Source organism: Heteronotia binoei, chromosome 12 (assembly GCF_032191835.1).
Source record: "Heteronotia binoei isolate CCM8104 ecotype False Entrance Well chromosome 12, APGP_CSIRO_Hbin_v1, whole genome shotgun sequence".
Classification (NCBI taxonomy): Eukaryota; Metazoa; Chordata; class Lepidosauria; order Squamata; family Gekkonidae; genus Heteronotia; species Heteronotia binoei.
In genome coordinates, this window is record NC_083234.1 from 2,320,101 (window position 1) to 2,601,070 (window position 280,970).

General features: G+C 50.1%; 6 protein-coding genes and 1 pseudogene across 11 annotated transcripts; 6 read left to right on the plus strand and 1 right to left on the minus strand.

Moving 5' to 3' along the window:
• Positions 1-252: 252 nt before the first annotated feature.
• On the minus strand, positions 253-7,467 carry PAFAH1B2 (platelet activating factor acetylhydrolase 1b catalytic subunit 2). The gene is made up of 6 exons (XM_060250994.1): positions 7,314-7,467; positions 6,804-6,891; positions 4,893-4,982; positions 4,232-4,348; positions 3,814-3,936; positions 253-3,026 (listed from the first exon to the last, which is right to left on the minus strand). Exons 1-6 carry the CDS (start codon positions 7,337-7,339, stop codon positions 2,748-2,750), a joined length of 723 nt encoding a protein of 240 aa, XP_060106977.1. The 5' UTR covers positions 7,340-7,467; the 3' UTR covers positions 253-2,747.
• A 9,460-nt stretch (positions 7,468-16,927) lies between these two features.
• SIK3 (SIK family kinase 3) lies at positions 16,928-127,590 on the plus strand. 4 transcript variants are annotated; one of them, XM_060250921.1, is made up of 24 exons: positions 16,928-17,080; positions 91,931-92,047; positions 95,088-95,151; positions 102,149-102,310; positions 102,569-102,693; positions 102,983-103,106; positions 108,118-108,236; positions 108,964-109,074; positions 109,168-109,347; positions 109,434-109,511; positions 109,601-109,710; positions 110,037-110,190; positions 110,366-110,521; positions 110,733-110,803; positions 114,069-114,206; positions 116,756-116,906; positions 118,098-118,223; positions 118,503-118,588; positions 121,768-121,877; positions 122,061-122,385; positions 122,677-123,542; positions 126,397-126,563; positions 127,001-127,115; positions 127,403-127,590. In XM_060250921.1, the coding sequence occupies exons 2-24, from the start codon at positions 92,006-92,008 to the stop codon at positions 127,558-127,560; spliced, it is 3,738 nt and encodes a 1,245-aa protein (XP_060106904.1). In that variant the 5' UTR covers positions 16,928-17,080; positions 91,931-92,005; the 3' UTR covers positions 127,561-127,590. The 4 variants fall into 4 exon arrangements, with proteins under 4 accessions (XP_060106904.1, XP_060106905.1, XP_060106906.1 ...); XM_060250922.1 differs by having other exon boundaries at positions 109,168-109,311; XM_060250923.1 differs by lacking the exon at positions 114,069-114,206 and having other exon boundaries at positions 109,168-109,311.
• Positions 127,591-134,802: 7,212 nt separating this feature from the next.
• APOA1 (apolipoprotein A1) lies at positions 134,803-136,836 on the plus strand. The gene is made up of 4 exons (XM_060251813.1): positions 134,803-134,856; positions 135,399-135,459; positions 135,662-135,818; positions 136,153-136,836. Exons 2-4 carry the CDS (start codon positions 135,417-135,419, stop codon positions 136,766-136,768), a joined length of 816 nt encoding a protein of 271 aa, XP_060107796.1. The 5' UTR covers positions 134,803-134,856; positions 135,399-135,416; the 3' UTR covers positions 136,769-136,836.
• Positions 136,837-147,633: 10,797 nt separating this feature from the next.
• Positions 147,634-151,801, plus strand: LOC132580565 (apolipoprotein A-IV-like). Its single transcript, XM_060251456.1, has 3 exons — positions 147,634-148,059; positions 148,880-149,006; positions 150,584-151,801. Exons 1-3 carry the CDS (start codon positions 147,840-147,842, stop codon positions 151,509-151,511), a joined length of 1,275 nt encoding a protein of 424 aa, XP_060107439.1. The 5' UTR covers positions 147,634-147,839; the 3' UTR covers positions 151,512-151,801.
• A 5,641-nt stretch (positions 151,802-157,442) lies between these two features.
• On the plus strand, positions 157,443-165,161 carry ZPR1 (ZPR1 zinc finger). Of its 2 annotated transcripts, XM_060251263.1 has the most exons (14): positions 157,443-157,590; positions 157,672-157,833; positions 158,651-158,741; positions 159,340-159,410; positions 162,123-162,209; positions 162,329-162,451; positions 162,572-162,625; positions 162,784-162,850; positions 163,101-163,171; positions 163,269-163,358; positions 163,447-163,557; positions 163,721-163,807; positions 163,948-164,013; positions 164,590-165,161. In XM_060251263.1, the coding sequence occupies exons 1-14, from the start codon at positions 157,480-157,482 to the stop codon at positions 164,725-164,727; spliced, it is 1,329 nt and encodes a 442-aa protein (XP_060107246.1). In that variant the 5' UTR covers positions 157,443-157,479; the 3' UTR covers positions 164,728-165,161. The 2 variants fall into 2 exon arrangements, with proteins under 2 accessions (XP_060107246.1, XP_060107247.1); XM_060251264.1 differs by lacking the exon at positions 158,651-158,741 and having other exon boundaries at positions 157,496-157,590.
• Positions 165,162-167,602: 2,441 nt separating this feature from the next.
• On the plus strand, positions 167,603-181,188 carry BUD13 (BUD13 homolog). Of its 2 annotated transcripts, none has more exons than XM_060251351.1 (11): positions 167,603-167,758; positions 170,777-170,870; positions 171,525-171,609; positions 174,387-174,441; positions 175,572-175,870; positions 175,985-176,301; positions 176,547-176,655; positions 177,551-177,689; positions 178,483-178,667; positions 179,496-179,577; positions 180,274-181,188. In XM_060251351.1, exons 1-11 carry the CDS (start codon positions 167,613-167,615, stop codon positions 180,365-180,367), a joined length of 1,605 nt encoding a protein of 534 aa, XP_060107334.1. In that variant the 5' UTR covers positions 167,603-167,612; the 3' UTR covers positions 180,368-181,188. The 2 variants fall into 2 exon arrangements, with proteins under 2 accessions (XP_060107334.1, XP_060107335.1); XM_060251352.1 differs by having other exon boundaries at positions 176,556-176,655.
• Positions 181,189-259,610: 78,422 nt separating this feature from the next.
• The window catches only part of LOC132580667 (distal membrane-arm assembly complex protein 2-like), a 23,149-nt pseudogene continuing 1,789 nt past the window's right edge, over positions 259,611-280,970 (plus strand).

Sequence of the window (280,970 nt, forward strand, 5' to 3'; positions counted from 1 at the left end):
CCTCTGGAGCAGCTGTAAGCCACTGATGCACACAAACGCAGCCTCTCTCTGTGCCTTTTGGGACCAGCCAAAACTAAGTGGATGTCCTCTGCCAGCCACTAGCCGACAGGCTTTTTCAGCAGCATGGACTGTCGCATCCCTGATCCATGGGCACTCACACAGGGTTATTAATACAACTTGAGAGGCCTTCAGAGTGCAGTCCCAAGCAGCCTCACCCTCTTCCACACAAATGAGACAGACACCAAGAAGCAGTCACTGGTGAAACATACATTTATATTGAAATATGCACTAAAGAGGGCACGCTACCGGTCATCCATGCCATCTTGCCAAAGCAGAATCATTGCTGTTGCAGGGCGGGAGTGGAGAGTCCAGTCAGCTACTCCTGTAAGGGGTGGGGAGAGCACACTCCCTCCCAGCAGCAAAGCAGGGGTTCCGTTGCATCCCCACAACTTGAAGCAAGCAAGCTGCTGGCCTGCACAATTCCCTCTGCAGGCCCCCAGTTACAGCCACATACGCATTACAAGACAACAATCTCTAACCTTTGTTTCACACTTTCCTTTGCTGCAATAAATATAAAATTGGCAATGCTCCTACACCACGGGACAAACAAGATTCCGGGCTGCAGCACACGACAGAAACAGCAACAAGACTAAAGAAAGGATCTGACTAAAAGCTCAACAAGCTGGGGAGAGGGAGAGCAGCAGCTTCCGAGGAGCAGACAGAACAACTTCTCCACATTTCCCAGGATCATGACCCCTGGCAGCTACTGAGGAGCATGACCCAGATGGCTGGCACTGGTGGAGGCCGACAGAAATCCAAGAGACACTGCTTGTTTGAGTAGCCAGAGGGGGCGCTGCTGCCACATCTCCCAGTCATGCTGAGGGCAAAATGCCTTCTTGGCGAGAGGGCAGTGCCCTACTTCTGGGGAGGAGACAGGACAGCATGTCGGGCAAATGGCAAACTGCAGGGAAGTTGGGCTCAGCTGAGCCAGGCACTGTGCCAAGACTGTGGGGCCCTCTTAGCTCGCCCTTTTCGAGCTTCTCAGCCAAAGACAGATGGCTCTGGGTGCCTTACAGCTTTTCATCAGCTGGCCAGCTCATGTGAAGGGAATGCCACATAGTTCTAGGGAAAGCATCCCCTTTGCTACCAAAGGCCCAACGCCTCTGCAGCAGTCAGCTGGCTCCATCTTGGCTGCCCTCAGCTTCCTCCTCAAATCCTGCCCTGTAGGGCTTTGGCATGCCAAGATTCTAAGACTAAAGAATGCCCGGGGCACTTTTGGGATTCTCCTGTTTATGGTGGAGAAAGTCTGCAATGCAAGAAGAGATGAGACAAACAATAGGGAGGCTCCTACTTGGAAGCCACCAGGGAAGGACAAAGGGCAGAGGAAATGCTCATGTGTGGCACCCCCTTGTACATGGAGGAAGCATTTTTATAACAGAAGCAGCCACAGAAGTTGCAAGCACAAAACCTTCTTTTGGGGGCGGGGTGAGAAGGCACATGTTTGTGCTGTGATTGACGGGCAAAGACTCAACTGCTGATGTTGCTTAGCTGACTCAAAAACAAACGAGAGATCTGAAAGTTGCTGTCCTTTGTGGGGAAAAATAGTTAATTAAGGCTTTATGCCCTTGCTAACCTCTGTCTCCTAAAAACACTCAGCCTTCTTGTAGGGTCCCTAAAAGCTGGCTACTCTCCCCACAGCTCCCTCTACTGAAGGGGAAGCACGGTCAGGTTGGGAGGGGGAAAGGACGCGACACGATTTGGCCCTCTATGGTCAGAGGCCTCACCGGCTTGAATAAAATGCTTGTACAAGACAGGCAGACACAACAAAGAAACCTACACCTTGGGATACACAAACCTTTTGCCTTTTTCAGGCCAGGTGAGAACGGAAAGGACTACAGGTTATTATACCTTGAGAAGAAAAGTAACAGTCATTTGCATTTTGCCATTTTTCTTTTTTTAAAAAGTGAAAACAACAAACACGAGCAGTTTCGCACAGCATTCTGCAGCACACGACATCACAGCGAGAGGAAATGTCAGTTTTAGAGCTGGGGGTGGGGAATGGCTTGTTCAGCTGGGCTGCAAAACTACAGGCGGGCCTTTTAAAAGCTGGGAATGTAATACCAAAACACAGACGAGGGATCAGCTTTCCCAAGGATGCTCAACTGGACAACCTCACCTGTCTTCACCACACAAAAGGGAAATGGCATCCAGCAAGCCAGAGAAAACCAATGGGGTTAGGACTGCTTTAGATGAGCTCATTTGCTGAACACTTCTCATCTAAAAGTGTCACAGAAATGTTATCACTGGGGTTTGTTTGGCTGTCGCTCCTGCCAAAGCCAGAAAGCCATTCCGGCTGTTAAAGAAACTGCTGTTTTGGGTTCAGAGAGCAGTCTGTGAGTGTAAATAGTGGGCTAAGACAGAGAGAGTCTTAAAGGAAGTTGAAATATGCCTGGCAAAACACCAAGGGGGGAAAACTGGCAGTGAGGAGGAAAGTTAAGGATGCTTGCACCCTAAACAAACAACTGAAAAGTAAAATCCTTCTGTGGTCAATTTCACCCTGCGGGTAAATGACTTTCTTGGTGGAGCCAGATGCCATTACACCAGCTTCCCCCCTTCCAATGCTCAACACAACACCCGGTAACATTCAACAATGGAAAAGTGCTTTGAGTAAGGAGGATTCTGTAGTGCCAGGGTGAAGAACTGCGCTGGTGGGGCTGGGATGCCATTAACCCTGCTGGGGCTGGTGCTCAGGCCAGCATTGCCTGCTTCTCTTCAGGGGTCTCCTCCAGCAGCTGCATGATCAGTTCATGGAGGGGCTTGCAGATCTTGGAGTAGCCAGCACCCGTTAGATGCAGAAAATCAAACATGTCATGGCAGGAGATGGTGCCATCTGAATGCACAAAGCCCACATCCACGTCCAGCAGCTGAACATTGGAGAGCTTGGGCAACGAGGCCTTCAGGAGCTGGTTCACCCTGCTGTTCTTCTCCCGCAGTGGGTTTGGCTTCTCACCACGTGGTAACAAGCCCTGGAGGGAGGAAAGGTGACAGGAAGGAAACAAGAGACACTTCAGCGGGCGCCCTGGCTTCTCCTACTGCAAGGATCCCATTCTGAGCTTAACACACCACCCACTACTTGGAAATCCATCCCACCCTCTCTCTATACACTGGTAATGCCCTGTGAACCACATATATCCCTCTTCGAAGCACCTAAAACTTTTATTCTGCATGTACTCTGAAAGAGGGCAGAGATGGTTCCCCTTTAGAGTTGCTATTCCCTTCCACTCTATTATTTTTTTAGAAAAGGATTATTTTGATTATTGCAACGTACTCCCACCAGTCTTAACGTTCTCAGCACACAACGTAGCACGATCAGAGCAAGAAAGGGATGTTTATTATTACTTATGCTCACTTTTCTAAAAATGAATTCTCATGCCACAATAAGAAGCCTACTTTCCTTCTACTTTCTAACTTGGCATGACCCAGAAACAGTTCTTCTCAGTTATAAAATAGTTTCCTCCCACAAGGTGGGACAGCCTTTCATTCCTGGTCAAGGATCCTCTCCCTGAAGCCCAAGAGAGAGTTTCTTTCCCAGAAGAAACTGCAGCTCAGGGCAGGCACCCACCCCTCCTCCCATTGACTTAAATGAAAGGCTTTATGGACCTACTTCCTGGAGAATTCCTCAGACAGGAAGCAGCAGCCTCTATACAGCACTTTCCCACTCACAATGTTACAGTTTGTCTTGATGGAAGGGTACCGGCAAAAGACGTGCAATGTCAAGAGGGCTGCCAGTTCCCAGAGCACAGCTACACATACCAGTACAATAATCTTGGCCTGGGGCTGACGCACATTGATCAATCTCACAATGGCTTCTATTCCACCAGCTACTTCCTCTGCTGTGTTTTCATGGTTGTTTGTTCCAACCCAAAGAACAATAACCTGGGGAAGAGAAAAAAATTAAGAGTTAAAGTGGGGAGTGATTCCTGCATTATAATGCCTCACACGGAAGGAAGAAAAAGAACACACTGCTCAGGGCCCTCACAGCCCTGTCTCATTGCATGTCATCCTTCACAGACTATGGAAGTAAATAATACAAACAGACCCACACAGGTGAGAAATAAGTGTTTATAAACACAAAGCATTTATAAATATGTGCTCGGGCTGGCTTGCAAACTGGGTCTTTGGAGAAGAGTGGAGTTCTACATACATACACATGCTCAGCACCTGTGTTTACCTTGGGTTTAATATTTTCCAGTTCACCATTCTTCAGTCTCCACAAAACATGTCCTGTTGTGTCCCCTCCAATCCCAAAATTCAATGCATGTAGTGGTGAAAAGAGCTTTCGCCAAATCTGTAACCAGAAATCAGTTCACTATGTTAGATAACCTTTGAACTAAACAAAGGAGAGTATTTCACTCAAAACATTCAAAAGATAAAATATTCAGATCCAGTAATGTTTTAATGTTGAAATGGATCAGATTATTGTCCCCTAGTGTGCAAGATCAGAGCAGTTTGGCACAAGAAAATAATTCTGAAATTAAGGAAAAGGAGAGATGGGGAAAACAGTGGTGTACATGATAAGGCAATATCAGGCCAACCAGGGTTACAAGGCCTAATCAAAACAAAATCTAGCACCCCTAGGATCTGCTGAGATATTCACTACCCCACATAAGGAACTCACTTTTGCTCATGATCAGTGGTATCAGATCAGACCACAGTCCTCTAGTCCAGCATTCTTTGCAAAAATCTCAAGAACCCAAGTGTAGTGAGCTAACTATCATAGTTTACTTTCTGCCAACTCCTATGAAAACTAGTCTCAGAACTACATGCAGCCGGGGAAACCACCTTTCACATCTCTCTAGCTTCAGAGATCTACCTCCTACCCCTCACAGTACCTCATACTGCTGTAGCAGCTGCACCATGGAGTCTCCAACAAACAGCACATCTGGTTCCTTGTCCTTGCAGTCCAAAACAAATCGGTTATGCTGGAGAAAAGAAGCACCAAAATTAAGGGACAAATCCCACCAGCTCACTTGCACAAGAAAAGAATGACTTCAGTAGCCTTCTGCCCTATCATCCACACCTCCTCACCTACAATGCCCACTCCACAACCCCATGTGGTAGGAGGTAGGGAAATGTGTGTATGGCACCAGAATTCTGGGATGTTAGGAGTACATCCTAGACCCTTGCCAGTCCGGCTTTCGCCCGGGTCATGGGACGGGGACAGTACTGGTCGCCCTGGTAGATGATCTCCAACGGCATCTGGATCGGGGCGGTGTGGCGGTGCTGATGCTGTTAGATCTGTCGGCCGCGTTCGACACGGTCGACCATCGGCTACTGACCCGCCGCCTCGCCGATATAGGGGTGAGGGGGTCTGCCTTACAATGGCTCTCCTCCTTCCTCGAGGATCGGGGACAAAGGGTGGCAATTGGTGGCGAGCGGTCCCGGAGGCGCACACTGGATTGTGGAGTGCCTCAAGGGGCAGTCCTCTCACCAATGTTATTCAATATCTACATGCGCCCTCTTGCCCAGATTGCCAGGAGATATGGACTTGGGTGCCACCAATATGCAGATGACACCCAACTCTATCTGCTGATGGACGGCCGGCCTGGCCGCGTCCCTGAAAATTTAGACCGGGCCTTGCAGGATATGGCAATGTGGTTGAGGGGGAGCGGGCTGAAATTGAATCCAGCGAAGACAGAAGTCCTTTGTCTGGGTCGGGGCGCCCGGGAAGGGGAAATACCTCTCCCGGTCTTCGACGGGGCGCCGCTGAAAGCGGCGCACTGGGTTAGGAGTCTGGGAGTCTTACTGGAGCCTTCTTTATCAATGGAGGCCCAGATTGCAGCCACTTCCAAGTCAGCCTTTTTTCACCTGAGGCGGGCAAGGCAGTTGGCTCCCTTCCTAGAGCGCCAAGACCTGGCAACGGTACTTCACGCAACGGTCACCTCGAGACTGGACTACTGTAATGCCCTCTACATGGGGCTGCCTCTGTACCGAACCCGGAAACTGCAGCTGGTGCAGAACGCAGCGGCCAGACTGTTGTTGGGGCTCCCTAAATGGGAGCACATACAGCCTGGGCTGCGCGAGCTGCACTGGCTGCCAGTTACATACCGGATTCGTTACAAAGTGCTGGTCATCACCTTTAAAGCCCTATATGGTCGAGGACCTGTCTACCTTAGGGACCGTCTCTCCCCATACGAACCCCAGAGAGCACTGAGGTCAGCTGGAAAAAACTTGCTGACCACCCCCGGACCGAAAGAGGTGAAGCTGCAATGCACCCGTAACCGGGCCTTCTCCTCTGTAGCCCCGAACCTATGGAACCAACTTCCAGAGGAAATGCGGGCCCTGCGGGACCTTGAACAATTCCGCAGGGCCTGCAAAACCTTCCTCTTCCGACTGGCTTTCGCTGACGAAGAAAGAAATTGCTAATGATTACCGCCATTATAAAAGCACAATTAGCATTAGCACTTCTATCAATTTAATTAAGTGATTTTAAACTTATCAGAATTTTTAATGTTTAATGTTAATGTAACCTTGTCTTTTGTATAAGGGAAATTGAATGATGTTGTTAGCCGCCCTGAGCCTGCTCCGGCGGGGAGGGCGGGATATAAATAAAATTATCTATCTATCTATCTATCTATCTATCTACATGAGACAAATAATACTCATGTGCATTGTGCTGATCCCAACAAGGCTACCACCTTCTTCCGCAAGCTGCCTCTTCCAGCAGTCCTCAGTCTGCTAAATTAAGAAAAACTGACGCAAACCTGCAGTTCTAACCAATCCAAGTATCACGAGGGCAGTACCTGTGACATCCATCTGTCATCACCCTGAACATCTTCAGCTGCGTGTGGGATTGCAGCTGAGTTTGAGTCACCCTGGCTCATCCTTTCCCTGGGGAGACAGAAATGTTAGTGGCAGAAAGATCTGCAGTCTAAGCAAATGAGTCAAAGCACGCATGTCCGCGCTCCTATCCCGCAGCCGAGAGGTGCACCGCACAGCAGCAAATGCTGGACGCTTCGCACCCCCGCCCCCCCCCCCGGTGCCTACACGGCAGTGGCGAGCGGTGCCCAGCCCGGCGGCGCTTCTGGCGCTCGCACCAGTCCAAGACGCGGGCCAAAAGCATCCACCCGCGCGTGCAAGGATCCTGCGGGCCCCGGACTTCGCTCCAGGGTTGAGCGCTCACTGGAGGCGGCGGGCCCCGTCAGGCCGGTCTCGGGCCGCTCTGCCCGCCGCGGACGCCCCCCGGCCTGTGGGCCGGACCTCAGCTGGGCCCGGGACCCCTCGGCGCGGCCTCGCTCGCTGGGGCGACTCACGCTGGCGGCTCCCCACGAGCCTCCATCCGTCGCGCCTGGCTCGGCCGGGCCTGCCCCTTCCGCGCTCGGTCCTCCGCCCGTTCCTCAGCCAGGAAGGCGGGCGCGCCTCTCCCCCGCCTCCCTCCGCAGCGCGCCTGCGCGGAGGCCTGCCGCCATTTCCGCGCGCCACCGCCAGCCAATCGACGCCGTCCCCCGCGGAAAGTCCCGCCCTCCTGCCCCTCCAGAAGGCGCGCCGCTGCCGCCTCCGCTACGGAAAGCCGGAGTGTCCATCAGGGACGCATGGCGATGACGCCACGCGCGGGGTGTGACGTCAACCGGAGGGGGGGCGCAGCAAGCAAGGGGGCGGATGGAGCCTGCCGGCCGCCGTAGCACCCGCGGGCTACAAAAGGAAGCTGCTCCGCTTCATGCCCGCCTCTCCTACAGAGCTTCCTGTCGGCGGCCGCGGTCCGGAGGCGAGGGACAGGCCTGTCCCCGAGAGCCCCGGCCTCACGTCCGGCCCAGGAGCCCGAAGACGGAGGAGCTGCTCGGGAAGGACCGGTGGCAGGGGGACGCCCCGGGGCTGCAAGGCGGCCTCGCTGCTGGGAGTGCTGGGCCCAGAGCTGCAGCCAATGTCAAGGGGGATGGAAAGCGAGTCGTCCTTGAGGGTGTTCACTTGAGGGCGGGGGTGTCAAACATGCAGCCCAAGGGCTGGGTCAGGCCCCCCAGCCTGTCATCTGCTTCCTTCTGCATCTGCAAATATTAATGATACCAAATATCACACAAATCACTCTATTCTGTAAGTCAAGACTTGATTTAAAAAAATAATTCATAACAGAATGTCTTGACCATTATATAATTTTTTAGAAAAGTCTGCTTGTGGAAAAAGCAATGCTATGCGAAATGTGAGTGATCAGTAGCAACCAAGTAAGGACACTTTATCCTTGTGAGCCTGTCTTCTGCTGGATGTGGACTCCACTTATGGTATCTGGTTGAATATAGAGTAATGTGTCCTGTTATAAAGACTATGTGACGCACGTTTTGCTACTTAGAAGACTGTTTAGCCCCTCCTGCCTGTGGACTATTTCTGTGATATTTACTTTGGTTATGAGACCCCACATGCTTCTTTCATTGCTTCTGAAATGGTTTAATACCAAAGTGATTTGTAATAAGAGAAGGAGACCTTATATATTGTTTCTACTTCATTAATCACATGACACAGTTGTTTGTTTTTTCTGCTTCTTACTAGCAGCAGCTGAGGTGAGAGAGTGAGATTACAAAGTGCCCAGTGGGCAGCGAGCCGGCTATAGAGAAAGGGAAGCAAAATCACCATCACCTCTCTGCTGTGGGCAGCTTGCTGTTTTTCTGAGTGATGGAGCAATCAGCTTCCTGTCCCTCTGGAAGCACCCAGGATTGGAGCTGCAAGAAGAGTGCAGAGGCTGGGGAAGAAGGGTTGTTACTTCTGCCTCTGGCTCGGGGAGGCTGGCAGCTCCAGTCCCTGTGGCTGTTTCAAGGCAGGAGCCACTTGCTTAGCACAAATCCTGCTGGGCAATGGCCTGGGGGCTTCTTGGGAACAAGTATGGTGCTCAGAAGACCCACACGTTTATTAAATTTTTTAGTTGCCACTCACCCAAAGGGTCTCGTGAGGTCTTACAACATTAAAATAAATAAGGTAAAAACATTAAAACATAACGGATATAAAATAATAACATTAAAATACGTGGCTATCACCATTAAAACAACCCAGACATGGTTACTCTCCAAAGTGCAATCCAAACAATTCAGCTTTGCATGCCCTGTGCAATCTAAAGTCTGGTGGGGTACAGGTGACATCCAAGAGTGCATTCCACAGGTTAGGGGCCACAACTGAGAAGGCCCTTCTCTTGGTGACAGCTAACCAAGTCATCCTGCAAGAGGACCCTAGACGATGACTGAAGGGAGCAGGGGGCGTTGTAACGGGAGAGGCAGCCCCATAGGGGTAAGGGTCCCAGACCTTTAAAGGCTTTAAAGGTTAACTTCAACACCTTGACTTGGATCCAGAGACTAATTGGTAGCCAGTGCAGCTGCTGCAGAATTGGAGTAATGTGAGCTGATTGTGATGTCCTAGTCAGCACCCGGACAGCTGCACTCTGGACCACCTGCCGTCTCCGGAATGTTTTCAAGAGTACCCCTATGCAGAGCGAATTGCAATAGTCCAACCTGGAGGAGACCGTTGTATGGATCGATGTGGCAAGGTCTGATGAATAAGCCAGCTGATGGTTCTGTACAGAGTCTACCGCTGTTAGCTGGACACCATTGAGCTGGATCTTTCAAGTAGCAGCTCAGTCTTTCCCAGTCACGTGACTTCCATCTTGGATGGATGCAACTTCAGTCAGCTTCCCTGTAACTATTGTATTACCCCATCCAGGCCCTAGGCTAGTGCCAAGAGTCTGCTGCTGGCTGCTTCTCCAGCAGAGGAAGAGCTGTGTCAGCATCTTGGTGGCCGCCGACTCCAAACTTCCTGGCAAGAGGGTGACAGCACAGGTGTCTTCTGAGCCCCTGACTGAGTTGTGGAGGAAGAGAGTCTCCAACATCATCCTTTGGAATGTTCTTATAAGCATTTTGGAAGAAGCTGGCCACTGTTTCCTGTGTGTAGGAAGCACTTGTTTGTTTGCAGATTTAAGCCTCTCTTCCCTCCCCACCATCAGAACCCAAAAACAGCTTACATCTTTCTCCCCTCCTGTCATGGACTGCCCTGGGTTAGCATGGGAGGAGGAGTCTTCATCAGAGGAGGAGGAGGTCCTGCCCCCGAGCCCCAGCCTGGCAGAGGGTCCCTGGGAGACAGATGTCTCCATGCCTCCACCAGGAGAACCTTTGCTGCCCCTGAGCCAGCAGGCCCCAGCATGGACCTGCCTCCCCTTAGGAGAAGAGGAGGGGAAGAGCCAGGGCTGGGGACCACTCCAGATCCTGGGCCTGGGGTAGGAATGTGCACCCAGAAGCCTCCCCTCTGCTAAGGAAGCCCCAGAAGAAAACAATGAGTTGCTGTGGGATCTGGGCCCTGCTCCTTCTCAGGAGTTGAGGAGCTGACTCAGCTTGCCAGAGGAGTCTCATACTGGGCCCAGCAGCCCCTGGAGGGAGATTTCTTCAATGAGGCTGGAGCCAGTGTGGGATTGGCCTGTCTGCAGTCCTGTTGATTAGCCTACCAGCTGCTGGGTTTGAGGGCTGACTGGCTCTAAGCATGGAACTAGTGAAGCTAGTACTGGCTTTAGCACTGCCGTGCAGGGACACTTCTATGCACTCCAGTCGTTAGGAAGAGGTGCCAAGGTTCCCCTTCAAAATACAGGGTTCCAGAGAACTGGTGATCTCCAACATGAAGAGAATTCCAGGTAGATACCTCAGTGCAAAAGTTCAGTTCTGCACAGATTCATTTAGCCAACTGCTGCATTCACTTTCAGAGTTTCTTGGTTCTTTCAAAGGTGGCAGGACTGAACTTCTCTGTCTTATGTGTCGAAGCTTCCAGGATGGCTTAATACTGCTGTTGTGTCCTGCTGGCCTGGAGGCCTGAGCCGCCCCCCCCCCCCGTCTCCCTGTGTCAGAAGCAGCTCCCTCTTTTCCCTGCCCACCAAATACTTGAATGCAGAATGCAGGCTGGCCAGGCATCCTTTGCCCCTTGTTCAGGGTGGGCTGAGGGCCACAGGCAGGGCAAGGCAGATGTGTGTCGCTGCCTTCTTTTTCGGTAGGTGGCTAAAGTACACCTGTCTTATTTTCAAGGGAGCTCAGACTCCAGTGTTGCCATTGGCAACAGTTGGACCTCTTGAGGCTGATGCTGCAGTTTCCCTGGGCAACCTCTGCGACAAAGTTCTGCAAAAAAAAAATATTCATGAATAAAAAGTGCAAGTAAAGGGCCTTGGGAAGGAGGAGGTCAGAGCTCCCTGCCTGGCCCAGGAAGGCAAGGAGGGCTGCTCAAAGCAGGGGAGTGCGTGGCTTTAACCTTTTTGCTTTTCTCTGTGCCGTGGAGCAAGTTCTGAAGCAAAAGGAGCAACTTAGCTGTGGTTTTGTCCTGGAAAGTCATGCATGGGCAACCCTGTGAACCAGCAGCTGGCATGGATGGGAGCAGCATGAAGAAGAGAAGGAGCACAGACAGCAATCCCAGGGGATGGCAAACCGGGAGCCATTCCTAATACTTTTGCCGCTTTGCAGCTTCAGAAAGGAAGAAAGCTCAATGTGTCTTTGGCTGTTTCCACAAGGGTGTTTTGCAGCTTTCTTACACCAATGCTCTTTTCAGGAGCATCTGCCTACTGGCATCCTTCTGCTCCTGCTTTTATGTTTCCACTGCTTTGCTGCAGTCCCTCTCAAACCTGGTTTGGTACAATCGTCTTGGAAACCCTGCAGTCTGAATAACTGTATATGCCGTGTGCAGGGCCCGCCCTAGACTGGCACCCTAAGCAAGGCTAATGTCTGCTGATAGGGACACTGAGCCACAGGCGGGTGCTCAGTTCGGTGCCTCCAGACGGCAACTGCCTGGTTTGCCGAGTGGCAGGGCCAGCCCTGGCTGTGTGGCCAGGAAAGGGCTTTTCTGCTGGCCTCATACATGGTCGTGCCGTTTTGCTGGCCTCGCCCACTGTGGGCTTGAAAAAAATGGGAATTGCTAGACTGCTGAAGCATTTTCAGGAATCTGCTGCAAAAGTACTAGTTCCCAGTTTTAATTTAAAAAATAAACATACATCTCTAGCCCATTTTGTTGCAGAGTTGTAAGGATGAAAGTTCAGTCGACACATTTCCCCTTCGAATTTTGCAATAACAAGGTTGCAGACCCGCCAAGGGGAAGGCTGCAGGCCGAGGCCTAGCTCTCAAGAAGGCTGGCAGACCCAAGAGCCTGGAGCTGGAAAACCCGGCGGCTGGCAGACTCCCCCCATTGTGCTCCAAGCAGAACTCCTGGGCATTTGGGGGTGCCGCCTGGGGAGGGAGGTTGGCAGGGGCAGGAGGCAACAGACCCCGCCCTCTCAGAATGCCATGTTCTCCCTGCAAGCACATCTCTGAAGCCCAGTTGTAATTCTGAGAGGGCCAGCCCTAGCTGGAAGTTGGCAACCCTGGCTGTAAGCCGGTTGGTAGGAAAAGCAATGTGCCCCAGTGAGCCATGAAGAAAGAAGACTGCAGATTTATATCCCGCCCTACACTCTGAATCTCAGAGCGGCTCACAATCTCCTTTATCTTCCTCCCCCACGACAGACGCCCTGTGAGGTGGGTGGGGCTGAGAGGGCTCTCACAGCAGCTGCCCTTTCAAGGACAACTCCTATGAGAGCAATGGCTGACCCAAGGCCATTCCAGCAGGTGCAAGTGGAGGAGCAGGAAATCAAACTCGGTTCTCCCAGATGAGAGTCCGCACACTTAACCACTAAAGCAAAGTGGCTCTCTGGTGCTCTGTATGCTGAAGCCATGGGGCAGGGCACTACGTGCTGCTAGAATGATGAGATCTCCAAGGTCAGCATGAGACAATTCTGTTTGGTTTGGCCAACTGAGCTCTAGAAGCCCTGGATGTGTTGCTTACCCAACAGAAGCAGATGCCTACCAGCGGGCAACCAACCTGGTCTGCTGCGGCTTTGGTCCCCCTCCCTCCTGGGAGGTGTTTCAGCTTTCACAAAGAAAGGGTGGGGCGGAGTGTTTATTCCCGTGATGCTAAGGAAGAAGGGGATGGATTGTGTTTCTTGTTCCTCCTTGTTGGATTTTCTGGCCCTGGCACCCCATCTGAGAATTCTGGTGAGTCTGACTGTGTTCGTCTTAAAAGTGCACTTGACTCCTACTTTGTTCTACTGCTTTCTTACTAGCTTGCATTTGTCCTTTGTCCTAAGAAAGGTGCTCTTCAAGCTGTTCCCCAGGGGGCCAACGTGGCTGCATGTTTGTCTGCTCTGGAGAAAACTTCTAGGGCTAGGAGAAGAACCCTAGATGATGGGATTTTTCTTGTTGGGGGGGGGGGGACTGTCCTCCCTTGTTTCTCTAGCAAAAAAACACTTGAAGCCAACCTCCTTCTTTGCTCGTTTGGAAATGTGGGGGTGAGTCTGAGGAGGGTGGTGTTTGGAGAGGAAGCCCAGCAAGGAAGTGATGCCATAGAGCAGGGGTGGCCAACGGTAGCTCTCCAGATGTTTGTTGCCTACAATTCCCATCAGCCCCAACCACTGGCCATGCCGGATCAGGCAGTCCAGGGTTGTAGGCAAAAAACATCTGGAGAGCTACCGTTGGCCACCCCTGCCATATAGTCCACCCACCAAGGCTGCCGTTTCTTCCAGAACTGATCTCTGCAGTCTGGAGGAAGAAAATGTGATTCCAGGAGAACTCCAGGCTCCTTCTGGAGGCTGGCAACCCTCTTAGCCATACATCTTTGGCCTTTTGCTCTCTGCTTTATAAGGGATCAGTGTTCATTTATTTATTATTTTATTTAGGCAATTTCTATTCTGCCCTTTCCCAAAAAGGGCTCAGGGAGGATCACAACATTCTAAAAACAATATATAACAGTTAAAACCAAATCAATGTAACAAGACAATCTGCTAGATCACATATGCTATAAATAGCAGCTCAGTTGGGCACACGTTATATAAACTGAGAGTCTAAAACAGTAGATAGAGTAAAATTCATATTACAGTGGAGATGGTTCCGTAGCATAGGGCCAGCTGATAGAGTAGGACGCCTGCTGCCTCAACCAAAGGCCTGGTGGAATAGCTCCATCTTGCAGGTGGAAAGGTAACAATTCTGTGAGGGCCCGGATCTCTAAAGGGAGCTGATTCCACCAGGCTGGGGCCAAGACTGAAAAAGCCCTGGCCCTGGTTGAGGCAAGTTGGTCGTCCTTTGGGCCAGGGATGGTCAGCAGATGTTGTGTACCAGATTGTAGTGATCTCCGGGGCACATCTGGGGAGAGGCGGTCCCAGGCCATGTAAGGCTTTTAAAGTCAGAACTCAATTGGTAGCCAGTGCAGTTGGCACAGGGTTGGTCAGATGTGTGCCTGCTAGGCACTCCTCTCAACAGACAAGCTGCTGCATTCTGCACCAGCTGGAGTTTCTGGATCAGTCTCAAGGGTAAGCCTACATAGAGTGAGTTACAGTAATCCAACCTGGAAGTGACTGTCGCATGGATCTCTGTAGCTAGGTCTTGGGGGGATAGGCAGGGCACTAGTTGCCTGGCCTGCTGAAGATGATAAAAGGCAGACCGAGAAACTGCTGTGACCTGTGAGGCATCCAGTGTCACTCTCAGACTCTTCACCTTCTGGGCTGGCACAAGAGATGCCACCGTCCAGGGTTGGGAGCTGGATGCCTGACCTTAACCCCCCCTGGCCCAGGATCTCTGTTCTAGCTGGATTAAGTTTCAATTCTGGTGATTAAGTTTCAATTGACTTTGCCTCAACCAACCCACCACAGCTTCTAAGGCCAAGGTCAGATGACCTGGGCGGAGTCTGGGTGGCCATCCATCAACAGATAGAGCTGGGTGTCATCCGCATATTGATGACAACCCAGCCCAAAACCTTGGGCAATCTGGGCAAGGGGCGCATGTAGATGTTAAACATTATTGGTGAGAGATTAGCTTCTTGAGGTACACCACATTCCAGTGGGAGCTGCATGGAGATCGGGTCACCAAGTGTCACCCTTTGTCCCCGACTACAGAGAAAGGAGGAAAACCACTTTAAGACGACCCCCTGAACTCCAATGTGGGTTTTGAGACATGCTGGCTTTTCTGTTTTCAAAGAGAGAGAGAGAGCAGCCCTTGTTTCTTCAGCCAGCATGTATCACTGCAGCCTAAGAGCTCCTGGCAGTGGGTGTGGTCACTGTCTGCATAACAGCTCAAGTCCATTGCAGACTGCGGTACTGAGACTTTCAGCATTTATTGATCTCAACGTTCTGGCTTTGCCTTGCCCTGATGTGGATAGTCCAGGGTAGCTAGATACTGTCGGATCTCAGAAGCTGTCAGTATTTGGATGGGAGATTCCCATGGAATGTAAAGGTCATGACAGAGGCAGGCAGTGGCAAACGCACCCCTGAAGGTCTCTCGCCTTGAAAGTCCTGTGGGGTCTGCATAAGTGAACTGCAGCTTGAGGGCCCTTCTCACCACTGACCCTGCCTGTCTCACCATCCAGGATGCTTCAAGTGGGACTGGAATGGACTTCTTGGATGAGGCCTTAATTCCCTTCAAAGTCTTGCCTAAACGATGAGTGACCCTGCAGTGCGTTGCAAAACCAGACCATGGGGGCTCCCCTCACTTCATCCAGGAGGCCCTTCCATTGGCTTGAGATGCCACCCCAAAGGCTGCGGCTGGCCCAGTCACAGACCAGAGGGACTTTAGGGAGAGCACTGATAGGAGGAACTCTTGAGAGGCTCTGAGTGATGTAGGCGCTCTCCCCCCGCCCCCCGCTTGACAGGCCCAACAATATCTTTCATTCCTCCCACGCACCTTTGTCCCTAGAACTGTAGAATCACAGGATGAGCCTAGAGCATCCCTGACAAGTGTTTGTCCAGCCAGTGAGGGGGAGCTCCCCACCAGTGTTCCCTCTGAGCTCAGTTAGTGTGAGCTAACTCACAGATTTTTAGCCTCCAGCTCACACGTTTTTGTCATAGCTCAGGAAGGATGACCTCAGAGCACACTAATTTATGCAGGAGCTCACAACTTTAATGCCAGTAGCTCACAAGGCAGAATTTTTGCTCACAAAACTCTGTAGCTTAGAGGGAACATTGCGTCACCACCTCCCTCAGTAGCTGATCCCACTGCTGAATAACACTGACTTTAAAAATGTTTTTCCTAATATCCATCTGGTACTTTCCCACCCTTAATTTAGGGCCATTCTAGTGAGTCCTGCCCTCCTCTAAGTGACACCCCTTCAGAGACTTAACGAGAGCAATCGTGTCCTCCCCCCACCCACCTCCTCTTCTCCAGACCGAAGTCCCTCAGCCTTTCCTTATCGGACTTGGTCTCCAGGCCCCTGGTCATCCTCCTTGCTCTTTCTTTTTGCTCGGTGTCCAGGTCTGAGTGACAAAGATTCTGGGGGTGGAAAAAGTTGCTGGTAAGCTCATGACTTGTCTTAATGAAGATCTTGCATTATTTTGGCTGCCCCCAGTCCCCCAGGGCGGCTTCGCACGGGGCTGGTTTGCACCGCGGCAAGTTCGGGAAAAGCTGCTTTGCTAAAAGTGCCGGAAGAGGTCTCGGTGCTTTTGCAGCCAGGCTGCTGCAGAGACTCCCGGAGGGGGGCAAAGCTTGCTTGGGCTGCTCCGAATCAAGGGCACTGCTTGACGGGTCTTTCGGGGCAAGAAGCGAGGGCGAACGTCTGAGGACGCGCAGCCTCTTCTCGCCCCGGGGACCGAGTCCGTTGCGCCTGCGCGGAGGGATCAGCCGAGGCTGAGCCGGGCAGCGGTTTTGTCCCTTCCCGCTCCCCGTCGACGTCAGGCGCGTCCCCTCCTCCCCGGCCAATCGGAGCGGCGCTTCCCTTTTGCGTCAGAGCCGCGGCTCAGGGTCGCGCGCTCCTCCTCCGCCCGGTTGCCATGGCGGCGGCTGCGGCTCCGCCCCCGTGCGGATGAGCTCACGCGGTGCCGCAGCCCCGGGAGGAGGGGGAGGGGCGGCTGCTCCCTCACAACAAGATGGCGGCGGCGGCGGCTGCAGCGGCCGGCGCCCCCCCCTGCCCCTCCGCCTCCCCCGCCGCGCCCCCGCCCGCCCCGCCGCCCGCCGCGCCCCGCCCGCCCGGCCCCGCGCGCATCGGCTACTACGAGGTGGAGCGCACCATCGGCAAGGGCAACTTCGCCGTCGTCAAGCTGGCCACGCACCTCGTCACGCGCGCCAAGGTGAGCCCCCCGCCCCGGTCACCTTCTTTGCGGGCCTCTCCTCGAGGGGAGGATGGGTCACGGGGCGGGGGGACGCGTCAAGGCGCCTGGGCAGCTCCCTCCCGGTGGGCACCGGTGCTCTTGGCCCGCTGCAGCAAGTTCGGCTCTGAGACTTCAGCACTGGCTTGCTGCCGAGGGAACCAAGCCCTTCCCATTTAGATGACTTGAGAGTAGGCTTCGAGTGCGGCTGCTGTAGAAGAACGGGAGCGGGCAAAGTGAAGGTGGGCTTCCTGAATCGCCCGAGCTTTCCCTTTCCTGCTGCAGTTCGAAGACCTCAGAGCCGTGGGGATTTCCCCTGCAGTGCCTCTGGTGGTTTGGGGGGGATTCCAGACCGTGGAAGCTTGTTGGCTGAGCAACCACCGTGTCTCTCTCCCCTTAAAATGAGGCTGTATTCCACTTCTGTATGGGGGGCTTGGTTGGAGAAATTCTCTAGAGGCTTGTGGTGCTAGTTGCAGGATGACATCAAAATGGCTCATGGGCCTGTTGATTCAGCTCTGCCAGGGGTTGGAATTGAACAGTTGTCCCTCCAGAGACACCTGCATTCTGAGAATATTTAGTCTGACCTGAGTGCTCAGTTCAGTGGAGAGTGCATTGCTGTTTCCTGAAGACAAAACTCTGACCTGAGACCTCAAAGCATGTTGACAGAGGAGTGGGATGAGGAGGTGGAGCATCCAATGCCTCTCAAAACTGTAGCGAAACAGTTCCCAAGTCATTTCAGTTTACCTTACTGTTTGGAGAAGGAGGGGCCCTGGTGCCTTTGCAGGGTCCCGTCTTGCTTTTTCTCTGCTCGTTATTGGACGCCATCACTGCAGTGAATCAGAAATGCCTGACTGGCTGCAAATTAATGTGGAAACAAACGCACAATTGTTTGCAGAGTCCACTGAAGAGCCCAAAGAGTTGAGCAAATAGGAAACCCCCCTGTTTTAGGATGGCTGTCAGTGTCTGCAAAGGAGTCTCTCTGGGGCTTGGCTGTTGGACTTGACTGATCCAGTGTGGAGAGATCTCCCCGGTTCATGTTCTGCTTTCAACAGTAGTCATGGAGAAGCCGAGTAATCTGACTGTAACTAAGCAGCCCTTCCTGGTAACAGCCTGTCGTCTTTTGGTAAAGCAGCTGAAGCCCTTAATTTTATTTGGAGCATATTGTAAGAACCCCAAGGAGAATCTAACAGGGCAGTTGTTTGAATCCTGTGGCACACAAAGGGAGCTGCTGTTTTTCCACACTGAGCATTATTTTAGAGATGCAGACAAGGGGGTGTACATCTTTACTGGCCCAACCTAACTATTAAAAATTCACAGAATTCTTTGCTAGATATTTTTGAGACTCAGTTTCCTCCATGAAAGATTCAGTGCTCTTTGGTGAGACTGAAGTTCACTGTCTCCTTATCTTCAGTTTCCATGTTTTTGAGGAATGTGTTTGGTTCTCTGCCTGACAAGGTTACTTCTGAGAACAGGTCCGGAAGTCATTCTGGATAGCTTTGTTCTATTGCTTTGGTTGTTTCAAAATGGAGCAGAAGCTTCAGTCTTCTCTGTAAATATGTGGGAGTGATTCCATTTGTCTAGTGCATTTTTGCTGACATAGGAGACCTGTTTGTGAAATTCAGCATTGGGGGGAGGGCATGCTGACAAATGGGTATTATTCCCTGAAAATGGCAGTCATGGTTTCATTCTGTGCAGGACACTGTTTGTGTCATAAAAATGGTTGTGTGTGTACAGCTGGGGATGTCGTGTAACTTTGGGTTTATGACCAGAAAGCTATTAGCCAGGTAAGGACCCAGTTTGTTTCTGAGTTGAGAGAATTGTCCTGCAGGTGTTTCTACCTTTCCTGTGTTCTTCTACTTCATTCCCCATTCACATACTGGTGTTGCAGGCAATGTTCCCTCTAAGCTGCAGAGTCTTGGGAGCAAAAATTCTACCTTATGAGCATTAAAGTTGTGAGCTATTGCATAAATGATTGTGCTCTGGGGTCATCCTTCCTGAGCTAAGACAAAAATGTGTGAGCTGGAGGCTAAAAATCTGTGAGCTAGCTCACACTAACTCAGTTTAGAGGGAACACTGGTTGCAGGGGTAAGGAAAAAAATGCTTTTTGATATTTCTGTTGTGTGCAGTTTCTGTGTGTCCTTCTAGGGCTTCTGATGTAAATTTCTACTCCTTAAGCAGGCAGTGGCTAAAGCTGCCTTCTTTCTAATAGGCTTACAAATCTCCCTCTTCCTGCAGATGGGGGGGGGGCAGGTATGAATGTTTCAGAAAGAAGGTGATGTTTCTGTTGTGTAGCTTTGAGGTCAGGGCCCTGCCTGCTTCCTCTTTTGAGCAGGAGCTCCTTATCCATCGAGTTCTTAATCTCAGAGTTCAGCTGTGTGTATGCTTCAAGTACAAGCTTCTTTACAGAAGCCAGTGGTGATGTGCAGCGTGAGTGTGCTCACCACCACTTTTCTGCACCTGCCTTCTGTCTTTTAAGTGCATGTTTGGAACACAGGACCTGCTTATGTTCAGCTTCAGTTTTCATGTGCGATCATGACCTGGCCCACCTTGTTTTCATGGCAGAAGTCAATATGGGAAGCGAGCCGTGCAAAGGAAGAAATGAACACGTGAATCAGACATCCTCCTCCCACCCTGGTCCTTGGCAGTCAGTCTTGTCTCCTCAGGCTGGCAGTGGCTCTCCAGGGTCTTAGGCTGAGGTCTTTCACATCACTTCCTACCTGGTCTTTTTAAATGGAGATGCGGCTGGGAATTGAACCTGGGACCTTCTGCATGCCAAGCAGATGCTCTGCCAGAGAGCCACAGCCCCTCCCTAAGCTTTTCAGGCTGATGTTCTTCAAAGGATGTGGAGGGGGGTCTCCTTTCTCTCTCCTGCTTCACAAGGGAACCCACTGGCCTGCTGATTGTGCAGAGGGATCTCCTGTGGGGCCACACTGGCCTCCCAGGAGGGGGTCCCACAATATTGATTTTAGTAGCTACGACTGGGCAGTAGCATTAAAAAGAATCTCTCTGTAAGTATAGCTGACAGTGACTGACTTGCTAAAGGTGAGGGACATCCTTTCTAGCAGCACTCTCCCAGCATGGTGTCCTGCATGTTTTGCACCAGGCTGTTCTGGCTTTGCTCTGATTATGAGTACAGCTGCTGTTCTGCTGGCTTTTCACATCTGGTGGCTGCTGGTACATGTGGCTTTTTGGCCCATACAGAACCTACTGAGTGAGGGCAAAATGCTGCCAGTAGTCTGCTACCACAGCTGGAAAATGCCTCCCTGTGAGGTTACTTCTGTCTTTTGGAGGCCTGCAGGGCTCAACATAATTACAGTTCTGTGACTTGCCTGGATGCCAAGGGTTTGGGGGGGGGGGTTCTGGCTGGGTTCTCTTCTCTAGCTCTGCTACTGCTTTTATCTGTCAGAGAAAGTTCTCCCCATGGTATGGCTTCCTGTTGAATGCTCCCCTCGTGTGGGTTCCATCTGAGTGCTCTGCCAGCCTTGGCTGCTTCAGGGGTCTTCCTGCCTGCCCGGCTGGGCTGGGCAGGACACTTTGTCTCCTCTAGCTTTTAGTAGTGAATCTTGTGAGAAGTGCCTCTGGAGTCTGCTGGCAAGAAACCATTTTGGGTTTGTGGCCCCGACATTTTTGCTGTTGAATTGTGATTAGGAGGCCTAAGAAGGCAGTGGGAAGGATGTTGGAAAGGACTACCAGCAGCAGTGTTCCCTCTAAGCTGAGGGAAATGCTGGCTGTTTAAACATGTTTAAAATGTTTTAGCCCACCTTATTTCCTTGGTCTGAAGGTGGCAAGTTGCAAGAAGCCAAATCCGAGTCCATTGTGAAACAACCGCACACTGCCAGAGCTGCCCAAACAGCTTCGCTTCCCAGATGCCCCCTGAAGTGGAACTTGGTTGCACAGTTTTCCAGATGTAGCCCATAAAGGCCCCCTCCTCGCCCACCCTGGCAGGCCATTTGAAAGGACTGCACCACCCATGGGGAAGGCTCTGGACCCAGCCTTTGCTGCATGGACAGTCTGAAGGGAGGGCTCCTTAAGGAGGAGGCTGTCTGAGAAACCGGCGTGTGGGAATATGCCCTGAGATGTAAACAAAGAAATACTTATCAAACCACATCATTTATAATCCAGCTCTCCCACCAATATTCAAGTTGGATTTCGCAATGCAGTCAAGGAGCCTGAGACATCTCATAAGCAATGTAAGAAGACTAGCATGACAGAAATCTGAAATATAGAGCGAATGTATTAAACATACCACATTAATGCAGAAAATAGTACTGCTTAAGTGGAATGCCGTGCAGTGATAGCAAAATAATACATATTATCTGCAATAGAATTGTCAATAGACCCTTTGCTTTAGTAAAGTATGTTCCCAAACCATTACATTATCACAGGGCTCTATTTCCTGCATAGAAATGCTCTCCTGAACAGTTGTTTTATGTAGAGTCCGGACTGCCAGAAATGTGCGAGCCTTCCTGACCCCCTCCGGCAGGCCGTTTGTTCCACAAGGTGGGGGTCACAACCAAGGAATGTGTGTGTATGGGCAGTTGTTGGTTTTGCCTGTTTGCAGGGTGGCCCTTCAGAAGGCCCTGCAGTGCTGAGTGAAGGGGTAGCACTGGGTCTCAGGAGGGCCAGTCTTGCAGATGTGAGGGGCTCAGCCCATGAAGGGCTTTGCACATGAGAGTCGGTACCTTGAACTGAACTCTGTAACTGATGGGCAGCTGAATGTCTGCAGTAGGCATGCCCCCCCACCCCCCGGTCTCCTGATAGGAGTTGAGCTGGGGCATTCTGTACCAACTGGAGTCTCTGTTGGGGTTGAGGGCAGACTGGTGTGGAGTGGATTGCAGTACTCTTGTCTTGATGTTACTGTGATCAGCCAAGTCAAGATATAGGGGCATCATCTGAGGTAAAAGTTGGAAGAAATTGGAGGGGGGGTTGCAGCTCCATTAACCTGCTATTCTCGCAGTATTGCTGGGTTCGCTGTAACTGCTAAGCTCTTCAAAGCGTGAGTGTGAATCAGATGTAGGAAGCACAGTGCCTTTCAAGACCTCAGCCTTCCCAGCCAGCATTTCTCTACCTTGTCAGGATTCATTTTCAGTTTGTTCACTCAGTCATTTAACCCAGGCAACCCAGCAATGGCCATGAAGGGCTTTTGGGGTGGCACTCAGCACTTTGCATGGAGCCCAGAAGCAAGCAGGCAAACAGGACAGTTGGCATGGTTCTGGAGGGGTACATTGCAAGCAGTGGGCTCCTGCCAGGAGTCTCATTGCTGCATTTTGTGCCACTTGGAGCTTCTGAGCTGTCTTCAAAGGCATCGCTGTACAGAGTGCGTGACAGGAGTGCAGCTGGAAGGTGATGGTAATGCTTCAGTCAAGGGACAGCTGATGGGTACACTGGGACTGAAAGAAGGTGTTACTGGCAACCGTTGACCCAGCACACTGTGTTCTCTTGCTCGTATGTTCCACTCCTGTGGGAAGGGAAGGGTTGTAGAATATGTGGTTAAGTCTGTATGTGATAGTGCCTTGGTGGTGTGGCCTTCCTATGTGTGGTGGCAGGCACAGGTGATTTTTAAAGACCACAGGCTGTGGGGTGTGTGGGTGGGCCATGCTAAACTGAATAAGGAGGCTCTTAATGAGTAACTCCTGGAAGGTAGGTCATTGCTCTAAAACAGGGGTGGCCAGTGGTAGCTCTCCAGATGTTTTTTGCCTACAACTCTCATCAGCCCCAGCCATTGGCCATGCTGGCTGGGGCTGATGGGAGTTGTAGGCAAAAAAGCATTCGGAAAGCTACCATTGGCCACCCCTGCTCGAAAAGAAAGTGGAGTTCTGTGGTTTGGGGTTGCCTGCATGGCTGGGTTGGAGAGCACGAGGAGTTCACTTCCATCACTCGGAGAGAGGATGACTCTCAGACATTTGCGTGCTCCCCTATCGATCATCACTGGAGAGAGGAAATTTATTGTGCGTGGAGTGTCCACTGTCCTCAGCTTCACTTCCTTCTTGTTTCCAGGATCAGAGCAAGGAAAATGCTCTGATTTTTTTTGTCTGTGGGCTCTTAAGTTATTTCTTTCCTTCCCCTTGTGCCTCTTTATCTTCTGTATTCCTCATAAATCCTATTTTCTCTCAGTGCTTAAATCTCCCTGTTTCCCAGCACTATAGCAGAGGCTGTGGCTTCTGCAGGCTCTTTGCCCAACTTATCAGACTCCGGTGTGGGAGAAATGGCAACGGCGCTCTCTGGCAGTGAGGCAGAAGGACCTCACAAGTCCAGGTCTCTTCCTGACCAGCAGCAGGCACTATAAAACAGGTGCTATTTTATAGCTACTAGGTGTTATAAAATATGCTGCCCTGGCTGGTGCTGCCTTGCAGGAGTGAGCAGAAAGTCCTTCTGCTCTAAAGGAGGCAGTGCTGGCTATTTGCATTTGGATCATGCTCAAGGAGGCCTGTGAACGCCTGGGGGCTTTGCTGGGGCAATCACCAGTGAGATCTCCCTGTACTGCATCAGGATTGTTGGGGGGTGGGCCAAAGGGTTTTTCCGTGTCCCTGGAGTGACAAGCCTGGATGGAGCAATTTAACTCCCAGTGGGAATACGAGGAATGAGAGGCATGTAGAACCCCCACTGTCCCTTCCTGTGGCTCAGGAAGTGGTGGGCTGCCCAATGAGATACCAGGCATCAAGGAACTTGGATGTCTTTGCCTACTAAAACAGCCATGAATGGCCTAGTGACTCTGCCCTGGGCATCATGGTCCTGTCTGCCTTTCAGATCTCTGTTGGTTTGGACCAGAACCAACAGGTTGAAATTAAATTAAAATAATCTTTGGCTAAACTTCCTTACAGTTACAGCAGTTGGAACAGACTTCCTTGGGAGGCGGTGGGCTCTCCCTCTTTGGAGGTTTTTGAAGGGAGGCTAGATCAGGGGAGTCAAACATTTGTTAGGAGGGCTGAATCTGACACAAATGGGACGTTGTGGGCTGGGTCATGTGTGTCACAAAATATGAGGTAGCAGAAATACAAACTTTATAAAAGACACAGACAAACACTAGTAAAGGTATTATTTTTAACCTTAAAATACAAACATGCTTAAAACTCTTGTAATATTTTGTTTAAAATGGCAAGGTGGGGGTATAGTGGGATTTGACAGTAAAAATAAAACAAAACATCAGGAAAAAGCACAAGGATCACAGCAGAAACTAAAAATATAAAATTCTTTGAGCCTGGGAAAACAATGAAATGGCATTGCAAACTTCTCTCCCCCCTCCCCCCCCCCCCGAGGTTTACTCAGATTGGCAATGGCTCTCCAGTGTAATATCCACCTTTCACTTTAGGTTCCCAGGTTAGAAGATGATGATATTGGATTTATATCCTGCCCTTCATTCTGATTCTCAGAGTGGCTTACAGTCTCGTCTGCCTTCCTTACCCACAGCAGACACCCTGTGAGGTAGGTGGGGCTGAGGGAACTCTCCCAGAAGGTGCCCTTTCAAGGACAGCTCTGTGAGAACTTGTGGCCGACCCAAAGCCATTCCAGCAGCTGCAAGTGGAGGACTGGGGAATCAAACCCAGTTCTCCCAGATAAGTTTGCACACTTAACCACTACACCAAACCAGCTTTCATTGAGCAGAGACAAGCTGGCTCAAAGCAACAGCACTTTATTTGCAAGGACACAACTCCAGGAAGCGTGAGTTTCAGCTAGCTGTAAGAACAGTGAAAAATGAAACTGATCTCCACTCCTTTGGAACACATTGCAGCACAGACAAAGTTGCAAAGAAAATGTGGAATGGATTTTCCATTAAGGTTTCTGGGCCCTATCTATGTGGGCACAGAGACCTTAATGGAAAATCCATTCTGTATTTTCCTTGCAGCTTTGCTTCCTGCTACAAGTGGCAAAAACAAGGAAGAACAAGGAAATTCAGCAGCCTCCAAACTTCAAAGGATGAGGACGGGAATAAAGAGCCCCACTGGCCTGATTAAAGTTCTGGGTGGGGCAGTTCTGGCTCGCGGGATGGACATCTGACACCCCTGGGCTAGATGGTCATCTGACAGCAAGACTGATTCTGTGAACTCAGGCAGATCATGAGGAGGACGACAGGGGGGAGTACTTGTGAGTTTCCTGCATTGTGCAGTGGGTTGGACTAGATACCTTGGAAGTCCCTTCCAAATCTATGATTCTATGAATTCTTCACATTTAACTGGGCTTCAGCCAGGGCTCAAATAGAGAAGGGGAGTTTTTAATGATATTGCACTAGGATATTGGACCAGAAAAAGCAAGAATGTAGCATAAGTCTGAATATGATTTATTAAGCCATGCAGAAATTACATAATAGGATAGCAGTAGCATCAACCAGGGGAGTCTCAGAGCTATAGGGGCATTCTCTTTACCAAAATAATATGTCACAAAGGTAAGATAGTCCTCCATGCAGCCCTGCTTCATTCCAAAAAACAACTCAGTTTTTCCGTTTGTCATAAGAGGTCAAGTTCTTTCTGAAGCCTTCCCATCCAAAGGAAAAGGACTGGCCTATCTGTAAAAGGATCACCGTTCCTTTTGAGTGGTCTTCTGGCTGGCTTGTGGCTTGTCATCTGGCAGTAGAGGCTGAAAAAGTGTCCAAGGCAGCCCTGAGCGGGTGATAGGCTGTGAAGGAGGAGTGTCAAACTCATTTGTTATGAGGGCTGGATCGAACGTAAATGAGACATTGTTGGGCTGGGCCAGGTGTGCCAGAGATATAAACGTTATAAAGGACACAGACAAATACAATTGTAGATTTTTTTAAAAAAAAAACTTAAAACATGCTTAAAAGATTAGCACTCTTGCAATATTTTGTTTATTTAACAGTTTCTGATAACTGACACCTCTTAGTCTGAATTATTGCATCAAAATCTGGAGACTCTGTGCTGTAGCAATCTTGAGTATACTGTTCAGTTGCTCAGGTGTGTATCTGTAAACTGCAAACCTAGTTTTGACTTATTAATGTTCATTACAGAAATTTCATGGTCAATGCTTTGAGTCTAGGACCCAGAAGAAATGACTGGGTATTTTGAGCTTTTGTAGGTGGTAGCAGCTACAAGCATAGACAGCTTCAAGAGGGGATTGGATAAACATATGGAGCAGAGATCCATCACTGGTTATTAGTCACAGGCTATAAATGGAACTCTCTGGTGCAGTGATGCTCTGTCTTCTTCGTGCTGGGGTGGGGGCAGCAGTGGGAGAACTTCTAATGTCCTGGCCCCACTGATGGACCTCCTGATGGCACCTAGTTTGGTTTTTTTTGGGGGGTGCACTGTGTGACAGAGTGTTGGACTGGATGGGCCATTGGCCTTATTCAATATGGCTTCTCTTACATTCTTATGAGAAAGAAGCAGATAACAGCCTCTTGCTCACAGACCTGATAGGACCACTCTGGGGGCCTGATCCTACCCCCCAGACGGCATGTTGGATACCCCTGTGAGTGTATCCCTCAGGTGGATTCTGCTGGTGCCAACAGGCATTACGGTGGTCTTCAGTGCCAGTGAGTCAGTCTCTGAGATCCATAAGGCTGCCACATACATGTAAGTCTGCCCATTTATCAGACTCTATAAAATAGATTATGCTGCCTTGATTGATGCAGCTTTTGGGTGGCAGAGACTTCAACAAGATGTCTGACAACTCTGTGGCTGGCTAGCAGACATTTTCCCCACCCTGTTTGGATGTGCTGCAGAGTAATATCCCAAATGTCTAAATATTGGACTTGGGTGAAGTGGTGGTGGAGTAGAGGTTGCTGTCTGCAGACACTCAGACCTCCTGATGGGGAGTAATTTCCGTCCATACTTATGTTTTCACATTTCTGTTTTCTATTAATGTTGCAATTGCAGATTTGTTTTTTTCCTGGGTGTCTCCACTGTGTTATGAGTCCTGTGGTCTTTGCTGTGTCTTGGAGTGTCTGCTCCCACAGTTCTTGTTCTTTTCTGGCAAGGCACGCTAATTGATAAGCAAGGTTAGCTTTGGAGTCTTCAGACTGAGGCTGGTGAGCCCTCCCTCCCCAACAATCTGTTTAATCCCTCCAGGGATTATGGCTCGGAGAGTCCCCAAGTGATGCCCTCTTTTTGGGTGAAAGAAACCTTCGTAGTCAGTTCAGTGTTCTGTCCTCTGCTATCCTGGCTAGTCACGGACACGTAAGTGATGTAAGTGACCCTCCCTTTCCAAAAGTTGTCATGGCAAAATGTTTTTGCTGATCCTTGTTGGACTGCCTGAGTTGTATCCTGAGGAGAGCAGTACATACACCATAGGACAAGATCTAATGCCACCTAGATAAATGGAGTCTTTAAGCTCTTTGAGGATGAGCAGTCTACAACAAGCATCCCAAAAAAAGCCACGAGTATCTGCTCGTTCTCTCTGGGCAGAATGCAGTTGCTGTTGAGCATTGGATGAGTCACCTGTTCAGCAGAGAGCAGGTGGTTGAGAAATATTCTGAGATCCTTTTTTTGGTGAGAGAGAGGTCTGTTTTTGCTTAATAAAACGTGTGGCTGCCTGGTAGAGAGTCCAGCTCTCTTTGTAATCATGCACAGGTCATCTCTTGGCCTCCCTGCTCTAGTTCCCAGTCTACTGAAGCGGATTCCACCTACATGGCCCTAACACGTTTTTTAAAATGTAATTATGCTATCTCTTGAATTTTTATTGTTTTAATTATTTTAATGTATGGTAATTTATTGTACTGAGATCCACCCTGAGCTGGCTTCGGGGAGGGTGGAATAAAAATCCAATAAATAATAAAAAAATAAAATCTCATGGCTCTGGTACCATTCTCAACAGAAGGTATCCTGTCTTCTTTTTTATCTTCCCCTCCCCTTATGTGATGAGCATTACCTGGCTTTGGAGAAGAAGAAAAAGGTGCTTTCTTCCGCCGCTGCATGTCAGCAACTCGCCTGTGCTCTGACTGACACAGACAGAGGCAGAAGGAGTTATTTTCTAATGTTTCAGATTTTGACATCAGAATCACAACCTGGAATGAAGATCTTTATACCCATCTGGCCTATTCTCTCAGATCTTGTTTGGTTGGGTCGTTGTTGTTGTTGTTGTTTTTGCTGAAGTATAATCTAAATTTGGGGGGGGGGGGTGAGATTACTGACAACCAGAGGCCCTGTCCTCTTTGCCCACTGCTTCTTTCTGTGTCTCTGATGTTTCTACTTGGGATGTTGTGGCACAATCTTTGCTCATGAGAATCTGGCACGGCCGTCCCCATCTCTGAACTTATTTCCCCCTTTATCAGCTCTGTGATATTCCTGCATTTTCCAGGAACACCTTCTAGCAACAGTGTCTTCAGCTTTTAAAAGCTCATGGAGGAAGCACTGTTTCTAATATGTTGCAGCCTGAACACATTGTGAAAATGTTGTGCTGATTAGGCTTGTTTGTGCCAGTGTCCTCAAAGAGTGTAAGCACAAAGAAGTATAATTGAGAATACAGACGTCTGTAGTTATTCAAGTTTATCCCTAGCTCATCCAGAAGGCTCCATGTGACCTGGTTTTAGTCATTTGACTGACTTCATTGGGCAAACCAACATTTGATATACTCCATAATTATATTAATTATATGATGTCAAGAGATGCTAAATTGGGGTTAATTCCAGTTGGTGCTAGCTTTGATCAGGCTGGAAGAGTTTCAGTCTGTTGCTGCAACTGGGATGCTTAACAGGTGGATGGTCTTGGCGGGTACATAGCAAGGCCCTGGGAAGATCTGTTTAGCCCTTGACTTAGTTATGAACTAGCCTGAGTTGTTAATATCAGCTCCTCTGTTGGTCTCTGCCCCCTTCAGTAAATAATAAAGGAACTGCTTTCAAGATGACCATGGGAGTAACTGAGATAATAACTGTTTGCTCAAAGTGCTTTGACCACTAATAAGGGAGAGGAATCCTCGGCTATTGTATGGCATGTCTTTAATGGAATCTAAACAGAAAACAAGATGACTTCTGAACTTTGTCTTCAGAATCATTCTCTAGCAGGGGCTCTGTGTCTCTGTCAGGCATATAAAGCCTGCCACGGGACGGGGTGGGTGTGAAGCAAGCCAAGGTATGTTTTACTGTGGCATTGCTCTGCTTAAGCGTAATGTCAAGAGACTGTTGGAGGGGTGTGTGAGAAGTCTTGTAGTCTTGTTTGAATTTTAAAATGTATTTTTATACCACCTTCCAGCTATGGCTCTAAAGGTGGTATACAGATAAAAAGCACTTAAGTCAGTAGTTAAAATCAGCAGGGACCCATCAAGAAAACCATGAACAGCAGCAGCAATTTCTGAAAATACAGCATGTAAAAATGCAACACAGAAGGGTAAAATGTTGTTGTTCAGTCGAGTCTGACTCTTTGCGACCCCCTGGACAATCATGCCAGGCCCTCCTGTCTTTCACCATCCTCTGAAGTCTGCTCAAATTCGTGTTTGTAAAATGCATACTATAAGAACTTAAGTGAATAAACATCAGTGGGATCATAGTAGTTACAAGGTAAAATGAAAGTCCAGGGTAGCACCCACAGGTCATTGGATATTGTACTATGTCATTTGCAACTGACACTGTCTGGACCACGCTGGAAAGCTCAGTTTTGGATTACTGCCTATCTGAGACTGTGTTGATGCAGCCCCACCCATGTAAAAAGGAAGACCCACTGGATGCCGGGTATCTGGGTGGGGCTGGTGCCTCCCTTCTTACAGAGGAAGGGCAAGGTGGCTAGTGGTGCAGAAGGTGGGCATAGCTGAGGTCCCTCCAGTAAATGAGCCCTGTTCCTTGTGGCCATCCTTTTTGCCAAACGCACAACAGGTCCCTGAAGTAACTCTCAGGCTGACTTCTGGTGGAACCAGTGAACAGTGCACTGACGAGGACCTTGGTTTGTGCCCTTCCTTCACTTTGGGCCTGTTGGAGATGGGGCCTCTCACCTTCCATTCCTTCTGCATAATCAGCAGGAAAGAATGGGTTAGGTTCATCCTGTCTCTGTTTGAGCCCCAAAGTGCATGGTTCTCTGAACCAAACCGGTTACTGTTGCTAGCACTCTCCCAGGGCAAGGCTGCCATGTTGTTGACCCTGCAGTTGGCAATTTACCAGTTTCTCAAAATGCTGCATTGCTGTGTCAGGTTCCTGCAAAGGGAGCAGGGTTGTGCTTTTAAAGTCTGAAGGGCTTTAGGCAGCTTACATTGCAGCAGAGTTGTACGTTTTGTTGCCTTTTTGTGTTGAAATTTACTTTGAGTTTCAGCGGGAAGAGAAGAACGGTTAAAGGAGCTGGGCATGTTTAGCCTGGAGAGGAGGCGGCTAAGAGGTGATTGGATCACCATCTTCAAGTACTTGAAGGGCTGTCATCTAGAGGATGGTGTGGAATTGTTTTTTGTGGCCCCAGAAGGTCGGACCAGAACCAATGGGCTGAAATTAAATCAAAAGAGTTTCCGGCTCAACATTAGGAAGAACTTCCTGACCGTTAGAGCGGTTCCTCAGTGGAACAGGCTTCCTTGGGAGTTGCTGGGCTCTCCTTCTTTGGAGATTTTTAAACAGAGGCTGGATGGCCATCTGACAGCGATGTGGATCCTGTCAATTTAGGGGGGGGGCAGCATTTGTGAATTTCCTGCATTGTGCAGGAGGTTGGACTAGACGACTCTGGAGCTCCCTTCCAACTCAATGATTCTGTGACCATTTATGAAGTAAACAGAGACCAGGGTTTGCTGTGTTGAATGTTGCAGCATGGGTTTCACTGCAGCTATATTGTGTGTTAGATGTTCTGGCATAATCCCGGGTGGATCCCTTTAAATTTGGTGGGACTTAGTGATAAACAGGACCATGCATAAGGAATTCCTCCTTGCTCTGTTCCTTATGGAAAGACCTTTGGCAGTAATGAGTATTTGATATTTGAATTCTAGCTAACACTGTTTTGGGGAGAGAGTTGTTTTAATGGTGAATTTCTGGCTTAGAGTCAAAGGATGAAAGCTGCGTGGTGCCCCCTTTGAACTCTGAAGCAGACTGAGTTTGTTCTCTCTCTCTCTCCCAGCTGGAGCAGGTGACGACAACTACTGCAGATTTATACCCCACTCTTCTCTCTGAATCAGAGACTCAGAGCGGCTTACAGTCTCCTTCACCTTCCTCCTCCACAACAGACACCCTGCGAGGTGGGTGGGGCTGAGAGCAGCTGCCCTTTCAAGGACAACTCCTGTGAAAGCTGTGGCTAACCCAAGACCATTCCAGCAGCTGCAAGTGGAGGAGTGGGGAATCAAACCCAGTTCTCCCAGATAAGAGTCCGCACACTTAATCACTACACCAAACTGGCTCTCAAGCATGCCTCTTCTGCCCAGGTGTTTTGCTTAGCTGCTATGGATGAAGCATGTGGAAGGAAGGAAGAGTAAGCAATCTGGGCAGGGAAAACTCACATAGAGACGAAAGTCTTTTAAACTGGGATCAGAGATGAGGAGTGTTTTGGTAAATGGACCGTCTTGGCCAGCTATGTGAAACAAGAGGTTGTTCTGCAGAGAGGAGAAAAGTTTGTGTGTGTTTGCGGGGGGGGGGGGAGTTTTGCATAAAAGGCTCATTTTCCCGACTCAGTGAGATGGCATAGCTGTGCATATGCAGAGAATTGCTCCAAAACCCCACTGAGGTATCTTTTGTGTTTTAGCTGTCAAGTTGTATCTGACTTATGGCAGCCCTGTGAATGAATGATCTCCAGAACATCCTACTCAGGTCTTTACAAGGCTGGGGATGTGACTCCTGTTGGGTCTTCCTTCTCCCCTGCTGCCTTAAGCTTTTCCTGGCATGATTGTCTTTTTCAGTGATTTTTTTCTCTTCTCATAATGTGACCAAAGTACAGTAGTCTCAGTTTGATTGTTTTAGCTTCTGGAGGAGAGTTCAGGCTTGAATTGATCTGGAGCCCATGTATTTGCCTTTTTGGAAATCCACAGTATCCTTAAAACTCTCCTCCAGCTCTTTCTGTGAAACTCTTTCAAATAAATCCACATTTCTTCCTGTCAGCTTCCTTCATTGTCCAACTTCATTGTCCAAAATAATGGGGAATCTTGTGGCAAGAACTGTCTTGATCTTGTTCAGCAGCAACTTATTCTTACCCTTAAGAATCATTTCTGGCTCTTTCATGGCTGCCCTTCCCCGTCTCCTGCAGCCTCCCTCTCGGTTGATGACGGAGCCAAGGAATAGAAAACCTTCAACAATTTCAGATTTCTTTGTCAACCTTTTAAAGCTGTGCAATTCCCAGTAGTCATTACTTTTGTCTTTTTGATGTTTCGCTGTAATCCTGTTTTGGCACTTTCTGCTTTTAACCTTCATCAGGAGTCATTTCAAGTCTTCACTGTTTCTGCCAGTAATGTGTGGTATCATCTGTATATCTCAAATTATTAATGTTCTTCCACTAGTTTTCACTCTACCTTCATCAAAATCTAATCCAGCTTTCCTTATGCCATGTTCTGTATGTAGATTGAGGACACAGTTATATAAAATAATTCTTGTCTGACAGCGCTGCCATTTGGAAACCATTCTGTTTCTCCATATTCTGTCCTAACAGTCCAGAGTATAGGTTGCTCATCAAAACAATGAAATGTTAAGGCACACCCATTTCTTTTAAAGCCATTGAATGTTCCAAGTATGTAACTGAGATTGCAGAACTGAAGAGACACTGCCACGTGTTGCATACTTGAAAGCTTCCCTGAATTCCTGGAAGGGTTCAGGTTCCTCTGCCTTGGTTGTTGGGTGATGCTGCACCTGTGCTGACTACTAGATGCTCGGCTGTTGCCGCTGCTGGTGGCAACAGAGCAGGGATACTGTCCCTGAGGCAAGCTGTGGTTCTCAGATGCATCCTGTGTCTGCAATAGGAAGTCTGCAGCTGTTGCTGAAAAGAGACTCTGGCTTGCCCACACTGCGTGCTGACTCCTCCCCACAGAGCTTGGTGCTGAAGGTTCTGAACAGGCACCTTAGTGAAAGCCGCTCATGGTTCACTTGTGTCTTTGTGCTGCTAAGTGGGTTGCGGTGTAAATCTGTCTAGGCCAAAGGGGGAACCTGATACAGGAGGGGGCTGCAGTGTGTGCAGTGGGCTGTGTCTACCTCTTGGCTTTGTAGAACAAAAAGGGGGCCTGCTGGAACAGCTCCATGGTGAGGCTTCCAGGAAGCTTAGATGGGCTTATGCTCTGAAACGGATACTGTTGTAGTGCAGGAATAACAACCACTGGCGGATATTAAGAGGCCCAGGAAAGCTGCTGAGAGCCCTGGATCAGGGGAACAAAGCAAAGCACTCGTCTTTTTGAAAGAGATATCAAAGAAGATACATCAGGAGACAGCAACAGATTCGTTCAGGAGTGGAAAAGAAGATGACGACGATGATATTGGATTTATAACTCGCCCTTCACTCTGGATCTCAAAGCGGCTTACAATCTCCTTTACCTTCCTCCCCTACAGCAGACACCCTGTGAGATGGCTGGGGCTGAGAGCGCTCTTACAACAGCTGCCCTTTCAAGGACAACTCCTGTGAGAGCTATGGCTGACCCAAGGCCATTCCAGCAGCTGCAAGTGGAGGAGAGGGGAATCAAACCCAGTTCTCCCAGATAAGAGTCTGCACACTTAACCACTATACCATACTGTCTCCAAATGGCTAATCCAGGATTGTGACCCTAAAATGAGATGGTTTCTAACACCTACAGAAACAGGTCCAGGGCTTTTTTTTGAGGAGGAACGCACAGGAACACAGTTCTGGCTGGCTTGGTGGAGTGTGTGGCCTAATACGCAAATAAATACCTGCAGGGCTTTTTCTACTAAAAAAAGCCCTCAACAGGTCTATGGCAATAGAGTCCCAAAGCTCACAAAAATTATATCTATCCTGTGCACCCTGCATTGGGTTAGCTGTTTGAGGCGTTTGTGTGGTAAGTTTTATTTATTTATTTGCTTCATCCATACCCTGCATTTCCCCCAGCTTGTACTGGGGGAAATGCAGAGTATATCATATTTCAGTTATGTTGATATTTATTTCTACCTGTTTTAGGTGTGTAAGTTATTGTTGTGACCCATCCTGAGCCCGCTTGTGGGAAGGCAGGATATAAATCAATCTGGCTCAAAGCATCAACCCTTTGTTTGCAAGGACACAACTCCAGGAAGCCTGAGCTTCAGCCATCTATATAGGAATGCTGAAACTGATCTCCGCTCCATTGAAACACATTGCAGCACAGGCAAAGCTGCAAGGAAAACATGGCGGAGTGGATCTTCCATCAAGGTTCCTGGGCCCTATCTATCTGGGCACAGAGATCGTAATGGAAAATCCACTCCACGTTTTCCTTGCAGGTTTGTCTGTGTTGCAGCCTGCAAAGGCAAGACAGAAAAAGCAGGGAACTTTGGCAGCCTTGGAGCTTCAAATGGTGAGAACAGGAGTGGGGGGAGAAAAGGGCCCCCGGGGGCCTGATTAAAGCCCTGGGTGGGCCGGTCATTCGACACCCCTGGTTTAAAGCTAACCCTGCTGTGAAGCATTGGTGCTGAGTGTGCTAGCAAACTTACAAAGTTACACACAGCCTTTTGTCAATTTCAGGTTAATAAGAAATGTTTATTAAAAGGAACTGCATTCTAGATAGTGCAGGTGAAAGATAGAAATAGATTACCTGTTCTAGCTAACTGGATGTTGCTGGACTCATGTGCAGCCTCTATGGTGCAAGATGGAGAGAAAAGTGTTCCTTCTTTGTGGCTGGGTAAGAGAAAGTGTGTGATCAGCAGAGGGGAAATTGCTCCCTAAGAATGATCAGTTTACACATTGAAGAGGGCAGACAGAAATAATGTAGCCATCTTTTGGGGGATTGTTGGTTTTTTTTGCTTTTAATTTGTTTTTAAACAGTTGTATATCGCCTAGAACCTTATGCCAGTAGGGAATAGGTGATTCATAAATCAAATAAACAAGAGTAAGCGTGTGCCTGTCTGTCTGACTGACTCTCTTGTAACCCCACCCCCGGAGGCTGAGGCCAAGAGGACAGCACCAAGACTTTCTCTTCCAACAATGTGAACCGTTCTTTATTTCCTAGCCTCGTCTACTGCACAGGAATAAAGTGGAGGACAAGAGAACAAAGTTGTAAGCTGGTTGGGTTCATCGCTAGGATCAAAACAAGGGGCTAAATATCTCCCTATGGCAGCAAGGAAGCCCCTGCTGTTTGCTGGGGCGGGGGGGGGGGGCGGGCAGCCTCTTCCGGCTTGCTTGGACTGTAGCTTTGTATGCTCAGTTGAGAGAACTCTTGGGCAGCTGACAGGGAGTCCAAGCGTGTACTGCTTGCTGTTTCTGACTGTCTGTTCCAACAACTGCACTAGATACCAATGTGTTGCCACAGCAGCACACCCAAAAGGCTTTCCCCAGACTTTGTGGGTGTGGTTCTCTTCCCACGCAGTCCCTAAGGATGTGTGGGCAAGGGCTTTGGAATGCCACTCGGCAACATTCAAGATGTTCCTTTCTCTCCTAGTGAAGCGATAGGACCGCTGCAGTAGCAGAAAAAATAAGCAGGTGCATGTGCACCCCCCACCCCTGAATAAAGCATTAATTGGGTCCACTTAGGATCCAGAGAGGAAGCTTGTAAAAGGGCACCCCCCAAACCCCCCCCCCCCACCACCCAGTAATAATCTAGGAAAAATGAGCAATGTTTCAGTCCATCAGCCAGCAGCTGAACGAGTATTTCAAGGCTGTCTTGCCAGAGCTCTGGTGGCCTTCTGACTTCCCCGATTGCTTGGAGCTTCTTTCCTGTGATGCCATTGCTGGAAACACCACATTCAAAGCATTCAGTGACTGAATTTCTGGACTGCTGGCGGGTATTGCCATGATCTCCAAAGGGCTGTTTAGTTAGGTGTGATTTTTGCATTCTTGGGGAAAGGGTCATGTGGGACATAAAGACATTATGTCTGAATTGAAAACTTACTGCGAGATTCATCAGTACTGCAAGATTCATACATCTTCTTGGGAAATGTTTTCTGTCCTTTGGGGCAGAATGTCATGAAGTACAGAAATGCAAACTCTGGTGAAACCAACACAGTCAGGCTGAATGGGCGGATGACATCTATTAATGTTGAGTGGCTGATTACAGCAGCCTGCTAGCTTGGCTGACTGGGGACACTGGCCTTGCAGAACAAGCTTTTCTTGTGTTCCAATAAATAAATAAATAAATGAGTCAGTGCGTTGGAGGAGGATATTGAGCATCGCTGTTCAGATCTCTTCTCAGTGAGGTGCATCTGAAGTCATGACTGAAGAATACTGTCTCTTAATACTGCCTGGGTCCTTTGATTGTGTGTAAACTGTAAAACTGGAGCATTCTAGCAATGCAGCTGCCTTCATTTCTAGCATGTGCTGCTGATCAAGACTGCTCCCTTGGCATTCAGGAGGGGAGCTCGCTTCCTGACATCTCAGACTCTGCAGTCAGCAGTTAAAGGCACTCAAGGAGACAAACCCCCAGTCTTGATGGGATGAGTCATGCTTTGTATAGGCACTGAAGCCACATTTGCTGGTTGAAAGAAGAGAATGTTGGGTGAAGACAAATCCTGGTTAATTTTCAGTTGCGCAACTTGTGTGTGTGTTTGTGTGCTCACATACGTTGCCTAGAGCGTGACAGTCAAACTTGGTTTTTCAGATGTGTAAGTGATATTGTCTGTTCTGTTCTTTCTAGAGGAACCTTCCCTCTGCTTTTATCAGTTTCTCACATTGTTCTTGTAAAATTATGGGTAGGTCACTAATATGTTAAACAGGTGAGCTAGTGCCTGGAGTTTTCAGTTAAGGCTGATCCTGATGTTTCTTTGTGGATTTTCCTTTTGCTCTTAGTTGCTTTTGGATTTCACACATGAAGCTGCCTTAAACTGAATCAGACCACTGGCCCATCAAAAGTCAGTATTGTCTACTCAGACCGACAGTAGCTCTCCAGGGTCTCAGACTGTGGTCTTTCACATCACCAGCTGCCCGGGACCTTCAGCATGCCAACATGAGGCTCTACCATTAATAATAATAATAAATTTTATTTATATCCCGCTCTCCCCACCTCGGCAGGCTCAGGGCGGCTAACAACATTTTATAAGAACATACAATAGTAGATAAAAACCTTTAGATTTAACAATCTAAAGCATTAAAACATTAAACTTAATAACATTAAAACCAATCCAATAAGTAGTTATTCAGCGGTATAGGTCTTCAAACCGCATTGGCGGATCTTTAATTACCGATCTTCTTAGCAGTCCAAGTGTGCAAGTTTAAAAAGGGTGGTCTTGCAAGCCCTGCGGAATTGATCAAGGTTCCGCAGGGCCCGCACCTCCTCGGGGAGTCGGTTCCATAGGGTAGGGGCCGCAATTGAAAATACCCGTGCTCTAGTATTCTGGTATTTAATCTCCTTCGGCCTAGGGATGGTCATTAGGTTTTTCCCGGCTGACCTCAGTGCTCTCTGGGGTTCATATGGGGAAAGATGGTCCCATTCTGGGTTCTACCCTCATTAATCTGAGCTACAGCCTCTTATTAATCTGCTTGGTGTTCATTGTATTCTGGCCCTGAGCGGTTTGATTGGACGATTACTTCCGTGAGTGCAGCAAGTGGTCTACTTGAGGTGGCGTACCTGCTTGCAGCCCCTGGGAATCCTACCTGTGTTGCAGCCAACTTCCGAATGTTTTCAGAGTCCTTCCTGATCAGGTGACCACCTTGCTATTACTTCTGAAGCTGCAAACCCTGTTAAGTCTTTGTCAAAATATGTGCTTAGTGCATTTCATTACCTAGAGGGGGTTGTGTAGGGCTCAGTTGTGCTGCATGACTAAGCTCCTCATCTTATGTTCACCTACCTGGGAGCAAGCCACACTGAATTCAATAAAATTACTCCTGGGTAAACCTGCACAGGCTCAGGCTGTAGGTGATGTTTCTTTCTCTCCTCTTCCTGGAGAACCTTAACTGTTCTAAGTTTTTTATTTGGGTATTGCCAACATGTTCATACTCTCCTACTAGCGTCACACTAAGCTTTCAGCAGAATTCAGCACTGCAAGGTTTGAGCTCATGCATTTGAGAGCCCAACAGCAACTTCTAGCAAGTGGCTAAAAGTTACAGAGAAAGAAAGATCTAACAGTGATGGATCTCAAGATGATATGGAGATGGTGTTCCTGCAAAAAAAGGAAGAACCAAAAATGCAATTATGGTCAGTATTAAGGACATTAATGGTGAATAGTAAGCGTATAGATCATTTTGCGATGATGCTTAACATTGTGAGGAAGGATTTCAATCCTGCTTGTGAAGGAGCAGGCCCTCTGTGACTTGCAGATCCTGTTCCCCTGGAGGGTGGTGCTCCATTTCCTTCCACTAGGGCATGCTGCCATCACTTTTCTGTGGGGGTCTTCCTGCCAGGGGGGACAGATGCCTGACAGCCCTTCTCAAACTGAGGCCTTGCCTTCGGTCTCCTGCTGCCCAGCGCCTGGTTACCACAGGAACCAAATTCCTTTTATGGGGCCCCCTGGAGGATTGGCAACAGACGCCTTGACTGCTTGCCTTCCCCCTCCCTGGGACTCCCCTCTTAAAGTAGCATGGTCTAAGGGGGTTGGGGAAACTGTGTGGTGCAGAGATTTACCGCCAGCATTCCAAATATTAGACTGTTTGTTAAAAAGAGACAAAGGTTACAAGCATACTTCTAGCGCAGCACCAGATCAGCAACCAGAAGGGTCACAGCTGCATCTTCTGTCCCTGGTTCTAAAACTTGCTCTAGCTAGATGTTAAAATAGAGCAGGCAGTTCCAACCAAAATATTCCAAGAGTATCTTATCACCTCAGGCTTCCTGCATCCAGCCAGGCCACCAGGCCTAGCCACATGCTCAAGATGGTTGCTGGTCTTTTGAGCAGAGCTCAGCAATTTGTTCTCTTCTGGGGTCCACTACCAAGAGACCTTTCCTCCTGGCAGCAAGCACTTTCATTAAAATTCTGACTCCACCCATTTTACATCACTCTCCACCCCTTTTGACCTGGATCACGCAGGTCCTAGGTGGACTCTGGGACACCAAAGTGCATCTTGGGGCATGCAGGTGCATCCTGGGAGTTCTGGAAGGCATTCTAGGAAATCTCCAGGAGATCCCTTAGTTCCTTTGCAAGACGAGTCATTTGCATAACTGTGGCTGGTCACTTCCCTAGCTTCCTGCCCTTCCAGAGACAAGAGAGAAACGAATAACTCTTGAAACTCAGAGTGGAGGAGGGGGAAAGGCATTCTGTCACACTACTGGTTGTCAAAATCGTATGTTAAGCAATGTTTCTTTTTGGGGGGGGGGGATAGATGGCTCAGTGGTAGAGAGCATGCATGGCATGGAGAATATCGGAAGCTCTGTCCCTGCTTCCTCGTAATTTACCTCTGCATGAGAGCCCAGGTGTGCTGGGTTGGCTTCACCAGGTTCTTGCAGAAGGACAGTGAAGTGGATGTGTGTAATTGGGTCATCACAGGAAAGACATTCCTGCTGGCTAGCCCAGGTCAGCAGTCTGCTGTTGTATTCCACGTCACTGAAGGTTCTGAGCAGCCTTCGAGGGCACCTTAAAGCCTTGAAACGGAAAGCTCAGAGTAATCCAACCTTGGAAGCTAAGCAGGGTCAGCCCTGGGCAGTATTTGGGTGGGAGACCCAAGGAATACCAAGGATGCTACACAGAGGCAGGCAATGGCAAACCACCTCTGGACCTCTCTTGCCTTGAAACCCCCAGCAGAGGTTGCTGTAAGTCTTGATGGCAACAAAACAAACACCAAACATCAAGAATCAGCTACTAAAAGTGAAATATATGCAGAGAACAATCCCAAGAGGTCATTTAGAATTGAAGAGGTCCTTCAGGTGTGAAAAATGGAAGTGCCCTGTGTAATCCATCTACATTTTCAGGATTCTCATGAAACACTGGCCTTTTTGAGACAAGGGACCTTGAAGTCACCTAATGGGGAATGTTGACTGCGTGTTGCAAGGGAATCCTTGCATATTCTGTCCACAAAGTTTTGGCCAGGTGCTTTCCAGTCTAGAATAGTCGAAGGCATTTAAGTAGCAGATTGATGTTAGACCAAAGGAAACCACATGTGGCCCTTGCTGTAGGCTCTTCCCAAGTTATTAGGGCAGAAGACTTTGCTGTTGTCTAGTAACAGATGATGGCTTCATCCAAATGCCTCAGGGCCTGCCAGGTGGGGCGTGTGTCCATTACCCAAAGTCTCCCAGATAACAAGCAACTAATGGAGTAAGTGTCAGCCTACCCTGTGAGGCAGGACGGGTTAGTTGGACCAGATGATCCTGGAGGTCCCTTCCAACTCTGTGATTCTATGAATTGACTATCTAGAAGCCCTTCTGAGTGTTGGCTGTGTTTCTAATTCAGAAGCATGCAGGGGGAAAGGGGGGGAAATTCCCCCTTCAGTGACTTAATAAATTCTGAAAAGTTTACATCTCAAGGTAGCAGTGTAATAGGATTTCTTTGCTGCTTTTGCCTCATTTTTTCTCCTATGGCTTCTCATTTTGCAGGAATTTTACATTTCTATTTGTAGGTGATAACTAGTACCTTGAATTGAATCAGAAAATAAATCTGTAACTAATGGAGTAATTGCAGAACAGCACTCACCAGTTGCTTCATTGATCCAGTATCAGATGTTGAGAATCCTGCTAACTGTGTGACTGCAGATGGCTGCTTAGTATCTTAAGTCACCTTAAACAGAAGTCCAGTGGCAGCTTAAGGACTGGCATTTAGGGTGACTCTGGACTTCTGTTTAATTCTCTGCAGCAGACAAATGTGGCTGGCCCTCTGAATTAGATAGGTAACCTGTTTCTTTCAGAAGTTGCTAACCACTGTTACCTCCTTATGCCAACATCAGAGACCAAGGAAGGATGTCTTTCCCAGCATTCTGCTAAAAGTGAAAAGTCAAATAGATTCCTGGCTTGTCTTGCTGACAGCTTTCTTTTCCAGAAAGTGAAGGAAACAAGGGGATCTGCTATCTTGGATTTGATTCTCACCAACAAGGAAGAATTGATTGAAGAAGTGGAAATGGTGGGCACCCTGGGCAGTAGTGACCATGTGATTTTGGAATTTAGTCTTAGGGAAGGGAAAAGCTATATGTAGTCAGACTTATAGGTTGAACTTCAGAAAGGCAAACTTCGATAAACTTAGAACTATGCTGGGTAAAATCCCATGGTCAGAAATACTTAGGAAGAAGGGGGTTCAAGAGGGGTGGGAGTTTCTTAAAAGCGAAATACTGAAAGCGCAATCACAGACAATTCCTATGAGAAGAAAAAATGGAAAAAGCCTAAAGAAGCTGAAGTGGCCCCATAAACAGCTCTCTAAAGACTTGAGAAATAAAAAAAGACTCCTTTAGGAATTGGAAGGAGGGCCTTATAACCAAGGATGAATTTAAACAAATCACCAGTGCTTGTAGAGAAAAAGTTAGAAAAGCTAAAGCTCAGTATGAGCTTAGGCTGGCCAAAGATGCTAAAAACAACAAAAATGGTTGTTTTCTTATGTTCAGAGTAAGAAAAAGAGCAAGGACATGGTAGGCAAAAAATTGTAACGGGTAATGAAGAGAGGGCGGAACTGCTCAATTCCTACTTTTCCTCAGTCTTCTCTTCTGAGGGAAACGGTGCTCAACACGGCAAAAACAGAACATATAAGGAGGGTATGAAGTTTCAACCTAGGATCAGCATAGGGGTAGTAAATAAACACCTAGTTTAAGAAACTAAGTCCTCAGGGCCAGATGAATTGCATCCAAGGGTTCTAAAAGAGCTTGTGGATGTAATTTCTAAGCCTCTGGCTATTATTTTTGAGAATTCTTGGAGAACAGGAGAGGTGCCAGAAGATTGGAGGCGGGCAAATGTTGTCCCCATCTTCAAGAAGGGGAAGAAAGACAATCCGGGTAACTACCGGCCCCGTCAGCTTGACGTCTATACCTGGAAAAGTTTTAGAACAAATCATCAAACAGTCAGTCCTGGAACATTTAGAAAGAATGGATGTGATTACTAAGAGCCAGCATGGTTTTCTCAAGAACAAATCATGTCAGACTAACCTGATCTCTTTTTTTGAGAAAGTGACTACCTTGCTGGATCAGGGGAATGCTGTAGACATCATTAATCTTGATTTCAGTAAGGCTTTTGATAAGGTTCCACATACTGTCCTTGTTGACAAGTTGGTAAAATGTGGTTTGGATCCTGTTAGGTGGATCTATCACTGGTTGACAGATCGCACCCAAAGAGTGCTTGTGAATGGTTCCTCATCCTCTTGGAAAGGAGTGACAAGTGGAGTGCCTCAAGGTCCTGGGACCTGTTTCGTTCAACATCTTTATAAATGATTTGGATGAAGGAATAGAGGGAATGCTTATTAAATTTGCAGATGATACTAAATTGGGAGGGGTTGCAAACACAGAAGAAGACAGAAACAGGATACAGGATGAGCTTGACAGGCTGGAAAACTGGGCTAAAATCAGTAAAATGAATTTTAACGGGGATAAATGTAAAGTTCTTCATTTAGGTAGGAAAAATCCAATGCATGGTTATAGGATGGGGGAGACTTGTCTTAGCAGTAGTATGTGCGAAAAGGATCTAGCGGTCTTAGTGGATCATACACTGAACATGAGTCAACAGTGTGATGCGGTGGCTAAAAAGGCGAATGCAATTTTGAGCTGTATCAGAAGTATACTGTCCAGATCACGTGATGTGATGGTATCGCTTTACTTTGCTCTGGTAAGACCTCACCTGGAGTATTGTGTTCAGTTTTGGGCACCACATTTTAAGATAGACAAGCTAGAATGAGTCCAGAGGAGGGCAATGAAGATGGTGAGGGGTCTGGAGACCAAGTCCTATGAGGAAAGGCTGAAGGAGCTGGGGATGTTTAGCCTGGAGAAGAGACGGCTGAGAGGTGATCTGATCACCATCTTCAAGTACTTGAAGGGCTGTCATCTAGAGGATGGTGTGGAATTGTTTTCTGTGGCCCTGGAAGGTAGGACCAGAACCAATGGGTTGAAATTAAATCAAAAGAGTTTCTGGCTCAACATGAGGAAGAACTTCCTGACCGTTAGAGCGATTCCTCAGTGGAACAGGCTTCCTCGGGAGGTGGTGGGCTCTCCTTCCTTGGAGGTTTTTAAACAGAGGCTACATGGCCATCTGACAGCAGTGAAGATCCTGTGAATTTAGGGGGAGGTGTTTGTGAGTTTCCTGCATTGTTCAGGGGGTTGGATTAGATGACCCTAGAGGTCCCTTCCAACGCTATGATTCTCCCAATGAAATCCTTGGGTCTGAGTGCTTCTCAAAATGAAACTTTTGAAATGTGGCTCTGCTGCGAGGGGAATTTTTATTTTCTTAGGCTGGCTCATCTTCCAGGCAGCTTCTGTGAGGGGCAAGAAGTGTAGACTTGCTGGCACTTGCCATTCCCGGGGTTGCAGTGCACCATGCCCAGGCAGTTTAGCCTTTGGTCCCTCTGACCTGCTCTCATCCTGTAATCACTGAGAGCTGCTAATACTGCTCAACTGAATCTTCCCACCTCTTCTTTGCAGTGCTGTGCAGTTGAAGCAATGATGAGTAATTAGGGTTTTTTTTTTCAAAACCTGCTCCTGTAACCTTTTAAGCTTGGATGGAGATGCAGCAGTTTAATCTCCAGATAGCACTGACGTGATGGAGCACTCCTATTAAATGAATCATTGTGTTAACACACAGTTTTGTCAGTCTCCCTTCAGAAAGTATGTCTGACTGTAAATAACATTCCTGTACTGAGATGTGTACCCTGTTTTCCTGTACCACCCTGTTTCCCGTTGGTTGTACACAGCTGGGTCTGCTTTAAAAGGACAAAGCCAAGAGTTGCCCAGGGGAGAGGCATAAAGCCCTGGTGGAGTGAAGACTGAGAGAAATGAACACCTCCTGTTTCTGGCCTGCTGGTGGATCCAATGCCTCTCTTTCTCAGGCTGGATTTTAAAAATCCTTAAAATGTTGCCTGCCAAAAGTACCTTTGCAGAGAGAAGAGCCCTGGGCAGTCTTTGCTTAACCTTGAACATGGTTTGGTTCTGCAGGTGCTTCTTTGTTCTTCTTGACATTGTGGTACTGCCAGTGGGTTCCTGATACTCTCTCTGCTTGCTCGGCTCAGGAGAAAGGCCAGCTGTGTGGGCGGATGGCTCTGCAGGGAGAGTTCAGGAAGAGGCACGTAAGCGTCTGTCTACACTGCTTCTTTGGCCAGGATCATGGAGCAGAATCCTGGAAGAGAACAGGGCCTCTAGAAATCTGATATGAGAAGCTCTTTTTTTTAGTCCTGATCTTTGGCTTGATGGTCAATAACATGACCTGTAGCGTGAAATTTCCTGTTACCTATTATCTACATCCTAAAGTGTCCCCTGCCTCTTTGAGGTGTGGGTGATGCTGTATAGGACTGAGGGGTTGGATAAAATGGCCCACTTGTTTCCTGAATGCTTTGGGCAGTGTTAAGATTCCAGTTGACAGCTTTGTTGAGGCTGTGATGGGAGCCTGGAGTCATCAATAGGGTAATCCCTCTCCCATCCTTTCCAGTTCTCAAGTCAGCAACCCTGGTTTGCCACAGAGCTGGAAGAGAAGGACATTGTTGGAAACACAGGGTGCCACATAGAGCCTGTAGAAAGACTTGTGAGGTGGCAGCAAAGCAATCCTATTTCACTGGTACCTGGAGTTGTAAAATTTCCAGGGATTTTGAGGACACAAGGAAAACACATTCCCTCCCCTCTTTTTTTGGGAAAAAAACATGAAAATTTGGAAAATTTGTAGCATATGTGATACTTATCTATCAACTCTAAACTGCTCTTACTGATTGAACAACATCGAACGTCTCTTAATTTAGCACAAAAATCATACTCTTTCATATTTTTGGAATTTAGAAATATAAATAATTTTTTTGTAAAAAAATTACAACTTGAGAGTTTTGTACTGCTCCAGCCCATCCTACCACAGTGTGTGGGCCTTGATTTTTGCCACCTGAGGAGTAGGAAAAAGCAAAGAATTAAAAACAATTTGGCAGAAAAAGTATTTGGTCAGACAGCTGGTTCCTTATCTCTCTTCCCAGGACTTGGCTACAGTGATCCATGCAGTGGTCACTTCCAGACTGGATTACCGTAATGCTCTACGAGGGCTGCCCTTGGGCCTGATCCGGAAATTCCATCTAGTGCAAAATGAAGTGGTGCAGGCGTGCCTGCTGTCTCCAACGTCCATGCAGATGTGCATTCAGCTGGCGCTGCGCCAGTTGCGCTGGCTGCCTATTGAGTACCAGTTCCGGTTCAAGGTTATGGTATTGACCTTCAAAGCCCTATGTGGCCTGAAACCAGCATGCCTGTGGGACTGCCTCTTCCTCCACGTGCCCTGAAGAGCTTTGCACTTTGCTGAACAACATCTGCTTGTAGTCCCCAGCCTTAAAGGTATCTGTTTCCCACCCTGGCGGAACTTGCTCCTGAGGGATACAGTGCAATTCCGCAGGGCCTGCAGGATGGAGCTGTTCCACCAGACATTTGGTGAGGCAGCGGACATTTGAAGACCTTGGTTTCTTCTGCCTATGCTGTCCAGATGAATGGTCCTCAAGAAGCATCTTGGCATCTGCTGCATTGGGCATTCAGAAAACAGCTCTTCCGCCAGGCTTTCAGCAGAGCCAGCGGAAGTTATTGGCCTCCCCCCTTCCCTTCCACCTCGGAGCTTTTTATTTATTTATTACATTTGATTTATATCCCGCCCTCTCCGCAAGTGGACTCAGGGCGGCTCACAGTATCTACACAATTAAACCAGTACAATATATAAAACCATAATTTAACATTTTCAGTTTAAAAAACATATTACAGTTAAAAATTATTAAAACCATTTTAAAGTGCTGAATCCCTACATTATAGCGGCATTAGAATTCCAAACAGTGATCACCGGCGTTCTGTGTGATGTCCGGTGGCAGCCATCTTCGTCAAGCATCGAAGGCCTGCTTGAACAACTCGGTCTTACAGGCCCTGCGGAACGCAGACACATCCCGCAGGGCCCGTATGGCTTCTGGAAGAGCATTCCAGAGCTCTGGAGCTTGCAGGAGGACCTGCTGGACCTGGACAAGAGGCCGTGCCTGTGAGGCAGAATTTGTCGTTTTTAGTTTCCAGTGTTTAGTCTGCAATTTTAGATTTTATATATTTTAATTTGGTTTTAACTGTTGATTGTCCTCTTCTGTGATGTAACCTGCCCTGAGCCTGTTCTGTGGGAAGGGAGGGCTATAAATCAAATAAGTAGCAATAGGCTTGCTGTGTCTGCCCAGTGGGAGGCATTGGTGGCTGCCTGAGATGGTCATGTGCTGTTTTAAATGTGTTTTAAATTTTAACTTGTCGCTAATTGTATTTATTGTTCCTGCTCCTTTTGCTGTGGCCTGGCCTGAGCCTGCTTTGCGGGAAGGACAAGATATAAATCCAAGGATAAATAAATAGATTTGGATAGAAACACACTTGTTCCCTTATCTGACGAAGTGAGCATGCACATGGAAGCTGATACCTTGAAGAAAACTTTGTTGTACTCAAAGGTGCCACTGGACCCAAACTTTGTTCAGTTACCAACTTATTTGGATATTAAGTTAAACTTTATAACACTGAAAACATTGGAGCCTCTAATAATGAATTGCTAAACATTCGAGCAATATTACCTCCAATAAATCAGTGGATTGTGGTCTTTAGAACCCTATCAGTATTTGCTTGCATGACATAGAGGCTGCAATTGTGTATGGGCTTATTTTCAGGTATACGGACACTGTTTATGGAAACGTATGTGTAGAATTGCCACCACTGTTATATTTTTGTCTTTATGTGTATCTTTTTTCCAGATAATCTTATTTAGTTGCTGGATGTTAATATTTCCCCCTTTGTTACATTTTTGAAATAAATAAAAATATTAACTTCTTGAAGTATTTAAACAAAAAAAATGAAGTGGTCTGTTTGCAAGCACATCGAATTAACATTGCCAAGTGCTGCAGGCCATTAGGCAGGGTCAGCCCTGGTTGTGCTTGGATGGGAGACCACCAGCCGAGGAAGTCCAGGGTGGCTTCCCAGAGGCAGGCAAACGCAAACCACCTCTGCACATTTCTCGCCTTGAAAACTCTACTCAGTACTGGGTCACCATGAATCATCTGGGACTGGCAGGCAATTTCCACCACCAGTGCTGAAGATGGCTTTACATAAAAATTCTCATTCTGCACTTTTTGATAAAAACTTGTCTTTTGTTCATTCCAAAGGCAAACAAAAAAGGTGGTTTTCCAGTGTTCCCCCCGATTTCTCAGTTTTTCTGTGGGGAAAAATGGGGGAAGGGGTTGAGTAAAGTTTGCAGTGGTTCTGCTTGTGTTATAGCGCAGTCCTTGTCTCAGACATGGGAGGCTGTTTTGAATGAAATGCAGGATTAGAATTGTGTACAATAAAATAGAGCCGCTTTAGCTGGCATACTGGTGGAAATCATTTTGTCCCCATTATCAAGTCAGATCACATGAGAGGCTCTGCTAACTAAGACAAGCCTAACCAGTTTTGAAAACTTTGTGGGCGGTTCCCCACAAGCCACAGTGATGCGGTGTGGGGAGGATGTTCCCGGAGAAGGCCCCACCCTGGAAGCAGGAGAGCCTGGAACAGTGTTTCTGGGCAACCTCACAGTCCGGGTAGGATCGTGCTGGAGAAGGTGTCCTTGAGGTGCCATTCAGGGCTTCAGAGGTTGAAGCAAGGACTTTGACTTCAGTCTAGAGACAGAGTGGGACTCCAAGAGCCAGAAGGGGTCCAAAGAGATGCCAGGCTGTACATCTGGGTCATCTGGAGAGCACAGGTTGTGTCCCACTCTCAGGGTATAATCACATCCCCAGCCAACCACACCTCTGTCTTGTGTGGATTCAGCACCAGTTGATTCACCTTCATCTAGCTTGGGTGGCCAAACTTGCTCAACATAAGAGCCACATAGAATAAATGTCAGATGTTTGAGAGCCATGAGACAGGAAGGAAGGGAAGGATAAAAGGAAGCAAAATAGATGGGGAGGGAGAGGTGGAAAGAAAGCAGCTTTAAACACATTCTCCAAGCCATCACACATGGTGATGAGGGCTTCAAGAGCCGCACAATATATGTGAAAGAGCTACATGTGGCTCCTGAGCCATAGTTTGGCCACCCCTGATCTAGCCCACTGACTTCAGGCAGCGTATGAACAAATACATGGCCTTGTTTGGGTTTATGAAAGAGGTAGAGTTATTGGCATGAGGATGTCCCTGCATCTCAGACTTCCAGGTGATTTCTCTGTGTTTTTCTGCAAATGTGCTAAGAATTATAGATTAGCATATAATTCTTTGTTCAAAAATCTCTGGGGAAATCTGTTCTCTGCAGGGTAGAGTGAAGAGAGTATCCACCTATATGTAGCCTAGTTGAGAAGGGACAAATGTCATCCCTTGAAGAATCACATATTTTAAGGGAAGCTGATCGCCTCCATAGAATTGCTGAGGAATTTAAGTGGGGAAAGCTTGTTTTCTCAAATGACCTCACTTATCTTGCTTAAATTTGGTAGCTGGGTAAATTTAGGGAAACAACTTTGTCCCCAAGCAGCAGAGACAAGTGAGGTTTCTGTTCAGAAAAACAGTGGGGAGGGGCTGGGCTGAGGGACTTCCCCAGGCTGGGCAGGAGGGGATGTGAAAGACCTTTCTCTGCGGAGATTCTGCAGAGCAGCTGCCAGCCCAAGTAGCCACGGCTGCCCTGGATGGACTGGTGGTCTGATCTGGAAAAAAGTCCGGCAGCACCTTGAAGACTAATGAAGTTGTATTGAAAGTATTCACACATTGTGAGTGCACACACCCGGAAGCTTATACCTTCGATAAAACTTTGTTGGTCTTTAAGGGACTATTCTGTTGCTTCAAACCAGCATGGCCCGCCTGGGTGTGATCAGGTGTGAGGCAGCTTCATGTGTGGGTCAGCAGTCCGGTGGTGGGATCAGACAGGCCCTGAGCATCTTGCACTTTTAATGGGCACATACGCATCTGAGAGTGCTTTGGGCACATGCTGCAGGAGGCTGACTTTCTGGCCTGAAGGCAGCTTGGGGAATTTCTTCGGATGGATTAGTGGATGGACAATACAATCTGGTTTATGTGCTGTGCGAAAGGAGCTATTAAGCAGCTTTGGTTTCTTACTGGGTGCTTTTTGTTGTTGAGAAGAGGGGGGGGGAGAGGATGGGGGGGCGGTCCTGCTGCTGTTTGTGATGACTGAAGTCAGTGGCAATTTTCACGGTCCTTCAGGAACCTCTTTAAAGCGCCCTTGTTGATTAAGTGTGGACAAAGTTGCCTGCCTTGAGTGCAGTGCTGATACATGGACCTCCCTGGCGATTGAAAGTTGACTGCCGGTCAGTGTGTGAGCTGCTCATGGCCTTATCTGTCCAAGTGGTTAATAATTTACCAATCTTTCAGACACATTTGAGGCCATCTTTGTAAATGGGCGTGGAGGCGTGGCATTTTAGTGTGCAGCCTCAGTTTCTAGACACTCTCCCTGTCTCCTGGTGTTGGCTGTTTCTGGGGGTCCCTTGCTGTCCAGGGATACAGGACAGAAGTGTCTAGAATTCCTGATGGCTAGCTCATTGTGCATCCTTGGTGTACAGGGATGCACACTTTTGTCACACGCCTTTTGCATATGGAGATACAGTTGCAGGTTTTGCTTGCAGTTGTGGTGGGCTAGGAAGTCTGCTGCTGATTGGCTCTGTGTGCTGAGAGGATCACGTGCTTAAGCATAACTTAGAACGCTATAGGAAGCTCTTCTGGTCGGGTCCCTTTGACTTTCCTCTTAGATGCATGGGATGGCGAGAAGTGTTTGTCTTTGTGACAGTATTTAACATGTATTTCTCTTGTCAATATTATATAATTCTTACTGTCTCTGACATTTAGGCCATTCAGTCACCAGCTCTGTATATCTTTATCCAAATGGCCTGGTGATGCTGTAGCCAGGGCCTGACTGTGGTGGTTGAATAGCTAAGGGAGCACAAGTTGAAACTGGCTTCTGAAAAGATGGATGTGTTGCTGGCTAAGAACGCTGAGGTCTTGAAGAACATTGTGCTTCCTACATTTGATGGGATTCAGCTGATCTATGCTTGTTGTGAGTCTGGTGCCTACAGTGAACCCAGCATTACTGCTGGAAAAGCAAGTTAATGGCACCTGCAAAAATGCTTCCTTCCTTCTTCCTTTAGCCCAGAAGATTCCGGTACTCCTGGGGATTCCGGTACTCCTGGGGAGGGGAAGGTACGACGGTGGGAGCAGGCAGTTTTATAAGCGAAGGAGGCTGAGACATGAGAGGGCTCGACCTCCTTCCAGCCTGCGTCTCATCCCGACGGTGACAGGTAGTGGGACCAGACGAATCCACTCGCCTCCGACACTGGTGTTATGCAACGCCAGGTCCATCAATAATAAGACCGGTGTCCTTCGGGACTTCCTGCTGGAGCAGGATGTGGACCTGGCTTGCGTGACCGAGACCTGGGTGCGAGATGGGGAGACCGTGGCTCTCTCCCAGATGACCCCCCCAGGTTACTCGGTCTTCCACCAGTCCCGGACTAGCGGGCGGGGGGGAGGAGTGGCACTACTCATACGAGAGGCTTACTCCTTTAGGGCTCTCCCGGCCCCGGAGATTCCGGGCATTGAATGTGCCGGCCTGATGTGGGATGTTGGGGAGGGGTTGGCGATTTGGCTGGTGTACCGACCGCCTAACGCACCAGCCGTCGCCTTGCCATCCCTGGTGGAGGCCGCGGCGGGCTGGGCGTTGGAGTACCCAGGGCTTCTGGTCTTGGGCGACTTCAATGTCCATGCCGACGACGCGGCCTCCAGCCAGGCGATGGATCTGGTGTCATCCATGGCGACACTAGGACTCTCCCAGGTTGTTACAACGCCCACTCATCAGGCAGGACACATGTTAGACCTGGTCTTCGTGGCGGGAGTACAAGTGAACGACATTGCAATGGAAGCAGTGCCATGGTCGGATCACTTTGCCCTCAAGGCTCGTGTGGATATGCCACCCCAAACCCGTTTAGGCGGAGAGCATATTTTGGCTCGCCCGCGGAGCCTGATGGACCCGGAACGGTTCCTGACGGCTCTGCGGGATACCTGGCCCACTGGCGATTCCCTGGAGGCTCTGGTTGAGTCCTGGAACGATGGACTCTCCGGGGCTATCGAGGAGATCGCGCCTAGGCGTCCTCTGCGCCCCCGCCCCAAACCGTCTCCCTGGTTCACCCAGGAATTGCGGCAATTGAAGCGGGACCTCAGACGACTAGAGAGGCTATGGCGGCGTACTCGAGACGAAGTGACCCGATCATCTTATAGAGAGAATTTGAAGACCTATGAGATGGCAATCAAATCCGCAAAGAAGACATTCTTTGCGGCTAAGATTGCGTCCGCAACTTCGCGCCCGGCTCAATTGTTTGAGGTAATTCGAGACCTGACTACTCTGCCCCAGGGCAGACCAAATTCTAGTGAATTGGAAATAGGCTGTGAGGCTTTTGCGAACTACTTTGCGGACAAGATCGCATCACTCCGTCTCGACCTCCCCGTCAACTTTGAGACAGTTAACACAACCGAGGCCCCGAGCATGTCTTCGGATTACACCCTGGACTGTTTCAGCCCCCTCAGCCTGGAGGAAGTCGACAGGATCCTCTCATCTGCCCGCCCAACAACTTGTAAATTGGACCCATGCCCTTCCTGGCTTATTAAATCTTGCCAGGGGGATCTCAGATATCCTATACGGGATATCATAAACAGATCCCTAACGGAAGGGCTTTTTCCAGCGCCACTTAAAGAGGCTGTGGTCCGTCCCCTCCTAAAAAAACCATCCCTAGACCCGGCCCAATTGGCACACTATAGGCCGGTCTCAAACCTGCCCTTTTTGGGCAAACTTATTGAGAGGGCAGTAGCGAGGCAGTTGCAGACTTTCCTGGAGGACGCTTCCATCCTTGACCCACTTCAGTCCGGCTTCCGCCCGGGTCATGGGACGGAGACCGTGTTGGTTGCCCTGGTGGATGACCTTCATAGGCATCTGGATCGGGGTGGCTCGGCGGTACTGATGTTGTTGGACCTATCGGCGGCGTTCGATACGGTCGACCATCGGTTGCTGACTTGCCGCCTCGCCGACGCGGGGATTCAGGGGCTAGCCTTGCAGTGGCTTTCCTCTTTCCTTGAAGGTCGGGGACAAAGGGTCACGGTTGGGGGGGAGCTGTCCCAGAGGCGCTCACTTAATTGTGGGGTGCCCCAGGGAGCGGTTCTCTCCCCGATGTTATTTAACATCTACATGCGACCACTTGCCCAGATTGCCCGGAGGTATGGGCTGGGGTGCCACCAGTATGCTGATGACACCCAGCTCTATCTACTTATGGACGGCCGACTGGTCTGCGCCCCAGAGAACCTAGATCAGGCATTACAGGCCGTGGCTGAGTGGCTCAGACTGAGTGGACTGACACTGAATCCGGCGAAGACTGAGGTCCTTTGTTTGGGCCGTCGGGGCTCGGAGGGGGAAATCCCCCTGCCAACTTTTGGCGGTGTACCGCTGAGGCTGGCGGACAGGGTCAAAAGTCTGGGGGTGCTATTGGAGCCGTCCTTAAAGATGGAGGCTCAGATAGCGGCCACTGCCAAGTCCGCGTTTTTTCACCTTAGGCGGGCAAGGCAGTTGGCCCCCTTCCTGGACCCCGGCGACCTAGCAACAGTGATCCATGCTACGGTCACCTCGAGGTTGGATTACTGCAATGCCCTCTACATGGGGCTGCCCCTGTGCCGGACCCGGAAATTGCAGCTGGTGCAGAATGCCGCGGCCCGGCTGTTATTGGGCCTCCCAAGATGGGGGCACATTCGGCCGGGTCTTCGGGCTCTGCACTGGCTTCCAATAACATACCGGGTCCGGTACAAGGTGCTGGTCATTACCTTTAAAGCCCTATATGGCCTGGGACCTGCCTACCTGAGGGACCGTCTCTCCCCACATGTCCCCCAGAGAGTACTGAGAGTACTTAACATCCCCGGGCCCAAGGAAGTGCATCTTAAGACAACTCGAGACAGGGCCTTTTCTACAATGGCCCCTATGTGGTGGAACCAGCTACCGGAGGAGGTGAGGGCCCTGCGGGATCTTACTCAGTTCCGCAGGGCCTGTAAGACGACCCTCTTCCGGTTAGCCTACGCCTGACTGGACAAATGTAGCTCTCTAGATATCTGTGATACTGTATAGTTAATATTAATTTTAGGTTTTTAGGTTTTTAAATGTCGATTTTAAATGTAACTAATTTATTCCGATTTTACTGTTTTATTGTTTGTTGTAAGCCGCCCTGAGCCACCCGTGGGAAGGGCGGGATATAAATCCCGGAATAAATAAATAAATAAATAAATAAATAAATAAATAAATAAATAAGATGGCTTATCTCAGCTAATATGGCCGAGTGGATCCAGGTCACAGTAATCTCAATGCTAGACTGCTGTAATGCACGCTGCATGGGATTCCCCTTGTAGTCAGCTTGGAAACTCTGCTTGGTACGGAATGGCACAACTTGGTTAGTATTAGGAGCTAGATTGTTATTTATAGTCTGCCTTTCTTGCTGTAATTTAAGGTGAATTACACAGTATAAATCAGTGCAATCAACAAGATGGGGCATCCAGTGCAATAAAAGGTGGATTGCAGAAATCTGAAACAAAGCTTTAATATGACACATTAACCCATGATACAGAAATTACACAGTAGGATCATACATATGTATTACACACAGTAGCATTGTCTATAGTCCCTATCTGCCCTTTACCAGAAGCTTCTTTCTTGAACCATTTTTTTCAGTACATTCCCATTTCCTGTGTAAAACTGCCCTCCTGAGCATGCGTATTATCCCCATTCTGCAGAAGCTCCATTGGTTATTGACTGGCTTCCAGGTTCAGTAGAGTGTTGCTTAGCAAGTCCTCCATGGCCTTGGTCTCACGTAGCCTGCAGGACTGCCTTCCCCTGCTCTGCTCTGCTGCCACTGCTCTGCTCCCAGGAGCAAAGCTTTCTCAAGGTGCCACCTTCTAGGAGCTCCTTTGACACATTATCATCTGTGGTGATGCTGACCTCCTGCAGGAGTCAGAAAGGCTCCCATAGGACGTGCCAGACAGAAACGAGTGTTCAGGAGGCCATTTATGGAAGAGAGTAGGGTCAGAGTCTGTCGTTCTGTTTATTGTGCTGTCATCTCTTAGTGCATTGGCTTCTTCTGCCTTTTAAATCCATTCTCTGCATCATTTATTGTATTTAATGTTTCATGACTTTTTGCTTGCATGGTTTTCTAATGTAACTGTAATCTTAGTGCCCTGTTTACTAGATGTCTTAACCAGGGGTGCCAAACATGCGACCTGTGGGCCAAACCAGCCTGCCCAGGGCTTCAATAAGGCCCGCAGGGCTCTCTTCTTCCCCCTCCTGTCTGAGGCTGCGAGGTTCTCAGCTCCTTCTGCCTTCTCTTTGCAGAGGCTAAAGCTGAAAGCAAAGCTGCAAAGGAAATGCGGAATGGATTTTCTTTCAGGCTTCTGGGCAGAGCAGACATGAACAGAAAATCCACTTCACGCTTTCCTTGCAACTTTGTCTATGTGTTTCAATGGAGAGGAAGTTCCCAGTGTTCTTATGGCCAGCTGAAGCTTCCTGGAGTTGTGGTTGCAAATCAAGCATTGATCCTTTGAACTAGCTTTGTCTCTTCTCAATGGAGTGAGAACTAGTGCATAAGGAGTACTCTAACTTTGTGAAACCACAGCCAGAGGGGGATATTACACTGGAGAGCCATTGCTAATCTGAGTAGACCCGGGGGTGGGGGAGGGAAGCTTGCAATGCCTTGCCATTTCATGTTTTCCCAGGCTGAGAGCATTTTATTTTATTTATTTATTTATTTATTTATTTATTTATTACTTTGCATTTATATCCCGCCCTCTCCGCAAGCGGACTCAGGGCGGCTTACAGTATCATAAAAACAATCATTCCATAAAACATATAAAACCATAATACATTTATCAGTTTAAATGATAATAAATTTATCAGTTTTAATGTTTCTGCTGTGATCCTTTTGCTTTTTCTTGATGTTTTATTTTTCAAATTGCATTGCAAAATCCCACTATCCCCCCCTTTTCTGTTTTAAACAAAATATTGCAAGAATTTTAAGCATGTTTGTATTTTAAGTTTAAAAGTGATATATTTAATTGTGTTGGCCTGCGTCCTCCATAAAGTCTATATCTTTGCTATCTGGCATTACATTTTAGGACACGCATGGCTCAGCTCCACAAAGTCCCATTTATGTCAGATCTGGCAGATCTGGCATTGGATTTATGTCAGATCTGGCCCTCCTAACAAATGAGTTTGACACCCCCGTACACTGTCCGATTGCATTTAAAAACAGAATTGTAATCCACCTGGAGTCTTTGCCAGAAGGGCAGGCTGTAAGTAAATAAATGGGCTGCTGGTGAAATGTTTGAGTCAAAGCTCATCTGTTTGAGCCTCAACTGTTGAGTTGCTCGGGCAGTGGCCAATCTCTTCCACTTGTGGTTTTCTATTTCTTCTCTATGTTGTGACACCCCCCCCAACCCCCCCCCCCCCCAAAAAAAAAAAAAAAGAATATGGGTTTGTAGAGGATTCACTACTCTCCTGGAAGACTAGAGCAGAAGTTGGCTGGTGAATTTCCAGAGAGGTCCCTGTGCTGGAGGGGCTACATGGGACTAGGGTGGAGCTGCCTTTCCCAGTTAAGGGCTTTTCTGGATCCACTGCACAGTCAGCTGTTTTCAGGATGGTTGCCGTCCTGTATATCCATGTTCAAAAAGAAAAGTCTGGGTAGCAAAAGTTTGGGTAGTAAGTTTCAATTTCAGTTTATTTCAATTTATATCCTGCCCTTCCCGCCAAGGCGGCTCAGGACGGCTTACAACATATAAAATCTAACATAAAGTTTGGCTTTAAAAATACATCAATTTACAACAATTTAAAACAGTAAAATAATAAAACATACAGAACAACGATCTGCCGAGATGCTACACGACAACCTTCCATGAAGTTTCAATGTCAGTTAGTTATAAGCCAGCCAGAAGAGGGCTGTCTTACAGGCCCTGCGGAACTGCCCAAGGTCCCGCAGGGCCCACACCTCTTCCAGCAGCTGGTTCCACCAGCAAGGCGCAGTTACCGAAAAGGCCCTGTCCCTGGTGGATTTCAGAACGGGCCTCCTTTGGCCCGGGGATTACAAGCAGGTTTTGAGAACCCGATCTCAGTACTCTCTGGGGAACATGTGGGGTCCCTAAGGTAGGCAGGTCCTAGGCCATATAGGGCTTTAAAGGTAATAACCAGCACCTTGTACCGGACTCGGCTAGTAAATGGCACACTTTAGATTTCTGGTTTGGTAATTGACTTGCCCCACACTGTGATCTTAACTAGAGCCAGTGGTGTTCAACTTTTGGTGATCTTGAACTGTGCCCATTGGAGAAGTTGTGGGCTCTGAGCTGTCAAAGTGATTCTGGCCACGGGTGACACAAGTGTGGAAGGAGACCGGGCCATGCATCCCCTCTTCTCACACATGCCTGCTGTAATGTCGGGAAGCTTGAGGACAATTGTTGTTGGGTACATCTTAGACTAGCCATGGCTTCTTCAAGGAAAGGTGGAGGTGCCAAGCCAGAAGCATGTGAATAGGAAGTCCAGAATGCACTGTGGGTGAGGGATATTTAATCAGCATTACAGTGGCTCAATCAGCATTACAGTGAATAGTAAAATAAACCAATCACCCATCCCTTGAAGCTAATATCTGTCAGAAATCCCATCTTACTCAAACTATCTATAGCAGAAGTTGAGCATACAGTAAGGTCAGATTGTGTAGGGCTTATGTAGTCAGCAAGCTATTGGTCACTTCCATTCAGAATGTAACAAAGAGAAGTGTGTGGGGGCAGAATGCTATTATACCTCCATTGGATAGAACTGCTGTTTAGATTTTTGTCATTGTATATTTGACATCCTCAGATTTCAGCCTGATCCTTGGTAGATTTGGCTTAAGTCACTAGTGAGGAGGACTTGACTTTAATCATGGTTTTCGGCTGAGCAAAGAGGCCTTGCATTTCTTTGTCGCACCATTTTCACTTTACATGGTGTGCCTCCATGAAGAGGAACTGCATAAAAATATTCCTGAACTGAATATTTCTATTATGGCCTGCTGCCATTATAGCTTTTCTCTTCTGGTGAAAGAACTGAATAGTAGATCTTTATCAGTGAAAGATATGCTCAGACCTCAAGACTTCTTTAATGTGCGGCTCAAAGGCTTCACTTTTCGTTTTTACCACGTGTCCCTCCTTTATCACATTTATTTTCAGACATCTCCTTGTTTAAATCTGTTGTGCTCTGCCCAGCAATCTTCTGTTAATTAAGCTTCTTGAAATTTTGCACTTCTGGAAAGTAAGGGATTGCTTCTCTATACAGAAAAATTCATAGTGTGACAAAAGGTTTGAGGTCTTTATTTTTCATCTTGATGGAGTATTTAAAAATATTTTAAATCATGTTACCTCTAGACACAAATCCACAATCTGTGAACTCCAAAACGTAAGCACCTCTGAGAATGTACTCCAGACTGAGCTCTAAATTCACTGAGTAAATGGAAAATAATGTAGTAATCTACACAGAAACCTCTGGAACCCCCTAAAATTGGTCCCTGCTCCATGAACTATTGGAACTCAGTAGGCAGCTGTGTTTGTCTGAAGCAATAGAACAAAGCAGTAGTCAAGTGCACCTTTAAGACCAGCTAAGTTTTATTCAGAATGTAAGAGCACAGGAAAGCTTACCTTCTGAATAAAACTTGGTTGGTCTTAAAGGTGCACTTGTCAACTGCTTTGTTCTGCAGGGCCAATGGTAGCTCTCCAGATGTTTTTTGCCTACAACTCCCATCAGCCCCAACCAGCATGACCAGTGACTGGGGCTGATGGGCGTTGTAGGCAAAAAACATCTGGAGAGCTACCGTTGGCCACCCCTGTTGGAACTCGTTTATGAAACTTCTGTTACACAGTAGAATTACAATATATCATGAGAAATTGTTGAGCTATAACTATCTTTTAAATTTTCAATCAAAAGGCATTTTTTAAAAATCTGTTTGAATTTTTGTTTTAACCCTTGGTTTTTATCTGGCCTGGCCTGGCAAGAGCTGTGTGGGAGCTGCCGCCTGTGTTCTTTCTCTCTCTCTGCCCCTCCCCTCGTTGACGGCGCATCCACTCCCGTGTTGCCATGTGCGGCTGGCGGTGACAAGCAGCAGGCGAGAGATGGGCTGCCTGAGGCCGGGGCCTTACGTAGGCAGCTCTCTCAGAAGGCTCCTGCTGCGTTTTGCCAGCCAGCAGTCTGTCTTTGGTTATGGGGCTAGAATGTGGCGGAGATGAATGAGGGGGAATGTTTCCCTCCTTAAAGCAGTTGTGCTCGTGTGTAAGTGGAGGAGGAGTGAAATCAGCGGCTGGGGGGCTTCAAGATGAGAATCGTGAGAGGCCAGGCTTAATTCCTCAGTGGCAGGAAGCAAAGCAAAAACTGGGTCGTCTTTGACAGGAAGGAAGAAGAACTATCCCAGAGGCGTACTGGTGGACATATTTATGGCCGTCCAGGCAGTCAGCCCGGCTGACTGGTGTCTTCTTAGTTCATGTCGGGGGCAGGATGCCGAGGGCTCTGGCTTTGGCTGCAGTCTGCTGCCTCCATTCCTGTCCCTAGGACATGTGGAGTGTTGTTCTCCTGGTGTGGAATGCTGCTGGTGTGAAGCTGGACTTCAAAGAATGGTTTGAGGCAGACGGAGGAGTTGCTTTCCTGAGCCAGAGCAGTGCCCCCCCCCCCGGTTGCACCTGACCAGGTTTGGAAGGAGGCAGGCCCCTTCCCTTCTCCATCCCCGCTGTGCTGGCTTCCTTTGCTTTGCAAGCAGGGTGAGATCTTTCCGGCTTTAAGCAGAGACGAAGGTTGAAGTTCTGGAGAGCCGCATTCCTTTCTGTTCTCTTCATGCGCAAGAGCTGAAGATGCTGCTGCTGCTCAGACCAGAAGGCGGATGGTGACCTCGGGTGTGCTTGCGCCATTCGCATCATCCCTCCATCTTGTTGCAGATATAAGTAACCATAAGTAAAAGACCCTTAGAAAAGGAGCTGTTTCTTTTTATTTAACTCAGCCAGTTTGGCGTAGTGGTTAAGTGCGCAGACTTTTATCTGGGAGAACCAGGTTTGATTCCCCACTCCTCCACATGCAGCTGCTGGATGGCCTTGGGTCAGTCATAGTTTTCACAGAAGTAGTCCTTGAAAGGGCAGCTGCTGTAAGAGCTCTCTCAGCCCCACCTACCTCCCAGGGTGTTTGCTGTGTGTGTGTGTGGGGGGGGAGGTAAAGGAGATGGTGACTGCTCTGAAACTCTGAGATTCAGCATATAGGGTGGGATATAAACCCAATACCATCTTCTTCTTCTTCATTCCCTGTAGTGACTGGACTATTTGAATTTCTGAAGCAAGCACGGAAGTACTCTTAGCCAAGGGTAGCGAAGAGTGTCCCTTGCTCTCTGCCCCAGCAGATGTTGCTGTATCTGACATCTTTCCGGGGCTGGAGGGATTGGGGGAGTCTTCCAGGCTCAGGCGAGAGAACTTCAGCTGCGGCTGCTGCCAGCTGGCAGGCTTGGCTTGCAGGGCAGGCTGCTTGTGCGCCATTGTGTGATTTGGGTGAGTGGTTCCTTGTGGAGCGGGGCGACTGGCACTTATTGATTGATTAATGTCAGACGTCAGTAAAATGTGAGTACTGGGAAGGGAACCCTTTTGATTCCCTTTTTGAATTTGTAGAGAGGATAAGTAAACGAAAGGGTTGTAAGCAGGGTTTACAGAAATTAGTAGTAACTTGTAAAAGTTTGCTTTATTTAAAACACTGGAATCCCACAACCGAATGTCCAGCGGATTAACTTTTGCTCCTATTGATAGATTCAAGTGGGCAGCCGTGTTGGTGGGAAGTAGTAGAACACAGTGGGAGTGCAGGGGCACCTTTAGACCAACCAAGCTTTATTCCAAGTATGAGCTTTCGTGTGCATGCACACTTCTTCATGCCTATGGAAGCTCCCACTTTGAATAAAGCTTGTTTGGTCTTAAGGGTGCCTCTGCACTCCCACTGTGTTCTTCTGCTCATATTGACGGTGGCAGGTTGAGTTAAATGGCTCTGCCCTGGCATTTTGTCTCCAGCTGTTTGTGGTCTAAGTAGCTCTTGTTGTGGGAACACTGCAGGAACAAGGTGCTGCTGCTGCAGAGGCTCCAGTTTCCCAGGTCTCTCATCCTTACATGAAGGAAGTTCTCTGCAATAAGCAGAGGCTGTATTTTAAATGCCACCGCCTCCACTCCCCTTTAAGAATATGAAAGGACGTGCCTTCCTGTTCCTTTGCGCACACACTGGGCACTGTGGCCTGAGAGCATTTGGTGACTTCAGTAAAGTAGGCATCCGCTTTCAGAGCGGGATCATTTAGGACTGTAAAGACTTCAGCAGGCCTTGTGATTCAGTGGCAAATGTCAACCCAAACAAGGACCAAAGCTTGTTGTTCCAGTTAAACACCTTTATTATGCTGTATGCTGATTTGCTGCTCACCCTCTAGCTGTATTGTATGGGCTGGTGACTTCCATTTCCGTGTATCTGAAGAAATGTGCATGATGTGCACTCAAAAGCTTATACATTGAATAAAACTTGGTTGGTCTTAGAGGTGCCACTGGACTCAATCTTTGTTTCACTGAAGCAGTGATATGAGTTTTCCAGAAAAAGTTGCGTCATAAACTTTTCTGATTCAAATTTAAATAAATAATTTAAATACCGTTAGCACAATTTAATTAACTTCAGCAAAAGAAGTCAGACAGACTATGCACAATCACTAGGGCTTGTCTGAGCTTCATGTACTACATTTAGCCTATCTAATATGATAGACATTCAGAATATCAGCCCTGATAATTATAGATAAACAGACTATAATTACATATATGGGATAGAAAATTTCCAACTCACATTACTGCACTGGATTGTACATGGGATTCTAGCTTTAACTCTCTAAATACATCTTCCTTTAACTTTGCATGCTTTGATACATAGTGGAAGCGATTTATGTCATTGAAATAGAGAGACTATTCTTTCCTGCCATTGTTTCCCTGATCTTTGCCCTAACCCTTCACAGAACTATAAATTTCTGCCTCGTTGTTCTCCATGCTTCCTTGAAGTGTTGTGGGGCATTAATGGGGCATGGTTGCTTGTTACCTATGGAAATAAATTTGAACTTTCCTCTAGGTGCTCCATAGGGTTTGTTGAAAGCCTTGTGAGAGGACGTCCATCTGTGTTTACTTATGTGACTTTATTTCAGCTTTGAGGTGGTTCTGTGGCATTCTGCATTCTGCAACCCAAACTTGAGAGAAGCAGAAGTGTCAGTAAAAAGTGGGTGGAATTCGACATAGCATTTCTCTGTATCCTGGAAATCCTCTCAGGGCCCTGTTGCTTGAAGTCGGAGGCCAGAGAAGCCAGCAGTCTTCCTCACTCAAAGAGTAATTAACTTGTCTGTTTCATTGACGCATGATCTAGTGGCCACTGTGAATTTAATTGGCTCGGAAAGAGGATTAGACAAGTTAATCAAGGACAAGTGATTATCCATGGTGAATAAATGGGCAGCAGCTCTCTGAATACCAGTGCAAGGGAGTGAAGAAGGAGAGAGGCCCTGCTTGTAGAGTTCCCAGGGTCAAGAGGCTGGCCACTAAGTCAAACAGGATGCAGGAGTAGGCGGACAATTGGTGTGGTCCAGCAGGGCTAATCTTACATTACACAATGCAGTTTCATGGCTTTAAGAGAAGGATGTGGGGCACACCCTGTGCTAGTTAAGGTTGGAAGAACCAAATTTGCCCTGGCTGCTTCTGAACTGTTTGGGCAATAAAGGGGATAGCCAGGTCTCTCCAGGTTGGTATTGGGAAGGAAGACAGCTAGTGGAGTGTCTGCTCTTGGAGAGTATACATGTTTGAACATGGCATATTTCTTAGACATCTCCAAAAGCTGTCCTACACAAAGCTCATAGCAACATCCAGTGCAAGTAGAACTGGTCGTGCATATCATAGCCGTTCCAAAAGCTGTCTTACAAAGGTGAAGTTGTTACCTTAAGGTCAGAGACATTCCTAGGAATGCCTGAGGAGAGAGGGTTCCAGTGGAAAAAAGCGACGCTGGTGGGAGTGGTGTTGGAAGTTGGTGTCAGAGGGGCTGCTCTGAGCCAAGCCTTCCAAGGAGTGAGGCTCGCAACTGCCTGGGAGTGGCTGTTCCCTTTGGTGGCTCCCAGCTTGTGGAGCAGCCTGCTAGTATGTGGAACCTTATCAAAAGCCTTTGATAAACTATGTGTACAGCACTCCCCACAAGGTAGTAACTTTCTAAAAAAAAGAGAAATGAAAAGAAATAAGGTTAGTCTGACATTACTTTTTCTTGAGAAACCCATGCTGTCTCTTAGTGATAATAGCCGTCCTTTCTAAACGTTCCAGGACTGACTGTTGATGATTTGTTCTAAAACCTTTTCAGGTGTAGATGTCAAGCTGACCTGTCTGTAGTTACCCAGATCCTCCTTTCCCCGCTTCTTGAAGATGGGGACAACTTTTGCCCACCTCCAGTCCTCTGGCACCTCACCTGTTCTCCAAGAATGCTCAAAAATAATGGACAGAAGCTCAGAAATTACATCTGCAAGCTCTTTTAGTACACTTGGATGCATTTCATTTAGCTCTGAGGTCTTTGTTTCATTTAAAGAAACTAGGAGTTTATGTACTCTCCCTCTGCTGATCCTAGGCTGCAACTCCCTTTCCTCATCATATGTTCTGTTTTTGCCATGTTGAGCACCATTTCTCTCAGAAGAGAATAATGAGGAGAAGTAGGAATTGAGCAGTTCTGCCCTCCCTTTATCACCTGTTACAATTTCACTTTTCTGTCCCTGCAAGGGGCCTACCATGTCCTTGCTCTTTTTCTTACTTTGTACATAAGAAAAGAACCCTTTTTTGTTGTTTTTAGCATCTCTAGCCAGTCTAAGCTCATACTGAGCTTTAGCTTTCCTAACTCTTTCTCTCCAAGCACTGGTTATTTGTTTATATACATCCTTGGCCATAAGACCCTCCTTCCATTTCTTAAATGAGTCTTTTTTATTTCTCAAGTCCCTAGAAAGCTTTTTATGGAGCTGCCTTGGCTTCTTTAGGCTCTTCCTATTTTCCCTCCTCATAGGAATTGCTTGTCATTGTGCCTTCAATATTTCACTTTTAAGAAACTCCCCTCCCTCTTGAGCGCCCTTCTCCTTAAGTATTTCTGGCCATGGGATTTTACCCAGCATAACTCTGTGTTGTTTCTATTCCCCTTTCTCACTGACATTCAAGGTGAACTACCCAGGCTGGGACATCCAGGAATTAGGACTGTGGAAATCTGAAACCAGGCAGAAATCTGAGACAAAGCATAAGTATGAAGCTGACACGTTAAGCGGTGCAGAGAATTCACAGTAGGATCACACTTACACCAATGGACAGTATATAGTATATGCAGTGTAGTCCACTGTCCCTTTTCCTTCATCAAAGTGTCTTTCTGAACTGTTATCACGTGGCCCTGTTATTTGTGTACTAATGGCCTCCTGAATAATAATAAGAAAGAAGATATTGGATTTATATCCTGCCCTATACTCTGAATCTCAGAGTCCCAGAGTGGTCACAATCTCCTTTACTTCCCTCCCCCCAACAGACACCCTGTGAGGTAGGTGGGGCTGAGAGAGCTCTTATAGCAGCTGTCCTTTCAAGGACAACTCCTACAAGAGCTATGGCTGACCCAAGGCCATTCCAGCAGGTGCAAATGGAGAAATGGGGAATCAGACCTGGTTCTCCCAGATAAGTCTGCACACTTAACCACTACACCAAACTGGCTCTCAGTTTTGGTAGTTTTTGAAATGCTAGAAAAAAGTGAGAGCCTTCTGACCGCAACAGCTGGACCATCCTATAAGGCGGGGCCACAACAGAGAAAGGGCATTTGCAGGCAGATGTTAACACTGTCTCTTTGGAAGGTGGCACCTGCAACAGACCCAGTTAGAGAGAGAGAGAGAGACGGTCCTGCAGATGTGAGAGTCCAGGGCCATAAAGGGCTTTGGATGTGACAGTCAGTACCTTGAATTGAACCTGGTAATTAATGGGCAGCTATGGAGTGACTGTAGAATTATAGTAACAGTCATGCTTTGCCTGGCTTCCAATACTAATTGAAGAAGAGCATTCCATACCAGGTGGAGTCTCTGGAAGAAAGGAAGGAATACCTGCTGCCCATCCTGTTTTGGAATAGCGGGTGCATTTGCCATTCCACTTGCCAAGAATTGCAGGCAGCCCAATGCCTCTGTCGCTAGTTCTTGCTTCTCTGTGTTCCCATAGAAACTGCAGGTTGGTTGCAGCAAACTGGTTAGAAGATGTTTGTCAGAAGTGCGTTTGAAATATTCCTGAGTTTTCTGCAGTGGCTTACATTAACCCTTTGCTAGGTCTCCTTTTTCTCCAGTAGTTTCCCACCACAGTCATTTTATAGGCTATACTTTGTCTCCTATCAGAGTTGGGTTGTTCTTTATACTTAAATATTTGTAAGCTGTTATAAACTATAAACTATCTGGCTCTAAGACTGCAGGCAGGGTAACATCGCTAAAACACATTTAAAACCCATCAATAACATGATTTACATTGCATCCATCTGACCAGTGCCAAACATTTGAGGCCTCAGCAGCCCCTTAAACAGGGATGTTTTACAGCCCTTCCTAAAGATGGTGGATAAGGGGGCTGGACTGGCTCTCTGAGTGGGAGTCCCTTCAGAGCACTGGAGCAGCAGCAGGGTGTTCTCTCTTCTGAGGAGGGTCGTAGATGCGGAGGACGCCGCAGTGCTCTTGGCACCAGAGCACACCCTGGGTCATGTGGCAGCTTGCTTGTCTGAACGGCATGCCCTTAGTTTATGTAGCTTTGTTATTTTGGGATGAACAAAAAGAGGTTCTGGAGCTGATGCTCTGTGCACATGACCATCCAGTGCCTTGACTGGGAATGGCTTTGAGAGCCCTCTGGACTTAGAATAATAGAATCATAGAGTTGGAAGGGACCTCCAGGGTCATCTAGTCCAACTTGTCAGAATGATGTGGTCCCCAAGACCTTGCTGTTGTTTTAAAATGCGGGGCGGGTTCTGTGCCTCAGCCCAGAAGATGACCTGCTCTCCTTTGTCAAAAAATCTGTTTAATATTCTGCAGACCCGAGTTCTGCTTGATACCCCTGTTTTGATATGCAGCAGGGAAGGAGAAGCACAAAGGAAGTCTGCAGACTTTATTTATTTATAGTTTGCCTTTCTTGCTGGGACTAGAGATGGATTAGACAGAGCGAGTCAATACAATTAACAGGATGGGGTATTCAGTAAACGATGAAATGGGATTTGGGATGCACAGCCAACCAGAAGTCTAAAAAACAGAACTGAAGTAAAGCAGAAGTGTTAACATGACTTGTCAAATGATGCAAAGTTACTTGGTAGGATCCAACTTATAGCAAGCGATGCACAGTTTTGCATAGTTTGTGGAAAGCCAGGGGAGGGGGAACCTTCCTGACCTCCTCAGGTAGACCATTCCACAAGGTGGGGGCCACAGCAGAGAAGGCACTGTACAGGCAGGTGTTGATTTTGCCCGTTTGCCACTTGGCACCTGCAGAAGGCCCTGCTCGGATGAGCGAAGGTGTCATGGTGGCGCATAGGAAGAGAGGTGGTCTTGTAGGTATGAGGCTCCAAGGCCATGAAGGGCCTTGTATGTGATGGGCAGCCAGTGGAGTGACGGGAGTAGTATGCCCGCTCCATCTAGCTCCCAATAACAGCCTGACTGTGGTGTCCTGTACCAGCTGGTGTTTCTGAATTGCTTTTGAGGGGAGACCAACGGACAGTACATTACAGTATTCTAGCCTCGATGTCACCACGGCATGGATCTGGGTGGTCAGATCAGTTGTGTCAAGGCAAGGGGACATTTCTGGAGGTAGGCCAAGGTGGAAGAAGTAATTTTTTTTTTGCAACTGCATTAGCTTGCTTTTCCAGCAAGAACGTTGGGTCCAGTATAACACTGAGGCTCTGAACCAAGTCAGCAAAGGTCAGCTGAACCCCACTGATGGGGGGGGGCGTAATGTCCTCCAAGACTTCCCCCTTCCCAACTAGCTCTACTTCTGCCTTTCTAGGATTCAGTTCCAGCTGGCTCATTCTTAGCCACTTTCCCACAGCAGCCTCGGCTGCATCACCAGGAGATTTGGATAAGGCTGTATATAGCTGTGTGTCACCTGCCTATTGATGACAGCCCACCCCACAACTTTTAAGGACTTGGCCTGAGGGCTTTACATAAGGATTGGAAAGTACAGGAGACAGGATTGTGCCCTGTGATCCCACACTGATGGTAACTGGCCTCCAGTGGCAGTTCTTTGAGCCTGGCCCATGAGGAAGGATTTGAGCCTGTCCAACCCCTGATGCCTACGTCCGCCTCAACATGATGGCATGGCCCACTGTGCCAAACACTTCAGATAAATCCAGTGGGAGCAACAAGGAGGCCTGATCTTTGTCTGCATTTATAGAAAGGTCGTCAACCAAAGTGCTGTCTGTATCCCATAGTCCCGTCTGAAACCAGACTCAAAGCAGTCTGGAGCAGATGAGTTATCTAAGAAGGCCTGGAGTTCACTTGCTACTGCTCTCTCCATCAGTTTGCCTAGAAAGGCAGATTAGAGACAGGCCAATAATTGAAGCATATACAGCTTCAAGAGGGAATTGGATAAACATATGGAGCAGAGGGCCATCAGTGACTATTAGCCACAGCGTATTGTTGGAACTCTGTCTGGGGCACTGATGCTCTGTATTCTTGGTGCTTGGGGGAGCACAGTGGGAGGGCTTCTAGTGTCCTGGCCCCACTGATGGACTTCCTGATGGTGCCTGGTTTTTTTGACCACTGTGTGACACAGAGTTTTGGACTGGATGGGCCATTGGCCTGATCCAACAGGGCTTCTCTTATGTTCTTATGTTTTTATGACTATGTCATTTTTCTGCAGGGATTTTTTTTTTAAGTAGTGGATTTTTTTTTAAGTAGTGGAAGGATAACTGCCTCTTTGAGTGGTCAAGGGAAGGTGCCCTGAGTTAATGACTGATTATACTAGATACTAAGGATTCATTAATGTGGTCTTTAAGTGATTTTAGAAGCCAGGATGGGCAAAGATTGTGGGCAGGAGTAGTGGCCTTCACAGGTCCCAGGAGCTTGTCAGCATCCATCGTGGGAACTGGGTCAAAGTGGTGCATAAACAGAACATCTGTGAGAGTCAGCATCAAAGTCAGAGATGCTCCCTTGTGGACCTGTAGCTCTGTGCCTGCCACGTAAGCCCCAGATAAAGCCATTAGGGGTTTTGTGTGTACATGAGAGTCAGGCTGGTTCCTCAGATTGTCGAGTTTTACTGCTGCTAAATGGTATGTTTTTCATCTGGTCATTTTTATATACATTGCCAAAGTAAACCATAGTCAGTTTTGATTTCACTATTATTTGCTGCTATCTTTGTTGCCTTTTGGATTTAAACACAACTTGTGAGGATATCTTGGTGAAGCAGCTCATTGTGAGATGGTGCATAAATTGGTGTGGGGGTGGAGTGAGCCCTGTGTTCTTTTGCCAGCCTGTATCACCCCACTCTTGTCATGCTTCATCAGACAAGGGGACCCACAGGTCAGCTCAGGCAGGGCTCTGGAGCACATTGGGGATATTGGTCTTGGGGGACTTGAATTGCTACTGGGGATGCATCCTTTGCTTCTGATGCCTGCCTTTCTGAAGGATTACATCTATCTGCTTAGATCCAGGTGGGCAGCCGTGTTGGTCTGAAGCAATAGAACAAAGTTTGAGTTCGTTGAAAACTTTTAAGGCCAACAAAGTTTAATTCTGGACAAAATGCACACAAAAGCTTATACCCAGAATTAAACTTTGTTGTTCTTAAAGGTGCCCTTGGACTCAGACTTTGTTCTGTTCATCTGCTTAATAAGCTTGGTGGTGTTAAAGTATCTGTCTAGCTGCCCTACTTCCAATTTCAAAGTCTGGTAAAACCTGCAGCAGCTGGAAATGCTGAAACTGGCAATCAACTTAATGGTGTGAAGCAGAATCCTTGAGCCAGGTCTGAGATTGCCATTCAGCCTTGATCACAGGATACAAGTGTAGAATTTGTTGTGGATGCAGAATTCATCATCTTGAGCTTGAATGCAGTGCCTGCAGGAAAGAAACTAGGAAGTGTGTGGGGAGGGCTCGTGTTACTGGTAGCTCTTTTGCCCTCCCAGTAGTTAGAAGCAGATTGAGTTCTCAGCAAAAGATTCAGGTTCTTTAGTGTGAATCTTTGATTCAGGTTGGCCAGAAGGGCTATTCTAGTACAGAATGCATTTCTCCCCTCAAAGAGCATGATTTTGTGCTGCCTCCCCCCCCCCCCCCCATTTTAGCATGTTCCGCTTTTTTGAGCTGTCTTGAGCAATTCTGTGGATAGGTGACCTGTAATCTTTTAAAGAGCAAATTTACTGTAAGGCTGTGGTTTTGGGCTCCATCTTTCTGAGCCCCTGCTGTGAACTTTCTTAGCCTTGGAAGGGGTGGGGTGGGCTCCCGCAGGAGGTGGGAATAGGACTTGTTCCGTTGCTCTCTGAGCTGCTTGGATTCCTCCTGTCTTAGCTGTGCAGAAGCAGGACTTTTCTTCTTGGTTCAGTTTGTGGGCTTGCTGGCCAGTTCCAGTTCGTGGGGTTCTCGAGGCAAAAGCAGCAGCGGCTGCAACAACTGGCTGCTAGGCAACCTCTTGTGTTATGCCAGGGATCAGCACCTTGGCAGCAGCAAGAAGTCTGGGTCTCGAAGAAATGGGAGGCTGTCTTATGAGGCTGGTGGGAGGCTGTCCCACGACCGGCAGGTGGAATGTCCTGGCCACAGTATCTGCAGCGCTTGGCATGAAGGCTTTTCTTTCTGGCTCCTGGTTCTAGGGGAACAAGCAAGAGTCCCTCTGAGTCACTTCGTGGTTCCTTTTCAAAAGGAAAGGAAAGCACAGTTCTTTCATCTGCTGTTTGGCAGCCAACAAGGGGTTAAACACTCTGGACTGGCAGCAGTACTCCAGGACAATCACAGGCAGAGTACTCCAGGACAATCGGTACACAGAAGATGTTGCTCCCAGTTCTGGGGGAAGGCAACGGCTGCAGTGGTGGACTGTGTGTGTGCTGGCTGCTGGACATGTTCCAGTGTGGATCAGCATGTTCGACTAGGGTTCCACCCTCCCTCCCCCGACTTTGGGAAAGGGTCTGTCTCTCAACCCAACTCACCTGGCAGGACTGGTAAAAAAGGGCCTGCGCTGGCTTGCTGGAAGAGGGGCAGAATCTGAAAATCTAGTAAACACCCCAGAAACTGTGCTTTGAGGGCCTGGCTGCAAGTAATTGAAGTCCGGGGTTTCCCTTGCCCAGCTGGAACAAGCCCCATTTCACTCCCCTCTTCTGCACTAATGGGCAGGTTGGCTGGAATAAGATCCTGACTGGGAGCCCAGGCTGAAATTTGCTGAAACAAAAGCTCGGCAAAGCTTTTAACAGTCAGAGCTTTCTCTTGTGATCACATTAGTTTTTGCCATTTGACTTCCTTAAGATTTGAGGGCTCCTTCTAGGAACTACTTGTATGTTTCCCCTCTTCCTCATCACTGGGACAGAGGCACGAAACTGCACCTTCGGAACTTCTGCTGCTTGCCTCATGGAATCAGCATACTACAGACTTCTTAAATCCTCGTATTGAGAGGTTCAGGCTGTTGTGGACACTTGTTCCTCCCTCCCTCCCTCCTCACGCAGCATCTTCGCCAGGCGGGTTGTGTGGTCTGAGATCCCCGAGCTGGCACAAGACAAGGATCTGGGGCAGGTGGGGCTGAGTTCCCGCTCTGCCTGGGAAGTCCTGCTGGGTCCTGAGCCTGTCCCAATTCCTTAGGCTAACCTACCTCACAGGGTGGTGGTTGTGAAGACCGCTTGGAGGGGGGAGGGCAATGCGATAAGCTGCTTTGGGGGGCCCAATTAGGAGGAAAAGTCATATCTAAATACAAAACGAGCAGTACAGGCAAGAAGCATCCCTGGCAGGTCTTTGGTGGGCTTCTAAAAAGCATTTTTGCTCCTAAGTAATGCCTTTTCCTCCTAGCCTGTTCTCTTTGGTTTCCAGGCAACCTGTCCTTTGGCAGGATCACAGCACCCTGCTGACGTCTGTGCCTCCCCCTCCCCCTCTATTCTCTCTCTCTCTCCCTCCCTCCCTCCCCCCCTTCACTGGGGGGTTCAGAGCTGAACACTTGTGAGCTGTTTTCCATCTTCCCTTCCACCCACGTGCTGCCATGATGTGTGTCTCACGGCATAAGTGGGAAAAGGCAGCTTGGAGGGTGGAATAGCTCTGGCTGGGTCATCTGCTCTGCCCTGGCTAATTCTTTCAGCTCCTGTCATTGAATGGACACTTTTACCCATTCATGTCCTATTTGCTCTTCTGCTGTTCTTATTGGAGAATGGAGGATGTGCTGCTAGTCTTTCCCCAGAGTAATTGCATCCAGTACTGTCCTGGTGGCTAACGTGAATAGCTTGGCGCAGGGGGAAGCAGATGCGAAGGAGGTGACAGGTAGGACATTCTCGCAGGATTAGGTCTCACAGCTAGTGGGTGCAGGATAGCAGCGCTCCTTGAGGCTTATGGTGATCTGGGCTGGAGAGCTGCTGGGATCTAGGAGTAAAGCAAGATTAGGGAGCCTGCTCAGGGCAAGGATGTTCCAGAAATAGGCCCCACATGTGCTTCTAGCAAAGCCCTGGGACGCAGAGCCAGGGATGGGCGGGTGATGCTGCTGCTTCTGCACATCTCCTGCTTGGACTCCAGAAGGAGCCCAAGGACATGGTCATTGCAAGTCACAGCAGTTGCAGAATAGGACAGACTCAGGTGGGCAGCCGGGTTGGTCTGAAACAACAGGACAAAGTGTGAGTCCAGCAGCACCTTTAAGACCGACAAAGTTTAATTCCAGGTAGAAGCTTTCATATGTATGCTCACAAAAGCTTATACCCGGAATTAAACTTTGTTGCAGGTACATGAAAGCTTGTGTCCAGAACTGAACTTTGCTGGTCTTAAAGTGGACTCACACTTTGTTCTGTATTCCAGTGTGCTGCCTTTAGGGTGCTTTGGGGAAGTCTCTGGTCATCTCCATGTTGAAAATGCATCCCACTCTGATGTGCCACAGCGAAGGAAACCTTCCCTTGCCTTGGCAGACTAACAGGAACGCATCCCAGTGTCCTTCTCTCCCTTGCCCCTGCCTCTGACAAATGGCCACATACTGATTTCTGGGAATGGAGTTATCTGTAGCTTAGCCTCAGAGTTATGGCTCAGAGTCGTGGTCTGTGGCTCGGTCTGAGTTCTCAGACATACCACCTTGAGTCTGCTGCTTGCTGCTTCCTCTCTAGGAGGGAGACATTTCAGAGAAGGAAACAAATCAGTCCTTGCTGATCATGGGCTAGACTTCAAACCCTTCCGGAGATGGCGGGACTTGATTTTTCCCTGCTCGGGTTCATGCTCATGACTTGACCAGTATCTATTAAACTTGTGTCCTTCTTTTCTGCTGCTAATGGAATCCAAAGCAGCATGTGTGGACTGTGGGGGAAGCTTCCCATCCAGGCTCTGACCAGGCCAACCTGCCTTTCTTTCAACGCAGGAACTGTGTCAGGGGCTCTTCAGTCACGACCCTCTAGGCAATACAAAATACAGTGGCAGTAATACCAGAAGAACATAAGAGCCCTGTTGGGTCAGACCAGGAGTCCATCCTTTCTAGCCTTTTGCTTCATGTAGTGGCCAAACAGTTGCCCTAGGAGGCCAGTAAACAAGACATAGAGGCCAAGACCTTCACTTGGTATTGCCTCCCAGCATTAGGAGTCAGAGGGTTGCTACCGCCGAATACGGAGATTCAGTGCAAATAAGTCTGTAGAAGTGAGCAGTGACTCACAAAAGCATATACCCTACCACAAATTTTGCTCGTCTTTAAGGTGCTACTGGACTCTTACTCTTTCTACTGCTAGTAGAAACCACAACATTAAAAAAACAACTAGTGGGGGGACATTTTAACCTTCCTGACAATGGAGCAGTGAGACAGTGCACAGGCCTGAGGCTCCTCAGCGAGTGCATTGACTGCTACACTTAGAGGGGATTCCCTGTAAGGGAATGGGTAAGGCTTTCTGAAGCTAAGGGAGTTGGTTAGAATAAGGGAGGGGAGGTGGAGGCCCCCCTTCCCTAACTTCTAATCTGTCCGGTGCCGAGGCTAGCAAGCGCTTTCACTACTCAATTGGGTCTCCAGAGCTTGGAGGATAGAGAACATAAGAATTTCATCCAACTAGACTAGCCCCAATAGAGGAAATGGATGGATTTAGTACTACTAGATAAAATAGCAGGAAACATACCATCCATGTAAATAATGCTGAAGAGAGGGCTGACGTTTGAGCGGAGTCGAGCTGGAGACTTGGCGTGGTAGTGGTGCTGGAGGCGGCTTGGTGAAGGCGGCGTGGAAGGAGTGAGGCGGACAGAGATGGTGGGATCGAGAGTGGTATATGAAGAAGAAGGGACGAATAGAATGTGGAGATGGTGAGTGGAATGTGAAGGAGGAAGTGTAGAGTGAATAGAAGAGCTGGCCAGTGCAGACAGAATGGTGGTGCAGGATTTGGGAAGGAAAAGGATTTGAGGAGGAGAGACGTTGCGGCTGTGTTGGAGGCGGCTTTGGTGATAGCGGCAGTAGGGGTGATGATGGTGGCGTGAGACATAGCGACTCGGACAGAGGTGCCTTTGGTGATAGCGGCAGCGGGACAGCAGTGGTGGTGTGGAAGGAGCAAAGTGGGACAGAGTTGGAAAGATGGTGAGATGGAGTAGTGGCGTGTAAGAGACGAGCAGAACGTGGAGGTGGTGAGTGAAATGTTGAGGAGGAGGCGAGAAGTGAGGAGAAAGTTGCCATTTTTGTGAAACAAAAGGGGAAGGAGGCAGTTCTTAGCGAACATGCGGCTGCCTCTTCCCTGAAGAAAGGGTTTGCAGCTTCTTGTTGTTTGTAGTGGGTAGGAGTGGACCGGGGGGACCGTCGGAGTGCAAATGAGTTGACTTGGGCTGTTGACTGGACCGGGAAGGGGTGACATGAAATCCATTAACTGAGCTTATTCATTGGTGGTGAGTTATATGGATGGTACCACGGGAGTTTGTCAGAAGAAGAAGCAGAAAGAAGGAAGTAGACAGGTCATACAGTGTTGTAGAGGATTGTGGGAAGAAGCAGGAAGAAGGAAGAAGATGGAACATAAACCTTCTTGGAGACGCTCTAAAATCTAAACTTGCTGCCTGGGAGGCAGAAGTAGAAACAAACACTCAATCTTAAGCGTTATTAAAGGTGGTAAAATGTTTTGAAACCAATTAATTTAAACTATACTGTGTTAAATGAATTAAGCATAGTCTGTATCAATGATTTAATAGTAACAATAGATATTGGTTAATGATTTATTAAGAAAAATAGATATTGATTCTGGACAGTGATTGATGTAATTAATTGTGGGGTGTAATTTGGGAAATTGATTAGAGGATACCTGTGAATGAATTGAAAGTAAACAGAAGGTATAATTTGAATAGATTTGATTCTGACTGATTAGAGTGGGTAAAGTGCTTATAGAAGTGATATAAATATTTAAGCTTTATAGATTTGTGGTAATTCTAGAGTGTGTTGATTATAGTGTATTGCACAGCTTACAGTATATAGAGCAATTATATTTTGTCAAGACCCAGACAGAGAACGTTAAGCAAAATGGGGGGAAAAAACCTAGACCCTAAGATTAAAAAAGTTGGTCAAGGAGCCTCTCCTGGGGTACCTAAGTCAGTAGCTACAGCAATCAGCCAAGATGCTATTGAAAAACTACAGAATATGATGATGGCAGGCTTAAAAAAAACCCAGGATACATTAGAGGGCATCAAGGTGGAGCTTAAAGAGGAACTAAGGAAAACTAATGAAAAAGTTGATGAGTTTCAAAAGCAATTATTGATTAACACTCAACAAACCTATAAAGTATCAGCAAAAGTGGAAGAATTGGAGGGAAAAATGAAATCGATGTCTGACACGCTGCAAGGCTGGGAAGATAAATGTAAGGAGATGATGACAGAACAGTTAAATTGGAAATGGAAAAGCAGCCTACATTTTAAGATTTCAGAATGTCCCAGAGGAAAAGGGAGAAGATATACCCAAGAAAATAAATGAATTCTTAGCCTCAAGTGTAGAGGCGGTATCAAAGGACATTAAACGTGAGATCGACTGGACCAGAAACTTGCTTCATTCTATACTAGGAAATTTAATCTGCCAAGGGAAATCCATGTTAAATTTACAAAGTTTCAATTTGTGAAGCCATTTTGAGAGCAACAAGAGGAGTGGACTTAGTTTGGAAGGAAAGCAAAATTAAAATTTTGGAAGAAGTACCCTCGAGCATGAGACAGAGAAGAAACAAATACAATAAATTAACAACTTGGCTGATTGAAAATGATAATCAGTTTAGATTGCTAACAGTGGAAGGCATCCTTTTTACTTCTCAAGACAAAAGGTTCAATTTGAATTCAACATATAAGGCACAAGAATTTTTGGATCGTCACATAGAGGAAGACAGACAATCCTCGGACTCAGCAGAAGAAGAAGGGCGTGAATATGAAGGAGAAGAGGGCGGTCGGAAACCTGATAGAGAGCAACAAAATAAAAAGAAGAGAGATAAGATCAAAACAAGATCCCAAACTCAAAAAGATAAAGGATACCAGATAGTAAAAACCAGGAGGAATAATGGACAGAGACGGACTAAAAATAGTGTCGGTTAATGTGAATGGCTTGAATGGACCCCAGAAAAGGAATAAGACTTTCCTGCAACTTAATAAATTACAAGCTGATGCTATATGTCTGCAAGAGACACATATTACACAGAAGGATGTAAAACATCTACAACATAAAAAGCTAGGTAAATTGCACTTGGCGTCAGACCAAGTAAAAAAGAGGGGAGTTGCAACTTACATAAAGGAAAAGATTGAGTCCCAGCTGTTGTATGCAGCAGAAGACGGTAGAATGCTTCTGGCTGAAATCACACATAATGGGAAAAAATTGCTTTTAGCTAATATCTATGCAAGAGAGATTTTTTTTAAAGGATACATGATAAGATTACTAGTATGGACTATCAAGAATTATGTATCATAGGTGATTTCAATGCGATATTTGACTCGGAATTAGATCGGAAACCGGGGGAAAAGTCAAAGAAAAAAATGTTGAAACCAACTTCCTAAAACCTTTTTTAAATTGGTCGAAGAACTAAGACTAATAGATGCTTGGAGAACATGAAATATTAAATCTCGAGACTTCACCTTTTACTCCCAAGCTCATGACTCGTGATCAAGGATCGATATGTGCTGGATTTCATCTACTATGTCTCTTACTCTTGAAGACGCAACGATCTTACCTCGCTCCTTTGCAGATCATAGCCCAATACAGGTTACTTTGACAAGCTATAGAAACAGACCCTGATGGACTTGGGCAGCCCAATCCAGACATAAGTGGCAGCCGGCTGTGGCGTAGCTGCCATGCCGCTAGTAAACTTCCTGAGGACTTTGGAACGCCGGAGCGTGGGGAGGGGAGAGGTGTAGCTTGCCATGAGGGAGATGGTCGCCATGGCAACGCCACTGGGGAGGTGGAGGCAGCCGGAGGGGAGGGTCAGCACAACCCCCATTGGCCAGTCCTGGCGCATGCTCTATGGCTTGTGACAGTCAGGGATGGGGAGAGGCGGCCCCAGAGAGGCTGCTAGCCATCCCCAACCCACCTCCAAACAGAGAACGGAGCCAATGATGGACAGAACATCAAAGGCAAAGGAGAGACGTCCCACCAACACGGGGAGGGAACAGGAGTGAGGCTGGGCATGCATGCATGAGAAGCCTGGCTTGGTGGCTTGGACTGGCAGTTGTACCACAGAGCCTGTACATTGGTATGGCTTAAAGACTGGGTCACACTAGCAAATAAAAAGACATTGTTTATAGAAGGTGCAGACCTCCCGCGAGGATGGCACTTCTATATGTGATACCAACCCCCCTCGAAAAATAGCTTATTTACCAGACATGAAATTAGGAAAACACTATTAAAAGCCTGGCAATGGATAAAACCACAATTTTTTCAACAAGGTGCCAAGGTGGTTGTCCCCACTAGAAGCATTGGTACACCCTAACCTGCTAAACTGGAATGAAATCTTTATCACACATTATTGGATAACCACAGGAATTTGAAGATTGATGCAGACTTGCCTTTGGATTGGTGGACTAAGACACAAATTCAGTCAAGGTATGCGAAGGACAAGATTTTGGGGTTTGAAAGAAAAATGAATGATTTAGATCAAATATGGACTGCATCACTGTGGGTGAATCAGTACTGAAGACAGTCCAGCAGTTCAGCTACCTGGGGTGCATCATCTCCTCAGATGCCAAGATTGACAAGGAGATCGACAACAGGCTGGCAAAGGCAAACCGTGCATTTGGCCGACTGCACAAAAGAGTGTGGAGCAACAAGCACCTGAAAAAAGGCACAAAGATCAATGTTTACAAAGCGGTTGTGATGACAACCCTCATCTACGGCTCCGAATCGTGGTTTTTTTACCGTCATCACCTGCGACTCCTTGAGCGCTTTCATCAGCGCTGCCTTCGCACCATCCTCAACATCCACTGGAGTGACTTTGTGACCAACACTGAGGTCCTCAAGAGGGCGGAGGTTACAAGCATCGAAGCACTGCTGTTGAAGACGCAGCTGCGCTGGGCAGGGCATATTTCTAGGATGGAAAACCACCGCCTTCCCAAGATTGCTCTGTATGGCGAACTTTCCACCGGCCATCGAAATAGAGGGGCACCAAAGAAGAGGTACAAGGACTCCTTGAAGAAATCCCTTGGCACCTGTCGCATCAACCATCACCAGTGGTCTGACCTAGCCTCAGATCGCAAAGCATGGAGGCACACCATCCACCAGGCTGTCTCTTCCTTTGAGAACGCACGCATAGCTGGTCTTGAGGACAAAAGGAGATTGAGGAAGAATCGCACTGCTGCAGCACCAACCCCAAATCAGACTTTTCCCTGCAGCCACTGTGGCCGGATCTGCCTGTCCCGCATTGGTCTTGTCAGCCACCAGCGAGCCTGCAGCAGACGTGGACTACTGCACCCTTCTTAAATCTTCGTTTGCGAAGTCAAGCCGAGATAGAGGGGGACTGGTACTGAAGAGAAATTGATTGCAAAAATATACAACTTATTCCTAGGGATAAGAATGCAAGAAGAAATTGTTAAAGAAAGCATGGTTATATGGATGCAGAATATAGGTCATGCGATTGTATTAGCAGACTGGGAGAAGCTATGAAAAACGAACATAAAAATGACCAGATCTTCTACTCTCAAAGAAAATATATATAAGATGACTTAAAGATGGTACATTACCCCTGAGAAGCTTTCCAAGATATACCAGAATACCCCAAACATGTTGGAAGTGTCAGAAAACAATTGGTTCATTTTATTATATGTGGTGGCAATGCGAAAAGGCAAGAAGCTATTGGACTCAAGTAAACATTTGGTTACAAAAAATACTTAAAATAAATATAAATCATTTACCTGAATTTTGTCTCCTAAGTATATGCCAAACCCCTACTTCTAAGATACAAGCTAGATTCTTGGTTCATGCAACTGCGGCTGCGAGAATTGTATACGCAAGGTATTGGAAGACACCACAAATACCTAATAAAGAAGAATTCGTGCAGAAACTGCTGGAAATAGCTTTCTCTCAACAAAATTGCCTGAAGCAAAGTTAAACCAGTGTAAAGAAGTATAGCAGCCTGTATATGATTGGTTGAATATATAGGAATAGTCGTAAGAAGGGAGAGGGGTGATGAAGAAGGATTGATGAAATTGATAGAAGAATTTAGTATTAGAATTAGATCAAAGTTCCCTTCCTCCAAATTGTTTGTTTACTTGTTTATTTGTACTTTTCATTTATTGTCTTTGTTTTTGCTTTGCTATAGTGTTTGTGCAGTTGTTATTGTGTTGATGTTGTTGTTGTTCTTCTTTTCTTGTTGGATATTATTTATGAAATAAAAATATTATTTCTAAAACCTTCCAGGACCTAAGAGCAGCAGTTCCTAGTAATTCCCAGGAAAGAGCTTGCCTTTTTCACTGAGTTGGCATTTTCACTGAACTGTCTGCTATAACCTCAAGCTCTTTCTCTTTCTCAAGTCTTAGTTAGTTCAGACCCCAGTTCAGTGGTAGGATGATTTAGTTAGAACTTGGGGAAAGAAAGAAAGACAAACAGATAGATGAAAAAGGAGGGGCTGTTGTTTTGTTGACACGCACATTATGCAAAGATGTCTCTAGGTGACTCTTACTTCTTACCTCTGGCTGCTCAGACAGGCTGCCTTTCTCAGCAGCACATGCTGTTGCAATTCTGCAGCAATTCAATTTAGGGGGGGAAATTTTTCACCTTTTGCTTCATAGCGAGGTCACTGGCAAGGTAAGTGACTGGTTGTGCAGCATAGATGTGGAGCAGGCTAAATTCTGCCAGCCCAGTGCATGAGGCACACTTTCTCACAAGGACAGGAATCTTTGGGGGGGGGGGAGGGAGTGAAGGGAAGGACCAACACCAGAGCTTGTGCTGCTTGGAAGGAGAGCCTGGCATCAGCTTAGCCGGAGCAAGGAGAAAAGATGGCTCTGAGTTACAATGCCAAAAAGACAAAAGAGCATAAGAACTTTGTATATCGTTTCCTTAGCCTGCATGGGGATGCATACATAAAGCTTAGGGCTCTTGTCTGAAGAGTTGTGCTGCCACAGTGTTCTGGAGTGCATCCCCCCCCCCCCTTTAAGAGCTAAGTGGTGGACTGCTCCATGCAGGAAGGCTTGAGAGGGGGCTGGGGTGTGATGTAAGCCCAGGGCTTCTGCTGAGATTGCCTTGGCACTGTAGGGGGGCTCTTTCCCCTCTGCCTGGAAATTGCAGTCTTGCAAGAAGCCTGACCCTGCTGGCTGGGGAGGAAGAGGAAATAATGGCTTTCCAGGTGGTACTTTCACCAGACACGCTGGCTGCTTTCACTGCAGTTTGGAATCCCCTCTGGAAGGAACATGCCCGCTTCGGGAGCAGTCCATGGGGTGCTCTGGAGGGTTGGATTTGCTGCTACTGACATCAACCCCCTCTCTGTTGTGCTGAGGCATGTAAAAGTTCTGCAGTCTTTGAAGCCATGGAAGAAACATTTAGTTTCCCAGGGAAAAATATGGAAAGGGGGGTGAGGTGGAGAATCAAAATATATGCGATACTTTCCTAGAAGACTAAGCCTATTTTGCTGCCCTAAGAATAAGAAATGCATAATTTTTCTTAACGTATAAAATTTTTTGTATGTTGGATTTATAGCCCTCCCCCTCTGCACAACAGGGCTCAGAGTGGGTAGCAACAATAGTCATAAAACAATACCTATAAAATTGAACTATTACATTACTGATAGTGGATATTGGTTTGCTTACAGAATTTAAAAGTATAAATGCCTTAGTTTTCTACAAGAATGAGAGCTGACTTAGAACGTTTTCAAAAGAGAAAAGTGTATTTGATGGGAGTTTTTATCTGTGCTGCCAGGAACTGTGCCAGCCACCCTGAGCCTGCCTTGGTGGGGAGGGCGGAGTATAAATAAAATTTTATTATTATTATTATTATTATTATTATTATTATTATTATTATTATTGAACTTCCTATTATTTCACACTGGGAAATGGAGGGGAAGTTCCTGGGACAGGGGTCTTTTTTGTTCTGGGCAGTCACTTCTCTCATTGTATTAGCAGTGCAAACTTTTTAGGTCCCATTGTGGAGGCAGGCAGGATGAGAACGGTCTGCTCAGCTTGAGCTGGATCTTGGCACAGGACAGGGGCAGGTCACAGAGCTTTCGAAGACAGAAAAGCAAGAGGCCAAATCTTGAGCTGCCACGACGGGAGCACAAAGATGCCTCTGGGACACCACCTAGTTCCATGTAACTCAGGAGATGTTAAGCAGCTGCCTATTGGCTTTGGGTCCAAGAACTTTCTCATCCCAGCAAATGTCTTCTAAAGGTGGCACCCTGGTGAGGCGGATAGCTGTCCATGCATTTGCGTTTCCTGTTGCAGCTCCGACCTCGTGGAATGGACTGACAGAAAATTGGGAAAGCTCCCGTGTGTCTGTCATTCAGCAGAATGTGCAGAAGAGTAATGTCCTCACATGTTCCCCAGAGGGTACTAAGATCTGGATCCCAACATCTTCTAGTGATCCCCGGGCTGAGGGAGGTGAGATAAGCGACCACCAGGGATCGGGCCTTTTCAGTGGCAGCCCCATCCTGGTGGAATCAACTGCTGGAAGAGGTTAGGGCCTTGCGGGACATCGCCCAGTTCCGCAAGGCCTGTAAGATCGTCCTCATCTGGCAGGCCTTCAACCTACCATAGGAGAATTCTGGAATAACCAACATCCTGGAACGATGAGGAACATCTAATGTGTTAGCATCAAGCTGTATATTGTTTTAATCTATGTTTTAACTTATATATTTAAGTGGTTTTATTGTTTTATGCCTGTGATCATAGCACGCTATGACTTTGATGTAAGCCGCCCTGAGCCCGCCTTGGTGGGGAGGGCGGGGTATAAATCGAATTAAATAAATAAAATAAAATAATGCTCAAGAAGGCATTTTTTTAAAAAAGACCAGGACTTCAAGAAGGCATTTTTTTAAAAAAGACCAGGACTTCTTAATGGAGTGAGATTGTAGTCTGCCTCAGTGATCATCACAGGTATTGCCTAGCATGTACTGTAATGTCCTGAATTTTGTGATCTGCTTCCTGTAACCTGCCTTGAGTTTCGTTGAGAAACGTGGAATGCAAAGTGTGCAGATAAACGGTGGCAGTGTGCCTGAAAGCAGCAGGCCCCCCAACCCAGAGGTGCAGGTGTTGCACAATGCTTGTTGCGCAAGGTCACCTGCAAAAGCTCCGAAGTTCAGAGACTTGTCTGCAGAGGAGATTCGTCTGTTTGTGCAAATGAAAATGGGCTCCAGATGTGAGTAAATGACACAGGGCTCTGGCTGCAGTTTGCTTCCTTGGTCTGGATTTAATTTGAGGCTGCAGAACAAGAAAAGTGAAACTTCCACTGGGCGCTTGCTCCAGAGAGAGGCAATGAAAAAACAAGGGAGGGGAGGAAAAAAGTGAGTCTCAGCCAGTGTTCCCTCTAAGCTGAGTTAGTGTGAGCTAGCTCACAGTTTTTTAGCTTCTGGCTCACACTTTCTTATCTCAGCTCAGGAAGGATGGCCCCAGAACAAGCTAATTTATGCAGTAGCCGAATTGCTGGTTCACAACTTTAATGCCAGGAGCTTCCAAAGCAGAATTTTTGCTCACAATACTCCACAGCTTAGAGGCAGCATTGGTCCAACAGTCTCCCTTCCCCATGAGCACCAAAGCGTTAGTCTTCCCTGCTTGCCCTTTTGGGCTTTCCTTTGTCTTACATGGCCTGTCTGCCTATTATGTTTTTATTCTGCCATTCCTCCTAGCTCTCCTCACCAGCTGGTGGCGTGGGTTAGGGGTCGCCGTGCCCTTCAAGAGAACCCATCTCTTTCCAGAGTAAAAACTATACCACTCCAGTCCAGCTTCTGCCCTTTTGGGGGTCTACTCGCAAACTCAGACACTTTGTAATTGAATGATTTATCTTGATGCCCCAAAGCCAGCTTGCCATGGTAAGTCTAGGCAATCAGCTGTATGTTAAGCAGCAAGATAAAACAGCAGCCCAGTGGAGCAACACTTCTAAGATGCACAAGGCTTTACTTTTTGTTTGTTTATGTGTGTTTATTTGGGAGGTGGAAGTATTTATACTCAAAGCTGCAGAAAGCAGGAAGGTGGCAGTGGGGATGGGAGGAGGTCTTCTAAAGTGGCTTGTGTATGCGTGCGTGGTGATGCCTGTGGGTACCATGGTGCCCGCTGACCCCTCTCTTGTCCCTGCCAAGTGTTTTTAGGAAGTGTAGGGGGGGGCTTTTGCCCAGCATGGTTTCTGATTGGCTGCTGGAGATTTGAGGGGCTGTGCAGATTTTTCAAAAGTTACTTTGCCAGCATTTTGCAGCACAGCACAAGGATATGCGCTGTATAACTGAAGGAAAGCCACAGCGGTCGTTTTGCAGCTGGCTCCTCCTCCTGTAGCGGCCATTTTGTGGCTGCACCCACCACACCCTGTCTGAACTTCAGAGGTGCCCCCAGGCTCAAAAAGGTTGCAAAAGAGAGGCCAGCTTAAAACAATCTCCAGCCAAAAAGTGTTTGCCCCGCGTGAGCTTGCTGTCACAGTTCTTGAGCCTTGTGCTTTTGCTTCCTTTGTGACACAGATGTGGGGACACGCCTGGCATTTGACCTTTCCTCAGAGTGGTTCAGTTATCCTAAAACATTGGCTTCAGCCATAATATTGGCTGGACAGCCTGCTGGCTCTAGGCACAACAAGGGGAGGTCATGGGGAAAATGTGGCACTTCTGAATGGGGTAGTGAGGGGGAATCGTGGTGCCACTTGGAATGAGCAGCAGATTTTCATTCCAGGGAGTGGCCCAAGGTGTGCTGGCATAGTCTGGCCAGAGTGGGCACCTTGAATAGCGTGCAAATTGCTTGCAGCTCTCAAAATAACAAATGGCTGGTATTGATCTTCATGCAGTTTGAAGAGACCAAGCTCTGCAGCGGAGTCACTTTTAACGGGACTGCAGGAGAAGCCAGGAAGGTGGCAGTCCCATAGGAGACTCAGCTGGCAGAACAGACACCTACAGCTCCTCCACAGCGCAGTGTTTTCTCCTTCTAACCTTGCTCCTCACATAATTTGTTCCTCAAATGACCAGACTGAACTTCAGGCAGATGCAAGAGAAAGGTGGCTCGGATTTTGAAGGTCTTCTGTAAGTTGGCTGTCTGTTTGCTGGGGCTTGGCACAGTTCGTTCTTAGGATCTCATAGTGGTCTGCTAACTTCTGCAGACTTTTGTTTTCAAGCGTCCCTCCTGAAGGAGCCCCATTATGGAATAGCTTGGTGCCGAGCTGTGATCCACTTTGTGAGGCCTCCTTGGGCTGAGCAGAGTTCTGGTCGTCCTGCGTGTGAACTAGAAGCAGCCTTGTTAAAGCACGTGAAATGGAAACTGCCTTCCCCATTGCTTCTTTGATCACCCCAAACCTTGGCCCATGTAAGACGGAGAGTGTGACGCTTCCAAGGCAAAGTTTTTCATATAAATGGAAACGAATGGGTGAAACCTGCCAAAATCTTAAAATCATGAAGAGCGTGTGGGGCAGCTCTTGCGGTGGGGACATGAGCCCAGAATAAATCAGTATGCATGACATATTAAGATTCACTTATTTGAGTTTCATAATGGAGCTCTGGGTAACCTTGGTGTGGATTTTGCAGGGACAGTCCCTGCCGGCGAAGAGCCTCTAGCTGAGCAGGCTCTTCAGGTGTCTTCTGGGAGTTCCCTAATACAGCTGTTGAATGGAAATAGCTCAATCCAGGTAGCCCTCAGGTGCTGAGCAGAGTTGACTGGGTGATGGGCAGCCTGAGCAGTCCCTCCTTAACCTCCCTTGCAAATGGAAGAGGATGCTTCCCCATTTTCTTGCACTGTTCACTGCTACGTTTCCACACCACACAATGATCGTGGTTGGAAGGAAGGCAACAGTTGCTCACCTGAAAAGAGCAGTGCAGTGAATGGGGGGGAGGGTAATGGGCAAGGGAAGAAGAGATACCGCAGTGAGACAGAGCTCCGTGTTTCAGAAGGTGGGATGTGTCACTGACTGGAGAGCAAAATGGAAAGCTGCTGTGCTTGACCCGTGGCCTGTGAACGAAAGGCTTTGCTCCGGCATTTGCTGTGGGGAAGCAGCACCGACTTGGGTTTCACATGGAATTGAACATCTCCATGGCGATGGGTAAACAGGCATGTAAGCAGGTGGCTTCAAACACCAGACAACATGCCTGGGCCAGGCCGCTTGCCAGGGTGGCAGGGGACACGTGCTGCGTCCTGTGAGCAGCCAGCCCTGCATTCTCTGGGAAGACACCGTCCCTTGGAGAAGCCTCATGCCTGCTGCTGTGGGGGAGGCAAAGAGACAAGTTTGTGTCAGCGTGGTTTTTCAAATGGCCGCAGTGAAGTTCTCTCATGGGAAGGGCCTATGCTCAAGAAACTTAAAACTTTCAGCAAGGGTGTATGCTTGTGTGGGGGTGTGCATGTGTATGGAAACAGGGAATGGTGTATCTTAACAAGACACACCCCATTTGTAGATAATAGGACAGATAATCTGTGATGTCCTCTGTAGATTAGTCACCAGCTCAGCATTATCTAGACTAGAATTCTTTTTGGTTCTGAAACCCACCCCTGGGAGACCAGTGGCTGTGGTGTCGAGGCCCCCCAACATGCCCGAGTAATCCAATTTGTCACCTCCTATTTGATCTATCCTGTTGTGTCCTGCAGAACAGCAGCAATCTTTACCTTCCGCTGAAGAAGCTACAAATGCATGGAACGTCCTAAGATGATTTCTGTGTCTCCACAATTGTCTTTGTGTCCTGTTTGGCACCAGGAGAGGATTCCTCCTCCTAATCAGGAGAGCCCAAAAGCCTCTAATTCCTCTTCATCCCAGGAAATCTCTGCACAGGAAAGTACTTCCCCATTGGAAGATCATCATTCAGATCAATTAATCTGGATGGCAGCTTTGAGGCTGGAGGTAAAGCCATTTTTTCCTCTTGTAGCTGACTGTCTTTCAGAGGGTGGATGCAGAATCTAATGCCCTGATGGTGTTTCCAGTGCTCCCTGCCTTGCTCTGCCTAACAAAGGCATCGTGGGACCAACCATCTTCTATAGCATCAGCCTCACACCAATGGGAGAACATGTACAGGGTTCAGGGGGAGAATTGCTCCTTCCTTTTTTTCTCACCTTGCCTGAAAAATTTCTAGTTGTGGAAGCATCCTAACCTCCAGCAATGAAAAGAATGTATTCTGCTCTGCACTTCTTGAGAAAGAACAGAGTGCTTCTAATTTTGTTGGGTGGGGCGGGGGGGGGGAAGCAGACTTCTCTGCTGCATTGTGTTATCGCCAGCATGCATGGTGTGACAGGAAGAAAGTTGATTCATTTGGAATGTGGTGTTGGAGGAGAGTTCTTACAGATACCGTGGCCCTCCAAAAAGGCAAGTAAGTTGGCTCTAGACAAAATCTAGTCCTCTAGAAGCAAAAATGACTAAACTGCCCTTAAACTAAACTAGAATGACTACTATCATACTTTGAGTCACTAGAAAAGACAGCAATACTAGGAAAAGAGGAAGACCCAAAAAGAGATGGATGGAGTCAAGAGCATAAGAACATAAAAGAAGCCATGTTGGATCAGGCAATGGCCAATCCAGTCCAACACTCTGGGTCACATAAGAGAAGCCATGTTGGATCAGGCCAGTGGCCCATCCAGTCCAACACTCTGTGTCACATAAGAACATAAGAGAAGCCATGTTGGATCAGACCAATGGCCCATCCAGGCCAACACTCTGTATCACGCAGTGGCCAAAAAACCCAAGTACCATCAGGAGGTTCACCAGTGGGGTCAGGGCACTAGAAGCCCTCCCACTGTGCCGCCCCCCCCCCCAAAGTACCAAGAATACAGAGCATCACTTGTCCCAGACAGAGTTCCAACAATACGCTGTGGCTAATAGCCACGGATGGACCTCTGCTCCATATGCTTATCCAATCCCCTCTTGAAGCTGTCTGTGCTTGTGGCTGCCACCACCTCCTGCGGCAGTGAATTCCATGTCTTAATCACCCTTTGGGTGAAGAAGGACTTCCTTTTATCTGTTCTAACCTGACTGCTCAGCAATTTCATTTCTTCAAGGAAGCCACAAGGGCCCTCAGCTTGCAAGACCTGTTAGCCGCTCTGAGCCTGCCTTGGCGGGGAGGGTGGGGTATAAGTAAAAACTTATTATTATTATTATTAATGACAGGGCATTTTGGAGAATATTAATTCATAGAGTTCCCATAAGTTGGAAGCAACTTGATCCTCCCCCCTTTCTGAGAGAAAGAGAGAGTTCATTACTAGCACCTTATCTGGTTGGAATTGCCTCCTGTATTACAAAGAAAAGGAAAGGTTCCCTGTGCAAGCACCAGTCGTTTCCGACTCCGGGGTGACGTTGCTTTCACAACGTTTTCACGGCAGACTTTTTACGGGGTGGTTTGCCATTGCCTTCCCTGGTCATCTACACTCTCCCCCCCCTCCCCAGCAAGGGGACTAATTTTACCGACCTCGGAAGGATGGAAGGCTGAGTCAACCTCGAGCCGGCTACCTGAACCCAGCTTCTGCTGGGGATTGAACTCAGGTTGTGAGCAGAGCTGTATTACAAAACCCAGGACAAATAGGATATTACAATCCATGTTCCAAACTGAGGTGCTGTGCTGGCAATGAATGTGACTTACCTGTGTCATCAAAGCATTGCTGCACACCTGGGTGACTGGCTGCTCACTGCAAGATCTCATCATTGTCTTTTGCAAAATTTCCAGATGGGTTCTCCACCTTCTCACAAGATGAAGTCTGAGTCAATGAGAAATCCATCTTCATTCTACACGATGGACACTGTTTTGGGGTGATTCTAAACTCTTAACAAGTGAGAGCATTCCCACCTCAGCAGAGTGCAGTGTGTAGTATCTCTTTCTAGAACTGCTGGTGGTTTTGAAAGCATTACGGGTGTTTCATCTGTTGTTTCATGGCAGATGTGTTTGTGACATCAGCAGGGTTATAAACAAAAGGTGGGGTGCAGAGTTGTCCACCAGAGTGGTGCAAACTGGCCTGTTCTCTTTGGAGCAGACAAACTACACATTTTTTTCTTATATTGGTTCATCTTCCAGCAAAAATGATACATTGGCAGACTCCCTCAGGAATGCTTGGGCCACTCTGGATGAGGTTTCTGCTTCCATTTTGTTTGAGGAATGCCACTAATCTGTGTGTTTGCTTAATCCAAAATGCAAAGCGTACTTGTTTGGGGAAAGAGGAGGTTTTGACCTGACACTTTTCGTATTGACTGTAACATACAGTTGTTGTATACGTTTCCTCCAATCCTCCTGCTGAGGTACGTTCTTATAGAAACAATGCAGGGCAATATGAACTCCACCTTGCTTGTCCTGTTATGGCTGAGAGAGCCCTCGTTTTTGAAAGTGTTGTGCCTTGCTGAAGAGGTATTTTGCCCTTTTCTGCTGCATCCCACATGAAGCTGCCTGATAGTGAACCAAACCCTTGGTCCTTCAAGGACAGCAAGTATGGCCTACTCAGACTGGCAGCAGCTCTCAGTGTCTCGGCTGGGGTCTTCCACTTCACCAACAAGAGAGAGATCCTTCATCCAGACATCAAAAGTCTCAATCTGGGTGCTTGAGCTTTTGTCCTTGACTCTCTCCCATTCATTAGGTGGCTTCTAACCTTTCTGGTACAGTGACCCACAAATCCAAATTTATTTGTTCTGGTGACCCACATTTAAAATGCAGAGCATGCACAAATTAATAAAACAGCAAAACAGCAATAAAACAGTCTGGAATCTACTTTCACAAGTTTTACAGCCCATTTGCAGGGTCAGGACCCATAAGAACATAAGAGAAGCCGTGTTGGGTCAGTCCAATGGCCCACCCAGTCCAACACTGTTTCACACAGGGGCCAAAAAACCAGGAGCCATCAGGAGGTCCATCAGTGAGGCCAGGACACAAGAAGAGGAAGAAGACTGATGATGGTGATGATGATGATATTGGATTTATACCCTGCCCTTCATTCTGAAACTCAAAATCTCCTTTACCTTCCTCCCTGAGATAGGTGGGGCTGAGAGAGCTCTCCCAGCAGCTGCCCTTTCAAGGATAACCTCTGCCAGAGCTATGGCTGACCCAAGGCCATTCCAGCAGCTGCAAGTGGAGGAGTGGGGAATCAAACCTGGTTCTCCCAGATAAGAGTCAGCACACTTCACCACTACACTGAACTGGCTCTCACTGTTCCCATGCTCCCCGCCCAGGCACCAAGACTACAGAGCATCCCTGCCCCAGGCATAGGCAGGGAACACTTCATTAGAGGGCATCTTGTGGAATGCCAGAACATGTCCCACTAGAAAGTCTCTTAATGACAAGTGTCAGTGGTGTGCTGATTTTCCATTCTCTTAAGAGCTGGAACATATCTTCAGCTGATTGACTTTGGTCTTGGAATCCATTTGTCCTCTCAAGGTCTTGGGGCTCTCATCTTTGAGACTTCGTCTTGTGGCTGTTTTGTCCTGGCCTCCAAAGGCAGGTGAATACTTGGCTTTTCCATACCCCTTATCAGAGCAGGTTTTCAAGGGCAGGCTGTGTTTTCAACCCTCATATTTTAGTTTCCCTTGTGGGATTTACAGATGGTTTTGACTTGTTTAATGAAAAGTTTGAACTGTTAGCAGTGTGTGAACTGTGTATCCTTTCTTTCAAGGTTACATTCTTAGCTCCTGTTCCTACAGCCAGGAGGGGTTGTGAGTTATGTGCTTCAGAGCAGACCCTCTGTGTTCCTTAGGGGTGAAGTTATCTCCTGATTATCCATCTTTAACCAAAATCGTTTCCTCTTTTCACCTTTCTCAGGATCTGCCCAGTCCTTCATCTGAGGCTGGGAGAACTGCACGTTCTTCAGACGTTTGTTATTACCTTGTCTTTCTGACCAGTCTCGTTTTGAAAGAGCCATCACCTTTCTTTCTCCCTAGGGTTTTAGCAAGTGGATAACTTGGTTAATTTTCCTTTTTATGAATTATGATGTCTCCCATGACAGTCCACTATTAAGGCTGACTCTGTGAGGACCTTGGCCACATCTGCAGCATTTGCTGAGGGTATGCCCCTACTTCAACTTTTTACAGACTGCCACATGGTCACAGACAAACTTTCCTGCTTTAGACACTGCAGCCCAGCGCTTTTCTTGTAGAAAAAGCCCAGCAGGAGCTCATTGGCATATTAGGTCACACTGCCTGGCCTGGGGGTGTGTGGCTGCTGCATGGTGGGTTGGGCCAGCCAAAGCCCTGGCCAGTCCAAGTGCAGAAGAAAAGCCTTGCTGAAGCCCAGCAAGATGCTTTGCTTGGAAGAGCTGTCCTTACTTCTTTGATCCTACCACCAGGCAGGCTAGCTTGATACCCTCCCTAAAGGGTGATGCAGAGACCATGAAGGAGAAAAACAGGTTGCTTCCCTGCAACTGATGCTCAGATGTCTTCTTTGCTGTCACACAACCTGCCCGCCTTCCCTATAACAGGTGTATCTTTATTTTTTTCTGCTCTGGCATGTTTCAGAGAGCAGGAAGGCACAATTCTGCCTATTTTAGGCATGTGTCTTGCCTGGGAGTGGGTGGAGCCTGTGCAAAAAAGAAGCAGCAGCTTTTTTGCTTAGCTCTAGAAAGTTCCAATCATGATTGTTCACAGGCTCAAGAATCTAAATGTGTGACTGCACAGATGACCATTTGAAGACCAGCAGTAACAGGAGAGCAGCTTTTTTGCCCTTGGCAAGAACAAGGGAAATTCATTTGTGCCATCAAGATGCTTAAGACACCCAGCACTGTATTTCCTCTATCTCTTGATGCTATAGAGGTTCTGAGCTAGGGCCTTACTGCTGTGGTTAAATGGCTACGGGGGAACAAGTAGAAACTGGATCTTGAGAAGACTAAGTGATGTTTGGGAAGGCTGAGGTCCTGAAGGACATCACCCTTCCCTCTTTTGATGGGATCTAGCTGACTCTTACTGGCTCAGTGAAGACTTTCAAGGTTATTCTGACTTCAGCATTATTGTTGGCGGAGCAAGTTAATGTACCTATAGAAAATATGCCTTCTTCCATTTTCATGTAGCCTGGAAGACAGCTGTCTACCTTTAGGTGGCTTATCTGGCCATGTGGATCCATGCCTCAGTAGCCTCGAGTCCAGGGTATTGTGATGCACTTTGTAAGGGGCTGCTCTAGAGAAGTTTGGAACCCCAGAACACAGCTGCACAATTACTGCCCAGAGCCCAATGGAGTGTGTATGCAGAGTACTTATATGCTGTAGATAGAACACTGGCTACTGATTAATTTGTGGATTCCGTTCAAGGTCTGGTTCATCGTCTACAAAGCGCTTCATGGCCTTGGAACCATAGAACTGTCGGGCTGCCTCTCCTGCAGCAGCTTCACTCCTCAAAGCCGATCCTTCCAAAAGAGCCCTGCTGCAGAAGGGAAGGGTCAGCAGCTGCCCTCGTCTAGTCATTCCCACTGGGCACTTCCACCTGCCGGGGGGGGGGGGCAGGAAGGCCGCAACGTTTCTCTCCTTTTGCAGAATGAAGAAAGCAGAAGTGTCCAGGAGGGCATTTTTAATACAGGAAATAATGGAGCAGCTAAGGAGACTGGTTTCATAAGGGAACGGGATTGTAATGCTTGTATATATCACTTGATTTTAGCAGCTTGTAATTCACTTTCTGCACTATTGTGTGCTGCTTTTGTTTCTTTGCTTTTGTTTCTTTGCTTATTGAGCATTTTATGCTGAGTTGATTTTCTGCATTTTGTAATTTGCCTTCAGTCTCTATGAGAAGGGTGGGCTATAAAAGGAATACATTTTTAAAAATTAGTTGCAAAAGGAGTTATGTATCAACACCAGCCAGATGTTTTTCCTCCTTGTCTAGTTAGCACCAGAAATGGTAAAGCTGGTTGATGTGAGAGGGAGCTGATAGTGGAGTATCCCCTTGAATCCAGTAAGCAGTAGCTACAACGGAGGATCGTGAGACGGTGTAGAAATCACTAGTCTGAGAAAAGCCTTGCAAAACAGCTGCCAGATGTGAATACATAATGCTGGGCTAGGTGGACTAGTGGCCTGGCTTTATATAAGGCTTTCATTGAAACCTTGAGGGGATCACACGGGGTTCAGTGCAGCTAGAGATGTCACGGTCTTGTGGGTGGTTGGGAGACAGACAAATCAGGGGGGAAAAAACCTAATTTTCTCCCATTTGTTCTCTCCAAGCACCTTTCCCCCTGTTTCAGGTGGAAAAATTTGGACATTTAGGGGAAAACTGAATAAAACAAACCATTGTATAAAATATCTCTGTATAAATTGATGGTGCAGCCTCATTCTGGAATACCGCATACAGTTGTGGTCACCACACCTCAAAGAAGATATTACAGAATTGGAAAAAGTGTAGGAAAGGGCAAGTAAAATGATTAAAGGGTAGGAATACTTTCTCTATGAAGAAAGGTTAAAACACTTGGGGCTCTTTAGTTTGGTGAAACAATGACTGAGGGGTGGCATGATAGAGGTTTACAAGATAATGCATGGGAGAGAGAAGGTTTTAAAGAGAGAGCTTTATTCAAAATATACAGTATAAAAATGTAAGGACTTTTAAAAGTTTTTCTGGTGGAAAAAATGGGGAACTTTGGAGAACACAGAAAAGCTTATTTCAAAATAAGCTTTCTGGTTAAAAAGTTGTTTTTCTGACTTCTCAGGTGGCAAAAATAAGGTGCATGTGCCAAGGTGGTGGCAAAGAGTGTATCAGTTTTCAGCTGTCACATTCTGGGATTATTTGCAGTTTTGCGTATCAAAAACAAAGGCATTTATACTAAATTCCATAAATGTTCTAATAAGTACAGTTTCATATGCTAACTTGTAAATGATCTATTTTGTGTTGAAAACAGGAAAAAGAGTTTAGATGTGATAGGGAAGTATTTCAGTTTTTCTCAATTGCTGTTTTTGTCTGGGCGAAAAAAGTGGTTTTAATTGGTGGAAATGCTGCATTGCTAAGTAGAGCAACCTTCTGTGGGTCTGGCCAAGGCCTGCTTGGGAGCTGAGCTGAGCGTGTGCTGCCTCAGGCTCTGTGGAAAAAAGGCAGGGGGTGAGGAGGGACAAAACATGCTCGCCTCTGACTGAAGGAGCAGTGCTGGGTTGCTAGTAGCCCAACTTGGATGTCTTCTGGCTGCTTTCAGGTTGCCATAAAGATCATCGACAAGACACAGCTGGATGAAGAGAACCTCAAGAAGATCTTCAGAGAAGTTCAGATCATGAAGCTGCTCTGTCATCCGCACATCATCAGGCTGTATCAGGTAGGAACGGACATTCTGCAGTGGTGGTGGGGCTGGGCTCTGCCCCCAAAGCTGGCACCATTAGCACCCTAGAGGTTTGGGTAACTAGAACTGGTGATTACCGGCCAGTCGGGAAGGTGTGTGGCAGGCATTTTCTGAGCTGGGTGGCCTTCGTAAGCTATGACGCTGGCCTCCCAGGCACCTTCTGACAGGAAGAAGAGCTTTGGCCAGCTGCATGGACGTTATGATGACCCATGGGACTCTTCCAGAATCCACAGCACTGACCTGCTCCACTGAGGCCTGTCCGCAGGCTGCCAGTATCCTGAAGTACTTCTCAACTGGCCACTGACAGAAACATGGGCAGCATCTCGGCTCCATTTTTAACCTGATTTATGTTTTTTTCTTTGTAGAAATGGAATGCAAAATTGCCCCCTGTGGGATTCTTTCAAATCCCACCATACCTCCCAACAGCCCACGGCAGTGTCTCTCCTCCCATTTTTAGCAGCCTGGTGGCCCTGTGGCTGAGTTTAGGCTCTGAGAAGTGGCTCTGTGTCACCCAGAGAGCTTCCCTGCAGGGTGGGGGCTCCTCAGACAGAGCCTGCTCCTCCAAGCCCTGCACCGGCCAGGCTGCTGCGTAAGGGATGCCCTTTGACACCCTCGACCCCCTTCTTCGAGAGCACCTTCTGGTCTAGATCCTAGAGGACTTCCTTGCTGACCAGCAGCTTTGCTAAGCCCCTTCAAAACCAGAAGGGCTGTTTCTCGACAGTTTGCAGGAACGAAAGGTGTTCTCTGTCTGCTCAAGGGTGCTCTGTAGCGGAAGAGAGGGAGGGTGATTGAGGGGGATCTTCAGCCTGGCTGATGTTCAGGTGCAGTGACTGACTGCACACATTTGCAGGGGTGCGCGCATGCACTGGTACAACCCCCAGCTGTGATGCCCTTCGAGTGCACCTGGAGCCCAGGGGAGGTTCCTGGCTCTGGGTTCACCTCACAGCTCTTCTGACGTATGTAGCAAAGGGGCTGCTCTGAGGGAAGGCCCGTGCGGTTGGCATAAGAACATAAGAGAAGCCATGTTGGATCAGGCCAATGGCCCATCCAGTCCAACACTCTGCGTCACACAGTGGCCAAAATCTTTCATACACACACACACACACACACACTGTGGCTAATAGCCACCGATGGACCTCTGCTCCATATTTTTATCTAAACCCCTCTTGAAGGTGGCCATGCTTGTCGCTGCCACCACCTCCTATGGCAGTGAATTCCACATGTTAATCACCCTTTGGGTGAAGAAGTACTTCCTTTTATCCGTTTTAACCTGTCTGCTCAGCAATTTCATCGAATGCCCACGAGTTCTTGTATTGTGAGAAAGGGAGAAAAGTACCTCTTTCTCTACTTTCTCCATCCCATGCATTATCTTGTAAACCTCTATCATGTCACCCCGCAGTCGACGTTTCTCCAAGCTAAAGAGTCCCAAGCGTTTCAACCTTTTATCAAAGATTTCAGGTTTTCACGGCTGGTAACATCATTAGGGTTTGTAGAATCTTTCAGGCTCAAGTGCCGTGTTCTATTGGAGAAAGTTTCAACCTTTCTTCATAGGGAAAGTGTTCCAGCCCTTTAATCATTCTAGTTGCCCTTTTCTGGACTTTCTCCAATGCTATAATATCCTTTTTGAATACTGCACACAGTATTCCAAATGAGACCGCACCATCCATTTATACGGGGGCATGATACTGGCTGATTTGTTTTCAATTCCCTTCCTAATAATTCCCAGCATGGTGTTGGCCTTTTTTATTGCAAACGCACACTGTCTTGACATTTTCAGTGAGTTATCTACCACGGCCCCAAGATCTCTCTCATGGTCAGTCTCTGCCAGTTCACACCCCATCAACCTGTATTTGTAGCTGGGATTCTTGGCCCCAACGTGCATTACTTTGCACTTGGCCACATTGAACCGCATCTGCCACGTTGACGCCCACTCACCCAGCCTCAACAGATCCCTTTGGAGTTCCTCACAATCCTCTCTGGTTCTCACCACCCTGAACAATTTCGTGTCATCCGCAAACTTGGCCACTTCACTGCTCACTCCCAACTCTAAATCATTTATGAACAAGTTAAAGAGCATGGGACCCAGTACCAAGCCCTGCGGCACCCCACTGCTTACCGTCCTCCACTGCAAAGACTGCCCATTTATACTCACTCTCTGCTTCCTATTACTCAGCCAGTTTTTGATCCACAAGAGGACCTGGCATGACATGTTGTGGTAGGCCTGGCTCGGTAACACTGCTCTTCCTAGGGGACGAAGCTGAGGGAAGGCAAATCCCCTCTGTTGTGGGCCATGTCACTTAGAAGTCTGCTTGCCTGCCTTTGGATCCTGTGCACAGGCCTCTTTCCAACATCAGCTGTTTTCTTGGTTCCCAGTGTAAAGACTGTAGCTACCAGAGAGGGCTGCTGACTTGATTCTTGGAAGGCCAGCTTGGCTGCTTTGGTTCCTTAAGGGAGATGCCACTTTGGGGGCCTCATGTCATCTTTCCTTTCAAACCTTCTGAGGCCACTTCTGGCCCGGTTCTCCGTTAAAGCTCAGTAGCAGTAGCCCTTCCAAGTAGTTGCATTGTTGCCAGCCCCTTTTCAGCATTATTTGTCCCAAAAGCAGAAGTCCTTTGATGCAGCCGCACAGCCTTGAGTGGAGTGCGTCATTATGGGTGGGAGGCCCAGCTCATCACCTGCACAGGTTGGTCTTGGTCCTTGCTGGTGTGAGCGTGGCTCCGTGGGCCATCCGTGAGGGAGGCTGTCCTGGTTGGAAAGCATCTCTTTGAAGGCCAGATGGGGATGCCTGTCATCTTCAATTACTTGGAACATTTGCCAGATAAATCAAATTAGCTTATGAAGGGGGAACTTCAGAAAGTTGCCGTCCTCAGCTGACCCGGTGCCCTTGAGCATGACCTCTGGGTGCTTTTAATATGTTGAAAGTGGCTCAGCCCCACCAGTCACAGAAGTCCAATTAAGGCAGCATCGTTTTGTTCCAGGCCGTCTCCTTATCTGCCCTTTTCTTGTCCTTGCCCAGGTAATGGAGACGGAACGGATGATTTATCTGGTAACAGAATATGCCAGTGGAGGGGAAATATTTGGTAAGTAAACCGATTGCATTCTTTAATCAAATAACATACTTGATCAACTACAGTCCACTTGCAGGAGATGCCCTTCAGGCCTAGAAACTTCTCATGGACTGAAGTATTGGGCAGCAAAGGCCCTCAAGTGCTGACTCAGCAGCCGCATTGCCACCTTGGGAGAGGGCAGGGCTGCCCAACCTGATGGCCAGGCTGGGAACAATTCTGGCAGCTCCAGCTTCCTTCAGAAAGGGCATGGCCAGAGCAGAGCAGAGCTGAGCTGGCTGCATGGAGCAGGTGCCCTGCAGCAGCTACAGGGAGGGCCAGAGGGAGCAGTCTCAGCAGACAGGTTGAAGGAGATAGTCCGCGTGATCCCAGTGCCAGGAGGCTGCATCAGGGAGGGCCCTGCCTCTGTGCCCTGTTGCTCTCCAGAGTGTGAGGAAGGTGTTGAACTAGATGGCCCAGCCGGGCTTGTCTTATGTCCCTGTTCAGTACATTTCAGGATGGAAAGGTCAATTTTTGGGATGCACTCATGTGATCTGTAGTGGCAGGCTGCAGTTGGAAACTTCTTCTCCAGAGGCTGCTTGTTAATCTCAGCACCACGGTGGGTGGGTGGGTGAGTGGATCGGGGGTGTCTCTTGTGTGTCTGGCTTGTTTCTGCTCTGGAACTACAGAAGAGCTCTCTTGGTGCCCAATCAGCTGCTCTCCCCCTCTCTGGAGTCCCTAGCTGCACTGTGATTGTTTCTGAGGAGGCTTCCATTGCTGCAGCTGTGTGCAGAGCTCCCTGTTCTTAGTATACACTGCAGCTACCGTAAAAGGGGTGGGGGGACAAGGCCTCATAGCAGCAGGGAGGAGAGAAGAAGTTTAATTTATTCGGCATTTTATCTGACCAAGACTTTGTGGCTGGAGCACAGGTGGCCCTGCTGTTATCTGGAGTGCTGGGCTGCCCTGTCTGCTGCTGGTCTGAGTGCATCATGGTCAACGTGGGCTCAGAGTTGCTGTGCTCGTTGCTTGGAAAGACAGCAGTGGGTGGGTGGGGGCATCCAGCAGAGCTGTTTTGCTAGCTGCTTCTGAGCAATTCTGTTTCATGGCTGGACTGCATGGAAGTTTGGAGCCCTCCCTCCCTCCCCCCATCCCTCCCCATGTTGCAGCCAGGATGTGATGTGTCCCTTGGATCAAACACAGCTGTGAGCTGCAGGCCTGGTTCCCCAAGCTCTCTGCAACTGATGATGGACGGTGTTGCAGTGCCGTTTGCTTAGGCAATTTAAAACAACCCCAGGAGTTTTTAATAGGTCTTCAAAAGGAAGGGAAGAGGAAGTGATGATACTTTGCAACCCAAAATCCTGCATTAAGAGTTTGTGTGCAGGATCCGGTTGTTCTCATAATGCAGAGATGGTAGCTGCTCTACATTTGGATGGCGGAGTGGTGGGATTGGTATCTTCAAGGATAGACCTCTGAGCTGAGCTCCCTCTAGGACAGATGGGATGCCTGGCCTGCCCCAGCTCCCCTTCCAACACAGGTGGTTTCCCTCAGTGGTGTGATTATTGGAAAACTTGGCTAAGTTTGTCATGAGAGGAGAAGCTGGCAGTCTTCTAGCAGTTCATATCTAGAAAGGGAAAGAGATTCCAGGTGTGACCCCAAACAGAAGTGGAGCCGGAAATACCTTTCTCCTTTAATGCAAGAAGGCTTCACTGTTCACCCTCCTGAGGGGGGAAAATAATGAATGGCTGTGGTTCCAAGCACTTCAGGTCTCACTGACTGACAGGAGCTTTTAGAAATTACTCATGGCAAAAATCGATTAACATCATACAGCTTTATTTTGGAAAAACAGAATCAACTTCTTCTTGTTGTTGGAAACCGCCCAGAGAGCTTTGGCTAAGGACGGTATATAATTGAAATAAATGATGATGATGATCATGATAGTAATAATAATAATATTTCAGAGAGCTCTGAGAAAGAGTGGATAAGAAGTGCTATAAGGGTGAGGTTTGGCTTTCTAAACAGCTGGGGAAGTTGCTGAGAATTTCTGAGTTTGTGTGACTGTGTGATTGCTGAAAATTCTGAGTTTGTGGTTGCTGGGGAACTGCTGTTCGTTTGGTTTGAGTGGGCTGAAGGTGATTGTTGCTGATTGATTAGGAGTGGCTGTGTTCTGGGGCAGACTGAGGCCCCACCCTCTTTGCATTATTAAGCTGCACATTTTGCCAGAGGCGCGAGCCTTTGGCGCAAGCCGAAGGGCGCGAGCCAAAGGGCTCTTGGTCTGTGGCCCTTAGCCTGGGGGCTGTGTAAGGACCAGGAACCCAGATCCCTATTTTCCTTGTGTTCCCAATAAGGTAAGTAGACCCTCCAGAAGGAGAGCCACATTAAAAAAGCAGAATTTAAAAGGGGACTGTATATTTTTTAAAAAGCTATAATGAAGGTAGAATGCCCGCAGGGGGGTCGGGGCTTTTCATTGTTTTGCACTGAGTGTTACATGTATGACTGTCTGCCCACAGGACAGAAGTCCTGGGTGTGTGCTCGATGCAAGAAGCTCGTGGTCCTCAGGGAACGAGTCCGTACCCTTGAGGCCAAGGTGACTGACCTGGAGAAGCAGAGACAGTTAGGCACTCGGAGAAGACTCTCAGGGACGTATTAGATGAGCTCCACTCTGAACGTGGCAGCCCTGTTGCTGCCAGGGAGCATGAGGGTCAAGAGGGAACAGGGCACCGTGTTGAGGATAAGGGGAATGCGCCCTCAGTAGGGACCTCTTCTTCAGTTGGTGAGCGGGTATCCTTTTGCGCCAAGGAATCATCCCTGAGCAGGGAGAGGGGGGGGTCTTGGTAGTTGGTGATTCAATCCTTAGACAAATAGACAGCTGGGTGGCAAAACTGCGTACTGACCGTATGGTGACTTGCCTGCCTGGTGCGAGGGTAGCGGACATTACGCGTGTTGTAGATAAGCTGATAGACAGTGCTGGGGAGGAGCCAGTGGCCGTGGTGCATGTTGGCATCAATGATTTGGAGAAATGCAGTCGTGAGGTCCTGGAGGAAAAATTTAGGCTGCTAGGCCAAGACCTTCAAGGTAGTCTCCAGATCAGAGGGGTGGGGTCCAGGCATGACCCATGCTCCCTGCCCTCCCCTCTTCTTCCCACTCCTCCTTTGCAGCCACAAACACTTTGACATGTCTCAGCTGGGCAAATGGCCCATCCTCCCCTTTGTCTGGGCAAGGGACTGCTGCCTCCTGCGAGGGGTTGCTGCCTTGTGCCCTTCTGCAGCTCAGGGGTCTGCGGTTCCAAGTCTGGCTGTGAACAAGGGCAGGTGTTCCCCTTTTGCCTCTTAGAAATGGCGTGAAACAGAATCCTGTATCTCTGCAAACCCTGCAAACCGGAGTGCTGCCAAGGCTTTGGCTGATACCGAATTGGCTCAGTAAACCTGATATTTGGAGAGGTCCCACAAGTTATTGGGCTGACTCTGGCCGCGTCCCATTGACCCAGGAATCTAGTCTAGAATGCCAGCTGGCAGCTGGAGTGCAGAGGGTGGAATCATAGAAAGCCTGTGTGTGTGTGCGTGTGAGAGAGAGAGAAGCAAATTGATATAAGGGACATCCTGTCAGTTTTCGAAGGCTTTGCCTCTTTCTCTTCCAATTTTTAGGCTGTATGAGACGGAGAAGTTCCCCTCTGCATCCCTCCTGACCTCTCTGCATGCACATGTGCATCTCTTCTTTTAGCACAGAAGGTGCAAAAATGTCTTTAGGCTCAGATGTGGAATTTTGCTGCCCAGGTCAAAATGCCGCAGGTAGAGGCCCCTCTAGTAGTGGTGGGGGAACCTGAGCACAAACAGCTTCTGAGATGGGCACCTACAGGAAAACAAACCTTTCCAAAGAAGGCTTGGGGCAAAGATAAACCAACTAGAGAATATTTCACAAAGCGCAGATGTAGCAGTTAATCATTAGAATGCTGTGAGGCCCAGAGTCTAAGATGGCAGCTTGGGGTGGGAGAGGTGAGAGGGCCTCTGAGGAATGCTGCACAGCCCCCTCCCCACAGGAGCCCTTCGCACTGGAGTGACAAGAGCCTCCCTTCTGCCTCTCCACTACCCCAAACTGGGCTCTGGTGGCTAAATGGGAAGCAGGCAGCAGCTGGGCTGTTTCCAGGCCGCTTTTCTGAGGGTCGTCGTCCAGACTTCCATGATCCTGACTGGGGAAGGTGACTGCTGGGTCTGTGATGGAGTGCATGGTGGTGATGGGGGTGGGGCAGAGCCCCTTCTAGCACCTGAAGCAAGGTTGGTGCTTGGGGGGGGGGGGACAAACTCTGTCTCTCAGCCTTCCTTTCCTGCCTGGCAAATGGGAGCAGTGGCCAGCTGACAAGGTTCATCTGCGGGGCCTTTAAATCTGTTTACAGGCTCTGGTTTCCTTGCATTAGTAGATGCACAATGGCTCAGTGGTAGAGCCTCTGCTTGGTAAGCAGAAGGACCCAGGTTCAATCCCCGGCATCTCCAACTCAAAAGGGTCCAGGCAAGTAGGCATGAAAAATCTCAGCTTGAGACCCTGGAGAGCCGCTGCCAGTCTGAGTAGACAAGACTGACTTTGAGGGACCGAGGGGGAGGGGGTCTGATTCAGTAGAAGGCAGCTTCATGTGTTCATATGAACTCTTTTAGGAGAGGGACGGTGGCTCAGTGGTAGAGCCTCTGCTGGGTAAGCAAAAGGTCCCAGGTTCAATCCCCGGCATCTCCAGCTAAAAAAGGTCCAGGCAAGTAGGCATGAAAAACCTCAGCTTGAGACCCTGGAGAGCCGCTGCCAGTCTGAGAAGACAATACTGACTTTGATGGACCAAAGGTCTGATTTAGTATAAGGCAGCTTCATATGTTCTAGGGAGGGACGGTGGCTCAATGGTAGAGCATCTGCTTGGGAAGCAGAAGGTCCCAGGTTCAATTCCTGGCATCTCCAAAAAAGGGTCCAGGCAAGTAGGTGTGAAAAACCTCAGCTTGAGACCCTGGAGAGCCACTGCCAGTCTGAGTAGACAGTACTGACTTTGAGGGACCAAAGAGGGGTCTGGTTTAGTATAAGGCAGCTTCATAGGTTCATATGGCCTGAGTCCAATTTAAGGACCTGCTGTCTTGAACACTTCCATTTCTGACCGCCCCCCCCCAGGCAAGCCATTCAAACAGGTGAGAGCTGCAGCAGGTGTTGATTGGCAGGGGGGCACCTTCAGAAAGTGTTGCTCAGATGAGCAGAGCTGCCTCAGCAGTGCCCCTTGGAGAGGGCAGTCCTGCAAATATGTCGGATCAAGGCCATGATTGGCTTAGTAGGATTAATGGGCAATGAGTGTAGTGTCTGCAGAATGCATGTGCCATGCACTCTCTTTCTAGCTCTGGGTCGTAATTGAGAGGTGGCTGGGGTTTCCAGGGTTTCTAGGGCAAAGAAGAAGATGATATTGGATTTATATCCCGCCCTCCACTCCGAAGAGTCTCAGAGCGGCTCACAATCTCCTTTACCTTCCTCCCCCACAACAGGCACCCTGTGAGGTGGGTGGGGCTGGAGAGGGCTCTCACCGCAGCTGCCCTTTCAAGGACAACCTCTGCCAGAGCTTTGGCTGACCCAAGGCCATTCCAGCAGGTGCAAGTGGAGGAGTGGGGAATCAAACCTGGTTCTCCCAGATAAGAGTCTGCACACTTAACCACTACACCAAACTGGCTCAGAGAGGGCAGCATGATATTCTAGCCTGGAGGCTGCCGTGGCAGGGATCCACGTGGCCAGATCAGCCATGTCAAGGGTAGAGAGCCATCTTCCAGGGTAATCAAAGCTGGGAGGAGGCATTTTGTTCACAATTGAGTTAATTCTGGTTTGGGTATCACCTCTAGAAGCTTACTGATTCCGTGAGGGTGGGCTGAGCCCCCTTGAATGAGGAGAGTACCGCACTCGCCAAGACTTGAGCCTTCCTGACCAGCGTCGCCTGTCTTCTCAGGGATCTGGTCCAGCTTGTTGGCCATTTGGCCACAGCAGCCAGAGAGAGGACTTCTACAGCAGCACGAGGCAGTGTGGCCAAAGAGATAGCAAGCATATTGGTGATTCCCCAGGCCCCAAATGGGCTTTTCATAGAGATAAGGTGGAGCCGTGTGGAGTTGCACAGCAGTGACAACTGGTCTGCACAGGCAGCTCTCTGAATCCTATCTGAAAGGAGCGGACTAAACCAATAGCTTGGTACCTGCGTTTGTCTCCAAACCTCATAGCAGGACACACCATCTGCCATATCACATCAAAGGCTGCTGCAGATAAGTTCTGAACCTCTTGGGGCAAAGTGGCATTCTGGTTTGTACAGAGGCATTTTTCAGCCGGTGCCCTGCAGCTCTGGCACTGTTGTCCCTGAAGTGTTCTTTTGGGTGGGGTTAGTGGCTGAAGCTGGGGGGCGCTGAAGTTTTGTTCCTTGCCTCAAGCTGTGGCAGGGGGTTGCATTCGATCAGAATGAAATCAGCGGTTCCATTGCCTGCTGCTCGAGCAGAGAAGGCCAAGTTGGCAGCTGCTGTACCTGGGCGAGTGGCTCAGGCTCCCCCCCCCCCCCGGCCAACCCCCAAATCTTCGTTTACTCATGGATATTTATTTAAAATATCCGTTCGCCACCTTTCTGCCTTACAGAAGTGGACTTGCATTGTAAATAAAACAAGTGATAAAAGACACATAAAAGGTCACAATTTAAAATCTGCCATTAGGACTGCCACTAAACAAGAACCATCAGTCAAGTACAGCTCTAAACATTTTCAGCTGCCTCCTGAGGATCTAAAGGGAGGGGGCCAGGGGCATTTTGGGGCTGTTCTCTAAAGGGCCCCATTCGTGTACCCATCAGACGTGTGTCTCTGATTGGTGGAACAGTCTGGAGGGCCTCTCCCTCCCTGTGGTCTCAGTTCCCAGACTTCATATCCTGGTGCTGCCGTTTTGGCTGGCAGCTCTGCCCCCCTCCCCACCACCTGATGCTGTTTTCTGAGGAGAACTGGATTAGGTCAGTCCCACAATGAACCAGAACAAGCTCCCCAATTCCCCTTTTGTCTTTCAGATCATTTGGTAGCCCACGGGCGAATGGCTGAAAAAGAGGCCCGGAAGAAGTTCAAGCAGATCGTAGCAGCCGTCCACTTCTGCCACTGTCGGAATATTGTCCACAGAGACCTGAAGGCTGAGAATCTGCTTCTGGATGCAAATCTGAACATCAAAATAGCAGGTTGGCCATTTTGTAAAAAGTGGAAGTGAAGAGTGCCGGTCAGATTCCCAGAAGCCTGGTGAGAGTGTCAGCTTCTGCTGTAGCAGCTGGGCAGAGAGGCCTGCAGTTCTGCTGTGCCTTTGAGAACATGCAGTTAGTGCTTCCGTGCCGCTGCCTGCTGTTCAGCCTTCCCTGCCACAGTCAGGCCGGGAGATTATGGAGAGCCTTTGGAAGGAAATCAGTTGTCATCAGGTCGGTTTGTTCCTTCTTCCCTTTCAGACTTTGGATTCAGTAATATCTTCACCCCTGGCCAGCTGCTGAAGACCTGGTGTGGAAGTCCCCCTTATGCTGCCCCGGAGCTCTTTGAAGGGAAGGAGTATGATGGACCGAAGGTGGACATTTGGGTATGTTGTGCACTGCACAGGCCTTCTGTCTCTCTTGGAAGTGATGAGGCTTACAGAACACGGTGTATTGGCTGTGGGATAATACTCACTTTTGTAATTGGATGTGCTGGGTTGAAAGCCAACATTTTCATTGCTTAACAGTGTTACGTGAATACAGTATATAGTTTGGTTCTTTGGCAGAAGTCCTCCTCTAACAGGGAGGAAGGGGTCTTTCCCTCCAGCAAGGGCCTGGATTGCTGTTGTTCCCCCCCAAGCGAGCCTGATGCATGTGGCTTCTCTCGTCCCACAGAGCCTTGGCGTGGTGCTCTATGTGCTGGTCTGTGGGGCCCTGCCTTTCGATGGGAGCACACTGCAGAACCTGCGGGCGAGGGTGCTGAGTGGGAAGTTTCGCATTCCATTTTTCATGTCCACAGGTAAGGCTTCCAGAGCAAATGGTAGCTGGCCCAGGGGCTGTTCTTGCTGCCAGAGGCTTTGTTCCCAGTGATGGCCTTTATCCAGCCAGCCACGTTAACCCTTCTCTTCTCCCTAAAGTGACTTAAGTGATACCATTTAAATAAACCAGTGGACCCAAAAGGCTGAACAGGACTGCTTCAGGTCTTGACTGGGTTCTGGATCCATTAGCCCAACTCACTCAGCCCAGATGTTATTCCATGAACAAAGCCATATTCCCAGCCTGTCTGCCTGACGAGCGTGGAGTTTATTGAGTTCTGTTTGCAACTTGGTGCTTCTCATGTTGGAGCTTTCTGCCAAGTGGAAGTGGGTTCCACTGGCTAGAGTCCCTTATCTTCTAGAACAGAGCTCTCCTAAATATTCCCACGCCTTCCTTAGCTGTCTTGAACCCCGGAGAAGCAGGTTTGGCTGCCTTGGGCAGATGTCACGGACGGTCTGGACCGGAACTCGGAATTCCTAGGAAGATAGGATCAGTGCTTGACCAGGCAAATCACAGCCTCTGTTTTTTTGGTGGGAGGGAAAGTTGCCCTGTTTCCCTCCAGGCTTAGTGTGCAGCAGAGATGTTGTTTTTCCCAGCCTTGCTGGCTGATGCCTGATGGTCGTCTCCTCTGGGACAAAAGGAATAACCTTTGGCTCAGTTTAGGGACAGCAGGGCAAACCAGCAGAAACAGAAATTAATTTGTCTTTGCCGCTCTTTCAGTATTTTTTCTTATAGGCATGTGGGTAACTTTAGGAACAAAAAGCTTAGTTTTGGCAGCACATTCATTTTAATTGTAGAGATTCTTCTCAGTTGTGAGGTTTGTAGTTTTTTTTTTCAACTTAATAAATCTGCTTGAATCGGTTTTCAGATTTTCTGATAGTTATTTTTAAAAAGATTACGGTTTTGCCCAGTCATGTTTCCCCCCAAATATTTAATAGGGTCAGTGACTATTGAGCACTTTGTGCTCTTTATAGTCTCTTCTTATTGTTGTGTTAAAAATTTCGTTATCGTATTTGCCACCCCCCCACCTTCGTTTATTTTTAGCTTGATAGGGATCCAAATTCTTCAACTTGTTCAATTACATATTGCAATTATCTCTGGGGATTCAAGACTGTTAGAACCATGTCATCTGCATAACTTCACATTTTGAACTTTGCATCATCCACTTTTATTCCCTCAATTCTATCATCTTGTTTAATTTTATAGCTGAAATCTCTGTTGCTAGTATCAATAATAAAGGAGATAAAGTTCTGAGCAACTCTTCTTGTGGAGCATAAGAACCCCTTCTTTTCAGCAAGATGAGCTAATGGGATTTCCAAACGGGCGGTGGAGGGGGGAGCTGTGCAGACTTTTTTGTCTCTTCCAATGCTTGGAGGACTGCCAACCAGAAGCCCGGATTGCATGCATTTGTGCTTTCTTTTCCCTTCTGTGCCAATGTCAGGCCTTCCTTGGCCATGGCAGGGGCCATGGGTGCTGCTGCTTGGAGACTGCTGGCATCAGCTGCTCCAGGGCAGGGACTTGGCCCACTAGGCTCCCAGCTGAGTAGTGTCCAGTGGAGCTCGGACCTGGTTTGGGCCATGGCAGTGGACAGGGCGCCAGGCCTGATGGGGGTGGGGGTGCAGCTGGACTCTTATGCTCAGCTGAGCTGTGAGGGTGAACAAAAACCGAAGGGGTCTTAGTGTCTAGACTAGGCAAATTAGACATCCACTAAGTATCAAAATTCATTCAAATATAATACAAATAACTTCTGAATTATCTTGAGTTCTACTATATATAACTATTTAATATCAAAATTCATACACACACACACACACACACACACACACACACACACACACACACACATATATATATATATATATATATATATATATATATATATAATTAACAGGATGCATCAAAATTGTAGCAGTACAGCCAGTTGTACAAATACTTCATTACATCACCTCTTCATTGTCCCTCCAGTGACTTTCATTCATAATACAAGATTGCTATTTAAGTCCACAAATTTCCAATAAAGGGGCAGAAGACAAAAAGTTGATTCCGCCTTCAGGCACCTCTTCCAGATATTCCAAGACGTTTCAATTATATCTTCCTTGAGTTTTAGGCTGTTAAACAGAACCTGATTTCAGTTTCTTCATAAACCGACACGGAGTTCATTGCTTTTGAGATGAATCAAATGGGAGAACCCATTTGATTCATCTTGAAAGCCATAAACTCTGTCTGTGTGAAATCGGATTCTGTTTAACAGCTTGAAAACTGAGGATGATATAATTGAAACGTCTTGGAATATCTGGAATGGGTGTCTTGAAGGATGCATGAACGTTTTGCTACTTAGCGGATGTCTGAGAGTGCTAAAGCTGCAGTCCTGCAGTCGGAGCCCTCTGCTCACGACCTGAGTTCGATCCCAGCGGAAGCTGGTTCAGGTAGCCGGCTCGAGATTGACTCAGCCCTCCATCCTTTCGAGGTTGGTAAAATGAGTCCCCAGCTTGCTGGGGGGGAAGTGTAATGACCAGGGAAGGCAATGACAAACCACCCTGTAAAAAGGGCTGCCGTGAAAACCTTGTGAAAGCAGTGTCACCCCAGAGACTGAAACGACTGGTGCTTGCACAGGGGACCTTTCCTTTCCTTTACAATTGGCATAGAGCTGTGAGGGTGGACAGAGAGCAGGCTTGTGGGGGGGGGGGCATGCCAACCCCAGGCAGAAGTGGGACTAAGGTGGAGGCCCTGTGCAGCTGTGCTTGAACGGGGTAGGGAGCGTGCTGATGGGAAGCCAGGCCTTAGTGGGAGGGGGATGATTGTGGTGCTTGCCTCACCCTTTCCACTCTCGCTTCCAGGACCAGGGGGTGGGGCACTTGCTTCTTGCCTCCTGTGGGCGAGGGAGTGTGTGCGTTGAGTGGAGGCTGAAGCACCTCGCTTTCCCTCTCCCCCGGGAGCTCCCTCTGCTGTCTCTTCCCAGCCAGAGGAGGCAGTGATTGGGCCTGCTTGCTGCCCTGAATGCCTGGCGCTAACGGCTGCTTTTCTCTGTGAAGAATCAATAAACGGGGTGGATGCTGAAGTCCACGAGGCAGAGGGCTACTTCTTCTTTCTGTGGTTGATTTGGAGGCCCTTTGGCAATGTGGAGGGAGCGGGGCTGGAGAAGAGAAGAGAAGGGGCTCAGCGGGAGGCAGGCTTGAGAGGCCTGTAGGGGATTTGTTTGCTTGTGCCTGGCAAAAGGCTATCCCGGAGCCTGGTGTCTTCGGCTCTTCCCAGGGGCAGGCAGCAGCCTCCTCACTGTCAGCAGTGAATTGGAGGGAAAGGAATGTTCAGCCCGCAGCAGCTCTCTCTGTGGCAACGACTGCAGGGTTCCTGTGGGCATCGCTAATTGGAGCTCATTGTGACTGAGAGCCTCGCAGTGCAGCACAAGGCTGTGGGCAGGCAGCAGCTGCGGAAGCCTCTGTGGCAGAATCTCAGTGCCACTGAGTCCCTGGGGGCACCAAAGTGCCCACAGCCGGGGTGGGGGGCGGGCGGGCTGGCTGGCTTGGCTTAACCTCTAGCAGGTTCTATGCGGCAAGTCTGAGCCCTCCGAGGCACAGATCCCTGGCTTGTCTACGCTGGGTGGCAGTGGCTGTCCAAAGCAGAGGTCTTCCATATCTGCTGATGCCTGGCTTTTTGAACTGGAGATGCTTCTCTGCGCGAAGCCATGGCCCCTCCTTGGGCTGGCACTGGCCCATGATCCAGATGATGCTTCCTTCTTTAGTTTGTTTGACTCCTGAGAGTAGCCATCAGACCTTAGTTGTCTGTCCTCTGGGGGCCTCAGGGTCTGCACGTCCCTGGCCTCCTTTGCTTCCTGGCCCATCTCCAGCATCTCTCAGAGGCCTGCCAGGTGAGCTGGGGGAGCAGCCACTGAGAGCCCCCTGAGCTTTCTTGGTTCCCCAGATGGGACAAGTGAAAAGCCGGGGCCCTCTAAGCACCCTGTGAGTTGATCCAGCAAATAATTCTGTATTTAGGTGGTTTACATCCATGACATAGTTGAACAAGTAAAGCTTTCTGCGTCTGCTTCCACCCAGCCTGGTGCCTTTTGTTTGTGGGGATTGGCTGGCCCAGTGTTGTTTTGCTTGGCTTCCCCAAATCCCTGCTGTGTGCAGCCCCCCATTGAGTGGCCAGCTTCACCCCAGCTCTCCCCTCAGGCATGGGGCATGACTCTTGCCTGTGGCTGGCAGCAGCTGGGCAAGATGGGTTTATTAAGATACTTCTGTCCTGCAAATACTCTTAGCCAAAGCTGATGAGGCAGCTTACAGCCGAAGGCTCACAAAGGGCAGGTGAGGTGAGCTGGTGCCGGGGGAGACTGGGAAGTGCCAGGGAAGGGTGGGTCGCCAGCACAGGAGCTGTCGCTTGGCCCGGAGGGATCCAGGATGGAGGAGGGCTCAGGGGACTGCCTGAGAAGTGCTCTTCCTGCACAGTCTTCCTTCTGGAATGTTGAAGCTGAGAGTCCCCCCCCCCCCTCCGGGCCTCTTGATGCAGTGGGCAAGAACTGCCTCTGCCCACTTTTGTCTACAGGCAAAGTGTTTGTTTTGTCCCTTGGCCTTACCCTCATGTAGGACTGGCTTTCTGGACCTTGGATCATCTCTCTGACTCTCCCGCATGCCAACGTGGCCCCTGAATGTCTGAAACGTAGCACACCTGAAGCATTTGGCAACCCAGCTGGAGCCCTGGCCCAAGTGGCCTCAGGCTCTCCATGCTCTTGGCTCCCAGGTTGTATGCTGGTGTGATAGGCGGTATTGCCATGCGTGGGGTAGCCAAAGGCAGACCTGGCTGGCCACTCGTCTTCTGCTGCTCTGGACTGGCCTTGGAGCCGGGCACTGTGTGCTGCCAGTCCCTTCCGGGGTGCAGGAGTTTGGTGTTGCATTCTGGAGGGTCCCAACAGGTGTGTGACCAGAGCCTGAAGAGGGAGGTGTGGCTGGCTAGTGGCACACTTGCTGCCTGATTCCACAGCTCTCTTCTCTGCCTTGCAGAGTGTGAGCACCTGATCCGCCACATGCTGGTGTTGGACCCCAGTAGGCGGCTCTCCATGGAACAGATCTGCAAACACAAGTGGATGAAACTTGGAGAGGTGGATGCCGAATTTGACGCAGTGAGTGTTGTCACTTGTCATGCTTTTTTCAAGGACCCGGGTTCCATGCTATGGATATTCATGTTCTGTACACAGGATGCATTATGCAGGTTGGAGTCCAGTGGCTTATAGGAAGAGGTTGAGCTAGCCAGAGATATCTGAGCAGGTGGGGTTTGCAGCAGGGCAAAGAGCTGTACCTGGTACAGAAGACCAGAATATGTTGAGCATCTTGCTGGTGATAAGAGGGAACCTCATTTCTGCCATGCAAGGGGGGGGAGGGTTGGTGTGGTGTTCGGAAGGGATTCCCACCCATGCACTAACCTGCTCAAAGTAGACACCCTTGGTAAGAAGTCATGTGTATTTACCCCCCCCCCCCCCCCCGTTCCCCATGGAGAAGCAAACCAGCTTACCTCTTTCTCCTTTCCTCCATTTTATCCTCACAACCATCCTGTGGGGTGGGCTTGGCTTAGTCTGTACGATTGGCTCAAGATCATCCACAGGCTTCCCCGTGGCCGAGTGGAGATTCGAACCTGGGTCTCCCAAGTCCTCGTCGGACACGCTGACTGGTGCACAGCACAGCACAGCACCCTTCTCCCTGCCTCCTTGGAGAGTCCCTCAGCCTTTTCCTTGAGAGGTGGATTGTCTGAGAGATGAGCTGTCCTGTGTGGTGGAGGCCCCACCCCACACTGTGCTTGTGTGTGTGTGCAAGGGGGGGGGGCAGTCCCTGACACTCTCCTGTGCTTTCCAGCTCATAGCGGAGTGCCATCATCTGAAGGTCGAGAGGCAGCTGGAGCCCCTGAATGACGAGGTGCTGCTGGCCATGGCAGAGATGGGGCTGGATAAGGAGCGAACCCTCCAGGTAGCTCTCCAAGGATGACACAGCAGGGTGGGTGAGCTTGCCCTGGAAGGAAGGAAGGAAGGGGAGGTGACTGCTTGTCTCTTTGCCTTCCAGTCCTTGCAGACAGATGCCTACGATCACTACAGTGCAATCTACAGCTTGCTTTGTGACCGCTTGAAGAGGCACAAGAACTTGCGCATCCCGGCTACTCCGAGCCTGCCCCGGACCATGCCCTTCCCTGCACCAGCAAGCCTCCAGGTTGGCCTGGCGTGGGTGGAGCTGCCTGCCTTGTGTGTAGTTTGGCCCATCCAGAGGGACTTTGGGGGGCCTGGTATCCAGCTGTGCTTGCACAATAGCGTTGGCTTGTTTCCCCTCTGCAGGCAGAGCAGGCAAGCAATACAGTGAGCATCAATGTGCCCCAGGTGCAGCTCATCAACCCTGAGAACCAAGTGGTGGAGGTAAATGGCTTCAGCCCATAAAACCTTTCTGGGGCGGTGCTTTGGCATCCTCCTGGAAGCTTCTGAGTCCTGGTGTGCTTCTGCCCTAGACCGATGGAACAATGAACCTGGACAGCGATGAAGGCGAAGAGCCTTCCCCTGAAGCTCTGGTCCGTTACCTCTCCATGAGGAGGCACACAGTGGGAGTGGCCGATCCTCGGTGAGTCTTTGCTGCTGTTGCCTGTTGGCTGCAACTTGCACCCGGTCGTGATCCGTCTGGCCGTTTCTGCTCTGCTGCCGCAGCTTGCCTCTGACACCTGTTTGAGGGCGGCTGCTTCCCCACCAGTGCTCCGGAGCCCCCTTGCTGTGTTGGGTGGCATTTGTCCCTTATGGGTGCCCGTCTCTTCTTCTGCATGGCATGGGCCAGGGAAGATTCTGGGCAGAAGTCCAACGCGCAGGTTTCCCCTGTTCCTCCCCCATGACGGGCAGGAGGGGGGCAGCGGTGCCTGGGGGAGCGCCTCTGAGTCGTGCTGGGTGTGTTTGCAGGACAGAGGTGCTGGAGGACCTCCAGAAGCTGCTGCCTGGCTTCCCCCGTATTGCACCGCAGGCCCCCTTCTTGCAGGTGGCTCCCAACATGAACACGGCCGCCAACATGCTTCCCATGCAGCACCTGCAGCCCACAGGCCAGCTGGAGTACAAGGTACGGGGTGGGGGGGCAGTTGCCTAATGGCGGCCGTAGTGCACAAGGGGCAGGATCTCCCCGGCCTTGCTGCTGAGGTCCTCCTTCCTTGGAACGGGCTGCCCCCTTCCCACCTACTCCAGTCCTGCCTCAGCAGGCAGCCGGGAGAGGTTGGCAAGGATGACTTTTCTTGCAGGAGCAGTCCTTGCTGCAGCCTCCAACTCTGCAGCTGCTGAATGGCATGGGACCGCTTGGGCGACGGGCCTCAGACGGAGGAGCCAACATCCAGCTGCATGCCCAACAGCTCCTGAAGCGTCCTCGGGGTCCTTCTCCCCTTGTCACCATGACACCAGTGAGTGGCCACAGTGGCTCCTCCTGCCACAAGCGGTCCCGCCTTTACCAGCGTGGGCAGCACCTGTGCTGGCTGCTGGCAGGCGACAGAAGTTGGGTCCGGTGGATTTTGCCCTGGTTGTGTCCTCTGAGTGTGGAGGTTTCTGCTGGGCCATGAGGGTGTGGGGCAGGAGTCGCCTTGCAGAGCCCAGCCCTTGCTTCTCTCCTCGCAGGCCGTGCCCGCCGTGACCCCTGTGGATGAGGAGAGTTCAGATGGGGAGCCAGATCAGGAAGCTGTGCAGAGGTAATGTCCTGGGGCTGCCCAGTCGCTGGCCAGGAGGTTCCCTGGCAGTTTCTGCTTTGCCTTTGCTTCTGGGGGAGCTGAAGCCGGGGCCTCTCTCTGCTCCCTCTCACTAACGTCCTTCTGCTGAGCGGATAAGTCAGCCTTGCTGGCATTCGGGCTGCTGGTGCGAGTCGTCCTGTCCAGTCAAGGTGCTTGGGGAAGGCCTTTCGACACTCTTGGCACACGCCAGCGGCTGCAGCAGGCGTCCAAGGGACTCGCCGTGCTGCTGCTCTGTAGCTTCCTTGAAGGCCCCTTCCCAGATTCTCCTGGAAGAGCCTCCTCAGGGAGCAGCCTCCTGCAGGGCAATGCTGGCATTGCTGGGTCCAGCCAAGCCAGGAAGGGGGGCGGGGACAAGTAGTGCCTTCGTGGGTGGGGGAGGGGCTGCCAGAGGAGGATGGGGGAAGTAGAGGGGCGAGGATCCACCCGGGGCATGTCACAAGCAAGGCAGCTGGGACCACCAGCTCAGGGTGCGTTCAGTGGTGGTGTGTTTTCCCTGGATGAATGAGCCCCGCTCTTCTTTAGTGCCCAGGGAAACAGAGAGTCCCTCCCCTCCTGAATGCACCGTCCTCCACTGACCTCACTCTCCAGGTGACCGCAAAAGGGAGAGCTGCAAGATATGGGGTGGACACGTCCCTCCGATGAGGCTGCCTTTGCAGTATTTGGCCTGAGGTCTCACAGCCCCTGTCAGGGCATGGAATTGCCTCCCACTTCTGCTCAGCTCCAGAGCTCTCTTCCTGGCCGTGGGTCTCAGCCCAGCTCCTTGCAGGGCCTTCTGTGCCTCTTCTCCTGCTGGTCTGGGCTCCTGAAGTTGCCTTGTATCATAGGCAGGGGCTCCCGGGGTCCCTGCCTGAGATCTTTCCATGGTCCTGACTATGGGGGGCTTCCACGTGCATCCCTGCTGCTGATCTGGAGTCCCTCCCTTGCCTCTGGGCTTAAGACCCTTTGTGCCCTTTTCTGTTAGTCCTTGGTCAGGATGGAAACTGCCTGCAGAGCAGCGGGGAGTTGAATTCCCGATGGGCCAGACGAAGAGGAGCAGCTGGCACACAAACACCCCCCACCACCACCACCTCCCCACCCCCCTTTTGCCCACGTTCCCACTTGTTCAGCTCTTCGCATTAGCAAGCTGGCAGAGTCCATGTGATGTCCCAAAACACTGACTGCTGGGGGGACCAGAGGCCGGTGGGTGGGCCTCCCCTCCTGGCCTCCAAATAGAGCTCACATTTTCTTTCCTTCTCTCTTTCTCTCGTCTCTCTGTTCTCTCCTCTGAGCTGGCGGAACAGTTTGGTACAGTTAATGGCAAGATTGATCTCCAGGGGCTGGAAATGAAATGCTCTTAGCAAACCACAAACGCAGAGCTCTGCAGGAAGTTGCCCCCCCTCCCCACCAAGCAAACAGGGCAGATGGTGACGTGGCCCCAGGCTCTGGCTCCGTTGCGTTACCTGTGCTGCTTTTCCCCTGGGGAGGTGCTGCAGTGGCCGTGGTTCCCTGTGGTCTCAGGGCCCTTAACGCTTAAGCACCTGCGAGTTAGAATAGCTGCAGTTTGCTTCTGAGAGCACTGGGGGGACTCTGAATGAGATGCAAAAGCAACTTGGGAGTAGCCCTGCTGCAGCACAGAGGTCAACACCCAGGAAGCTGCCTTCCTCTGAATCAGACCCTTCATCCAGCATGGCCAGGGCTGGCAGTGGCTCTCCGGGGTCTCCAGCAGAGGTCTTGCGCATCACCTACTTAAGAAGAAGATAATACTGGATTTATATCTCGCCCTCCATTCCAAATCTCATAGTCCCAGAGTGGTCACAATCTCCTCTACCTCCCCCCCCCGCCCAACAACAGACACCCTGTGAGGTGGGTGGGGCTGACTGAGCTCTCCCAGCAGCTGCCCTTTCAAGGACAACTCCTACGAGAGCTATGGCTGACCCAAGGCCATTCCAGCAGCTGCAAGTGGAGGAGTGGGGAATCAAACTCAGTTCTCTCAGATAAGAGTCTGTGCACTTCACCACCACACCACTACACTGGCTCTCTTAACTGCCTGGTCCTTAGAAGTGGAGATTCTGGGGATTGAACAAGGGACTTTTTGCATGCCAAGCAGAGACTGTTTCTGAACCACAGAGTGACTGAGACAGATCCACAGTTGAAGCCAGAACCCAGCCTTCCCTCCCTCCCTCCCTCCCTCCCTCCCTCCCTCCCTCCCTCCCTTCCTTCCTTCCTTCCTTCCTTCCTTCCTTCCTTCCTTCCTTCCTTCCTTCCTTCCTTCCTTCCTTCCTTCCTTCCTTCCTTCCTTCCTTCCTTCCTTCCTTCCTTCCTTCCCTCCCTCCCTCCCTCCCTCCCTCCCTCCCTCCCTCCCTCCCTCCCTCCCTCCCTCCCTTCCTTCCTTCCTTCCTTCCTTCCTTCCTTCCTTCCTTCCTTCCTTCCTTCCTTCCTTCCTTCCTTCCTTCCTTCCTTCCTTCCTTCCTTCCTTCCCTCCCTCCCTAACTACCTTCCTTTCTTCCTTAAGTGTGAAGCTTCCCTGTACCTCTTTGACCCCTCCTAGGAGGCTTTTGGACAGTTCAGTAATGGCCAGTTCCTTCTCTCCCTCCCTCCTTCCCTAACTTCCTTCCTTCCTTGAGTGTGAAGCTTTCCTCTACCTCTTTGACCCCTCCTAGAAGGCTTTTGGACAGTTCAGCAATGGCCAGTTCCTTCTCTCCCTCCCTCCCTAACTTCCTTCCTTAAGTGTGAAGCTTCCCTGTACCTCTTTGACCCCTCCTAGGAGGCTTTTGGACAGTTCAGCATTGGCCAGTTCCTTCCTTCTTTCCCTCCCTTCCTTGGTCCTTATGGTGCCTATGCCAGACAGCAGAAGCTAGGTGGCGCACTTGGCACTTTGCGTGGCCCCGCTCTTGGCGTCTGGGCCTGCTGAGGCCTCCTGCCCGGGGAGTTCCCCTTTCCTGACTCTGGCCAGGGTGTCGTTCAGGCTTGTGCCCCCCTTGGCAGTGGCTGCTTTGCTTGCCGGGGTTCTCCAGGGAGGCCTCCAGCCAGCCAGCCCCGCTTCCCCTCCCTTCTTGCGCAGCAGCCCTCGGGGCTCTAACCCCAGACGCTTTGCTTGGGTCCCTGGTGTAGGTGCTTTGGGGCCAGGGGGTCCTTCTGCCTTGGCCCGAGGGAGCTGGGCTGCGGGTGCCCCCCATAGCCCCGCTGCCCTTTCCTCTGCTCCCGCGCCTCCCCCCCCCCTCACCACATGTGCTCCTGCTTGTTGCAGATACTTGGCCAGTCGGTCAAAAAGGCACACTCTGGCCATGACCAGCCCCACCGCTGAAATCCCACCCGACTTGCAGAGGCAGCTGGGACAGCAGCCCTTCCGCTCCCGGGCAGCACACCTGGCACCCGAACAGCACCGGTGAGTAGGGCCACCGGCAGCTTGGGCAGCTCTCTCCGTGCCAGTGCCCCCCTCAGTGGGTGCTCAGCCCAGGTGCCCCTTGTGGCGTTCCTGGATTTGCCCCACCTGCTGCTGCTTCTCCGCACCGCCTTCCCTCCCTCCCACCCGCCCACCCGTCCTGGGCTGTGGGTCCCCGAGGGTGGGGTGCTCCTTCCTAGGCTGGAAGAGCCAGACGCCTGTGGCAGGAAGCTGCTTGCTGCTTGGTCCACTTGCCCAGCCTTCCTTCCGCTCACCTGGGGCCCCCCTGCCTGGTCTGCATTTGAGAGCAGTTGAAGGCAGGCTGGGAGGGGGTTGCTGGAGTCAACTCTTTCCTCTGGGATCGTGCCCACGGCTGCAGGATTGTCCCTGTGGATGGGATTCCTGTGTGTGCCAAAGGAGAGCCAGAGAGAAAACTGACATCCTGTGTTGGTGCAGAGGAGGGTGACAGCAGCCCCTCCGCCCCAGCTGACCCTTGTGTGTGTTTGTGTGTGTAAATAGTCCCGTGACGGACTCTGTCCCCGAACTTGGTGTTTTCTCCCTGCAAAATTTCCTGGCAAAAGGTCCCCCCACCCCCCCTGCCACCACCACCAGGGGAGACTGTGCCAAAGGAACAAGTTCTGACCTTTGACTGTTGTGAATCTGGGACTTGGAGAGTCTCTGCTGCGGCCCCTCCCGGCACTCCTTCCTGCGGCCTCATGGGTGACTGCTGGCAGGTCTCTGCTGAGCTGGGCCAGGATGACACAGCTGGAGCAGTTGGACTCTGAGCTGGCTGTGGCTGGGCTGGTGCCACGCTGGAACCCGAGCAGGCCAAAGAGGAGGAGCTCTGACTCTTGACTCCATGGGGGACTCCGTAAGCAGCCCTGGAGAGAGGCCCTTGTCCTGCCCTGCCCTGCCCTGCCCAGAGACGATCACCAGGGCCGCCGCCACCACCAGGGCTTCTGCCTCCAGGGCCGAGAGCTCCACTGGCCTCTTCATTCACAGTCTGAGCTGTTGCTCAGGAGTCATGTTTGGTGCTTGCTGTAGCTGTGCAGGGGAAATCCTTGTCAATCCCTCCCCCCGCACAGGTGCTGAGAGCAGCGCAGTGGCAAGAGAGGGAGGCGGGCTCCTGGGCGGGGCCTGTGCCTGAGGAAGCGGGGCCCCCCGACACTTGAGCTGGGGGCAGACCGAGCAGCTGCAGAGCTGCAGTTTGTGTGGGAACCAGAAGGCCGTTGGGGATTCTCTATCGGAGAAGGGCTGCTTTGTGGCTGGAGTTGGCAGAGCCCAGGCGGGCACGAGGGAGCAGCAGTGGAATGTGTGGCAAGGGGGAGCGTAAGAGAGGCCATGTTGGATCAGGCCAGTGGCTCATCCAGTCCACACAGTAGCCAAAAAACCCAGGTGCCAGTGGGGCCTCCCTCTGTTGCCCCGCCCCCAGCACCAGAAGCCCTCCCACTGTTGCCTCTCCCAGGTGCCAAGAATACAGAGCATCACTTGCCCCAGGCAGGGCGGGTGGGGTCCTCAAACGAGTGCCCCTTGATCTCATGCCCTCTGACGTTTCCTGCGACTGCAGGCAGGCTGTCCAGTGGCTGTTTGAGCAGAAGGGGGCGTTCTGCACATATTTGATGCACTATTGCACACAGAGCAAGACCTGGCTTAAGTGAAATGGGGGGCTCTGGGGAGAAGGGGCTTATCAGCCGGGGTGTGTGTGTGTGTGTGGGTGGCACAACCCTGGACATCCCTGCAGCAGCAGCAGCAGCCAGAAGCCGACTCAGCAAAGAGGAGTCCACCCCATCTCGTTTCCGGCTGCTCTTCCAGGCCTCTGGGTTGCTTTGTGACCTATTTGATGAATTGATGTCTGGAGGAAGTCCACTTGTTGTTTCCCACCCTCCTCCTGAGGAGCTTGAGGAGGGGCACAGTTTTCTCCACCTCCCGTGTTTTGTTGCCACCATCCTGTGAAGTAGACCAGGCTGGGAGTGGCATGGCCCTTGTCTCCCACCAAGATTTGTGACAAGAGTGGCCCTCCCAGGCTCTAGCCCAGAACGCAGCCCACCCCTCCCAGCCGGAGGCTCTCTGGGCCCTGGCAGCCAAACAGTGGCGGACAGCAGAGTCTCGCTTGCTCTCGGCAGGTCTCTCTGCTGCCTCCAAGTGCTCACTGAGGTCCAGCAGCCTGGCTGTGACCCTGCACTGTCGCTGGCAGGGATGGCGCTGGGAGCCTTCCCCCTTGCAGCCTGTCCTGGGGGGTGGAGGCAGGCAAGGTGTGCCCTTGGATTGGAGACGAAAGAGTTTCCTTTTGTTCTGGGGAGCCCCTTTCTTTGCACCCCCCCGCCCCCACCTGGCTCCTCACCTGGAAGTTCAAAAGAGTGAAGTGCCTGCTGTGGCCTTGGGGTTGGTGGGGGGGAGAGGCTGCTGGAAAACCACATGATGCGATAGTAATTGGGTGCTGCAGGCCTCTGAGATGGCCTGGCTGAATTGTGAGGAGGCTGCTGGGAGCATGGGCGTGGCTGGCTTTGTGGGCGTCCCTGATCCTTTCCTCCTCTGTGTGTCTGCTTGCACAGCTACATCTACAAGGACTCCAATACTCTGCACCTGCCCACGGAGCGCTTCTCTCCCGTCCGCCGTTTCTCCGATGGGGCAGCCAGCATCCAGGCATTCAAGGCCCAGCTGGAGAGGATGGGCAACCACAGCAGCATCAAGCAGCTGCAGCAGGTGGGGGAGAGGCGGAGGAAGGCAGCCATGCCGGGGGGCTGGGGGAAGGCTTCCGGAAGAGTCCATCGCTTCCTCTGCCACACAGAAGGACCACACAGCCAGGCCTTCATCAAGGCTGAAGCAGGGAGGAGAAGCAGAGGGGCCCTGGGGTGGGAATTGGATGGGCTCTGGGCATTTCCGGAGCCAGCACATGGGGGTAGGCAGGGTAGGCGGCCGCTTCTGGCGCCACTGGGTGTCCCCTCTCTGCCCTGAGCTGAACTCTTCCCAACTCTGGTCAGGCTTCCTGCAACACGAGACGCCGGAGCGGGGTGGGGGCCGGCACTTGCGTAGTGCACTCCTTGCAAGCAGTGTGGTACTCAAGCACACTGTTTTAGCGGTGCCCAGCCAGTTTTGGGTTGAAAGCGGCCAAGGGGTGCCTTCCCATTGCACTCATCAGTGCAATGGGAAGGCCCCGCTCGTCTGCTTTCAACCCAGAAGTGGCCGGGCACCTCTAAAGCAGTGTGCTCTTCGGAGACTTCCAAGGCAGCCTCCAAAGAGCGTACTGGAGGGGGAAGTGGCGGCGTGGTAGCACTCTTGTGCGCTGTCTGTCACTCCCTTGCCTTTCAGCCTGTGCGATGACATCACTTTCGGTGACGTCATCAGGTTGCGTGTGCTAACTTTTTCCAAAGGAACTTGGGGGTTGGGGGGTGCGACACAGGGGTCTTCCTCAAGTGGCAGAACACCTAGCATCAGGGCTGGGCATTTCCATATCTTTGAAAGCTTCCTCGAAAATCTTCCCCCCATTGCCATACCTTCCAGACCCCGAGCTGCCTAAGAACATGCATGAACACCCCCCGCCCCCAACAAGGCAGATTGATTGAAATATTGGTATCCTGCCTTTCATTTCATTGTGTTCCAGAGTAGCTAGCAACCAATATTCACTCTAAGCTGTGGAGTCTTGTGAGCAAAAATTCTACTTCGTGAGCTACTGGCATGAAAGTGTTGAGCTGCTGCATAACTCAGTGTGCTCTGGGGCCATTTTTTCTGAACTAAGACAAAAACGCGTGAGCCAGAGCTAAAAAATTGTGAGCTAGCTCACACTAACTCAGCTGAGAGGGAACACTGCTTACAACAATACTTTAAAAAATCAGAAACAAAACAGTAAAATCCAAGTCATGTGGGTTTTTTGGGGTGTGTGTGTGTGTGTTTCAGGAGTGTGAGCAGCTCCAGAAGATGTACGGGGGGCATATGGACGAGAGGACCCTGGAAAAGACGCAGCAGCAGCATGTCCTGTACCAGCAGGAGCAGCATCAGCAGATATTGCAGCAGCAGCTCCAGGTACTGGCAGGGGCGGGGCTGAGCCTTTTTGGCTCCTGCCTGTCGAGTTGTGAAATCACCTCTCCCCCCACCCCCTCCCCAGTACCCCAGGTTGTCTCTCTGGCTTCTGGTGAGCCTAGAGGATGCTGTGGTTTGCAGCCACCTGCTCTCCGCACCCTCTTTGCTCTCCATGTCAGCCAGCCGGCTGGTTCTTCTGGACAGCTGCTCTTCTCGGGGGCTGCAGTGCTGCCTTGTGGATGTTGCTGCTCACCCCCTTCCCCCTTCCTGTGCCTTGAACAGGATTGTGTCCGTCCTGCGCAGCCCTCTCCACCACTGCAGGCTCCAGGAGAAAACCAGCCTGCTCTTCTCACTCACCAGCTGCAGAGGTAAGAGGTCTCCTGCCCTCCTTGCACCCGAGAGGTGCCCAGGCCTGTGATGCCGCTGCAGAGGACCACGCAGCCCGCACTGAGGTCTACAGTGGGCTAGGCTTCTGCAGCTGAGCCAGGGGGTGGCGTACTCAAGGCTGAGGAGCAGGGGGTCTGCAGGGAGGAAGAGTTGGCCAAAGTCTAGGGGAGGCAGTTTCCAAAAGACAGGAATGCTGGGATCCCTTTTTTCCCTGGGGACCTTATAAGGAAAGACTGCGCAGATGCCTGGCAAAGATGCCTGCTGGAGAGGAAGGCTGGTGGGGGAACATGCAAGAAGCACTGGTAGGAGCCCTAAGGAAGAGACCGCCTTTTCCTGGCTTCTTGTTGTGGGCCCCCTTTAACTTTCTGTGCCTGGCTTTGAAGGAGGCAGCTGCACAGCTGGGGGTTGGCTGTGCTTGTCCTCTTCTCTCCCCCCCCCCCTTGCAACACAACTCAGCCACTGCCACAAGGCAGCCAGCCTGCCCAAGGAGGAGGAGGAGGTGGTCCAAGCAGGCAGTCCAGTCCCGCAGTCTCTGTTTGTCCCCTGCTGGCATTTCCATCAAAGATCAAAGGTTGCAGAAGCACAAGGCGCCTCCCAAAGACTCCCGAGCAGGCCTGGCAGTCAGGAAATAACACGGCAGGTCCTCTTGCCCATTAAAAATTGGTTAAATGAAAAGAGGCAGAGAGCGAGCAGGAAGAAACGGAGGGAATCAGCAGTGGGGTCCCATTGGGGCCAGTGCTGTTGGGTTTGGTCCTTAATAGCCAGCTTCAAGAGGGGACTGGATCAGCATGTGGAGCAGAGGCCCATCAGTGGCTATTAGCCACAGCTTATTGTTGGAATGCTCTGTATTCTTGGTGCTCGGGGGGCACAGTGGAAGGGCTCCTAGTGTCCTGGCCCCACTGGTGGACCTCCTGATGGCACTTGGGTTTTTTTTTGCCATTGTGTGACACAGAGTGTTGGACTGGATGGGCCATTGGCCTGATCCAACAGGGCTTCTCTTGTGTTCTTCTGTGACACAGAGTGTTGGACTGGAGGGGCCATTGGCCTGATCCAACAGGGCTTCTCTGATGTTCTTATGTGTGACACAGAGTGCTGGACTGGATGGGCCATTGGCCTGATCCAACAGGGCTTCTCTTATGTTCTTATGTGACACAGAGTGTTGGACTGGATGGGCCATTGGCCTGATCCAACAGGGCTTCTCTTATGTTCCAACAGAGAGCCAGTTTGGTGTAGTGGTTAAGTGTGCGGACTCTCATCTGGGAGAACTGGGTTTGATTCCCCACTCCTCCACTTGCACCTGCTGGAATGGCCTTGGGTCAGCCATAGCTCTCACAGGAGTTGTCCTTGAAAGGGCAGCTGCTGTGAAAACCCTCTCAGCCCCACCCACCTCACAGGGTGTCTGTGGTGGGGGGAGAAGATATAGGAGATTGTAAGCTGCTCTGAGTCTCTGATTCAGGGAGAAGGGTGGGGTATCAATCTGCAGTTCTTCTCTTCTTCTTCTTCTTAATGATCTGGAATGGGGAGTGATCAGTGCAGTGGCCACATCTGCAGATGACACACAATCCCTCAGGACAGTCAAAGCCCAGGCTGAATGTGAAAGGCTCGGGTGAAGGATCCCCCTCTCAGTGGGGTGAGCAGGCAACACTGAGTGTGACAAAGGGAGTGCAGTATAGGCAAGTGGAAGGTGATGCACACTTAAACAGGAAACCCCAGGTTTTTGGTGGTGGGGTCAGAACTCGCTGACACTGGGAGGGAAGGAAACCCTGGGGTTGTAGTGGACAGCCCAGAGAAAATGTCAATTCCGTATGTAATGGCAGTGAAGGTCAGCTCTGAAGGAACGGACTCCCAAGCTCCCGTTCCTTTGGGTTTACTGGAGGTTGGGAAGACCTGTGTCTGTCTTTGTTCTGTGCTCAGTGACACTGTTCCTTTCCCTACTCCCAAGACCTGGGAATCACCCGCTGCCCCCATCTCCTGCTAGACGCTAGCTGCACACCCGGCACGCGAGGTCTCCATTTACAGGCTCTGCCTCTTTCACTATGGCCCTCCAAGCTGGCATGTGGATTATCTACCAGAACTTTGCACTTCCATGGTGGAAGACACCTCTCCACGCTGGAGGTTATTAGGAAGAGGAGGTTGGACTAGATGACCCTGGAGGTGCCTTCCAACTCTATGAGTCTTTGAATGAGAATGAAATTTCCCGTGTTGTCATGCTTTCGTATAGATTGGTGGTGTGGCCTCATTTGGGACACTCTGCAGTTTGGGTCGTTTGTCTCCAAACGGACACTGCAGAGCAGGGGAAAGTACAGAGAAGGGCAACCAAGGTGATTAAGAGGTTGGAGCACCTGGCTGATGAGCACTGTTCCCTCGCAGCTGAGTTGAGTGTGAGCTAGCTCACTGTTTTTAGCCTCCAGCTTGCACCTTTTTGTCTTAGCTCAGGAAAAATGATCCCCCCAGAGCAAACTAATTTATGCAGGAGCTCCCAACTTGACAAAGGAGAGACATGATAGAGGCTTACAAAGTTATGCGAGGGACAGAGAATGGGCAGAGAGGACTTTTTCTTGCTCCTCCAAACCACTGGAAGTCAAGGGCACCAACAAAGCCGATGGCAGTAGATTCAGGGCAGATGAAAGGAAACACTTGTTTACTCAACAAGTGATTAAAATGCAGAATTCGCTGCCAAAGAATGTATTGATGATCAGAGGAGTGAACGTGGGGATGAGCGAGCTTTGTGGAAGGCGGGGCTGGCAGCGGCTGAGAGGAACCTCCACGCTCAGAGGCAGGCCGTCTCTGAATCCCGCAGCCAGGAGGCAGCATCAGGAAAGGTCTTGGCCTCTGAGCAGTGTTGTTGGCCCTCTCCTGGTAACTGCTTGGCCACTGTATGAGACAGGAGGCTGGCCTGGGCGGACCGCCAGTCTGGTCTAGCAGGGCTGCTCTTCCGTTCTCCTTAATACAAGCAGAAGTGTTTTTGTTGCCTTTGTCACAAGGAATCCCGGGACACCTTAAAGACCAACAACATTTGTTCTATCATAAACGGTCATGAGTCTGGCTCACAAAGATATATGTTGGAATAAAACCTTTACAGTACCCCTGAATTAGTTTGCTGCTGCAGAGGGACCCCGCCAGCCCTCTGAAAGGACCACCTCTGCTTTTGTGTGTGCAGGTTAAGGATCCAGCCATCCAGCCCGCCTCCGACCCACCCCAGCAACCACCTCTTCAGGCAGACGGACAGCAGCCCCCCGCCCATCAGCAACAGCCTCCTCCAGAGCCACAGTAAGTGCAGGCAGGCAGGCCCTGGGAGTGGGTCCATCCCGGAGGCGGCTGCATCTGAGCTGAGTGGTGGGACCTCCTCCAAATGCAACCTCCCTCTCCCCCCCCCTGCTTTGGAGAGTTTCTCATAGTCCAGAAGCAGGTCCAGCCTGGGCCTTGACTGGAGCGGCTCTCTCTTCCTCCCAGGTGCCACCTCGCAGTCCCAGTTCCAGGGGATGCCCTCCCACGGCACTCTCTTCCAGCAGTCGGGCAGCTGCTCCCCTCCCCCCGCCCTGGCCCTCTCCTGCCTGGGGATGCCGCAGCAAGCGCAAGGGCAGCCGGTGGCCCTCCAGGTGCAGGAGCAGGGAGATGTGCTCGCGGGCGGCCTCCTGCAGGCCGGGCAGGGCATGGTCATCCCCCCTGGCGCCAGCCAGCTCCAGATGCACCATCGTGCCAACCTGATGGCTTCCCTGGCATACGGGCACAGACCCCTTTCCAAGCAGCTCAGCACGGACAGTGCCGAATCACACAGGTATGGCTCTTGAGCAAAGGTTGGCCTTGCTGCCTGAGAAGGGTGCACACCGTGGGCAACACCACTTCCCCAACGGCTCGGCTGCAGATGCGGCCACCTTGACCCTTGGGCAGCCAGGAGAGCGAATGGGCCTACTGGGTTGGAGCCAAGAGGCAGCGAGTGCAGGAGGGATCCCTTCTCAGCTGGAGAAAAGCCCATTCTCTCCTGGGCTGTGGTGCAAGGCCCAGCTGCCCCATTGTGTCTTCACTCTTCTCGTGTGGGATGCCTCAGGCTCTGTTCTCCTTTGCACAGGTATCCACCCTCTGGCTACGAGCAGCTGCACTTGCATCCCCACCTGTTTTCGGAGCAGGCACGAATGTCTACGAGTAACTACAATCCTGCCCCGGCCGTGGGATTCCCCCCAACGCAGGCCCTGAAGGTTCCACAGCTGGAGCAGTTCTCGGCCTTCCCCCAGAGCACGCAGCAGCAGCAGCAGCAGCAGCACTATGCCACCTCCGCCCTGCAGCAGGCGCTGCTCTCCCCGACCCCCCCGGACTACAGCCGGCACCAGCAAGTCCCGCACATCCTGCGCGGCCTGCTGTCTCCCCGGCACTCCCTCACGGGCCACGCGGACTTGCGGCTGCCTCAGGCGGAGCTGATGAAGAGGAGGCAGCAGCAGCAGCAGCAGCAGGAGGTTCAGGAGCTGCTGCTGCGACACATGAGCCAGGGGGAGGCTGCCCACATGCCCCAGAAACTCTCCGAGCGCCAGTCGCTGTCTTTGCCTTATCAGAACACTGACACGTACCACCACCCCCACCACCACCATCAGCACCACCACACCAGCCCCCAGCACCTCTTGAAAGTGAGGGCCCATGAATGTCTCCAGCAGGCCCCGCCCTCCGTGCCAGCCCCGGGCTACGCCCCCCCACCCGCCCTGCTCCACTCGGAGAGCATGGAGGAGGAGGAGGAGGAGGCGGCGGACTGTGTGTGCGAGGGGGACAGGGACGCTTTCCCAGACCATAAGACCAAAGGCTGCCACGAGCCTTCGCTGCTCTTGGGCATCGGAGGGCCCGGGGACCCAGAATCCGTGCTTGGGACTGCTGAGCAGGAGTTGGGGACACACCTGTACGGCCACCACCCAGTTGCCGCCTTCAGTCGGAATAAGGTGCCCTACAGAGGTAAGGCCAGGTGCAGCCGGAGGGGGTGGCTTTCTGGAGCTGGGACAGGTGGGCTCAGTGGGACTGGAATCTCCAGCTGAAAGGAGCAGGTCGCAGGAGAGCTGCTGCCCACCTGAGTGGACAGGACGGACCTCTGGAGGGACCAAGAGCCTGGTGCAGCTTCAGGCAGCTTCCTCAGAGCCATGCATGCTGCTCCTTGGAGGACGGGTGGGAATGAAACCTTCTCGGAGGCCTGGAGGTGGAGATCCACTCCTTCCTTCCTCTGCTGGCTGCCTGCGGGGTGATGGGAAGGGCAGGCTGGTGCTGTGAACCCAAAGCCTGCCAGCAAGTGAAGCAAGGCCACAGCCAGGGAATGCAGGCTAGTTGGCAGATGAAGGAAAGGCACCAGCCATCGAACAGGGTTGCCACTTTCTGGAAAGTCAGGGAAATGGAAATTGGTCTGGGAAAGTCAGGGAAATTGGTCTGAAGTTAGGGAAATTGTAATTAAAATATATTCAAGCAGTGGATTTTTGACCTGCATGATCTGTTCTTGTGGCAACTGGAATAGAGAAGTAGCAGAATACAATTATAACTTAATGTTACCCTTTTCCAGCACCATCTTTTTCTCATCTCCACCCCCAGCAAGCAGCCTAATTTGTGTGTTGAGCTCTGTCCTTGCATGATTTCCAAGGTCTGCCTGTAGCATTTGCAAAGCAAGGCTAGTTTAAACATTTAGCAGTAGGCAAACTTTAAACATCTCTTAAACATATCCTACTGGTACTGCATTTAACTTACATATAAAAATAAGCATGTTTTTGGATCATGCTTGTGTATGGAATGGGCGTTTTGTCTTCTGCTAAACCTGGCACAGAATTGCAAATGAGTTTTGCCACTGTTGGATTTCACAGCCAACTAGCACTTTCTACTCTGCACCATGGAGAGTAAATTTTGCAAATGTGATTGCTTGTTTCTGCTGGAGTTTACAGAGTACCAGCTCTCTTTCCTGACTTCTCCCATGCATAAAGGTTGCAAATGAGGGTTGTCTGCTTCTCTAGATTGCAGAAACTCCACCTCCTTTCTTGCTGCTGATCTGCTCATTACACTTTCTGGAACCAGAAAGTGAAAGTGAAACTTTCCCAGCTTTGGAAAGTTCCTACTCGTTAGCATTCAGAGTTTACTTGAATTGAAGTTGTATCTTGGTGCAATTTTTGGTGCAGTTGCAAAACAGATGTTGCTGCAATTAATGTTGAAAGAAACTGATATTAAATCTCGCACTTTGACAAATATTTTTGGAGTTGAGACGTGTAGTTGTAGAGTGAAACATTTCATTAAGTCTTGCATTAATGCAACACGACCTCTTCATTTTTAAACTTGTGGTTACATTTGAATGGTAGTCAGGCAAATTGACAAACGTTGTCCAGGGAAAGGCAGGGAAATGAAAAATAAAATTTTAGTGGCAACCCTGCAGAAGAAGAAGAAGAAGGGCATGGGTGTGGCAAAAGAGGGTTCTGTTCCCCACCCTCCTAGCCGCGAGGGAATGAGGGCTGCTCCTTGTGTCAAAGGGGGTGTCTCTGGAGGTGACCCAGCCCCAGTCCACTGATGAGTGCTGTGCTGTGTGTGGGGCCTGGAGGCAGGCCAGAAGCTGGTGCAGCTGGGGCAAGGCTGGCTTTCAGATGCTGCTCCCAACAGGCTGCCCCCGTCAGCCCCTGGGCACCTGTGCTTGTGGAGAACTGGGTGGCCTTGTGGCTGCAGCTGGGTCAGGCTTTCCCCACTGGCCGCTGGGGCATCCATCCTCCGGGACCCATGCTGGTGGCACTTCTTTGCCCCCCCCCGCCCCTTTGCTGCCCTTGCAGCTTCCATGGGGCTCTGTGGGAAGGAGGGCGCGGGCACTGCTGTCCTGCTGGGGCCACATCCCCAGATGGCCTCTCTCAGTGGTCCCATCTAGATAAGATCAGGCGGCATTGGGCATGCCTCGGAGGAGCACAGAGAGCAGGCAGTGGAACACTCACACGGAGCCCATTGTGTGGATTTTGATGCAGGGAAGGCACCAGTAGGAGGAGAGCGGGTGACAGACCTGGTGTCACCCAGGAAGTTTCCTGACAAAGTCGGGATTGGAATGTGGGCTTGCTTAGTGCTAACCCAACACACTGACTACTCCAGCCCAGTGACCGCTGCCTCCCAAGCCCCTCCTGCCCCAGCCAGGGCTGCTGAAGGACAGTCGCTCCTGCCATCTAATGGCCAGACGGAGCTGGCTGTGCTGCCCAGGGCAGAGCCTCTTCCTGCCCCCATCCCTGGGGTGAGAGCTGGCCCCTTGTGCCCCTGTTGGGGGGGGGGGGAGCTCACAAGCCACCTCATTTGCTCTGGTAGGCCATAAATGGGCAGGAAGGTGATCTTTCACCCCCCAAGCTCAGCAGTTTCTGCAGGGGCTGACCTTTGACTGGCCCTTTGGAAGGAGCAGCGCCTTGCCTGAGCAACTGCAGGCGCACGGCAAGGGGGTGTGTGTCTCCCATTCTGTGCTGTGCTGTGACCCTGGCCTAGGGCCACACCCTGGCTGTAGCTCCCAGGGCAGTGAGATTTCTTTCCTGCTCTGCTCTGGCCTCGGGGCCCTTCTCCGCAGCCCGTCTTGAGGCCACGTGGGGGGCTGGCCATTGACCCCCGGGGCCTCCGGAGCCCATGTGGGCCCTAAAAGGCAGGCTTGCAGGGTGCCCCAAAGGCACGGGTGGCAAGCGGGGCGGGGAGGGGGGGTTTGGTGAAGTGCCAGAGAAACTGAATGGGCTGCCCCCTCCCCCCTTGTGTCCCGGCCAGTGCAAGGACGGCGCCTGAGAGGGACTGAATGTTTGGTGTCTGCTCTTCTCCCTCCCTCCCCCCCCCCCAGACTCCATGGTCCCCAGCGGCCTGGAAAGGAGCTCTGCAGGGGAAGTCGTGGAGATGTCGGTGGTGGACGGGCCAGGCGCCTACCCTGCAAGACTGGCTTCTGGGGCCCCACACAGATCCCGGCCTCTGCAGAGACACCACACCATTCAGAACAGCGAGGACGCCTATGTAGGTTTGCAGCCGGCTCTTCCCACTGCGGGGGGGGGGGGGTGTGCAGGGAGGGGGGTTCTGGCCTGTGCTGCTCACGTCCTCTAGAGGTTGGGAGGGGGCATTTCTCTTGGGAGGCTTCTTGGCAAAGAGCCAGTTGGGTGTAGTGCGGACTCTCATCTGGGAGAAGCGGGTTTGATTCCCCACACCTCCACTTGCAGCTGCTGGTGTGACCTCGTATCAGTCACAAGTCCATCTCAGAGCTGTTCTCTCAAGAGCGGTTCTCAAAAGAACTCTCTCAGCCCCACTTACCTCCCAGGGTGTCTGTTGTGGGGTGAGGAAGGAAAGGAGACTCCAGTTGAAGGGCAGGGTATAAATCCAGTCTCCCCACCCCCCATTTTCACAACCCCCCTGCTGCCATGACTTTCTCCTCTCCTCTCCCCTCCCCTCCCTTCCAGGTGCAATTGGACACACTACCGGGCATGAGTCTGATGGCTGGGAAGGCCTTGAGCTCTGCCCGCATGTCAGATGCCGTGCTCAGCCAGTCGCCACTCCACGATGGGGAGAGTGCAGGTGAGGCTCTGCGTGTCCTGCAAGGGAGGGGAGGGGAGAAGGCTCGCACCTGCCGGGCTGGAGCATTGGGGGGGGAGGGGCACAGGCAGTGTTCAGCTGGAAGCCTGGGGGGGGGCTTCCCTCCTTCCTGCGGGGGAGGGGACTTGCACACCCTGGCAGCACATGGCTCTTCTGGTGTGTTGCTGGGTTACCCTGTGGCTCAGTGGAGCCCCATCCTATATCACCTGCAAGGATCAGGTGGCGTGCCCCTCCCCACCCTTTGGCATATGCTGTGTCTGGTTTTGCAGAGTGTGTGGAGAGCTTGGAGGGTGAAGAGCCCCCCAGTCTAGGAGATGGCAGCCAGCTTTTGAACACCTCTTGCTACCCCTCCACGTGTATTACTGACGTCCTCCTGAGTTACAAGCACCCGGAGGTGCCCTTCGGGATGGAGCAGGCTGGGGTCTAGAGAGCAGGCGGGCTACAGTAAGTACTGGGAGAGAACACACCTGCAGCTGTTCCAGAGGCACTGGAAGGAGTCTGGGTCTAGCTCTGCTGTTCCCTTTCAGGAGGGATGTGGTAGTTCTTGCGGCACTTTTTGTTGCTGCTGCTCCCAGTTAATATCTTTTGCACCATGGATGCAAACCCATGATATTTCTATCACATTTTGTAAGTCCGGTTTGGGGGGGGGGGGGGAGATGACTGCAGTCTGACCCCCTGCACAGAGAACCACCCACGCCAGAAACTAGGGCTGTCAAATGCAAACTGTTTGCAAGTTTAAGTTGGACCTGGCCAGCAGCTAAGCGTTGCCCAGGCTGGACGAGTCGTGCAGAATCCACTGCAGCTGGTGTTGCCATGCTGCAACTCAGAGCTGGCAAAAGCCACGTCTGAATTGGCTGCAGGAACCAGGAGAATCAGGAGCATGTGTGGACCAACCTCAGAGGTCCAGGTGGCCGTTCTGGGGGTTCAGTGGGCCAGCGAGTCAGAGAAGGTGGTGCTGGATTCTGATGCTAGTCCCTCTCTGTTGAAAATCCCATTGGGGAACCGGATGGCACCAATATGGAACAAGATCTTGGGGTTGTAGTGGAGAGTTTAATGAAAACGTGGACTCTGTGTGGCAGCAGTGAAAAATGCAGCCTCCGTGTGGGGTTGAAAATAAAAGAGCCAGCATTGTTGTGTCCTTGTGTGGAACCACGGGGCACCCGTGCTTATTTGGAACACTGTGTACTCTTGTTGTTGTCAGCTTCATTTACAGTCCTCTTTCTCTCTGGTTGTCTTATCTCAGAAAGGTTATTGAAGAGCTGGAAAAAGCACAGACGGGGCAACCTTTGAAGCACCTTCCCTCTGAGGAAATGATAGTCATGACGGGAGGGAGGACAGGACAGACAGAAGTTTATAAAATTATATGTGGGGTGGAGAAAGTGAATAGAGACTTTCCTCCTCCCATTTCCATAAATGTTGGGGCACCCGTTCAAGTTGGTGGGCAGTAGGTTCAAGATGGACAAAAGAAATCCCTTTACATGGACAAATAATGTCATTGTAGAATTTACTGCCAGAGGGTGTAAGTAGTAGCCACAAACGTGGGTGCTTTGAAAGGGGGCTAGAAAGAGTCCATTAATGGCTACCAACTAGTCATGGTGACTGAACAGGGAAACGTTCTGTCCAGAGGTAACCAGCCTCTGGATCCTGGTGCTTGGTCGGCCTTGGCCTTCCTGGTCTGTTTGTTTGGTCCTTCAGGAGGACTGTGTGGACCGGATGGGCCTTGACTGGGCTGATCCAGCAGGGCTCTTTCCGCAGCTGGGCCCAGAGCACTACGTGGGTTGCCCTGGAGGAGAACGCAGAAGAGAAGGGGCAGGGCCAGATGCAGTGGTGGGTGTGGCGGCTGGGCATTGCTGGCACCCACACTGTCCTTTTTCTCCTTGGCAGGGGTGTGTACAGCATTGAAATGAAAAAGGTCCATTTCAAACCAACAGTATCTTGCAGCATTGCGCCAAATGGCCGTAGCGTTTCTCCTGGACGGAACATTGACGGCTGCTCCTCCTCTTCCTTCTGGTTCGACAGTGTGCTTGGTCCTTTTGGATGTCCCTTTTTGCCATATATGTCTGTGATGCCAGCCATTCTGGAGTCACCAGCGCACTCCTCATCCATAGGCATGGGGGGGGCCCATGTGGATTGAGGGCAGAGGACCCCCCCTCCCCCCAAGCAGGCATCGAGTGCACCTTGGCAACCCAGTGGAAGAAGGGGGGAAGACCTCTGCCAGCCAGCAATAAACAGAAGCTTTGGATGGCACCCCACCAGGATCTGTCCCCACCCCCACCCCCCGTGACTGGCAGGCCAGGGGCAGAGCAGCGCCCCCCCCCCCCCGTGCTCACAGAGGACCCAGGAGCAGAGCCTCCAGCCCGATCCCCCCCCCATTGTTTGTTTCCCCTTCCCTCCCCCGCGTGGCAATCCAGCCTCCCTCTTCCCCCTCCCCGGCAGTGGTGCAATATTGCTTTTGTATGTCTTTCCTTGGTTAGCTTTTCACTTTTAGATTTTGCCTTTGAGTTACAGAGTTTCTGTCCTCCCCCCCCTCCTTTTTTGAGGGGGGGGGGTAGATCTTTTCCACATGCTTCAGTTTCCTTACCTCTCCCTCCTCCCTTTTTTCTGTTTATTGCTGAGAACCTGTTTCTCATTTTTAGCTCCCCCCCCCCCCAAATCATGTAGGTATTTGTTTTGGTAAATGTTTTATTAATATTAATATTATTATAAATTAATTAATAAAAGGCAAAAGGAACTTGCGTGTAAGAGAGAGACCTCTCCCCCTTTGGGCTGAGCGCTGCAGCTGCCCCTCCTGGGATGGGCCCCCTGTCCTCCCCCCCCCCCCCCAACAGCCTCCTTCTCTGTGACTGAGGCGGGGCCTGGGGGGAGTTTTGGGTCATCTTTTTTTGCCTTTGGGACTTTTGGAAAAGCTACAACAGAGAATTCCTATTTCTGACACTTTTTGGAGTACTTTTTTAAAAGACAACAAATCCGTGCCGCCCTCCTCGATTTGCACAGAAGCCGTGTGAGACCAGCCTGGCTGAGGCGCTCTGGATGCCGCGTGGCCAAGCAGTTTGCCCAGCCCAGCCCTCGCAGCCATCCTGGATCACCTTTGCCAGAAGGGGGGGGAGGTGTTTGGAGGTTGCCGCCTGACCCCCCCCACCCCGCGGGAAGGTGCCATGGGGTGCCACGACCCTCTTCAGCCACGCTTGGGACTTCCTTCTGCTGTGGTCTCCATGCCCCCCCCCCCCGTGTGTGTTCCGGAGAAGCGGCTGCCGCCACCCGCCAGTGCCCCCCCACGCCAGCTGCACAGGGACTCCCTCGTCCACTGCGCCCTCCGGCAGCCTCACACCTTCTCTTCTCTTCTCTTCTCTTCTCTTCTCTTCTCTTCTCTTCTCTTCTCTTCTCTTCTCTTCTCTTCTCTTCTCTTCTCTTCTCTTCTCTTCTCTTCTCTCCTCTCCTCTCCTCTCCTCTCCTCTCCTCTCCTCTCCTCTCCTCTCCTCTCCTCTCCTCTCCTCTCCTCTCCTCTCCTCTCCTCTCCTCTCCTCTCCTCTCCTCTCCTCTCCTCTCCTCTCCTCTCCTCTCCTCTCCTCTCCTCTCCTCTCCTCTCCTCTCCTCTCCTCGTTGGTTTTTTTAACCATTGCTTTGTATTGTAGTAATCAATACTTGCAGTATATGTTGAATGTATGATATACTTTGCTATTATTTCTGTTTCGGGGAATGTCCAGAGTATTTTTTTTCTCATTTATGTTGGACTCAAAGACAACAAGAAGCCTCCCCTGCATCCCACAAACCCCCCCACCCCACCCCACCCCCCATCTTTAGTAAATTCTTCAATATATTTTTTTTGTGGGTCATTTGCAGCTAGCAACTTAGTTGGACGTGGGATCATGACCAATAAAGCCATGGTTATGCTTGGCCCTCTGCTGCCGCGTGGTCTGGCTTCTCTCGGGCTCCTGTGGGCTCTCCTGCTTTGTGGGGATTGGAGAGAAGGGGCTGGGCCTGGGAGGGGCAGGGGGGCGTGGTCCTTGGGAGGGAGGGGTGGTGCTGGTGCTGGATAGCCAGTTTCTTGTCCAGAAGTTTGGATGTGGCAGACCTGAAAGCAAGCCTCAGTGGTCTGCCTGCTCTTTCCCATGTCACTCCTGCTGGCCCTGGCCCCCCTCAGCCCTCCCCTGGGCCCAGAAGGCAGCCTGCTGCCCAGGCCTCTTTCCCTCAGCACTGCCAGTCGGTGCAGCTGGGGTGGGGGGCTGCTGGTGGTCAGGCAGCCAGTCCCTTGCCGTGCCAGAGGCCAAGGGTGGCACTGGGCCTGCCCACAGAGTCCTCAGGCTCCTGCCCGCTCTGCTGTTGCACCCCACCCCTGGGGGCCTGTCCAGAGGAATGTTGAGGGCTTTCAGGGGGTCTTTTCAGTGACTGGGGTCCACCTGGAGTGTGGAGGCTGTCTTCAGTTCCCTGGGCCTTGGAGATGGGCCAGTGCCAAGCCCTGAACATTTTCCTCTGGGTCAGGCTAGCATAGGGTAGGTTTCATTTGGAACTTCCATCTTGGTGGCATTCCATGGTAGCTTCTCTTCCTGATAATCTTTGCTGCTGTTTGAACACAAAGGCTCGAGTGTCTCTTCTTTAAAGACAAATATGAAAACCAGAAGGGTTTGCGGTTGTAAATTACTGGCAACGTATTCAAACTATTAACGTATGTAATTCAAAAAGTCTTACAAATACTCATGGGGCCGCATGCTGGAGCCGGCCGTTTCACACTGAATGGCTTCGTTAGATGTTGAAGATGGGGTCTTGCAGGATTTCATATCTAAACATAAACATTACAAACTATACAATTTTGGGCTTAAATACAAATAGTGAATTCTTAAAAAATACTTAATAAGACTTACATTCATTAATCAATACATTCAACATTCCGAGTCAAGATTGCTGGCTCCTCCCAGGAAGTCCAGAAAGGACGCCTGGGAGTCTCACACTCTAAAAGATCTTAATTGCACACAGCTGCAAACAAGCCTCTCCAGGTTTAAAGGTACAGTAACACAGTACATATGTACAAAAATGTATTACCACCACAAGAAGAGCAATTATTTGGAAAACACAAAAATCATGAATTATAAATAACAAGAAAAATCCAAACTGACATTAAGACCATTGGGAGCCAGGGTGCCTAATTTAAAGGACCAAGAAGTCTCTTCTTTAAGCAGCACTTTGCGTACATCCTGTTCGAGACCAACCCTCCCCTCATCTATACAAAACGAAAAATCGAAAATCCGCCGCCGCGTGGCCCATCTCGGTGAAATGGCCCACGAGAGGAGCATCAGGCACGGATAAACGAACACGAGATTTGTGCTCAAGGACCCTAGTTTTCACTTGGTGCGTGGTACTTCCCATGTACCATTTTGGACACGAGCAGGACACACAGTACACCACCCGTTGAGTGTGGCAATTGCTGAAATGGTTCAGGGTGACTTTCGCCCCATTGGGACTCCGAAATTCCTTTCCCTGCCAAGATTGATGGCAAACGGAGCAGCCAGAGCATTTAAAGTGCCCAATAGCACTGCTAGCCTCCTCTGGCCTCCTCCATTTCCACCCTAGCCTTAACTAAATGATGCCGCAGGCTCCTTGTTCGTCTAAAGCAGGGGTCCTCAAACTACGGCCCGTGGGCCAGATGCGGCCCGCTGAGGATGTTTATGCGGCCCGCCAGGTTATGGCAAAATCAGGCTGGAAGTGACGTTCGACCTAAACTTGCGTTAGCAACGCACACTTCCAGCACTGGGCTGAGGTGGTGGAGACAGAGTGTGAGGTGATACCGAGGTGAGGTGAGTTCCCAGGCCGGGGTGTGTGGTGTAGGGAAGGGAGAGAGATGCAGAAGACGGAGAATTGACGGCCCGTGGCCTTGTACAGTAACGGCAGTCCGGCCCTCCAACAGTCTGAGGGACAGTGAACTGGCCCCCTATTTAAAAAGTTTGAGGACCCCTGGTCTAAAGCCCACCAGGGGCTTATTCTCACATCCTGGCACATCGGATAATAAGTGCCAGTGTTTGTATATGGCCCTCCGAATGGAAAGACAGCACTCAGTGAACTGGAGGGGGGAGAGTGCACATAAGTTCCAGGGCTCAAAGATCAGGGAGGGTGCAGGTTGTCCACCTGAGCGATTCTGGGTGCAGAATCCAGGCTCCCTTGGCATGGACTTCTGCACAAAGCTGATGCAGCTTTCCTGTTCAGCTCTTGCTTTTGCAAGGGGAGACCAGTGTGTCCACCACTGCCACCAAATTCTTGTGATGGGTCTGTCTGCCCAGTGCTCAACTAAGAGGATGACGTTTGTCTGCCAAAAACAAACAAAATGTGTGTGTGTGTGTGTGTGGGAGGGGGGTTTGACTCAGGGTCTCTGCACCAGGAGAAAATGGTATGGGCCTGGGGGGGGGGGAAGGTATAAGCATGAGCTCCCTGCCCACTTTGTTGCTCCTGGGCCCTTCCCAGTTGAAATAGGATGGGCAGCAGGGTGGTTAGAGAAGAACCCCCGAATCACTCCTGGAAGCAGTGCTGCAAGCAGTGGGACGATGGTAAGACAGCTCTCCCCTGGAGTGGATTTCCCTGCTCCTTGGCCACCTCTGTTCTAGAGCAGATGGTAACCCAGTGTTTCAAGGGGTCTCAGGCAGACCAAGAAAAGTGAGGAGGTCTAGACATCCAGCTGCCCAGCATGCCTAGTGCCAACCATGCTGTCTGGTCCAAAGTTCAGCACACTGGGAACCTTGGCTCGTGGGCTGCCTTCTCTGTGTCCAGAGCATGTGCTTCTGGGCCCCTCAGCTGTGTAGGGGAACTTGAGGAGTGGGGCCATGTGGGCATTTGGGGAGTGGCTTGAGGAGGGTAAGGAAGCTTCTGCTCCTCCCTGTGGTGGGCAACCACTATAAATAAATTATGCCAAAGAACCAGCTGTAGCCACGTGTCCATGACGACAGTGAGACATCTTCAGCTGGTCAGTGTTGACTGGTGGCTTTTCCGTTGCCGAGGAGATCCATGGCCCCTGCAGTGGTGGGTGGTGGGAAGTGCCTTCAGACCACTCATGATGTCAGCTTGAGGGGTTCAGAGGCAGTCTGCCATTGGCTGCCTCTGGGTAGGGACCCTGGCGTTCCTGGGTGGTCTCCCGGATCCAAGGACTAAGGAGGAGCAGCCCTACTGAAGCTCCAAGAGCTGGTGAGGTTGGGCTCTCCTGGGCTGTTCTGGTCAGGGCCTGAGCCCAGGGATGCATTGTGCAAAGAAAAGCTTCTTCCGCCTACAGACTCAGCCGCCTCTGCGAGGGGCTCCATTTTGGCTTCTGGCCTGCTGGCTGTGGGGATGCGGAGGAGGCCTTGGTGGGGCCCTGCTTGGGAGGAAGGTGGGCAGGAGACTGGTCGGATGAGAAGAGCCGTGCCCCAGAGGCTCCTGCTTCTCGCTCTGCAGGACAGGCCTTGGGCACAGAGGGCAGCATTCTGGGCTGCTGTCCAGCCCACCCAAGCGAGGGCTCCTCTGCTCTGGCGTGGCCTCCCAGGGCTGCCTTGTTTGCTCCACTTTCTCCAGCCAGCCAGCCCCCTGGGCGATGTGTTCGATCCTTGAACTCTCTGCGCCACATAGTCGTGGCTTGGGCGTGAATCCTCCCTGCACAGCTCGGGCTTATCTCGAGCAATAAACAACCCCCTCCTGCATAAATAGCCCCGAGCAGCAGCGGCCAGGCAGTACTCTGGGCAGTGGAACCCAACGGATCAGATCGGATTGGGTGAGTGGCTTGCCCTCCCTCTCCCCCGCCTGATGGACTTGGTGTCCCCTGGATTTCTACTTCAGGGGGTGTGGGTGGGGGGGCTGCTTTCCTGTCCTGGCGGGAGCAGGAGAGAGTTCCCCTCCTGGATTGGGTGGGGTGGTGGGGGTTCCTTCCTTTCTCAAGGGTGAGGCTGCTTGCCGGAGGACTTCTGGCCCCTCTCTCTCTCGGCCCCAAGCTGCCCTCTGCCCCAGACGGGCTGTTGGGAAGGGTGTGTCCAGAGAGGCCTTACTGGATGAGACCCCCGAGCCCAGAACCCCATCTCCATCTCCTCCTCCTCCCCACCTCCCACTCACGCTCCCTGCCTGTGTGGCCGGATAGGGCTTCTGAGGGCTGATGGGGAGGCTCTTTTCCTCTCCCCCCCGCCGCAGCAACCTGATTCGTGGTCCATGGGTGTTAGTTGGGGGTGGGTGGAGAGCCACATGGGATTCCTCTCCCTGGCTCCCAGTGGAGGCTTCCCTTCCCTTCCCCATCCTGAAGGGAGACTCTTCTTCTGTCCCCAGGTCGGAACATCTCCCAAGATGAAAGGCATCGGCGTGACCCTCCTCTTCTTGTGCCTGGCAGGTGGGTGAGGGTCCACTGCTGGGGGAGAGGCCTCCTGCAGCCTCAGGCCAGGGTGTGCCCAGGTGCCTTGGAGAGGGAGGGGGCAGCTGGAGACATGTATAGGGCTGGGGGGGTGGCATGACCAAGGGAAGGAAGAAGGACGGGGTTGGACTTGGGGGGAGGCCCCTGTGCTACTCTGCTCTGATGCCCACTGCCTCTGCAGGGGCCCAGGCTCGCCACTTCTGGCAGCAGGATGCACCCCCACCATCCCGCATGGAGCACATCACCCAGCAGCTCCAGAACTACCTGGAATCCGCCAAGGCCAGCGCCAGGGAAATGATTGCTGAGCTGGACGCCTCCAACTTTGGCCAGCGATTTGAGTGAGTGGGGACTTTGGACAGGGCTGTGTGTGTGGCAGAGTGCTGGGACAACCTCTGCTGAATCCCCGTGTGGAGCCTGCAGCGGAGGGCAGAGGCCCACTCCTTCTGTAGCCTGCAAATGTTACTGAGGAGAGAGGGGGAGGGATTGGCTGGCGAGGGCCAGCAGGGAGACACAAATCCATAACAACTGGGTCGGGTCCCCCCCCCCCCCCAGCCGGACTGTGTTGAGCATGGGCAGCCTCCTCCCCCCACAGCTGCACCAGGTGTTTGGAGGGGCGATGGGCTCCAGCTGCCACCCCCCCCCCTCATTCTGCTGCCCCCCTCCTCCCTGCAGGCTGGACTTGGCCACCAAGGTGGAGCTGGCGGCTGCCGCGGCCGAACAGGTGCGGGAGCAGATTTCCCCTGGCTACCAAGCAGTGAAGAAGCTCATGCAGTCGGACTACGAGGAGTTGGAGGCCCAGCTGGCGCCCATCAGGGCCAAGGTCATGCCCCTGTTTGATGAGTTGAGCACCAGCCTGCAGGGGGTGGGGCAGGCTTACTACGAGAAGGTGACGCCGATGGTGCAGGAGTGGCGACAGAGCGCCCGCCAGGACCTGGAGCAGCTGCGCAGCAAGATGGAGCCCCTGACTGCCCAGGCCGGGGAAAAGGTGCGGGGGCTGATGGCTGACTTCCGCCAGAGGGCGGCCCCCCACATGGAGGAGATGAGGCAGGCACTGAGGCTGCAGGTGCAGCAGGTCCAGGAGCGAGCCGTGCCCCGCCTGCAAGAGCTCCGCACCATCCTCCAGCAGCACATGGCGAACATGCAGGAGTCACTGGCCCCAGTGGTGGAGGGCATCCGCCAGAAGATAGTGCCAGCTGTGAAGGACTTGGAAGAGCGCTTCGTGTCCCTGCTGGACACTGTCAAGAAGAACCTGGAGCAGCACACCCAGGAGCAGCAGCAGCAGTCTTAGAGGGCTGAGTGCCTCAGCTGCCTCTCTGTCTCTCTCCAGTTGGCGTCCAATAAAAGCCATGCCTGGTCTGTCTGTCTGTCTGTCTGTCTGCCTGCCTGCCTGCTGCTGAGCAGGGGGGAGTGGGGCCGGGCTCCTGCTTCTGGAGCTGGGCTGGCAGCGTGAGGTGGGGGCCATGGCTGGGGGGGGGGGATCTGGGACTGCCTTTCCCTTGTTTTTTGTGGCTAGTGGGCCTTGTGAAGCTGCTGCTTTCCCTCCCCCCCCAGTCTGGCCCCAGGAAGTCAGACCACAAGAAGCAGTTGTTCCTTCCAAGGGCTTTATTGGGGGGAGAGGGAAGACACCCAGGGCAGGGCAGGGAACTGTGGCCAGCGGCCTTCCTCACTCAGCCCTCTCCTCATCCCAGGTGATGCCTTGTCTCTTGGTGTGAAATGGTTTTCTGGGGCCCCGGAAGGAGGGAGGACCAGAACCAGTGGGTTGAAATTAAATCAAAAGCGTTTCCACCTCAACATTAGGAAGAACTTCCTGACTGTCAGAGCGGTTCCTCAGTGGAACAGGCTTCCCCAGGAGGTGGTGGGCTCTCCTTTCTTGGAGGTTTTTAAACAGAGGCTAGATGGCCCTCTGACAGCAATGAAGATCCTGTGAATTTAGGGGGAGGTGTTTGTGAGTTCCCTGTATTGTGCAGGGAATTGGACTAGATCACCTTGGAGGTCCCTTCCAACTCTTCTATGATTCTAACAGGCTTCCTCCTCAGGAGGTGGTGGGCTCTCCTTCCTTGGAGGTTTTTAAACAGAGGCTAGATGGCCATCTGACAGCAATGAGGATCCTGTGAATTTAGGGGGAGGTGTTTGTGAGTTTCCTGCATTGTGCACGGGGTTTGGCTAGATGACCCTGGAGGTCCCTTCCAGCTCTAGGGTTCTATGATTCTCCTTCCTTGGAGGTTTTCCAACAGAGGCTAGATGGCCATCTGACAGCAATAAAGATCCTGTGAATTTAGGGGGAGGCGTTTGTGGGTTTCCTGCCTTGTGCAGGGGGTTGGACTAGATGACCCTGGAGGTCCCTTCCAACTCTAGGGTTCTATAATTCTTCCTCTGCATCCAGGTCAGGCTCTTCTTGGTCTGAGGCCCTGCTGGAGGAGGGGGGGGCACCATCTCTGGCTCCTCCCACAGTCCCCTCCCATGTCCTTTGGACACATGGAAGTCTGACCCATGGGGAAGAGGCCCGGGGGCTTCCCTGATGTCATTACCTGAAGAAGTCCTTGATGCTCTTGACCAACTGCAGCCATTGGTCCCTCCGTCTCTCTGCTTGAACTCCTGCAAAGTGGAGCACCTGGTGTCCCCCCCCTCCAGGCAGGCTTGTCAGTGGCCCCTTGTGCCCTGCGCACATGCAGGCGTGGCCCTCGAGAGCAGGGGCCCCCTCATTGGCTCTGCTGGACCTGGAGAGCAAACACACGGGAGGCTCTCGCGGGCACCCTTGTGTGTGGGGGTGGGGGCAGAGAGCACAGGGCACCTTCCCAGGACCCCTCCCTTCAGCAGCCTTCTGAATTGAGTGGGCAAAATCAGCCTCTCTGTCCTTGGCCGGACAGGGGTCATGTGGCTGCCAAAGACAAGGCCACTCCTTGGGGAGTTTTTGCACAACAGTCCTGCAAGGTGGGTTAGGCAGCGTTTGTGCGAAGAGCCCGGGGTCTCCCAGGGAAATGGGGGAGGTGTTTGGCCCCAGGTGTCTCCTGGCCTGCCTTGGCACTCACCACTAGGCTCCTCTGGGAGGGGGGAGTGAATCCAGGCAAGATGGGGGGGGGAGATGCTGATTGCGGATTCAGAGGTACGGAGGGGGCCACAAAGGAAATAATGGTGAGCGACAGCTCAGCACTGCAGTTCCCAAGGAAGCAAACTGCAACTTACAAACATCGTATTGAAATAAATATTGTTGGACTTAACGCAGGGGGCAGGGTCACTGGACTTTGGTTTTCTTCTTCTGAAGCTGCCAGATTCCATTCCTGAGAGATCATCAGGCCTTGGGGGAGAGGAGCTCTGGAGAGGGCCAGGGAAAGGAAGCCAAGAAATGCCCCCCCCCCAAAGGCATTTGGTTGTGGAAGCTGCGACTGGGCATATCTTTCCTGTGTGTGTTTAATCTCTCTCTCAGCAGAGAACAGGTGAGGGGGGGGAGTTGACTCAGCTGCTTTCCAGCCTCACCTCAGCCGCGCTTTAGGGAGAGGCAAGGGGATGGTCAGGCTTCCCCCCCCCCCCCAGCCAGGTAGGTGACATCTAGCAGGGAACAGGTCTGGAGGACTGAAGGAGTTCAGGAAAAGCCTCCTGGAGACCTCAAGAAGAGCCCTTTTGCCTTGGCCCGGCTTGGGCAGTGGGAAGAGAAGGAGAGATGATGAAAGGAGGGAGCCCTCTCTGGTGCTGGCCAGACTCTTACCTGGCGTCTGGAGAAGCTGCTGGCTGCACAAGTGGGGAGCCCTGCAGAACAACAGCTGCTAAGGACAGAGCCTGTCTTATGCAAAGGTCCTGACAGAGGCGCCAAACTGGCCTCGAGGAGGGCCAGATCTGACCTGCAGGTCACTCTGTCAGGCCGTGTGTGCCATAAAATGCAATGCCAAGTACCAGAGATGTAACCTTTATAAAGGACACAGGCAAACCAATTAACAGTATTGATTTTACTCATAATGCAAACATGCTGCAACTCTTGCCTGTGATCTGTGGCATCCGTTCATTGGTAGGTGGGGGGCAGTGCGAGTGCCCCATTTTGTCAACTGTGCTGCCTCCCTCTGTGTCATCCGCCTTGACCGCACCTCCCACCTTGGAGAAACTGTTCCTATCCAGGCCCCCTGCCCAGCAGAAGTAATCCCAGAGGTCCTCTTCCCTCGCTGAAAATACACTTCCCCACTCCACTAGATCTTTATCATTTGCGACTCTGGAAGCATTTGTGTGTGTGAACCAAGGTTTCTTCCGCACCTAGAGAGGTCCACACCAAAACATACACACCTGTATAACACAAACTCTGCAAGAAGCTGGAGCCTCCGCTCTCTGCACCTGCTCAGTCCTCCCGCAAAACAGCACCCCCCCCCCCCCGGCCACCTCTCCTTGACTAGACCTCCTAAAGCAGCCTCTGCGGGATTTGTCCACTCGCCTCCAAATCTCGTCTGCTCCAGGGATTGACTGCTCCTTTCCTTGCACTTCAGTCCCACTTGGCCCTGCACAAGGACACGCAGACTCCCCCCCCCCTTTTTTTTTTATTTGGGATTTATATCCCGCCCTTCCCACGAATGGCTCAGGGCGGCTGCTTCGGAGGTTTGAGCACCAGGACTGACAAATGGGAGGGGAGACCCCCGTTCAGATTTTGGGGTGGGCATTCTCTCAACCTAACGTACCCTGCACAGTTTTTGTAAGAATAAAAACATAGGTGGGGAAAATGATACCTGTAAATTACCTTGGGTCCCCATTTGAGGAGAAAAGCAAGGTCCAGTTGCATAGAAAATACAAATAATGAAACACAATCTCATCAAGCCTTTAAGGAGGTACAAGATTCCTGCTTCCTCTTAGCCTCCAGTGACACCCCTGCTCTTGTCTGCCACCCCCCAACACACCCTCCCTCGCCCCAACAGTTCTGTTTCTGCTTCCCTCCCACAGTTCCCCCCATGCCCCCCACTGCATGCCCTTCTGTGCCCCCTCCCGCCAGTCCCTTATTCCCCACCCCCCAGGCCTCCTCTGGCATTCCCATTTCCACCCTTCCCTCATGCCCGCTTCCATCAGCAGCCACCCCCCCCCTTCACACACAATGCCTTTCTGCTTCCCTCCTTCCACCTCTCCTCCCAAAGGGCTGCTTCCTTCTCCAGCATCATGGTGGAGAAAGAGTGAGAGGTGGGCAGAGAAGGAGGAGGTGCTGGTGACAGTGGCAAAGATGGCAGCTTCTGCTGCTGAAGCCAAGGGAAGCCAAAGCGCATACTGACAGGGAGGCGGTTGGTGATTCCCCTGCCTCTTGACAGGAAGAGGAGATGGGGCAGCCTGGCCCAGCTGAGAGGGAGGGAGGGACTTGGCGGGGGTCTTTTCTTCACTGCTCTTGCTGCGTCAGGATGAGCCTGCCATGTTTTGCAAGGGGCATGGTACTGCTTGCTCTGACCTTTTACCTTTTGTTTCTTAGAGCTGCTTGAAGAATCAGATCTCCAACTGCTAAGACATGTGCAGGAGGGAGGGGGAGAAAGAATTCTTGGCAGTTGATTGTTTCCCAGACATAACTAGCTTAGTTAGCAGGTTGCTCTGACAACAGAGCAGAATGACGGGAGTTGTGTCCTGGTTGCTCTAAATATCTGTAGGTACCACCTTCCGTTGGAACCAGCGGTTTGTTGGGTGGAGATTCTTTGTGCTCACTTTTTTGACTATAATTCTAAGTAACCATATTACTTTTGTCATTCCTGGCTTTGGGTGGCAACAGCACAAGGTCATGCTCTGTATTTGATTCCAATAAACCTTTTACCGTTTTATTATGAGAACAGTCACTTGGATCAATAACTGGCAAAATTTCACCCCCCTCCTCCCTTGCTTGCGGTGCAGGCCATGTTTGGCACCCCTGCACTAGGAGGGAAGGACCCCTTTCATTTGGACTTCTGCTCAATGGGGTGCTGTGCTGGCAGGAGGCATGTGGGCATTTTATCTTTCAATAATGCGTTATCACTTTTAATGCTGATGGGAGTTCTCCGTGCCTCCAAGGAAGACCTTGGTCAGTCTGAGCATGCTATTTTAAAAAAGAGCATGGGGGGGGGGAGTCAGTTGGGGAGAGGCAATGCCCTCAGTTGCACCCAAGGCAGTAATCTGTCCCCCTGGTAATGAGAGACTGGCTAGCAAAAGACACAGGGCAAGGGAGCTGGGAGCAATTCCCACCAAGGCCGGGTGGTGGCATCAGTCAAAAAGAGAGAAAAGCTGCTCCAGGAGTGGGGAATGCAGTGGGTGGCAGGTGCCAGGTGAAGGCCTTGGGCAGCCCCTGCGGGGAGGCGCAGTGGAACAGGATCAGCAGGACTGCTTGGCCACACCCCCTGAAGGTGCTCCTGGCAGCCACCGCCAGCTCACCCTGAAAGGGAACTGCGAGGCTCCTGTTAGTGGGGGGCGGGGGGGACAGAAGCTAGCTGGGAGGCCCAGGCACCTGGCTCCCTCACCCCACCTGTGCCCTGGGTCCCTGAAGGCCACCCTTCTTGGACTGTGAGCCCCTTTCAACTTGGGGAGGGGGGAGAGACCAGAAATGCTTTAATGAGGTGGAATGAATTTGGATCTTGGAATCTCAACCCCCACCCCCTCCCCAGTCTAAAACAGCTGATCATGTCCAGGTCTCTCAGCCACTGCTTTGCTTGGGCCTCTCCTGTGTCTCCCCCCACCCCCAAGAGGGAGCCCAGACATGAGCATTCCAGTTGCTGCTGTTTGTGGGAGCAAGTGGGGGGGGGGGTGGCCAGGGAATTGCAAGGTGGGCCCCCCCCAGGCAGCAGCTCCTGGGGCATGAGTGTGTGTGTGGGGGTGGGTAGGTAGAGCTACATCCTAGCTCTTTTGCCATCAGTTTACCCACTCAGCTTGTGGGGTGTTTCACAAATTCTGTGGGGTGCAGCATACCTGTTTGGGAGTGGGCAGAACTAGAAATGGGAAGGCCTGGGGGAAACACCCTCTTGGGGGGATTTCTCCCCACCCCTCTGAGGCCTATAATGAGTGCAATGAATGAAGTTATGTTTAAGAGGAGCTCTACTTGCTCAAGATGTGCAGCATACAGGATTTTGATCCAAAAAAAAATAAATAAATCAGAGAATCTGTTGGCATCTGTTGGAGAATCTGAAAATCCTCCTCCATAATATTTGTCTTTTGAAATTAGTGGGGTGCTTTCTAAGGCCAGGTTTTATCAAAATGTGCAACATAAAATATTGGAATCCTAACCTCCTTTTGCCATGGGGCGGGCACTGACAAAACCCCTATGAAGCAGTCTTCTCTTCTGAAGTGAGTCAAATGTGCTGCAATCCCACGTAGTGTCCAGGAAGGAGCCTCTCCCATCCAGAGCCCTTCAGGGCGGAGGTCTCCCTGGCCACCAGCAGGTGAGGGGGGCGGGGTGGGGGGTTAGACTGCAGATGTATACCCCGCCCTTCTCTCTGAATCAGAAACTCAGAGCGGCTTACAATCTCCCATATCTTCTTCCCCCACAACAGACACCCTGAGAGGGCTCTCCCAGCAGTTGCCCTTTCAAGGACAACCTCTGCCAGAGCTCTGGCTGACCCAAGGCCATTCCAGCAGCTGTAAGTGGAGGAGTGGGGAATCAAACCCAGTTCTCCCAGATAAGAGTCCGCACACTTAACCACGACACCAGACTGGCAGAGTGTAAAGCAGGGTGTGGGGATCATACAAGAAGGGTATAGGGGTCATAGGGTTGCTGGATCCGGGTTTGGAAAGTCCTGGAGATTTGGGGATGGATCCTGGAGAGGGCAGGGACCACCTCAGTGGGGTGCACTGCCATAGAGTCCTCCCTCCAAAGTACCCTTTTCTCGGGGGGGGGGGGGGAGACTGATTTCTGTAGTCTGGAGGTGAGCTGTAATTCCAGGGGATCTTCAGGTCCTTCAATGGAGGGTGGCATCCAGGGGGCCAGGCTTGAAACGGAACAGTTATGCAGCTCTCAGGTTTTGATGGGATACCCCACAGAAAGTCGGGCTGGCCCTGTGGGCAAGCGGGCACCATCGCAGTGCATTCTCTGATTGGCATATTTAGTGCAACTGTCGCCAGGCGGACTTCTTATTTATTTAATGCATTCATATGCCCGCCTTTTCCCTGAGCATCTCAGGACTGAGGATAGATAAAGGCAATATGAAATTTGTTTGAGAAATATTTTTAATATACAAAACTTAATCTCAAATTACCTTACCCTCCCCCTGCAGGGTAAGAATTAGGGTTGCCAGCCTTCAGGTGGGGCTGGAGATCTCCTGCTCTTCCAACTGCTCTCCAGCTGGTGGAGAACAGCTCCCCTGGAGAAAATGGCTGCTTTGAAGGGAAGACTCTCTGGCATTGGACCATGCTGAGGACCCTCCCCTCTCTTGGCTCCACCCCCAAAGTCCCCAGGTATTTCCCAACACAGACCGGGCAACCCTAGTAAGAAGTCAGGAGGGGCTCGCACCGGCTGAGTATAGAGCAGGGAACAGGGATCACACAAGGCCGGGTACAGGGGTCAGAGGCAACACTCCCTCTAAGCTGGGGTGTCTTGTGAGCAAAAAAACTACTCCAGGAGCTACTGGCATTGAAGTTGTGAGCTGCTACATAAATTAGCTTACTCTGGGGCCATTTTTCTTGAGCTAGGAGAAAATGGGTGAGCTGGAGGCTAAAAAACTAGCTCAGGCTAGAGGGAGCACTGGTCCTAGGGCTCGCCCTTCCCTTCAGGCCCTCCGGGTACCCTGCCGGCCAGTCACTGAAGCAGAATCCCTGCCATGCTTTTTGGTGCTGGGACGCCTGCCAGGGACTGGCGGGTCAGCTGAAGCCCCTGGTGTAAGCTGGCGGGGTGGGGTGGAATGTGTTCTAACTACTTTGGGGGCTGCAGAACTGGTCCAGGCTGGGCTCCTGGAAGGGCTTTTCATCTGGGCTACGCTGACTCGGGTTGCGGTTGAAATGCCAGCCTTCTCCTGCAACCACTTGGCTCATTTGCTAGCGCTCACTGAAGCGTTCAGCTCTGTCACGCCCTCCCCTCTGCTTCCCTGGGTGAAGAGAGCTGGTGAATGGGCAGTCCTGGCTTCCAGCAGGGGCTGGGCAAGATGCCCCTCTGCTCCCTTCCACCCCAGCCTCAGCCCAACACACACATATGCCAGGAGCCGGGGACGTCCCAGGAAAAGGCAGGGCCACGTCGAAGAAGGCCAGGCAGAGGGATCATCTGAAGTTGCACAGCATGAAGGAGCTGAGTGACCCCCCCCCCCTCTGCATTCTGCCCTGCAAATCCCTCTCGCCTTGGACTGTGACCCCAAGATAACCCAGCTCAGATGGCCCAGGGAGAAGCTGCAGGGCTTCCAGCTCCCCTGCAGAGCCAGCCTGCTGATCGGGGGTGGGGGTGGGGGGGCAGGACACCTGCTCAGAGGCCTGTTTCACCCTCTGCAGGGAGTGCGGCCTGTGGAATGAGCACAGCCATTTGGGAGAGGCTGTCATGAGCACGGCTTCCCATCCTCCGTGGGAACTGTCCTTGGTCCTGCCACACCCAGAGACTGGGATGGACGGACGGACGGACGGAGGTGTGTGATGTGCAGGGTGGTTTTGCTGATGGCTGGGAAGGCCCTTTGGCTGCTGCCGTCAGCAGGCGGCACATGGCAGGGCCAAAGGTCATGTTGCGCCCCTTTCTCCTGTTGCTTGTGCCACTTGGCCGAAAACAGACGAAATGTGCAAGTGTCAGGGCTCAGAACCCATTGAAGGCAAAGGACAATCATGTCTCCACCTCCCTGCTGTCACAATGCACAAGGGGGAGAGACTTTGCAGATTCCAAAACAATTTCATTTGATAGATGCATCTGGCACCTGGGAAAAATACATCATTGCAGTAGCTACTTATTTAGTGTTTGCAGAATTGTTGGGAGTGGATATTTGTGAGCTGCCTGCATTGTGCAGGGGGCTGGACTAGATGACCCTGGAGGTCCCTCCCAACTCTATGATTCTATGACGATATTATGTGAACTCTCTAAGCATGTACGGAACACTAAAAACAAACAAATCCGGCACATGGCAGACCAAGTCCTATGAAGAAAGGTTGAAGGAGCTGGGCATGTTTAGCCTGGAGTGGAGCTGGCCGAGAAGTGATATGATCACCATATAGAGGATGGTGTGGAATTGTTTTCTGTGGCCCCAGAAGGTAGGACCAGAACCAGTGGGTTGAAATTGCATTAAAAGAGTCTCCAGCTCAACATTAGGAAGAACTTCCTGACCATTAGAGCAGTTCCTCAGTGGAACAGGCTTCCTCCTGGGGAGGTGGTGGGCTCTCCTTCCTTGGAGGTTTTCCAACAGAGGCTAGATGGCCGTCTGACAGCAAAGAAGATCCTGTGAATTTAGGGGGAGGTATTTGTGACTTTCCTGCATGGTGCAGGGGTTGGACTAGATGACCTTGGAGGTCCCTCCCAACTTTATGATTTTATGACATTTTGATCTTATGCAAACTCTCTTAAGCATGTACGGAGCAGTAAAAACAACCCCCTCCCGCACCTTCCCCAAATGATGGGATGCAAGGCAGACAACCTGCAAGGAAGTCTCCCAGGATGGCTACCAGGCTGCTGGGGTCCAACCCAGCTGGGCCTCCTCTGAAATTTCCCCCCATTCACATCCCATAACTTCCAGTGAGCAACAGAACGTGACTCGTGATTCGTCCTGCCAAGGGAAGGGCTGCTGGGGCTCAACCCAGCTGGTGTCTGCTCTGCCCCACACCCAGCCTCCTGCATGGACCACCCTGAGTGAGCATGGGAGGGTGAGTCCTCACCAGAGGAGGAGAAGGAGGCCCTGCCCCTGAGCCCCAGCCTGGCAGAGGGTCCCTGGGAGGCAGATGTCTCCGTGCCTCCACCAGAAGAACCTTCGTTGCCCCTGAGCCAGCAGGCCCCAGCGTGGACCTGCCTCCCCCTAGGAGCAGAGGAGGGGAAGAGCCAGGGCTGGGGACCACTCCAGATCCTGGGCCTGGGGCAGGGATGTGCACCCAGAAGCCTCCCCTCTGCTAAGGAACCCCAGAAGAAAGCAATGAGTTGCTGCGGGATCCGGCCCTGCTCCTTCTCAGGAGTTGAGGAGCTGACTCTCACCGGGCCCCGCAGCCCCTGGAGGGAAACTCCCTCAATGAGGCTGGAGCCGACGTGGGACTCAGCGTGGCCTGGAACTGTGGCGGTCGGAGCCGACTGCTGATGCTGCCTGCCCGCCGGGTGCTCTGTGAGTTGGCCTCCAGCCTGGTGAGCAGGACAGGACAGTGCCCTCTGCATATGCCCGGAGAACCAAAGGCAATGCTCCCCCCATGCTGCTGTAGCCTGCGATGGGAAACAGTCTGGGGCTGTGAAGTGTGTGAGATGGGGCGGGGGGGGGGGGGCGGTTAATTCTTAGTGATCTCAGGTGAACCTGGGGGGAGGGCCAAATTGATCCAGTATCACAGACTCCTACAGCTAGAGGAACCCTGTTCAATTCTAGCCCCCCTTCCAACCTTCAAGGAAGTGACAGCAACCTACGGCTGAGGAGGCCCATCCATCCCTCCCTCCCTCCCTCCCAGGGAGCTTCTGCCCACAGCCTGGAGCCTCCCCACCTGAAAGCTCCACCCCCTTGGCTTCCCACTGACACCAGGGAGTGAAGTTGCCCCAGCCGTCCTGGGGGGGGGCTCCAAAGGAGTGGGGGTGGGCAGCATTCGCCCTCCACACCCACCTTGCTCTTCCTTTGAGAAGCACCGCCAAGCCCTGCTCCTCCAGGGTCTCTGCTGCCGCTCAAGATGCCTTCCAAGAGCGGCTCACCCAGGCCACTGGAGGGTGTGGGCCGGAAGCAAGGCCAAAGCTGTGTGTGATGCAGACCCTTCCGTAAGACCAGCCCAAACAACACAAGGTGGTGTGCCCCAAGCTTTGCGCTTCTTGTCAGGGTGGAGGTGGAAACACGCTGCTGGGATGGGGGAGAGACCACCTCGACTCTGGCCCTGTTCCCAAGGGCCCCCCAGCCCAGCAAGTGGGGTCGGAGAGAAGGGGGGCAGTTCTTCCCACCCTCCTCCTCCTTCTCTGGCAGATAAGGCAGCACCCTCGTCAGCATCCTCCTGGCCCTCCACGTCTGCCTGCAGCTGCTAAAGTCCAAGTGCTGAGGATGCGTCACCGCCGGTCTGCGTGGAAGCAGGAGGAGAGTCCACTGCAGGCCTATAAAGGCAGGCAGGCAGAGCAGAGGAGCACAGCAAGAGCAGCAGAGGCCCAGGTGAGCAGCTGGAGTTGGGCTGCAGAGCCCCTCTTGGGGTGGGGGTGGGGAGGAAGGGGGCAGACCCCTTGAGTTTTGCATTGTCTGAAATGGTGCAAAGGAGGGACTCAGGAGCCAAGTAGCCGATGGGCCTGAGGAAGATCCCACCCGTGTTCCAGCCCCATCTGTGTGTAGGTGATGGGCAAGGCCTCTGCCAGTCAGAGGAGACAAGGCGGGCCTTGCCCTGCGGAGAGAAGGGGGAGAGGGGGGCAGGCTGAAGGGGGAGCTGCAGCAGGCGAGTCTCAGGGCAGGTCCTTCTTCTCTCCTGCAGAACTTCCCCGGTCCTTAAGCAGCCCCCAGCAGCAGAGGATGGAACTGAAAGCAGCCGCCTTGATCTTCGGCCTCTTGGCCATTGCAGGTGAGTGGCAGAATGCAAGTGTGTGTGGAGGGTCCATCCTCTGCTCCTGCCCCCCGACTCAGAGCAGGGATAAAACTAGGGAGCCACTCCTGGTCCCTTCCTGAATGTGTGCAGAGCTGAATGCGGGTCCTTGAAGGTCTAGCAGTGAAGCAAAACATTCTTCTCCAGCAGCGTTAAGGGCCAGAGGTGCCCTTTCCTGCTGCCTTTGCCTGCAGAGAGCGAGTCAAGTGTTGAGAAACTTCTGCTGAGTTGCCTCCTAGCTCAGACCAAGCGATTTGTGAAGGCATAGTTGTGGGAGCCAGCCGGGGTCCGAACTCACTTCCAAATCCCACTTAGCAAAGCAGCTAAGGCGGCTCCAGTTGACTTGAAAAACTCACACCTGAGATTAGCTCCTCGGAGTGTGCTTTGCTTCGCTCAGCTGGCCAAACTGTTCACCTGGGCCTTGCCTGAGAAGCCAGGTGAACAGTTTGGCCAGGAGGGAGAAGAGACCAGCAGAAGTGTGTGTGGGGGGTCTCTCTGGCCTCCCCGGCAGGCTTGGAAGTGCTGTGGGCTCAGCCTGTCCTTTATGACAGCCCAGCCTCCAGCAGCAGCCTGTGCCCCGGGGGAGGGGGGGTGGTCAAGGGTGTATGTTCACCTGCCAGCCTGGCTGAGGGGAGGCAGCTGCACTCTGGCAGGGGAGTTCACAAAGAGACTTGTAGGAGACCCCTCTAAGAGGAGGCTACGCAGTCACCCCTTCTGCCTAGAAGTGGCAGGGGATGGAGAGTTCTGCTGAGGAGGGACTGCACACGAGACTCCCTTCCCACACCCTCCCTCCCTCCAGGGGCCCAGGCTGATGTCAGTGCCGACCAGGTGGCTGATGTGGTGTGGAACTACTTCACGCAGCTGGGCAGCAATGCCAAGGAGACGGTGGACCAGCTCCAGCAGTCCGAGATCACCCAGCAGCTCCAGTGAGTACCTGCTGCCAGGCCTCCACAGTGTGGGGAAGGCCAGCTCCTGTTGGGTTGCAAAGAGGACCTTGTGCTGCTCAGAGGCCCCCCCCCCCCCACCGCCCCAATCTTCCTGCCTAGAGACTGAACCGCAAAGACTCTAGTGGCACCTTAAAGATGAAAAGATTTATGGCAGGAGAAGCTGTTACGGCCCGAGTCCTCTTCCTCAGGTGCATAGAGGGTCACATGGGGCTTGCCACTGGAGTGTGTGTGCACATGTGTGCATAAGGGCACGAAGAGAAGAAAGTGTGCGCAGGCAGGAACTTGCATAGGATAGTTATCTTCTGTAACAAACTTCCCTCTCCTGGTCCCTGTGGAGCTCGTCTGATAGTGCAGGGGGCGGGCGGTGAATAGGGGGGGGGGGGGGTGCTACTGACAAAGCTGTGAACTGCAGTTCAGATGCACCTTTCTTGGTTGATTAAAATATTCACCCCCCCCCTTTCCCCGTGTCTCATGCAAAATACACCTCCCCCCCCCGCCACTCCCCCCTAGATGCATGCAGCCGAGCTCCACTCAAAGCCACAGCCAGCAGAATGGCCTTGCAGCCCCTCCTGGCCCCACAGGCGTAGGTGGCTTCTCTAGGGAGGCCTGCTGCCACCCACTGCATTGCGCCTCCCCTCCAAGGTCCAGGCAAACAACACACAGGACACTCGGGACCCCCAAAACATGTGGGAGGAAAGAGATGCCCTTTATTGGGGTTCAGCCCAGACTGAAAGTCCACCGCTGTGATATGGGGCTGTGTCTGCTGTGGAGGGAATGGACTTGCAAGCCCCCCCTCCTTCTCTGGGTTGGACAGTGGACCCCTCCCCCTGGAGGAAGTCTGAAGAATCCCACAGCTGTCCCACTCCCAGGTCTCTGGCACTGCTGCCTCCTTCCCTTTCTCCTCCACGTGGATGCCAAGAACCAGCTAGGGAGCCCCACAGCTACCAGTGGCCCTGCCCCTTGGACTTGCGCCTCTCGCACTTTGTGCCTGCATTGCTGCTAAGAGGCACCACTCAGCTGCTGCACTCCCCACTTGGTGGGGGCCGTCTGTCGCAACTCCCCAGGGCAGGGCTCTTGTGCTCCAGGGATGGCGGCTGAACCACAGCCCCTCCCCGTTAGTCTCACTTCAGAGAGCGGGCTGTGTTTACAGAGATCAGATTTAGAGCATTCAAAGTACAACTTGAATAAATGAATAAAACAAATGCGTGCTGGCTGAACCAGGGTACAAGGGATGCCCCTCCCCCAGCGGAGCAGTCCTTCCCACGGGGAACCCCCTTCCTTCCAGGAAGACCCCCAGGGCCTTCGGCCAGCTCTTTAGTCTGGTGTTCCCTCAAGGAGTCTTCCTGCCCGCCTTATGTTTTAATTGCTGTCTCTGTGGCTGTGATTTAATGTTGGCTTCATGGTGTATTTTAGATGATAGATAGATAGACAGACAGATAGATATTTTGTATGAACTGTTAGCTACCTCTGGGGGCCCTGACGGGGCAGAATGACGGGATGCAAATGTTGTCACTCAGCCAATGGCTTCTTCTCCCTGCTCCCCCTTTGTATGGCAGGACCCTCTTCCAGGACAACCTGCAGACTGTCAGCACCTACGCTGGAGACCTGCAGAAGCAGGTGGTCCCCTTTGCCACAGACCTGCACGCTCGCTTGACCGAGGACTCCCAGAGGCTGAAGGAGCAAATCCGCCAAGAGATGGAGCAGCTCCAAGCCCGGCTGTCTCCCTTTGCGGACGACGTCCACCAGCAGCTCAGCAGGAACATCCAGGAGCTGCAGGCCAAGCTGGCCCCTTACGCGGAAGAGCTGGGCACGCAGGTGGAGAAGAACGCGGCAGACCTGCGCCAACAGCTGGGGCTCCTGAGGCAGAAGCTGCAGGCCAAGCTGGAAGAGAACGTCGGCAACCTCCAGACCTCCCTCTCCCCCTATGCCGATGAGCTGCAGGAGCAGATCAACCGGAAGGTGGAGGACACTAAGCGGCAGCTGAGCCCCTATGCCGATGAGATCAAGGCCAAGGTGGACGAGAGCATGGCAGAGCTGCACAAGAGCTTGAGCCCCTATGCCCAAGAGGCGCAAGAGCAGCTCATCCGCCAGCTGGAGGGGCTCTCCTTCCAGATGAAGAAGAGTGCCGAGGACCTACGCTCCCAGCTCACTGAGCAGACCGAGCAGCTGCGCCTGAAGCTGAGCCCCTACGCCCAAGAGTTGAGGGAGCAGCTGGAGGGGGGCAGGGAAGACCTGCGTGAGTCCCTGGCTCTCTATGCCAAAGGCCTGGATGGCAAGGTTGGCCAGCAGATGGAAGAGTTCCGCCAGACGGTGATGCTCTACGGGCAGGACTTGAACAGGCAGCTGGTGCAGAAGGTGGAGGAGATGAGGCAGAAGCTGGAGCCTCACACCAGCAACGTGGAAGACCACCTTGTCTTCCTGGAGAAGGATGTGAGGGACAGGTTCACCTCCTTCTTCGACAGTTTGAGGCAGCTCGGGAACTAAAAGGGGCCCTTTTCGCTTCCTACCCAACTCCTCACAGTCCAGCGTCCCTGACTTCTGGCTCCACAGAGCTTCCTTCTGTTCCCAGACAATTTCTTCTTTGCTTCCTGCCCACCCCAAGGACATGAATGAGAAGCCAGCGGGACTCAGAACTGCACAGCTGAGTGGAAATGGGGCCCTGTCTCCAGCCTGGGGGGAGGGCAGCTCCCAGTTCTCTTGGGACTGCTCATTTCCATGTTCAGTCAGACCTTGAGCTGAAATAAAGCAGCCCCTTTACCAGGAGCCTCCATTAACACTGTTTCTGTGGTTTTTTCGAAGACTCATTCATGTCTGCGTCCTTGAACAATGGATGCTTTTATTTAAGAGCTGATCTCCTGTCTTTCACCATGACTCAAGGTGGTTTAGAAACTCAAATTTAAAACACGCAATAACCTCACCAAATAACACCCTCCCCTCGAAAAACTTTCTTTCTGCACATCACAAAAAGCCCCCCCCCCAAAAAAAAAAAAAAAAAAAAAAGCCTTGTAGAGCCTCCTGCAGAGCCACCCCTAGAGATTTTGCTCCTCAGGGAATTTATTCCATATCGGGAGCTCTAATGGGGAAAGCACAGGCTCTGCCAGATGCTGGGGGGAGCATGGGGGGCATCCTAAGCAGGTCACAACTTGAAGACTATAACTGGTGGAAGGGCACAGATGGGAAGAGCGGGAGGAGGAGGGGATTTCTTCACAGTTTGAGGGGGTCTTATTAATAAAATGAAGGGGTGCCCTGAGATGAATGACGGAGTGAGGTGGGGTGTGGGAGTTCTCACTAATCAGCCCTTCTTGCGAGGACACAGCGACTGGGGTGATGTTCAGGAACGATTGCAACAAGCCCTTTGCACTTCTTTCTGGGGTGTGTGTGAAGACCAAACAGCAGTGTCTGATAAAGGGCCCCTTCCCCGAGCAAAACAAGCTTCCACTGGGAGGACAGGCCTTGGAGTTCCAGTGGATTGTGTTTTTGGCACAGAGGCTGGGAGCACCAGACAGGTACATGTGTGTAAAAGTGCACAAAGCACCTGACAACTACTGTGGCTTTTCACAGTCATCTCTCCTGTCTGCACCTAGGCAGGCCTAAGAAATCCAGGGAAGGCAGCACTGTTTTTCTCTCTGCCCACCTGGTGGCTGGCAACTGCAGCTTCGCCAGGCAGACTGGCCACTGTCCAGAAGCAGCCCTCCTTGGCAGGCTGGATGTCAAGGAAAACCAGTTTTGTCCTCGCCTCCAACCCCTGCAGGCCTGTGTTTTGGTGCCTAAGAAATGGGTTGCCAGAAACAGTCAACTTGAATGGGTTGTTTTTAAATGTAGATGCTTTGTCTAGGGGGCGAGGGGGGTTGTGAAGCAGCTGCCAGAGACTTTTTTTTAAAACAGGAATTTTCCTGCTCAAAAGAAGACATCCAGTTCTTTGCACTACTTTAAAAGCCTCCTCTTGGGGGGCAAAAACAAACACCACAGGCTGGTTGATACCCATTGGTGTATCCTGACCATAGACCCGGGGGCAGAAGGATCCTGGGGGCACTCATCCCTTTTGGGAGGGGGCACTCCTGTAGCTGAGGCTCACTAAGAGCTGTCTTCTGAGGAGGAGGAAGACTGTGGAGGGGAGATGAGGTTTTCAGAGCCCACAAGGTCATCATGGCTGAAGGAGTGCAAGAAGGTTTGCTACAAGTGAAGCTGCAAAGCACCACGCTCTGGATGGTGACAGTGAGCCGGCTGCAAGTCTGAGGCCTGGCTTACAAGCGAAGGAGCTAAATGCACTCCAGTCTTCCCTGGGAGATGCCTAGCAGCAGTTTGTGTTCAGCAAACTGTATCTTAATGAATCTACTAGTAGACAAGGCCTTTCCAAGAGAACCACTTTGACCAAAGCAGCACCAAGGCTTCTGTTAAGGCAGAAGACCTCAGCCTGTTTAGAACCACAGCTCACCCTCCCACCATCACCACTGGTCTCCAGAGGACCGAGATCGGTGGGAGCCTGGGGGCAGCGGGGCTCAATTCCTGCTGAAGGCCCCTCCCCAAAGACCACCCTCTTCAGGCTCCACCCCCAAAATCTCCAGCTGTTTTCTAGCCCAGAGTTCCCCAAGAAGTAGCATAGGACTAACTGAGTAGCAAGCACCAGGCAGGAAGTCATAGTATATGATGAGAGTGATGTGACAGGAAGAGTCGGCTGTCTCTGCACTCCCCCCCCCCCCCCCCGCCTGCTCCTCTCTTCTGGATTTGGAGAGAGCTGCTGCCACCAATAGGCAGAGGGCACCCAGTTGTGCTTCCCCCTCAAAGACTAATTGGATGGGGCTACAGAGGTCCTGGGAGGGATGAAGTTCAGCCCAGGCAAGACTTGGGTGCTGCGGGTCGACAATCAAGCTGCTTGGGCGATGTTGAGTCAGCCCAGGGGTGGCCAAACTGGTTCGGGAGCCACACGGAGCTCTCAAAGCTCCTGCCACCCTGTCGGTTGGCTTGGAGAAGGCATTTGTCTCTTTAAATCTTGTCTCCGAGCCAAGCCAGCCAGCAGCTTGGAAGATGCATTTAAAGTTGCTTTCTTTCACATCCCCCTTCTACAAGAGATCTGCACAGGCTTCTCCTCTGCTGCTGGACTCAGTTCAAAGGGCTGGTTCTTCTTTCTAAGGGGTGGGAATGCCTCAAGGCTGTTCCCATCTACGGTGCAAGAGACACCGGACAAAGAAGAGGCACCACAGGGGACCATGTTGTGAATTGACTCTGAAGATTGGAGTGCAGCCCAGCTAGTTCAGGCACCTCAGATCTCTGAAGCGAAGCAACTCTGCTCTGGTTAGACCTCACCTAGAATATTGTGTTCAGTTTTGGGCACCACATTTTAAGGATATAGACAAGCTGGAACAGATCCAGAGGAGGGCGACTAAGATGGTGAGGGGTCTGGAGACCAAGTCCTATGAAGAAAGGTTGAAGGAGCTGGGCATGTTTAGCCTGGAGAGGAGGCGACTGAGAGGTGATAAGATCACCATCTTCAAGTACTTGAAGGGCTGTCATATAGAGGATGGTGTGGAATTGTTTTCTGTGGCCCCGGAAGGTAGGAACAGAATCAGTGGGTTGAAATTAAATCAAAAGTTTCCAGCTCAACATTAGGAAGAACTTCCTGACGATTAGAGCAGTTCCTCAGTGGAACAGGTTTCCTCCTTGGGAGGTGGTGGGCTCTGCTTCTTTGGAGGTTTTGAAACAGACGCTAGATGGCCATCTGACAGCAATGAGGATCCTGTGAATTTAGGGAGGAGGTATTTGTGAGTTTCCTGCCTTGTGCAGGGGGTTGGACTAGATGACCTTGGAGGTCCTTTCCAACTCTATGATTCTAGAATTAGGAAATCCTTCCTGACCGTTAGAGCAGTTCCTCAGTGGAACAGGCTTCCTCCTCGGGAGGTGGTGGGCTCTCCTTCCTTGGAGGTTTTTCAACAGAGGCTAGATGGACATCTGACAGCAATGAGGATCCTCTGAATTTAGGGGGAGGTGTTTGTGAGTTTCCTGCCTTGTGCAGGGGGTTGGACTATATGACCCTGGAGCTCCCTTCCAACTCTTCTATGATTCTAACAGGCTTCCTCCTTGGGAGGTGGTGGGCTCCTTGGAGGTTTTTAAACAGAGGCTAGATGGCCATCTGACAACAATGAAGATCCTGTGAATTTAGGGGGAGGTGTTTGTGAGTTCCCTGCATTGTGCAGGGGGTTGGACTAGATGACCCTGGAGGTTCCTTCCAACTCTAGGATTCTATGATTCCTGACTGTTAGAGCGATTCCTCAGTGGAACAGGCTTCCTCCTCAGGAGGTGGTGGGCTCTCCTTCCTTGGAGGTTTTCCAACAGAGGCTAGATGGCCATCTGACAGCAATGAAGATCCTGTGAATTTACGGGGAAGTGTGAGTTTCCTGCATTGTGCATCGGGTTGGAATAGATGACCCTGGAGGTCCCTTCCAACTCTAGGGTTCTATGATTCCTGACTGTTAGAGCGATTCCTTAGTGGATCAGGCTTCCTCCTCGGGAGGTGGTGGGCTCTCCTTCCTTGGAGGTTTTTAAACAGAGGCTAGATGGCCATCTGACAGCGATGCAGATTCTGTGAATTTAGGGGGTGTGTGTGTTTGTGAGTTCCCTGCATTGCACAGGGGGTTGGGCTCAGGCCCATAGCTATGAGGGGGCCTGTGGGGGCACAGCCCCCTGACTGCTAGGCAGGGCCCCCTGACTTAGGGCCCCTAACCAGCCTCCAGTGCCTCGGCTGCATCCTTCTTCATTCTGCTGTCATCATACACTGTTGCTTCTGCTTGCTTAGGGGCCGGAAGAAATCTCTGACCCCTCAGCAAGCAGAAACTTTCGGAGGTACTTTCGGAGCCCAGAACTGAAACTTAAGCTCCCTGTTGAGTCTGCTTGCTTAGGGGCTGGAAGAAATCTCTGAACCCTCAGCAAGCAGAAACAACTGGGTACTTTCGGAGCCCAGAACTGAAACTTAAGCTCCCTGTTGATTCTGCTTGCTTAGGGGCTGGAAGAAGTCTCTGAACCCTCAGCAAGCAGAAACAACGGGGCACTTTCAGCGCTCAGGACTGAAAGTTAAGCTCCACGTTGGGCTGACGTTGGGCTAGAGGGCACCTTCAAGAAGAGGCCGTTCTGGCCCTCAAGTGGGGTGGCGGGGGTAGGGGGCAGATAACTCCATTGCAGACAAGGCAGAGTAGGGTAGGCTGGTGCACGCAAGTGGTGGTCCCGGCTGCAGTCTGGGGTTGGGGATCAGTGAAGAGGTGATGTTCACCTGCAGGGGTTTTCTGGCCTGGTCTCGCTGGCCATCCGAGAGAGGGTGGGTGCTGCGCTTGGGCAGCCTCGGCTTGCCCTCCGACAGGAAGAAATCGGAATTGGAGGTCTTGTAGCCCCGGAAGTCAGTTGCAACTTGGTGGCACCTTCCACCCCCTCCCCCTTGTCCCGCCAGGCTTGCCTAGCTGGATCATGCTACAGGTAAGGGCAGGAGACCCTGCAGCTCGTATCTAAACCTCTGAGTGGCTCCCCACCATTGCTGCTGGAAGAAGGGTGGAAAGGGGTCACCTTGGGGCAGCTGTGGGGAGGGGGGAGGCTGTATGGCAGCGAGCTGGCAGCCATGAACATATATGAACATATGAAGCTGCCTTCTACTGAATCAGACCCTCGGTCCATCAAAGTCAGTGTTGTCTACTCAGACTGGCAGCAGCTCTCCAGGGTCTCAAGTTGAGGTTTTGCACACCTATTTGCCTGGACCCTTTTTTGGAGATGCCGGGGACTGAACCTGGGACCTTCTGCTTCCCAAGCAGATGCTCTGCCACTGAGCCACAGCCCCATTCATGGCTCTCCAGGGTCTCAAGCAGAGGATTTTCACGCCTACTTGCCTGGACCCTTTTTTGGAGATGCCAGGGATTGAACCTGGGACCTTCTGCTTCCCAAGCAGATGCTCTACCCCTGAGCCACAGCCCCATTCATGGCTCTCCAGGGTCTCCAGCTGAGGTTTTTCACACCTATTTGCCTGGACCCTTTTTAGTTGGAGATGCCGGGGATTGAACCTGGGACCTTCTGCTTCCCAAGCAGATGCTCTACCACTGAGCCACCGTCCCTCAACCACCAGCCATGGAGGTTGGGGTCACTATGTGTCCCTGAAAAAAACCAGGGCCCCCCAATTCTTCAAATGCGGGCTCTGGGGCTGGTTGGGCTAGATGACTCTGGAGGTCCCTTCCACTCCAGGGCGGTAAGTGGAGCAGCCTGCCTGAGGAGAGGCCGCCTCCTTCCCGCCCGGGCAGCTGCAGGGGGTCGCTGGAGACACCCGGAGGGCCCTGCTGTGACGTCACCCGCCAGCCCCCGCGGTTTCCCCGGCGCTGCTTCGCACGTCATTTCCGGTCTGGGGCAGACGCCGGAAGATAGAGGCCGTGCGGGCGCGTCATTTCCGGTCCGTGGCAGGCGCCGGAAGGAGGGTCGGGAGAGCATGTCGGCGCTGGGGGGGTCCCTCTTCCGCCCGCTGGGCGCCGCCGAGGAGGAGGAGGAGCAGCAGCTGCCGGCCGAGATCGAGTCCCTGTGCATGGCCTGCCTGCGCCGCGTGAGTGGCCCCGCCCGCCCCCGAGCCTTGCCCGCCCCCCCCTCCCCGCTCCCCTGACCAGGCCCCTTCTGTCCCCGCCAGGGCGTGACGCGGCTGCTGCTGACCCGGGTGCCCTTCTTCAAGGAGGTCGTCGTCAGCTCCTTCGCCTGCCACACCTGCGGCTGGGCCAACGCCGAGATCCAGTCGGCCGGCCGCATCCAGGAGCGCGGAGTGCGCTACACCCTCGCCGTGCGCGCCCGGCAGGTCGGTTGGCCTCCCTCCCCTCCCCGCCCCGGGCTGCTCCGGGAAGCTCTCAACACAGGACGGCCCGGGGGAGCTAGCCTGGTCTGCAGAATCCCGCAGTGCCCGTAGAAAGGGCCCAGGTTGCGCCTGGGGAAATGAAGGCGGTGCCTCAGCCTGGCTTGCCTCACAGAGTGTGTCTTGTGGGGGTGGGGACCTTTCCAAAGGTTGCACTTTGGAGGGGAATAATACCCCGAGGGAAAGCTTTGGAGGCAGGGACCCGAGGTCAGCATTTCAAAACACATGGAGGCCAGACTGGCCATGGCTGGCTTGCTGCTGTGTTTCCTCCTGAGCTAGAAGGGAAGGCTGTGGGTAAGGATGTCCTTGAAGCCAGCGTTGTTTATTTAGAAATGTCTTGACAGCCTTTCTCTGCAACTGGGCACATCCGATTCACAGCAGGCATTTACACAACAAAAAATAGCTGTTAAACTTTTATAACATAGGACCATAACAACATGTCACAACAGGACTTCACCTGCTGTTCTGCCAGCTGTGTGGTCCATGCCACCTACTTCCAGTTCACCCTCAAATTAGGCTTGTATTACCCTTTCTCTCACTTTCTCTGGGTGCTGCTGTCATAAGCCAGATCAGGTTGGGAACACATCCAGACAGGCAGAAAGCGCCTGGTGCCTGTCCCCAGTTTGTGCAGCTTCAGGTGGGGGGAGGGGTTTTGTGTGTCCCTTTCAGCTCAGGTTCCCCTCAGCCCATGTCCACACACCCCCAGTGGGCTGCTGCAGGGTTCCTGGGTTGGCGTAATCTCTCCTTGAATCATTCTCTCCAGGATTTGAATAGGGAAGTGGTGAAGACTGACTGTGCCACAGCTAGAATCCCAGAGCTAGAATTTGAAATCCCAGCTTTTTCCCAGAAGGGAGGTGGGTATATGGTCATTCTGGTATGTCTTGGGGCAGTTGGCAATGGTCTTGGGAGGACAGGAGCAAGAGGCAGCAGCTAGTCCTCAATGTGTTGCAGAGAAGGCGCTACTGCTCTGGGCTCTGCAGGGAGCTTTTTTTTCCTTTTGCAATAGTTGCCCTGATTTGAATGATAGTCTTTGCAGAGGGGCCAGAAGGCATCGGTCCACTAGTTGGCACGTTAAGAAGTCTGTTCTTGTCTCTCTTCTGGTTAAGTGCTGGTTACTTCAGACTTTGGGACTGAATTAAATTGTGGGTCATGCCAGTTGTACTCCACCCCCAGGCACCTGCTGCCCTCATCAGAGTTCCAGCTGCAGGGTTTTCTTGGGGCTGGTGGTACCTTGCTTCAGTAGAGGGAGGCATGAAGGCAGGGGGCTATTAGAGGCGAAGAAGGAAGCTGCAGAGCAGGGCTTGTGGCTGCCTATTAACCAGCCATCTGGGCTAATGCTAGTTTGGGAGAGCCAGCAAATGAACTGCCTGTGCCAAAGAGGAGGAGCACAGCTGCTGCTCTGGGGTCTGGAAGGAAATAATTAATGTGTGGCTTCCCCTCCCCTGTCACTAGCACTCACGACGATTGAAGGGATAATTGACAGAGCAATAGCAGGATTGGAGCAGGATCAGCCGGTCCGCAAGGTGAGTTGCTTGCAAAGAATCCTTGTGAACAGTAACTGGTTGGTGTTTATTTAGGTATCTATATATTTCCTTTCTTCTCTATGGGAACCTAAAGCCACTTACAGCAACATTCTGCCCTCCTGGATTTTGTCCTCACAAGAACAGCCCTGGGAAGTAGATGATGCTGAGCAAGAGTGGCCGGCCCAAGCAAGGTTGTCCAGCAAGCATGCCAAGCAGCACGGGGCCTTCTTGATTGGACACCTTAGCCACCACGCCATGCTGGTGCTGCAAGGAAACATACTATATATAAATCAACCATCAAAAAAACCAAGCTATTATAGCATTTTGGGCCAGCTTTGATCTCGTTGGCTGGTTTGGCTGAAGTCACAGACTTGGTGCCCAAGGGCCAAAAGTACTTGGCCCATGCCTTCTGGTTGCGCCTCTAGGCATGCTAGGGAACCTGGAACAGGAAAGGAAAAGTCAGTCCGCAGCAAAGGCATCCCTCCCACTCTTTCCCTCTCTGCTGTTTCTCTGCCTGTTGCTTTGTGGTAGTGGGGAGTCAGCTGGAGGGGCAACATGTGTGAGTGGCCATGTTGGCTACTGATGGGTGTCTTGCACATTAAGCTGACTGAGGCTGAGTTTGAAAGAGTTCTTGAGGTTGTAGTGGAAAGCTCAATGAAAACATTGACCCAGTGTGCAGCAGCAGTGCTAAGAATTATTTGCAAAGGTATTGAAAACAAACCAACTAGCAACATTTGTATATAAAGATATAGTGCAGCCTCATTTGGAATACTGAATGCAGCTCTGGTCAGTGTGATATACTGGTTCAGAGTGGTGGTCTCTAATCTGGAGAACTGAGTTTGATTCTCTGCTCCTCCACCTCAAGCCTGCTTGTTGACCTTGGGCCAGTCACAGTTTTCTCAAAACTCTTTCAAAGGTGGCTGATTTGGGTAGATGAAACAAAGGTGATTTTGAGACTACTTAGGGTAGAGAAAAGTGGAGTATAAAAACCAGCTCTTCTTTTCCTCTTACTGTGTCCCAAAGAGGATATCTATAGCCCAGGCAAGCCCAATCTTGTTAGCTCTTGGAAGCCAAGCAGGATTGACTTTGTACTTGGATGGGAGACTTCCTTGGAATACCAGAGCCTGGAGGCAGGGGCAGGCTTTATTCAGCCACCTCTCTGAATATCCTCCAGGCCCTCCATAGTGGTCAGTCACCAGAGACTGCCATGACTTCCAGGAACACACACACTTACAAAACAAACAAAAAGGATATTGCAGAGCTGGAGAAAGTAAAAAGGCAACCCAGAAGATGATGGGGTTCCTGTGATGAAAGACTGGCGGTCATGGGATTTGCATTTAGAAAAAAGATGCCTAAAATAGAAGTTATAAAATTATGCATGGGATGGAGGATGTGGCTAGAGGGAGCTTATTCCTCCCCCCCCCCCATAAAGTTAAAATTCAGGGTTATTCATAGAATCATAGAGTTGGCAGAGAGTGTCCACAAATACCTCCTTCTTAGTTCACAGGTTCAGCATTGCTGTTAGACAGCCATCTAGTCTCTGTTTTAAAACCTCCAAAGAAGGAGAGCCCACCACCTCCTGAGGAAGCCTGTTCCACTGAGGAACCTCTGTCAGGAAGTTCTTCTTAATCTTTAGCTGAAAACTCTTTTAATTTCAACCTGCTGGTTCTGGTCCAACCTTCCAGGGCAGCAGAAAACAACTTCACACCGTCCTCTATGACAGCCCTTCAAGTACTTGAAGATGGTGATCATATCACCTCTCAGTCGATTCCTCTGCAGGCCAAACATCCCCAGCTCCTTCAACCTTTCCTCATAGGACTTAATCTCTTTGTTGCCCTCCTCTGGACACATTTCAGCTTGTAGATATTCTTCTTAAATTGTAGTGCCCAAAACTGAGCACAATACTCTAGGGTGAGGTCTAACCATAGCAGAGTAAAGCAATACCATCCCTTCATGTGATCTGGACACTGTAGTTCTGTTGATACAACACAAAATCTCATTTGCCTTTTTAGCCACCGCATCACTGCTGACTCAGTGTTCAGTGCACGGTCCACTAAAGCCTCTAGATCCTTTTTGCACCTACTGCTGCTAAGACAAGTCTCCCCCGTCCTATAAATATGCATTGGATTTTTCCTGCCTAAATGCAGAACTTTATATTTATCCCCATTAAAATTCATTTTATGTGTTTTGCTCTGTTTTCCATCCTGTCAAGATCATCCTATGTTCTGACTCTGTCTTTGCTCAATAAAGTGGAGAACTAGGTTTAGGAAAGACAAAAAGAAACATTTATTCAACAAGTAAATATGCAGATGGCACAGCCACATTAGTAGAAGAGTTGCTATGGGAAGCAAACTTCACCTACCTGTGGTTCAAAAAATCACATTTTGGGGAGCAAATATTGAGCAGTGTCTGGATGAATGGGAAGACCATGAAGTTGGGTGAGGTTGAGGTTTGGGGGCTTTTGGATGGAAGGCTCATCTTGCATATTAGAAACTGTCTAAAAATATAGTTTATGGCCCTAATATGTTAATACCTTAAGTCCTCCGTTTCACCGGATCGGCGTCTAAATGCCTGGCTGGTTCTCACAGAAGAATATAGCAAGTTGAGGCTGAAAAGGGGATGCGTCTGGGCTGAGTGAGACCAGCTTTCCTTTAGTGCACAGCAGCTGAAGTCACAAGAGTGAAGCCAAGATCGTCTCCTTTTCCATTTCAGGATGTTGACCCAGGTGTGGCAGGAAAGATAGATGAATTCCTTTCCAGGTTGAAGCATCTGAAAGAAGTGGAGGAAGCCTTCACTTTCGTAAGTCCCTGCAGGCTGGTGTTGCTCGCGGGGCCAATAATCTGTATAATTGCCTCCCCCCCCAATGACTTTCAGAAGCAAAAGGAGGATTTCAGCCGCTTCCCCTCCCTCTCTGCCAGGTCCTAGATGACCCTTCAGGGAACAGTTTCGTGGAGAACCCTCATGCCCCACGGAGGGATGAAGGCCTGGAGGTTGCCTATTACAAGCGATCTGCCCAGCAGTCTGCAATGCTGGGGATTCAAGTAAGCCAAAGGAGGCGCTGCTTCGGAATGGAGGCGCTCAGGCCAGTTTGACACACCTTCCGCTTCCTCATCTTTTGTGGCCTAAATGATGGAGAGCTTTCTCTTCCCTTTTCTTTTCAGGAAGAAGAGTCCGATGAGAAGTCAGTGGAACCAGCAGACGATCTGAGGAATGAGGTGAGTGAAGTCGCTGAGCTCTGGCTATTTTGGCAGAGGAGAGCCCGGCGTGGGGGGGGGGGGGGGGCTGTTCCTCTGAAGCAGAATCCAGCTGTGGGCCTGGCTGTCAACTCTGGGCGTCATTCAGATGCCTTGGCGTTGTCTCTCTGTCAATCCAGGTACTGCAGTTTAACACCAACTGCCCCGAATGCAATGCTCCTGCCAAGACCAACATGAAGCTGGTGCGTATCCTTTTCAAGGCCAGAAGAGCAGCTGTGGCCTAGGAGGCACCTGTGCACTGACGGGTCCTCCTTCTGGGTGTTGCTCGGTGGTGAGTTGGGTCCATTGCTGGGACTGCCAGTGCAGGAATCCAGCGGGATGTTCTCATTGCGTAGCTGACAATGGGGCATGTGGGCTGATCTGCTTGAAGGGGTTTGGCAGCAGGAGCCTGGCTGCTGGGGTCTGTGTGTGGCATTCCTTGACTGCCCGTTTGCAGAGATTCCCCACTTCAAAGAGGTCATCATCATGGCTACAAACTGCGAGGCGTGTGGCCACCGCACCAATGAGGTGAGGCTTTTCTGTCTGGAAGAAGTCGGTTCACCTTGACTTGCCGGGGAGGTAAGCTCAGCCTCGCCATTCACTGTTTCTCCCTGCTTACGTGTAGGTTAAATCTGGGGCGGCCATAGAGCCTTTGGGGACCAAGATAACCCTCCATGTGACAGGCCTCTCGGACATGACTAGGGACCTTCTTAAGGTAGGGCCTTTCTCCCAGTATGTTTGTTCCCTCTTGTAAATGCCCTAGAGACTGAGGGGCTCAGCAAAACATCCTTCCTTTTCCACAGTCAGAAACCTGCAGGGTGGAGATTCCAGCGCTGGAATTTGAGCTGGGCATGGGGGCCCTGGGTGGCAAATTCACAACCCTGGAAGGATTACTGAAGGATATCCAGGCCCTGGTGAGTGACTGCTGTGCATCAGCTGCTGCTGGAGGGGACCGAGTCGCAAGGGTGGAGCTTGGGGAAAGGGAAACAGTCCCTCAATGAGACTTGGAATGCTCTGTGCCTTGGAAGGGGGAGCTGCCCCTGAGCCATCAGCTAACGCAGAGTCATTTCTCGGCAGGTGGAGAAGAACCCCTTCACCTTGGGGGACAGCTGCACCCCTGGCAGGGCGGAGAAACTCGGTGTGTTCAGCAGGAAGCTGCAGCAGGTGAGGCCCTTGCAGACTATGTGACATTCACTTGGAGTGATGCTCTTCCTGGCCATGCACTGATTGGCTGGCTGGGAAGAGGGTTTGTGAAGTCTCTGCTGCACACACAGCACTGTTTCTCTCTTTTTCCTCCTCCCAAGATTTTGGATGGGCAGCTGCAGGTACATTTTGTTATGGATGACCCTGCTGGGAACAGTTACCTTCAGGTAAAGTGTGTGTAAGATTTAAGTTTTATAGTATGTTGTGCACGGGCCAGCACGGGCACAAAACACAAGCTCTAATGCCTTGGCCAGCACAGAGGCAGCCAGAGAACACACCAGAGTATTGTGCTTCAAAGGAGCAGAAGCAACTGGCTTGCGGTGACTTCCCTTATGCTGCTTGTTTGGGTGCTCTGGGCCATGGCTTAGGGAGGAAGGTGCATGAAGCAGAATAGAACAACTGGTTAAGAGGGTGTGGGTGTGTGGGAATGGCTGCACTGGAGTGGGCTCCAGGTCTATTCAAATGCCCACTCATGGCACTGGCTGTCCTAAAAAGACAACAAGGAAGAGGCTGGGGAAAAAGCACACAGTCCTGCAGCCTGAATCTTGGTGCTGAAGATGGGGATAGGTTTCTTTAGGGGGATGTATTCTGAGCTCAGCCATGACCTTCTCTTCCCAAAAGGGGAGCATGTTCTTATTTTTGACTTAATTTTCAAGATGGGGAGGCAAAGGTCCATGGAAGCCCCTTTGTGTTCTGGCTTTTGACCTGGACCCTGCCGTAGCTTCACCTCCTGCTCCTTTCAGAACATATATGCCCCTGAGGAAGATCCGGAACTGCGCGTGGAGCACTATGAGCGTAGCTTTGAGCAGAATGAGGAGCTGGGCCTCAACGACATGAAGACGGAGGACTACGAGACAGAGAAGATTTCCTCTGAGTCGTAGCCTTGATTTGCCAGGCCAAGCCAGTGGTGGGGGGTGAGAAGCAATGAAGAAGACCAGGATTGCCAATCCCCCTTCTCAGGACACAGCCTCGGCCCTGCCCAAGCAACAGCTTGTAGCTGGTTGCCCACATAGCAGCTGTAAGAAAGCATGGTCAAAACATTAAAGCTGAACTGTTGCTGCACTTGAGGCTGTAAGGATGAGATTTTTGTTTTGCATACAGAAACAAGCAACGTTCTCTGGAAATTTTTCTTTTTTCCACGTGGTGGTTTTGCAATGTAACACGCTGAGTGCTTGGTCTGGTACTGGATGCTGGGCACTGCAGGAGTCAGAGGCAGACACCTCTGCTGTTGGCTGCAGAATGACAGTTTCAACCACCTACCCATATGTTGTGCTTTCCATCCATTTTCACAAAAATAATAAAAAAAATTCTCCTAGTTTCAAGTATGATTTCTTTGACAGTGAAACAGAACCAACAGACTCCTGCCTCTGGAGTAGAGAGATAACATTTCCAGAAATCTTGAAGCTGTGAAAAAGCCTGTGTGTTTTCCATTTTGTTAGGAAAAAAATGAAACCTTGGGGGAAAGTGAAATATCTATAGAATACTTTCCTATCAAACCTAAAGTTGTACTGATTTACCAACATAAAGGGTATCATTTACAACTTGGACATACAGAATTATACTATCTGGCATCTTGTTAGTTTGGTGTACTGGTTAAGTGTGTGTACTCTTATCTGGGAGAACTGGGTTTGATTCCCTACTCCTCCACATGCACCTGCAGATGTGACCTTGAGTCAGTCACAAGTTCTCACAGAGCTGTTCTGCTCAAGAGCAGTTTCTGTCAGAGCTCTCTCAGCTCCACCTTCCTCACAGCATGTCTGTAGTGGGGGAGGGAAAGGAAATTCTAAGCTGCTCTGAGACTCCTTTGGTAGTAAAAGGTGGGGTGTAAATCCAATCCACTTCCAGAAAGCCAGTTTGGTGTAGTGGTTAAGTGTGTGGACTCTTATCTGGGAGAACCGGGTTTGATTCCCCACTCCTCCACTTGCACCTGCTGGAATGGCCTTGGGTTAGCCATAGCTCTGGCAGAGGTTGTCCTTGAAAGGGCAGCTGCTGTGAGAGCCCTCTCAGCCCCACCCACCTCACAGGGTGTTGTGGGGGGAGAAGATAAAGGAGATTGTAAGCCGCTCTGAGTCTCTGATTCAGAGAGAAGGGCGGGGTATAAATCTGCAATTCTTCTTCCAATCTCCTCTTCTTTACAGAATTTACATTTCTATATCTTGGTTTTCTGTAATTGTACCACCTACAAATTTTTGCCAGGAAAAGGTGAAGGCAGAAAAATTCTGTAGTAAGGAAAAGAATATCTATTAGAACAGAAACACATGTAGTCACCATATATAGGCTTAATATCTGAATATCAAACTTCATAAAACTGAACACACCAAATTCTTCACTAATGTATACAGTTAAACAAATTACAGCATCCTAATGCCAGTAGTACCATAGCGATAAACAAGAGTTTCTGAAGATCTTGGTCTTTCAAGGGGCTCCTGGGTGCAAATTTAACTGTTCTGCTGCACAGCACACAACCACTTTCTAAACTGACATACTCAAATAGGAATACTGGCTGTTTTTGTTGTTAAGTTGCACAGTCTAGTCTGACTCAGCGACCCCATGGACAAAGTCACGCCAGGCCCTCCTATCTTCCACCATCCTCCAAAGTCTGCTCAAATTCATGTTTGCTACATCAGTAACACTGTCCAGCCATCTCATCTTTTGCCGTCCCCTTCTTTTGCCTTCTGTTTATCTCATATATACTAACTCATCTTCCACTATATTTTAATGTATTCTTTTTTCTAATGGCAAACTAGAATTATGTTTATATGTGTGTTACATGTTTAAATTAAACCTGAAAAACTTATGCCCTCATTTTAACCCAGAGCTAAAATTAGCACAGACTCTCATTGCAGTCCACACCCAGGATACTGAAAAGGGTTTAGATCCAAGCGGGCAGCCATGTTTCGCATGCTCATGCTACGCTGATAAAAGGTTTGCTCAGTTTGTTAATTTTACTATTCTGTCATTGTACCATTTTTACGTTCTAAACCACTGCCTACCAGATAATTTTACTTCACTGTCGTTGGTTCTTAAATCTGTACCATGTTGCATTCTGGGCCACTGCCTACCAGCTCTGTATGGCTCTGCTCAGCTATGTATGGCTTTGCTCCCTGTGCTGGATTCCTCGTCTGATGAAGTGTGCTTAAGAGCACACGAAAGCTGACGTTCTAAATAAAAACTGGTTGGTCTTAAAGGTGCCACTTGACTCCTACTTTGTTGAAAAGGGCTTAGTACATGGACATCATTCCAACTTATTTGTTATTTCAGCCCAGTTAACATAAACTAACACACCAGACCCCTGCTAAAAATCATTTCCATGACTCTGCATACTAACTCACTGCCCACTTTCTCTGTATTTAGGACTGCTTGCCATTTCATACTTTTGTCCGATGAAGGGTGCTTCTAGCACACGAAAGCTGACATTCTGTATAAGACTTCGTTGGTCTTAAAGGTGCAACTGGACTCTTGCTCTGTTCTCTGAAACACAGTCGCTGCTGCCAAAATACGTTTAGATAAATATAAATATTCTCCCAACTGCTTTTCTCTAGATTGCCTCGCATAAAACCGGCCCCACTGCTTGTTTGGAGTGCAACCCCGTCTCTCCTCTCACCGGCTGCAAAAGGACAAGAGAAGGCCCTTCCCCTTTCGTGGCTCGGGGCAGCGGAGCTCCGAGTCCTTCCCGGGCCTGGTTCCCGGGCGGAAGGAGGAGCCGGCTGCCCCACCGCTACCGGAAGCCGCCTCCGCCACTTCCGCTTCCGGTGGCCTGGTGAAGATGGCGGCGGCAGCGGCGGCGTCGGGCCTGTCCAAGGCGGAGTACCTGAGGCGGCGCTACCTGGAGCCCGGCGAGGCCGAGGGCGAGGCCGGCTCGGGGGCCAAGAAGCGGCGCCGGAGGAAGCGCCCCAAGGAGCTGCCGGGAGGGTGAGCCGCGGCCGGGGGGCGGAGACCACGCCTCCCCCCGCCCCTGCACCGCTCTGCCTCGGGTTCCCAACCCCCCGGTGGCGCCTGGAGTTCCCCTGGAATTGCAGCTGAGGGCTACATTTTTTTGGGGGGGCGAAATTAAAAACGACACCCCTTTATGGGCCCATTTTATCTTATGGACTGCATACCAAATTTGGCGCCCTCCCTCCGGCGGCACCCAGGGCAAGCGCCTCTCCGCTCCCCCCTAGATCCAGCCCTGGCTGAGGGCAGGAGTTCGTCAGGTTGTTCCCTGCAGCGTGGGGAGGGCGGCCTCACGTCCCCGCTGAGCATCGCCCGGAGTTCTGCTCCCCCGTTTGGTTGGGCGGGAGAAGGGCGACGGGCAGGTGAGGCTGTTTCAGGACTCCAGCTGCCTGCAGAAGGGTGTGTGCTGGCCTCTGCTGCTCTTCTCAGCCAGCTTTTGGGGGGAATAAGAACAGACAGAAGAAATTAGCCACTTGCCCCTGTGGCAAGAACACCATGGTGGCTGAAAGCAGCAACCCCCTGGATCCCACTGGTGGGCGATGGTGTCATTCATGCTCATGCACAACTTTGTCAAACTGGATGGAATCAGACTTGCCTTGTCCCCTGTGTCCTGTTTGTTGGCCTTCCAGGGCTGCTGTGCAAAACAGGATGCACAACTCATCTAATTCAGCAGGACTCTTCTGATGTTATGAAATAGAACAGAGTGTGTGTTGATCTTTTGGCAAGATATGGGGGTGATTGTGAGAGGGCAGCAGTGGTCACTCTACTTACATCTCTGGAGGCAGGTCAGGGAACCCAGGTGGGCAGCCTCCTGTCAATTGCATGGGCCCTCATAGGGCTGAGTTTTGCTGGAGAATCTGTCAACAGAGAGCCTTTGGAAGTTCTCACTTGTTAATAAGTCAGACAACATTGTCAAAGCTGAGCTGGCTCTGCAGAGTGCCTGGATGAAAGATCTCCTGGGAAGCACCTGTCTTCCTGTAGTTCCATGACAGAAGAAAAGCACAATATAAATCTAACAAATAAATGGCAGATGCAGCTTTTATCCAAATTAGTAGAAGCATTTGTCTGTGGCCACTGAGAGAATAATTTGATTGAAATAAATAGGAGTCCAGTGACAAACTGAAATAGATGGTAAACTGTCTATGGGCAGTTAGAATTCTGTTTCAGTATATCTGAAGAAGTGTGTATGTACATGAAAGCTTATTTCCAGAATAAAACTTTGTTGTTCTTAAAGGAGCCATTGAACTCAGACTTTGTCCAAGTAGGTAGCCATGTTGGTCTGAAGCAATGGGACAAAGTGTAAGTCCAATAGCACCTTTAAGACAGATTAAGGCTGTGAGCCTTCATGTGCATGCACACTTTGTCAAACAGAATGGAATCAGACTTGTCTTTGTGTGTATACATACTCTCTCTCTCTCGGCTTGACTTCGCGAACGAAGATTTAAGAAGGGTGCAGTAGTCCACGTCCGCTGCAGGCTCGCTGGTGGCTGACAAGACCAATGCGGGACAGGCAGATCCGGCCACAGTGGCTGCAGGGAAAAGTCTGATTTGGGGTTGGTGCTGTAGCATACACACACACACATACATATAGCAAAGGCTGAACAGCAAATCAGCATACAGTATACTGAAATGTTTTAACAGATGCAAACAGAAACAACAAGCTAAGTTCATACGGTCATTATATTTTAGATTCAGTTCCAGGAGAAATAGGCAAATAAATGTCTCAGAGTGTTAGGAACATTAAGAGTGATTATATGGTCCTGTTGTCACGTCCCCTCTCAAGTAACTGATAGTATCATTTACTTAGCTGTGATGTTGGTGTTGTCTCCTCTGTTGCCAGACCAGAGGAGTGTGTACCAAAAAAACAGTCTGATTCAATGTATTACAGTTACAATAATTATTCTGCTATTTCAAATAAATACACTAAAATAAAGAGAATGTATAGCCCTTTTTAGTGGGAATGTAGGTGTAAGGACTGAATGAGTTTAGCATGTGCAGTGAGTTAAAAAAACCAACATCCCTGTTGAGTCTTGGAGAGGTGTTTGTTCTAGGACTTGTAATAATTTGTGATTCAGCAGTTTCTCTTTCGATTCTGTTCTTGAAGTTCCTTTGCAGTAAAACAGTTTTTTTGAGGTCACCTATTGAATGTCCTGTAACGCTGAAGTGTTCACTTACAGGTTTCGCAGTTTTGTGATTCTTGACGTCTGATTTGTGTCCATATATCCTTTAGCATTGTGTTTGACCTGTTTATTTTATTTATTTATTTATTTATTTTATTTATTTAAGATTTATACCCCGCCCTTCCCACAAGTGGCTCAGGGCGGCTTATTCTATGTAGAGAACTGAAGGTTGGCACTTAATGGCATATACAGTGTTAGAAATTGAGCAAGGGTAATTAACATGTGGAATTCACTGCCACAGGAGGTGGTGGCGGCCACAAGCATGGCCACCTTCAAGAGGGGGTTAGATAAAAATATGGAGCAGAGGTCCATCAGTGGCTATTAGCCACAGTGTGTATGTGTGTGTGTGTGTGTATATATATATATATATATATATATATATATATTTGGCCGCTGTGTGACACAGAATGTTGGACTGGATGGGCCATTGGCCTGATCTAACATGGCTTCTCTTATGTTCTCTTATGTTCTTAAGTGAATGATCCTGAGATATTGTAGCTGGTGTTGTTAGGTCCAGTGATTGTGTTGTCCATGGATGGTTACACTAGATTAAAATCTTGTTAACGGCTTCCAGATTTCTGTTTGTTTTTGCCACAGCAGACCAACACAGCTGGAATTGTTGTTTGATGAGAAAGGGACCAGCCTTGGCCTTCAGCATCTAACAGCTCTCCTCATTGATGGCAGCTGGTTGGAAAAGCGCTGAGGAGTCAAGCTGTGACCTTTTCAGAGTTTCTGTTCTTGGCAGATGTACCTCATTCCTTGCTACTGTCACAAATTGTGTTGATTATTTATCGATTTATCTTCTTTTGACTTCCAGGATGCGTATTGTGGATGATGATGTGAGCTGGAAAAGCATTTCTAATGTGGAAGGAAAGGAGGAGGAAGAGGTGGAAGATGGAGACCTGCCTGTGGTGAGCATTTAGCTCTGGGAATGGCACATTTAGACTGCAAACCTCAGGAGAGGGCAGTTCCCTGGGAGCAAACTTCATGGACTAACATGAACACATATGAACAAATGAAGCCGTTGTATACACTGAATCAGAGCCTTGGGCAGTCACAGTTAGCGTTGTCAGACTGGCAGTGGCTGCGAAGGGTCTCAGGCTCAGGGACTGAACCAGGAACCAACCATCTGTACATCAAGCAGATGCTCTATCACTGAGCCACTGTGCCTGCCCTCCCCGCAGGACTTGCTTCCAAATAGATCTGACTAGCATCGCTTCCTTGGTTACTGTATTTATTCAAAAGGAAGGCAGTTATGAATATAAGACACACACCCCAGTTATGCACTCTCCCAGTTTTTTTACTGGACGTAGCTGCGGTTTGTATGTGAATGTAAGATGACACCCCTCCCCCTTTTAATGGCATTCCTGAGAAAAAAAAACCTAGTCCTGCTTTGGAGTAAATACTCTATACAACACTGGTTTTACTAAAAACTGTACCTAGTAATCTAACATACAGGTTGCTTTCGTGGGTTTCTGCCTAATGTCCAGGTGTTTTGGGGGCCTTTGCAGTTGGTTGTTCTCTTGAGCTTTCCCAAATGTCTTCTCTTGCCCTGCTACATCCAGGTGGCTGAATTTATTGATGAGCGGCCAGAAGAAGTAAAGTGGATGGAGGAATTCCGTGGCAGTAAGAAGTGGAAGCTCTTGGGAGGTGAGCCTTCTTGCATTCTGTGCTTTGTGAGATGTTTTGGTGGGCTTTGCACAGAGAAACACAGAAGCCAGACAGCTTTTGGTTTTATGGAGAAGAATTCAGAATGTTTGCCTGTATATCTGTTTAAGCTGGATTGGGGGAAAAGGGCGGGGGGGGGGGGCTGGTTAGAAGGTGAATAGAGGGGGTAGGGAAATAGCCATGGAAGGGTAACCCATATATAGCAGCACTACACAAATGAGAATGAGAAAAGGAAGAGCTGGGATTTCAAACAAAGTGTTTAGCATAGTGGGATTCATTCCATGTCATGCAGTCAAGCAAAAGGATCACAAGATACTTGAATGCTTATATACCACCCCACCAAACCCTTACATATATGCTATGACTATTAATATTAGATATGTAGCAATATTCCCAGGTTGTATCTGTGTGTGTAGGATTTTCTCTCCTGACCACTGTCAAAATTAGGCAGCCCTCTTATATCTGGAGTAAAGAAACGTGTTTCCCTGTTTGCCTTCCTGCTCTCCCCTTGGCATGAAGCACAGCGGTTTGTGGGTGAAAAGTGAGAGTGAGAATGCCAGGCTGTCTGTAGAAGGGGCCCTGGAGAAAGAGACGCATACCCCCCCTCCTGTGGCCATCTTGCACCTTTTCCAGGTGTCTTGTGGTGGCTTGAGTCTGTGCTCTGTGGCCAGCTTGCTCTCCTTCTGGTAGCCACCTGAGTGCTGGAATGAGAGTGCAGAGGCTGTGAAAAAGGGTGGGGGATTGTTGGAGAGAACAGGCCCTTTGCTGTCCATCACCAGCATGAGGCCCGCAAAAGCTTCCGTTTACCCACCCTCTGTTTCCTCCAACAGAGACTATTTCAGAATGGAAACCACAAGCTCTACTGAGCAATGGCCACGCCCCCTTTTCTGAAAGAAGAGGCAGGTGCCACACGGGGCAGTGGTGCTCAGAAGTGTGACTGAGCATTGCTGGTTTTGCTTATCTAGAGATGATGGGACTGGAAATCTTTGAAAAGCAAAAAACCTGTCTCAGTAATGTGCAGTAATACTGTCTCAGTATGCAGTAATTATGCACAACTTCAAACATAAGTCAGTTAATTTAAAGTCATGGTGATGTCCCGAGTGTGAATCTTTATAATAATAATAATAATAATAATAATAATAATTTTTCATTTCTATCCCGCCCTCCCCACCGGAGCAGGCCCAGGGCGGCTCACAACATAAAACACACATTACATCAGTTATAATTATAAAACACGGTTAAAACAATTACAAAGTATTAAAATTCACATAACAGTATGGCGTTATAAACAAGTTTCAATAAATTTCAGAAGTAAAAACATTTCAAGAATAAAAGCATTTCTAGCAGCATATCTAGTTTTGTCACAAGTTTTTTCACTAATTTTTTCGCTAGTTGAAGGCCATCTTGAAAAGGTGGGTCTTACAGGCCCTACGGAATCCCTCTAAACATCGTATGGCCCTCACCTCCTCAGGGAGTTGGTTCCACAGTAGTGGAGCAGTAATAGAGAAGGCCCGGTCCCGGGTGGCTTTCAGTCTGGCCTCCCTTGGCCCAGGGATATTCAGCTGGTTTTTCCCAGATGACCTCAGTGCCCTCTGGGGCTCATATGGGGAGAGACGGTCCCTTAGGTAGGTAGGTCCTCGGCCATATAGGGCTTTAAAGGTAATAACCAGCACCTTGTAGCGAACTCGGTATGCCACTGGCAACCAGTGCAGTCCGCGCAGCCCCGGCTGCATGTGCTCCCACCTTGGGAGCCCCAGCAACAGCCTAGCCGCCGCGTTCTGCACCAGCTGCAGCCGCCGAATTCGGCACAAGGGCAGCCCCATGTAGAGGGCGTTGCAGTAGTCCAGTCTCGAGGTGACCGTAGCATGGATCACTGTTGCTAGGTCACGGCGCTCTAGGAAGGGGGCCAACTGCTTCGCCCGACGAAGATGAAAGAACGCGGACTTGGCAGCGGCTGCTATCTGTGCCTCCATTGATAATGAAGGCTCCAGAAGAACCCCCAGGCTCTTGACCCTGTGTGCCGCTTTAAGCTGCACACCGTCAAGGACTGGCAAGGGGATTTCCCCTCCCAAGGCACCGCGACCCAAGCACAGGACCTCTGTCTTCGTTGGATTCAACTTCAGCCCACTCAGTCTGAGCCAGCCTGCCACGGCTTGCAATGCTAGGTCCAGGCTTTCTGGGACGGAGCCAGGCCGGCCATCCATTAGCAGATAGAGTTGGTTGTCATCAGCATATTGATGGCACCCAAGTCCAAACCTCCGGGCAATCTGGGCAAGGGGGCGCATATAGATGTTAAATAACATCGGGGAGAGAACTGCCCCTTGTGGGACCCCACATACTAGTGGGTGCCTCCGGGACCGTTCCCCCCCAATGGCCACCCTTTGTCCCCGTCCTTCGAGGAAGGAGGAAAGCCACTGTAAGGCCAATCCCCCAATCCCCGTGTCGGCGAGCCGGCGGGCCAGTAACTGATGATCAACCGTATCAAATGCGGCTGACAGATCTAACAATATCAGCACCGCCACGCCGCCTCGATCCAGATGCCGCTTATCCATGACTCTGTTGGGAGGTGGAGGCATGTTGGGGAGCCTTCATGGAAGCGAAGTTCAAAGAAGAAAAGTCTTCAGAAAACCCACTGAACTGAAGTGGGGAAGGCCTTTTATGGTCTCCTCTGTGCGGTGGGGGTGGGGTCTTTGCCTTGCTTTGTACACACCGCCTTATTGGTGTGCCTGCTTTATTGGTTGAATTACGTCTTCTTTTAGATCACAATGAAGAGTCACAAAGCTCTGATCTTTCTGGAACTGCAAAATCAAACAGGTGAGGGGGTCGGTTGGGTGGATCACAGCCTATTATTTAGCCTATTATTATTTATTTAGTGGGAGAGGGGGTGTTTTTTGTTGGTCCCTGTGGTAACCAGGTGCTGGGTAGCAGGAGACCCTGTGGCCAGGCCTTCGAAGAAGGTAGGGGGAGCTGAGAGTCCTGTTCCTCTCAGCAGGACCCCTAAAATGAACAGGTGGTGGCAGTGGATCCCCTAGCAGAAGGGAAAGGAATAGCTCCCTCCAGGAGGTGGCAACCCAAAGGAGGCAGTGGCAGAACAGGGCCTGCAAGTCGAACAGGCCTGTTCTGTAAGAAAAAGACATTGTGACTATGCTGCATACTATGTCTTACTGTAAATAAATTTGACAAGTTAATAAAATTGGTTAAAAGCTAAAAAGAAAAAAAAGCAGACCTGTTCCATCACAGGCAGTGTCAGGAAGCGGAGAGGGAAGTTGGGCAGTTGCTCTGGCCAGAAGAGGGTCTCCAGGCTAGCTCCAGATGATTGCTATGTGTCAGCCAAAACCATATCAGAATGCCGGAAGAGCCGTGGTTCCTCTGGTCCAGCATTCTGTTTTGCCAAGCAGCTGCCTCTGGAGGGCCAACGAGCAGGGTGCAGTGAGAGGCCAAGGCCTTCCTCTGAGGCTCCCTGCTGGCTCTAGCACCCAAAGGTTGCTGTCTCTAGAGGGAGAGGTTTTGCTCAGTCACCATGCTGAGTGGCCTTGGTTGGACCTCCCTCCCTCCATGAATCTGTGTGATTCCCCTGTTGAAGCCATCTGTGTTAGCAGCCATTGGTGTCCACCATCAGTGAATTTTTAACCCATAAGAAGACCATTCCTCTTATGCCATGATTGCTTGGCTTACTCAGATGTCTTAGGTGGAGTTTGCCAAAAGCCTTTCAGAAGTCAAAGCATATGGAGTCTCCTGGGTCACCTTTATCCACATGCTTGGTAACAGGCTCACCAAACGCCAAGGTGAGGCAGGACTTCCCTTTGCAGAAGCCATGCTGATTTTCCTTCAGCAGACCTTGTTCCTCGATGTTCTTGATAATTCTGTCATTCATAATGGAATGGATAGCAGGAGCTCCTGGTCCACATCTGTGCATGCAGCAGCTTTCCTTTTTTGTCTTTCAGTTCAGAAGCCGTGAAGCACAAGCAAAAAAAGCATTCACCAGAATCGTCCCCACCCAGAAGGGGCCGCCACAACTCCCCAGATCTGCTTCATTCTGTAACGGGCAAAAGCAATCGCAGAACTGCAAGTGGAGGCCAAGAAGAATGCTTTCCGAATAAGCACTTAGCCCATCAGAGGCAGCAGGTTACCTCTGATTTATCCCCTCCCAGGAGGAAAAGACACGATTCTGAAACGGACCTGTTGCCTCCTCAGAAGTCAATGCCATCCCTTGCTGGGCTGAGGAAGCAAGGCAGTGCCAGAGGTAAGTAGACATGTTAAAGGTGCTGAGCAGTGGCACGTGACGTACTCATTCACCTGGAAAAGACCACATCTCCTTATCTCCCTGCCTTCTAGTATTTGCAGTCTCTTTTGACAGGCTCTTTTCTGGCTGCTAAAAAGTCCCAGCGACACGATTCTGAATCTGAGTCGGATTCTGCTCCCCCAAGGACAAGCACCAAAGCCTCTTCGGATTCAGACCTTTCCCCACCACGGGCCATTCGCTGCACGCAGCCTCAGGTTTCTCCTGATCTTTCTCCTCGCAGAAGGAATCAGTGCGGGTCTTCAGACTCTGACTTGTCTCCTCCCCGAAGAGGGCAGGATGTTGGACAGAAGGCCCGCAGGTCACAAAGCCCCCCTGACCTCTCACCACCGCGGCGGGCCAGAGACTCCCGAGGAAGGGGTGATGGGGAGCAGGTGAGGCCTCTGCTGTTTTGTTCCCAGCTGGCTCTTCCACCAGCTGATAGCTTGAAGCAGTCTGGGGGTGTGGACTGTGTGCTTGGGATGAGCATCCGGGTGCGTGACGGGGCTGCTATGCCTTAGGTGTGGTTGGAAGAGCCAACCCAGGTGGAATTGAGGGTGGGGCATTGCTCTTGAGTGGAAAAGGCCCAAGGTTGCCAGTCCGTGACCCGGCTCTTGCGTTTCTTCTGGCTTGTGGGTAGAACCCTCAGATGCTGTCGGGGGGCAAAGCAGGCTTGGTGTCGGCTGAGCTGCTGCGGAGGGAGCGGCAGGAGTTCCGGAAGCAGGAGAGGGGCAGCAAACACCTGGAAGGTGAGAGCAGAGTGAAGTGTGCTGGCTGGGCCTGGCTTGGGGCCAGGGGGTGGGTGAGGGAGGGCTGAGGCAGGCAGCATCTCCTGTCCAAGACCACAGCTGCGGTCAGAGGTGGGTTTCAGTCCTATCTGGAGGGTGTCAGGTTCTGCCAGTTATCGACTCAACAGACCCGTGCTCATATGGTTAGAATTTATTTAAAGTCAGATACTGGGGTTGACCTTCTGCTAGAAAGCCATTGTCAGAACTAACCTAATAGGCCAAGTGGATACGATTAAGAGGCAGTAAAATGTGCGGGTTCACAGTGTTCCCACTTCCAGGGTGTGCTGTTTCTCATGAGGGTTGGTACTAAAGGCACAAAGCATCTTCTTAGGCCTCAAGGTCACAGTTGCATTCCCAGGCGGACTGGCCTGTTGTTATGACAGCCAGATAAAAAAGCTCATTGTAGCAGTGATGGATGCCAGCAAGTTTCTGTCCACCACTCTCCTCCTGCACATACTTAAAAAATCAAGTGTGTGGTTACAAGCAAGCACTCAGAGAAATGAAACCTCGCATACCACAGTAGGAAAGAAAACATGGCAGGCGCATCCTGACAGAGTGTGCCGTGCGCTATTCCCCCCAGGGGCATCTCAGTGTGGCAGGGCTGCGGTGGCTTCTGGGATGAGATGTGAGGTTGCAGCGCTTCTCAGGACTGGGGTGCACTTCTCATCCCCAGGTGCAGAAGTGGCTGGTGACAGTCCAACCCAGAACAGCCAGCTTGCCAGCAGCAGAATCAATTCGGGGGGAATGGGACACACGCATTGACTGGATTTGCTGACACGGACTGAATTGATCAACTTGAGGGTGTGACACTGTGGAATGCGCTAACGTGGCTGGTGTGGTTGTTTCGTTCCCACAGATGAATCGCAACATGCAGCCACCGTTTTCCGGGATAGGTCCGGCCGTAAGAGGGACCTGAAGCAGGAGCGGCTGGAGCAGCAGAAGGCAGCTCAGCAGCAGTCCGAGCGAGACGAGCAGTATGCCCAGTGGGGCAAGGGGTGAGCTGCCTGGGCCCTGGCGGTCTGTCCTCAGCTCCACATTGAGAGCCATTTTGGGGTAGTGGTTAAGTGCGTGAACTCTTATCTGGGAGAACTGACTTTGATCCCCCACTCCTCCACTTGCACCTGCTGGAATGGCCTTGGGTCAGCCAGAGCTCTGGCAGAGGTTGTCGTTGAAAGGGCAGCTGCTGTGAAAGCCCTCTCAGCTCCACCCACCTCACAGGGTGCCTGTTGTGGGGGAGGAAGTTAAAGGAGATTGTGAGCCGCTCTGAGACTCTGTTTCAGAGGGAAGGGCGGGGTATAAATCTGCAGTCGTCTTCTTATCTGGGAGAACCAGGTATGACCTGTTGGAATGACCTTGAAAGGGCAGCTGCTGTGAGAGCCCTCTCAGCCCCACCCACCTCACAGGGTGTCTGTTGTGGGGGAGGAAGGGAAAGGAGATTGAAAGTCACTCTGAGATTCAGGGTGAAGAGCGGGATATAAATCTAATATCATCATCTACCTCACAGGGTGTCTGTTGTGGGGGAGGAAGGTAAAGGAGATTGTGAGCTGCTCTGAGACTCTGAGATTCAGAGGGGAGGGTGGGATATGAATCCAATATCTTCTTATCTTTATCTTCATCTTCTCTTCATGGCCCTTGCAATAGTGGGGCGGGGGCAACAGCAGGTCTCTGGCTGGAGCTGTATTCTGGACTGGGAAACCCCGTCCCTTTCTCTCCTCTTGCAGGTAGCCTTGTCTTCTCCAGGCAGCAAATGAGAACATTCCAGCCGATTGACTCTGTTGCCTTTTGCAGGCTCGCCCAGAGCAGGCAGCAGCAGCAAAACGTGGAGGATGCCGTGAAGGAAATGCAGAAGCCGCTTGCCCGGTACATCGATGACCAGGACTTGGACCAGATGTTGCGGGAACAGGAGCGAGAAGGAGACCCCATGGCCAACTTCATAAAGAAGAGAAAGAGCAAGGAGGGGAAAGATCGGAAAGGTCTGCATTTGGTCAGGGCTTCCCGGACTTGAGTGCTGTTGCTGTGGGGTCAGCCGCAATCAAGGGGTGGAGCGCTCCGTATGGAAGTCCTGGTTGATACTTCTGGATCAGTACTTCTATACAGAACACATCACCCCTTGAGATGCAAGCCATTATGTTTGTACAGAACTTGAATTCTGGTTTCTGCCCTCCATTGTCAGGGGTGGAAGAAAGGGCTCCGTGAGGGCAGGGGGTCTGGGCCTCCTGTGAAGGGAATGGTGGTGGAGTGCAGGCTCCCTGCCCCCTCTTCTCCATCCCCTTCTGGGCTGCAGTTGACTTGCACAGTCCATTTCCGGTTCTTCTCTCGCTATGAAGGCTAGAAGCTTGGCTTCTATGAAGGAGGCTCTCTTCCAAGGTGCCTGTGCTGAAAAGGCCGCTTGGTCCCAACACCGCTGCCCTCCGACTCTTGCGTGTTGTCGGGAGAAGCAGGGTCATATAGGGGTAGCTGCTCCCCCTCCGTGCTTTCTCCATAAACGAAAGTTTTATAAGTGCTGGTTAGCATTTGTTTACTGCTTTGAGTGTGAGGGAGGAAGGCAGGATAGAAAGATTTTTACTAAAGTATTTACATTAGGATCACTCAATTGTAAGGCCTTTAGGGGCCGGTTTTGATGGAGGGTGCAGACTGTAAATAATGTTGAACTATAAATAAAGAGAATAAAGATAGCTTGCATGGGGGGTTAGTAGTGGGCCATATTAGAGTCTTCACTTGTGTGTGGACTAGCAGGTGTGGGGTGCAAACGTTGACTGCTGATACAGAGAAAATGATGAGGCCTTTTGTCCCCCACCCAGAAAAGCCAAAGTACAGTGGCCCAGCTCCACCTCTCAACCGATTTAACATCTGGCCTGGGTATCGCTGGGATGGAGTTGACAGGTAAGGGCGGCTTTCTTCTACTGGTGTTTCTTTGTGGTTTATAGTCCACCTGTCTTGCAGAAACACAAAGCTGATCGCGCAGTATATAAGGCAGTATGATCAACAGGTTGGGGTATCCGGTAACCCCCGAAATAGTGTTTGGATTGCAGAAGTCTGAAACAAAGTAAAAGCATTTGGATGCAACATGTTCAACGATGCAGAAGTTACATAGAAGGGGGGCATCTTTCTGCAGAAACAGACAGCACCCAATAGTGTGCTCGACAGTTCCTTTTGCTTTGTCAAAGCATCTTTATGAATCATTTCATTAAAATACAGCCCTATTACCTCTATTTTAAAAAGCCCTCTAATAATTAAGTTTTGCATCGTTTCAGAAGCCCCAAACTTCTGTAATGGATGGTTCTGAGTTCAGGTTGTGTCTTGTATACTAGATAGATTTTCAAGACTGACAAGTCTTCTGTCGAGGTGTCTGTTTCCTCTTTCATTGCTTGTGCTCTCCAAGGCCCACAACAATCTTTGCATCTCTAGCAGGATCCTTCAGATGTTGGTGATGTGCAGTTGCTGCCTCCCGTAAACATCTGGGTTGCCCCTTGAAGTCCGTCCAATACCCCTGAGCTCCCTCCCTGCCCCACCCCCTGCTCTCCGTGGTCTGGGCAGAGTTTCTCACAGACCCTTCTGCTGTTGTCTCCATTTCTGCAGGTCCAACGGCTTTGAGCAGAAGCGCTTTGCCAGAATTGCTAGTAAAAAGGCAGTGCAGGAGTTGGCGTATAAGTGGAGTGTGGAAGACATGTGAACGGCCACTCTGAGACACACGAGAACCTCCTGCCACCCCCTGCAGTGATCCTATAGTCCCTAACGACTGTGATTAAAGGCGTTCTGCTCCCAGGGCCCTTTCAGGTGCTTTCAGAGGTTGGCAGAAGCCGCTCGCTCTGGGCAGCCAAAGCAGAGTGAGGCTGGGGATGCTCCTGGAGCGAACAGCGTGCAAGAAGGACTCCACGCGAGGGTCTCTTTTGTGAGAATGCCCAGGGGACAGTCACTGCCAACCATGCTGGGTGCCCAAAAGGGTCAATTCCTGTTGCGTTTGAGCCCTTGAGAGCACAGCAGCCAGATACCTCCTCAGGCGCTTTCTTGCCAGAGACGGCACGAAGGAGCACTCCTGCTCAGCAGCACTTCAGCAGGGAGACCTCGGCCTGTGCTGTCTGGACTGTGGGCAAGCTGGATTCCCTGGCTGGGAGGGGACTCTGGGCTTTGCCGCGTGGCCTTCTTGACTTTCCTGCCTTGCGGAGCCAGGTTGAACTTGTGCGGCCTAGAGGCCAGAATGGCCCTCCCCCTGCCTGAGGCATATTGCTTCCTCTGGGGGCATTGTCATTTAGCAACACCTTCTCTGTAGCCGAGGCAGCTGCTTGGGAAATTAAATGGTGAAGGTAAAAGACTCTTAGAGCGCCCCTTCCCCCCACACCCGGTGCCCTGTTGAGGTAGGCTTGCCAAGTGCAGCAAAGAAGTTTCTCCAACAAAGCGAGGGTCTTCAGGGCGGGGGGCTGCTCACACTTAACGTTTCTGAAACCCTTTGTAAACTTGATATATAGTTTTGTAAATAGCAGCTTTTGTATTTCATTGTGTGGGTTTTTTTAAGACACGTTCTTGCTCCTTTGGTGTCAGAGGTGTGAGGCATCAGGGTTTGAGGTCTTGGGCCCTTCTTTTAATGAACACTTTTGTTTGTTGTCCTGTAGGAATTATTAACACACTTTCACTGTGGGGTGACCGCAACTCAGAAGTACCAAGGTGGAGAGCCAGAAACTGAACAAGTTAGGAGTTGTGTGCAGAAAGGGACAGGAGAACTTGGCTTTAAAACGGTTACCCTTTTGCACTGAGCTGACAGAGTGGTTTTGTTAGAAAAAGTGAAGGGTTCCACTTGGAATTTCTCACTGAACTGCTGAATCTCCACCTACTCAAATAGGGTCAGTTTGTCTCTTGGGACAAACTCCGTTCTCTGGTAAGTCCCTGACTTACTATTTCCCAAAGTCTTACAGTGGAAGCTTTGGCTCTTGAAAGCTTGTACCCTGACAGTTTTGTTGGCTGCTATGGTGCTATGGGCCTCAAATCTGTTTCCCTCAGGTAAAAAGGGATACCTGCTTTATTCCTGTCTCTGCACTCTTCCCACAGGTAGCAGTTCTTCTCCTTCACGGGGCAAAGCTTAACTATTCTCCTGGCAGACTTTCCCAGTTTCTCGGTTGTTTCCCCAAACCCCATTTGAAGCAAAGACAGCCTTTCCTTCTCCTTAACTCCAGCCCCTGCCTTCTCCCCCTCAGGTTCCACACCTTCTCACGGGCTGATGCTGCTGAGCAGCGATCCCTCTAAGCTGAGTGTGAGCTAGCTCATGGCTTTTTTAGCCTCCAGCTCACACATTTTTGTCTTAGCTCAGGAAAAATAATGGCCCCAGAGCCAACTCATCTGTGCAGCAGCTCACAGCGTTAATGCCAGGAGCTCACAAAGTAGAATTTTTGCTCAGCAGACTCCGTAGCTTAGAGGGAGCATTGCTGCTTAGTTGTCAGAGACTGCCTGGTGTGCCTGGGGGTGGAACTAGAGGCTGTCCATCACAGCACTGAACAACCAATGAACAGTGCAGCAGGACTAGGATTACAGAATCAAGATTAATTTGAACAAACAAACGAAGGCAAAGTATACTAAACGTGGGAAGGAAGGTACTTTACAAGGTAGAGGACAATGCAGGAGAAAGCAGGTGATACAGTAATCTGCAGTGAATGACAATCCTGTTGTGTCACTTGGCATCTTCTTGGAGTGCTCCATTCTACGACAGTTCTCATTTCTTTTTTAAAATGCCCTCTTGAATATTGCTGTTTTGCGAGTTCTGTGAACCTGTGGAACCCTCCTTGATCACAGGCAGGCAATTCCACAAGGCAGGAACCGCTGCGAAGGTCGCACATGAGCAGGCAGGTGCCAGAATTGCCCATTTGCAGCGTGGCGACTTCGGAAGGCTTTGCTTAAGTGAATGAAGCTGTCACGGTGGGAGAGGCCGTTGTGCAGGTGGGCTCATCCAGGGCTATCAAAGGGCCTTGTAGGTGATGAACAGGACCTTGAAACGCAATTGGCAGTAATGAGGGACCAATGGCTGTCGGCGGAATGGGGTGTTCTGCCAGGAACACGACAGCGGCTGGGCTGAGTCATTCTGCAACTGCGGGAGTTTCCGAGTTGTCTTGAAGGGCACACCCATGTAGAGAGCATTACAGTAGTCTATCCGGAGGTAACCATAGCATGGATCCATGAGGCCAGATTTTTTAATGTCTTTATTTATATAATTCATATTCTGCCTTTCTGCTCTCACCAGGGCCAACACAATAAAATCATGCTTTAAAACCATTAGCCCCCAAAGCCTGTCATTAATTAAAACCAGGCGCAGCTCTTAACTGGCAGGCTGGGCAATATGGGAGGGGTCAGTCCTAGTACCGTGCTTTCAAAGGTAAGAACCAGTTGTGCGTAGAAACATCTGTGCAGCCAGGGCAGATTTTTCAGCACGGCAGTTTCACCATCCTGAAGTCCCCAGGGTTCTGCTGTGAAGGGTAAAAGGAAAGTGACCCTCTCTCTTCTGTGGCTCCTACCTTGACCACAGTGTCTCCTTTGCATTTTGCAGCCTTTTCTGTGCCCACATGCGCTTTCGGTCGACTGAGCATGGCACAAGGGTACCTGCAGGAGGAGGAGAATTTGTACCTGCAGTCGCTATTCACAGAGACATTTGGGTAGGGGTGGGGCTCCCTTTTGTATGATTCCTGGGCTGGAGGATTTTTGCCTGATCCAGTGACCAGTTCTCCGTCTGAGAAGTGCTGGTGGGACTGGAGCTCCCTGGATTCCAGTTGCCCTTTAGTTTTGGCAGAGCAAAGAAGGGCTCAATGCTGGTTACTGCATGGCCTTCAAGTCCCGGTTTTTGCTGCCTTCTCAGGGGATGATTTGACGGCCTGGCCTTGGAGGAGCTCTTAGCTGGAAGAGGCATCTTATGTGTGTGCCAGCTGAGGTGGACAAGGGTGCCAAGGCTGAGGGCCTACCAATTAGGGGGAAGCCAGCAGCAAAAAGATGAGCTTGGCAGTGCCAGCCTGCAGAAAGGTTCTTCGTGCCTGCTAACAAGGGCCTGCAGGTGGTGCGCAGATGCCAACTCCCTCCTTTCACAGACCAGGAGGGAGCTGGCATCACGGTGCTGCTTTGGAGGGAAGGGGTCTGGCAGTTGGGGGCAAGCTGAGCTCAGGCCCTGTGGGGTGGGGCTGCCCATGCCCAGCAAGGTTGCCAACCTCCCAATGTGGCCTGGAGATCTCATGGAAACTTCCAACTGATCTCCAGAATAAAGAGACCGATTCCCCTGGAGTTTGGAGGGTGGACTCTTTGGCCTTCTAGCCTGCTGAAGTTCCTCCCCTCCTCCTCAGCTCCTGCTCTCACAGGCTCCAGCTGGCGCTGGAAGGGCTGCTGGGCTGGGTCCGTGTCCCAGTCTGCCTGTCTTCAGTCATTGGTGGGAGAGTGAGAGAGACCCTGCTCCTCCTCCTCACTGTTTAGTGTCACTGTCCTTTTCCAAATGCCCAGCTTCACATTTAACAGAGGGGGAGCTGCTTTTCTGGAACGATCACAACTTCTCCTGCAATGATAACCGAGTTGGGGGTGGGGGGAAGGTAGGAATGCATTGGCCAGCGCAGTTGAACTTGGACCCTTGTTGACCCCTTGGAGGAGGGGTCAAAGGACTTCTGCATATGTCAGTCCTTCCTCCTTCCCTGCCCCGGGGGGGGGGGCGGGGGGGGAACAGAGCCAGGGTATTTCTGTGGGGCCTGAGCTTCTGTGTGGGGTCAGCAGTGCTGCATCCGGGGCTCCCTGGCAGTTCTTGGCTGGACTCACTGGCAGTTCTTGGCTGGACTCAGAGTGGCCTCTGGAAGGCGTGTGTGTGTGGTGTGTCCAGCCGGCAGAGTGTGCTGTGGCATTAGCTATCTTGGTCCCATGTGTTGGCAGCCCCCATCGCTCTTCTCTTGATGGGCAGTTCGGCCCTGGAGTGACCGGCCCTTCCCCCGCCCAGGTGAACTGCAGCTCGGGAGCAGGATGAGGGCTGTGAGCACTCTCCACCACCTGAATTCTTTGTGAGAGAGCCAAGCTACATAATAAAGGGGCACAGCCACAGTATGGTTTTTTTGAAGTTCCTTACAGCCTTGAAAACCTGAATTGCCTGTTAGGGCAGAATCTGCAATTAATGTGTCAGAGGTGGGGAAAAAAATTAATTTTCATGCATCGAAAATCTAGTTTAACCCCCCCCCCCCCCAAGTGAAACTTTTATTGTCTAGTGACAAGGAACACTTCCAACTTTAAGCTGTTGTGGTCCATAGTAAGTTGTGACAGAAATAATATGTTTTAACAGCTGTGGTGTTGAATTGAAACACCCCCCCTCCAATTCAGCTTACAAAACGCAGAATTCCTATGATTGAAATCATAATTTTTGTTGTTGTTCAGTCACAAACTGAGATACTGTCATCTCCGCTCACTTTGTTGTTAGTCATGCTTTCTCAGGCCCATTTGACTTCACACTCCAGGATGTCTGGCTCAAGGTCAGCGATTTCACTGTCATGGTTGTCAAGGTCATTGAGATCCTTCTTGTATAATTCTTCTGTGTATTCTTGTCACCTCTTCCTGATCTCTTCTGCTTCTGTTAGGTCCCTACCATTTTTGTCCTTTATCATGGCCATCTTTGCACGAAATGTACCCCTGATTTCTCCAATTTTCTTGAAAAGATCTCTTGTCCTTCCCATTCTATTATTTTCCTCTATTGCTTTGCAAAGAAAACCCCATGGACAGAAATCATAATATAAAAGCATAATAATAACTTGAGCATAATTCTAGCAGCCCCACACTTGGGGGTTCCAACCTCCACGTGGAGCTTAGAGACTCCCGGGATTAGCCTCTCTGGGGAAAACGGGGGCTTTGAAAGTGAATCCTGTGGCCTTCTGTTCCCCCCTCCAGGGCTGCAGGAATTTCCCCAGCCAGAGTTGGCGGGCGACCCTTCCTGTAACCTGCACTGCATTCAAATAAAACAGCAACGGGAATGGAGACTTCACTTCTCAAACATTTTTTCCATCCATGCCTTTTCAAAGCTTTGGGACTTGCTTGGAAAGTAAACCTTACCTGAACAGCGGTAGGTACCAACTTCCAAAGTGACCCAGCAGTAGCAGCTGAACTTTCAACCACAGCAAAGTAGCTGTCTGCCAGTTAAGCCCCCTCTCCCCCAGGGGGGGCATCAAACTGACCCCTCCAGCCAAAGGGACTGGCTTTTGTTAGCAGGCCTTTCTTTGCAAGCCACCTCCCCACCCCCAAGCTTCACATTAGAAAGGATTAACTGCTACATAGTAATGAACATGAAGATAATTTAAATCTGCTAACTGAATTCTCCACCCATGGGCATGGGCATGAGCAACCCCACCACACTTCTAGCAGAAATTTTCTGTACTACGTGCAGAAAAGGGCACATTTATGATAAGATGACATTTTACCCCGTGTTGGGGGTCAAGGCGGCCTCTTTAATCAGGGTGTCTCATGTTTTCATTTCCCATTGGGGCCAATTATGCCCCAGCAGTGCTCTAGCATTTTTCTTAACTTTTTTTTTTTAATAAAGTAAAGGCGGGGAGAGGGACTGAGAAAGTGGGACGCAGCAGTCCCCCCACCCCTCACTATTGAGGAATGCGAGATGAAGCGGTGGTTTTTGTGTTTCTTCAGGGGAGCTATTCAATCCTTACAGTTTTACCTCACAGCTCTCAACTGTTGCTTCCAAGGTGGCAGTAAATATCAATAAAAGCAATTCTTTACAAAGTGCAAAAGCATCCATCTGCAATAGAGAAATATAAAACATCAGTCAAAATCCTTCCAAAAAGCTGGAACAGCCCACCCTTCAGAAGTAGCCCCAAACACGCTTGGGGGTGTGTGTGTGTGTGTGTGAGTGAGAGAGAGAGAGAGGGGGTGGCCCCAGAGACACAAATCGGCCAAATGCCTGACCAAAGGAAGGCCCGCAAGGCAGCCCGCTCTTCTGTTGAGGCTGAGCCCCACCCTCCAGAGCCCGGTTCCCCCGCACCTCCTCCCGGAGCACCTCCCTCCCTCCCTTCTCCCGGCACCGCCTCCACTCTCAGGATCCCCCCAGCCAAGCTGCAATTGCCAGCGCTGCAGTCCATCTAGGGGGGGGGGGCAGGGGGGGCGCTTGCCCTGGGTATGGAGTCCGTTGTCTTCTATGGGACCATAAGATAGAATGGCCCATAAGGGGACGCCATTGTTTAATTTTGCCCCCCCTCAAAGAACATGTCGATCCGGCCCTGCATATAACTGGAAGCCCCCCCCGCCAGTCCGCCTGCTGCTTCTGAGGCCGGGGAGACTGTTGGCATCCGGGGTGGGCGGCCTTCGAGGGGGTCGTGCAGCTCTCCCCCCACATGGCAGCAGCTGGTCTCCAGACTGCCGAGCTCGCTCCCGCCCGGAGAAAGGGGGCCAGAGGGAGGGGGGGCGCCTTGAAGTTCCCGGCGGGTTGGTTTCTTGCTGCCCGCGGAGGCTGCGAGCGGAGCTTGGCTTCCCGGCGCGGTTTGCGGAGCCGCCCCGTCGGGGCTGGGGCTGGGCTGGGGGCTGCCTTTGATTAGCCTTAGCCAGGGGGGAGGGGGGAGGGGGAGGATATGGAAATCTTAATTTAATTGAAAGCGCTGTCATTCACAGGCACGGCAAACAGTGAGCAGGCTAATTATTATGCAAATGAAGCAGATAGAAAAATGATTAATAATTGTACAAATTAAAAATTATTGTAAACATCCTGTGCGTGGCGATAAGTCTGCGCGGGCGGGCGGGAGGGGAGGGGAGGGGAGGGAGGGGCGCAGCCGCCCAGCAGGGTCTCCTTCGCGCGCTCCCGTTGGCCGGGGGGCGGCCGGGGGGGGCTGAGAGGGCAGGCGGGGCAGCGCTGCTTCCAGGCAAAGAAAGGAGGAGGAGGCCGAGCCCCCCCTTGTGCCCCCCCTGCCCTTCAGCCGGCGCCACCCGAGGCGCAGAGCTTCCCCCCAGCCCAGCCTGCAAACCAGAAGCCCCCCTCCCCCCTTGAGGAGTCCTGAGCTCATTTGGGGGGAGGCCCAGCAGGAGCCACCGGCAGCCTCCTTGAGGGGGGCGCTCAGAGGGACCCCCGCAGCAGCAAACAGAACAGCGGGTCACCAGATCCAGCCAAGCCCTGACCTCTCTCTTAGGCACCCACGGAAATGCTTATGACCCCCTTGGGGTCACGCAGCAAGTTTTCTCCAGGCCAGGCCGGCCAGCGATCCTGGCGGTTTTTGCCATCTCCTGGGCATGGAGCCTGCAGGGGGCACTGGGGATGTATGTGAAGGGGGTGGGGAGGTAGTTGTGAGTTTCCTGCATTGTGCAGGGGGTTGGACTGAAGAAGAAGATTTTGGATTTATATCCCGCCCTATACTCTGAATTTCAGAGTCTCAGAGTGGTCACAATCTCCTCTACCTCCCCACCCCCCATAACAGACACCCTGTGAGGTGGCTGCAGCTGAGAGAGCTCTCACAGCAGCTGCCCTTTCAAGGACAACTCCTGCGAGAGCTAAGGCTGACCCAAGGCCATTCCAGCAGCTGCAAGTGGAGGAGTGGGGAATCCAACCTGGTTCTCCCAGATAAGAGAGCTCTGGCTGACCCAAGCCCATTCCAGCAGCTGCAAGTGGAGAAGTAGAGAATCAAACCCGGTTCTCCCAGATAAGAGAGCTCTGGCTGACCCAAGGCCATTCCAGCAGCTGCAAGTGAAGGAGTGGGGAATACAACCTGGTTCTCCCAGATAAGAAAGCTCCGGCTGACCCAAGGCTATTCCAGCAGCTGCAAGTGGAGGAGTGGGGAATCAAACCCGGTTCTCCCAGATAAGAGATCTGCGGCTGACCCAAGGCGATTCCAGCAGGTGCAAGGGGAGGACTGCGGAATCAAACCCGGTTCTCCCAGATAAGAGAGCTGCAGCTGACCCAAGGCCATTCCAGCAGGTGCAAGTGGAGGAGTGGGGAATCAAACCCGGTTCTCCCAGATAAGAGAGCTCTGGCTGACCCAAGGCCATCCCAGCAGCTGCAAGTGGAGGAGTGGGGAATCCAACCCGGTTCTCCCAGATAAGAGAGCTCTGGCTGACACAAGGCCATTCCAGCAGCTGCAAGTGGAGGAGTGGGGAATCAAACCCAGTTCTCTCAGATAAGAGAGCTCTGGCTGACCCAAGGCCATTCCAGCAGGTGCAAGTGGAGGAGTGGGGAATCAAACCCGGTTCTCCCAGATAAGAGAGCTCTGGCTGACCCAAGGCCATTCCAGCAGGTGCAAGTGGAGGAGTGGGGAATCAAACCCGGTTCTCCCAGATAAGAGAGCTCTGGCTGACCCAAGGCCATTCCAGCAGGTGCAAGTGGAGGAGTGGGGAATGGAGAAGGGTCAGCACTGCAGCAGAGCCTCTGAGAGCAAAGTCCCTCCATTTGTTTTGTTTTTGTTTCAGAGCAAGTAAGAGTGTGTGTGTGAGAGAGAGTGAGCATTGTAGCCCCTGTACTTTTCAGATGTCATTGTGGAAGAATCAGACCCAGTAAGTGTGTGTGTGTGAGTGTGAGAGCTCTGGCTGACCCAAGGCCATTCCAGCAGGTGCAAGTGGAGGAGTGGGGAATCAAACCTGGTTCTCCCAGATAAGAGAGCTCTGGCTGACCCAAGGCCATTCCAGCAGGTGCAAGTGGAGGAATGGGGAATCAAACCTGGTTCTCCCAGATAAGAGTCCGCTTGATTAACCAGTACACCAAACTGGCTCTCCCTGGAGGTCCCTTCCAGTGCTAGGATTCTAAGTCCTGTGAAAGCCACATGAGCCAAAGAGATTTGCCCTCACAGCAGCCCAGGAGGTCACCCCAGAAGCCGCCTTCTATGGAACCAGACCTTTGGCCCACTGTCTACTGGGACTCGCAGGGCTCTCCAGGGTCTCAGGCAGAGGGCTTCCTCCTGACCTCTTGCCTGATCCTTCCGGCTGGAGATGCTGCCAGCCAGGGAGTCCGAGATGCCAAGCAGGAGCTGTGCCACCCAGCCTGGCCCCTCCCTCCGGCCACGGTCAGACCTAGGAGGCTGCGGCCAAGAGTGGCGCTGGGAGCACCAGGAGGGGGCACTGCAGTGAGGCGCCTGCAGAAGCTCTCCCTGCCCTTCTCTCCCCCTCCTGGCGGCTGGACCCAGAACACCCACCCCCTGCCTGCTGCTCCTGCATCTCCTCCGCAGGGCTATTTTCCCTAGCAGGAACTCCTTTGCATATTAGGCCACACCCTCCTGATGTAGCCAATCCTCCAAGATCTTACAGGGCTCTTCTCACAGGGCCTACTGTAGCTCCAGGAGGACTGGCTACATCAGGGAGGTGTGGCCTGATATGCAAAAGAGTCCCTGCTACATAAAAAGCCCTGGGGTCATGCTCCTTTCCTCTGCATGTTTACAGTCAGATTCTCCTCTGTCTTACAGATTAGGGATTCAAGGTGGTGGTTTTCTGGAGTGACCAAACAGGAATAAAGGGCTCTGAGTTCGGGTCCAGGCAGTGAGTGGGCACGTTGCCAACACCCAGGGTCCCAAGTGGCGTTGCCAGCCTTCAGGGGGGGCCTGGTGATCCCGCAATGTTACAACTGAACTCCAAGTTGCAGAGATCAGTTCCTCTGAAGAAAAGGGCTGTGTTGGGGAGTGGACTGTGTGGCACTATCTCCTGCGGAAGTCCAGGCCCGGAGCTAGCCAGGGGCCCACAGGGCCAGGCCCCCTGACAGGGTTTTTCTTGGGGGGTTCACCCTTTCCCATGGCCACCCCTGCCTGTGTGATTTAAATTGCACCCCTGGGTTATTGAGGAAGACTCAGCATGGGTTCTGCAAGGGAAGATCTTGCCTCACTAACCTGTTACATTTCTTTGAGGGGGTGAACAAACATGTGGACAAAGGAGACCCGATAGATGTTGTTTACCTTGACTTCCAGAAAGCTTTTGATAAAGTTCCTCATCAAAGGCTCCTTAGAAAGCTCGAGAGTCATGGAGTAAAAGGACAGGTCCTCTTGTGAATCAAAAACTGGCTGAGTAATAGGAAGCAGAGAGTGAGTATAAATGGGCAGTCTTCGCAGTGGAGGAGGGTAAGCAGTGGGGTGCCGCAGAGCTCGGTACTGGGTCCCATGCTCTTTAACTTGTTCATAAATGATTTAGAGTTGGGAGTGAGCAGTGAAGTGGCCAAGTTTGCAGATGACACTAAATTGTTCAGGGTGGTGAGAACCAGAGAGGATTGTGAGGAACTCCAAAGGGATCTGTTGAGGCTGGGTGAGTGGGCGTCAACGTGGCAGATGCGGTTCAATGTGGCCAAGTGCAAAGTAATGCACATTGGGGCCAAGAATCCCAGCTACAAATACAAGTTGATGGGGTGTGAACTGGCAGAGACTGACCAAGAGAGAGATCTTGGGGTCGTGGTAGATAACTCACTGAAAATGTCAAGACAGTGTGCGTTTGCAATAAAAAAGGCCAACGCCATGAAAACAAATCAGCCAGTATCATAATGACCCTGTATAAATCGATGGTGCAGTCTCATTTGGAGTACTGTGTGCAGTTCTGGTCGCTGCACCTCAGAAAGGATATTATAGCATTGGAGAAAGTCCAGAAAAGGGCAACTAGAATGATTTAAAGGGCTGGAACACTTTCCCTAGGAAGAAAGGTTGAAACGCTTGGGACTTTTTAGCTTGGAGAAACGTCGACTGCGGGATGACATGATAGAGGTTTACAAGATAATGCATGGGATGGAGAAAGTAGAGAAAGAAGTACTTTTCTCCCTTTCTCACAATACAAGAACTCGTTGGCATTCGATGAAATTGCTGAGCAGACAGGTTAAAACGGATAAAAGGAAGTACTTCACCGAAAGGGTGATTAACATGTGGAATTCACTGCCACAGGAGGTGGTGGGAGCCACAAGCGTAACCACCTTCCAGAGGGGTTTAGATAAAAATATGGAGCAGAGGTCCATCAGTGGCTATTAGCCACAGTGTGTGTGTGTGTGTGTGTGTATATATATATATATATATATATATATATATATATATTTGGCCACTGTGTGACACAGAGTGTTGGACTGGATGGGCCATTGGCCTGATCCAACAGGGCTTCTCTTATGTTCTTATGTGACACAGAGTGTTGGACTGGATGGGCCATTGGCCTGATCTAACATGGCTTCTCTTATGTTCTTATGTCCCTCCCATGCCATTTAAAGGGCTCGCCAATCAGCTGATCACACAGGAGGACGAGGGTTGGCCCCCAGCCTCTCCAGCTTTTGGAAGGGCCCTCACCCCCCCTTCCGTCCCAGGGCTTCCCCTTTCTTTGCCCCCTGCATGAGTTCAATTGTGCAGGAGGGGCATCCGGGAGCAGCCCCTCCCATGCTATTTAAAGGGCCCACAAACCAGCTGATCGACAGACTCTAAATCATGGGGGTTGGGGGCAGCAGGAGCAGTCACCAGCCTCCTGCACAATCTAAAGGGCCCCCTCCCTTTATGGTCTCTAGCTGCTGAATCCCCTCCCCTTCCCACCCCCAAACCTCCAGGAATTTCCCAGCCAGGAGCTGGCATCCCTGCTCCCAAGAGCTCTGCTTGCCCGTTCTTTCCCCAGACACACCTGGGAGGAAGGCAGGCAAAACTCCCGCTTGGCAAGAACTGTGATGATGGGCAGGGAGGGGGGGGGGCTGCTAATTGTGCCACATTATCCCCCCCATTTAACTCTTTTGCTTTTATACTTTAGACAGGAAGGCGAGTGATGAGGACAGGAGGCTTACACGGGGTAAGAAGCTTATGTGGTGCATTTGTCATGTCAAGGACAAGCAATTAAGCCTGGCCTCACACAGAATAATTAGATTTTTGTTGATGAGCTCATCAGTAATGTGTTTAGTTACGATTAAGGGCTTAGTGCACAACATCACCTGTTCCCCCCCCCCCGAATGCACCCCCCCCCCTATGCAATGGGAATGTGGCTGGGTGGGGGGGGGCAAGCTTGTGGATGTGTGGGGGAGTCCCCTCCGGGGGCCAGCCTGAAGAGGGAGAGAAAGGGTGCAGAGCTGCCCCCCTTCTGCAGTCCAGAGCCCCAAGGTGGGGGCTTCACCAGATAGCACGCTGCCAGTTTGGTGTAGTGGTTAAGCGTGTGGACTCTTATCTGAGAGAACTGGGTTTGATTCCCCACTCCTCCACTTGCAGCTGGTGGAATGGCCTTGGGTCAGCCAGAGCTCTCATAGAGAGTCAGTTTGGTGTCGAGGTTAAGTGTCCGAACTCTTATCTGGGAGAACCGGGTTTGATTCCCCACTCCTCCACTTGCACCTGCTGGCATGGCCTTGGGTCAGCCATTGCTCTGGCAGAGGTTGTCCTTGAAAGGGCAGCTGCTGTGAGAGCCCTCTCAGCCCCACCCACCTCACAGGGTGTCTGTTGGGGGAGAAGACATAGGAGATTGTAAGCCGCTCTGAGTCTCTGATTCAGAGAGAAGGGCGGGGTATAAATTTGCAATTCTTCTTCTTCAAAAGTGCACCTGAACACCTGCTGGTTTTGGGCAGGGCAGTCCCTGATGCACCTGAGGGCCTCCCATGTCCTCTCATCTCGTCCACCAGCTTTGAAATGCTGCTTGTTCTTCATGCAGCCCAGGAATGGTTTTCGTCTTGGTCTCTGGGCTTCAGTTCTCCTGAGGCAGCCAGCTGTCAGGGGCAGGGGGGCAAATGCCGGCTGTTGTCCCAGGCAGGTGAAGCACTCCACTGTGGCCACATCTGGGCAAGGCTCTGTGGAAAGTCTTCCTTCTGAAATAAAGAACATTTTTGGAGTGTGGGTGTGAAAAGGGGGGTAAAATCATTATTTTTTAATTGTAAATCACAGTTTAAGCTGCAAGCCCCTGAGAGTGGCATAAATGACCCCTGAAGATGGACAAGTCGGCTGTGGCTCTCCAGAGCACGAAAAAACCATCTCTCTTGTGGAGCTGGAAGCAGACGAGGGACAAGAGACCAGGCTAAAGAACATGCCCCGGATCCTTATATTGGATCAGACCACCAGTCCATCCAGGGCGGCAGGGTCTACTCAGGCTGGCAGCTGCTCTCCAGCGTCTCCGGCAGAGAAAGGTCTTCTCCATCCCCTCCTGCCTGATCGTTTGCATCTGGAGATGCTGCCGGGGATTGAACCTGGGGCCTTCTGCATGCTGAGCAGAGGCTGTACTGCCCCTGGGCCACAGTCCTTCCCCATCTGCTTGAATGGTTCCTTTTGCCTTTCTGATACAAGTCAAGATGGACAGAAATATAAAATTGTCAAGAATTAATGCCGATTACAAACCTTGTTTTGGAACTGGTAGCCCACTTGCCTGATGCCCCCTTTCTGCCATCCCTCAATATTTACACTCCAGAGGATTAAGACTGCCGTGCCCGCAGCAGCCAGCCATCTTCCTGCCCACTTTGTTCTTTCCTTGTTGGCAGCTTCTCTTCAGACTCGCAACGGCTGTCACATCTGGAGCAAAAGGGCCCTGCTCTGTCCTCTTCCCTGAAAGCAGCAGCCACGACACCAGAAGCGGCAGGAATGGGCGGGTGGCAAGATGATCACATTTCGGAAGGGCGAGATTTGGAAAGGAACTCCAGTTCTTCTGGCGTTCAGCTCTCCGTTCCACTCCACCCTGAATTCTGGGCTCCTTCAGCCTGCAAGCCTCTGGATGCAGTGGCAGCCCCTCTACCAAGACCACCAGCCCTGGTCTCCTCTGCACTCTCGTCTTGGTCTTGGGAAGAAGAGCACGAGGACCTGCCTTCTGAAAGGGAAGGCTCCTGGTGTGGCAAAAGGTAACCCACACCCCCCTCACAGAGAAAATGTGTCCAGTAAGAGTCTGGTGGGAACTGCAAAGCCAGCCTGGCACCCACCTGCAGTCCTTGATCAAGGCAGACATCCAAGCAACACTCCAGAGGAAGCGGCCGTCAGACCAGCTCAGTTTACACATACTGAGAGGAGTGAAATAATTGAATGAGCTGAAACAGGAGGAACCAAATGTAATGTCTTAGTGATTGTTAAGGTGCAAGGAGCAGAACCGGGTACAAACATTTAGTAACCATAGCACAGGGGTAGTAGCCATTGTTAAAATGCAGAAACCGAAAAGAAATAACACGGCTGAACAAGCCATGGCAACAGTAAAGATTGATAGCAATAGAAATTAATCAGCAGCAAGTACGCAGGCGTAATCAAGTAATGAATATTAACTGACACACCCCACCTCGGGGAAAAGTAAATTTAAATGCACATGCAATGTATGTAACGGGAGGGGTACATATCAAGGAGGGGGTGAAGTAGGCGTGCCGGGTAGCCTGTACCCTCTAAGTACCTCAGCCTATGGGGAAAGGAGGAGGGACTCATCGGCCGGGAGTAAAGGATAAAAGGGTATGTATGGAACTAATCAGGGAGCTCGTTGAAAAGCGACTCCCCTCTTTCTTGATATCAATAAAGTTGTATACTTCAAAGGAGACTCCCGACTGACAGCTCTTTTTCTTTGCATCTCCTGGAGGGGCCAGGGGAGGCATACAAATTGTCTCTAACAATTGGGGGCTCGTCCGGGATCACGTGACCTGTCACCAGCCCACTCAGCGAACTCCAATTGGGAAGGTGCACCTCGTGAGTATTTCACGACCCATTGGATCTCCGTTGGCTGGGATTGGAGACAGCTCAAGACCCGTGACACTGTAGATCGCAGTCAGTCGGTGACGCTCCAGGCAGGAGGGGCCTGCCAGGCAGGAGGGGCCTGCCAGAAAGACGAGCTCGCACAAACTTGGAAATCGGGACGACCCGTCTAGTTAAGGTAAGACCGCGGCAAATGGGAAATAGAAGTTCTCAGTTTAAAGAGGGTAACGGATCTGGGGAGGCTTAGGGAATCCCCCAGATACAGGCAGACAGTCATTTAGCACTGATGCTAAAGAAGCTAGAAGGATAGTCTTTGACTGTTTGAATAAGGAGAAGATGGTGAACTTCTCTGTTTTTGTGTGGCCAAAGTATAAGTTGCGGGGACTTATCTGGCCTCCCTTTGGTAGCTTTGATGAAACAGTGAGACAGCTGTTAAACATTTATATTAATGAAAGGAGGCCTTGAAATGAGGAATCCAGTTATGTGGGGGCATGGATGCCTCAACCAGGATCACTGGTCTGCATGATGAAATTTAAAAGGGAAAAACAAAAGAAATGGTTGCTTTTAGTGTGGCCACACCAAAGGGAACTCTCTTGGCTAAAGTCTCTTGGGGAGGGACGGTGGCTCAGTGGTAGAGCATCTGCTTGGAAGCAGAAGGTCCCAGGTTCAATCCCTGGCATCTCCAGAAAAGGGTCCAGGCAAATAGGTGTGAAAAGCCTCAGCTTGAGGCCCTGGAGAGCCGCTGCCAGTCTGAGAAGACAATACTGACATTGATGGACCAAGGGTCTGATTCAGTATAAGGCAGCTTCATATGTTCATGTTCAAGTCTGGATACCAGTCTCCAGGTGTAGCCAGGAGACATCCTGCAATTTCTCTAGATTGTAGCTGCATTCTTAAAGTATTCCAGGAACTTCAACCTGGACATGGTTATTGGATGATCTTTGTCAGATAATCCTCTTGTAGTAAAGAAAGTATTTATAGTAATGAGTGTTGGGAAACAGAGAGGGGAGAGAACTGGTCAAACCCCCCCACACACACACACACTCTGTTGGAATATTTTTTCCTTTTCCTTTCTTTTCCCTTCTTTTGTTCTTGTTAGTATTTGGTATTTGTAAAGAAGTGACATATCTTTACACTTAGTGAAAAGTGTAAGTTCTGCGTTGCATAAGTAAGCTAATTTGGAAATGTTGTTGGAACATTATAAAGAAATACATTATAAAGAGAGTGTTGTCTATATAGTCAGAGATTAAAAGTGTTTGGAAAGTAGTAAAGTGTTAAAATAAAGTTTGCTTTCATGGTTGGAGTTTAGCAGGATAACTGTGGCATAGAAGGTTAAAATAGTTGAAAGTGTTAGGAAGGATTTCTTTCTTTTAAAGTGATGATAAGAGTTAAGAGTTTACTTTGGTGTACATATTTTGAGTAACTAAAACAGATTCAGTTGCTTTCCTTGTAAATTGTTTGGCAAAACCTTTTATAGACCAAACTTTGAGCCTTTCTCCTGCCAGGAGACTGGCATCCTCCAAGTCCTAGCCCCTCCTTTTGGAATGTTAGGAAACAATACAATATGTAGCTAAGATGGAGAAAGCAGGTTCTTTCTCCAAGGATTTTTTTTCTTGCTGAACAGAGGTTTGCCTTAAAACAAAGCAGAGTTAAGTATTCAGAATGAATGTAAGATGAGAGGTTTTATTTTAAAGTAAAAGGACAGTTGTAGATAAATTAATTTTAAGCATTTACAGCTTTTAAACCTGGTTTTTATTAATGTTCTGTAAATAAACAAGGAAGTTGTTGAAGCACAATTAGTGGGAGAAGAAAGTGCAATGTTTATGTCATTGGTTATAAAGAACATAATGCTTTAACCCTAAAAGGGTGAGGGCCAATGTTCCCTTTAAGATGAGTTGGCATGGGCAGGCTCATGGATTTCTAGCCTTCAGCTCACACTTTTTGTAAAAGTAGTCCCAGAGCACAACTGCCAGTACTCGGCAGCTTAAAAGGAACATTGGTAGGGTTAAAATCATGCACTATTTAAAAAATGCACTATTATATCAGAAGTTGTGGAATAAAAAGTGAGATATCTGAATTGGACCCCCAGAGGAAATAACATTCTCTTAAGCAGACTCAAAGTTTTAATGATGTGAATTTAGAGATTTCTAATCCAAAGGCAGGCAGGACAGATCTCTCCAGTCTTCTAGATGCAGTGGGGTGAGAATGGCAACCTTGTGTGCTGCCTAGAGAAATACTTTTAATAGTAGTTTATAAGCAATAAAACAGAATAATGCTAGTTATGACAAATTCCAGATTTCTAAAATGTAAAACTAACTTTATATTTGGAATCTGGAGACTTTTAAAGAACAAGGAATGGAGAAACATGATAATGTAAAATTTACAAAACCTCCAGATCAAAAAGCTAACCAAATCTAAAAGATGTTCCTCTACTCCAGGGAAGTGCTGGTTCTTTCCAAGCAGTAGAGGAGAAAAGGTGCAACGATATAAAGGGAACAAGGGGGAACAAATGGCAGGAATAATTAATTTGGGATGGTCTGGCCAAACCTGTACTTCATGTTTTCAAATGTAAACTCTATTAAAGAGAAAGGGTAGTTTATTTAGGTTAATAAAACTCTTAAACATTTTGAAGGGAAAAAGAAAATGAAAATGCTAACCAGTAAAGGTGGGTGGGGAATTCAGATCCTGAATTTAGCAGGAGCTCACAGGAGAGCAGCTCCTGAACTTTTCTGATGGCACCATCTCTTTCTCCCCATCTAGCTACCTTGACTATTGAAAAATAGGTGCAACTGCATAACAATTCCTGGATGAAATCCACCAACTATTTTTTTTTACAATACCCCTGATAAAATTAATATCAGAAGAATTAAGGATTGGTGAAGCAAAGGGAACAGAACAGTTAATTATGTGTGTGCAGGTATCAGATTTAATTTTTGGATAAGGTTATAGAGAATAAGCTAACTAATGTGGCAGTTAAAAAAAAAAAGAGCTAAAGAAGAAACAATAACAGGGTTTTGGGAAAAGTGGCATTATAAAGTTTAGTTAAACTTAAGGTATAATTTGTGTAAGAGACTGTAAAAGGAAAAACGGTGGCTCTCCAAGCCATTAATTAAATGTTAAAGTGGTTGTATGAAGAGAAGTATTAGGGAGTTCAAGCCAAGATGGATATAGGAAATTTGTGTGTTTAGGAAATTTTAAATAAAACCTATATTGTGTGTGTGTGTGTGTGGTGTATAAAAGTGGATTGTACTGCCTTGAGGAGGAAGGCTATCAGTTACTCTACCTTGATATACCTACTTCTATTTATCAAAATGCTGCTAAAAAGTTTGCCTCAGTCAGGAATAACTGGCTGAGTTATTATGTGTTATTTGGATCAGCTACTGTCCGTGCTGTTTTCTTTCTTCAACAGAAAAGCCTTGCTGATGCGAACGCTGTCCCTACACCAACATGGACTGGGTGACTGGGTTTTAGTCAAGACTGGAAAGGAAAGGCCGTTGTCTCCGCAGTGGTTAGAACCTTGCCAGGTGACACTAACAACGTAAACAGCAGTTGGCACAGCAGAGAGTGGCTGGATGTATTACACATGGTGAAAGAGGCTCCAGCAGCAGTGAATTACATGGCTGATAAATAAAATTGTTGAACGGTAGCATAAAATCACAAACAAATAACTTTTAATTTAAGTTTTCTAAGTGTTAAATGGACTCTAAAAAGATTGTTTTATATAATTCATATCGTTTGATACATTATAACTTTGGAGTAGGAGTAGGTTGCAAAAGGGAGATTGTGTAAACACATATAAGGTTAAGGTTTACCAGAATGACAGGTGGCTGGACCCTATCATGTCGAAGATTGTATCTGATTTTACAAAAACTTCTGTTAATAATACTGATCTCTAAGGTCCAATGTCCTGGAACTGGAGGAAACACCTGGATCCGCCACGCTCATTATATGTTTCAGCAACATGGGAAAAGCTCTAGATTAATTTATGAGCGTCCCACATCAGTAGCAACGCTGAGTCTGCTACTTGGACTAATAAGTGAGCCCCCATTAGTAGTAGGGTCCTTACAAGCATTATCTCAACGATCAGAAAGCGAAATATTGTTTGTCTCCCCCTCAAATATAGGAAAAACCGGATTAAGGTGGTTTAGATACAGCAAGTTGACCCCAGGCTTATGTTTCTGTTGAATTCATAGTGGGGTATGGAACTCTATAGTGCCAGGCTTCAACCAGGCATGAGAAAGAATGAGCAAGCTGAGTAACTACAGCGCTTGCACAGACTACTTCTGGTTGTCAAAACCAGGAAATCATACATGGGGGAACAAAACTCTCCTGTGGGGCAAGACAAATTTGGGAGATATTTTTCCTGACATACCAATGTTACAGGCTGATTATTCAGGTAAAGGTAGTATATGTTCAGGGATGAAAATAAAAGATCCCAACCTGTGGTTTTTCTTTGATAAATGGGCCACTAATTATCATCCTGGGTACAAGAGAGGGGCATGTGTTGGGATAGGATTCTTAACATTCCCGGTGCAGGTGTTGCCCAAGCATTCCCGGGTAAAAAGGGAAGATCACCTCGGTCCCAGAGACAGACAGTTAGGAAGAAATTGCAAAGATGAAGTAATTGTGGGCCATCAGCTCTCAGATGATGCAGGCAGCCGCATAGGGGGAGGATTAATAACAGGTCTTTTAACATTAGGAGCCTATCCAGGAATAGTGGCACAAGAAAATCGTAAAAGCATAATAGGTCTGACCTGTAGACTAGAGAGAACGGTGAATGCAACAGGGAAGGTCATCAGAGAATTGCAAACTGAGATAGAAGAATTAAGTCAAATCCAGCTACAACATCGGATGGCCCTAGACTATTTGTTAGCACAGCAAGGAGGATTCTGTAAGGTGATAGGAACACAATGTCATGTGCAGTTTCATGATTTAAACAAAAGCATAGAAATGCACCTACAAGAAATGCAAACTACTTCAAAGGAAAACTATGAAGGAATACAAAGTCCCTGGAACTGGCTTACCTCCTGGTTACCAGGCTGGGGGTGGCTAAAGAGCATATTGCAGATCGGTATGATCATAGTAGTAATCAGCATCATCTGTTGTTGTTGTCTCCACTGCTTGGAGTAGCAGTGCTTGCCAGTCAGCAATAAAGAAGCATACCAAGAAAGGGCAAGCTCAGCTGATGGTTGCAAAGTTTGAGAATGTTTCAGCTCAGGTAAAAAAATAAAAGAGTAGGGATTGAGAGGAGTGAAATAATTGAATGAGCTGAAACAGGAGGAACCAAATGTAATGTCTTAGTGATTGTTAAGGTGCAAGGAGCAGAACCGGGTACAAACATTTAGTAACCATAGCACAGGGGTAGTAGCCATTGTTAAAATGCAGAAACCGAAAAGAAATAACACGGCTGAACAAGCCATGGCAACAGTAAAGATTGATAGCAATAGAAATTAATCAGCAGCAAGTACGCAGGCGTAATCAAGTAATGAATATTAACTGACACACCCCACCTCGGGGAAAAGTAAATTTAAATGCACATGCAATGTATGTAACGGGAGGGGTACATATCAAGGAGGGGGTGAAGTAGGCGTGCCGGGTAGCCTGTACCCTCTAAGTACCTCAGCCTATGGGGAAAGGAGGAGGGACTCATCGGCCGGGAGTAAAGGATAAAAGGGTATGTATGGAACTAATCAGGGAGCTCGTTGAAAAGCGACTCCCCTCTTTCTTGATATCAATAAAGTTGTATACTTCAAAGGAGACTCCCGACTGACAGCTCTTTTTCTTTGCATCTCCTGGAGGGGCCAGGGGAGGCATACAAATTGTCTCTAACAATACCAACATTTAAAAGAGCCACACTGAGCCTGCATCCACCGTGTGGGTATTGCATTAATTAATCTAAGATCCTAGTTTGCACCAAGACCAGAAAATGGAACCTGACTCAATAGTCTATCAACTGTTCCAGTACTGAACAAGTCAAGTTACGGGATTCTCGGCAGGCCTCTCTTGGACCCCCCAATCTAGAACAGCGCTTAATTAAAGCATCCTTCTCTTCTCCTCCATTTTATCCTCACAACAATCCTGTAAGGTAGGTCTGGCTGAGAGGGTGTGACTGGCCCCAGGTCACCCAGCAAGCTCCCATGGCAGAGTGAGGATTCGAACCTGGGCCGACACTTTCCCCATTACACCACATTGGTTCTATATGATAAACAGGCATATTACAAACAATATGGCGAGCAGAATTAAAAGGGAGAAGACAATGCAGTAAGAGCAGGATAACCATTGCTGTTGACTACAATTATAAAGGCATCCTCTTGGGCTTGCACTGCGGATCCCTTCCTAAAAATGTCCCTCCCCCCACATTTGATTCTCATGTTCTGCTGAATGAAAGAAAAGTGAGAGCTTTCCTGACTTGTCATCCAAAACGCTTGAGGAGGGCTTCTTGGGGGTGGGGGGCTCTGCCCTTTCACCAGTGGAGGAGGAGGGGGCGGGAACACGGAGCCCCCTTCTGGACTCTCTCCTGCCTTGATTAGGGCTGTGAACAAAAGGAGAGACTTGTGGAACTGGAAAGACGGACATGTTTATGTCATGCAAGGTGTTGTGGCCTTCAGCACTTGCGCCTCAACTTGCTAGGTGGGTTGACAACCCAAACTGACCGGGTGCCACTGCAACCTGCCTGGCAGTCAGCAGATGGCAGCAGATGCCAGTCCAGGCCCTGATGCCACAAGCCTCCTTGTGCTGGAGCTGCATGGCCCCAGATGCCTGAGCAGAAGAAGAGGAGGAGGAGGAGTTGGTCTCAAACCCTGCCCTTCACGACCTGAAGAAGTCTCAGAGCGGGTCAGCCTTCCCTTCCTCTCCCCACAACAGACACCCTGTGAGGGAGCGAGGTGGGGCCAAGAGAGCTCTCAGAGAACTGTGACTAACCCAAGGTCACTCAGCAGGCTGCATGTGGAGAAGCAGTGAGGCTCAACCCCGGTTCTGCAGATTAGAGTCTGGTGGCTGGGGCTCTCTGGCACAGGAGGCACCTTCTCCCCCAGGAGGGGAGGGAGCAGGAGGCTGCGCTTGAGGCTGGCATGCCAGGCTGCCCGAGGGCCTTTCCCCAGCCACTTGCGGCTGCATGCGTGGGGTGCTCATCCCTGGTGATGTGGTGGGTGCAAAACATCCCAGCAGTCCCCTCAGTGGCCCCTCCCTCCCCCAGCACCCTCCTTCGCAGGGAAAGTCCCCCCCTCCAGGCCTTGCAGAGGGAAGGGCCTGTTTCTGGCACGGTGTGGTGGTTCCAGTGTTGGGCCCAGGGCTGGGCACTCCGGAAGAAGTCTGCTCCTGGCAGCACGGGCATGCCTGCTGGCACCCTGCCTGGGTTTCAGATCTGGCCCACCCAGCAAGAAGAGGCTGGCCGAAGCACATGTGCCCTTTCCCTAATTATGCTCTAAGGAGGCATGGGCAGCGGGAGCACTTGCAAATCAGATTAGCTCTAGCTTCTCCCCCCTGGTTTCAGGGGCACTGAGTAAACCCTCCTGAAGGGATGTTTGTGGGTGCCAGCAGAGCCCGCAGAACCCCTCCCTCCCTTCCTACCATTTTACCAGATAATTTTACTTCACCGTCATTGGTTCTTAAATCTGTACCATTTTGCATTCTGCTCACTGTGCCAGATTCCTTGTCTGGTGAAGTGTGCTTAGAGAGCACACAAAAGCTGACGTTCTGAATAAAACTAAGTTGGTCTTAAAGGTGCAACTTGACTCCTATTTTGTTCTACTACTTCAGACCCACTGCCTCCTTGGATCTCCCTTCCTCATTGTAATTTTTTACTCAGTATTTTAATACTTCAAGTTTCACATTTCTGCAGATAGCATAAAGAGGGGAAAGGAGATCTTCAGCTCTTGCCTCCAGGATGGCAGGCAATCTGGAGATATTGATGGGGCTCCTTCTTTTCCCTTTTCAATTCCAGACACCTCACATAATTAAGTGCTAATAAGCCTGTTAATCTAAAATGGATGTTCTTTCTCCTGGCCATCTCTTAATAGAATTCCAAGACAGATAAGAAGCAAAGATGGGCGAGATCCGTGCGGCTGCTGGCTGAGCAGGGAGGCTGGCGGAAGAAAACTCCCCCTCCCCCATCTCGGAGAGGCTCCTTGGCCAGATTTGTGGGTTCTTTAGATAGTGTCAGTGGCACCCTTCTGTTTCACTGCCTCAGCAAACGTGGATCCCTGCCCCAAGGAGCTTGCAGTGAAAAGGCGGGGAGTGAGGAGCAGGGTTGTCAACTGCCTGGAGAAACTTTGTCTTGTCCCTTTACAGGAGGCGTAATGGGACATTATTTATCACCCTGCCGTAAGAAGTTTCAGTTGCCCATTTTCTGATCTTGGGCTTCTATGAAAGGGACGTTTTTCTCCAGGCCTGCTGGCTGCTCTGGTGGGGGGAGAGAAGCCAGCGTTCAGGGAGGGAGGAACCAGGCTGGGGGGATGCCAGGCAATGCCCTTGGGTGGAGTGAGGACTGGAGCAAGCGGGGGTGAGTCTGTGCTGCGGCCCCACCAGGGCCTCCCCCACTCAATGCCCTCCGGCTGCACAAACAGCCCAACTATGTGACTTGCTGGAGTTCACGCGCTCAAAGGCCCTGGAGTTCAGGCCTAGTAAGCACCAGCGCTGTGGTGGGAGGTCCCCCAAAGTTTGCCTTTGCAGGCTGTTGGCCGGGTGGGAGCCATACGGCTGGCTGTTGCACTGCCTGCAGTCTGTGTTTGTGTGACTGGGTATTCCCTTGAAGAGCCTGAGGGCTTCCCTTGGAGCAAACCTCGAGGCAGGTTGGTGGGAGCTCTCCTGTGGCCAGGGCTCCGGTGGGATCCTTTCTCGTGGTCTTCTCTGGCCTAACAGGGCAGCTGTCGTCAGCCTGGCTGGCAAATGCGGGAGCCACTCCGGATGCCAGCCTCCAGGTGGGACTTGGGATTACAGCTCTTCACCAGACTGAAAGGCTCAGCTCCCTTGGAGAAAAGGGATGCTTGGAAGGATGGACTTGATGGCATTGCGCCCCACTGAGGTGGTCCCTGCCTTCCCTAGGCTCCACCCCCAAATCTCCCAACCTGCATCTGACAGCCCCAGCCAGCAGCTGGAGAGACATGGCAACCTGGCTGCCTTCCCTTTGCGCTTTGCAGTTCCAACTTCCCTAAACCCAACAGCATGCAGCAGATGGCTTTCAGTTCTGCAGGCAAAGGAGAGCAGGTTGGGCTTGCTTGGGTGCAGAGTCTCCTCCCCCAAAAAAATTAATTTTAAGGGTTGCCCAGTGCCAGCCTGTGCAGGAGTCCACAACTTCTCCTCCTTTCCGCTCCTTCTTTTTCAGCATCCCTGTTGTACACAGCTGATGGTGTGTTTCATGTGCGTGACCCACCCCCCTTCCTTCCTTCCTTCCGCCTGCCCCAGAACTGTCTCACAACGGTGCGCTGAATGGTTGAGACGAGGGCCCGCTCCTGAATGGCTGAAGACAAAGGGCCCAGCGGCCACCCCCCCCCCCCCCATGAAAGGATTTTAGGGCAATGGATGAGTTCTTCCATCAGCCTTGCTTGCAGGCCTGTTGCAGCGGGCTTTCTTCTGTCGCGGCTAGAAGGGAGAAAAAGCAGGACGCCCCCCCCCCCCGCAAAAGAGACTGCAGGGGAAGCAAACTGGGGGGAGGAAAGCGCGCCCCAGAAAGCAGCACCGAGGAAGTGGAGGGTGCAGGGAGGAGCGCGGGCCCGTTCTGGGGCTCCCTGGATCAAGCCGCCCCGCCCTCGCTGGTGTTGCCAGCTCTGGGTTGGGAAATTCCTGGAGGATTTGTGGGCGGAAACCAGGGGGAGGCAGGTTTGGGGAGTGGGCACAGAGTCCCGTCCACCCTGCCAGGCAGCCATGGTCGCCGAGGGAATTGACCTCTGTAGCCTGGAGGTCCACTGTAATTCTGGGAGGTCTCCAGCCCCCGCCTGGAGGCTGGCAACACTCCCCCTCTTCCAAGTTTCTGACGGGCCAGAAGGTCTGCCTGCAGCCTGCTCTTCTGCTCAGCCCCTTCACGCCAGCCGCTTACAAACTTCTCTGAAAAGCACGCTGGCGCCCCCGTGTGGCTGCATTTGTAAGGCAGCTGCCTCCCTCTTCCCGAAAGCTGGTTTTGCAGCTTGGCAGCCTTCCTTTGCATGTCACATTTTAGTTTTGGCTTTCTTACTGTAATTTGTGGTTTCTATCGCTCTGAAAAGTGGCATCCACGCATTGAGCATAAAGGAAGACCCAAGCAAAGCCCTCCAGGGCTTTTTTTGGTAGAGACTACCACGTGGCTCAGCTCAGCCCAGCAATCCCTGAGGGCCAGAGCAAGTGATCTCCAGTGCCATAAATGGCCCTCAGGCCAGACGTTCCCCACCCCTGATTTATAGTCTCCGGGCAGCTTCCAGTCTCCTTCCCTTCCTGTCCTCACAGCATTCACTCTGTGAAGTAGGTGGGGCTGAGAGAGCTCTGACAGAAACTGCATCTTGAGAGAACAGCTCCAAGAGAACTTGTAATAAAAGGAAAAAACTGTATAAAAGTAACAACTGTTGATACAAGTCTTGGCTTGCTATGCTATATTTTGAAACAAACAATTTATTATCAATATTATTGACAAAAAAACATTATGCACTAGATGCCAGATTTTAACAACACTGGCAAAATTACAACAGAGGGTTGATGTTACAGCAGCAGCAATGGATCGTCTAGCTTTAACTATCCATTTCATCTGCCTTCTTCAGACTGCAGTATGCTAGGTAAAGCCTTGAATTCAATAATGGAATACCCAGTCTTTCCTTCAAATTTATATTTAGAGCCTCTCCAGCTTTTCCAGTTGTTGTGTAGACAGTTGCAGTTGGAGCCTCAGAGATCCACAGTCTTCCATTAGGGGCTACCCTTTGTCAGATTCAAAATGTCTCTGTGCTAAGCTCTCAAGAGAACTTGCGGCTGACCCAAAGTCACACCAGCAGGTGCATGTGGAGGAGGAGTGGGGAACCAAACCCAGTTCTCCCAGATTAGAGTCTGTGCACTTAACCACTACACCAAACTGCCTCTTAAGAGGACAACTATCCCAGATAGCCATGTATTGTTCTTCATCCATGGGAACATGATAGCGGCACTCCCCTGCTAGAAGAGCTCCAAACAAGCTCAAGATCCATTTGCAGGAGAACACAAGAGCTGCGACCTTCAGCTCAGAGCTGGCTCATCTATAAGAGCCATCCCAGCCTGGCCAGTCTTTCTTATCCAATGTGGGCAGCAGGAGGGGAGGCCTGAAATAAGGGCTCCCTTATTGGCTCCTCCTGGCGCTGGGGGAGGGCTCAAAGGCTGCTTGCCAACTGCTCGGTCTCTCTCTGCCTCTAAAGCCCCAGTTGGGTGAGAAGGGGGGGCAGGATAGTGAGCTCTGCCTCTCTCTCTCTCTCCCCCGTCACACACACACACACACACACACACACGGGACGCAGAGCTAGCAGGGAATACGCAGGCTGTCTGGGAGCTGCCACTCCAGTATTGACACTTGTCTGATACTGCTGTGAATGATTCATGTTAATAACTTCTGCAAGCAGCAGGAACATTGACCAAAGCCCAAAGGGTGAGGATTGAATTCCTGACTTTGGTGCACCATGCTGAGACCCAGAGAATCCCGGGGAGGGTCCGTCACAGATGGGCCCAAGAAAATCATGGGAGGAAAGGGGTGCCTTTCATAACCCCGCCGCAGTTGTTGAGAGAGGGAGGCCTAGTATTCCCTGCTCTTATCAGATCTCAGAAGCTAAGCGGGGTTGGTACTGGGAAGGGACAACACCAAAATAGGGTTGCCAACCTCCAGGTGGGAGCTGGAGATCTCCTGGAATTACAATTGTTATATCCACATATACCTAGAATTAAACTTTGTTGGCCTTAAAGGTACCACTGGACTCCAAAACTTTGTTCTGCTGCTTCAGACCAATGTGGCTAACCATCTGAACTGATCTCCTGACTGCATAAATCTCTTTACTATTGTCATTTATTTAAAGCACTTATTCCACTTCTCCTGGAGCTGATGGCTGCTGTGGCAGGTGGGCTGCGGGGCATTATGCCCTAGCAAGGCCCCTCCCCTCCCTCCCTCCCTTCAGTCTCCCAGGTGCCATCCTTGAATCCCTGGGCATTGCCAACCTTGGAGTTGGTAGCTCTGAAGGCAGCAGCTAACCACCTCTGCTTCTCCCTTAAGAACATAAGAGAAGCCATGTTGGATCAGGCCAATGGCCCATCCAGTCCAACACTCTGTGTCACACAGTGGCCAATATATGTGTGTGTGTATGTGTATATACACACACACACAAACACACATTACACATATATACACACACACACATATATACTGTGGCTAATAGCCACAGATGGACCTCTGCTCCATATTTTTATCCAATCCCCTCTTAAAGCTGGCTATGCTTGTAGCCGCCATCATCTCCTGTGGCAGTGAATTCCACATGTTAATCACCCTTTGGGTGAAGAAGGACTTCCTTCTATCTATTTTAACCTGACTGCTCAGCAATTTCATTGAATGCCCACGAGTTCTTGTATTGTGAGAAAGGGAGAAAAGGACTTCTTTCTCTACTTTCTCCATCCCATGCATTATCTTGTAAACCTCTATCATGTCACCCCGCAGTCGACGTTTCTCCAAGCTAAAGAGTCCCAAGCATTTCAAACTTTCTTCATACGGAAAGTGTTCCAAACCTTCCTTGCCTTGGAAGCTGCTTGCTGGGGTTGTCACATGTAGCCAGTGACTTGATGGTGATGTCATCGAAGGAAGCACTTGTGTCAAGGAGAGCTTAAAGGCTGCTTGGCTTTTTGCAATGTGGGATCGCCCAGGGCTGTGGCATTTGCAGGGGGCCACAGGGCCAAGAAGTGCCATAAGGAGGGCAAGCAGACCCCATGCGGAAGGGCCCGTGCCTGCGTGGAGTGCAGTTCTGCCAGCTGCTGCACTAAAGTGAGTTGGGGAGGGACGGTGGCTCAGTGGTAGAGCATCTGCTTGGGAAGCAGAAGGTCCCAGGTTCAATCCCTGGCATCTCCAACTAAAAGGGTCCAGGCAAATAGGTGTGAAAAACCTCAGCTGGAGACCCTGGAGAGCTGCTGCCAGTCTGAGAAGACAATACTGACTTTGATGGACCAAAGGTCTGATTCAGTAGAAGGCAGCTTCATATATTCATATGAACGCCTGCCATGAGGGCCATCTGCAGAGGAACATGACCAATAAGGATGCCTTCCCCCCGTTTTGGAGCATCAGCCTACCTTCTCACAGGAGGAGCACAAATGCATCTCATAAATGCTACTTTGGGCCGTATCAATAGAAATATATAGAATCATAGAGTTGGAAGGGACCTCCAGGGTCATATAGTCCAACCCCCTGCACAATGCAGGTAACTCACAAACACCTCCCCCTAAGTTCACAGGATCCTCATTGCTGTCAGGTGGCCATCCAGCCTCTGTTTAAAAATCGCTCTAATGGTCAGTAAATTCTTCCTAATGTTGAGCTGGAAACTCTTTTGATTTAATTTCAACCCATTGATTCTGGTCCTACCTTCCGGGGCCACAGAAAACAATTCCACACCATCCTCTATATGACAGCCCTTCAAGTACTTGAAGATCGTGATCCTATCACCTCTCAGCCGCCTCTCCAGACCCCTCACCATCTTTGTCGCCCTCCTCTGGACCCGTTCCAGCTGGTCTAGATCCTTCTTAAATGGTGGTGCTCAAAACTGAACACAAGACTCCAGATGAGGTCTAACCAGAGCAAAGTGATACCATCACATCATGTGATCTGGACATTATACTTCTGTTGATACAGCCCAATATTGCATTTGCCTTTTTAGCCACTGCATCATACTGTTAAATCATGTTCAGCGTATGGTCCACTAAGACCCCTAGATCCTTTTCGCACATACTACTGCTAAGACAAGTCTCCCCCATCCTATAACCATGTATTGGATTTTTCCTACCTAAATGCAGAACTTTACATTTATCCCTGTTAAAATTCATTTTATTGATTTTAGCCCAGTTTTCCAGTCTGTCCAGATTATGCAAAGTGATGATGTTGCTTTACTCTGCTCTGGTAAGACCTCACCTGGAGTCTTGTGTTCAGTTTTGGGCACCACAGTTTAAGAAGGACCTAGAAAAGCTGGAATGTATCCAGAGGAGGGCAACAAAGATGGTGGTGGTGGGGGTGTCTGGAGACCAAGTCCTACAAGGAAAAGCTGAAGGAGCTGGGAATGCTTAGCCTGGAGAGGAGATGACTGAGAGGTGATGTGATCACCATCTTCAAGTACTTGAAGGGCTGTCATATAGAAGATGGTATGGAGTTGTTTTCTGTGGCCACAGAAGGGCAGACCAGAACCAAATGGTTGATATTGAATCAGAAGAGTTTCTGGTTCAACATCAGGAAGAACTTCCTGGTCATTAGAGCAATTCCTCAGTGGAAGAGGCATCCTTGGGAGGCTACATGGCCATCTGACAACAGTGCTGGTTACGTAAACTCAGGCAGATCATGAGAAGGAGGGCAGGAAGGGCTGCCTCAGTGCTACGTTCTGATGGCCCTTTCTTAGACACCCAGGGATATGCTGTTCACCACTTGGGAGCCAGGCAGTGGTTTTTCTCCAGGCCAGTTTGGCCCCAGGGATCCTGGAGGGTTTTTCTTTTTGCCCTCTTCTGGGCATGGCGCCTGCAGGGGTCACTGGGGGTGGGGGAAAGGTATTTGTGAGGTTCCTGTCTTGTGTAATGGGCTGGACTAGATGACCCTGGAGGTCCCTTCTCACTCTGATTCTATGAAGGGGCGAGAGGAAAAGTCAAAGGTCATGAAGCCTCCTTCCCACCTGAGGAAAAGAAGGAAGAGGCTCACAGTGGGAGAGGTGGGTTTGAGAAGAGAGTTTGAAGGACATTTCCCCACACAGGAGGAGGAGGAGGAAGCAAAAGGCATCACCTGCTTTGTGAGCACTTGCAGAAGCCAGAGAGGGTTTTGTGTGGGGAGGGAGGGGGGCCCTGGTTGGTCCTCCCGGCTGCAGGGCGGCTGCTGCCCCTTCCTGCTGAGGCCCATTCATTCGTATGCACAAGGAATGCAATTCAATAAAACTCATTACCCTAACACCAGGCCGATAAGATGAGCTCTGGAGATGCTGCCGTCTGCGGCACACAAAGCTTCTCCAAGGCTCTGGCAGTGCCAGATAATTGCTTCAAAGCTGGCACACAATGCATTGACAATCCCCGTGGCAGACAAAGGCAGGGCGAGGGGAGGCGGGAGGACCCCCCCTGTCTCCCAGGGAAGAACTCATCAAGGTGAACCAAACTGGGCCACAGGAGAAAAGAAAAGGGAGGCAAGGGTTGCCAGCCTGCAGGTGGGACCTGGAGACCTCCTGGAATTACAATTCAGCTCTAGAAAGGGCAGACCCTAGGATGTCACACCCCACTGAGGTCTCTCCCCCCAAATCTCTAGAGCTGGCAACCCCAGGAAGGTGGCATTGGCTGGTGGCAAGAAGGGCCATGTGGGTGGGTGGGGGGCGCATTTCCCAAAGGCATCTTCTCCCAGCTGCAGAATCTGTCAGAGGTGGTCATTCCCTGTGAAAGGATCCTGGAGTCGGGGTTCTGAGCAGGGCGGAGCGGAAGGTTCCTCCCGCCTGCAGCGGTGTTGGCTGGCCCACACAAACGGGGAGGTGTTCCCTGATCCACCCTGTGCAGCAGACAGCCGCTTGGTCCCACGGGGGCTTGGCCAAAGCAGGCCGATCTGCCTGCCTGGGGCTCCACTTTGGGGCCCTTTCCCAATCCGCAGCCATCTCTTTGGAGGCACTCTGGCTGGCCTGAAGCATTCGGTGCCTGATCCTTCACAAGTCAGAGGAGTGCAGCTGAATGGGAGGCAACGGAACAGGAGGCTGGGGAAGATCTCCTCTGGGGGACGGAGGAGCTAAAGCTGAAATGGAGGCAGCGGCAGGGAATGGGACAGCTGTGGGCAGTTTGCCATGGAGCCAGCAGGCTGCCTGAGCTGGAAGAGGCAGAGAGCACCAGGAAGCTGGCCGCGAGGAGCTGGGGCGAGGGCTTGCCCGTCCATGTGTTCAGGTGTAGTGGTTAAGAAAGCCAGTTTGGTGTCGTGGTTAAGTGTGCCGACTCTTATCTGGGCTAACTGGGTTTGATTCCCCACTTCTCCACTTGCACCTGCTGGAATGGCCTTGGGTCAGCCATGGCTCTTGCAGAGTTGTCCTTGAAAGGGCAGTTTCTGTCAGAGCTCTCTCCGCCCCACCCACCTCACAGGGTGTCTGTTGAAGGGGAAGAAGATGAAGAAGACTGTAAGCCGCTCTGAGACTCTAATTCAGAGAGAAGGGCAGGGTATAAATCTGAGGTGGTCTCCTCCTCCTATTTATTTATTTGGTTAATTTATTTTCTGCCCTTTCCCATGTGGGCTCAGGGCGGATCACAGTCTTCTCCTCCTTCTTCTCTTTTTCCTCCTCCTCCTCTTCCTCCTCCTTCTGGTGACTGAATTGGGGGAGGGGGGACAAAACATAATCAGGTTCATTGTGGTAGAAGCTTCTGTGGGTTCACAAGGTATGTCCTCCTCAGCAATGCAGATCTACCTGGGCACAGGAGCCTCTCTAGCCTGGGGCTGGATCACTCACCTGGGAAGAACCACCACCAGTTGGGAGGCACTGAAGCTCAGTGTTGAGGGGGGGCTGCCTCTTCCTGTTCCCACAGCCCGGCTAGCTTGGAGACCTGACATGCTCACTAGGTCTTAGGGGGAGGAGAACATGTGGTTGTGGGGATCTTCTTCACCTGGATGGTGGGCAAGGCAGGCTCCAAGTGCCCCTCTGAGGCTCTCTGGCCATGCAACAACCAGATCTTTTCCAAAACAAGGTTTAGATTTTATTTTGGGACCTGGAGGGGTGCAGGGACTGAAAGGCACTTTCAGAACTTTGGAGGGAGTCTAGAATGAGCAGCTGTGGGTTTTCTTGGTGGGGGTGGGGAGCTGTGCTGGTTGGTCATAGAAGAGCAGCACCTGAGAGATCAGCGAGACTTTCAAGAGCCCCAAAAGCTCCTTGATCAGACATATTCCCCCCCCCCCTGGTTACATTTGCTGACAATACATGTTGATAGGCTGAGATGGGTGCCAGTCTTGCTCCTGAAGTAGAAGAAGAAGAATTGCAGATTTATACCCCACCCTTCTCTCTGAATCAGAGACTCAGAGCAGCTTATATCTTCTCCCCCCACAACAGACACCCTGGTAGGTGGGTGGGGCTGAGAGGGCTCTCACAGCAGCTGCCCTTTCAAGGACAACCTCTGCCAGAGCTATGGCTGACCCAAGGCCATTCCAACAGCTGCAAGTGCAGGAGTGGGGAATCAAACTCGGTTCTCGCAGATAAAGAGTCCGCACACTTAACCACTACACCCAACTAGCTCACAAAGGGCAGCCCTGCCAATGTCCCCTCAGTGGGTCAGTCTCCCACAGGGTTGCCAGGTCTGTGTTGGGAAACAGCTGGAGACTTTAGGGGAGGATCTGGGAGAGGGCGGGGTTTGGGGAGGGGAGGGCCCTAGAGGCCACCCTTCCAAGCAGCCATTTTCTCCAGGGGAGCTGATCAGTTGTAAAAGCTTCAACACTCCACTGGGAGTCTTTCCTCTCCCTGGTAGGCCCACTCTTCCCTCCTCAGCAGCCTCTGCACAAGGGCGGAGTAACGTCATCCTGCCGGCCGGGCACACAAGCCGTCCTAGGCTAAGGGATGGGGCGACCCCCAGTGCATCATGGGAAGATGGCTGGCTGGCAGGAGGAGAGCCTGCCTCGTCCTTCAAGAGGCACTCAGCATCAGCCAGTCGTGGGTGACACCTGCCGCTAATCACATGACAGGTGAATCAACACAGGCCCCTTGATTGGTCTTATCGGGGTTTATCTTTTCTATTAATGGCTTTTGAAATTGGTGGCAGCGGAGCAAAAAAACCCAATTTGAACTCCAGGCATGCCTGATGATGATTGTAATAACCTTGCCTAATAAGAATATGATGTGGGGTTAGGCCAGGAAAGAAAACACATTTCTCATTAGCTTTTTGATTAATTACTCTCCGCACTTTCCTAGGGGGACCCGGTCGAGACCGCCTGCCTGCCTGCCTGTCTTCCTTGTGATGTGGAGGAGAGCTTTCTCTGAACTTAATCATTTCCCTCAGTGACATTTTGACAGCAGGTTTCAATTAATCTCTTGTCAGTTGGAGGCATCACTCCTTTCCGTTTGGAGAGCCGGGGACTGGCGGGAGGAAATCCCCTTTCTCTGCTACGCTTGCTGTCGCTGGGCATGAAGCCACGCGCTGGATTGCGACTTCCATGACATGTGAACTGTGGAAAGGGCTTCATTGGTGGACCAAAGATATTCCCTTTTCTGTGGATAACAGTGGCAGGTAAGGAAGTGAAGCTGCTTCTAATCATCTTTGGAAACTTTCTGGAATACAGTTGGTCACGCAGAGGAGACCAAGAAAGGCTTGCATCCCAGATAGGAAACATGGAGCAGGATTCAAGCCACTCAGCCATAGTATCTCCAAACTTTCAGATGGTGCCAGGAAGAAGATGACCATAGATTTATACCCTGCCCTTCTCTCGGAATCAGAGTCTCAAAGTGGCTTACAATCTCCTTTATCCTTTTCCCCCACAACAGACATCCTGTGAGGTGGGTGGGGCTGAGAGAGCTCTCCCAAAAGCTGCCCTTTCAAGGACAACTCCTACGAGAGCTCTGGCTGACCCAAGGCCATTCCAGCAGCTGCAAGTGGAGGCGTGAGGAATCAAACCCGGTTCTCCCAGATAAGGGTCCAGACACTTCACCACTACACCAAACCGGCTCTCACAAGGACAGCTCTGCCAGAGCTATGGCTGACCCAAGGCCATTCCAGCAGCTGCAAGTGGAGGAGTGGGGAATCAAACCCGGTTCTCCCAGATAAGAGTCTGCACACTTCACCACTACACCAAACTGGCTCTCCTACAAATGCCTTGCTGGAGCAGAATGGCCAGTTTGCCAGCCCCACATGCTTCACGTAGGGAAGAGGGCACTGCGCTGCCAGCCTCTGCCCAGGGGTTTGGGGGTGCAGCCTGCGGAGGGCAGGGGAGGAACCTCATCAGGGCAGGTGGAGGCACCTTTGGAATCCTGGCACAGTGTGGGGGGTGGGCGTGGCCACCAAAGGGCTGCCCCAGGAAGTGCAGCCAGCCACAAAATGGCTGCTGCTGAAGCTTATCTTCAGTCACACAGTGAGGATCCTGCTGCCAAAGCAAGGTTTTGAGAGCCGGCTTGATGCAGTGGTTCAGAGCAGTGGATTCTGATCTGGGAGAACCAGGTTGGATTCCCCACTCCTCTGCATTCAGCTGCTGGTATGACCTTGGGCCAGTCCCAGTTCTCTCAGAGCTCCACCTGCCTCACAGGGTGTCTGTTGTGGGAAGAGAAAAGGGAAGGAGACTGGAAGCTGCTCTGAGACTCTGTGAATCCAATCGCCTCCTCCTCTTCTTCCAAACCCCTGTGGCCAATCATCTCTGCAGTGGGCAATCAAAAGCCCGCCCCCTGGCTTTACACACTTCTAAAAATACTTGACTGGCACCAGGAAAGCAAATGCCACCTTGCCCGTGGGCACCACTTTGCCCCCGAGCTCACCCTCCAAAGCAGCCGTTTCCTCCAGGAGAAGGGATCTCTGTCGTCTGGAGATCAACCGTGTTTTGGGAAGTCTCTCGGCCCCGTCTCAAGAGTGGCAGCCCCGCACGACCCTCCCCCCACCAGCCCCCCGGCAGCCAGAAGGCGGAGAGAGAGCCACCTGCAGAAAGCCTTCCTTTGGCACGACCCCCCACCTCTCTTGCTGTGGCGATTTCTGGTGCCCCCGGGGGGGGGAGAAGGGCGAAACTGGCCGGGAAGCCCCCTGAGCACCGCCCCCTCTCCCGCCCGCCCGCCAGCCAGCCGTCGAGGCTCGCTTCTCCTCTTGTGAGGCAAGACTGACCCCCAGTGGCCAGTGGAGGGAGTCCAGCCGGCCGGTGTTGGGCTGAAGTGAGAAGCCTCCTTGCGCAAGACAGGCGCTGGGAAGGGGGGAGGAGGGAGAATCGCGGCCTGCAGTGGGTGAGATCGTGTTGTCCGGGGTGGTGGTGGGGGAAGCTGCTCAGCTGAGGGAGACTCGGGGCTGCTCTCATTCCAAAAGGACTCCAGTGAGAAGGGAGGAGGGTCGGGCAAGCCAGCCAGGACACCTCCGGAGGCCTGAACGAGGATCTCTGCACACAGAGCTAATTAACTGGCAGCGCTGATGAAAGGATGAAGGGAAATACACCTTGAATTCAGAGGCTTGGAGTGGCAATAATTGGAATCGAGGCTTAAGCTTATCAAAAGAAATAAAGTTGACTAGAAAACATCAGGAGAGGGAACTTGGGATAAAAAAGAAAAACAGTTTAGCATACCAGCTGGTCTAACCATGTCTGTTCTCTACGTGGCTGCATTATACAACCCCCTTGTCTCACAGTTCTTCTTCCCAAAGAGCATTTCGCCAGGAAGCAGAGCAATTCAGCTTGCATACAAGATCAAAGCATTTCACACCTAACATCCTTTCTGACCAATGTTGTGTTTACATCTTTCCCGGGTAAAGAAGACTCAGCTCACAATTGGGTTTCGGTTACAAGACATCATTTCCTCTTTCAGGTAAACAAACAGTTAACTCTATAATGTCTGGGATGTGCATAGATTGTATTACAACAAAGGGAGGATGTCAGCAGCTGGATCAACAGAGCTCCGTCATCCGGGGGCTTTTATCTCATGGGTTCTGCGACAGAGAGTGGAGGTCACGGCCACTGGGGATCGGCGACATTCTGGCTTTTGGAGCCATCTGCAGGAGCCACAGAAATGCCCTCCGAAGTTACCTCCCGGCAGCCTGCATTTTACGGGCTGGCAGCAGCTGCAGGGACTCTGTCCTGCCTAGGCTAAAGATGATTGCATGAAATTAGGAGCACCCCGGAAACAGAGAAGAAGCTCCCAAGACATCCAAGGACATGGGGAGATTCCTCACCTCTGGGTGGGCCGGGGCTCTTGGGCACAATTAAGACGGTTTCTCATTGGGGTTCTGCTTTGTTTTCCAATGTTCCCCACAGGCTTCAGTCACGTGGGCGGCTCCTTCCCTTCCTTCCCCTTCTGGCAGCCTGTGATGCCTTCCTTCCAGGATGGGCCTGGTGTTCTCTGTCAGCCAACAGCTCTGCCCTTCCTCCTTTTGCTGAATGAAAGCGCACTTTGCACTTTTGGCCTTTGCTGACTTAGTCAAGAGCCTGGGGTTTGTAGCAGACCCAGCATGATCACTGGGGAAGCAAATTAATGCTGCCATGAAAAAGCACTTTCTTCCAACCACTGGCAGATGGCCCTCACCTAGATTCAGCTGATCTGGCCACCTCGACCCATGCCATAGAAGAAGAAGAAGAATTGCAGATTTATACCCTGCCTTCTCTCTGAATCAGAGACTCAGAGCGGCTTACAATCTCTTATATCTCCTTCCCCCACAACAGACACCCTGTGAGGTGGGTGGGGCTGAGAGGGCTCTCACAGCAGCTGCCCTTTCAAGGACAACTCCAGCGAGAGCTCTGGCTGACCCAAGGCCATTCCAGCAGCTGCAAGTGAAGAAGTGGGGAATCAAACCCGGTTCTTACTCTTATCTGGGAGAACCGGGTTTGATTCCCCACTCCTCCACTTGCACCTGCTGGCATGGCCTTGGGTCAGCCATAGCTCTGGCAGAGGTGGTCCTTGAAAGGGCAGCTGCTGTGAGAGCCCTCTCCAGCCCTACCCACCTCACAGGGTGTCTGTTTTGGGGAGGAAGGTAAAGGAGATTGTGAGCTGCTCTGAGACTCTTCAGAGTGGAGAGCGGGATATAAATCCAATATCTTCTTCTTCTCCCAGATAAGAGTCCACTATGGCTGACCCAAGGCCATTCCAGCAGGTGCAAGTGGAGGAGTGGGGAATCAAACCCGGTTCTCCCAGATAAGAGTCTGCACACTTAACCACGACACCAAACTGGCTCTCTATGAGAGCTCTGGCTGACCCAAGGCCATTCCAGCAGCTGCAAGTGGAGGAGGGGGGAATCAAACCCGGTTCTCCCAGATAAGAGAGCTCTGGCTGACCCAAGGCCATTCCAGCAGGTGCAAGTGGAGGAGTGGGGAATCAAACCCGGTTCTCCCAGATAAGAGTGCGCACACTTCACCACAACACCGAACTGGCTCAATAGGAACATTGAAACTAGACTACTGTAATGCACTCTATATAAGTCTCCCCTCAAAATCAACTGGGAAATTCCAGTTCCCATAGAACCCTGCAGCTTGGTTGTTATTAGGAGGAAGGTGGAGTGGGCCAATCACACCCACTCCGTCTTCACTCCATTGGCTGTCTGTTAATTACCAGGTTCAAGTGAAGGTGTTGGTGGTTACAGCACAGCCCTTTGTGGCCTCCAACCCTCATGCCTGCAGAGCTCCTCTCCTCAGACGCCTGCCATGACAACTTGGGTCATCTGAGCAGATCCTTATACAGACACCACCTCTAAAAAAGCACCATCAACAACTGTCCATCCGCACACATCCTCTGATATGGCCCCCATCCTACGGAAGGGCCTGCCAGGAGAGGTCAGGAAGTAACCCCACCCCCCAGCCCACTTTTGGCTTTCCACAAACTATGTACATTTTTATTTATTTATCAGATTTATATCCTGCCCTCCCACGATGGGATGTAGAAATGCTCTGGAGGACTGTTTTTTGTAGTGAAGGATGAGGGTTGTGTCGTAACAGAAATTACAGAATGATTCATGAAAGCACTTCAACAGAGAGCAAAGCACTATATACTATTCTATAGATTATCTGCTGCTGTATGCATTATCTTGTTCTCACTGCCTTATCTTTCTACACACATAATTGTCCAACACGTCATGTTTAATACTTCTGCCTTGTTTCAGCTTTCTGCAGTCCTGGTCGTCTTGCATTAGATGTCTCTTCATCCTGTTGATTCTGCTGACTTGCATTATGGAACCCACCTTGAGTCTCAGTGAGAAAGAAGAAGAGTAGTTTTTGTTGGGATTGGCAAGTCACCAACACTTCAGTAATTATAGAGTTAACCTTGCTGTTACTGTTAGTCAACAGGAAGTCACATGTGTTTACTGTAACCTCTCTGTTAGCTAGAGAGAAAGCCCCCCCCTCCCAAAGTCTGTAGGAGGTCTTAGTTAAATGACCAGTAACTGAGTGCTGTGATTGGAAATCAACATATTGCTGATTCTGCATTTTATGGCATCTCTTCCTCCCTTTGTCTAAGTTTGGAGAAGAGGAGCCATTCCTAGCTTTGTACTCAGGATGTAAAGATGTAGGAGTTACATAGTGTCTGTTATTTTATTCCCAGTTTACCCTTCCCTTGTAGTTTTAAGTAAAACAATCATATTCTTTTAAACACACAAATGATCTCTGCGTATTTCTCTGCTGTGCTACTCGCTTCTAACTCTGCCAAATAGTATTTTTCTCTAAGAATATCCAGTAGTTTTTTATTCCCTGCTTTTCTCTACGCAAAGGAGTCTCGAAGCAGCTCACAATCGCCTTCCCTTCCTCTCCCTGCAACAGACGCCTTGTCAGGCTGCTGGGCTGAGAGAGTTCTGAGAGAACGGGGACTGACCCAAGGTCATGCCAGTAGCTGCATGTGGAGGGAATCAAACCCAGTTCTCCAGATTAGAGTCTGCCACTTTTCACCGCTGCACCACATTGAGTCTCCAGAAAGGCGGACTGTAATATCCCCTCCCCTCCAACCTGTATGTAGGGGGAAAGACAGGGCCAGGTGAATACCATCAGCTGGGGGCTCCAGCATTGCTAGACTGGTGCAGAGTGGCCTTAGAAGACCAGGCCTTATTCAGTGGGTGTGGATGGTGTCCCTCTGTCAGGAGCTGGGTGAGATTATCCTTGAGAAAGGAGCATCTTCCAGCCACAAAATCTCCCTCCCTAGCTGGGGGCTTTTGTCATGGAAGTGTGTGGATTGTGAGCAGGATGTCATCACCTCCTCTGGATCCACCTGGCTTCCTTTGGGCACTTTCTGCAGCTGTCACTGGAAGCATGGTGGGTTCTGCTGCTCTCAGCAGCTGTCCACAGATCTTAGCCACGATGAGTGCGATAACTGAAGCTGCTCCCTTTCTCCATCCTGCTCTTTATAGCAGCCCCACAGAAAAGCTGGGCTTGGGAATTATTCCCCCCTCATTGGATGACCCAGGATGCCCATGGCAACCTCCTTTCTCCTTGCTGCCTTCCTTCCTCCTCCACCTTTCCAGAAATGCTGTTCCATAGATCAGAAGGTCTTCACACTGTTTTTGATACACTGCAGTCATAGAAGGCTGGGTGAATGTTCCATTAGACTGTGCCAGCCCAAGGCGGGATCTGGTACTGCCGTATGGGGTGTGCGTGTGGAATTCCAGCCCTAAAAATAAATGGAGAACTGGAGAGACCCAGGATCTCATCTGGCAGGGAGTGGTGCTGGGCCAGTTAGCCTCCTGCAGCCTCACCCACCTCACCAGGAGTCCATCTCAGCTCCTTGAAGAAAGCGGGAGAACATAATGCACGGACAGTTGTCACCTGGAGGTTAAGGCCTCCTCTCTCCATCTTTTGGGACAATGAAACAAAGTAAAAAAGGTCAAGGTAGCCCCTTGTGCAAACACCAGTCGTTTCTGACTCTGGCATGACGCTGCTTTCACAACGTTTTCATGCCAGACTTTTTTTTGGGGGGGGTTGTCATTCCCTTCCCCAGTCATCTACACCCCCCCCCGCAAGCTGGGTCCTCATTTTACCGACCTTGGAAGGATGGAAGGCTGAGTCAACCTGGAGCCTGCTACCTGAACCAGCTTCCACTGGGATTGAACTCAGGTCGTGAGCAAAGAGTTCAGACCCACAGTATTGCAGCTTTACCACTCTGCGCCCAATTAAAGCAATGAATAGTAAACTTACTCCCTAAGCTGTTGTGCTGATTCTTGCTGGTCAGCATCATGTTTTCATACAGAAACCTATCATAAACCTGTCTGAATGGACTCAGCATCAGGCAGCTTCAGCTATGCTCACACATGATGCTGGCCACAACAGGGAGAAGAGGCAGACAACCCCTCCCAGTTGCATGAAATGAAAGTATTAAAAAAAGAAAAGAAAAGAGCAATACAGAAGTCAGGGGAGCCAAACTCTGCCAGAGCTTGAGTCTTCTTGAGTCACCAAGGAATGCCAGAAGATTTTTTCTCCAGCTAGAGTTAAGAACATAAGAGAAGTCCTGTTGGACCAGGCCAATGGCCCATCCAGTCCAACACTCTGGGTCACACAGTGGCCAAAAAACCAAGTGCTATCAGGAGGTCCATCACTGGGGCCAGGACACTAGAAGCCCTCCTACTGTTGCCTTCTCCCCCCCAAGCACCAAGAATACAGAGCATCACTGCCCCAGACAGCAAGTTCCAACAATACACTGTGACTAATAGTAACTGATGGACCTCTGCTCCATATGTTTCTCCAATCCCCTCTGAAGCTGTCTGTGCATGTAGCTGCCACCCCCTCCTGTGGCAGTGAGTTCCACATGTTAATCACCCTTTGGGTGAAGAAGTACTTTCTTTTATCCATTCTAACCCTACTGCTCAGCAATTTAATCGAATGCCCATGAGTTCTCATATTGTGAGAAAGGGAGAAAAGTACTTCTTTCTCTACCTTCTCCATCCCATGCATAATCTTGTAAACCTCTATTATGTCACCCCACAGTTAACGTTTCTCCAAGCTAAAGAGCCCCACGCGTTTTAACCTTTCTCCATAGGGAAAGTGTTCCGCCCCTTTAATCATTCTAGTTGCCCTTTTCTGGACTTTTTCCAATGCTATAATATCTTTTTTGAGGTGCGGTGACCAAAATTGTACACAGTACTCCAAATGAGGCTGCACCATCGATTTATACAGGGGCATTATGATACTGGCTGATTTGTTTTCAGTTCCTTTCCTAATAATTCCCAGCAGAGCGTTGGCCTTTTTTTATTGCAGTCGCACACTGTCTCAACATTTTCAGTGAGTCATCTACCATGACCCCAAGATCTCTCTCATGTTCAGTCTCTGCCAGTTCAACTTGTATTTATAGTTAGGATTTGTCTCAACTTGTATTTATAGTTAGGATTTTTGGCCCCTCTGTGCATATGTGCAATGTGTTCAATACCAGAAGTTCACTGGGCTTGGAGGAAGAGTTAAAATGGGCAGAAAAGGGAGCAAGGAGAGGTCAGGACATCTCCTGATGCCTGCATGCTCCATTTTCATGTGCAATATTTAAAAGCAGTGCTCCCTGCACCTTTGCTCGACAAACCTGGGAAGAAAGAAAAAAAACTTTCAAACCAATTCTTGCCTTGCTGGGTTTCTAAAAAGGGGAGTCTTTCTGCTATCCACCTGAAATTTGGAAGAATGATTCTTTGCATGAAGGATACACTTCTGGATAATTTCATCCTGACTGTGTGGAAAAAGCATCTCCAACAAAACTGATGACAAAGAATGAACAAAACCATACAACAGGGCGTCCCCAACCTTTCCAAGCCTGTGGCCACCTTTGGATTTTTGGCACCGCATGGTGGGCACGGTCACAAAATGGCTGCCAGAGGAGGTGGAGCCAGCCAGCTGCAGCTTCCCTTCAGGCCCCCCCACCCCGTGAAGGCCCTTGAGCAGTGGTGGCAGCTGCCACCAAAGTGGAATTTCTAAAAATCTGCACAGCCAATAAAAACTCTGATGGCCAAGCAGAAACCTTCCAGAGCAAAGGCCCCACTTGGCTCACCCACTTTCTGAAAACACTTAGTGGTGCCAGGAAAGGCTGGCAGGAGCCCTGCTGCCCACAGACCCCATGTTGGGGACCCCTGGCATAAAGAATCTGGAGAGGTGTAATAACTATAATAAAGAATTGGAATTTAAAACAAAGAAATAAAAACAGCAATGACCAAATTCATCCAAAAGAAAAGTCCTGCACACCTCTCTACTGCTACTCCATTTGGAGATCTTGTGGCCCCAGTGTGTGTGTGTGTGTGTGTGTGTGTGTGTGTGTGTGTCTGTTTAGGGGTGCATGTGCCTGGGAGGTTTCTTCATCATACTGCTTAATGTTACACAAACTGTCCACATCACGGTACCTTTTCTTCCAGGTAGGCACTTGTCCTTTTAGATGTGATGTCATATTGTAGATGTTGGCGGTGGTGCAGTGCTGAGAAGGGAGCCCCTCTGCTTAGAATTGCACTGTCAGATTCCTCTGAGATGGTCCAGCTCACCCACCCCCTTCCCCAGGGCAATGCGAAGTCCTTGTCCCTTGTGGGATCATCCCCCCCCTTGCCACAGTGATGCCTTCGGGCTGAATCTCCTGCCAAGGTGAGGCGAGGCTGAGCCCTGCTACTTTCCGTTCTTGTCCTCCAGACTCCAGCGGCGAGAAAGAGGAGGTGGAGGAAGAAAAGGGAAATGACTCTTCAGGACCAGGCTTTGCTGGGAAGGGGAGCTTCACTGGGGTGCACAAGCAACTGTGCTTGACGGTGCAGCGCGAGAAGGATTTGCTCTGACAGCCAGCCTGAGCAGCGCAAAGTCCACTCCGAGGGGCCTGGCACTTGATGAAGGATGACACAATCAGCCAAGCATGCCCCAAGAAGAGACAGGATTACAGCCCAAATCCCTCTCTTCTTCGTGTTGTGCCAGTTCCAAAGAGGCCGCTTCCCTTGCCTGCTCCTGGGCACCTCCCAGCAGGGAGAACTCCATCTGTAGCCTGGGGCTAAGCGAGGCTTTAGGCCCACCCATCCCTAAATAAAATGTTGCTGAAATTTGACATTCATTTTGGCGATGGGCATGGCAGTAAGTTTCAAGTTTCAAGTTTATTTCAATTTATATCCCACCCTTCCCACTGAAGTGGCTCAGGGCGGCTCACAGCACATAAAATCTAACATAAAATTATTGAATTTAAAACATCTTATACAGTTAAAGCAGTAAAATAAAACAAATAACAGCGGTCTATTAAAACTACACTCAGTTTCCAATGCCAGTTAGTTATAGGCCAGCCGGAAGAGGGCTGTCTTACAGGCCCTGCGGAACTGGCCAAGGACCCGCAGGGCCCTCGCCTCTTCTGGCAACTGGTTCCACCAGAAAGGGGCCATTACAGAGAAAGCCCTGTCCCTGGTAGATTTCAGGCGGGCTTCCTTTGGCCCGGGGATAATGAGCAGATTTTGAGATCCTGATCTCAGTACTCTCTGGGGAACATGTGGGGAGAGACGGTCCCTAAGGTAGGCAGGTCCTAGGCCATATAGGGCTTTAAAGGTAATAACCAGCACCTTGTACTGAACTCGGTATATTATTGGCAGCCAGTGCAGAATCCGGAGCCCCAGCCGAATGTGCTCCCATCTTGGGAGCCCCAATAACAACCGGGCAGCGGCATTCTGCACTAACTGCAACTTCCGGGTTCGGCACAAGGGCAGCCCCATGTAGAGGGCATTGCAGTAGTCCAACCTCGAGGTGACCGTTGCATGGATCACCGTTGCTAGATCGTCATGCTCCAGGAAAGGGGCCAATTGCCTCGCCCGCTTAAGATGAAAGAATGCGGACTTAGCAGTGGCTGCTATCTGAGCCTCCATCATTAAGGAAGGCTCCAATAGTACCCCCAGGCTCTTGACCTTGTGTGTCTCTGTCAATGGCGCACCGTCAAAAACTGGCAGGGGGATTTCCCCTCCCGGATGCCGACGACCCAAGCAAAGGAGCTGTGTCTTTGCCGGATTTAGCCTCAGCCCACTCAGCCTGAGCCACCCAGCCATGGCCTGTAATGCCTGGTCCAAATTTTCTGGGGCGCAGGCTGGCTGGCCGTCCATAAGCAGATAGAACTGGGTGTTATCAGCATACTGGTGACAACCCAGCCCATACCTTCGGGCAATCTGGGCAAGGGGGCCCATATAGATGTTAAATAACATCGGGGAGAGGACCGCCCCTTGAGGCACTCTGCAATCAAGCGTGTGTCTCCGGGACAGTTCACCCCCAATTGCGACCCTTTGTCCCCGACCCTCAAGGAAAGAGGAAAGCCATTGTAAGGCCAACCCCTGGATCCCCGTGTCGGCGAGGCTGCAGGTCAGTAACTGATGGTCAGTAAACTGAACATGGAGGACTGGCCTAAGAGCGGTGACTCACAAGAGCAAAACGGTGCCCTTAAGCCGAGAGGCCAGGCGGCAGGGGTGTCGGGCTGAAGCTGGGAACTCCTCAGAGACCGCTGCTGAAGCCAAGCTTGAGAAAGAATGGGAGACGAGGCAGTCTGGTCCAGAAAGGAGAGTCTGTTGTTTGTTTAACTGAGAGCCAGTTTGGTGTAGTGGTTAAGCGAACGGACTCTTATCTGGGAGAACTGGGTTTGATTCCCCACTCCTCCACTTGCACCTGCTGGAATGGCCTTGGGTCAGCCAGAGCTCTTGTAGAGAGGCAGTTTGGTGTGGTTAAGTGTGCAGTCTCTTATCTGGGAGAAGCAGGTTTGATTCCCCATTCCTCCACTTGCAGCTGCTGGAATGGCCTTGGGTCAGCCATAGCTCTCTTATCTGGGAAAATCAGGTTTGATTCCCCACTCCTCCACTTGCAGCTGCTGGAATGGCCTTGGGTCAGCCATAGCTCTCACAGAGATGTCCTTGAAAGGGCAGCTGCTGTGAGAACCCTCTTGGCCCCACCCACCTCACAGGGTATTTGTTGTGTGTGTGGGGAAGGTAAAGGAGATTGTGACCACTCTGAGACTCTGGGATTCAGAGTATATGGTGGGATATAAACCCATCATCATCATCATCGTCGTCGTCGTCGTCGTCGTCGTCTTCTTCTTCTTCTTCTTCTTCTTCATGTTTCTATGATGCCCGCTTGAGGGGCATGCAATTAAAAACAAGGTAATGAGATGCCACCATCCACTGAAAACAGACTCTGGAGAAATGCCCAAGAATTCACCCCGGCATTTCCATTATTGCAGCTGCACAGGAGGTCAGGTGCAGATGAAGCTCTGGCAGAACAAGGGGAGTGGAAGAGAGGCAGGAGGGAAGGTGGCCTGGGAGAACCAGTCTCATCAGGTCTTGGAAATGAAGCAGGATTGGTACTTAGACAGGAGACCACCCAGGGAGGCTCTGCAGAGGAAGGCCATGGCCAGCCACCTCTGCTTCTTCCTTGCCTTGGAAGCCCCTTCCTGGGGTCACCATAAGTTCATTGCGACTTGATGGCACTTATGTGCTATGTGAAGAGAGGTGCCCTCAAGCTTCCAGCATGGAGAGCTCAAGCTTTTGGCTCTGCTAAGCAGGGCAATGGCTTATTCCCTCCCAGCCTGCTAAGCCACACGTAGAACCACAAAGTGGGGAAGACCAAAGTGACAGAAGAAAAGCTCCTCCTTTGTGACAGGAAGGTCATCCTAGAGGGCTGCATGTTTGCACCTTTTCTTTATTCCAATGCTCAGTCCATGCATAACTTTTTTGTTCATTTATTAAACTTCCTTACATTTTGAATGCTCTGATCTCTGGAAACTCACTGTTTGCTATTCAGTCTAGATATCTATAGCAGCAGGGAGGGTCAGCAGAGAAGCTCACCACCCCTGCAGCACAATAGCTCTAACTTGCTCAAGTCACCCCTGAGCAGGCTTGTCTCAGTGTAGTGGGTGGTGTCACTACTAGAGGGGGCTCCAACGCAGGTACTGAGTGCCAGATGTGTGTCTACCTGGAGAAAGATACTATCATATGAACATATGAAGCTGCCTTATACTGAATCAGACCCTCCTTGATCCATCAAAGTCAGTCTTGTCTACTCAGACTGGCAGCGGCTCTCCAGGGTCTCAAGCAGAGGTTTTTCATGCCTACTTGCCTGGACCCATTTTAGTTGGCGATGCTGAGGAGTTCCCAGCAGATGCTCTACCACTGAGTGGTAGTTGATAGGACCCAGTATTTTTTGGCACCCCTGGGGAGCCAGGGGAAGGGTGGTCTCACCAAACAGAGGCTGGGGGGTGGCCACGGGGCTTTTCCGATCTCTTGGATTCCAAACAGAAGGGAGAGGAGGGGTTTGAGAGTCTGTTCCTTCACACAAGCCATTAACCATAAACACTGCTGTGTCCTTAAATTCTTAAACATTCTGGGCACCTGCCACAGAACTCCCGTGCTTTGCAGAGGGTTTGTGGTTCTATTCAGGTTCACTACAGTGCAGGCAGGGGGACTGCCTTTCAGGACTGTTCAGAAGATACCAGATGTGGCAGCTGGCCAGATCATTGTCAGAAGAAGCTGGTTACAAAGATCACATCACCTTCAAGTTTGAAAGACTGGCATGGCGGCCGGTTTGTTCCTGGCAGAATTTAAAGCACTGGCTACTACAGCCTCCTCGACGTGGTTCTGCCTCCGATGACATTGCAGAAACTTCCACTGTCACCGAATGCAGCCCTGAGATTCATGTCAAAAGAGAGCCGCTTGGGATGTCCCACCCCGCTGCTGCCTCAGTTGCAGGGGGGGCTGTTTGACTTGCTGGTCACCATTTTTAAAGCCACCTCATAGCATCTTCTCCCTTGCCCATTACATCCTCAGACAACCTCTTCCTTAAAGTATCCTCCCTTAGGACTGTTCCTACAGCAATGGTTGGGTCCAGCGTTCCCTCTAAGCTGAGTTAATGTGAGCTAGCTCACAGATTTTTAGTCTCCAGCTCACACATTTTTGTCTTAGCTCAGGAAGGATGACCCCAGAGCACACTAATTTATGCAGTAGCTCACAACTTCAATGCCAGTAGCTCACAATTATTGCTCATAAGATTCTGCAGCTTAGAGGGGACATTGGTTGGGTCCAGAGTCTTCTTGGTGGTAGGTGCAGTCCTTTGGAGTGGCCTGCTGGGGTGGGTGTGGAAGGTGCCTTGGGGGAAGGTGTGCAGTGCAGTTCTGTTTCTGAGGGCATTTGGGAAGGGTAAACTGTTTGGGCAGAAGAGGCAGTGTGTGATTATTTTAGAATGGACTCTTTGTTTTTTGAAGAGCACCGTGGCACAGAGTATTAAAGTTACAGTACTGCAGTCCTAAGCTCTGCTCATGATCTGAGTTTGATCCCCGGTGGAAGCTGGGTTTTCAGGTAGCCGGCTCGAGGTTGACTCAGCCTTCCATCCTTCCGAGGTCGGTAAAATGAGTCCCCAGCTTGCTGGGGGGGAAGTGTAGATGACTGGGGAAGGCAATGGCAAACCACTCCGTAAAAAGTCTGCCGTGAAAACGTTGTGAGAGCAACGTCACCCCAGAGTCAGAAACGACTGGTGCTTGCACAGGGGACCTTTCCTTTCCTTTACATTTTGCGTCCCTGCATCTTGTTGCAATGCTGTTAGTTACATGGAGTCAAAGGAGATAAGGTGGGATATAAATATTTTAAACAAATAACACAAACCGCCCCCCCTCCCCAATCACCTTCCACGAAAAGCTGTTGTGAAAAGTGTGGGGATTTGAATGGCTGGAAGGTCGTTTGCATTCATCTTGGAAGCGTCTCTGGCGGGCACTGATGTCTCTGTCCGTGGTGCTGAAAGATTAAGTGATGGATATATTTATGCGTCCATCCAGCAGCTTGTATCAAAGCAGACACTTTAATCTCTTCAACAACAACTCAAGGATTAAAAAGTTGCTGGCAAATCAGAGTCCCAAATTGGTATGAGAGTGTTGCTTGTCGGTTGACAAATCACGCTATAACACAGACAGTGCCTGTTCTCGGCAAGGGGGTGGGCCTTGGAGCAACTCTTCACCCCCCCATTTATTGTGTATTCCAGACAAAACCTCATCATCATTTTCCCAATTGCACCCATTCCAAAGCGATTTCATATTGAGCCACTGAGCTCACCCAGCAGGGCGCCACAGGCAGGGGGCACTTGTGTTTGCTCTTTCGCAGCCTCCTCCGTTTCTCTCTGTCTCTTAGCGTTTACTCTCTTCTGAGCTGAAGCTTCGGTAATAGGCCTTCCAATCAGCGTTTGTCACCTGTTTGCTTTCTGGTCTGTTTACTGTGTGCTCCATTTCAGTTTGGCTTTGCAGAGGGAGTGGCAATCCTGTGTAAGCACTGGGAGAAAGCCGTGCTCGGGAGTCTGCAGCACCCATAAGGGCAAATAAAAGCGTTTGCTATGCTTATGCAAGCCCACGGGCACAAACGGCTTTCAAGGGGGATTAGAAGAAGGCCCACGGGCTACTGTCAATGTTGCTTTGTGTTCCCATTGGGGAGAAAAGCAGGATACGAGCCAATAAATGCCTCCCCTACCTAGCTGGCCAAATGGATGTCAAACACCCTTTTCCCCAGAGACTGGACAGTTTGGGCTGTCAGAAGCCAGAGTTGGTCTCCAGGGAGGGCCGTCAGGGTCTGTGGAATCTGGCTGGCTGTGACTAGTTGATGGTTGAGCTCAGCAAGGTGTTTTTCTGGCCCAGGTTAAGACAGGTCCCAAGTCCCTGCTTTGAGATCCTCTTGCACCTGCAAGCTTCCTCCAGTGTTGTTCAAGGGATCCTTTTTCTGTTGAGAAATATTTGATAGTGCTTGTTCTTTAAGCAAGAAAACATTTATGGAGCACCTCAAATTGCTAGGAATTGCACAAAATTTAGCAGTGAAGCATTCCCCACCTCCAGGCTGACAATCAACATGATTAATTTTTACCTTGATTTTCCTTTGACTGCTGGTTCTGGCTGGTTTTAGCCCTCTTTTATTTATTGTGCACTTGTACACTGTGTGGCAAAGTCATGAAATTAGGAAATAAATGTGATGTAAATGTGTTCTCTGGGTCTTTTCTCTTTTTGTTGATTGTGGGGGGGTCACAGTGGAGTTTGGGGTTGCAGGGGGCAGGGACCCAGCAGCAGCCAGTTTTGGTGCGGACTCTTATCTGGGAGAATCGAGTTTGATTCCCCACTCCTCCACTTGCAGCGGCTGGAATGGCCTTGGGTCAGCCAGAGCTCCTGCAGGAGTTGTCCTTGAAAGGGCAGCTGCTATGAGAGCCCTCTCAGCCCCTCCCACCTCACAGGGCGTCTGTTGTGGGGGGAGAAGATAAAGGAGATGGTGAGCCACTCTAAGACTCTGATTCAGAGAGAAGGGCGGGGTATAGATTTGCAATCTTCTGCTTCTTTTGGGATGCCTAAGGCTTGCCCTGGACATTGCTCAGAGGCAGATGATTGGCTTGGCATGCAGAAGGTCCCAGAATCCATCACTGACACTTCCAGTTGAAAGGGTCAGGTAACTGATGACACCCAAGACTTGGGAGAGACCCTGAGATTCTGGAGAGCGACTGCCAGTCTGAGTGGATGAGACTGACTGACGAAGAAGGCAGCTTCGTGTGCTCATGCATGTCCCAGACTTCAGCTTCAACGCTTGACATCTCCAGATAAGGAGAGAAGGCAGGGGTGGGATTCCAGCAGGAGCTCCTTTGCATATTAGGCCACACGTCCCTGATGTAGCCAATCCTTCAAGAGCTTACAAAAAAGAGCCTTGTCAGCTCTTGGGGGATTGGCTACATCGGGGTGTGTGGCCTAATATGCAAAGGAGCTCCTGCTAGAATTCCACCCCTGAATGTGGGTAACAGAGCCTGGAGAAATCTGCTCATGATCATAATCTGCTTCTGGTTAGGATAAGCGCCCTGGTCTGGATGGACAATTGGCCGGACTCTGTACAAGGCAGCAGCTTCTTGTATTCAGCAGGTGTGGATCTGTCAGTGTGGTTTTTGCCAAGCTCCAGAGATGCTTCTCGCTCCAATTAATTTACAGTTGGAAGTGACTTGAAAACGACTTGCTCCAAGTCTCATCAAGCGCAGGACAGAAACCTTATCTTGTTCCACCCCTCCAGGGCCCAGATCTAGGCTCTCCAGCCCCCCCCGGCTCAGAAGGCGCGGCTGTCTTTCTCCAGAGCTCGTGCTGCTTCTTTGCTCTGTCTCTGCGGCAGCTTGGGAAGGGAGCCACACTCGCGGTTGCCGCTGGCGCCCCTTGCTCATCCCCACCAAATGCAATGACTTTTATTTACCAGAATGTTTATTTTTCAAACAAAGTAATTACTAATTAATTGGCAAGGAGCTTGCTTTCTAATCCCACAGCTCCTGTGAGGCAAATCTGGCCATTTTTCGGGAGTCTGTGGTGCTCGCATTTAGGACTACACCATCTGGCTCTTTGAAAAGAATTAGCAGGTGTCCAAAGCCGGGAGCAGGTAATTGCCGATGGACAGTTTGCTATCTTCCTGCATATGTTTCTGGAATGCACAGACTCTTCAAGGCAATGGGGGGGGGGGGGAAGGAGGTGCATTGTTGGCCAGCAGGAAATGCTCCCAGAGAAAGAGAGATCTCTGGAGTGGAATTCAGCCCCATGGGGCTTCCCAGGATGGTGGAAAAGGAGGGCTGGAGAAGGCATCAGAGTCTGGTGCCTCCCTGGACACAGGAAGCTGCCTTGTATCTAATCAGGGACCAGTATTGTCCACTTTAAGTAACAATCATCTGGAGAAATTTCACCCAAGACTGAACACGGGCACTTCACAGCTTGTTCTCTTCATCTGAGCAAGAGCCCCAGCCTTCTGTTCTCTGGCTGGAGGGAAGTGAATTGTGTGTGTGTGCAGGTTTCCACTTGGATGTACTGCAAGCCTTGCTTTATTTTTCCACCACCACCACCTGGTACCCCTGGTTCTCCACTGTGCAGTCTCTGCACCTGCTGGGTTCTCTTGCATGCTGGAATGTCTGTCTCAGATGGACCACAGGCTCCGCCCCCAGTGAAGACCATCTGACCATCTCTCTCTTCTGCACAGCTCTTTGCACAATGCTGGCTGCATCTCAGCAGAAGGGATGGCTGGGTTGCCCAAGGGGGCAGAGGCACGAAGGCCCTCAGGGACTCTGCCCCAGAACTTGGGATCTTTCTGGACAAGAAATTCCCCTTTTCTTGTGTCTCTGGATGTGGAAGGGGTGTGGCTATACAGATCACAGGACAAGGCCACAGCATTGCAAGTTTATGCCCACAAAGATGGATTGCGGTTCTCCTGATGCATCTTTCTGGATATTTTATTTATAATCTGTCTTTCTTACAGAGTCCAAGTGTATTACACAGTGCAAGTCATTGCAGACATCAGGATGGGACATCCAATAAGCAATGTAATAGGATTAGGATTGTGTAAATATTAACATGACATGTCAAACCGTGCAGAGAACCCACAGCAGGATAATACATAGAAGTAAAAGAAAACTGCAGATTTATACCCCACCCTTCTCTCTGAATCAGAGACTCAGAGCGGCTTAATCTCCTATACCTTCTCCCCCCACAACAGACACCCTGTGAGGTGGGTGGGGCTGAGAGGGTTTTCACAGCAGCTGCCCTTTCAAGGACAACCTCTGCCAGAGCTATGGCTGACCCAAGGCCATTCCAGCAGCTGCAACTGGAGGAGTGGGGAATCAAACCTGGTTCTCCCAGATAAGAGTCCGCACACTTAACCACTACACCAAACCGGCTCAGCAACAGACTATGCACAATCTCTTTCCTTCAACAGATCATCTTTCTCAACTGTTCTGCTATCTGTGTCAAAATGGCCTCCTGGATCATTCAGTTTTGCTAGGTTTGCAGAATGCTGGGCGGGTGGGGGTCTTTCTGACCATGTCAGGCAGGGCATTCCACTAGGTGGGGGCCTCAACAGAGGAAGCAGTGGGTGGGCAGTGCCCATTTGCAAGGTGGCGTCCACAGAAAGCCTTGCTTGGATGAGCGAAGTTGTCATGGTGGAGCCTAGAAGAGGCTGCACTGGGGATATGAGAGGCCAAGGCCATGAAGGGCTTTGCATGCAGTGACCAAGACCTTGAGCTGAACTTGGTAATTCATGGGCAGCTAATGGACTGGAGAATGGGAGTGACAAGCACGCTCCAACTAGCTCCTAAGAACAGCCAAGCTGCAGCATTCCGTGCCCACCGTGTCTGCCTCTGCCAGTCGCAAGGCCTGGTGCTCCCTGAGGGAGCGGGTTGTCATGCACAGAGCAGAGACGCCAGGCCAGGCAGTTACACAGCAGCACCACCACCTCCCATTTGGCACCTCCAGGCAGCCAGGCAAGGTTATAGAAAGGGCACAGGCACTGAAGGGACTGATTTCAATAAGCTAAAAGTTTTAAAAGAGGGCTGCCCTGGCAGCTGGGTGCTCCAAGAGAGTGAGGGCATAGTCTGGGGACTGGCAGCCTCTTTCTGAGCCTCTCTGGATGATTCAAGGGTGAGGAGAGAACCAGCACCAGCCCAGTAGGTCCTTGTGGCTCACCCCGTTTTAAGGGAGACCAGGTCCTGCCGGAGTCTTCTGCTTTTTCTCTATGGGATTGCTTGTGGGCTTTAGTCTAAAAGCTTCTGAGTCCACCCTGGGGGAGAAAAGCAGGATAGGCAATAGTTCAAACAAACAAACACACTTTGTCACCACAACAACTTGGGCAGGTAGCAGAATGGAGTGGGCAGGCAGGTGACGGCATTAAGAAATCCAATAAGCAAATAAATAAATAAAATTTGGCACCAGAAGGAAGGGAGGGAGGAAAGGAGGAAGGAAGGGAGGGAGGGAGGATCACAGGTTAGTCATGGGAGCAATTTGGCACTTCAACAACAGAAGTAGGTCACCCGGCAGATTCATTATCCTGGCTTGTCTCCAGCTCTTGCTTCGTATTCAGACAGTGTGCACCAATGCTCAGTGGGAAGCAAGCTCTGGGAACCAAAATGCTACTTTTTCTGATATATTTATGTGCATGTGTGTGTGTGTGTGAATGTGCATCTGGAAGTCATGGTGACCTCTTGTGCCTGACCCCTACTGGGGGCCTGGAGGATATTCAGAGAGATGGCTGCATAAAGCCTGCCCCTGCCTCCCGACTGCTGGTATTCCAAGGAGGTCTCCCATTCAAGTATTTGCCAGAGTTGGCCTTGCTGTCCAGGTCAGAGCCACAATGCCTCTTTAAGTGCATGCTCATTGTGACAGCTGACATGTGGACTTGCAGACCAGAGATTCACAAATGCGCTTTCAATATGAGTACCTCCTAAGAACTCTGGTAACAGGCAAAGACCTCCAGTTAGAATGCCGAATGAACCGTCAGTCTTCTTACTCTGGAAGGAACACTGTAGAGATGGGGGGAGGGGGAAGCTCACTTGCAAGCTCAACATCCACCACCTCTCCTTCTCCAACAAAAATAGCAAATCAATCACACACTCATGCTGATGAGTCACACATTAGTACATTAAGCGACACAGTTTGCAAGAGCAGTAGAACGACCTGGTAAACACACCGTCTGTATCAAAGCACTACGAGCAGCGGCAGAAGAACAGGGCAGGGGGAAGCAGAACCAAGAAAGGCTCATCCAGGCAGGCAGATTTTTGGAAACAGAGCAGGAGGACGCACTTTCTGTTGCAAGACCTGTTTGGCCACAAATACTACTTGGTACAGACAGAGATTCAAATGTGGGATTTGCGGCCAGAGGGTGCAGTGATGGACACAGGAATAAACAGCTTGGAAAAGGGGATTGGATAGATCTGTGGAGGACAAGCCTATCAGTGGTGGCTGAGGGGAACCTGCATGCACTTATCCTCTGCATCCATCCCAAAGCAGCCAGGAGGCAACATCAGGGGAAGGCCTCAGTCTCCCTGCCCTGTTGTTGGCCCTCCACAGGAACTGACTGACAGGATGCTGGACTAGATGGACCCAGGCTGGGTCTGACCCAGCAGCACTCTTCTTATGGTGACTGGTGTGTGGGGGGGAATACTTTGTTCATTTCATCGTCTCCAGATACTTTCCCTGAGTGGGAGCTTTTCTTGAACTCTCTGGAACAGCCAGCCAGACACCAGGATAATGAACACTGATCAACCAGGAATCAGACCCCTGGTCCATCAAAGTCAGTATTGCTTACTCAGACTGGCAGCAGCTCTTCAGGGTCTCAGGCGGAGGTCTTTCCCATCACCCACTGCCAGATCTTCTAACTGGAGATGCTGCTGGGGATTGAACCTGGGACCTCCTGCATGCCAAGCAGATGCTCTACCACCGAGCCACAGCTACAGCCTGCTTCTGCCTAGTGGGATGGGATTTCCTTGGTGGTGGTGGGGGGTGTCTGCCTTCCAAATACACTCCCTTACTGCACAGCCCTCTTCCCCTTATAGAAATGTCCTCCTGCCCAATTCTCCTTTGCACAGCTTGTGGAATGACAGAGGCATGGGAGCCTTCCTGCCCCCACACCCCGCAGGCCATTCCACAAGTGTCGGTTGGAGGGGGGGGGGGGAAACAGAGAACATGCACACAGGGGCAGGCAGCTGTCAATCGGTGCGAGGAAAGGCCACATATAAGTGTCATTATAAAAAAATTCTACCCAGAGGGCAGGGTGGGATCTTGAGTTTTTGACTCAGGAAAAGGAAAGGTCCCCTGGGCAAACACCAGTCGTTTTCGACTCTGGGGTGACGCTGCTTTCACAACGTTTTCACGGCAGACTTTTGATGGGGTGGTTTGCCATTGCCTCCCCCAGTCTTTTATACTCCCCCCCCAGCAAGCTGGGGACTCATTTTACCGACCTCGGGAGGATGAAAGGCTGAGTCAACCTGGAGCCGGCTACCTGAAAACCCAGCTTCCGCTGGGGATCGAACTGCTGAGATATAACATTCCTGCTGCTTCTATCAGTTGGGGCAGGCGGAAGACAGAAGCACCAGTTTTGCTGCCTTGATTTCTTTGGCAGCACTTCTGGGGTCTTGCTCAATAATTTAGGCCTTTGGATTCAAGAACCATGTGTATTCTGAGCTGGTGCATGCGTGGAAATCCACATCATCTGACAGCACCTTCTTTTTGTGTTTAAACAATTTTATTGATAACATATGGTAATAATTTCCAGTAATAACTTCTTTTCATCTATCCCATATGCTTCTTTCTAATCACCCCTCCCCCCATTACTTGACCCCCGCCAGTGTTATTTACTCAAAATACTAACATTTAAAGGTACCCTTAATTCCTAAGAACTAAAATTAATATTCTTCTTCTTCTAAAGTTTAATCATTTTCAAAAATTGTCCAATGTCCTTTTACTTTCCACTCATCTTCTACATAATTTCTAAATTTTTTCCACTCCCTTTTAAAATCTTCTAAATCATAGTCTCTTAAAGTTCTTGTTAATTTGTCCATCTCACTCCATGTCATAACTTTTACAATCCAATCCCATTTTTCTGGTATTTTTTCTTGCTTCCATAACTGCGCATATAGTGTCCTAGCAGCTGAAAGCAAGTACCAAATTATAGTTCTATCTTCTTTTGGAAATTTTTCCATTTGTAATCCCAATAGAAAAGTCTCTGCAGCTTTCTTAAATTCATATCCCAAGATCCTAGAAATTTCTTGTTGAATCATCTGCCAATACTTTTTTACTCTTTCACAAGTCCACCACATATGGTAGAAAGAACTTTCATGTTTTTTACATTTCCAACATCTGTCTGGCATCTTGTTATTCATCTTTGCCAATTTTTTAGGAGTCATATACCATCTATACATCATTTTAAAACAGTTCTCTTTAATACTCTGACATGTTGAAAGTTTCATAGAGTTCTTCCATAAATATTCCCATGTATCCATCTGTATTTCTTTATTTACATTTATTGCCCATTTAATCATTTGAGATTTCACTACTTCATCTTCTGCAGACCATTTTAAAAGTAACTTATAAGTTTTTGAAATTAATTTTTCATTATCTCCAAGCAGAACTTTTTCTATTTCTGTTTGCTCTCGTCTTATTCCTTCAGTTTTAATATCGTTTTCCACCAAACTCTTTATTTGAAACCAATCGTATTTGTTATTCAACTCCACAGCAGTTTTCAATTCTATTTTGCCACTTTGTATTTTTAATAGTTGATTGTATGACAGCCATTTTTTCTCACCTGTCTCAGCTGTTATTTTTATCATTTCTGCTGGCATTATCCATAATGGTTTTCTTTCATCACCATATTTCTTATACTTCATCCAGGTATTCAACAAATTATTTCCTACATAATGGTGAGAGAAAAAACTATCCATCTTTTTCTTCCCATAATACATATAAGCGTGCCAGCCGAATTTATTTCCATGACCTTCCAACGCTAAAAGTCTTTTATTCAACAGCGTCACCCAATCTTTTATCCACACTAAACAAACTGCTTCATGATATAATCTTAAAACTGGTAATTGGAATCCTCCTCTTTCTTTAGCATCTATTAAAACTTTCATTTTAATCCTTGGTTTCTTCCCAGCCCATACAAATGCCGAAATCTTCCTTTGCCATTTGTTAAATTGTTTACTGTCTTTCACAATCGGAATAGTTTGAAACAAAAACATTATTCTTGGCAAAATATTCATTTTAATTGCAGCTATTCTTCCAAGCAATGACAAGTTAAACTTATTCCATTTTATCATATCTTCATCCATTTTACACCATAGCTTTTCATAGTTATTTTTGAACAGGTCAATATTCTTCATTGTTATTTCCACACCCAAATATTTTACTTTAGAGGTAACTTCACATCCTGTTAGTCTCTGCAACTCCTTTTGTTTATTTACTTGCATATTTTTGCATAAAATTTTTTATTTTTCTTTGTTAACATAAAATCCGGCCAGTTCTCCATATTCTTGTATTTTAGCTAACAACAAAGGTGTTACTTGTGTAGGATTTTCATTTATAAACATTATATCATCTGCAAATGCTCTATATTTGTAAATAAATCCTTTAACTCTCAACCCTTCTATTTCTTTATTATCTTGTATTTGCATCAATAAAATTTCAAGAGTAATTATAAACAACAAAGGTGAAAGCAGACAACCTTGTCTTGTACCTTTGCTGATTATCATTTCATCTGTAAGATCTGCATTTATACATAACCTTGCACGTTGTTCAATATATATTGCCTTTATCATTCTTATAAAGTTTTCCCTCAACTCTATTTTCTCCATTACTGCAAACATAAAGTCCCAGTTCAAATTATCAAAAGCTTTCTCTGCATCCGCAAAGAATAATGCAACTTCCTTATTTGGATGTCTTTCATAATATTCTACAATATTTACAACAGTTCTAACATTGTCTCTTATTTGCCTTTTAGGGAGAAATCCCGCTTGGTCTTCCTTTATGAAATTTATCAAATATTGTTTACGTCGTTCTGCCAAAATTCTTGTATATATCTTATAGTCATCATTTAGTAATGAAATTGGTCTATAGTTCTTTACATTCGTGACATCTCTATCTTCCTTAGGAATCAAAGAAATTACAGCTTCCTTCCATGTATTTGGTATTTTCCCTTTTATTCTTATCATATTTATCAATTTTTGAAGTTTCGGTACTAATTCTTCTTTAAAAATTTTAATTTTTTTTGCCATATATCCACCTGGCCCAGGTGCTTTTCCAATTTTTATTGCATTAATTGCTGCTTCAATTTCTATTTTTTCAATTGGATCATTCAAATTTTTTTTCATATATTCAGTTAAGGGTGCTATTTTAATCTTTTGCAAATATGCTTCCATCCTTTCCTTCTTTACTTTAACACCTTTAAATAATTTAGCATAGTACTTGAAAAATTCTCTCCTTATTCCTTCTTGATCTACCATCTCTCTTCCATCAACCACAATTTTATTAATAATTTTACTTCCTCTCTTTTTCTTTAGTTGCCAGGCCAAATACTTTCCAGATTTATTCGCTCCCTTAAAGGACTTCTGTTGTAATTTTTTCAAATTCCATTCCACTTCCTTATTTAACAAATGTCTCATTTGTGCTTGTACTATTGTAATCTCCCTTATAATTTTCTTTTTCCCTGGCCTTTTCCTCAGTTCCCCTTCCCCTTCCTTTTCCTTTATTTCATTTTGAATGTCCAACATCTGTTTTTCTTTTGCCCTTATTGTTTAATGTAATCAATATTCCTCTCATTATGGCTTTATAAGCATCCCACACCATCTGAAATTCTATATCATCTTTATCATTTATTTGGAAGAAAGCTTTAGTTTCATTTTCTAGAGATGTCACTAATTCTTTATTTTGTAGTAAATCATTTAATCTCCATCTCCTCACTTTTAAAGACAATTTTGTAATCCATAATATTGGGTTATGATCTGCACCTATCTTTGGTAAGATCTCTATTTTCTTAGTTATAAGGCCTAAGTCCTTTGTACCCCATAACATGTCAATTCTGGAAAAAGTATTATGTCTTGCTGAAAAAAATGTATAATCTCGTACTTCAGGATTAAATTTTCTCCATATGTCTTCCAGGTTTTCTTGTTTAACCAGTTCAAAGAAGGATTTGGGCAATTTTCCTTCTTTATTGTTATTTTTTCCCCCAGACCTGTCCAATGTATTCTGAATTGTTCCATTAAAGTCTCCCATAATCATGACCTGGTCATATGTCACTTCATCAAGTTGTTTTATAATGTCTTTTAAAAAAACATATTTTGCACCATTTGGTGCATACAGTCCCAATAATAAGGTTTTTTTCGCATTTATTATTACTTCTACTGCCACAAATCTTCCATTTTTATCTTTAAATATTATTTTTGGGTCCAATTCTTGTTTAATATAAAAAATCACACCCCTTTTCTTCTGTTCAGCCAATGAAAAAAATTTCAGTCCCAATTGTTTATTCCATAAAAATTTATAATCCTTTTGTTTAATATGAACTTCTTGTAAGCAAATTATATTACAGTTTTGTTTTTTAATCCAATGAAATATTGCCTTTCTTTTTTGTGGTGAATTTAGTCCACTTACATTCCAAGATAATAATTTATAATCCATCATGGTGCAAATTCTTTATTCTCTTCATAAAATTTATGCAGCTCCTGTGTATTTGTAATTGTAATCCTTCTTCCTTGTAGCTCAAAGCCCCAACCTTCAGGTATTATCCATCTATACCTCATTTCATTGTCACGTAGTTTTTCTGTTAATTTCTTATATGTTCTCCTGTCATTTATCACTTGTCTTGGCAATTCTTTCATTATTCTTACTTTGCTTCCTCCCACTATCAATTTCTTTTCAAAATTTTTATTCAAGATTTCCCCCACCATTTCTTTTGTCATGTATCTTATAGCCACATCTCTTGGTAAGTTATTTTTCTTGGCATATGATGAATTCACTCTATACATATAATCATACATATTTCTAGTCCCTTCAGGATCTTCCTCCAAGAAATCAGCAATTATTTTTATTACATGTTCTTTTAAGTCTGTCCCTTCTTCTTCAGGTACTCCTCTCAGATGTATTTGTGTCTCCATCAATTTACAGTCATAGATTGTTATTTTTTCTTGCATTTTTAATAAGGTGGAATCCTGGACTTTAACTTTCCCTTCTACCTCCTGCACTTTTTTTGACACCACCACTGTTTCATTTCTAAGCTCTTCCATTTCTTTTTTAAAGTCCTCAATATCTTTTTAAAGTTCTTTTTTGCAAGCATTTATCATCTTTTCCACCCCTTTAATCATCCTAGCTTCCATTGCTTCCAACTGATCTTGCATCTTCCCCAATGAGGCAGCCCTTGCACGGGTTACCTTTGACTCCTGATATTTAAAAAAAGGGAAAAATTTGATATCACCAAATTAAATTTCAACTATCAGGTTTGATAGATTAGAACTTGCCCTTTCAAATGAGCCTAATTTTGCCATCCTCCGACCTTCCCAGGCTCAGATATTAATTTTTTTAAAATTTAGCCTCCCAGTAATGGCCACCGATGTTTTTCGATGGCAATACAATCCTAGCGTAGGTCCACTTCTTCAATAATTACTTCCTGCTTTGCTTGCCCCAAGTCACGTTCTCTGCAGATCTCTGACGATGGTGCTTTCACTCCACGACCGCAGGTAGACAAAACAATAAATTCCTTTTCAATTTTTAACACTGTCCTTAATTTAACAAAGTCCAAAATTCACCCCTTCTCCTCTTCTTCTTCCAAGCTTTCAAACTTTCTCTTTCCCACCTTCTAATATTATTTTGTTTGCTTTAAAATAGTCCCGGAATGGTAGATAACAATCAGTACCTTTTTCTAAGGTTATCCAGATCAACACTGGTCTCTACAGCACCGGATGTTTAGCAGTATCAAAGAAGATTAGGATCTTGTCAAGCTTATGTCAAATAAATGACTCTGTAAGCTTCTGCAGATGATGAATATGCAACTCTTCTTCGGGGATCCCTCAAAGCCTCAAAGGAGCACAACCCCCCGGGGGACTCCCTTTTAGCCAAGGTAAATCACCTCAAAGTTTCCTGTGCATATCTTGGACTAATCTCTCACTGAGAAAAGTAGGCAGAAGGCAAACATTTGCCCTTTACTACCCCAAACAGAAGCTTCAGTCTGCCCCCCTTAGAGAGGCAGGTCAGCTCAGCATTCTCCAAATCCCGGAAGTCCTGACAGCACCTTCTTTTAAGGCGTCCACTTGCCCGGCCCAAGTGGGCATGACAAGTGAGGTCTTTAGAAGCTGATGAGAGCCGCCGAGATCGTCCTCCTCTCAACCTCAGTGTCTCACTTCTTCCCTCAAGCCGGGTGGGGGGTGGGACTGTTGATTCTGGAGTTCTTTTAAAAGCCAGATTTAATGGCAAGAGTAGGCCAGTCCCGTGTCCCGAGTGGCCCCTTTGAGGTGCCTAAGCAAGGCGAGGGTGGGGTCTCCTCTAAGGCCCCCCCCCATGTCACCGTGAGAATGGTCCCTCCCCCAGGGCCTTCCTTCCACTCCCCATGGGTCAGTGGTCTCCATTGCATGCCTCACGCCGCTAAGAAGCCCAGGCAGCGCTGGAGTCTTGAGCGCAAGGAAGGAGAGCGCCAGAACCGTCCAGTCAGCCTCGACTGAGCACCTTCGGCGGCGGGGGGTGGGGGTCTGGCCCGAGACTGTCTGCCCCCCTCTGCGAGGCTAACTTCTGGTGCCGCCCCACTGATAACGCCACCCAGTCCCATCAGAAAAGGTAACGGTAGTGCCCCGTGCAAGCACCTAGGCGTTCCCGCCCCCGGGGGGAGCCCAATCGTTCCCGCAGAAGGTCAGCGCTCTAGGCAATGGCCTCGTTTGCGTCGCGGCAGGGCCGCCCTGGCGGGATGGAGTGGCCCCACGTGGAGGCAGGGAGAAGCCCAAGGCCGGCGGAGCCTTCTGCAGCCCGCCAGCTCCCGCCCGCCCGCCTCTTGTCTGTTTCACAGGTCAGCGGCTTGCTGCCTTCTTCAGCGGCGCGCCTCCCGGGGGAGCGAGAGAGAGGGGGGGGGCTTCTTTCCACGAGCCCGCGAAGCGTCTCTCTCTCCCCCCCCCCCCCCAGGCGAGGGTTGCCGCGGCAACAGGCGCGAGGCCGGGAGGGCCGCTTTGCCTTCAGCAGGAGCAGCAGCCCGGCTGGGGGGGGGAGAGGGAGGGGCAGCGCGGGCACAGAGCTGGGGGCGGGGGGAGGGGAGGAAGAGTGCCCCCCCCGGCCCAGAGGAACCTGGCCAAAGTCCCGCTCCTGGGGCCCCCGACGCTGCACTGGCCGAAGTATGCTCGGCATTTCTCCCCAAACACATTGCCCTTCTCCGCCGCCTGCCCCCCCCTTCTCTCCTCGCAGCAACCCTGTGACTGGCCCAAGGCCACCCAGCAAACGTCCATGGCGGAGTGGGGATTCGAACCTGGGTCCCTCCCCAGTCCCTGGCGCGGGCGACTCTCCCCCGGACCCCAGGCTGGCTCTCCAGGGCGGCACGGCAAGGGACCCAGCTGCTCTGCCGGGGCGGGGCTGCCTTCCTCGGAGGAGCATCTGTCTTGCTCGCCTTTGCGCCTTCCTCTACTCTTGGGGCTGCTGCAGAAGGAGAAGGGCTGGACCTCAGGCCAGCGGCCAGAGCCCTCCTTCCAGACCGGCCCAGGGCCACCCATTAGGCCGCCCTCTCCTCCCCCAGCAGCCTTCTCTGCCTCCAGAGCCCCCCTCCCCCCGCTGACTTCAGCCAAAGGAGCCCCGGGAGGCGGCCAGAAATGAGACGGGACAGCAGGCCTCGGGTGGGGGCCTGCAAGCCATGTAGGTCTCCTGTAGACGTCAGACGCTCCGACCACTGAGCCTTTCGCTCCCTGCGAGTGAGACGTCGATTTGTCACCAAGACTGCCCGTGACTTGCTCTCGAGGGGTCTCCCGGGAGGAGGCCCTTCCCAGCTTGGCCCCGCCCCTTCTCGAGTTGGCTCCTCCCCATGGGAAGGGCCACACCCCTGCGGGCCAGCGCGCGGCCTCGGGAGGAGCGGGGGGGGGGGAGTGGCGAGAAGCAGAGCCGCCCCAACAGGGGACTCCGCTGGGCATGTTTTACCCGCAACGGGGATTGCCCGAGCTGGGCTTGCCAACTCCAGGTCGAGAGGATTGTAGGCGTGGAGCTTGGTGAGAGCGGGATCGGAGGCGGGGAGTGATCTCTGCTGCAGCGTGGCGGATCACTTGTGATTCTGGGTCCCGCCGGGAGGATGGCAGCCAGCTCAGCTGGCCCCGTGCACGCACGGCTTGTCTGGGCAGCCGGCGGCAGGAGGAGGTCCCGCTCGGGCCCCTGGCGGCTGCGCTGAAAGGGGGTGGGGTGGGCGGCCTTCGGCTGGGGGCTGCAGGGGGAACTTGGCCCCCAAGGCCGGGCCTGTGGTGAGGGGGGGTCGACCGGGAGCTGAAGGGCAGGGAGTGCTGGCGTGTCAAGCTCCAGGTGGGGCATGGAGGTCTCCCGGAATTATCACTGACCCCCGGGCTACAGAGATCAGTTCCCCCGGAGGAAGGGGCCGCCTTGGAGAGGGGGGGCTCTAGGGCCTTCTGCCTGCCGAGGTCTATCCCTTCCTGAAACTCTGCTGTGGCCAGCCTCTGCTCCCCAAATCTCCCGGAATTTCCCTGGGGTCAGCAGAGGAGTCCAGAAGCCGGGAGGAAGGGGGAGGGGGTGCAGGAGAGCATCTTCTTCCTTTACCACAGCAAGAGGGGGGGCGAGTCAGGGAGTGGGTCTGGCTGGGCACAGGATGCTTTTTGGGGACTTCCCTTGGTGGGCATGGGGTGACTTGCCTTCCGGGCCCCTGAAGTCCCACAAGCCCCTGCTCCCCCCAAGAGGGGCCTCCCCCCCCCACCTGCCTCGCAGCTCTCTCTGGGGGACCCTTCTGGAGCCCCTGAAGAAAGATGAGCCAGAGCCAATTCATGCATGGGGGGTGGAGAGCAAAAAGAATTTTCCTCAGACCTGGCAGTCCCCCCCCCCCACATGCTGGTTGATGAATTATTCCAATATAGTCTGTCTGGAAAGAAAACACACATCATCTATATCTTTGACAAGTTATTATTCCCCCTTATCGGAATATGGACGCTCCAGCCGCAGCGCCTATCCCCCACTCCCACCCAGAAGGTGAGGGGTCTCTCCCTGCTGCCAGTGCCAGAGACGCTCCTTTGTTCTCCAGACCCCCCCCCCCCATGACTTGTGCTGAGCTGAGACCCCTCCCTTCCATCTCAGACTGCGCCTGGGACCCTCGCCCCCCCCCGCTAGTCACACGTTCTTAGACGGTGGGCAGGGCTGGGTGGGCCTTTTGCCCAGGAGGGCCTCTGATTGGCCCTCACAGATCTGATTGGCTGTGCAGTTTTTTACAAAAGTTGTTTCAGCCACCCCAGCATGTGGATCTTCACTGCCTGACTGAGGGGAGGTTGGGTGTGCACCGGGAGATACTTTTTTTTTTTTTTTTTTTTTTAATGTCCAAAAACTTTTTTATTGAATTTAGTAAACATACAAATAAAGCAATCAATGACTGTATCTGCAATCATTCTTTGTGTATAAGCATAGCATACCAGTAGAAAACAGAATATATATATATACACAAAATACAAACATAACAACACATACATACATTCACACATACATACATACTTGGCAGCTGAATTAAAAAATAAGTACTCTGTCCATATGTTAATTACATCAAATTAATAATGTCATAATATCTACCAGGAATACATGTACGCATCTGATCTACAGGACTAAAAGAAAATTTAAGAAATGGAAGCCACTTGTACATCAGAGAATCGTTACCTTCTGAATTATTTATATTGCATAAACTATCTGCTATCTTGTCCATAGCATAGACCTCCCAGATTTTAGCATACCAGGCTTTAACTGGAGGAATATTGGGAGATTTCCAAAATTGGGCTAACACCATTTTAGCAGGAGCTAGTAAAAGGGATATCAGGGATTTATTGAGAGAAGTAATAGAAATACCTTTCCAACAGTCAAGCAAAATGAGTTCCAATCTTAAGGGTAAACTATAGCCCGTGATATCCTTGATTTTTGCCACAATTACTGCCCAAAACGACTGCACCCTCGGGCAAGACCACCAGCAGTGTATAAATGTGCCCACCTCTCCACAATTTTTCCAACATTTGGAGGATTGATTTATCGCCATATGGCTTAATCTCTGAGGTGTTAAATACCACCGGAACAAAATTTTTTGAGTTTGTAATTGTATATTCAATGATTTTGAAACAAACGAAGGAGATGACCAGATTTGTTGCCAAACATCCTCCTGAAAATTAATTGAACTATTCCTTTGCCAAATTTCTTGATAGGATAACAAATCAACAGCATCAATGTCTAGCAAACCCTTATAGATAAATGAAATCAGTCCCTTCCGCTTTAAAAAAGGAGATTGTAGCAAGGATTCAAAGAAAGTAAGAGGTCGATTGAAATTGTATTTCTTTGAGAGTGATGTCACCAAGTTGTTAATTTGCAAGTATTCAAACCATGGGATTTTTGTCCCACCAGTTTTCTCTTCTAAAGATTTTTTGTCGAGCACTTTTCCATTGGACAAAATATCCACAAACCTATAAAGATTATATTTTTTCCAAATTGGAAAAGACTTGTAAAAAAACCCCGGTTGAAACCAAGAAACATCCATAAAATGAGATAGTGGAGACATAGGAGGGGCTAAAAAGAGGCGGCGTTTGTCCCAAATCTGAAAAATGGCTTTAAGGAAAAGGTTGGAGGAGATATTAGGAGGTCTCTTCTTTGTAAATTCCCATAATGTAGATTGAAACGATTTGTTATTTAGATAGGTATCTTCTAGGACCTTCCAGCCTGAATTTAAATCAGCATCATGGTATCTGACAAGGCCTCCTAAAATGGCAGCTTCATAAAATTTATGCAGATCCGGAAGAGCCAGACCACCTGAGGATTTAGAACGAATAAGAGTTGCATACCCTATTCTAGATAAGCCCTTGTTCCAAATGTATCTTAAGAACGAACGACGCCAACCCACAAATAAGTCCTCAGGAATAAGAATAGGAATGGCTCGAAATAAAAACAAAAATTTGGGAAAAATAAAAGATTTAATAATCTGAATTTTTTCATTCCAGGGAATGAGTGAAGAATTTTTATTCTTTTGCATAGTAAGAATGTCCTTAATCAATAAATGATGATTGACTTTAAAAATATCTCCCAATTTTAAAGGTATATTGATCCCCAAATATGTCCAATATCTATCCATTTTTTTGAAGTGATAATTTGAGTAGATGGAATCTTGGAGAGCATCTGAAATTGTGATGGGATAAAGAATGGTTTTAGATGGGTTTACTCGAAGACCCGATATAGAAGAAAATACAGATAATAAATCAAAGACAGCTGGTAAAGAAGTCTTAGGTTTTGTAACAAAAAGCACTAGGTCATCTGCAAACAAAGACACCTTAATTTGTTTCTTTCTAATAGGGATACCAGCAATAATATTGGTATTACGGATAGCATTAGCAAGAGGTTCAATTGCGATTGCAAAAAGCAGAGGAGACAAGGGGCAACCTTGCCTCGTCCCTCTGAAAAGATTAAATTCTTCAGAATCCAAATTATTAATAGAAAGAATAGCAGAAGGCGACTTATATAAAGAATGGATTATCTTCAGAAAATTCGGGCCAAAATTCATTTTCTGCAGTAAGGTTGTAAGATAAGGAACTTCAACGGAATCAAAGGCTTTTTCAAAATCAATAGACAAGATAAAGGAAGACTCAATATTAAATTTCCGGCAGTATTGAATAACATCAAGGACCATTCTAGTATTGTCCGTTAACTCACGGTGTGGGATAAAGCCCGATTGGTCAGGATGAATGTAGTTCCCTATAAAAGTATTAAGCCTAGCCACCAGGGCTGCTGTAAAAATCTTGTAATCGCAATTAAGGAGCGATATCGGCCTGTATGAACTAGGGTCTAGCAAGTCTTTGTCTTTCTTTGGAAGAAGAATGATTTTTGCCTGTGACCAAGTAACTGGAAAAGAACCAGACTGTACAAACTGATTACAGGCGTCCGCCAAGATGGGAGCCAACAAAGTATTAAAAAATTTATAAAATTCTGGTATAAAGCCATCTCGGCCTGGAGATTTATTGGATTTCATAGACTTGATAGTCTCCTGTATTTCAAGTGCAGTAAAAGGTTTGTCCAAAAGGGATTTAACCTCAGGAGAAACAGGCTTAATAACTGAGTGAGTGTCTAAAAAAGATGAAATAAGGTCTGATGCTGGATGCTGGGAGGAATATAGAGATGAATAGTATTTTTTAAAAACTCCTACAATATCCTTAGTGGAATGTTTCAAGGTACCGGATTTAGAACGAATGGAAGAAATAGCCATTGAGGATATTCTCTTTTTAACCTTCCATGATAGGAGTTTAAGGGATTGAGGAGTTCGAAACCAATATTTTTGTTTTATATAAGCCATTTGTTTTTGAATCTTGGAGACGTCAAAAGATTCTAATTTTTTCCTTTCTATAAGAAGTTTTGAATAAGTTTTTTTGCTACCAAATTTTTTAAATTTCTCTTCCAATTTGGTAATGTTGGCAACCAAATCTGATCTAATTTTGTCTTTTTCTTTTTTATACGAAGAGGCAATAGCCAAAAATCTGCCACGAATTACAGCTTTAAACGAGTCCCAAACTATATGCTGAGGTACTCCACACTCAGTATTGAATTGAAAAAATTCTTTAATGTCTTTTTCAATGGAATCTGTAACCGATTTCATAGACAGTAGTTTACTATCCAATCTCCAATTAAAAGAAAAAGATCTTTCAGTGATTCCTGACATATAACCTTCCAACCATGCATGATCAGACCAAATCATTGGGCCAATGTCTACTTTAAAAAAAAGGTTAGAAATAGAATCCGAAACTAAAAGAAAATCTATTCTGGAATAAGTTTGATGACGAGAAGAAAAGAAGGTATAGTCTCTTTCTTTTGGATGCCTGCTTCTCCAAATGTCTGACAGATTATAGGATTGAAAGATTTGAGCTAAATCATTTTGGCCATTCGAATCTTTTGATTGAGACCATTTATTGGCAGATAGAGGTAGCAGGCTTTTTTGAGATCTATCTAAAGAAGGATTGACAACATAGTTGAGATCTCCTCCCAAAATAATGGGCCCTTTATGAAAAGTTTGAAGTTGTGACAACGTATCTTTAATAAATGCAATTTGTCCATCATTTGGAGCATACACCGATGCCAGAGTATAAGGGCTACCATTAAAGACCCCATTGATAAAAATATACCGACCCCTAGGGTCAATTGAGGAATTTTCAAAAGTGAATTGGACTGATTTACCTATTAAGATGGCCACACCTCTTGCTTTGGAGGACCCGTAAGCTTGAAATTGATGAGCAAAAAATTTTGACTGGAAGACCTTGGGCTGGTTACCCTTAAGGTGAGTTTCTTGCAAAAAAACTATATCTGGTTTCTGATGAGAGATGGCAGAGGCAACCCGTTTTTTCTTAATTAAATTATTTAGCCCATTACAGTTTAGAGATAGAAATTTCAAGTGGCACTCTGCCATAATTGAAAGAGGAAATAACCAAGGTTATCAAAATTATTGCAATTCATAGCTTTGAACCCAGGTGCCACCAGGATAGCTAGAGGCGAATCCTGTAGATCAAATTTCAAAGGTATGAGGACAGATTTCAGATCAAAGGCTTTAAAAAACTTCCAACTAAATCCATAATAATTCAATACAGTTATGCTGCCCGTAACACAAACAAAAAACCATAACCAACACCAGTGGTCTAGCATTAACAGACACTAGCCACTAACTCACCCTCCAACTCTGTTAACCCAAACTTGGGAAAACAACAACTATTTACTTAAAAGGATAAATTTGAAGCGGAAGTCTTCGTTACTGAAGACACCACACAACTAGCAACAACTACCAAATGGAGCTAATTAAAAAAAACTGAAGTTCTCCATTCTCCCTCTCTGCCAAAAATGCTTATATTTAACACTATCAACCCAGCAAAAATAAAATTTATAAACAGAATAACAGAGCCGAATGTATAGAAAGTTTATAATGAAAGGCCAAACAAAGCTGATCGAGTCAAGGCTAAAATGCCTAGAAAGCCACATATAATAAAACCTGTGCCTTTTACCAACTCCGGTTAGTGAATTAAAGATAATTACAGGCAAACTAATATACCATGTGTAACAGCATCAGATCTCGATCACAAAGTTATTGTAAGACTTAAGACACTATGATAAAAATACAATGAAACTTTAAACAGAACTATGAACGCTATTAAATACTGGTCTCCCCAAACACTCCCCACCAACTATCCTTCAGCCACTTATAAGCCTATGTAGGGAGATATGATGGTGAGGGAAACAAGTTTCCAAACCTTCCTAGTAGCATAAGGCACAAACTGACACACACATACATTCCCTACCCACCCTCTGTCTCACAGATTCATTTCCATTCAACAATTCACACAGGAAGGGAAAAGGTCCTGACAATTCATTAACTCATAGTAGAAAGAAATATATTGATATAAAACCCTAATCATACTATTCAAGTTTCTCACTCTGATCTACCCCCCCTCACTCACTCTCTCTCCCTCCCTCTCTCCCACTCCCTCACTCAACACCCAGCCTCCCCATTCCAGCTCCTACTCAAACCATATATTCCAAGTCACCCCATTCTTCCAATCATGCATACCCAATCAACCAAGAAGATTTCCTTTAATGAGTTGAATTGAATTAATAACTCCCTCACATTCATAACATTGTGTTCAAAAGATATAAATAACCAAAAAAAAAAAGGGGGGGGACCCCCCAATTTCGTATATAAACATTGCTTCATAGGCACGAAACAATCATCAGCATATTTCTAAGCCGTGACAGAGTTACACGTAGGCAAAGCTTATAAGTCAGCAGTTCAGTAGGCAAAGCTTATATGTCAGGAAAAAAAAAAAAGGGGGGGGACGTCAAGAATCCACACAAAAAAGGGAAGATTTCTGCATAGCAACAGTTCCAGTGTTTAGCTTCTAGGAGAAACAGGCCGATCAGGACGGTTCATAGGCACACGACGCCATCTAGTGTCTGAAGTTATTGAGTGAACATGTGAAACTGCTTCTATAAGGCCGGTGGGAACAGGAAGATTCAAATCTCTCAGCATGCTTAGGCCTGAGTCAAGGCCTCCAGCGACAAACGACCGATCCTGTACAGTAACTTGCAGCTTGTACGAAGCAACCCATCGATATCTGATGTTTTCCCTGTTCAGGATTTCAATAATTGGCTTCAAAATTTTCCGCCTTTGCAAGGTTTCAGAAGACAAATCCTGTAGAATTTGGATGTTGTAATCTCCTAGCAGAAGTGGATTTATAGCCCGGGCTTTTTGCAGCAGCTTGGATTTAACTGAGGCAGAAGAGAAACGGACTAAAATGTCCCTAGGCAACGAAGTTTTCTGTGTGCGCAAAGGGCCAATTCTATATGCAGCCTCCAGGGCACAAAGATCAGATTCAGAAAAACCCAATGCCTTTGATAGCCAGGAGGCTATAAGAGATTTTAGGTCAGAGGGAGAGGCAGAGTTCTCGGGGAGCCCGCGAATTTTAACATTCCCCATTTTCAGTTGGTTCTCAAGTGCAATAATTTTATCAGTGGCCCATTCATCTCTTTTATAAAAATACTGAGTGTCCTCCTGCACAGCACATGCCATGTTAAAAGCAGAATCTGCAGTCTCTGCCACCTTCTCTAAGGACGTTTTGAAACCCTCCAACTGAGCAGAAAGGGGCTGGATCATGGCAGATATTTTGTCAGTCATATTTTTTTCCAGTTTTTGAAAAGCCTCCATTACCTCAGAACGAAATGAAGCTAGGTCTGCTGCTGTGTTTTCCCCTTCTCCCGACGCCATCTTGCTTGCAGGGCTGCTTGCTTTTCCTGAGGCCTTAGCCTTAGGCTTTTTGGGAAAATAGTCTTTAACAGAGTTCCTTGGGTTTCTTTTTGATCTGGATTTTTGACCATCTACTGTTCCCATACTAATTAAAGAAAAAAAAGAAAACAAACAACAACGCTGGGCGCTTGCTTAAGTGGATTTGGCAGGGGTAAGTAAGGAGCTCTGTTTTCAGGCGTCCATTCCCTATGCGTGCCACCGGGAGATACTTGAGAACCATTCCTTCCTTTTAAAAGCCGGCCTTTTAAATCCACTTTCTGCTTGATATGGCAAAGAGGTTATGCATGGCCTCCCTCCTCCCCTCCCTGCCATGTTGTGCTTGGTGGTGTTCAGGTAGCCGGCCCGAGGTTGATTCAGCCTTCCATCCTTCCGAGGTCGGTCAAAGGAATCCCCAGCTTGCTGGGGGGAAAGTGTAAAAGTCTGGGGAAGGCAATGGCAAACCACCCCGTAAAAAAGTCTGCTGTGAAAACGTCGTGAAAGCAACGTCACCCCAGAGTCGAAAATGACTGGTCCTGTCCTTTCCTTTCCTTTCCTTTCCTTTCCTTTCCTTTCCTTTCCTTTCCTTTCCTTTCCTTTCCTTTCCTTTCCTTTCCTTTCCTTGCCTCTCTGTGGCACAGGCTGAGAAAGAAGACTTGGAGACCTCTGCAGGAAGCGCTGGACAACAGCTGCAGTGGGGTGATGGTGCATTCGGAGGCATTGAGCTCAGGTGCAGCTCCTCCTCTCCCAGCTGGCTTGACCATGAGGGAATTGAGGCAGAGAGCCAGCAGCTCTTGTTGCATCTGAGGCCCAGGGTTCCCCCCTCCCCCTTCACTCTGGCCGGTTTTGCACTAGGGCTTGTTCCAGGTAGAGAGCCCTTTTGCCTCCTGCACTTCTCTCAGTTTTTGCGCAAGTTGCCCCGGAACTGCGAGGTGGTGTGCCGCTTTTCCGTGGCAAGCAGAAACTGCTTGGAAGAGGATCTCACTTGCTGTGGAAAAGCGGCACACCACCTCGCAGCTCCAGGGCAGCTTGCGCAAAAACCGAGAGAAGCACGGGGGGGGGGGAAGGGCTCTCTGCCCGGAACAAGCCCTAGGGCGAAATCGGTCTCTGTAGCCCCCCTTTGGTGCTAGATGGGGGCAGCAGGGCCTGAGCCAGGGAAGTGGGGCTGGGAAGGCCCTGGAGAGAAGTGCTGTCATCAGGAGCGTGTTCATTTCTGTTGTGACCAGTGGGCAGCCGGCTCTCCCACCCTCTCTGCCAGCCAGGAGATGAGGTTCTGTGTGGAGCCTCATCATCCCCTGGGCAGGCCTCCCCAGGCAAAAAGATGGTGCGGTTTTGATGAAAATTGATGCACAGATCACTGAGCAAACAGGTCTGTTGTCCTCCCTGTAATGACATCCCCAGATTGTGAAATGAAACTCAGCAGGAGGCCAATCTTGCATGGACTTCAGAGAAGCCTGGCTGGGCTGCGCAGGGGAACGCCGCCTCGTTCTGCACTGTCAGATACCAAGAAGAGATGTGGTGGCAAAATGGAACCGGTCCAACTGCGCCTTGCTTCTCTGATGATGCACATCTTTCCGGAACAGGGCCTGCCCCCACTAGAGACCCTCCCCTTCAGCCCCGGCCCTCCCCGCTCTGCTCTTCTCGGCACCTTAAGCAGACACCCAACATGCTCCCTGCATGGAAGCCCGCCACGACCCTTGTGGGCCATGGCACAGTCAATGGAGCTGGCCTCTGCCCTGCCTTTGGGTACTTTTGGGCAGAATGGCTGCTTCTTTCCGCTTTGGAGGAGGGTCTCAGTTCCTGGGCTTGATGCAAAGAGAAGGGTCAGGATGCAGATAGAAGTTTGTGTTTAGACCGTTATATTGCTTTTAGATTGTATATTGTTTTATTATATGTATCTGATTTTAACCTTGTATTATTGACTGTTGTTACTTGCCCAGAGCCCATTTGGGAAAGGGCAGGATATAAATTGAAAATAACAAACAAATAAATAAGTGGCAGCTGCTGAATGCAGTGGGAGAATTCTGCCACAGCAGCGCCAGAATGGGAGAAGGGCACCTGGTGAAATCTGTTGTCTTTGGAGCGTATCTGAAAGGTTCTGGAACTGCCCTAAGATTCAGAGGGGAGGGGCTGTCCCCCTGTGGAAACTGCTTCCTCCCATCCAGTAATCCCTCCACACTGGGGGGTCTTGTGAACAAAAATTCTACTTTGTGAGCTACTGGCATGAAAGTGGTGAGCCACTGGATATGTTCGTTTGCTCTGGGGCCATTTTTCCTGAGCTAAGACAAAAATGTGTGAGCTGGAGGCTAAAAAACTATGCGCTAGCTCACACTCACTCAGCTTAGAGGGAACATTGCCCAGCTCTTTGTCACAGTAGGAGGAAAAGGCAAAGAAAGGGGATCAAGAACAGACCTCGGGGCCAGTTTGGAGACATGGCGCAGGGGAAGGACGTCACCTCCCCTTCCTCAACACTAGGCCTCTCATCAAATTTGGGCCCTCCTCACATGCTTTTATAGTGGCCCCATGGCGCAGAGTGGTAAAGCAGCGGTTTGAACTCTCTGCTCACAACCTGAATTCGATCCCAGCAGAAGCTGGTTCAGGTAGCCGGCTCAGGTTGACTCAGCCTGCCATCCTTCCGAGGTCGGTCAAATGAGGACCCAGCTTGCTGGGGGGAAAGTGTAGATGACTGGGGAAGGCAAGGGCAAACCACCCCGTAAAAAGTCTGCTGTGAAAGCGTTGTGAAAGTGACGTCACCCCAGAGTTGGAAACGACTGGTGCTTGCACAGGGGACCTTTCCTTTTCCACATGCTTTTAAAGGGAAAATCCTACGGGCAAGAGATCTAATCAAAGGCCCCCCAGGGTGAGTTGCTTGGCTCTAAACCAGTCTTTCATGCTATGTACTAATCTCAGATTAAAAGTCTGAAGCCAGTCTGGGTTTTAAAAGGGTAAAGCAAGCAGCTGGAATAAACATTACCCAGAAATTGACACACCCACACGACAGCTGTAACCTCCGTTCTAGCTGGTTTAAATGTCATTGTTTCCCCCATGGAACAGTAGGAGGTACAGTCTGGGTGGGTGCTGAGTATTACTTGCCAGTGCGGCCTGAACCTCCAAAGAGGCTCCATTCATGGGGCAACATGTCAGCTGTTTTTAAGCTAGTTTTTGAACGGATTTGGAAAGTGCATCGAATGTGCTTCTGAGCTGTTCCCGTGCCAGAGGTGTTGCTATAGGTAGGATGGGCTCACATGACAACCCCCGGAGGGCCAGAGAACTTGGAAAGGAGTGTGTGCCGCCTGGGGTCGTGGTGGTTGCAAACCAAGATGGGCAGGGGGGGGAGGAGAAGAGGAGTGGAAGAGGGCTGGATTTCACAGGCTGATGTGCAGCAGGCAGCACATTCTCTGGGCTGCAGCAGCTGAGTGTCTCTCTAGGATTCTTGTTTGAAGAACGAGAGGGGAATGATTAAAGTGGCAGACGTGGCATTCCATTTAGATTTGCAGAGGCACTGCTGGGGGAAGGTGTGAAACAGACCTAGTGCATTTTATTACCACCTGGCAGGAAGGTGGAGGTTGAAGAGACTTTGCTCTGGCCAAGAAGCGCAAGGCCTTCTGGGGTTCTGGTTGGCCGGCTGTGGCCTTCAGCAAGTCCAGCGCTTAAGTTGGAGTGTGTTCCCTTCCTGCGTTGTGTGTGCAGAATTTTGTGTGCGAGTGAGGGGGAGAAAGAAGCAGCAATCCCGCAGGCAGCGGCACATCTTGTAAAGATTTTGCCGGCGTTGCGGGCACAGGTGAAGCCGGCCACAAGTTGCTCCTCTAATTTCCCAGCCTGATGTCTTGCGGGAGGCCAAGATGGTCGGAGGCATGTTGAATTTGCTGAGCATTAGTGGAACAAACAAAGCTGACAGACAACAGCTCTCCCTCCGGATGGACCGAGGTCAGAGGTCGATAACTCCTCTCCCTCTCCGCTAATTTAATTTGTTGTGTGGACACTGTGCTGGTGAAAGGTGATGCTCTTCCAGCCTCCTGCCAGTGGCCAGAATGGGGGCAGAAGCACCCACAGGACTCTGCTGCCTGAGCTTCAGTTAATGCACCTGGATGGTGTGTGTGTGTGTGTGCGCGTCTGCTGATGGAGTTGTGATTGGCCCCGTCCAGCGTGTTTCTGTTCTGTTGACAACACCCCAGAGAAGCCAGACAAGCCAAGGACGCTAAGTGTGCTCACACAGTTGCCAATCTGCTAGTTTGTAAACAGGGCTGGATTAAAGGACATCATTCAGGGGCCCTCTTTGTGAAGCCAGGATCTGGATCCAGCGTTCCCAGCGCCTCTGCGTCCCGGCTGGCCCCCCGCCATGTATATCGAGATAGGCCAGCAATGAGCTCAGAGCCCCAACCGCAGAGCAATAGAATAACCAGGCGAGAAATCATCCGCAGCGTTTCCTGCTGGCAGGCGCTGCCCAGGTTGGCCTTTGTGTGGCGGCTTCTCTTCTGGCAAAGAGCGGCCGGGTGGCCAGTCTTCAAGGGGGAGAGAATGAGCAGCAAGAGAAGACGGAACAGCTTCCAGGGGGGCTGTTTGTTTTCCTGCTTTTCTCTTTCCGCAGCAAACACCGATCGCCGATTCAAAGAGCTGTTTGCCTGGCACAGGCAGGAAATGTGTGGGCATCGGCTCAGCTCTGGCAGCCGCCTGGCACGCCGCGTGGGTGTTTGTGCCGGTGTCTTCCCTGCCTGGGAGGGGGGGGGCAGGGCAGAAGCGGATTCTGCAGCTGCTCCCCCAGGTGGAGCTTGAGCATGTTGCCTCCCGTCCCTCTGGCCTAGGGTGACCCCAGGCGGCATTAAGAGCATCCTAGAGTAGGGCAGGGGAAGAGATGGGGAATGAGGGGATCAGCTAGAGTTGGCTCCAGCAGCATCTTAGACACCATCGAGAATTTGGGGGTACAAGCTGATGTGAGCCAAATAGGGTTGCCAAGTCCAATTCAAGAAATATCTGGGGGCTTTGGGGTGGAGCCAGGAGACATTGGGGGTGGAGCCAGGAGCAAGGGTGTGACAAGCACAATTGAGCTCCAAAGGGAGTTCTGGCCCTCACATTTAAAGGGACCACGCACCTTTTAAAATGCCTTCCTTCCATAGGAAATAATAAAGGAGAGGGGCACCTTCTTTTGGGGCTCATAGAATTGGACCCTTCAGTCCAAACTTTTTGAAACTTGTCCAGATTTTGAAAATTTTGGGGAGAGGCACAGGATGCTATACTGAAAATCTGGTGCATCTACCTAAAAAAACAGCTGCCTTAGATACCCGCGGATCAATTCTCCATTATTTCCTAAGGGAATCAGTCTCCATAGGGAATAATAGAGTTCCCAGCAGACATTTCCCTCCTCCCCCCCCCCACTTTCTGATGACCCTGAAGCGGGGGGAGGGCCTCCAAACCGGGGGATCCCCTGCCTACACCTGGGGATTGGCAACACTAGAGCCAAATCTCCTTTTGTCCGGTAAAAGTAGGAATTGAGTTCACTATCTTCTAAGCTTGTACTTTGGAAATCTTGTTCTCTGAGGAGCTACAGGACTCGCATCCAGCTCTTCTGCAGACCAACATGGCTACCTTCTGAAGCTATCCAAGTGAACACCAAAGGAGTAATCCTAGGTCATCATTTGTGGGGGTGGAACCTGAATTATTGTGCTGCGTGTGTGGGGTTCAGAAATGACTTCTGGATGCCAAACCTGGCACTCATTTCCTCAGAGCCCTGACCTATTTAGCCCCTCCTGTCGATTGCCTTGGGTCATCCACCTTGAGCCCAAGTGAGACAACATAAATAGGAATAGATTTGTCCAGCAGATTTGTCTTCCTCTTGGTTCTTCATCTGAAGGCCTTGAACACCTTTGCTAGCCTCATACGGATTGCCTGGCGTGGTGGAAGAACTGGTAGGATCAAATTAGCCCCTTTGCAAGAGCAGCCATGTCTCGTATGGCCTCGAGGGGAGGGAGAAGCTTGCCTGGGAGTTGCTAGTGGGCCTACATCTCCCAGGATCCCTTCTGTCCCTCTGGTTGGGTAGCAGAACTTTTAGAGGGGAAACCGGCCCAGGGGGTTTGGGTTCTGGAAGGGAAGTTATAAAAGGCCCAGCTAGAAAGGGAAGTTGTTCTCCCTTTGGAAGGGCTGTAGTAGGCTTCCCAATCCCCAGGTCCCAGAGGGGGATCCCCCGATTTTACAGGCTTCTCCCCTCCCCCAGCCAGCTGGCCAGCGGGGGAAGCCCCGCCCCCACTACCATCATGCATCTCCATGAACGATTCCCATAGGGAGTGAAGGGGAATTGATCTGCAGGTATCAGGGGCTCTGGGGGGGGGCTGTTTTTTGAGACAGAGGCACCAAATTTTCAGTATAGCATCTAGTGCCTCTCTGCAAAATACCCAAGTTTCAAAAAGAGTGGACCAAGGGGTCCAATTCTATGAACCCCAAAAGAAGGTCCCCCTATCCATTATTTCCTATGGAAGGAAGGCATTTAAAAAGATGTGCAGTCCCTTTAAATGTGATGGCCAGAACTCCCTTGAAGTTCAATTATGCTTGCCACACCCTTGCTTTTGGCTCCGCCCCAATGTCTCCTGGCTCCACCCCCAAAGTCTCCTGGCTCCACCCCCAAAGTCCCCAGATATTTCTTGAATTGGACTTGGCAACCCTAGGCTGTAGTCTGGGTACAACCTGCAACCCGAGCATTCCCTCTCCAAGAAGGGATGACTCCATTTGGAATCATAGCAAAGGAACGTCTAGTTAGACCCATCAGGGCTTTTATTTAGTTACACCAACTTTTACTGTTTTCTGTGTTCAGTGTGCACTGAATGTTTTACTACCCGCATGTTGTTCTAGAGCACTTATATTAACCTGGGTCCTCACGTCTCTTCCGTCACGGTTAAAAGGTCTGCTAAAAAGGAAGATACGGGGATTGGGTGGCTGCTCCGGGACCCTCCCATACAGACCCTCACCAGAGCGGTGGCAGCTAGTAGAAGGCCCTTCCAGGTCCCCTGCTGTGTGACAAGCCGGCCAGGTCCAGCTCCTTCAGAACCTTCCCAGACAGCGAATCTGGGGTCCAGGAGGCCCTGTAGCCAGAGGGCTGGGCCAGCCGCAGCGCTTGTGTGGTTCTCCTGGGTCTACAAACTCGGCCAGAGATGCTTGGCTGGAGCAGAAGTCACAACAGCAGAAGTGGTTGGTTTTTTTTCACATTTCTGCCCAGCGTCCATCTTCTGGATTTCCAAATGCTGGCAGGTAGGCTGGAAGCAGATACCGAGCTTCTGAGTATTTCAAAAGTGTCATGTGCAACGGGAAAGCCAACTCTTCCTAAGCAGATTTTTAGCGAATAATTTTGGCAGAGTGGCCCATCTTGAAGATGAATGGGCCAGGGATCTTGTTGCATTCCTCCAAGGCAGTGAGGCTTCAGATTAGGAAGGGGGGGGGGAGATGTCCCTGCTCCAGCTACCCTCCTCCTCCCCCAGGCCTGGGATGACCTCTGGGTCATCGGGGTGTTTTCCTCTCTCAGATTGTCATCGTTTCTGCAGATTTTTCTGGGTAACGAAGTGGGGGTAGCAGAGAGAGGCTGATAAGGTTTTTGCAAGAGGCAGAGGGGGGAGATCCTGGGGAGGAACAGGCTCTGGGTTGCTTCCCCCTCTTCAGGGCGGAGCTGCCAGAAGAAAGGCTTATGGGCCTTGGGGCTTCTCTTCTCTGGTGGCTGATCAGTATGCAAAGTCTGTGGCTGAGATAAAAGGTCTTCACTGTCTTTGGATCCTCAAGGTTAATGCAGAAAGAGGCTTCTTGCTTGCAGAGAAATGCCACCTTGCCAAAGTGGAGGCAGCGTCTGCAGGGCTGAGCAGAGCTGAGCCACACAGCCCCCCCCCCCCCCATTTGCCAGATGGGAGATTCTCAGTCAATTTTCCAGATTAAGCCAGCCCCATCTTCTTTACAGCCCAAATCACTGGGCTGGGAACTCTTTCACTGACTCCTGGCTTGAGGATCCTTTGGTGGGTGGTGGGAACTTTGCAGTGAGAGCTTACTCAGCTCTACAGGAGCACATGCTCTCTGGGCCTTCCCTGCACTGGGCAGGCAACTGGCTGTGGAGTGCAGAATCTCTTTGAAAGCACCTTAGATCTATGTTTTGGGAGTGACACTGGCATGTTGGAGTGGAGCTAGGAAACTTTCCCATTCCCTAAAATAAATAAAAATACCGCAGTGCAGTTCCCCTGAATACAGTCTTCATTTCCTTGTCCCCCAGCAGCTAAACTTCCACTAAATGAAAGTGAACACACACACAAACTCTTTCAAAGCAGCCAGAATAAACACAGTTAGCAAGGACACACTTTTGTGATCTCATTGGGGTTATTACTCATGTTGCTGAATATAACCATCTGCTGTATTTCCGCCAACTTCTTCAGACTAATAGGAAAATGAAAGAACAATGAAAGGGTTGGAGTTTTCCTCCAAACAGAGGGACTGAGAACAACAGTGGCTCTGTCTGCTCACCCCACCCCTCTGCAGCTTTCCTCTAGTGCACCTCCTTGCCTGTGTGTTCAAAATGCCCATTTGTTGTACATGGTGCCCTTTCTGTGTGAGTCCTCGCTGTGTCTGACTAGAGGCCAGCGATCCCTCCCACCTGAGAGATGGGTATCCTGGCTGGGGTTTATACTGATCCTTGTGACTGCTAGTGGGCTCACTCAGCCTTCTTCAGGGGCAGACCTTAGGATGGCCACCCCCCCCCCCCCGTCAACTGCTTTGCATCTTGGTCGGAATCAGCTACTTTTCAAAGGCACAGATTAATTTAAGAAATTTACCATCGGACTTTTGTGTCAGATAAAACAGTTTGCTTATTTCACACTTGTGTGGCCACCTGCTTGGAACTGTTTGTTCAGTTTCAAATTCTTTAATTAAAATCAACATAAAACAGATTGAAAACATCCCAAGAAGGGAGTCGCTTGATTTGCTGCAGGATATTGCTGAAGATGCGCCAAAGCAGTTAAAAAATGGGTGTCGCCGTTTGAAATACTATGTGTGTGACTAGGAGCATAGGAGTTGGGATGGCTGAAGCCTAAGGGTGCCAGCCTCCAGGTGGGGCCTGGAGATCTGCCAGAATTCCAACTGATCACCAGACAACAGAAGGCAGCTCCCCTGGAGGGCATGCTCGAGGTCTCTCCCCTCCCCAAACACCACCCTCCTAGGCTCCACCCCCAAATCTCCAGGAGAGGCAACTCTACCTGAGCTCTTTGTTTGTCATGTGGGATCCACCCGGAGTGGCTGATTTTGGCAATGGCAAGTTCAGTGATGTACAGACCTGGACTGCTCCCCATGATTTGCTTTTGTGAGGTATGGACAAGGCCTGTGCATGGCAGTAGGCTAAGTAGGCGGCCACTTGGGGCACTATCTGGCCACCCTCTCCTCATGCCACATGCCCGCTGCCCTTTGGACTTTGCCGAGGGTTCCTGTGGCTCGGGAGGCCTCGGTGAAATCGGGCGCCGTGGCAGCAAGCATGCTCAGAGCCTGGCTCTGAGCGTGCCCGCTGCCTTCCGGACTTCGCCGAGGCCTCCCAAGCCTCAGGAAATCTCGGCGAAGTCAGGGGGGGGCATGGCGGTGACGTCATCGGGGCAATTGCGTTCTTTGGGGTGTGCGTGTGCTTCATGCACGCGAGTATACTGCTTGGGGGGGGGCGGAGGTGTGGGGTTCGGCCTGGGGTGAAAAACCCCCTAGGGCTGGGCCTGGCTATGGAGTGAGCTCTGGAGTGTCACACAAGTACCCACGCTCTCTCATGTGTAACCATCACCAGGCAACATAACATTTTTACCTAAAATGCAGCTGGGATATTGAACTGAAGCCTCCCAAAAGAGATGCCAGAGCCTTCTTTCGTTTTATTGATCTCTTAATGCTTAACCGAGTAATAACTGTAAATTGGGATTTTATCTGTTTTATTATTTATTATTGTAATGCTGTATTTATGCTATGTGAGCCGCCCTGAGCCTGCTTCGGCGGGGAGCGCGGGATATAAATTAAAAATTATTATTACTATTTGTAAAGTTTAAGCGTCAAAATATTTCCGATTACAAAGTTTGTGTCTAAATCTTGCTCCTGCACTATTGCCATTTTCCATTTCATTGATGATTTGTCTGTGAAGTTGTTTTTCCTTTATGATGGTAGTGCACTTTTGTAGAAAAGCAATCATAATATTTTTAATGTATTTATTATGCTGTTGAAATGTTTATTTCATGTTTTATTTACAATATACAGGCTCCCATTTCAGCAGAAATTCTCTCCAAATGGCAAACTTGAAAACAAGATTAGAAGAGAGAGCAAAAGATAATATTTGAAAATCAGAAACAGAATGAAAAACTGACACTGAGCCCAGCAGCTGGATAAGGGGCAGAGCAAATGCCATGGGATCCAGGTGGGGAAAGGGGAGAGATGTTTCTCTTATCCAGGAAGGCAGAGCAGGAGGGGTCACTGCATCCCTCTGTCTGTAGCTGAAGAAAAGAGCAGGAGTCCAGGAGAATTGGGAGCCAGTGAAGAAGTGAGTCCCTGACTCCTGAAAGCATATTTTGTTAGTCTTTAAGGTCTTATCGGACTCTGGCTATTATTCAGGAAGCTTTTTCCTTCATGTTTCAAAGTAGGATTTATTTTATTTATTTAGAACATTTTTATCTTGCCTTTCTGTCTGATCAGACTCCCCAGGGTGGGTACACACAAAAACATTTGAACAATTAAAAACAACGCTTAGGCTGTGGTCACACACACTAAATAATGCACTTTCAATACCCTTTCCAACTGGGTTTTGCAAGTTCACACAGTAAAATCCAGTTGTAAAGTGCATTATTTAGTGTGTGTGTGATCGCAGCCTTAAAGTGAGAAAATAATCCCCATAACCAACATAGAACCATAGAGTTGGAAGGGACCTCCAGGGTCATCTAGTCCAACCACCCCCTGCACAATGCATATACCAGAGGAGGCCTGAAAACCGTTACGGGAGGGGCGGGGCGGGGAGGAGGGGAAGATGCCAAATGAAACAAAAAAGACAGGATGTCTGGCGGGGCTGCTGCATAAGAAAGACCCACCCAGACTCACCGCCGCCGCCCTCCCCGCCCCCACCCGCCCAATCCGGGCAAGAGGTTCTCTAGGTTGCGTCCTTCACACGAAGCCCCCTTATAGTGACTCCGACAGTCGGCCTGACGAGGGCAGCCTTGTCTACTCAGAGTGGCAGCAGCTCTCTCTCCGGGGTCTCAAGCACAGGCCTTCCCCGCCACCAGCTGCAGCCTGGCCCTTTTAAGTGGAGCTGCCGGGGATTGAACCCGCGGCCCGGGGCATGCCGAGCAGAGGCCCCGCCCCTGGGCGCCCTCTGCTGGCGGAGGGAGGCCTGTCGTGCCCGCTGGGGTGCTGGCGCGGCGGCCTCTGCGGCGGGGGCGGGGGCGCGGCGGCTGCCTTTGTGGCGCTGCTTCGAGGCCCCTCCAACAAACATCAGAGCTTCCATTAGCAGGGCCCGCGCGCAGCCCTCTTGCAGCCCTCTGATAAGAATAGAATTGCCGCTTGGAAAATGGATTTTTATTTAGTCGTGTGTACGTTTCTGTAAATGACCTACTCGGTGCGGCTGCCGCGAGACTCCGGGGGCAATTAGGGGGCTCGTCGGGAACCGGTTATCGGAAGGAAACAGGCGCGCCGCGATTTAGCTGGCTCATCGCCCGGGGGGCGGGGAGGGGACCGGAGGAGAAACGGCTCTCGCTAAGGCTTCCCCTCGCCTCTTCCTGCGGGTAGCCCGGAGGGACAGAGAGCCCCGCAAGGGGCAGAGGCTCCCCCTTCTGGCTCTTGCTGGCTGGGCCTCTGGTTGGGTTGCCAGCTCCAGCTTGGGAAATACCTGGAGGTTTGGGGGGTGGAGCCAGAGGAGGATGGGGAGGGGCTTCAGTGGGGCAGAATGCCACAAAGCCCACCTAACAAAGCGGCTGTCTCTGTCACCTGGAGATCAGGTGTAATAGTGGGAGGTTTCCAGCCACCAGCTGGGTGTTGGCAACCCAGCTGTGGGCTGCTTACACTGCTGGAGCTGGACTCAGCTTGCTCCTGACCAGGAAGGGCCGGTCTTCCCTGGCAGGAGGAAGGCCCAGCCTGTGGTTCGTCTCCGCCCAGCACCATGTGCCTGGCCTGCAGCAGAGCCCCTCTGGGCTGGGCAGGGCTTCTGGCCTCTCAGAGAGGGAACCCTTCTGCCTCTTGGCCCCAAGGCAAGGAGCACAGAGAGGCGACCGGAAGCGTTTGCCCCAGCTGCCCCTCCCCCTCTCATCTTGCTGCAAATGTCACATTTTAGCAACAAGTGTCCTTTGTTTGCAGATGCCAAACATTGTAGTGCCCTTAGGAGCACCTTTAAGGCCAACCAAGTTTTATTGAGAATGTCAGCTTTCGAAGAAGAAGATATTGGATTTATATCCCGCCCTCCACTCCGAAGAGTCTCAGAGCGGCTCACAATCTCCTTTACCTTCCTCCCCCACAACAGACACCCTGTGAGGTGGGTGGGGCTGGAGAGGGCTCTCCCAACAGCTGCCCTTTCAAGGACAACCTCTGCCAGAGCTATGGCTGACCCAGGGCCATTCCAGCAGCTGCAAGTGGAGGCGTGGGGAATCAAACCCAGATAAGAGTCCACACACTTAACCACTACACGAAACTGGCTCTTTCGAGAGCATGTGCTCTTTGTGTGATGAAATGTGCATGCACATGAAAGCTGACATTCTCAATACAACTGTTGTTGGTCTTAAAGGTGCTTTGTTCTGTTGCTTGAGGCCAACACGGCTGCCCCCCTGGATCTATTGTTGTCTGGCTGGCAGCAAATGAGAGTGAGGCCGATTTCGCACTAGAGCTTTAATCCTGGTTTAACTCTATCCCCAAACTGACTTTCTACACTAGAATCATAGAGTCAGAGAAACCAACTTTATGACTCTATGATTCTATGGTTTTAGTGTAGAAAGTCAGTTTGGGGACAAAGTTAAATCAGGATTAAAGCTCTAGTGCGAAATCGGCCTGAGAAACAAAAGCCATTTTCTGTTTTTTGTTTCTGTTTTAGACATTCCTGCCTTGTAAACTAGGGTTACCAACCTCCAGCTAGTGGCTGGAGATCCCCTGGGATTCCAACTGATCTCCAAGGGACAGAGATCAGTTCTCCTTGTGGAAGGAGTCACGTTGGAAGGTGGGCTCTGTGGCATTGTAGCCCAGGAAGCCCCTCCCCTCCCGAGACCCTGCCTTCCTCAGACTCCACGCCCCAAATATCCTGGTGCTGGAACCCTCTGTGTTAACCCTTTTGTCACTGGTAGGGGAGGTCCTGCCAGCCCAAAGGGCCGCTCTTTGAAATGCACAACTGTCGTAGGGTGCTTTCTCAGTGCCAGTACTGGGCAGGCCGTAGCCACTGGGGGGCATGTGGGGCACAGCCCCCCACCCAACCCCCCTGGACTGTTATGGCCCCTCCTTTCCCCGGCCCCCGCTCTCTCTGCCACCACTTTTTGGGCGGCTCTGATCTCCACTCTGTGGGCACCTCCCCCTCCCTCCCTTCCTCCCAGCACTGAACGTCCTGAGTGTGCTGGAAAGCTGGCGTAGGAACTGCCGGCCTCGGTGCAGCTTCCCCCCCAATCACGTGATCAGTGGGGGTGGAGTGTGCCTTGAACAGGGCCAGATTTAGGGGGGGCAGAGGAGGGGGGGCGCCAAATTGGACATGGAGTCCATTGTATTCTATGGGACCATAAGACACAATGGCCCCAAAGGGGGTGGGTGTCATTTTTTAATTTTGCCCCCCCCCCTCAAAAAACATGTAGATCCAGTGCTGGCCTTGAAAGAGCCGCAGGAGCTGCTCTTCACTGTTGTGCCGGGCTGGTGAGCGAGTTGGGAGGGAGGGAGGGGGAGGTGTGGCGCGGAGGGGAGGGGAGCAGGGCTGCCAGAAAAGTGGCGGTGGAGAGAGCGGGGGCTGCCAGAGAGGGGGCCCCTCTGCCCCAAACTTTTTCCATGGGCCCCCTCAACTGGAATTTTCTGGCTACGGGCCTGGTCTTGGGGGTTCTGACACCGCAGAAGTGGCCAGAGTGGCTGAGTGGGGCAGTTGGGGCCCTGGGCTCCGGTTTCGCCAGCCCACGGAAGGAACTGGTGGCTGCAGGCAGCCCAGACTGCTCTCTTCCACTGCTCTGGGGGATTTTGCTTTCTAGTAAACGACATCCGTTTGTGTGGCATCTGCTGAAATGTTGATGGGTCTGTTTGGGATGTAGAACTTCTAGCATTGGCTGTTGCATCAGGTGTTGCTTGAAGATTTCCCAGAATTCCTCCTGCTCTGCATCTCAGCACCCTTCATTCTTCAAGTCTCTGCAAAGTTACTGATCTTGTAGATGAATTCCAGATAATTTCTCCAAGAGAATCCACCATCCCTTCCCAAAACCCTGGACATCTGTCTTTGGCTGTGGCCTTGGTGCCAAGGGCTTCTTTCCTGGCAGTTCCAGAACCTCGTCATGGAAACAAAATTCTCAAAAAATGTTTAAAACTTCATAAGGGGCACCTGCGTGTTTCTCCTTCATTTCCATCTTCAGAGTTCCAGAACCTCTTTTTCCGGAAAAAAGCCCTGCCAGTACTTTTTAAAAAGCTGGATTCACTCTTTTCAAAACAAAGTATCTCTACCAAGGTCAGTTCTGTAGCACCAGAAATACATCCCCTCTTCTTCCAGTTAATATGTGCGGTTCTCCTAGGATTTAGGGTTTCCTGAAGTTGTTGGTCCTGCTCTTTTTTTATTATACCTTAAACCACCCATGCCGCCCATGCAAGTGTCCATACCACTGAAAGGTTAGAAGAGGAAGTGTAAGGTTTTATGATAGACTTCTGGGGGAAGATCTGATAACACATGGCAAGGGTGGAAACCTTAGTCATCCAAATAAGATATTAAATATACATAGTTTTGAGCGGTTTTCTGTTACTACCAACTGCCAACACCTCCAAGAAGACCGTCAAGTATAGTGTCCAGGTCATGAGAACTGATGGTATCGCTTTGCTGTGCTCTGGTTAGACCTCACCTAGAGTTTTTGTGTTCAGTTTTTGGCACTGCAATTTGAGAAGGATTTAGACAAGCTGGAAAGTGTCCAGAGGAGGATAACAAAGATGGTGAGGGGTCTGGAGACCAAGTCCTATGAGGAAAGGTTGAAGGAGCTGGGCATGTTTGGCTTGCTGGGGAGATGATTGAGAGGTGATAGGATCACCATCTTCAAGTACTTGAAGGGCTGTCATATTGAGGATGGTGCAGAGCTGTTTTCTGTTGCCCTAAAGGGCCACATCAGAACCAACAGGGTTGAAATTAAATCAGAAGAGTTTCTGGCTCAACATTAGGAAGAGCTTCCTGACAGAGTGGTTCCTTGGTGGAACAGGCTTCCTCCGGAGATGGTGGGCTCTCCTTGCCTGGAGGTTTTTAAATAGAGGCTAAATGGCCATCTGACAGCATTGCTGATTCTGTGAACTTACATTATGAGAAGGAGAGCATGAAGGGTTGCATCAGTGCTTAGTTCTCGTGGCCCTTGCATGTCCATGGAAATGCTGACCACCGCATTGGGGGAAGGAAGCAATTTTTCTCCAGGCCAGTTTTGCCAGAGATCCTGGAGGTTTTTTTTAAAAATTTTGCCATCTTCTGGGCATGGAGCAGGGGTGACTGAGGGTGCGTATGGGAGAAAGGTATTTGTGAATTTCCAGCATTGTGCAGGGGGCTGCACAGCTGATATTGCTGATCCCAGTCTTGACACGAGTGAGGAACTTTTCTAATTCTGTTCCCAGAATGGCTTGGGTCTTAGGCACAAGTTCCAGGCACACTGGACAGGCTCCTTGCTTCTACGATATCAACCCACAGCTCCATCAAAATAGTTATGTTCACCCAGTTATAGCAACACTGAGAAGCATGCTGGATTCCACAGGTTTTGCAAGCTTGTTTTGTTTCCATTTCCCCCAATAGTAGTTGCTTGCAAGAGAAGTATTTCTGTTTCTGCCTGGCTCTTTGCTCCTTTGCATTCAGAGCATGGAAGGCACCTTCAGCTGAGTTCTGATCTTTGGCCTATGTCTTCACCGCCTCTGAGGCCCTGGAAATATGAAGAACTTGTCTGAGCATAATTCCCCTCATGTAGCAGCTGTTCTCCAAGGACATCTTCTCTGGCACCACGGACTGCTCTGTCTTTTATCAGAGACTCTTTCTAATCACCAAAGACCTGGTTTTTATTGTCTCTTCTTCATTCAGTCACCTACTGATCCGTAGTCTGGTCTGATGTTCGCATTTGTGGAAGAAACTGACTCCTTTCAAAAATGTTATTTAAATGTTTGGTATGCAATATTCTTCACACTTGTCCAGTATTAATTGCAGTTTTATACTCTCGCCTTCTGCAAACCCAAAATTATTACAAATGTCCAAAGTCTCCTCTGCAGCAACATGAGCAAAAACGGAGGGTTTGCTTTTAGCCTTTTCCTCCTCCCCCGCTGATGTAGCTGCCCCTCAGAGTCCAAACCACGGCCTGTCTTTCCCCCAGCTTCTCTGCAGTGGCCCCTGATAACTGGAGAACGGGCAGTGGGTGGATGAGGCATCTTTCTGTCCACTGAGCTCCCTCCAGAGCAGGTCTGTAGCTAACCAGGGGCCCATTCGCCTGACCCCCTCACAACCCAACAAACAAACCAGCTTTAAGAACAAGACCCCTCCATGGCACCCAGGGCTCCCACCCAGGCCTTGAGGGGGAGCAGAAACCAGTTCTGGAGGGCTCACAGAACAGTTCCCCCACACAACGACTACCAGGAGGAGGAACGGCTTAAAGCTTTCCAGAATATATGCAGCGTCTTCTCAAACATCTTGTGCAGTCATCGCTAGGTCTGTCTAGAATAGACAAAAGCAACATGATCTTATGCCAGACTAGACTTTTATCATTCCTTGACACTCTAAAGCACAAGGGAATGTCTCTGAGTTGTAGATTCCCTCATGGCATTGCTGACCTTGTCACCCGGGTATGGGAAGCCCAGGCATTTGAGCTGAAGGCATCCACCCTATCTGCCTGCCCTTAGAGGGAGATGCATTTCTCTTTATATCTCTGTGAGGGAAGAGCTGGAGACTTTCCTTTAAAAAAAAATGAAAGTTGGGAATTCAAAGAACATGCTTGGCCAGTGTGGTGCAATGGTTATCATTGGCAGACACTAATCTGGAGAACCGGGTTTGATGCCCCACGCCTCCCCATGAAGCCTGCTTGGGCCCGTCACGGTTCTCCCAGAACTCTCTCAGGTGCTCCTACCTCACAAGGTGCCTGTTGTGGGGGAAGAAAGGGGAAGGTGATCGTAAGCAGTTCTGAATCTCCATAATATATATGGAAATGTTGTTATAGATTGAAGAAGAATTGCAGATTTATACCCTGCCCATCTCTCTGAATCGGAGACTCAGAGCGGCTTATAATCTCCTTTATCTTCTCCCCCCACAACTGACACCCTGTGAGGTGGGTGGGGATGAGAGGGCTCTCACAGCAGCTGCCCTTTCAAGGACAAGCTCTGCCAGAGCTGAGGCTGACCCGAGGCCATTCCAGCAGGTGCAAGTGGAGGAGTGGGGAATCCAACCCGGTTCTCCCAGATAAGAGAGCTCTGGCTGACCCAAGGCCATTCCAGCAGGTGCAAGTGGAGGAGTGGGGAATCAAACCCGGTTCTCCCAGATAAGAGAGCTCTGGCTGACCCAAGGCCATTCCAGCAGGTGCAAGTGGAGGAGTGGGGAATCAAACCCGGTTCTTCCAGTTAAGAGTCCGCGCTATCTCAGAGGTACCCACTTCATTGTGGAGTGCCTCAGGGAGCAGTTCTCTCCCCGATGCTGTTTAACATCTTTATGCGCCCCCTTGCCCAGATTGCACGGAGGTACGGGCTGGGCTGTCATCAATATGCGGATGACACCCAGCTCTATCTACTGATGGGCGACCGGGCTGGTGATGTCCCCACAAATTTGGACCGGGCATTACAAGCCGTGGCTGACTGGCTCAGGCTGAGCGGGCTGAAGTTGAATCCGGCGAAGACTGAGGTCCTTTGCGTGGGCCGCGGCGGACCAGGAGGGGAGATTACTTTACCGGCCTTTGACGGTGCGCCACTGGTACCAGTGCGCAAAGTCAAGAGCCTGGGAGTGCTACTGGAGTCCTCCTTATCAATGGAGGCCCAGGTGGCCGCCACTGCTAGATCCGCCTTCTTCCATCTTAAGAGGGCGAGGCAGTTGGCTCCCTTCTTGGAGCGCACCGACCTAGCAACTGTGATCCACGCAACGGTCACTTCGAGGTTAGACTACTGCAATGCCCTCTACATGGGGCTGCCCTTGTACCGAACACGGAGACTTCAGGTAGTCCAGAACGCGGCGGCCAGGCTGCTGGAGGGACTACCACGGTGGGAGCCTGCGCGGCCTGGGCTGCGGAATCTGCATTGGCTGCCGGTTGTATACCGTGTTCGCTATAAGGTGCTGGTTATCACCTTTAAAGCCCTATATGGCCGAGGACCTGCCTACCTAAAGGACCGCCTCTCCCCATATGTGCCCCAGAGAGCACTGAGGTCTAGTTCTCAGAACTTACTAACAATCCCTGGGCCAAGAGAAGTTAGTTTGAAGGCTACTGGGAGCAGGCCTTCTCGGTGATAGCCCCTCGTTGGTGGAACGACCTTCCAGAGATGGTGCGAGCCCTGCGGGACCTGAACCAATTCCGCAGGGCTTGCAAAACATTTCTTTTCCAGCTGGCTTTCGGGATAGAACCTGATTAACCCAACGAGCGGACATCTAGCCGTCTTGTGTACATTATGATTACAGCATTTTAGCACCTATTTTATATATTTTACCTATTTTAAATAACTTATTTGTAATTGATCTGTTTGAATTGCTCATGTTGTTTTATGTGAATCATGGGACTCCCATGTCTGTTAGCCGCCCTGAGCCTGCCTGGCGGGGAGGGCGGGATATAAAAATAAATTATTATTATTATTATTATTATTATTATTATTATTATTATTAACCACTACACCAAACTGGTTCTCTAATTTTAATATGTTTGCTAATGTTTTTAAACTGTTGTTAGCCGCCCTGAGCCTGTCGGGGGAGGGCGGGATATAAATTTGATAAAATAAATAAATAAGGTAGAGAAAAGCAGGATATAAAAACTACTTCTTCGATATATCAATATTTTGGTGTCATTTAAAGATAAAAAATGAAACCACTTATTGACAGGGGAGGAGAGGGCCTGGTCTGACTACGTCTCCTGTCTGCTCATCAAACAGAGGGCTGGAGGTGGGTGGGAGTGGTCATGTAAACAGTGTCTCAAAAGAACTGGCGGGTGGTGGGGGGGGACAGGGAAAAATGAAGTGCAAACTAAAGGCACAAAAATACACCCAGAAATCGGGATAAACAGAAGCAGTATGAGGCCAGACCTGATGGAGGCAAAAAATCCACGTAGAAAAGCCACACCAAAAGATTCTGTATGCATGCAGAAGATTTCCCCTACAAGTTGCACGTGCCAAACTGTCCAAGGAGGAGAGCAGCGTTGCAGAGATGTCCCTCCTGTCCTTTGGCCTCCACCTGCTTTCAGCAACAGCCCCTCCATTGCAGCTGCTCCCTCCGCCTGGCCCTGGGCCCGTTGTGCCAGATTTTCTGCAGCCTTGCTGGGAGATGCTGCAGCGTGTGCCGTGGGGAAGGGCTGCGGATGCCAGAGAAGCAGCCTTGTCAGCTGCAGAAAGAAAGACACCCCCCATCCGCGCACCTGCCTCTCCCCCTCCAAGGCCAGGTGAAACAATAACAAACGCACAGCCCCGCAAGTTAATATGGAGCCAGACAAGCGTTTTAATAACTGGAAAGGTTAGAAAAAACCTTCTCTCAGCTTCATCGCAACCTCTTGCCAGCAGCCTGGGAGACCCAAAGTACCATGACTGTGTATTGATTCAATTATTCTCTACAATGTAATACTCTGCATCTGCGTGATAGCAACAAACAGAGTTGAAAGACATACAAAAATAAATGATCTGAAAGTTAATATGGCTGAATGAGCAGCGCTGAATAAGAGGAGAGTGTGGCTGGTTTTTACATTGTAAAATCAATCGCGTGCAGAACAATGTCCCGACTTTCTCCAGGGAGCCTGAAGAGGACCCGGCTGAATCGATCACTATGCAAATTAATTGAATTCATGGAATCCACATTGTCGGGTAATTGATGCTTCTTATAATTACCTCTGAGTTATGAGCTTTTAGGGGGATTGCATTGATTCCTGCAAGCTGGGACATTCCTGGAACCGCAGGACGAGGAGGGTCCGTCCACTCCAAGGACTTCATAAACCGAGAGGGCCTCTGGAGCTCGCTTCTTGCCTGATGTCCTCAGAAGATGGGGACCTCGCGGAGTAGCTCCACCTCTCTACCTTCCTTTCTTCTTTGTGGTGGGGTGGGGAGCTGATCAGTCTGTTAGGGAAGATCCAGCACACTTAGAAGAAACCTGTTCCGTTGAGGAGGCCCTGACCAAAGGAGACCATTTCCTTGAGTGGGCAGAGGGTCTGGGAGGGAGGTTTGCATGACTTCAAGGGAGGAAGGCTCCTCATCTCATCGGCAGCTCAGGTGCGCTCAGGAGTCAAGCTTGGTGGGGCGTGATGGCCGACGGGGGCTCTCTTAAAATGTGGCTGAGGAATGGCTCCAGTGGGGTCCACAAAGGAGCCCTCAGAAGCCAGGATGATGGCAGAGAAATCCCAGGGGTGGTGAATGCAGGAACAATGGATCTGCTGGTCAAAAGATAGGATCTCAGGTGGGGTTTTTTGAAAGGGAAGTGATTTGGGACCTCTTGTGAGAGAAAAGGGATACCTCTTGGGATAGCAAAGCCTAAATCTGCAAGTTCAAAAATATGTATCATTCATTCATCCATCCATCCATCCATCCATCCATCCATCCATCCATCCATCCATCCATCCATCCATCCATTCATTCATTCATCTTAATGAATTGCCCCCTCCTGGCTAGTGTCAGGCTCTGGAAAATGTACAACAATATTAAATATAGACATGTAAAAATCAGTAAAGTTAGGGCTTTTTTGTAGCAGGAACTCCTTTTCCTCTTAGGCAACCCCACCCTGATGTAGCCATTGCCAATCCTCCAAGAGCTTACAGGGCTCTTCGTTCTGGGCCTACTGCAATCTCCAGGAGGATTGGCTACATCAGGGGTGTGTGGCCTAATATGCAAAGGAGTTCCTGATACAAAAAAGCCCTTAGTAAAATCAATTAAAATAACAGCTTATAAACCTTGATGGTGTCCTCTTAAAATTCTTTTGACCCAGATTTCTGGACTCTTTGTTAAGGGGGGGGGGGAAGGAAGACCCCAGGGGGCAAGAAGGGGAAGAGAGGTGCCTTGAACGGTCCTCCAGGAAGCCCTGAAGTTGTTCAGCTACAGCTCTCTCAATGACCTTACCCAGAAACAGTAAATTTGAACCTGGGTGGTAATTGGCCAGATCCGCTGGGTCCATTGGTGGCTTTTTCAAGAGCAATGTAGAACCAGGAAGACAGTGATGACCCCAAAGCATGATCCAGGATCATAGAATCCCAAACCACATTCTCAAGAAGACCCAGCAAATCAGAGCACAGTAGGCTCCATTAGGAAAGGCTCTTTGCCCTCTCCCAGAAAGCAAGTTTGGTGTAGTGGTTAAGTGTGCAGATTCTTATCTGGGAGAACTGGGTTTGATTCCCCACTCCTCCACTTGCACCTGCTAGCATGGCCTTGGGTCAGCCATAGCTCTCGTGGGAGTTGTCCTTGAAAGGGCAGCTGCTGTAAGAGCTCCCTCAGCCCCACACACCTCAGAGGGTGTCTGTTGTGGGGGAGGGGGAAGGTAAAGGAGATTGTGAACTGCTCTGAGATTCAGAGTATAGGGCGTGATATAAATCCAATATCAAAAACCTGGTGTCAGGGATGCAGTGTTATCGGGAAGACAAGAGCAGTGCCCCCCTACGGACACCTGTCAGCATCTGCCTGCCTCCGCCCCCCCCCCCCCCCCGCAATCATTGCCCGCTCTGTTAGCTTTCTTGGCAGGTCATGTAAACAAGGAAGGTTTTATCCAAAGGGATAAATAGCCTTACACAGCAGATTATTTAAAGAAAAGGGATTGGCAATGGAGCGCTGGCAGACTAATTAGATTAAGTTGATGAGCTCATCACTAATGTGGGTAATTAAGAGCAAGAGCTAATTGTGGATTGCTGGGCAGCATCTTGCTTTAACTTTGCTGCCTCTCCAGAAATGTGGGCCTGGTTGGGACTGAGAGGAAGTCCTTTGGGGTAGGGGCTCATTTGAAGGCGGAGGCAGGCAGAGCCCCTTCCCCTCTGCTCATGATTGAGGAGGGGACTGGGGAGAACTCCAGGCGAATGGTTGGAAATGAAGCACAATTGGAGTCCAGTCAGGCACCCTGAGGACCAATGCAGGTTTATCCTGGGTAGAAGCATGCACAAACAAAAGCCTACAATTAAACTTTGTTGGTCTTAAAGTTGCCACTGGACTCAGACTTTGTTCTGCTGCTGCAGACCGACACGGCAGTGCCCGCCTGGATCTAGCTTCATGCTGAAAATGAAGATGTTCAACAAGCCGTGAAGCTCAGTTATTTTCGCTGTAAGGTCCTGGGAACTGTAGTTTGGCAAGGGCTCTCTGACAGAAGCTGAGGAATGCTCCTGGAATGTTTACTGGGGACCAGGCCTTGGTTGTTCAACTGGTCAGGGGGGTTCGGTTGAATATCGCTCCACTGGACTGCAGCACCTGCTGCTAAATTTGCTGGCCAGTCTCAGGCCTGCCTGCGTCTCTCCTTGACTTGGTTCCAGGTTCACTCTCAATTAAGCAACTTCTTAAATCTTACTGGCTTTCTTGCCAAGTATCATTTTTTAAAAAAAAGCCTTTTTGAGGGGGAATGCCAGTAATACATTGACAACCAATGAGATGTAGAGATCTGCAGAACAGATTGCACAGGCCTCTCCTGAAACGCTTGACAGCATCTTCATGTGGGATGAAAACAGGAAGAAAAGGAGCAAGGAGGGTGGCACAGAAGGGACACAGAGGGTGAAAGATTTCCTTGGGAGGAAATAGCTTTCTTTGGGGATGTCACATGTCTGACAGCACAGCTGAGGTTGTCCCATGCAGGGGCAGAGCTTAGCAAGACAGAGAGCCTGGTGGTGGAGGAAGCAGCACCAGCCTGCCTCTGCCCAATGGGCAACATGAGGTGGCAGAGCTTGGATGCCCTTCAAGGGGCAGCTTGGGAGATGGGCAGCTGGGACTACTTGCAGAACAAGGGAATGGGAGCTGCCCAAGAGCCCAGCAGTAGGAAGATATGGTTGCCAACTCCAGGTTAGGAAATTCCTGCCTGGGAGGGGGTGGAGCCTGGGGAAGGACCTCAGCTGGGTATAATGAGTGGGAGGGGCTGCCTTTCCTCCTGGGCCACCAAACCATCTTGAGAATCACAGAATCATAGAGCTGGAAGCATATTTCTTCTAAGCTGAGTTAGTGTGAGTTAGCTCATTTCTTTTTTAGCCTCCAGCTCACATATTTTTGTCCTAGCTCAGGAAAAATGGCCCCAGGGCAAAACTAATGTATGCAGCAGCTCAACTTTAATGCCAGTAGCTCACAAAGTAGAATTTTTGCTCACAAGGTCCCACAGCTTAGAGGAGTACCTTCAGGGTCATCTAGTCCAACCCCCCAGACAATGCAGGAACTTCACAAATACCTCCGCCCTGCCCTGGCTTGGGCCGGGCCTCAGTGTCCTGGCCAAGCCCAGCCCAGCCTAACCTTGATTGCCCCTGCCTGAAGGCCTGTTCCTCTGTCTGCATCCCTCTTCCTCCTGTCCATCCCTCTCTCCTTCTCCTTCTTCTGGGTGCTGTCCAGCTACTGCCTCAAGGCCAGCTGACCCTTCTCCTTTGCTTCCCACCAGAATTACTTTGTGGTCCTTCCAGCATCTTTAGATTCCATTCCTGGGGTGCCCTGCCAGCCCCGCTCTGCAGCTCCACCTCTGCACCTTCTTCTTGGCTTCTGTTTCTGGGATTTCTGTACCTTCCTTGCATCTTCCGAGGGTTTCAGACTCTCTCCCTCACAGCCTCTCAATTTGTTTTTCTCATTGTCTGTCAATGTTTTGCCTGCTCCTTCTGCTGCAGTTTTTTGCGCTTGATTTCCTTCCTGTCTCCAAGGTTACACCGGGAAGCCTGCTTTCGAGCCCATCCGCTGCACACCGCTCATTTGCCCCTCTCGGACTCCTGTTCAGCCCGCGAATTTCATAACCATCCAGGCTCTTTAGCTTCTCCTCTGGGCTTCTGATCCAGAAGCATCAATATTTGCATTGTGAATGGTGGAGTGAGTCAGATGCAGGGGGCAGAATCCGTGTGTGTGTGTGTGTAAGTTTCCTTGCAGGAACCTTGTCAGAATGAATGGGACCTGCACAAGCAATCCACGCAGTGGATGGGCCTTAAAGGTGGCCATGCCTGTGGAATGCTCTCCTTAAGATTTGGGGTGGGGAGGAGGAAGTGTGAGGTTGGCCTGAGCAGTGGCGGACTGGGTCTAAAAATATTGGTTGCCAGGAGACATAGGGAGCTCACACACAACTATAAGAAATGTAGTTCATTTTTGTAAGGAATAAATAAAAATTTCAAAAAATGCATAAGTGGAAAAAGGTACAATTAAAACTTTTGCAAAATGAATATATATTTTTAGTAATTACAGTGTACATATATTGTACATTTTACTGGCAGTGTGCAGTAGATATAAATGTAAATACAGGTTGCATTTTCTCCAGGACAGCTGATCTCTGCCAGCTGGAGATCAGTTGTAAAAGCAGGAGATCCCCAGGCCCCACCTGGAGGCTGGCAACCAAGAGAGAATCACGGGGAAATGGAGCAGGGAACAAAGTACAAACCTCCATGAAAAACCAGCCTCAAAAGGATATATTACAAATGTTTATAAATAACTCAGAATATAGAAACAAATCATATAAAGTGAAACTAATGAAATAGACAAAGACCACACTCGAATTCACGCCAAGAAGATGAGAAGAGGAGTCCAAGTTGCGGCAAAGGCAGGTTCTTCTAGGGAGTCCAGTGCTCCAAGACGTCTTCATGGATTTTTAAGACGAAACAATCCAGTGCAGCAGAGCACAAGAAACGCAACAGGGCTGTACTTGCTCCCCCGTTTCACTAACAAGCTTCTACGAGCTTTGGAAAACCATCATACATTTTACAATAGAGCAGAGCTTCAGAAATCTTGGCAACAAACACTTGTATCATTTATAAACATTTGTAACATATTCTTTTGAGGCTGGTTTTTTGCGAAGGTTTGTACCTTGTTCCCTGCCCCACCTGGAGGCTGGCAACCCTAAATATGACATAAATCTTAGTTGCATTACAGTAATAATACTGGAACTTCTATTATATTTTCAAGCTACTAAAAGGTCATTAACATTTTTAACATATTGCCTAATGTTTCAGGGGCCCCACTTCATCAGGGGCCTCCAGGGCCCATTGCCATTGGGCAAGCTGAACACCCTCAGCAGTCCAGCCCCTGGGCCTGAGCCCCAGCAGGCAGCAGGGCCCAATTCTGTGCTGAGTGCAGACCTGGGCTGTGCCTAGAATGGGTCACCTATCCCTAGACTCCAGGGCCTTCCCATGGCATAAGAACATAAGAGAACATAAGAACATAAGAGAAGCCATGTTGGATCAGGCCAACGGCCCATCAAGTCCAACACTCTGTGTCACACAGTGGCAAAAAATGTTATATACACACATACACTGTGGCTAATAGCCAACACTCTGTGTCACACAGTGGCAAAAAATGTTATATACACACATACACTGTGGCTAATAGCCACTGATGGACATGTGCTCCATATTTTTATCTAAACCCCTCTTGAAGGTGGCTATACTTGTGGCCAATTTTTAAGACGAAACAATCCAGTGCAGCAAGTCAGAGCTGGCAAGTCAGAGCTGGCAACCCAAACTTCAGTGTAGACCCCAGCATGTGGCTTGCTGGGGACGCTGGAGGCACCGGACGGTTGACTCCCCCCGCCTTCCCGCGGGCTGCACATCCTGCTTTTGTTGTGGCTTTTCCAGTTCCAATTTATTACGGTCAATTGACCAGCAATAACAATATACAAAATCTCACAGTCACAGACCATAATTTCTGACTACATAAAAGCATCCTCATATTCATATTCAACGTTAAACCTTAAAAATGGCATTATTAACCAGCTCTACTTTGTTAAAAACTTCCGCTTATTTATGGCTAAAAAGCAATATTTTGCTACTGCCTGAGTTACAGACTTTGTGGCTTTTAAAAATGCCTCTTGGCTGACTGAGACGGGCTGGGAGAGGTGGGCAAAGTGGATGGCTGGGGGCTCTTTTGGCTCCAGTGTCAAGAAAAGGAAAAAGGGGACCCAGAGAGGGGCTGTCTCTCGCAGCAGAGTGCTCTGCCTTATGCCCCCAAACAACAGCAAGCTGTAGTCCCTTTTGGGGGAGGGGGGAGGGGTGTTTCTCTGATATGCTTGCCAGCCTCCAGATGGGGCCCCGGGCCTGGAGATCTCCCACAACTGCAGCTTCCTGCCAGATAACAGAAATCTGTTCCCCTGGAGAAAAGGACTGCTTTAGAGGGTGAACCCATAGAGGTCCCTCTTCTGCTCCAACCTTTCCCTCTGCAGGCTGCACTTCCAAAGCTCCAGGAATCTTCCAGCCTCAGAGTTGGCAACCCTGTTTCCTGACTAGGGAGGCCTCTTGATCAGGCAAGCAACAGATGGCGGTGTGGTGCCAGCTCTTTGCCAGCGGACTTTTATCGCTATGCCTGGGATCTGCAGAAGGAAGTCAGAGGGCAAAGAGGGGACCAGCCTTCGAAATGTGTGGAGAAAGCATCTGACACAAGGGGTGGAGGTGCAGAAAAGGGCAAGCCAGATGTGGCCAGCTGTGTCGGCCAGTCAGGACAATGGTCATGAAGTATTCTCTTAGAAACACAGCCAGTTGTTTGGGAGGTTGCAGTCTCCCTCCCTCCCTCCCTCTGGAAGAAAGATATGCAGGTGGAAGGGCTGGCTTAGAAACTCTTTTATGTTGTGCAGAAAGATTTCACTGTGTCTGAACTCGAGGGTCTTTCCCCCAGGGAGTGGCTGTGGAATGCCTTTAAGGGGCCTCAGTTGAAGGCACAACATGATGGCCTTATGATTGTATCCCTGGCCATTCAGTAACAGTAACAGACAACAGTCACCCAGCCTGGCTGCCTCACCTCTCCTGGGTTGCCAACTTTGGGTTGGGGAAACCTGGAGATTTGGGAGCGGAGCCTGTGGAGACGAGGGTTTGCGGAGGGGAGGGACCACAGCAGACATAACACCACACAGGCCACCCTCTAACCTTCATCCAGGGGAGCTGGTCTTTGTTGTCCAGAGCTTGGTTGTAATTCTGGGAGATCTCCAACCCCCACCTGAAGGCTGGCAACCCTATACCCCGACTATCTCTAAAGAAGGCAGGGGGCATTCAGAGCAGGGCCTCCAAAGATGAGTGTAGTGGTCAAGCAGGCTCACGAAGCCTTAAAAGGGATGCCAACCTTCAGGTGGGACCTGGAGATCCCCTGGAATTATAGCTGATCTTCAGACTGTGGAGGCCAGTTTCCCTGGAGGAAATGGCTGCTTTGGAGGGTGGACTCTGTGACATTGCACATTGGGGGTGGTTTCAGACAGGGCCTTGTCTGTGATGCTTGTGTGGTTCATGCCACCATGTGCCAACTTCACCAACTGTGCTCTTTCATGGAAAGGAGGTCCCTGTCCTCCTCAGGCTCCATCCCCAAATCTCCAGGAGTTTCCCAAGCTGGATCTAGAAGCCCCGTCCCCTTCCCCCCGGGTGGACCTGGCAGCCCTAGAACCACAAAAGACCACTTCCTTGGCAAATTGGGAGCCAGACAGTGTTCCCTCTAGTGAATTAACGTGAGCTGGCTCACAGTTCTTTAGCCTCCAGCTCAGACATTTTTGTCTTAGCTCAGGAAGGTTGGCCCCGGAGCACACTGATTTATGCAACAGCCAAATTGCTTGCACACAACTTAAATGCCAGGAGCTCATGAAGTAGGATTTCCTGCTTTGAGCCTCTCGGGAGAAAAATTACTGGCACAAAACTGAAGCTACTTTCACTCTCTTTCTCTGGGTGCCTCTGCGCATGGACAGAAGGAAGGTGGAGGCTGGGACCTCCTTGGTGATGGCGTCACTTCTCTGGCCTCCCCTCCCCTCCCCTCCCCCTCCAGATTGGGCTGGTGCTCAGGCACCAGGGGGTGGTTTGATTATTATTATAATTATTATATATTATGGTTTTACCACTGAAATTGCTGCTAAACATTCCCATAGTTTAGTGGCTGCTGTTCTCATTTATTTCAATAGCTACTTACTGTAATGAATTTCCCTTTGGCTGTTTTTTAATATAATTGTCATCTGCTTTGAGTGCTATGAACACCGATGTGGCCTGTGACACAAACCCACAGGCAGCAAGAGCCCGGATGAAGGGTCGGCCCCATCTTGTCTGCATGAAGCTTGTTTCTTTGCTTCCTCCTTTGGAGACTGGGGGCTGCTGCGATTGCTAATCAGAGAAAGTCACCGCCAGAGGTTCGTGGCGTCTGCTGGTGGGCCTGGGGGGAGCTCTGCTGGGGAGGGAGGGCGAGTCAGGCGGCAGATGCTGGGGAGCGGCATCACCCCCAAGCCCCTTGAGGTTTCTGTCTGACCCCTGCCAGAGACAGAGTAGAGGCCTCAGCTGTGTGGCCTTTTGTTCCCGCCCTGCCACACCAGGGTGATGCTCTGAATTTATGTTGCAGAGGGCAGGGCATCTGCTGGCTGCCGCCATGTCCTGGTACCATAAACTGGCCAGTCCAAAGGAGCAGCCCCCATCTAGCTCTTTGCATTCAAAGCACTCCCCTCATAATAGTAGAGTCATTATGAAATCAACTGTATCTGCTGATGAGTAGCTGGCTGGAAACTGCCCCAGATATGCTGGCGGGGGCTTGGAGGCTGTGGTAAGATGGTTGAAGCAGAGCCGGCTGAAATGGAATCCATCGAAAATGGAGGTCCTCCAGCTGGGCTGAAGAGAGGCCACTGTGGGAGGCCAACTCCTGGCTCTTGATGGCCTTTGACCTCTGCACCAAGGGCCAAGAGTTTAGGTGTGGTCCTAGATGCCTCCTTGTCAATGGAGGGGCAGGTCACACAAAAGTATCTAGGCTGGCATTTCCTCATCTACTCCAGGCTTGATTGTTGGCTCCCTACTTGTCCACCAAGGCCTAGCCACAGGGATCCATGCAATGGTCAGCTCTAGGCAGGAGTACTATAACTTGCTCCACCCAGGGCTACCCTGATACCTGATCCAGAAAACTCACTGGGTGCTCCACCAGGCATATGGCCAGGGACAGTGACGATAAAGAGCAGTGCCTTTCCTCTTGTGGTTCTACCCACCCCCCACCTTGATGGTGGCCACCTGCAATAATTTATTGAACTCTATTGTAGGCAGAGTGATGGTTTTAATATTGTAAAGTTATATTTTTAACTATTATGATGTATCCCCACCAAGCCCTGCTGAACAGGGGTGTGTGGGATGGAAATCAAACGAAAGAAAGAAAGAAAGAAAGAAAGAAAGAAAGAAAGAAAGAAAGAAAGAAAGAAAGAAAGAAAGAAGGAAGGAAGGAAGGAAGGAAGGAAGGAAGGAAGGAAGGAAGGAAGGAAGGAAGGAAGGAAGGAAGGAAGGAAGGAAGGAAGGACTTTATATTCATGCCCAACTTCTTAGGAGCACAATTCCCACACCTAAGCAAAGGACTCCCTGTGAAAGTTCTAGCAAAAGTTTGCTTGCAATAGAGGCCCAAAGTGCATCCCTGCCTTTCCTTCCCAGATGCTGGGAAGACTTCTGCTTGATCCAGAATCCATCTCCCGTGGTTTCTGTCCCATTGAATTTCACTAATCACCTAAATTGAACTAAATCACTGCAGAGAGGTGCAAAGCCCTTTGTAGACATTTGTTCTGTGGACAGGCCGGCCACTCAGTAGCTGGGGTAGCTTAGAGCACGCAGGGGAGGGAAGCGCATGGTGTTTGAACGAAGCCCTGGCCGACCTGTTTGCAACTGGCTTAGAAAGGGGAGGCTGTCTCCTGTGGAATTTCCACTCTTGACTGTGGACCATTAAGACAGCAAGCACGTGCAGTATTCTGTAATGCGTGAGAAGTCAGGGGTGTCCTTGAAGGGTGTGCCTGGAACCCCTTGCCTTTCCCACCCCAGGAACAGGCTCCGTGTCTGGCGGGTGGGGAAGCTCATGATCATCCAGGTGTCTCTGCATCCTCTTGTCATGCCCAGCTATGTGGGAGAAGTGGGGTTGTCATGGTGACTGGTGTTTGAGGAGGGGAAGCTGGCAGTGTCAAGCTGCCTGTGTGTTTTGTTCCAGTGGTTGGAGGGAGGGAGGGATGGACGGGTGTGTTCCAGAATAGCCCCTGCCCACCCCTCTGCTTCCCTTCTCCTCACCTTAATTGACTAGGCTGTGGGTGCTGACACTAACAGCACCTGTCAAACTCCAGTGAGCGGATGATCTGGAAACTGGTTATTAAGTCTAATAACAGCGGCTTGGTTTTCAGCTGGCCTGCTGGTAAGAGCCCCAGCGGTGGGGCCTCGAGACGTCATACTGGGCTGCATATCAAGTGCCTGATCTTGTCCAGGTCCCTGTGCGCTCATTTCCACCAAGGGTTTCTCAAGGGAAGCATCTTAGAATACCCCAACAATGGGCAGCAAAGTTCCTGCAGATGTAGATGGGACAGCA

Coding starts and splice junctions, on each gene's coding strand:
- APOA1 (XM_060251813.1), top strand. CDS start 135,417: ATGAAAGGCATCGGCGTGACCCTCCTCTTCTTGTGCCTGGCAG. Junction 135,460..135,661: donor CCTCTTCTTGTGCCTGGCAG/GTGGGTGAGGGT, acceptor CTGCCTCTGCAG/GGGCCCAGGCTCGCCACTTC. Junction 135,819..136,152: donor AACTTTGGCCAGCGATTTGA/GTGAGTGGGGAC, acceptor TCCTCCCTGCAG/GCTGGACTTGGCCACCAAGG.
- SIK3 (XM_060250921.1), top strand. CDS start 92,006: ATGAAGCTGCTCTGTCATCCGCACATCATCAGGCTGTATCAG. Junction 114,207..116,755: donor CTGGCACCCGAACAGCACCG/GTGAGTAGGGCC, acceptor CTGCTTGCACAG/CTACATCTACAAGGACTCCA. Junction 123,543..126,396: donor GAATAAGGTGCCCTACAGAG/GTAAGGCCAGGT, acceptor CCCCCCCCCCAG/ACTCCATGGTCCCCAGCGGC.
- PAFAH1B2 (XM_060250994.1), bottom strand. CDS start 7,339: ATGGAGGCTCGTGGGGAGCCGCCAGC. Junction 3,937..4,231: donor TGGAAAATATTAAACCCAAG/GTAAACACAGGT, acceptor TCTCTTCCCCAG/GTTATTGTTCTTTGGGTTGG. Junction 3,027..3,813: donor AGGCCAAGATTATTGTACTG/GTATGTGTAGCT, acceptor TCCTCCCTCCAG/GGCTTGTTACCACGTGGTGA.
- LOC132580565 (XM_060251456.1), top strand. CDS start 147,840: ATGGGCAAGGCCTCTGCCAGTCAGAGGAGACAAGGCGGGCCTTGCCCT. Junction 148,060..148,879: donor CGGCCTCTTGGCCATTGCAG/GTGAGTGGCAGA, acceptor CCCTCCCTCCAG/GGGCCCAGGCTGATGTCAGT. Junction 149,007..150,583: donor GAGATCACCCAGCAGCTCCA/GTGAGTACCTGC, acceptor TTTGTATGGCAG/GACCCTCTTCCAGGACAACC.
- BUD13 (XM_060251351.1), top strand. CDS start 167,613: ATGGCGGCGGCAGCGGCGGCGTCGGGCCTGTCCAAGGCGGAGTACCTG. Junction 174,442..175,571: donor GGAACTGCAAAATCAAACAG/GTGAGGGGGTCG, acceptor TTTGTCTTTCAG/TTCAGAAGCCGTGAAGCACA. Junction 177,690..178,482: donor TATGCCCAGTGGGGCAAGGG/GTGAGCTGCCTG, acceptor TGCCTTTTGCAG/GCTCGCCCAGAGCAGGCAGC.
- ZPR1 (XM_060251263.1), top strand. CDS start 157,480: ATGTCGGCGCTGGGGGGGTCCCTCTTCCGCCCGCTGGGCGCCGCCGAG. Junction 157,591..157,671: donor GCATGGCCTGCCTGCGCCGC/GTGAGTGGCCCC, acceptor TGTCCCCGCCAG/GGCGTGACGCGGCTGCTGCT. Junction 158,742..159,339: donor AGCTTTTTCCCAGAAGGGAG/GTGGGTATATGG, acceptor CCCTGTCACTAG/CACTCACGACGATTGAAGGG.